The 260,230-nt window shown below is 43.7% G+C and overlaps 5 protein-coding genes across 9 annotated transcripts in view; all 5 read left to right on the top strand.

Annotated features, from left to right (window-relative positions):
- Positions 1 to 20,698: 20,698 nt before the first annotated feature.
- On the top strand, positions 20,699 to 53,277 carry LOC137355790 (intercellular adhesion molecule 5-like). 2 transcript variants are annotated; one of them, XM_068021302.1, is made up of 8 exons: positions 20,699 to 20,930; positions 23,981 to 24,256; positions 34,106 to 34,420; positions 36,743 to 37,036; positions 39,998 to 40,279; positions 42,804 to 43,049; positions 43,438 to 43,719; positions 47,938 to 53,277. In XM_068021302.1, the coding sequence occupies exons 1-8, from the start codon at positions 20,861 to 20,863 to the stop codon at positions 48,123 to 48,125; spliced, it is 1,953 nt and encodes a 650-aa protein (XP_067877403.1). In that variant the 5' UTR covers positions 20,699 to 20,860; the 3' UTR covers positions 48,126 to 53,277. The 2 variants fall into 2 exon arrangements, with proteins under 2 accessions (XP_067877403.1, XP_067877404.1); XM_068021303.1 differs by lacking the exon at positions 42,804 to 43,049.
- Positions 53,278 to 61,455: 8,178 nt separating this feature from the next.
- On the top strand, positions 61,456 to 96,018 carry LOC137355794 (intercellular adhesion molecule 5-like). 2 transcript variants are annotated; one of them, XM_068021313.1, is made up of 8 exons: positions 61,456 to 61,618; positions 67,386 to 67,667; positions 83,419 to 83,733; positions 84,924 to 85,217; positions 85,859 to 86,140; positions 91,425 to 91,670; positions 92,006 to 92,287; positions 93,645 to 96,018. In XM_068021313.1, the coding sequence occupies exons 1-8, from the start codon at positions 61,552 to 61,554 to the stop codon at positions 93,839 to 93,841; spliced, it is 1,965 nt and encodes a 654-aa protein (XP_067877414.1). In that variant the 5' UTR covers positions 61,456 to 61,551; the 3' UTR covers positions 93,842 to 96,018. The 2 variants fall into 2 exon arrangements, with proteins under 2 accessions (XP_067877414.1, XP_067877415.1); XM_068021314.1 differs by having other exon boundaries at positions 61,543 to 61,622.
- Positions 96,019 to 102,349: 6,331 nt separating this feature from the next.
- Positions 102,350 to 143,595, top strand: LOC137355789 (intercellular adhesion molecule 5-like). Of its 2 annotated transcripts, none has more exons than XM_068021300.1 (8): positions 102,350 to 102,474; positions 103,848 to 104,123; positions 131,845 to 132,159; positions 133,350 to 133,643; positions 134,285 to 134,566; positions 140,310 to 140,555; positions 140,945 to 141,226; positions 142,930 to 143,595. In XM_068021300.1, the coding sequence occupies exons 1-8, from the start codon at positions 102,408 to 102,410 to the stop codon at positions 143,124 to 143,126; spliced, it is 1,959 nt and encodes a 652-aa protein (XP_067877401.1). In that variant the 5' UTR covers positions 102,350 to 102,407; the 3' UTR covers positions 143,127 to 143,595. The 2 variants fall into 2 exon arrangements, with proteins under 2 accessions (XP_067877401.1, XP_067877402.1); XM_068021301.1 differs by having other exon boundaries at positions 102,390 to 102,493; positions 142,930 to 143,594.
- A 9,114-nt stretch (positions 143,596 to 152,709) lies between these two features.
- LOC137355786 (vascular cell adhesion protein 1-like) lies at positions 152,710 to 178,960 on the top strand. 2 transcript variants are annotated; one of them, XM_068021297.1, is made up of 5 exons: positions 152,710 to 152,848; positions 154,446 to 154,721; positions 163,334 to 163,648; positions 170,254 to 170,535; positions 171,101 to 178,960. In XM_068021297.1, the coding sequence occupies exons 1-5, from the start codon at positions 152,782 to 152,784 to the stop codon at positions 171,223 to 171,225; spliced, it is 1,065 nt and encodes a 354-aa protein (XP_067877398.1). In that variant the 5' UTR covers positions 152,710 to 152,781; the 3' UTR covers positions 171,226 to 178,960. The 2 variants fall into 2 exon arrangements, with proteins under 2 accessions (XP_067877398.1, XP_067877399.1); XM_068021298.1 differs by having other exon boundaries at positions 152,755 to 152,867.
- A 79,144-nt stretch (positions 178,961 to 258,104) lies between these two features.
- The window catches only part of s1pr5a (sphingosine-1-phosphate receptor 5a), a 5,317-nt gene continuing 3,191 nt past the window's right edge, over positions 258,105 to 260,230 (top strand). The window contains exons 1-2 of the mRNA XM_068021294.1: positions 258,105 to 258,560; positions 258,884 to 260,230. The exon at positions 258,884 to 260,230 is cut by the window's right edge and continues 3,191 nt beyond it. Of these exons, the coding sequence (XP_067877395.1) occupies positions 259,356 to 260,230 (875 nt within the window). The 5' untranslated portion in view covers positions 258,105 to 258,560; positions 258,884 to 259,355. The remainder of the gene's footprint in view (positions 258,561 to 258,883) is intronic.

The following is a 260,230-nucleotide window of genomic DNA, read 5'->3' as shown; positions in this document are numbered from 1 at the left end:
GACTTAGTAGTTGGCAGGAAAAAAGACAGAGGCGCAAGGGGAGAGCCAACTGTGCAACAGCCCCAACAAACAAATTTCTCTGCAGCACCTGTGGAAGAGCCTGTCACTCCAGAATTGGCCTTTATAGCCACTCCAGGCGCTGCTTCACAAACCACTGACCACCTCCAGGCGCGTATCCATTGTCTCTCGAGATAAGGAGGCCCAAAAGAAAAGAAAAGAAAGAAACTTTCAAAAGTAATGTTGATATTGCTACTAATATGTTTTCTCTGGATGCCACTATCCATTGATGGTTGTTTGGTTAACTTTGCAGCAGCCAATTTGAAAACAAATTTTTACCTAGAGTGACAGAGCTGTGTTTTACTTGGTTCCACGGCATGAAGAACGGAGGAAAAAAAAGTCCCTCAGTGTAAAACCTAAATTCTGTGCATTTCTATATCCTTTGTGCAATAATCAGTTTGATTTACATTCGTACCTTGTTCCACTAGAGTGTTTTTCAGTCTGTCAATTTATCTGTGACATTCCAGAAGCCGGTATATGCAGTAAGGATTCTATTTTGATCCCAGGTCACTTTATTGCTGAGCTTGGTAATGAGCAGTTTTGGGGTGAACATGGCCCTGTACTGTTGTGCTACAGCAAGATGTGAAAAACAAGGTGGATAGTCTTTCATATCTGCTAGTAACACAGTAGGCACCAGTGATTTCTAATCAGCCTGTAGCATCATCAGCAAAAACATTGTCATACAACTGGTTTAAAAATGCTTTTTAAAATAAATTTGTATAAATTGAAATTTACAAAGTATGTAAAATGTAATGGAGTTGAAATGAAACGGAATAGGTTTAATGTTCCAGACATATTTGATCTCACACTAGTAAATGGCAGTCTAGAGTTTTTCAAGGAATTTTAGTTAAAGTCAAAATAAATTCTTATTTCCATTGGCGTCTGTTTATGGAGAGCTCTGGCATTAGTCACCTTGGCAATAACCTTCTCAGGCAGTTTTGTAAGAAGAGAGGAGCTTGCGGGATGATTTGATAGAGATGTTTAAAACTATAAAGCGATTGAAACAGACTGTTCTCAGTGCTTTTAAGGATCTAGTGCAAGATTAAATGTAAGAGATTTAAGATATAGATCAGAAGAAACATTTTTTACACAGGAGACTGTGAGGTTATGGGATGCAGTACCAGAATTCATGATTGAAGCAAAGACAGCGAAGGTGATAAAGTGTTATGGGAACAGGGTGGGCACAGGTTACTAGGGACTGCTGCTCGTGCAGAAGATAAATGCTAACATTAGCTGAATGGGTCAAACAGCCTGTTTTGTGTTATGATTCCTATGTAAGTTTGTGCTTTGTCAGCACGCAGATAGAAAATACAATAAGGCTGTTGTTCAGTTTACAAGATTAAATGATAAATATGGATAAAGAACACTGGCACATTTTATCTCTTCTATCCAGGTAAAAAATATAAACCCCCTTCCGCATCGCAACAGTTTGAAAGAATGGAGGGATTTTGTCCCCAATATCCTTACCATCACTGAAACCCCAACCATCAAATCCTGGGGATTACCATTGAACCAGAAACAGAACTGGCCCAGCCATATAAATACTGCGGCTACAAGAGCAGTTCAGAGGCTGGGAATTCTGCGGCGAGTAACTCACCACCTGACTCCCCAAAATCTGTCCACCATCTACAAGGCACAAGTCAGGAGTGTGATGGAATACTCTCCACTTGCCTGGATGCGTGCAGCTCCAACAACACTCAAGAAGCTCAACACCATTCAGGACAAAGCCACCGTCTTGATTGGCACCCCATCCACCACCTTCAACATTCACTCCCTGCAGCACCGATGCACAGTGGCAGCAGTGTGTACCATCTACAAGATGCACTGCAGCAACTCACCATGGCTCCTTTGACAACATCTTCCAAACCCCTGACCTCTACCACCTATAAGGTCAAGGGCAGCAGATGCATGGGAACACCACCACCTGCAAATTCCCCTCCAAGCTACCATCCTGACTTGGTACTATATTGTGTTCCTTCACTGTACCTGGGTCGAAATCCTGGAACTCCCTTCCTAACAGCACTGTTGCTGTACTTGCACCCCAAGGACTGCAGCGGTTCAAGAAGGCAGCTCACCACTACCTTCTCAAGGGCAGTTAGGAATGGGCAATAAATGCTGGCCGAGCCAGCGATGCCCACATCTCATGAACGAATTTTTAAAAATGCTAATCATGCTGTATACCTCATCACAGGAAGTGATGTAACACAACGTGTGTGGATGCCTCACATACAGGCTTGGAAGATGTAAACCACAGCAGTAAGACTGTTTCATAAAGCTTCCGTTTCTTTCAACCCATCTGACTCTTCAGACATTCTGTACTGGACTAACAGTAAGCAGAATATTGCAAACACTGGGAAAAACAACATAACATTTAAAATAATAACATTCACTACTGTGTTAAAAACAGTAAGTGCTGGAAATACTCAGCAGGAACACTGTATAAAAGATGTGTTCAGGAACTTTGTTAGTGGTATTTCAACTCTGCAGATGCTGGAAATCTGAAATAAAAACAGAAAGTGCTGGAAATACTGACCTTCCTTCGATAATAAGGCAGAGTGGGGATGTTCTCTGATAATTGCACAATGTTCAGCACCATTCGCGACTCCTCAGATACTGAAGCAGCCCGTGTCCAGATGCAGCAAGACCTGGACGACATCCAGGCTTGAGCCGATAAATGGCAAGTAACATTCGCAGCACACAAGTGCCAGGCAATGACCATCTCCAACAAGAGAGAATCTAACCATCTCCCCTTGATGTTCAATGGCATTACTATTGCTGAATCCCCTACTATCCAAATCCTGGGGTTATCGTTGACTAGAAACTGAACTGGCCCAGCCACATAAATACTGTTTGACAGCATCTGTGGAGAGAGAAGCAGAGATAACCTTTCAGGTCTGTGACCTTTCATCAGAACTGGCAAAGATTAGAAATGTAACAGGTTTTAAGCAAGTGAAGTGCAGGTGGGGAAAAGAGAACAAAGGGGAGGATGTGTGATAGGACAGAGGGCCGGAGAGATGAACTGACAAGGAGGTCATGGGGCAAAGGCAAAGTGAGTGTGCTAATGGTGTGGTGAAAGACAAAGCATTAGTGCAGAGAGAGTGTTAATGACAGAATAATGAACAGCCCTAGTCAAAAGCACAAACATGAAAAACCCAGATTAAGGCAGGCACATGGTAAAAAATGATAAAACAAAATAAAATAAAATAATCATAAAAAAGGAGCCAGTCTTGCTCTGAAATTAATGAAACCAATGTTCAGTCCCGAAGGCTGTAGAGTGCCTAATTGGAAAATGAGATGCTGTACTTCGTGCTTGTGTTGATATTCACTGGAACACTGCAGCAGGCCAAGGACAGACATATGGACATGAGAGTAGGGGGGTGTGTTGAAATAGCAAGCATGACCTCCTTGTCAGTTAATCTCTCCAGCTCTCAGTCCTATCACACACTTTCCCTTTTGTACTCTCTCCCCCCACTTTCGCTTTACTTGCTTAAAACCTATTTCATTTCTAACCTTTGCCAGTTCTGATGAAAGGTCACAGACCTGAAACGTTAACTCTGCTTCTCTTTCCACTGAGGCTGCCAGACCTGCTGAGTATTTCATAGGACATAGGAACATAGGAAGATAGGAACAGGAGGAGGCCATTCAGCCCCCCGAGCCTGTCCCGCCATTCAATGAGATCATGGCTGATCCGCAGCCTAGCTCCATAGACCTGCCTTTGGCCCATATCCCTTAATATCTTTGCTTAACAAAAATCTATCTATCTCAGATTTAAAATTAAAAACTGTTCTAGCTTCAACTGCTGTTTGTGGGAGAGAGTTCCAAACCTCGACCACCCTTTGCATGAAGAAGTGCTTCCTAACATCTCTCCTGAACGATCTGGTCCTAATTATTAGATTATGCCCCCTAGTGTTAGAATTTCCAACCAGTGGAAATAGTTTATCTTTATCTAGCCTGTCTTTTCCTGTTAATAGCTTGAAGACTTCGATCAGATTACCCCTTAACCTTCTAAATTCTAGCGAAAACAGGCCTAATTTGTGTAATCTGTCCTCGTAACTTAACCCCTGTAGTCCAGGTATCATTCTTGTAAACCTACGTTGCACTCCCTCCAAGGCCGATATATCCTTCCAAAGGTGTGGTGCCCAGAACTGCTCACAGTACTCCAAGTGGGGTCTAACCAGGGTTTTGTACAGCTGCAGCATAACCTCTGTGTCTTTATACTCCAATCCTCTAGATATAAAGGCTAGCATTCCATTAGCCTTTTTGATTATTTTCTGCACTTGCTCGTGGCATTTTAAAGATCTATGCACCTGAACCACCAAGTCTCTTTGGACATCCACTGTACTTAAGCTCTTCCCATTTAGAAAGTACCCTGCTCTATTCTTTCTGGTCCTAAATGGATAATCTCACACTTGCCCGCATTGAAATCCATCTGCCACAGTTTTGCCCACTCACCTAGTCTGTCAATATCTCTTTGCAATTCATGCTATCATCTAGACTGTCTACAATGCCGCCTAACTTTGTATCATGATGCAAATTTGGATATATGACTTACTATGCCATCATCCAAGTCGTTAATGAATAATGTGAATAATTGAGGCCCCACTAGTGGGACACCACTAGTCACATCCTGACAATCGGAGTACTTACCCATTATCCCCACTCTCTGTCGCCTACCATTCAACCAACTCCCGAACCATGTCAATAATTTGCCCTCAACTCCGTGGGCTTCTACCTTAGTTAACAGTCCCTTATGTGGGACTTTCTCAAATGCCTTCACTTTGCCAACACTTTCTGCTTTTTTTCGGATTTCCAGCATCCGCAGTACTTTGCTTTTATATTATCATAATATTGTGTGTTTGAAATATCTTTAACAAAGTTCCTGAACACATGTTTTATACTCTGTTCCAATTATACTCCAATCTTGCACTCTCCATCTCAAAAACCCCTCTTGCAATAGAGTCACTTTGAATGCACCATAAATAATCCCAAGGCAGCCACATTTGATTATATCATAGTCAGTGTACTTATTGCATGGAAGAGCTTTGAGATGATTATTATAGATGTTCTGTGCAATATTAATTCAGGCCCTTTTGTGGGGGAAATATATCGAAGCGTAATAACAATTGGTGTTTGGCATTGATTGTATCATTGTGCAGTGAAACAGTTTCACAGGATGCCCCTAAGTGCAAGCCCTAATTTTAGGTGGTCCGTTACTATGCAACAATTTTTCATTGGAAAGAAACAAGATTTGATAGGGAGTCTGCTCTGGCTGTTTTTGCACAATGGCAAAGGTCTGGGCACAGAATCGTTTCTGCTGAAGCCAAATTCATAGCACAAAGCATTTAAGTTAAAAGAAGATATAATTGCACTTTAACAAAATGAAATGGAAGTCACTTCTCACTTAATTTTCAAACATTTTCTTTTCTTTTGCAGATAAACCTATAGGTACAACTATATCAGCAAATAAGAAAATTATCTCAGAGTCCCCAGTACATTTCAGTAATGGTGACAGCATTATATTAATCTGTGACTCCCAAGGAAACCCACAGCCAACACTGAAATGGGAATATCCCAAAAAAAGCAATGTTGTGATTAAGCCTCCAGGAGACCTCCATATTTCAAAAGCCACATCAAAAAATAATGGAATATATAAATGTACAGCTGCTAATAAACTTGGAGCTGATGAGAAGAACGTGGACATCACAATCAAAGGCCAGTCTGAAATCCCAGTGATAATTGATTAAAACATCTATCTTTAGTATAAACTGCAGCATAAATCTCTACTTCAAAGAGAATAACATAAGCACTAGTTTTTATTCTGCTAACTTTTTTGTCCCTGCTCCACTCCACATGTTCACCTGGATTGCCATGCCAAGTTTGTAGTGCTCAATGCTAATATGCCAATGTATTGCAGGGACTCACTTGGTCATCCTTAGTCTCCTGCAGTTTAAGTAATATTCCAAGTATCGGTCTATTCACTATTAAATTTCACAATTATCAACTAGAAACTTACAGTATATTTTTGATGTTAGCTAACTACAAATGGTAGTTAATGATGCAGTTAATCAAAGGGTGCTAAGACTCACGTTATCTCTACAATTACCATAATCTTTAAGACCAGCTCAATAGAAGAAAGAACAATGAACAGAGAATGAATCTGCACCAATATTATGTGTATCCGAGTGGCTGTATTGAGAATGACAGAAGTGTAGCAACACGATGGTTCTGAATGTTGGAACACTGATGTCTAGTGGGAGGATGCAAGATCTATCCTCTCACAACAAATTAATTGATACAGCAGTTTTAATGTAGCAAAACATTCTCCTGCTTACAGGAAGAAATGAACAGATGCAAGCCTGAGTGCAAAAGTTAGGGGAAAGTGACCAAAAGCCTGATCAAAGAGATGGTTTTTGTAGACAGACAAAAAAGATTTAGGGAAGTTGGAGTGAAAATGAAGGAACTTGTAGACATGAAGAACCTGATCATAATTTATTACAAACTGATACAACACTGAAACATGAGCAGACAACTACCTTGCATGCTCATTAGGCCAACTATATTTTTCTGACACCAGCCATGGGTAGTGCTGCTGGCATTTATTGTTTATCACCGCCTGCCATTCTCATTACACCAGCCTTACTGTTTTCCTTAGAGAAGATAAGGTTGAAAGGAAATTTGATCGAGGTGTTCATAAACATGAGGGGTCTGAACAGTGGATATAGAGGGTAACTGTTCCCATTGATGGATGGGTCTAGAACCAGAGGACACAGATTTAAAGTGATTAACAAAAGAACCAAAGGCAACATAAGGATAACTTTTTTTTGCAGTGAATGGTTATGATCTGAAATGGTGCTGGAGGCAGATTCAATCATGGCTTTCAAAAGGGAATCGGAGAGCTGTGAAGGCAAAAAGTTTGTAGGGCTACAGGGAAAGGGCCAGCAAGTGGGACTACCTAAAATGCTCTTGCAGAGAGCTGGCATGTGCTCGATGGGCCGAATAGGTGCCTTCTGTAGTTAACCGTTCTAGAATTCCATCTTGGAGAACTATTTTATCCCTCTTTAGTTCCATTCCTATAGCATCATTCTATGAGAGCTGTGGGGAAAAATGGAAGTTGAATAAATGATTTAATAAAACCTGTGGTTATGGATGTTATTGAGGGGAACTATGTATCTGAGGAAGAAGAGAGAACCACGGATGGATTCTTGGTGGACTTAAGAGATGGGTGTGTAAGGATGAGATAAAAAAGAACCTCGCATCAGAACAGGTCGGATGGAACCAAGCAAGATCAGTAATACAAAGCTGGATTGCACAGCAGAACTGGTAGAGGAGGTAAACTATGTTGAGTAACACAGAGTGGTTGAGGAGGGCAAAGAGGGATAACACACCTTTGTCACTGTCTTAGTCTTAGCACTCTGTGACTATGTCAGTGCTATGGGCAGGGTGGAAATAGGATTGAATATTCAAGTAGGTAGTTGTGGAAGATGCAGACATGGAGCTGGTGGAAATGGTAAGTGTAAGGAACCTAGGGAGGAAAGGAAACTGAAGATGGAGCAGTAGTTAGAAAAGACGAGTGGAGCAAGTGCATGCTTTTGGTGGAAGGGCTAATGGAGGTTTTGCATGGGAACAAATGGAGTCCTTTATGACATCAGAAATCACAGGGACAGTAAAGGTAGTTGAAAGATCAGAAGTTGGGTAGAGAGGATATTGAGGCAGGTGGAGGTGGTCTTATGGAAGTAGTGAGAGTGACAAAGGGAAGGGCAGAAGCTGCAGAGTGAATCTGGGTCAGGGCTCAGAGTCAAGTTAGATTTTGTGGTGAATAACAAGATCACACACTATATATTCCAGGTGTGCTCAAGTTTGAAGCCTTCAGATTTTAGTTGAAGGTGGGATTGTAACAGAGAACAGGAGGGATCTGAACAAGATTGACAGGAGGTACAAGAACTCAAAGGCAGAAGAAGTCAATGATGCCAGTGAAGGGATATCAGCACAACTACTGCAATCAATTCCTAATCTAAACTGAACTGAATGGTCATTGCTCTCTCGTGATTGCAGTAGAATTTCAAATTGCAAAGATGTAGTTCTGCTTGGACACACATGGAACAAAATATGTATCTGACATGAGAAGATTAAAAACGCTGAGCAAATTGTGGTATTTTGAAAAAAGATTATTCAAATACAGTTTTACAAATCTTTTATTCAACTTCCATTTTTCCTCACAGATATGACAGCTATCATAGCTGCAGTAAGTGTATCAGTGGTGGCCATATTTGTCCTTGCAACAGGAGCCATCATTTATTACTTGAAGAGGAATGACTAGAAAACAGGAAAATAAAAACTACAAAATACAAAGACCAACAATAATCCAATAGACCCAAGTGGAAAACAAAATCTGGAATCAAAACTATAACCTGCGAGGGACAATAATATGAAACAAGTTTCATCAATTTTAAAAGATTATTTGTCAACTACTGTGGAAAAATATTAGTAACAGAGAAGGTCCAAAGAGATCATTAAAATGTCATCTCCAGGTAAAGTCTGGCAGCCTCCTTGTGGGTTGTGGGGGGAGGGGGTCCCTCCTTTGGGGCAAATCCAGAGCTCCCAGTGGACACCCCTGGCAGCGATGGCTGCCTCCCCATCCCTTCCCGGGTGAGCCTCCCCCCACCCACCAACCCCCACCCTGTCACCAGTCCCTGCCTGAATGGTATCGGGACCTCGACCTCACTTACCTGTCCCGGGGTCTAAAATGTCCTTGATGCTGCAGGGCTCCTGCAGTACCAGCAGCAACCACAGCTCCTTCCAATTGGCTGGCAGCTCTGGAGGCGGGAGCCTCGTCCCTCAATGGGGCGGCTTCCCACTACTTGATTGCAATGGGGATCCGACATTTTAATGATCTATGTACCCGAACCCCAAGATCTCTTTGGACACCCACTTTTACTTGTTTTTCACCATTTAGGAAGTACCCTGTTCTATTCTTTTTTGGTCACTCACATTTGCCTACATTGAAATATATTTGCCACAGTTTAGCCCCATTCTGGGAATTCTTCCCTAAATCTCTGTGTCTCTCTCTCTCCTGCTTAAAGAACATAAAAACATAGGAAATAGGAGCAGGAGTAGTCCAATTAGCCCTTTGAGCCCCTCTGCCATTCAATGAGATGATGGTTGATCTTCTACTTCAACACCATTTTTCTGCACTATTCCCATATTCCTTGAAATTTTAAATATGTAAAAATCTATCGATTTCAATCTTGAACATGCTCAATGACTGAGCCTCCATAGCCCTCGGGGGCAGAGAATTCCAAAGATTCACCACCCCGAGTGAAGAAATTCCTCCTCATCTCCATCCTGAATGGCCTGCCCCTTATTCTGAGATTGTGTCCCCGGTTCTAGACTCCTCAGCCAGGGGAAACATCCTTCCTGCATCTACCCTGTCAAGACCTGTAAGAATGTTGTGATCTCATTCAAACATACCTCTCATTCTTTTAAACTCCACAGAATAAAGCCCCAGTCTAATTAATCTTTCCTCATAGGACAATTCCTCCCAGGAATTAGTTTGGTGAACCTTTGTTACACTCCCTCCATGGCAAGTATATCTTTCCTTAGGTAAGGAGACCAAAACTGCAGACAATACTCCGGGTAGGGACTCACCAAGGCTCTATATCATTGCAGTTGACATCTTTACTCCTCTGCTCAAATCCTCTTGTAATGAAGGCCAACATACCATTTGCCTTCTTAATTGATTCCTGTACCTGAATGCTAGTTTTCAGTTACTCATGAACGATGACACCCAAGTCCCTCTGAAATTCAACACTTCCCAGTCTCTCACCATTTACTAAATTCTCTGTATTTCTGTTTTTCCTACCAAAGTGGATAACCTCACATTTCTCCACATTGTATTCCATCTTCCAATTTTTTTCCCACTCACTTAGCCTCTGCAAATCCCCTTGAAGCATCTTTGCATCCTCCTCACAACTCACACTTCCACCTAGTTTTGTGTCATCTACAAACTTGGAAATATTACATTTAATCCCCACATCCAAATCATTGATATAGATTGTGAATTGCTGGGGCCCAAGTACTGGGATTGCTGCAGTGTTCCAGTGAACATCAACGCAAGCTCGAGGAACAGCATCTCATCTACCGATTAGGCACACTACAGCCTGCCGGACTGAACATTGAGTTCAATAATTTCAGAGCATGACAGCCCCCCATTTTACTTTCATTTTTAGTTATTTTTTCTTCCTTGTTTTTACATTCTTTTTTACATTTTTTACAATCTCTTTTTTGCATTTATTTCATTTCATCTTAGTTTGTTCAGTTTGCTTACCCACTGTTTTTTTTCAGGTTTGCACTTGCTGCTGTTCAATATTCAGTGTATTTACACCTAATCTGTACTAATGCTTTGTCTTTCAACACACCATTAACATATTGTTTGCCTTTGCTCCGTGACCTTTTGGTCAGCTATGTGGTCTGGTCCAATCTGCACCTTCTCCTTTGTTATCTCTTGCCCCACCCCCACCTCACTTGCTTATAATCTGTGACTTTTCTAATATTTGTCAGTTCCGAAGAAGGGTCACTGACCCGAAACGTTAACTCTGCTTCTCTTTCCACAGATGCTGCCAGACCTGCTGAGTGATTCCAGCATTTCTTGTTTTTATTTCAGATTTCCAGCATCCGCAGTATTTTGCTTTTACCCAAGTACTGATACTTGCAATACTCCACCAGTCACAGCCTGCCAATACGAAAATGACCCATTTATTCCTATTCTGTTTTCTGTCTGTTAACCAGTTCTCAATCCATGACAGTATATTCCCCCCAATCCAAGGTGACCTAATTTTGTTCACTAACCTTATCAAAAGCTTTCTGAAAATCTAAATATACCACATCCACTGGTTTCCCCTTATTTATTCTGCTAATTACAGTCTCAAACAACTCCAAAAGGTTTGTTAAACATGATTTCCCTTTCATAAATCCATGTTGACTCTGCCCAATCCTGCCATTATTTCCTAAGTGTCCTGTTATCACATCCTTTGTTGTAGATTCTAGCATTTTCCGCACAACTGATGTTGGGCTAACAGGTCTGTCGTTCTCTGTTTTCTCTTTCCCTCCTTTCTTAAATAGCAAGATTACAGGAACCATTCCAGAGTCCATTGAATTTTGAAAGATGACCACCAATGCATCTACTATCTCTACAGCCACCTCTTTCAACATTCTGGGATGTAGATCATCAGGCCCAGGGATTTATCTACTTGACGCTTCATTAATTTCTCTAGTACATTTTGTTACTAATATTAGTATCTTACAGTTCCTCGTTTACACTAGTCCCTTGATTTTCCATTATTTCTGGGAGGTTTTTAGTATTTTCCTCCGTGAAGACAGACACAAAGTACTTTTTTAGTTTCTCTTTCATTTCCTTATTCCCCATTATAAATTCTTCTGACTGTGCTTCCAATGGACTCACATTTGCCTTTGCTAATCTTTTCCTTTTTACATACCTATAGAAGCTTTTACAGTCCCTTTTTATGTTTCTTGCTAGTTTACTCTCATATTCTATTTTCCCTTTCTTAATCTTTTTCTTTGTCCTCCTTTGCAGAATTCTGAAATGATCCCAATCCTCAGGCTTCCTGCTTTTTTTGGCAATTTTATACACCTCTTCCTTTGCTCTAATACAATCCTTGATTTCTTTCGTTAGCCACAGTTGGAACACTTTCCTTGCTGGGTTTTTGTGCATTAAAGGAATGTATTTTTGTTGTAAATGATGTATTAGTTTTTTACATGTTAGCCATTGCCTGTCTACCATATACCTTTTAACATAGTTTCCCAATGCACCATAGCCAATTTGCCCCTCATACCTTCATAGTTTCCTTGGTTTAGATTTAAGAACCTAGTTTCTGACTGAACTACATCGCTTTCAAACTTAATGTAAAATTCCATCATATTATGGTCATAAGATGCTCCTTAAAACCTACCTCGTTGACCAAACATTTGGCCGTCTGTCCTAATACCTCCTCAAATCTCTTTGATAACACTCCTATGAACACCTTGGGATGTTTTACTACATTAAAGGTGCTATATAAATAAATGTTGTTGTAATTGAATTCCTTTTAAGTAAGAATTTGGATGATCACAGTTAAAATGCTACTCACAGCAATTTTTTAAAATTCTAACTTCCTTTCATCCGCAGATGGTCTTGCTTTTTAAGGCAAGTTTGAATTCCTTTTGAAAAACCATTGTCGTTCTGATACTTGATTGGTTGAAACTCATGAAGGTCAGGGAGGCTCACTTTGTTTCTCACCAACAAACTGGATTTGAGATTTGACACTGTAAAATAATCACTCATGTGATTGCTGAATAGCATTATTCTATAATATGAACAAGTATCTTCTTTATATATACATTTTTAGGGATAAGTTTTGAGCTTTCATGTGTTACTGTTTTCTGAGCATGTGCTAGCTGGAATGTTTAAGTTGAAGAAATGAAGAAATATGTAAATGCTAGTTGTAAAAATATGAAGGGATATTTGTCTAATTTTGGCATGCTTGTATGAACAGGATTGTATACGTGAATAGGGAAACGCATCGTCTGTAAATACTTTTGAATATGTAGTCATTTTTTCAAAAATATCAAATCAGAGCGATTGCATCACCAATGTCAGTAATTGTAATTTTCCAAGTAAATTGATGAATCGGACAAGGGATTTCTCAATAGGAATTCTTTAATTCCTATGTTAAAAGGAGGAAGATGAGGAAACAAAAGGTGATATATTGAAGGCTTTTTTAGCGTGAGGGTCACAGAAGATGTTGGTTTCCTACACATTTATGTCCATTGCACTGGGTGTATAGATCTACAAAGTCTTATTTAAATTTCCCATTAATGCTCAGGGGAGTGTTGGGGAGTTATACCAACTTCTGGTTCGAGACCTGCAGCCACCTCTACCAGGACCACAGCATTATCTGTAGCCATGAAAGTGACCATTGGCTCGAATATTTTTTGCCATAGGAGCCTTCCAAGGAACCTCAGATGAATTTTGTCACATTAGTCAGGCAGCAGTGCACCTTTGTAGAAAGAAGGTCATTGATGCTATTCTCACGTGGACCTCACAGTTTATTACCTGAGAGCATGCAGTTCAGTTCTACAGAATGGCAGGGTTCCCAAAAGGGGCAACTGATGGAACACGTGACATATAACAACCCCATCAATTTCATTAGGGTTAACTCTTGGGGTTAGTGTTAGAGTTTAAGGTTTCAGAAATGTGGGGATTATTAACGGTGTGCATTGAGCTGAAATCTGTGCAGGCACCTGTGGAAACTGCCGGCAACACCACTGTTGTCACCAGATGTGTTCTTTTTGTAAATGCACAACTTAATCCTGAGGATCATGTGCAATCACATCACTTTATATTTGGTGACCTTAAGATGAAAATAATACAGCTTAGGGCCAAGCACTTTATCCTGGAAACTCAGTTCATGTATTTATTTCCCTTTTTCTTTCCATGTAATTTTTGAGTCTGTTGGTATTTCTTCTAAATAAGCTTAGAGCTCCCTCCTCAGCTTTTGTTGCTTCTCTGTCACATGATTCTGGGAAGGGCACTGGGGCAGTTTCTGGGTTAAAGTGGTATTTGTGGTTCCACACTCACCAGGAGGCTCTTTCTTTATAAACTAATTCTCATAGATGCTTGATTCCCTTTTTGGTTTATTTGCTGAGGTGGGGGACAAGAGGGAGGAGGGAGAGGGAGGGAGACAGGGAGGGAGTGGGAGACAAAGGGAGGAAGAGGGAGGGATAGTGGGTATTAAGATTTTTTTAGATTTAGAGATACAGCACTGAAACAGGCCCTTCGGCCCACCGAGTCTGTGCCGACCATTAACCACCCATTTATACTAATCCTGCACTAATCCCATATTCCTACCACATCCTCACCTGTTCCTATATTCCCCTACCACCTACCTATACTAGTGGCAATTTATAATGACCAATTCACCTATCAACCTGCAAGTCTTTTTGGCTGTGGGAGGAAACCGGAGCACCCGGAGGAAACCCACGCAGACACAGGGAGAACTTGCAAACTCCACACAGGCAGTACCCAGATTTGAACCTGGGTCGCTGGAGCTGTGAGGCTGCGGTGCTAACCACTGTGCCAACTGGAGGGAGACAGAGGAAGGAGTGAGGAAGAGAGAGGGAAGGATTGGAGGGAGAAAGGGAATGGTAGACAGCAGGAGAGGGAGATAGAGGGAAAGAGATGGAGGGAAGGAAGGGAGGGTGGGAAAGGGAGATGAGGGGGAGGGACAAGAAGGAAGCAGGGAAAGAGGCAGGGGGAGAAAGGGAAGGAGGGTGAGTGGGCGACATAGAGTGAGAGGGTGGAAAGCTGAGAGGATGAAAGTGGAAGGGAGGGAGAATGGGAGGGAGAGGAAGAGGGAGAAGCAGGGAGAGAGGCAGGAATCACAGCCCTAACCCTAAACCTGTTCACAACCCGAATACATAGGAACTGGACGAGCCTGTTCTGTCATCCAGTGAGGTTATGGCTGATCTGCCTGCGATCTGCCCGATTTCCCTTAATACGTTTGGTGAACAAAAATCCCTCTCAGATATAAAATTAACAATTGATCTAGCATCAACTGCCATTTGCAGAAGACAGTTTCAAACTTCTACCTCCCTTTGCATGAAGAAGTGTTTCCTAATTTCACTCCTGAAAGATCTGGCTCTAATTTTTAGACTATGCTCCTTAGTTGTAGATTCCTCAAGCAGCAGAAATAGTTTCTCTCTCTCTATTCTTAATGTCTTGGAAACGTCAAACATCAAGCGGAATGATACTGTTATGAACAGGTGAGAAATGCGTCTCGGGATCTGTTATATCTTCACCTGGTCTTATTGTAACAGAGTTTAATTTTAAACACATTGCGTTTTGAGCTCCCCTTTTTGTGAATCCTTGTTCACAGTTTCTAATTATAAGGCAAAGAAATGAGCACACCAGGTTTTCTCAGGTACTAAGAAGAAAAAAATAAATTTATTTAAAACTTAAACTTAAACTCTAATACGGTTCACGTCTATGGCTATACGACATGCCCACACTAGCATGCACACGTAATATACACATGCAGATAGGGTCAGAAAAGAGAAGAAAAGATAAGGTGGAGCAGTTTGAGGCAATATCTTATTACAGTGCTTCAAGCGCACGGTTTAGTCTTTTTGTAAGTAGTCTTGCTTTCGTCAGGGACCAGTGTTCTTGTTAAACCTTGTTCACGTAGGAGACATTTCTCTTTGAGTTTCACATGTTTTCACAAGATTCAGTTCCGTGGGAAGGAGATGGAGCAGGCAGACAGGAGAGGAAGTAATTCTTCTTTCAGTTCCAGGAGAAATCTTCACTCTTTGAGCATACGGCTTTGTCTGACTTAAAATCCTTTGTTGGAAGTTCAAATTCTCTGCAACGGCCAGTTAGTCATGTGACTAAAACTGGTCTGACCACTTCTGTGTATTGGGGAAGCAACGACTGGGTCCCCATTGTTCCAACACTGCTAGTACTATACAAATGTCCTTCCAGTCAGGGGCTTGCAATTTTAAGTTTTAATGCTCATGTGGCGAAATAATGTGTGCTTCAGTCTTGGTAAGTGGCGGGGGGGGGGGAGGGGGCTTGCCTGCCACCTCCACACCCAGGGAAATGAAATACAATTTGAGGGAAAATGGCGCATTTCATTACAGTGTTTGAGAGAAATATAACATACAGAAAGAAAAGACATGCGTTTCCATTCATTCACCAATCTTACAGCTTATTAAAAATGGTCTGTTCTGGGTGCCATGGCTACTTTAATTTTCTCTTTTTTCCTCAGGAGGGTTTGTAGGGGGGGGCAGGTCTATCCTGAACTCCCAGTTTCATGCAAAGACTTTTGGCTTCAAGGGATGGGTGGTTCCCTTTTCCTCTAACTGTGGGGGAAGAGTCTTTGTTACTCTCCCCTTTGTGCTCCGGGACATTCCTACATGCAGGTATTTGTGCAGACTTAACTTCATTCTCCTATGACACTTCGACTGGGTGAGGCTTCACTCTCACGGTTTCTCTGGCCCCTAGATGTCTCTCTTTGTCTCTGCAGGTTCCTGTAAATGCTGTTAGCAACTCTGGTGGGGTGCTTCTAGAGTCTGCATTCACATAGGAGGATGTGGAGTCTGATTTTTCATATTTTTCTGGATTGGTTGACCAGACCGTAGGGGTTTTCACCCGGGATTCTTCCCGGACTTCCTTTAACCTGCCCTCTTGCTTACCTTTCCCCTTCCCTTACTAAACTTTTGCCAGCCATGTGTCTGCCTGTCCCCTTTTGTTCTCGTCGGGGGTCCCTTACAGTTCACCAGCCCTCTGCTGGAGGGTCCTCCTAACACCAATACAGGACATAGGGGTGCAGGTTTCACTGTAGGTGGGGATTTTCCCTCAACCCAGCACATGTGGCAACTCCTGCATTACTCCACCACATTCTTGTGGCGTTTTGGCCAGTCAAACTGCTGTCTTATGCGGACTTTGGTCTTTCGTGTACCGGCATGTACAGCCACTGTAGTCTCGTGGGCCCTTAATATTTCTCTCCGGTACCTCTGTGGCACCACTAACTAGTGAACTACTGTCCACTCCTTGCTCTCAGGTCTGTGAGGAGAACTCCATTTCCTCATCAGTACCTCATCCTTTATATAGTCGCAATCAGGGACTCCCTCTGCTTCACTTTCAGGTTCGGCGCGCTATGCCAACTCTCGCAATACCGGGAAAATCCATTTAGTTCATTCCCTGGGTCTCCTAACTTTCCAAAGAAAGTCTCGGACAGGCAGACCTCATGGTCATTTGCCTGCAATGCCAAAGCAGTCCCCTCTGGGGGATAATAAAAGCAAAATACTGCAGATGCTGGAAATCTGAAATAAAAACAAAAAATGCTGAAAATGCTCAGCAGGTCTGGCGGCTTCATCAGAACTCCTCTGAGGCAGCTGGTTTTATCAGGGCCTGACCCATTATACATTCAGGGACTCTACAGGGGACCGTCTCCTGGCACCGCCCTGTCTCTCTGACCTCCTGCGGTCTTTCTTTCACTACTGGGTGGGGTTACCACCTTCACCCCCACCAGATCATTACCTAGGAGCAGGTCAACTCCATCCACAGGCAAACTAGAGACAATCCCGACAGTCACTGCTCCCAAAACTAGGTCGCACTCCAGGTGCACCCGGTGTACAGGTACAGGCATACACTGCCCTCCAATACCATTCACCACCATTTTGGTGTTCACTGCACTCTCTGGGGGAAATGTCAGGCCTTTTCCCAGTAGAAGGGATCTGGTAGCCCCTGTGCCCCTGAGAATCACTATGGGCTTGCTTGCCCCACTCGAAGGATATGGGGTTAACTTTCCCTTCAAATTCAAAACCCTGATAACCTTCAGGAAACTTAGTACCTTTTCCTGCACTGGCTGTAGTAAGCTTCCTGGGTTGCACTCTTACTACAGTTAAAGCCACAGCTTGTTCTGTGCTTTATATCAGGGTCCCATCTGCACTGAGCGGATGTACCCTGATTAACCCTACCGGTTTCCCCTTTAGTTTCCAGCAGTCAGCTTTTAAATGCCCTGCTTTATTACGATGGAAACACACAGATTTCTGGGTCTCACTCTTGCTTACAGCACCTTCCTTTTTTGGCTGGAGGAGGACCCCCTGTGTCTCCTGTTTTCCTTTCTCTTCCAGGACTGCCTGGGCTTCTATCACCTTCCCACCCTTTGTCCTTTACAGATTTGTGGGGGTGATTAGGAAAGGTTCATCCCTGGGAAACCGGCTTATAAATTAAAGCAAATTCATTGGCCAAAACGGTCACTTGCCAGGCTCCCTGAACCCACTGCTCCTCTACATGGGTTTTTATTGAGAGTGGGAGAGAGTTTTTAAATTCCTCCAACAGGAATACTTCTCTGAGAGTCTCATAGCTGAACTGTATTTTTAAAGCCCTCAGCCACTGGCAAAAGGCAGCTGCTTACCTCTTTCAAACTTCAGATAAGTTTTATTGACTTGTTTTTTGAGGGTTCTAAACTTTTGGCGATAGGCTTCGGGTACTAATTTATATGCCCTGAGGGTAGCCTTTTTGGTCAGTTCATAATTTGATGAACTCTCATCTGGCAACAAGGAATAAACCTCATGGATTTTTCCAGTTAGTTTACTTTGCAATAAGAGAGACCAGGTCTCAGCTGGCCATTTTAGCTGCCTTGCCAGTTTCTCGGAGGACACGAAAAACGCTTCCACATCTTCCTCATTGAATTTTGGAATTAGTTGAGCAAGTTTGAACAATCTTGTACCCAGTGCTGAATTGTGCTCCTCCATTGTGAGGGTTCCTGCCTCTACCACCCCTTCACTAGGGTTACTCTGTCACCCCCGAGCTAACCCAAGCTGCCTTAACTGTCTTTCTTTGCATTTTTCCAGAATATCCTTTCTCTCTCTCTCGCCTGCCTTTTATTTTCTTCACGTTCCTTTTGGAAGGCCCTCTCTTTCTCCCTCTCCTGCCTATCTCTCTCTTTTCCCTCTAATTCAAGTTTCCTTTGTTCCAATTGTAACTTTGCTAGCAGTACCCTCTCAGGGTCTTCTGTTTTCCTCAACCAAGGATTCCCCCCACTGTGGTTGACAAGGCCCTCAACCATGTCCGACCCATTTCCTGCACCTCTACCCTCACCCTTTCCCCTCCCTCCCAGAACTGCGACAGGGTTCCCCTTGTCCTCACTTTCCATCCCACCAGCCTCCACATCCAAAGGAACATCCTCTGCCACTTTCACCACCTCCAGCGTGATGCCACTACCAAACGCATCTTCCCCTCCCTTCCCGTGTCAGCATTCTGAAGGGATCGTTCCCTCCGCGACACCCTGGTCCACTCCTCCATTACCCCCACCACCTCGTCCCCTTCCCAAGCCACCTTCCCTTGCAATCGCAGGAGGTGTAATACCTGCCCATTTACCTCCTCTCTCCTCACTATCCAAGGCCCCAAACACTCCTTTCAGGTGAAGCAGCGATTTACTTGTACTTCTTTCAATGTAGTATACTGTATTCGCTGCTCACAATGTGGTCTCCTCTACATTGGGGAAACCAAACGCAGACTGGGTGATCGCTTTGCGGAACACCTCCGCTCAATCCAAAAGCATGACCCCGGTTGCTGGCCATTTCAACACCCACCCCTCCCAACCCACTCTCATGCTCACGTCTCTGTCGTGGGATTGCTGCAGTTTTCCAGCGAACATCAACGCAAGCTTGAGGAACAGCGCCTCATTTACCGATTAGGCACACTACAGCCTGCTGGACTGAACATTGAATTCAATAATTTCAGAGCATTACAGGCCCCCCTTTTAACTTTTATTTTTAGTTTTTTTTCTTTTTTTTCCTTTTTTCTTTTTTATGTGTTTATTTTATTTTAGTTTGTTGAGCTTGTTTCTACTGTTTTTTTTCATGTTTTTGTCTGGGGCACACCATTAACATACCGTTTGCCTTTGCTCCATGACCTTCTGGTCAGTTATTCTTTGTGATCTTATCTTATCAACACTTTCTCTTTTGTTATCTCTTGCCCCACCCCCCGTTTTACTTGCTTAAAACCTAATATCTGCCAGTTCTGATAAGGGTCACTGACCTGAAACGTTAACTCTGCTTCTCTCTCCACAGATGCTGCCAGACCTGCTGAGTATTTCCAGCCTTTCTTCTTTGTGTTTAAACAGTCAGTTCTTTTTTAACTCTGCTGTGGTCAGAACAGCTGGCCATCCATATTAAGCAAGGCATTATGCACTCTAAGTAACCCTTTGCTAGTTCAAGGCAACATTAATCAGATGGTATCTCCGAGAATGAATGAAGTTCTGTGCAGAAGAGACAATATTTCAGCCAAAGTGTTGGACAGTATGAGTACTCCTTTGTTCATGTTTCCCAGGTGTCTGATCTCAATTTGAAGTCATAATTACAAAACAATCTAATAAGGCTTGTAATAGCTAGAAACAATTCCTAGGCCAGCTTGCCCCTGATTGCTCGGGTGCATGATGGTCAGAAAGGGGTTAAAAACAGGAGCCTCATCAGGTTTCAGTGTACAGAGACCAAGAAGATTCACAGAAGTAGAAGAACACCAGCACGTGGTGTGGAGAACAAAAGAACTATTAGACCAGGTAGACTGAGGGGGTCTTCACATCACCTGCGAGAGTTGTAAAGTTATTTGCCTAAGTTTGTTAACTATGATTTTACTTTTAATATATTTTCTGGACTTACTATCTAAATGCCCTGTTGGCTTAATTGGTTGTCTTGTCCAGACCAAAATTAAGGGTGTTTTTCACCTTCAGGCAACAACACATTCAAGAGCTTTGATGTGGAAAGGGAGGATGGAGATGGCGCTTTAGTTTGCAAGGACTGTGAGGTCAAGGGTTGTTTTTTCTAAAGAGAAGGATGATGACAGCACACATAAAGGAGAGAGGCACAGCACCCAAAGACAGACAACCGTTAACAATGTAGTTAATGTGGGGACCACTGGAGAAGTTAGGTGGTCAGTAGTTTGGTGGTTTTAGTGAATGACATGTTCAATAATTATTCAGCATTATGTGAGGTGGATAGAATTTTGAAAGATTGACAAGTACAGACTGGGCGTGGAAATTCCCCGCACTGGCAGTTGGGGGTTAATCACCGGAAGGGCTGGTCGATCACTCATTCACCGACAACACTGAATACAAGTGCTCAGTCAGTCCACAAATAAATTGGTACAGCGCGGAGAGTTAAGATAGATTTATTCAATGACTCTAAAGTCTCTGAAGTTTTTAGGATCATAGTAAATACAGACCACATATTCTTCAGAAATTCAATGATGGATTTTAGAATAACTTCGCCGATTGAATGTAATTGGCTTTTCACATTACTTTTTATTCTAACAGGTAGGTAAAATGCTTTTAAATATACGCAATATTTATTTATTTACATAGATTCAAGTAGTATTATATGGTTTTCATCCAGTTAAAATGATAGCTGTTAGTTTTATTCTGTGATCAACCGTTACTGCTTTCCCGTCATACTGAATAGTTTGTTTGAGAACAGGAAATAGAAATTTCAATCTAAATAACGATGAGAAAGATAGAAATGAAACAAAAACAGGCAGACAGTCAGGGATTCGCTTCATTCGTAAATGTACCTTAAATCAGTCCTACAGATGGTGAATTTATAATATTAGTTTGCCTTGTGATCAATGTACTTTGTCAGTTTGACGGTTACTATTTTCTACCATGTTTATTGTTTTGTGTGCTGGGGAATGGAAGAGAAGTTCTAGACAGTATCCTACATTGGGACAGATTTTCAATTTGCTGTCTGGAAGACTGCCATTTGTAGATTGGCCACCTTTTATTAAAAATGCCCGCTTTCCATTTCACTAAAATCACCTTTCCTGCATGACACTAACCTCTAGAAATAGCAAACCGCAACAGAAGCGCACATTTCTGTTCTGCTACAACAATGTATATAATGCACACAAGTCGTCCTACTTTTTCCTACTACTGTGCTTCTTTGGGTGGCTATACCTGCATTTTCTTCACCTGATCTAGTGCTTTTAAAGTGCAACCCCCTCGAGGGCCAATGTCCAGAAAGGCTGGTGGGTGGGGGGTGATCCCCACTTCCTTCTTCCCTCTTCCCACATCAGGAAACTGACATTCTCCAGAACAATGGACGTGAATTTTGCTCCCATTGCCCTGTGATTTCCGCACTGGATTCAACTGGATCTGTGGCTGTAGCAGGCTTGGACCCAGTATAACCTTTTCAATAATGTGAAAGTGGACATGCCCAGCCTCTAAATTCTTTCTCTTATTTTTACAACTGTTGAGTTCTCAAGCTTTGGGGTGCTTGATCAAAGCTGATGCAATGATTAAGCCAGGTGCACCGGAGTTCTGTGGAGGTCCAAGGGCAGGTGAAAGTTAATCCAGGCAGTTTTGTGTTTCAATTTTTCACCACTTCCTCCCTAACCGCAGGATGATTTAAAGCATTCAAAGCCTTCTGGCTGTGGCTTTTCAAGGCTGAGGCTGACAGATGCTCCGGGATTTCCTGCCCAACATTTAGGTGCATGGTCCACTTAGAGGGCAGGCCTCAGTCTGGAGTTACTAAGGGTTATTTCAATTGGTCTAAGATAGAATAAAGCAGCTGTCCCCTCCTGTGAGCATCACATCTGAGGAACAGTGCTTGTTGGATGCTCAGTGAGTGCCTATAGAAACAATTTCCTTATTCTCTGATTCTATGTCAACTAGTTTCTTCCACTAATCTGGGATGTCACCTCCTCAAACAACAGTTCAGTGCAGGTTGTCGGTAAGATCTACCCCTTTCAGAGCACTTTGATTAAGGTGAACAAGAGAAGCCAATATTTGAGATCAAAAAATAGGCTGATATATCATATTGATGCAGTAACAGCAAGGGGTGCAGTGAGGGCAACTAAATGGCCAGTCAGCCTAAACTCGTAGGTGGACTAATTAGCGGTAAAAATTCTGAGAGATCGTATAAATCATCATTTAGGAAGGCACAGATTAATTAAAGATAGTCAGCTTGGATTTATTAAGGGAAGGTAGAGTCTGACTAACTTGATTGAATTTTTTGTGGAGATAATAAGGAGGGTTGATCAGGGCATTTGATGTAGTTTGGATGGATTTTAACAAGGCTTTCGACGATGTCTCATAAGGCAGACTGGTCAGAAAAGTAAAAGCCCATGGGATCAAAGGGAAAGTTGCAAATTGGATCCAAAATTGTCTCAGTAGCAGGAAGCAAAGGATCATGGTTGAAAGGTGTTTTTGTGACTGGAGAGCTGTTTCCTGTGGGGTTCTGAAGGGCTCAGTATGAGGTCTCTTGCTTTTCATGCTACATATAAATAATTTAGACTTAAATATAGGGGGTATGAGTAAGATGTGTGCAGATGATGGAAAACCTGGCTGTGTGGTTGATAGTGCGGAAGCAAGCTGTAAACTGCAGGAAGATATCAATGGACAGGTGGGCAGAAAAGTGACAAATGGAATTCAATCCAGAGAAGTGTGAGATAATGCATTTGGGGAGGGTAAACAAGGCAAGGGAATACACAATAAACGGTAGGATACGGTGAAATGTAAAGGGACAGAGGGACCTTGGAGTGCATGCCCACAAATCCCTGAAGGTAGTAGGACAGGTAGGTAAGTTTGTTCAGAAGGTATACAGAATACTTTCCTTTATTAGCCGAAGCATAAATTATAAGAGCTGGGAGGTGATGCGAGAACTGTATAAAACACTAGTTAGGCCACAGCTAGAATACTGAGTACAGTTCTAGTCACCGCATTACAGGAAGGATGTGATCGCACTTGAGAGCGTATAGAGGAGGTTTGCAAAGATGTTGCCAGGACTGGAGAATTTTAGCTATGAGCAAAGATTGGGTAGGTTGGGGTTGTTTTCTTTGAAACAGAGGGGGCTGAGGGGGAATTTAATTGAGATGTATAAAATCATGAGGGGCCTAGATAGAGTGGATAGGAAGGGCCTATTTCACTGAGCAGAGAAACAATTATCAGGGGGATAGATTTAAAGTGATTGGTAGCAGGTTTAGAGAGGAGTTGAGGAGAAATCCTTTCGCCAGAGGATGTGGGGGGATTGGAAATCTCTGCCCAATAGGGTGGTAGAGGCAAAACCCCTCATCACAGATGCAATTGAAGTGCCGTAATCTACAGGGCTACGGACCAAGAGCAGGAATGTGGGATTAAGCAGGATAGCTCTTTTTCGCTTGGCATGGACTCGATGGGCTGAATGGCCTCCATCTGTACTGTAAATTTCTATGGTTCTATGAATTGCACAGAATATGTGTCTTGCTTTCAAAAAGCAACCTGCCTATTGGGTTAATTAGAAATGTGCTATTATTTCAGGGAGTTACTCTTAACAGGTCCTATATTGAATGGATTCCATATCCCATGTTTACTGTGAGTTTTTTCCCTGACAGCAAGTGTAACTGGATTTGAGGTTTGGATTGACACAAACCCCTCAGCTGTGGAATTTGGAGACTCTTTAGAGGTGAACTGCAGTACAACATGTGCAGAACCGATAATGACAGTGGAATATAAATCAGGGATACATCCAAACAGAAGAAATGGCACTAACTGGTCCACAGATTATTTCCCGAGTGTGCAGAAATGGGATTTTGCAGCACCATGCAGTGTAATCTGTAAATCAGACGGTCGTCAGCTGAAGGAGGAGAAAAAGGTGGTCACAGTATACAGTAAGTGAAAACTCTTGTTCTAACAGTTGATTGCAGAATCTTAAGTAGGGTGGAAGGCAGTGTGAAATATTTTAGACTATGAATAGTACTGCAGTGTATTAGGTGAGGTACTGAACTGCACTGGTGGGAAACGGGTAGTACCAGAAAACAAAAGTGTAAATCGTGTGTAAAACAAGTCAGCCGCTGCCACAGCAATGAACACACAGTTCCAGCCTGTGTTCAAATGGGAGGCCAATGACGTTGTGGAAGCATTCGAAAAGTTTAAGTAAAAGTGCAAATTGACATTCAGTAGTTTTCTGAAAGGCCCCAGAAAGAGGAAAAGGTCAGCTACAGCCTTCTGTGGACAGGGGAGAAAGGATAAGATCTTTTCAATAGCTGGGAAATGAATGAGAATGGTAGTAAAAACTGGGACAAGATTTTTGAGAAATTCAGCACATATCTTCAGTACATAGACAGGTTAAGTGAGTGGGCAACAAGATGGCAAATAGAGTATAATGTAGGGAAGTGTGAAGTTGTTCACTTTGGTCATAAAAATAGAGAAGCAGGACAGTGTAGGGAAGGGAGTGTAGATAGTCTCGGTCATGTCGTTATGAAAAAGGAGGAGGTGTTGGGTGTCTTGCAAAGCATTCAGGTGGATAAGTCCCCAGTGCCTGATGGGATCTACCCCAGAATACTGAGGGAGGCAAGGGAAGAAATTGCTGGGGCCTGACAGAAATCTTTGTATCCTCATTGGCTACAGGTGAGGTCCCAGAGGACCGCAGAATAGCCAATGTTGTTCCTTTGTTTAAGAAGGGTAGCAAGGATAATCCAGGAAATTATAGGCTTCCGTCAGTGGTGGGGAAATTATTAGAGAGGATTCTTCGGGACAGGATTTACTCCCATTTGGAAACAAATGAACTTATTAGCGAGAGGCAGCATGTTTTGTGAAGGGGAGGTCGTGTCTCACTAACTTGATTGAGTTTTTTGAGGAAGTGACGAAGATGATTGACGAAGGAAGGGCAGTGGATGTTGTCTGTATGGACTTCAGTAAAGCCTTTGACAAGAAACCTCATGTCAGACTGGTACAAAAGGTGAAGTCACACAGGATCAGAGATGAGCTGGCAAGATTGATACAGAACTGGCTCTGTCATAGGCAGAGGGTAGCAGTGGATGGGTACTTTTCTGAATGGAGGGCTGTGACTTGTGGTGTTTTGCAGGGACCAGTGCTGGGACCTTTGCTGTTTGCAGTATATATAAATGATTTGGAGGAAAATGTAGCTGGTCTGATTAGTAAGTTTGCGGACGACACAAAGGTTCATGGAGTTGCGGATAGTGATGAGGATTGTCAGAGGATACAGCAGGATATAGATCGGTTGGAGATTTGGGTGGAGAAATGGCAGATGGAGTTTAATCCAGACAAGTGTGACGTAATGCATTTTGGAAGATCTAGTGCGGGTGGGAAGTATACAGTAAATGGCAGAACCCTTAGGAGTATTGACAGGCAGAGAGATCTGGGCGTACAGGTCCACAGGTCACTGAAAGTGGCAACGCAGGTGGATAAGGTAGTCAAGAAGGCATACAGCATGCTTGCCTTCATCGGTCGGGGCATAGAGTATAAAAATTGACAAGTTATGCTGCAGCTGTACAGAACCTTAGTTAGGCCACACTTAGAATATTGTGTGCAGTTCTGGTCGCCACACTACCAGAAGGACGTGGAGGCTTTGGAGAGGGTACAGAAGAGGTTTACCAGGATGTTGCCTGGTCTGGAGGGCATCAGCTATGAGGAGAGGTTGGATAAACTCGGATTGTTTTCACTGGAACGACGGAGGTGGAGGGGCGACATGATAGAGGTTTACAAAGTTATGAGCGGCATGGACAGAGTGGATAGTCAGAAGCTTTTTCCCAGGGTGGAAGAGTCAGTTACTAGGGGACATAGGTTTAAGGTGCGAGGGGCAAAGTTTAGAGGGGATGTGCAAGGCAAGTTCTTTACACAGAGGGTGGTGAGTGCCTGGAACTTGCTGTCGGGGGAGGTGGTGGAAGCAGGTACGATAGCGACGTTTAAGAGGCATCTTGACAAATACATGAATAGGAAGGGAATAGAGGGACACGGTCCTGGAAATGCAGAAGGTTTTAGTTTCGGCAGGCATCAAGATTGGTGCAGGCTTGGAGGGCCGAATGGCCTGTTCCTGTGCTGTACTGTTCTCTGTTTTTAGTTTTTAAAGGTGTGAAACTGGTAAGTGTTGATGTTCAGCGAGACTTGGGGGTACTCGTACAAGGAACACACAAAGTTAACATGCAGGTGCAGCAGGCTATTTGGAAGACAAATGCATGTTGGCCTTTATTGCAAGGGGATTGGAGTACAGGAAGAAAGAAGTCTTACTAAAATTGTACAGGGCTTTGGTGAGACTGCACATGGAATACTGTGTGCAGTTTTGGTCTCCACATTTAAGAAAGGATATGCTTGCACAGGAGGTGGTGCAGCGAAGATTTACTGAATTGGTCCCTGGGATGAGGGGGTTGTCCTATGATAAGAGGCTGATTAAACTGGACCAATATTCTCTGGGGTTTAGAAGAATGAGAGGCGATCGAATTGAGATATACAGGTTTCTGAAAGGGCTTGATAAGGTAGAAGCTGAGAGATTGTTTCTGCTGGTTGGGGAATCTAGAATGTGGGGGCACAGTCTCAGGATAAGGGGCCAATCATTCAGGACTGAGATGAGGAGAAATTACTTCACTCAAAGGGTTGTGAATCTTTGGAATTCCCTACCCTGGACGGTTGTGGATGCTTCATTTTTGTTGAATACATTTAGAACATTACAGCGCAGTACAGGCCCTTCGGCCCTCGATGTTGCGCCGACCATCTGACCTACACTATTCCATTTATTAGAACATTAGAACATTACAGCGCATTTAAGGCTGGAATAGATAGGTTTTTGGTCTCATAGGGAATCAAGGGATATGGGGAGCGGGCAAGAAAGTGGAGTTAAAGCCCAAGGTCAGCCATGATCATGTTGAATGGTGGAGCAGGCTCGATGGGCCAAATGGTCTACTTCTGCTTCTATTTTTTGTGTTTTTAGATTAGATTAGAGATACAGCACTGAAACAGGCCCTTCGGCCCACCGAGTCTGTGCCGAACATCAACCACCCATTTATACTAATCCTACACTAATCCCATATTCCTACCAAACATCCCCACCGTCCCTATATTTCCCTACCACCCTACCACCTACCTATACTAGTGACAATTTATAATGGCCAATTTACCTATCACCCTTGTGTTCAGCCAAAGTCAAACCATCGGATCCACTGTTATGAATTTCAGAGCCTGAGACAGGAACAAGGTTCCACAACATTAATGATTTAGATGTGAATATAGGAGGTATGATCAGTAAGTTCGCAGATGACACAAAAATTGGTGGTGTCGTAAATATTGAGGATGAAAGCCTTAGACTCCAGGACGATATAGATGGGCTGGTAAGATGGGCAGAGCAGTGGCAAATGGAATTTAATCCTGAGAAGTGTGAGCATTTTGGGAGAACTAACAAGACAAGGGAATATACAATGGTTGTACAGAGGGTCAGAGGGACCTTGGTGTACTTGTCCATAAATCACTGAAGGCAGCAGCTTAGGTAGATAAGGTGTTAGGAAGGCATATGGGATACATGCTTTTATTAGCCAAGGCATAGAATATAAGAGCAGGGAGGTTATGATGGAGCTGTATAAAACACTAGTTAGGCCACAGCTGGAGTACTGTGTACAGTTCTGGGCACCACACTATAGGAAGGATGTGATTGCACTGGAAAGGGTGTAGAGGAGATTAACCATGATGTTGCCTGGGTTGGAGCATTTCAGCTATGAAGACAGACTAAAAAGTCTAGGGTTGTTTTCCTTAGAGCAGAGAAGGCTGAGGGGGGACATGACTGAGGTATACAAAATTATGAGGGGCATTGATAGGTTAGATCAGAAGAAACTTTTCCCTTAGCGGAGGGGTCAATAACAAGGGGGCATATATTTAAGGTAAGGGGCAGGAGGTTTAGAGGGGATTTGAGGAAACGAAATTCACCCAGAGGGTGGTTGGAATCTGGAACGCACTGCCTGAAGAGGTGGTAGAGGCAGGAACCCTCACAACACAGTATTTAGATGAGCACTTGAAATGCCATAGCATACAAGGCTACGGGCCAAGTGCTGGAAAATGGGATTAGAATAGTTGGGTGCTTGATTGCCGACACAGACATGATGGGCGGAAGGGCCTGTTTTTGTACTGTATAACTCAATGACTCTATGACTAGGTAAGCCTATTAACAATATCTTAATGAGATTGAGAAACGTAGCCAGAAAGTGTAAATTCAAGGACACAGATGAAAGGCTGGTAGATCAGCTCTTTTGAGGCTCCATATAGTGCACTGTTCTAGTCCTTGGAGTGTAAGTATACCCACACTGCTGTTAGGAAGGGAGTTCCAGGATTTTGAGCCAGTGACGACGATATTGTTCCAAGTCAGGATGTTGCGTGTCTTGGAGGGGAACTTGCAGGTGGTGGTGTTCCTGTGCATCTGTTGCCCTTGTGCTTCTAGGTGGTGGAGGTCACAGGTTTGGAAGGCCCTGCTGAAGAAGCCTTGGTGCATCTTATAGATGGTACACACTGTTGCCACTGTGTGTCGATGCTGAAGGGACTGAATATTGAAGGTGGTGGATGGGGTGCCAATCAAGCAGGCTGCTTTGTCTTGGATTGTGTTGAGCTTCTTGAGTGTTATTGGAGCTGCAGCCATCCAGGCAAGTGGAGAGTATTCCATCACACTCCTGACTTGTGCCTTGTAGATGGTGGACAGGGGCATAGTCTAAAAAGTAGGACCAGACCATTCAGGAGAGATGTTAGGAAGCACTTCTTCATGCACAGGGTGGTAGAGGTTTGGAACTCTCTCCCACAAACAGCAGTTGAAGCTCGAAAAGTTGTTAATTTTAAATCTGAGATAGATAGATTTTTGTTAAGCAAAGATATTAAGGGATATGGGCAAAAGGCAGGGATACGGAGTAAGGCTGCGGATAAGCCATGATCTCATTGAATGGCGGGACAGGCTTGAGGGGCTGAATGGCCTACTCCTGTTCCTATCTTCCTATGACAGGCATTGAGCAGACAGGTGGTGAGTTACTCGCAGCAGAATTTCCAGCCTCTGACATGCTCTTGTAGCCACATTATTTATGTGGCTGGTCCAGTTCAGTTTCTGGTCAATGATAACCCCCAGGATGTTGACAGTGGGGGATTCAGTGATGGTAATGCCATTGAGCATCAAGGGGAGATGGTTAGATTCCCTCTTGTTTGAGATGATATTTCCTGGCACTTGTGTGCCGTGAATGTTATGGATCAGGAAGAAGGTGAGAGGTAAGCCCATAAACATAAACCTGAAGCTGAACCTTGATCCTGGAACACTGAGTAACATTACCCTGCTCAGACTCTACCAGAAGATGCTTCCTGAAAATTTGAAAGAGAATGGTTACCGAAATAAAGATGCTCTGAAACCGAGAAACACCATGCTGACAGTCTATGATGGGCGGCACAGTGGCGCAGTGGTTAGCACCGCAGCCTCACAGCTCCAGCGACCCGGGTTCAATTCTGGGTACCACCTATGTGGAGTTTGCAAGTTCTCCCTGTGTCTGCGTAGGTTTTCTCCGGGTGCTCCGGTTTCCTCCCACATGCCAAAGACTTGCAGGTTGAGAGGTAAATTGGCCATTAGCAATTGCCCCTAGTATAGGTAGGTGGTAGGGAAATATAGGGACAGGTGGGGATGTGGTAGGAATATGGGATTAGTGTAGGATTAGTATAAATGGGTGGTTGAGGGTCGGCACAGACTCGGTGGGCCGAAGGGCCTGTTTCAGTGCTGTATCTCTAAAACTAAAACTAAAAACTGAGATTCAACCTGGGAATGACCCAAATCAGAGGGATGCACAAAGGAAAATACGGTAACTGTATATTCTACGTCACTGAAACGGATGGTTCAGCTATCCTGGGGTTAAACAGTTGCCAAGAGCTGCAGCTGATCTTGGTAAACTGTAAGATGAAGGAGGCATCAATGAAGGTTGAAGGTAGTACACCCATTGAAAAGCACCCTCCGATCAGAAGCAAGGAAGATCTGGTCCAACTGCATCCAGAGTGTTTTGGTGAGACGCTTGGATGCTTTGAAGACTTTGAGTATCACATCACATTGACCCAGAGAAGAAACCAGTGATTCACCCCCACGTAAATTACCAATAGAGCTAAAAGGAAAGCTTGAAAGAGAACATCAGAGATGGAAAAAAATAAAGTGATTGCCAGAGTCACAGAGCCGACAGATTGGGTAAATTCCATCATGGTGAAAAAGAAGCCAAATGGATAGCTACGAGTTTGTCTGGCTCCCAACGATCTTCATCAAGCAATATAGAGGAATCACTACTCTTCTCCAACACTGGAAGAGATCATACCAGCACTGGCAGGGGCAAAAGTTTTCAGCAAGCTTGATGCCAGAAACAGCTACTGGAATGTGAAGCCTGGTGAGGACCCTTCGGTGTTGACAACATTCAACACACTCTTTGGACGGTACAAATTCCTGCATCTACCTTTTGGCCTTAAAGTGAGCCAGGATGTGTTCCAGAAGAAATTAGATGAGACACACAGGAGATGCAAAGGAGCAATCGGCATACCTGATGATACCCCGGTTGATGGTGTAGATGAGAAAGACCACAACTACCACCTACATGAAGCCATGGAGAGAACCAGAAAAGCTGGGATCAAGCAAACAAATGCATTGTAAAGGTGACAGAATGCCAGTTCTTTGGAATGGTGTACACACCTGATGGAGTCAAGCTGAGTCCTGAAAAAGTCACAACTATCTCTGAGATGGAAGCTCCAAGACAAGAGAGAGCTGAGGAGTTTGCTTGCCTTGATCCAGTACATAAACTCTTTCATCCCTCACATGCCAGAGCACACAGCAAACCTACAAGAGCTGATGAAAGATGTTGAGTACCAATAGTCAGAGTCACATGAGAGGAGTTTCAGTAAACGCAAAGGAGTAATATCCAAGGAGACAAGTTGGTCACACGACAACACAGCAAACCCATCACTCTGCAAGTAGATGCTTCTACAAAAGGAAAGGGAGCAGCCCTGGTACAAGAAGGAAAGCTGATAGCATCCAAAGCTGATAGCATCAGATATGTTAGCATAGAAAGAGAGCTTTTGGCAGTGATCTGAGGATGCAAGAAATTTCATACATAACCCTACGAAAAAAGATTCATAGTGGGGAGTGATCATCGTCCACTAAAACGTATCTGCAAGAAAAGTCTGTGTGGGAGTATCAGCAAGACTACAAAGGTGTTCTCGAGGCTTCAGAGTTATGATTTCATCCTGAAATACAAGCCAGGAAGATAAATGGTGCTGGTAAATATCTATCTCGTCTGTTGCCACGTGAGAAACACAAGGGAAAAGATCTAGGTATAAAGATACATCACACCTAGTGAATGTGACATCACCAAAATTGAGTCAAACAGAGATGAGACCAGTAAAGATGAAGAGTTAAGATGCTCTCTTAGCAAGTGATTCAGGGATGGCCAGATAAGATGCATCAAACACATCCAGGAATACAGCAGTATTGGTTAATCAGAGATGACATCTCACTAGAAGACAGTGTTCAGATGGCTGGATCCAGAATCATTCTACCCAAAACAATGCAGAGAGAACTTCTCCAGAAGACACATGAAGGCCGCATGGGAATGGAGAAGTGTAAGCTTAGAGTCAGATAGGCATCTACAAGGACATTGAAAAATGGTATCTACATGCATGTGTGCCAGATGTATAGAAATACCCAGCTCAAAAAAGAGATGATGGCTAGTGAGATACTTCCCAGAACATGGTATACTGGGAGCTGACTTATTCACGCACAACTAAGAATGGTACCTTATAGTAGGAGATTACTATTCATAAATCAGCGAGGTAAAAGATTTGAGAAATGCAACAATCACCACAGTAGTACGAGTCCTGTTTGTTGAACAAGGGATCCTGGAAAGGGTGATAGATGATAATGGAACTTAATTCACCTCCACAGAGTTTAAAGAGTTTGTTGAACGGTATGGCTTTTTTTTATTCGTTTGTGGGATGTGGGTGTCACTGGCTAAGCCAGCATTTATTGCCCATCCCTAATTGCCCTTGAACTGAGTGGCTTGCTAGGCCATTTCAGAGGGCATTTTAAGAATCAAACACATTGCTGTGGGTCTGGAATCACATGTAGGCCAGACCAGGTAAGGACGGCATTAGACTAGCTTTTAATTCCTGCAGTGATGTCCTGGGGCTGAGATAATAGGTCTCCAACAACCACAACCATCTTCCTTTCTGCAATCAGGTCAGCCGTGATCTTGTTGAATACTGGAGCTGGCTCGAGGGGCCGAGTGGCCTACTCCTGCTCCTAGTTCGTATGTTCGTATGTAAGGTATGACTCCAGCTGGTGGAGAATATTCCCCCAATTCCCATTAACTTCAATATTAAGAGGGCTCCTTAATGGCAAACATGGTCAAATGCTGCCTTGATGTCAAGAGCAGTCACTCTCAACTCACCTCTAGAATTTGGCTCTTTTGCCCACGTTTGGATAAAGGTTATAATGAGGTTTGGAGATGAACAGTCCCGGCAGAATCCAAACTGAGCAGGTTATTGGTGAGTAAGTGCCACTCTCTCGCGTTGTCAAATACAGCTTGTATCACTTTACTGCTCATTGAGAGTAGACTGATGGGGCAGTAATTGGCCGGATTGGATTTGTCCTGCTTTCTGTGGACAATACCTGGGCAATTTTCCAAATTGTTGTGGAGATGTCAATGTTGTAGCAGTACTGGAACACTTTGGCTGGGGCCACGGCTCGTTCTGCAGCACAAGTCTTCAGTATTACAGCCGGAATGTTGTCAGGACTCATAGCCTTTGCAGTATCCAGTGCCTTCAGCCATTTCTTAATATCATATGGATTGAATCAAAATGGCTGAAAACTAGCATATGTGATGTTGGGGATCTCAGGAGCAGGTGACATAGGGTAGGAGGTGGTGGTGCTGAGTCGCCTTCTTGAATCATTGTATTTTGTGTGGTGGAGGCACTCCCACATTGCTGTTAGGGAGGGAGGGCCAGCATTTTGACAGTTCCAGCAATTACGAAGGAGCGGTGATATAGTTCCAAGTCAGGATGGTGTGCGACTTGGAGGGGAACTTGCAGGTGGTGGTGTTCCCATGCACCTACTGCCCTCGTCCTTCCCGGTGGTAGAGGTCGTGGCACTGTTTAAGAAGCCTTGGTGAGTTGCCACAGTGAATCCTGTATTTTACTGGTCGAAGGCCTATATTGAGGTTCATGGTAAACACCTGAACTGGAAAACTCAACTAGAATATTCCGCAACCAAGATTCAATGGTGGCTTGCAAAGGAGAATTGGATAGATGCTTGAGGGGAAGAGTTTTAAGGGGACAGAGCAGGGGAGTGGAATTGATTGGATGGTTGTACAGAGGACCAGCACAGGCAGGATGGGCAGAATAGCCTCCTTCTCATAGAGTCATAGAGTTTTACAGCACTACACTGCTGTATCATTCTGTTGTCTGAGGGAAATGACTAAAATATTAAACTATTCGTGCTAATTTCAGTGCTTTTAATTGGGATCTGAGAAAAATGCTGCTGGTTTCGTGTAGATTGAAGAGAATCGCTGAAAAATCATTAATGGGGCTTGTTGGACCACAGGCATTTTTTTGGAATAACTTTTACTGCACACATGGATGATTTTACTTGCTGAGTGAAATGTACATATGTTGAGGGGAAAGAGGAGTAAACTGGTTGTGTTCAGATACATATTGTTTCAATGATTCCTGTTAACTTCTTTTAACAGATCGAGAGTTAAACATTACATCACCTCCTGAAGTGCTGGAAGTTAACAAGACATATAGTCTGGAGTGTATTGGTCCGAGGGTCTATCCAAACAATAAACTCAAACTCACATGGCTGAGAGGGAGTGAGATTGTTCAGAGGAATTTCACAGGAGAAGAAGGTTTCCCGGATGATGATAAAAGATTGAGGAACATCTTCCAATTCACTGCAAGTATGTCAGGTGATGGACAGGAGTACACCTGCTTGGCAGAGGTGGACTTGGGCTCAAACACCACAAAACCAATCACAAACTCCTCTGTGACTCTGCAAACTTACTGTAAGTTCCACTTGAACAAGAAATGTTCTCTTTTTAAGAATGGGTTAATTATCTATAATTTGTCGAGAATAAACAGTGGGAAGCAATTTAGGGAATCTTCTGATTTAGCTCCTGTTTTATCCATAACACAAAATGTGTTGGATAGAAATTGTTCATCTTGGACCCACCTCAAATATGCAGTTTTCTCATTTTGTGAATCTTTAGAATTCTCTACCCAAGAGGGGTGTGGAAGCTCAGACATTGAGTATGTTTAAAGCAGAGATTGACAGATTTCTAAACACCAATGAAATAAAAGGATATGGAGATAGTGTGGGGAAAAAGGCATTGAAGTGGATGATCAGCCATGATCGTATTGAATGGTGGAGCAGCTCGATGGGCTGAATGGCCGACTCCTGCTCCTCTGTTCCGATGATTCCTCTAAGGTCCAGGGCTTGCGTTTTCTCAGGGCTTTGGAGATGGGCTGGAGGCAGGAGGGGTAGTAAAATGGCAGCAAAAGGAGTCAGGGGGGAATCCTGATGTGTTCCCACTGCCATGGGTTGTTCTCAGCAGCAGGAACGGCAGTGGCTTGGCTGCCTGCCAATTGGAGGAGGACAGTCAATTATGCCAATAAATTGGCCTATTAACGGCCATCAGGTGTCGGAACAGCACAGCATCGCATGGGGAGTCCAACAGCTGCATTGAGGCAGCCTTGCAACAGTTTCCCATGGGAAGGGGAGGGTGGGGGTTGTAGGTACCGTGGTTTCCTGAGGCTCTATACCCTGAAGAGGGGGCTTCCAGCAGCACTGGTTGTCCACCGGCCCCAATGCCTCCACTGGAGGAGTCTAATCACCCAGGCCTGCCAGCCCAGCTCCGACACAGAAATAAAATTTTCTACTTCCCTGGGAGGGTGCCTCGATATGGCGACCCCTCTCTTTCCCCTTACACTCTCAGCAGCGGCCACCTCTATCAGTTTTACTGATGAATTACTGGCCCTTTGATTCGGCTGGCAGCTCAGAAAGGCAGGCTGCCAAACATAATTGAATGGTAGTCCTGGCGACAGCCTCTTAATTGGCCGCTGCCGGTAAAATTGCTGTCACGGTCTCGATGCCCTCCTACGCAGGTTTAGAACCCGCATTGCGTCCCAACATCAGGAATTCCGTCAGGCGGTAAAATCATGGTCCAAAAATCTTTCTATCTCTGCCTTGAATACACTGAATGACTGAGCATCAACAGCCATCTTGGGTAGAGAATCTAGAAAATTCACAACCCTTCGAGTGAAGAAATTCCTCCTTATTTCAGTCTGAAGTGATTGATCCCTTATCCTATGGCCACTATTTCAGGACTCTCCATTCAGAGGAAGTAAGCTCTCAGCAACTACCCTGTCAAACTCCACCCTACAAATCTTGTAGATATCAAATGAAATCACCTCTCATTCTTCTAAATTCCAGAGAGTACAGGCCCAACCTAAAATCTTAGGAACTTGACTCCAAAATATCATTCAAGGCACCACTCTCATTCCTGGTGTCAAGATGAGCTCTGCAGTGTAGAGAGAAAGGCTGAAGGACACCCTCATAAAATAAATGCTATAGATAAGCCAATATTAATCGACTAAGAAGATAATAGTAGGTATCTTTTACTCAATAATCTTTCAGGCAATGCTTGAATACTAGGCTCGCAGAGATAAGCCATTAGTAAAATGAGCTTTCTGGGCTAAATGGCTTTTCCCTGTGCTTGATTACTCTTCTGCAACAAACAAATTGGTGCAAAGTATGTTTATCTCCAGGATGGCCCACATGTTGATATTATCACTCTCCTGCTTTTGCCAGATGGCAGCCAGATGCTTCCTAATAGTGACGGGAATGTCTGAAGGAAACTCATGTGACAGCTTTGCACACCTCATAGTGGTCAGTAGAGGTGATGGTCAAGGAGCAGATCAGTCAATCTCTCCATGCAGGAGCAGCAAAAAAGCTTGAAAGATTTACACCCAGAGTCACCCACACTGAGGTCTGAGCCTCAACTGGGATGTTGTGGGCAGATGCAAGTCAAGATCACAATAAAGGTTAATCGGTGAATGCATCAGACTGTACCACTCATAGTGGCTGGCACAAAAGTAGCAGATTTAGTTACAAGGGCTGCCTGAAGAGTAGGAAGAATTAATTAAAAAAATAAAGTATGTGATCTCCTGATGATGGCTCCAGTTTTCTCTCAGTGAACAGTGTGATAGACTCCTGGGATGTGTGTATTGGGGAATACCAGTACTGGTCAGTTTTCCACTCTGTCCAATAGCAACTGAATCACAGCACAGCAAATCAAAGTGAAGTGAATTCCTTGTCTGTGTTGCAGCTTTTCTGGATCCACCTCGAATCCTTGACAAGAGGCCCATAGAAGTGAAGCAAGAGGCCACGTTAACATGTGAGGTCCCAAATGTCTATCCTGCTGAGAAGATGAGAGTCAGGTGGTTTCAGGATGGTAAAGAACTGAATTCAGTTACAACAAGGCCAAATTCTAATACTGTCCGAACAACAACGACATGGAAACCACAGGTGGCTGGTCTGATGGAAGTCGTCTGTACAGCAGATTTTGAGGAATATCCATCAGTTCCACCAAAGAATGATAGCGTCTTCATTGAGGTGTTTGGTAAGGATTCTGGTTGTGGAGGCATTATGATTTGATAGCATTCTGATAGTTCATGATAGTCAAAATTGCAGCATGTCAGGTTTACTTTAAACAATAAAATCCCTTCCGTTGAGTGACAAGTTAGGAAGTTTTGAAATATTTGCATATTCACAGATACTCAAAGAGAAGCAGCTTAAGATGTCTTAGTGACACTTGGTATTCCAAGATCATGAGAAAGTGTTAGAGGCACTCGATATTCCCTGATTATCAGGGAATATTACTGACACTTGATATTCCAGGATCATAAAGGTGTATGAAACAAGTGACTGAATAGTGTTGTCAAGAAAACATGCTGTGTTGAATGAGGACTTTGTAATTAATCGGTTGGAAACCGACATTGAACTTTTAAAAAGAAAAACTGGGATCCGACATTGAACTTTTAAAAAATTGGCAGCCAAGTTGGCCACTAAAATTTGCACTGAAATACCTCACAGTCCAGGACATCGAATTGGAGGCGCATGTCTAACAAGACTCCCATCCAGGACAATGGCTTGAATAGTCAAGTAGGTTATCCAGTATTACCCTCATTAGCAGGACTTTCAAAGCCATCTTGAAGCATTCATGAGTGGAGACGTACCTCCAGGGGATAAACATTGAAACAATGAGACCAGAGAGATTGAAAATTGCTAGACTTAAATCTAATTAAATTGCAAATGAGGACACTGCACAATCATGTGACTGCCTCCCCTGCTGTAAAAAACCAGCACTCTTTTGCAAAAGGACAAGCTCCTGAGATTTTGATGTGTGCAGAGTCCATAGGGGGTGCCTCTCTCCCTCCTTCTCTCTCTCGACGTGACCTTGGTCATTCGAAGCTTGCCTCCTGGCTGGAAAAGATCCAAGACAAAGACCCCCAGGAAGAAGACCACCTGCTCCACTGTCTCCAAGAACATCTAGATTCCAGATTCAGCTGGAAGACAACTAAATTAACAGACATCACAGACTGTATATGAATTTTATTTGTTCTGGACTCTAAACCAAACTATTCCTCTCCATGCTGTAATCTACTTGTGTGCGTGATTCCCCTGTGCGTGTGAGTGAAAGTGCAGCGTAGTTTATTTTTTTATCTAAATCAGGATTTTTGGTTAAATACAATAAAGTCATCTCTTGTTTAAACTCAAGAAAATCTGTCCAATTGGTTCTTTTCTGATCTTTCTTTCTTTTCTTTTGGGCCTCCTTATCTCGAGAGACAATGGATACGCGCCTGGAGGTGGTCAGTGGTTTGTGAAGCAGCGCCTGGAGTGGCTATAAAGGCCAATTCTGGAGTGACAGGCTCTTCCACAGGTGCTGCAGAGAAATTTGTTTGTTGGGGCTGTTGCACAGTTGGCTCTCCCCTTGCGCCTCTGTCTTTTCTGATCACAACAAAGGTAAAAGGTTAAGCACTCACTGAAGTGCTAAGCACATCCACTGTTTAAAAAGAAATAAACGCTGTTGCGGTCAAACAAGGAGAGGGACAAGAAGGGACCCTTGCGACCCCTCCTCACCTGATCATAACAGTTTGGACTGTAAACACAATAATATGTCTCATCTTGACAAAGAAATAACCATGGAATGCGATAAATGAGTTGTGTTCAGTGATGAGGAGTGAATATATCTGGTGAGGATAGAGTATGATCTCAGATTTTTTAATCCTTTTCCACTGACAATATCACGTACCTGATGGTCATTGATTGTGTCAAGAAAACATGCTATGCTGAATGAAGATTTTTAATTTATCGTTTGGAAACCTACATTAAACTTTGAAAAAGGAAAGCAAAAATCCTACAATTAACGTTTCAAAAAACTGGCAGATAAGTTGGCCACCACAATTTGGATTGAAATACCTCACATTCCAGGACATTGAAGTGGAGACGCATGTCTAAAAAACTCCCATCCAGTTGAACAAATTATCCAGTATAATCCTTGTTCGCAGGACATCCAAAGCCACCTTGGAGCATTCACTAGTGGTGATGTATCTCCAGGGGGTAAACATTGAAACAATACAACCTGAGAGAGATTTGGGATTCTCAGACTTCAGACCTCATTAAAGAAAAAAAGGAATATCAACGTGAATTTTTTTGTTACACGGAATTGTTTGTTACACAGAGCAGACAAGCTTTGAGAGCAAACCAGCGCAAGACCTTAGTGGGTTTGTATCTCTCTCTCTTTTTCTCCAGGTAAAATTACAAGTTTCAAAACCTGTCTGCATCTGTCGAACATCCAGGTCTACCATTGCTAGAGAGAGAGAATCCAGGGGGAGAAGGCCACCTACACCGCTGTCTCCAAGAAAACCCTGAACCAGCTGCAAGTGCACTTCTACCAGCCAGAGATTTCAGAACCGTGAATTCATCCAGAAGATAACTGAATTACCAGACCCCACAGACTGTATATTACTTTTATTTGTTCTGGATTCTAATCCAACAAAACTCTTCTTCATCACTCTATAATCTATTTGTGTGTGTGAGATTCTACTGGGTGTGTGTGTGTGAATGAGTGAAAGTTGGAGTGTAATTTATTATTTTCACTTTGATCGGGTTTAGATTCTTAAGTAAAATAAACTAACCTCTTTCTTGTTTAAACTCAAGAAAACCTGTCGGATTGGTTCTTTTATGATCATAGCACATAAAGGGTAAATACTCACTGAATTGGGAAACACATCCACAGTTTAAAAAGGAATATACACAGTTGCAGTCAAACAAGGAGAGGGACAAGAGGGGAGCCTTTCGACCTCTCCTCACCTGATTGTAACAACAGAAAGTGATTAAAGTTCCCTACTTACCCTTAGTCAGTGGAGTGGCTGGATGTGTCTGTGTGGCACAGGCATGTAATATGGATCAATGATAAAGCAGCACAACAGATCAAGTCTCCAGGATGAATTTTCACACTGAGCAGCTGCAAGATAAGCTTGGGAGTGTTTCTAACAACTTTTCTCTATTATTTTTACAGTTTTCCCTGCCCTTGAAATCCAAGTACCAATCAGCCCTGAAGGAAACCCAGTTAATATTACCTGCAGTGTGTTTAATGTCTCAGGGGAACTTCAACTCAGTCTGAAGAACAGAAATGACATATTAGTGAATGAATCAAGCAGTACAGGGCTCAGTATCTACTATACTGTGGATGCAGAAGCAAAGCTGGATGGACAGCAGTACATCTGCGAGGCTGAACTGAAACTTCAAGATCCGTCAACAAGCCGTGTTAAAAAACAGGTTGACACCCTCCACGTCCTGTGTAAGTTGCATCATTTTGGTTACAAATAGTTAGTGAGGTTTTTTAATTTCAAATGGAGACCAATGAAACTCATACTGACCCTTCTCTTAGTCCTGAACAAACAGAATTGGTCTCACATTTATCCTGCTTTTCAGTGGCTCTTTTTATTTCCAAGCTTGATCAGAATGCAGAACACAGGACGGGGCTGTGTGGAGACACTGTCCATTACTGACCACAGAGTGCAATCATGTGATTATGTGGCCTGAGTCCGCCATATAGCAAGGTACATGTCCTGACCAGACCATTGGGTGAGATACGAATTGAAGACCAATTTTTCCACAGGAACAAGCGAGGAGCAATTGGAAGCTGAGCCGTACTGGGCTGATGTAACGTGTGGGCTACTAATAGCATCTATTTAATGTGAGATAAAGAATGCTAGAATAGCATTTTCAATGGAGATAATGATACACAGAGCAACAGTTGTGAAGAATGAATAGCTAACCTCTTGTGCCTTGTAGATGGTGGACAGGCTTTGGGGAGTCAGGAGGTGAGTTACTCGCTGCAGGATTCCTAGCCTCTGACCTGCTCTTGTAGCCACGCTATTTATATGGCTACTCCAGTTCAGTTTCTGGTCAATGGTAGACCTTAGGATGTTGATAGTGGGGGATTCAGCGATGGTAAAGCCACTGAATGTCAAGGGGAGATGGTTAGATTCTCTCTTGTTGGAAATGATCATTGCCTGGCACTTGTGTAGTGCGAATGTTACTTGCCACTTATCAGTCCAAGCCTGGATATTGTCCAGGTCTTGCTGCATTTCTACACAGATGCTTCAGTATCTGAGGAGTCACGAATGGTGCTGAAGATTGTGCAATCATCAGCGAACATCCCCACCTCTGACGTTCTGATTGAAGGAGATCATTGATGAAACAGCTGAAGATGGTTAGGCCTAGGACACCACCCTGAGGAACTCCTGCAGTGATGTCCTGGAGCTCAGATGATTGACCTCCAACAACACAGAAGACTGAATAGCTAACATCTAGTTTATGAATACTGCAGAAAGACTGGTGTAATTGTCCAGCACTCACAGAGAAATACTCTGGGGAGAAATGATCCTATTTTGTCTGATACGATATTGTGATGGTAAAATAGAAAAACATAGAAGCAGAGAAAGTAACAGACTGGAAACAAATTAGAGGTTCATCTTGCCCACCCTCCTGTTGTTACTGCTGATGTTTGTCTCTAACATTCTCGTGTAATTTGACTTTTGAATAGATCTAAGAGACAGAGGCGAGAGGGTGTAATTGCAGGTGGGTAAAATGGGTTAAGGGCTTTGTCAATGAGAATGCAGCAGAGAAATGGAGAATCACAGGGAATTTAAACTCACGTTGCAATGAGGAATCCACAGCCAGGAGACAGGGAGCAGCGAGAGCTTCATGGGAATGAGCATCCCTGAGTTCAACCTGGAGTGTAGTGTTCTGTTTGGGGGAAACATGCAGTGTAAGGAACCTATGCCTTGTGGATTCTTGGTTCCCATTTTCTGTGCAGGAATATCGAGGATATGGAACCTGATGCAATATCTGAGGGGGCACCATTTCGTTCAGGGGGGGAATCCAATGGCAACTTTGGGGGAAAGGCCTTAGTGCAGGGAGGTTTAAAAAGGCTGCTATCTGAAGGCTTTCTAATATATTTATTCTACATTGCCACCCAATGAATCTGTAATGGAGCCACAGGCTTACACACAGCTGACTTCAAACACAAAAATAGTTTCACGACTGGGCTCGCACTAACGTTGCATGACAGGTCATTCAGCGTTATAAATATCAATCAAAGTGACAAATACAGGCATGACTGGTACAGTAGGTAACTGTTGACAGTCTTCCGATGGGATTTCCCATTACCAGAGGCTGACATATGAGTTTTGAAGGTAATTTGAAATGGAATGCTTTGACTCAGTGATTTAAAAATATAACAGATAAATATATTGTATTGATATGTTTGTTATTTGTAGTGTTCATTGGATTGTTTATTTAGAAATCAGCTGCATCATGTTTATTTCAACAGGTTAACACCTTTGTTAAAATAGCATAGGAATGTCAAACACTTTATTAATCAATTAATTACTAATACTGCATTGTAAAATTTCAACAATAGTTCAATAATTCCATATAACCGGAGAGCTGTAAAACTCCTCTTAGAACCCTTTGACCGAAGACCACCCTTCTCCATTCTCAGATTGGTGCTCAATCAGCTATACAGAAACTGGAAAGAGTAAAGCAGAAATCACTTGGAGATTTCTCAAAAGTGGCACTCAGAATTTTTGCTTTTGTCCGCAGAGTACAGGGAGAATTTCTCTGTCTTTATCCTGCGTTTTATTTGACCTGGGAGTGTTTGATGCTGACACTGAGTTTTCACAGAGAAGTCAGTTTTATTCCGAGCACTGACATCTGGAGAGCACCAAAATAAAATCACCAGAAAGATCTGAAAAGTATTTGAGCTTTGTTATTCAATTTCAAGTTTTAATTTTGTATTCTAATGAAATTTACAGATGCTCCAATGGAAGCACAGATCTTTAAAGCACAAGAAGACTGGATTGAAGGGAAATCACAGAATTTAACATGTCATGGTGCAGGGAACCCAGCTCCCCAGGTGTTCTGGACCAAAGATGGGAAGATACTCAGCAGAGAGATACTCCACATCCCATCAGTTCAAATGTGGCATAGTGGTCTGTACACGTGCACAGTTACCAATGAGTATGGATCCAGAAACTCCTCTGTAAATTCAGTCATTCTGTGTGAGTAATGGATTACAGGAAGTTTACTCTTTGAATGTTCCTTTGTTCTGAGCGCTGTGAACAGTGTGTTTGTGTGATAACCTTATGCAAGCTGATCCAGTGAGTGGCTGTTATGTTGAGTTTATATTTACACAAAGAAACTGCATTTCACTTTGGATTTATAAAATGACAGATGAGTGGGAGTAAATTCCAGGCAGTAACACTCACTGGACTTCAATCCAACTGTAGGGATTCAGATGTTCTGAACTGGCTGTTGAAGATGGATGAGAGCACAATATGTGACTAAGTTTGGGAATGCAGCTAATCCAAGCACTGATGTGGTGCTGTGTCAGTGATCCTGTGATGTGCCTTTCCTGCCTCTTTTCATCTTTTCCTTTTTCTTTTCCAGATAAACCTCGAAATACAACCACATCAGTAAATAACCAAACCGTGTCAGGGGTTCCAGTAACCCTCAGTGAAGGTGATGAGGTTACAATTATCTGCAATTCCAGTGGAAACCCCACGCCGACATTAAAGTGGGAAGCCCCCAGTAATGGCAGGAACATTCAGGATGGTCCTCTTGGAGTCCTCCATATTTCCCACGCAACATCAGAACATCAAGGCATTTATAAATGTACAGTTACCAATAAATATGGAACTGATGAGAAGGAAGTGGACATCAGGATCAAAGGTCAGTTTGTAATATTGGTCAGAATGCAAAGAATAAATAATTAATCCTTTGTGGATTGAAGCAGCATTTCTGTTATCCCAAATAAATCCCGAGTGCCATTTCGGTTTACTTAACTCAGTTATTCATTTATTTTCTTTAAGACTCCTCCTGTTCTACTCCACACTTGCTGGTAATGGGACAAATGGATAAACTACTGCCTGCCTCTCACAATGCTGCTCTGTAACTGGCCTCTAGGACATTAGTAAGAATGGCCCAGAGTGATACTCCCTTCCACTTGTTTCTCTTTGTGTGTAGAAGCACTTTATTCCTGCTCTGTGTTTGCCCAGACTGCCTGAGCAATAACTCCGCAGCAGGGGAGTTGCAGCTGTGAATCCACACACTGCCGGTCATGGTGCAGGGTGTTGGCAGCTCAGTGAGCTGCATCACATGGCTGGGCTTCAATTCTAATAGTAAGGGGGGACAATCACAGTGTAAAACAAAACCAGGAGTGGCTGCAACATAGCAGGTCAGTCAAATCTGTGCAGAGAATGGATGGTGAATGTTTTGGGCAGAAAAATGGAAGATTAACAAGAGTTTTCATAGAATTGGAAGCAAAATGTAGGGACAAACAAACAGAGGAAGTATCAGTGAAATCCTGGAACCTGCTTAAAAGATAACCAGGAAGTTGTTCGATGACGGATGACCTTCTATCAACAAGAATTTGCATTTGTATCGCACTTTTAATGTAATCAGCATCCCAGGAGTGTTTATGAAAGATAATTTAATTCTGAGCCTCATAAGGAGATATTCAGACAGGTGACCAAAAGCTTGGTCAATGAAGTAGGTTTTAAGGAACATCTTAAAGGAGAAGAAATTATTGGAAATATTGGGAAGACCAAAGTCATTGTCTTCAGTCCCCGCTACAAACTTGTTCCCGAGCCACTGCCATTCCTTTCTCTGGCAACTGCCTGAGACTAAACTAGACTGGGGTAGATTGTGTTGTAGTGGCAATGTCACTAAACCAATAATCTTGCAGTCTAAGCTAATATCCTGGGGAAATGGGTTCAAATCCCACCATGGCAGTTGGTAGAATTTAAATTCAATTAGTTAATTAATGCATTTGAATTAAATTCAATTAGTTAATAGATGCAATTAATTAACAAGTTCTGGAATTGAAAGCCAGTTTCAGTATTAGAGCTATGAAACTATCATTGATTGTCATAAAAACCCATCTTGTTCACTAATGTCCTTTTTGGGAAGGGAGTCTGCCATCCTTACCTGGTCTGGCCTACATGTGACTCCAGATCCACAGCAATGTGGTTGACTCTTAACATAACCTCTGAAATGGCCCAGCAAGCCACTCATTCTCCAACCACATATGTGTGCCGTCACTGCAACTATTTCTACAGACCCTTAGAAAATAGGCGACATGTTTAGATAGAGGATCTGGATCGACGCAGGCTTGGAGGGGCGAAGGGCCTGTTCCTGTGCTGTAATTTTCTTTGTTCTTTGTACTTCCACAACATCGCCTGGCTCTGCCCTGCCTCAGCTAATCTGCTGCTGAAAGCCTCATCCATGCCTTTGTTACCTTTAGACTTGACTATTCCAACACATTCCTGGCTTGAGTAAAGTTCAGCTCATCCAAAACTCTGCTAGCCATTTCCTTACTCACACCAAGTCTTGTTTGCTCATCACCCCTGTGCTTGCTGACCTACATTGGCTCCTGGTTAAGCAATACCTCGATTTCAAAATTCTCATCCTTGTTTTCAAATCCTTCCATGGCCTTGCCCCTCCCTACCTCTGTAACCCCCACAAACCTCAGATATTTATGCTCCTCTAATTCTGGCCTCGAGCATCCCCAATTTTAATTGCTGCACGATTGCTGCCTAGGCCCTAAGCTCTGGAATTCACTCCCACAACCTTTCCACCTGTCTTTTCTCTAAGATGCTCCTTTTAACCTATCTTTTTGACCAAGCATTTGGACATCTGCCCTTAAGTCATAAGACTGCTATTCCATTCTCTGGCAACTTTCTGAGACTGAACTAGACTGTTTGTAATCTTGGTCTCATATTTGACCCTGAGATGTGTCTAATTTTGCTGTATAACGCTCCTGTGAAGCACATTGGGACATTTTATAATGCCAAAGATGCTAGAGTCAATGGGAATCGGGGGGAAACTCTCTGCTGGGTAGTCGTACCTAGCGCAAAGGAAGATGGCTGTGGTTTTTGGAGGTCAATCAGCTCAGCTCCAAGACATCACTGCTGGAGTTCCTCAGGGTAGTGTCCTAGGCCCAACTATCTTCAGCTGCTTCATCAATGACCTTCCTTCAATCATAAGGGCAGAAGTGGGGATGCTCACTGATGTTCAGCACAATACACAATGTTCAGCACCATTCACAACTCCTTAGATACAGAAGCAGTCCGTGTAGAAATGCAGCAAGACCTGGACAGTATCCAGGCTTGGGCTGATAAGTGGCAAGTAACATTCGCGTCACACAAGTGCCAGGCAATGACCATCTCCAACAAGAGAGAATCTAACCATCTCCCCTTGATAATCAATGGCATTACGATTGTTGAATCCCACATCCTGGGGGTTACCATTGACCAGAAACTGAACTGGAGTAGCCATATAAATACCGTGGCTACAAGAGTAGGTCAGATGCTGGAAATCCTGAGGCGAGTAACTCACCTCCTGACTCCCCAAAGCCTGTCCACAAGGCACAAGTCAGGAATGTGATGGATACTCTCCACTTGCCTAGATGGATGCAGCTCCACCAACACTCAAGCAGCTCAACACCATCCAGGACAAAGCAGCCTGCTTGATTGGCACCCCATCCACATTCACTCCCTCCACCACCGACGCACAGTGGCAACAGTGTGTGCCATCTACAAGATGCACTGCAGCAACTCACCAAGACTCCTTAGACAGTACCTTCCAAACCCGCAACCTGCACCACCTAAGAGGACAAGGGCAACAGATGCATGGGAACATCACCACCTGCAAGTTTCCCTCCAAGCCACACACCATCCTGACTTGGAACTATATCACCGTTCCTTCACTGTCACTGCGTCAAAATCCTGGAACTGCATTCCTAACAGCACTGTGGGTATACCTACCCCACATGGTCTGCAGCAGTTCAAGAAGGCAGCTCACCACCACCTTCTCAAGGGCAGTTAGGAATGGGCAATAAATGCTGTTCTAGCCAGCAACACCCACATCCCAAGGACAAATAAAAAAAATATAAATATAAGTTGCTGTTATTGTTGTTGAGAGAGGTAAGGCCTAAGCAGCGGAAGGCATGCTGCCAGTGATGGAATGATTAAAATCGGGGATACGTAAGAGACCAGAATTGGAGGAGCACAGAGATCTTATAGGGTTGTAGGGATGGAGAAAGTTACAGAAATAGGAAGAGACGAGGCCATGGAGGGAACTGAAAACATGGTGGAGAATTTTTTTTTAAAGTTGAGGTGTCGCTGGATGAGAGCCAATGTAGGTCAACGAGCATGGGTATGATGGGTGATTGGGAATTGATGTGAGTTAGGATACGGACAGCAGTTTGGATGAACTCAAGTTTATGGAGGGGACAATTTTGGAGGCCAACAAGGGCAGCATTGGAATATTCGAGTCTAGGTAACATAGGTATGGATGAGGGTTGTAGGAGCAGATGGGCTGTGGCAGGGGCGGAGACAGACAATGTTTCGGAGGTGGAAGTAGGTGATCTTGGTGTTGGAAAGAATATGGGATCGGAAGCTTGGTCCAGAGTCATATAGTTTGCCAAGGTTGAAAACAGTTTAATTCAGTCTCAGACTGTGGTCTGTAAGAGGGACGGAGTTGGTGGGTAGGGAGCAGTATTTGTGGTGAGGACTGAAGACAAAGGCTTTGATCTTCTCAATACTTAGTTGCAGGAAATTTCTACTCCTCCAATACTGGATGTCAGACAAGCAGCATCACAAATCAGAGACAGTGGAGGAGAATAGAAAAAAGGAAGAAATTAATTAAAGGTATTAGAGGGACATGGAGTGTAGGTGTAGGTAATCAGGAATGGTCCATGTTTGGTGAGAATAAAAGGAGGTGAAGAATACAACTTGAAATACAGCAAATAGTTGAATATTGCAAACTAGAGATTCCATGAAAAATTTTCTTGCAAATAAACTATGAATTTTGGAAATGATCAGGAGTTTCATAATAAATATATTGCCCTGAAATAAATGATTTGTATTTTTATTAATGTTTTCACAGATGTAACATGGAACAGCCTTTGGGTGATCTTATTTGTAACAATTGGAATAATCATAGCTTTGATAATCTTTGGCTTGTACAAGAAATGGACTGCCCTTAGAAGTGGAAACTATGAAGTACAGAACAATCCACCTCTTTCCAATGGATCTGAACATCAGGATAAAATCCCTTTAAAAGAATTCCAGTGAATAATCCAATGGATAACAACAATTACAAACAAGTTTCGCCAAAATGATTGGTGATTGTTCAAGGAGAAATCGCTAAACTACACCTTTTTGTATTGTCCTTACTGAGGGAGCCTGTTCTGTATTCAGTTAGATAATAACTGATCTGTACCTCAACTCCATTTACCTGCCTTTTCTCCATCTCAGTCATCTATCTCTGTCCTGAAAAATTTTAATTGACCCCCAGATTCCACAGTCTTTTGGGACAGAGAGTTCCAGATTTCCACTACCCTTTCTGTGAAAATGTTACAGGAACTTCCTTTTAATAAATGAAATGAAAGTGAAAGGATTAATTCTATGCTGTCAGGAGGAAGCCAATCACACAGTGAGCACGGATCAGTAAGAGGGCTATAATACAGTTCTTTGCCACATGCTCCCTGTGAGTCAGTCTCTGCACTGGGATTGCAGAATTAGTCCTAAGGAGTGAAATTTGTTTTTAGCTCTAATAATATGTGGTCATGTACCCTAATGGTCATGACGTTTGTGTGGATCATGATGTAATCAGACGGTTGCAGGTTTGAATCCGGTTATGGGCATTGTGATAGATAAACTTTTTTTACACAGCGAGTGTTTAGGATGTGGAATGCACTGCCTGAGAGTGTGGTGGAGGCAGATTCAATCGAGGCTTTCAAAAGAGAGTTGGATAATTATCTGAATAGAAATATTTCCTCTTGCAGAGAGCTGGCACAGACATGATGGGCCAAATGGCCTCCTTCTGTGCTCTAAATATTCTAGGATTTTTGTGACTGATGAATAAGGTACCTTAAAGGTATACCTACTGTGTTATAATGTATTAGTTGATCTCCTGCAGCATTCAGAAGTGGGATTATAGGGTGTGGGGTACTTGGACCAGGGTGCACAGATGTAATTCAGCCACCATTTTAAAGTCATACTCTATGAGCTTAATCTTTTTATTTCCATTGTAGATATTAGGATGTGTGCACCATTTATAGTACACCAATTTAGTAAGTAGGCTAGTGCCACTTAATGTGACAGAACAATTGTAGGTTTGTATAAATAATTCGGGATAAAAACGAGGCAAAGGAATATATGATAAATGGGAAAATACTGAGAAGTGTAGAGGAACTGAGAGAGTGAATGTCCATAGAACCCTGAAGGTAGCAGGACAGGTCGATAAGGTGGTTAAGAAGGCATATGGAATCCTTTCCTTTATTAGCCAAGGTATAGAATATTAGAGCATGCAGGTTATGCTGGAACTGTATAACTCATTGGTTAGGCCACAAGTTGAGTACTGTGTGCAGTTTCTGGTCACCTCATTACAGAAAGGATATATGTCATGCTAGGCTCCCACATGCCAAGAATGAGGCACATTAATTTTGTCATGAACATTAATTTTAAACTGTTACTGGAGCGAAGAAAGGACTTGTTAAACAGATCAGCTGTGGCTGGAAAAGACATTTGCATGTTAACAGACAGTGATTGGAAGGACAAAGGACCATTCCCTAACACATTAAACCCACAATGGACCTTGATCACCAGGTATTGTGTGTAAGAAGAGCATTCCAGAGACTGCTAAGGTGATACAATCCAAGACATGGTCAGACCAGTCAGTCACATGACTAACCTGCTTGACAACCTGGGTTTTTCTGAATTGTACAATCAGTTTGAACTCAGAGAGTGTCTGTTTTCTCCTGGACTGAGAAGATCTCTCCTGTCTGCTCCCTTCTCTTTCTCATAAGCCTCTGAATCTACTGAAGACACATGAACCCCAAGAGAGAAAAGTCTCCAACAGCGAACAAGGTTTAAGAATAGTACTGGGCCCCAACGAAAAGCAAGAACTACCTACAATCAAGGACTCGACAGTGAGCTCGAAGAACTGTAACAAAAACTCTTCAGATATTGCCTCAAACTTTTCATTTTATTTTTTCTTCTCTTTTCTGTCTCTCTTTGCATGTGTATATCGCGTATGCATGCTAGCATGGGTGCGTCATGTATCCGTAGGCGTCAACTGAATTAGAGTTTAAGTTTAAGAAATTTCAATCTTTCCTCTTTAAACCTAAGAAAGCCTGTTTGTGCTGGTTTCTCTGCCTTATAATTGGAAAGCGGTGAACAACAATTCACCAAGGGGGAGCTAAAAACACGCTGTGTTAAAAATTAAACCCTGTTATGGTAAGACCAGGTGAAGGCTGAGAGGGAACCCTGGACCCCTTTCTCACCTGGTCATAACAGAAATTTGGGCGCTAGCATCTGAATTGACCCACAGACAAAATGAGAGAAATTGGAAGTGGGAAGCCAAATTGTTCCCAATCAAAAAAGAGCAATATTTCAATACAGGTTTTCTTGTGGTTGTGTGTGCTTGAATACTAACGTGTCTGCAACTGAAGCTAGTAGCTCCCCAAGCCAGGGTGAAGTAACTTGGGATAAGTTAAAAGCACTGACTATGGAGGAGTTGAGGAAAATGGCTAAGCAGTGTGGGATCACTGTACGTGGCAAGGCTAGGAAGTCTGAACTCCTAAGGCTAGTGGCCAACCATTTTTCCCTTGAATATGAAAGGAGCAGAAACAGGGCTAGAAGCAGACCCAGACAGGGTACTGCTTGCAAAGATACAATTAGAACAAAGGAAACTTGAATTAGAAGACAGAGAAAGAGAGAGGCAGGTGAGGGAGAACAAGAGAGCCTTCCAGAAGAGAAGGAGAGGAAAGAGAGAGAGAGAAAGACAGGAGAAGGAACAAGAGAGAGAGAGAGAAAGAATATTCTGGACGGAATGCGAAGAAAGAGAGCTGAAGGGGCTTTAGTTAACTAGGGGGCGACAGAGTAACCCCAGTGAAAGCACGATCAATATGGAGAAGCGGAATTCAGGGCTGGGTACAAAATTGTTAAAACTAGCTCAATTAATTCCAAAATTCAATGAGGAAGATGTAGAAACATTTTGTGTGTCCTTTGAGAAACTGGCAAGGTAGCTAAAATGGTCAGCTGAGACCTGCCCTCTTTTACTACAAAGCAAGCTAACTGGAAAAACCCATGAGGTTTATTCCCTGTTGCCAGATGAGAGTTCATCAAATTATGAAGTGACCAAAAATGCTATCCTCGGGGCATATGAATTAATACCCGAAACCTAATACCAAAAGTTTAGAACCCTCAAGAAGCAAGCTAATTAAATCTATCTGGACTTTGAAAGAAGTAAGCAGCTGGCTTTTGACCAGTGGCTGAGGGCTTTTAAAATGCAGCTCAGCTATGAGAATCTCAAAGGAGTAATCCCATTAGAGGAATTTAAACACTCTCTCCCACTCTCCAATCAAGACCCATGTAGAGGAGCAGCAGGTCCAGAGAGCCCGGCAAGCAGCCGTTCTGGCCGATGAGTTTGCTTTAATTTATGTCAGTTTCCCAGGGGAGAACCTTTCCTAGTCACCCCCACAAATCCAAAAAGGACAAAGGGTGGGAAAGTGACAGAAGCCCAAGCAGTCCTGGGAGAGAAAGGAAAGCAGGAGATACAGGGGGCCCTTCTCTAGTCAAAAAGGAAGCTGCTGTGAGCAAGAGTGAGACCCAGAGACCTGTGTGCTTCCATTGTAATAAGGCAGGGCATTTAAAAGCTGACTGCTGGAAAATAAAGAAAATTCCTGTAGGGTTAATCAGGGCACACCTGCTCAGTGAAGACAGGAACCTGATGGAAAGCACAGAAGAACAGGCCATGGCTTTAACTGCAGTAAGAGTGAGACCCAGGAAGCTTACTACTGCAAGTGCAGGAAAAGTTAGGAGGATTCCTGAAGGTGATCAGGGTTTTGTGTCTGAAGAGAAAGTAACCCCATTTCAATATTTGTTCTTTAAACCTAAGAAAACCAGCTTTTGCTGGTTTCTTTGCCTTATAATTGGAAAGCGGTGAACAAGGATTCACCAAGGGGGGGTTGCTAAAAACACACTGTGTTTAAAATTAAACCCTGTTACGGTAAGATCAGGTTAAGGCTGAAAGGGAACCCTAGACCTCTTTCTCACCTGGTCGCAACAATGTAATTGCACTAGAGAGGATACAGAGGAGATTTATGCGGATGTTGCCAGGACTGGAAAAATGCAGCTATGAGGAAAGATTGGACAGGCTGGGGTTGTTCTCCTTGGAACAGAGAAGGCTGAGAGGAGATTTGATTGTGATGTACAAAATTGTGAGGGGCCTGGATAGAGTGCAGATGAAGGGTCTATTCACCTTAGCAGAGAGATCAGTGACAAGGGGGGCATAGATTTAAAGTGATTGGTAGAAAAATTAGAGGGGAGATGAGGAAAAACTTTTTCACCCAAAGGGTGTTGGAGGTCTGGAACGCACTGCCTGAAAGGGTAGTTGAGGCAGAGACCCTCAACTCATTCAAAAGGAGTCTGGATATGCACCTCAAGTGCCGCAATCTGCAGGGCTACAGACCAAATGCTGGAAGGTGGGATTAAAATGGGTGGTTCGTTTTTCAGCCAGCACAGACACGATGGGCCAAGTGGCTTCTTTCTGTGCCTTAAACTTTCTATGATTATAAATAATGACAAAAACTTTGTTTATAACCCCTTGGTGTGACATTTTGTATCAGTGAACAAATAATCTTTGTTTCTTTTTGTGCTAGCCATAGTCCCAAAGGACCATAGGCATCTCTCTGTATTAAGAGAAAGTGACAAGTTGGTATATAGCTTAACGGTCACCAATCTGCAAGCATAGGGTGAGGCAAGGAGGCAAGCCTCTATGAACTACTGCAGCCAGTACAGGGATTGGACCCATGCTATTGGCATCATTTTGCACCATCCTCTTGCCATCTAGCCAACTGAGCTAACCGGACCCCTGTTTTTGCTTGAAGGTTCTTGATTGTGCTAAAATACTGTATTTTAAATAGTAAAAATCAATTGGAAATTTTGGATGAAGTAACTTTTCAAAGCTTTAGTTTCAAAAGTAATGTTAATATTGCTTCAAATATAAATGTAACATTTTAAAACTATTATTCTGTTTTTCTCTGGATGCCACTATCCATTGATGGTTGTATGGTTAACATAGGGGCAGCCAAATTGAAAATGAATTTTGACCTAGAGAGTGAAAGAATTGTGTTCCTTTGTTCGATTGCATGAAAAACAGTTTAAAAAAAAGATGCCTCTCAGTACAAAACCTAAATTCTGTGCATTTCTATATCCTTTGTGCAATAAATCAGTTTGATTTACATTCGTACCTTGTTCCAACAGAGTGTTTTTCAGTCTGTCAATTTATCTGTGACATTCCAGAAGCCGGTATATGCAGTAAGGATTCTATTTTGATCCCAGGTCACTTTATTGCTGAGCTTGGTAATGAGCAGTTTTGGGGTGAACATGGCCCTGTACTGTTGTGCTCCAGCAAGATGTGAAAAACAAGGTGGATAGTCTTTCATATCTGCTAGTAACACAGTAGGCACCAGTGATTTCTAATCAGCCTGTAGCATCATCAGCAAAAACATTGTCATACAACTGGTTTAAAAATGCATTTTTAAATAAACTAAACTAGTATAAATTTAAATTTACAAAATATGTAAAATGTAATGGAGTTGAAATGAAACGGCACAGGTTTAATGTTCCAGAAATATTTGATCTCACACTAGTAAATGGCAGTATAGAATTTTTCAAGAAATCTTAGTTAAAGTCAAAATAAGTCCTTATTTCCATTGGTGTCTGTTTATGGAGAGCTCTGGCATTAGTCACCTTGGCAATAACCTTCTCAGGCAGTTTTTGTGCTTGCGGGATGATTTGATCGAGATGTTTAAAATTATGAAGTGATGGAACAGACTGTTACCAGTGCTTTTAAAGATCTAGAGCCAAAGGACATGTCTATCGATTAAATGTGAGAGATTTAGGACATATATCAGGAGAAACATTTTTTACATAGGTGGCTGTGAGGTTTTTTTAATTCATTCATGGGATGTGGGCGTCGCTGGCCAGGCCAGCATTTATTGCCCATTCCTAATTGCCCTTGAGAAGGTGGTGGTGAGCTGCCTTCTTGAATCGCTGCAGTCCATGTGGGGTAGGTACACCCACAGTGCTATTAAGAAGGGAGTTCCAGGATTTTGACCCAATGACAGTGAAAGAACGGCGATATAGTTCCAAGTCAGGATGGTGTGTGACTTGGAGGGGAACTTGCAGGTGGTGGTGTTCCCATGCATCTGCTGCCCTTGTCCTTCTAGTTGGTAGAGGTCGAGGGTTTGGAAGGTGCTGTCTAAGCAGCCTTGGTGAGTTGCTGCAGTGCATGTTGTAGATGTTACACACTGCTGCCACTGTGCATCAGTGGTGAAGGGAGTGAATGTTTGTAAATGGGGTGCCAATCAAGTGGGCTGCTTTGTCCTGCATGGTGTTGAGCTTCTTGAGTGTTGTTGGAGCTGCACCCATCCAGGCAAGTGGGAAGTATTCCATCACACTCCTGACTTGTGCCTTGTAGATTGTAGACAGGCTTTGGGGAGTCAGGAGGTTGTGGGATGCAGTACCACAATTAGTGATTGAAGCAAAGACAGTGAAGGTGATAAAGTGTGATGAGAACAGGGTGGGCACAGATTACTAGGGACTGCTGCTCATGCAGAAGATAAATGCTAACATTAGCTGAATGGGTCAAACAGCCTGTTTTGTGTTATGATTCCTATGTAATTTTCTACATTGCCAGCATACAGATAGAAAATAGTTGATCAGTTTACAAGATTAAATGATAGAGTCATAGAGTTATTCAGCACAGAAACAGGCCCTTCGGCCAGCCATACAGCACCAAACTATTCTAACCCCATATTCCTGCGCTTGGCCCATAGCCCTGTATGCTATGGCATTTCAAGTGCTCATCTAAATACTTTTTAAATGTTGTGAGGGTTCCTGCCTCCACCACCTCTTCAGGCAGTGCATTCCAGATTCCAACCACCCTCTGGGTGAAAAAATGTTTCCTCAAATCTCCCCTCAACCTCCTGCCCCTTACCCTAAATCTATGCCCCCTGGTTCTTGACCCGTCCACGAAGGTAAAAAGTTTCCTCCTATCTAACCTATCAATGCCCCTCATAATCTCGTACACCTCAATCATGTCCCCCCTTCTATCCAGGTAAAAAATATAAACCCCCTTCCGCATCACGACAGTTTGAAAGAATGTAGGGATTTTGCCCTTATTATCCTTACCATCACTGAAATCCCAACATCAACATTCCAGGGGTTACCATTGAACCAGAAACTGAACTGGCCCAGCCATATACATACTGTGGCTACAACAGCAGGTCAGAGGCTGGGAATTCTGCAGCAAATAACTCACCTTTTGACTCCACAAAGCCTGTCCACCATCTACAAGGCGCAAGTCCGAAGTGTGATGGAATAATCTCCACTTGCCTGGATGGGTGCAGCTCCAGCAACACTCAAGAAGCTCAACACTATCCAGGACAATGCAGCCCACTTGATCAGCATCCCATTCACCACCTTAAACATTCATTTCCTCCACCACCGGCGCACAGTAGCAGCAGTATGTATCATCTACAAGATGCACTGTATCGACTTGCCAGGGCTCCTTCGACAGCACCTTCCAAACCCATAACCTCTACCAATCAGAAGAACAAGGGCAGCAGACACATGAGAACACCACCTCCAAGTCCCCCTCCAAGTCACACACCATTCTGACTTGGAAAAATATCGATGTTTCTTCATCATCGCTGGGACAAAATCTTGGAACTCCCTCCCTAACAGCACTGTGGGTGTACCTACCCCCATAGACAGCAGCGGTTCAAGAAAGCAGCTCCCCACCACCTTCTCAAGGGCAATTAGGGATGGGCAATAAAAGCTGGCCTAGCCAGCTCCCATGAATGAATAAAAAATCCTATCTAGATAACTAATCCAAGTTTTGATCACACCCAATAACTATCCAATATACTTTTGTTCCACTGTTATGACTCATGTTGAATAAGGCTTCATAATTATCTTGCTAGGATAAGGAACTCCAATTCTTCAGTATTTCTTCGAGATTTTTGCTTTGTTTGCATTTCAGAGTTAGAAGGTTTTGGACTCAAGTGTCAGTCCAGCACTTGAGCCTATAGTCCAGGACATTCCAAAGCAGGATTGTAGTGGTACATTGCTGGACATGCTGTTCTCACGGTTGAGATGGCCACCTGGTCAGTTAGTTATAAAAGATTGCATGATACTATTCAAAAATGAGCAGGGCCCTCTCTAAGCAACATTACTCCCTCAACTATTACAATCAATAACCGATTATCTGATCATTCCTCTTAATAGCTGTTCGTTGGAGCTTCCTGCTGCTTTTTCCCATATAGCAATACTTATAGGATAAGCATTACAGAACCAAAGGATTAGAGTACAGCTTCATCCCTAAAATAGTGGTGTTGTAGTGACAATAGCGGTGAACAAGTAAGCCACTAATGGAGAAGGAGGTTCGATGAGATCCTCAAATCTCAACCACAATGAAGACAAGCATTTGAGTGTAAGAGAGATAGTTAATGAGTTTGCAAGTATCTTCATCCAGAAATACCAAGTTGATAATCTCACTCAACCTCCTCCTAAGCTTTCCAAAACCATAAATGCTATTGCTCAGACAATATGATTCACTCCATGTAATATTAAGAAGCAGCTACATGCATCAGGTGCTGAGGCTTTGGACTATGACTGCACACAGATATATTGTTTAAAGAATTGAGTAACTGAACTAGCTGCCATGGCAGCTAATTTATTCTGGTGCAGCTATGACACTAGCATCCACCCGACAATGTGGAAAATTGCCCAGGTATGTCCTATCCATAAAAAGCAGGAGAAATCCCAGCTTTATCCTAGGGTCTTAAAAGAAGTGGCGAGTGAGATAGTTGATGCGTTAGTTTTAATTTTCCAGAAGGAATTTGATAAGGTGCCACATCAAAAGTTATTGCAGAAAATAAAAGCTCAATGTGTAGGGGGTAACATATTGGCATGGATAGAAGATTGGCTAGCTAACAGAAAACAGACAGTAGGCATAAATGGGTCATTTCTGGTTGGCAAGATGTAATGTGTGTTGTGCCACAGGGATCTGTGCTGGGGCCTCAACTTTCTTACAATTTATATAAATGACTTAGATGAAGGGACCAAAGGTATGGTTGCTAAATTTGCTGATGACACAAAGATAGGTAGGAAAGTAACTTGTGAAGAGGACATAAGGGGGCTTCAAAGGGATATAGATAGGTTAAGTGAGTGGGCAAAGACCTAGCAAATGGAGTATAATGTGGAAAAGTGTGAAATTGTCCACTTTGGCAGGAAGAATAAAAAAGAAGCATATTATCTAAATGGTGAGAGATTGCAGAGCTCTGAGATACAGAGGGATCTGGGTGTCCTAGTGCATGAATCACAAAAGGTTAGCATGCAGGTACAGCATGTAATTAGGAAAGCTAATAGAATATTATCGTTTATCATGAGGGGAATTGAATACAAAAGTAGGGAGGTTATACTTCATCGATACAGGGCATTGGTGAGACCACATCTGGGGTACTGTGTACAGTACTGGTCTCCTTATTTAAGGAAGAATGTAAATGCATTGGAGGCAGTACAGAAAAGGTTTACTAGACTAATACCTGGAATGGGCGAGCTGTCTTACGAGGAAAGATTGAACTGGCTAGGCTTGTACCTGCTGCAGTTTAGAAGAGTAAGAGGCAACTTGATTGAAACATATAAGATCCTGAGGGGTCTTGACAGGGTGGATGTGGGAGAATCTAGAACTAAGGTCACTGTTTAAAAATAAGAGGTCACCCATTTAAGACAGAGATGAAGAGAAATTTTTCTCGCAGAGGGTTGTGAGTCTTTGGAATTCTCTTCCTCAATTATCTTAATTATGTCAATTAGATCACTCCTTAATCTTCTATACTTAAGGAAATACAAGCTGAGTCTGTGCAACTGTCCTCATAATTTAACCCTTTTAGCCCTGGTACTCCAAGGTCAATATATCCTTCCGGAGATATGGCAGTCAGAAATTAACACAGTTTTCTAAATGGGGTCTAACCAGAGCTGTTATATAACTTCCACTCCTTTTTATTCCAACCACTTGAGATAAGGGCCAACATTCCATTAGCCTTTTAAAGTACTTTTGTACCTGTCCACTAGCTTTTAATGATTTATGTACTAAGACTCCTAAATCTCACTGCTCCTTCACAGTTCCTAGCTTATCAAAATTTAGAAAATACTTTGATCCATCTTAGGTCCAAAGTGGATGATTTCACACTTTCCCACATTGAACTCCATTTGCCACAGTTTTGTCCACTCACTTAATCTATTAATGTCCCTTTGCAACTTCTTGCTTCTGTCTCCACTCTTTACAATGCAACCTAACTTGGTGTCATCAGCAACCTTAGATATACAGTTCCCTATTCTTTCATCATGTCAATTCTAAATACAGTGAAAAACTGAGGCACCAGTACAAATCCCTGGGGAAAACCACTTGACACATCCAGCCAATTTGAATAGATATCCCTAATCCCTGTCTCCTACTTCCTAACTAATTGCCAACCCATATCAATAGGTTGTCTCCAATTCCATGCACTCTCATTTTTGTTAACAGTCCCTTATGTGAAAGCTTATTGAATGCCTTCTGGAAATGCATATAAATAACATTCATAAACTCCCTTATCTACCACATTAGTTACCTCCTCAAGAATTTGATCTAGGTTCATTAGACATGACTTACCCTTTCCAAGCCAATGCTGGCTCTCACTGATCAGCTCAAATTTGTCCAAATGCTCAGTCACTCTGCCCTAAAAACAAATTAAAGTAACTTCCCCGCAACAGTCATTAAACCAATAACCTGTAATTTGCTACTTTCCTTCTATCGCGCTTACATAATGGAGTGACATTGGCAAATTTCCAATCCAAGGGGATAATTCCTTAATGGAGAGAGTTTTGGAGGATCATGACTAGAGCATCTACAATTTCCTCGTTTAACACTCTAGAGTGGAAACCATTAGGTCCTTGAGATCTATCTATCATGATTTTCAGTAAGTTCCTCCTCTTGATTTTATTTTTATTTTTCATTGTATCTCTGGTATTTTATGCTGATCCTCTACTGTGAAGTAGAGGCTTGCTACCTGACCCGAACCCGACGGGACCCAATGACATGTGTCAGGTTCGGTTCGGATCGGGCCCATCTTCAGGGGATGGCTTTCGGGCTCGGATTGGGTTGGGTCGGGCCGCGTCCAGGTCGCGTTGGGTCAGGTTGGGCCGGACACACATGGTAAGTGCTCTGCTGGTAAGTATTGAAATTAAAAAACTTTCCTGAGCTGGGAGTCTGGGACGAAACTGAGTCTGTGCAGTGAGCGAGTGGCGTCACTATGACGTCATCGTGCATGCGCTGCAGCTTCTTGGAGGTTCCGAGTCGGAAAGATGGTCGGGTCAGGCTCAGGTCGGGTCGAGTCAGGGGGGATTCGGGTTGGGTCAGGCTCGGGGCAAAATCAGAGGGACTCGGGCCAGGTGGGGCTCAGGTCCGCTGTGGTTCGGTCGGGTTCGGGACGGGTTCCTTTTTCCCGACCTGAGCAGGCCTCTACTGTGAAGCATGATACAAATTATTTAGCTAGTCTGCCATTTCCTGATTTTCAGGACTGTTCCTGCTGCTCCAGAGCAACTGCTCCCTCAAGTGTATTCAACAATGTAACTACAGCATAACCACTATAAACAAACCCTACTGAAAATAAACTCTGGGTTTTAACAATCCCAGTGGCTAAACTTTATTTTGCCATTGACACAAGCAATGGGTAACCAGGCGTGAGTAGGTAAGCACAATGAGTGATTGGGCATGAGGCAATAATTGAAGCCATTTCTTTCTCTGAGTTAAGCCCTCAGTGAGGAATTGTGTGTGAATAGAAGCAAAACCCTCAAAATATTTTTTCCCCTTTCATGGGATGTGGGCATCGCTGGCATTTGTTGCCCATCCCTAATTGCCCTTGACAACTGAATGGCTTGCCAGGCCATTTCAGAGGGCAGTTAAGAGTCAACGACATTACTGTGAATCTGGAGTCACATGTAGGATAGTGAATTTCCTTCCCTAAAGGGCATCATTGACCCAGATGAGTTTTTATGACTGAACCGGACCAGCCACATAAATACCATGGCTACAAGAGCAGGTCAGAGGCTGGGAATCCTGAGGCGAGTAACTCACTTCCTGACTCCCCAAAGCCTGTCCACCATCTACAAGGCACAAGTCAGGAGTGTGATGGAATACTCTCCACTTGCCTGGATTGGTGCAGCTCCATCACTCAAGAAGCTTGACACCACCCAGGACAAAGCAGCCCGCTTGAATGGCACCCCATCTACAAACATTCACTCCCTCCATCACCGACGCATAGTGGCAGCAGTGTGTACCATCTACAAGATGCACTGCAGCAATGCACCAAAGCTCCTCAGACAGCACCTTCCAAACCCAGGAAGGACAAGGGCAGCAAATGCATGGGAACACCACCAGCTACAAGTTCCCCTCCAAGTCACAGAGTGTCATAGAGAGATACAGCACTGAAACAGGCCCTTCGGCCAATGAGTCCACACCGACCATCAACCACCCATTTATACTAATCCTACATTAATCCCATTTTTTCCCTCTCACATCCCCACTTTCCCTCAATTCTTCTACCACCTACCTACACTAGGGGCAATTTTTACAACGGCCAATTTACCTATTAACCTGCAAGTCTTTAACATGTGGGAGGAAACCGGAGCACCGGGAGGAAACCCACACAGTCACAGGGAGAACTTGCAAACTCCGCACAGGCAGTACCCAGAACTTAATCCGGGTCGCTGGAGCTGTGAGGCTGCGGTGCTAACCACTGCGCCGCCCAAGACACGCACCATCCTGACTTGGAACTATATCACCATTTCTTCACTGTCGCTGGGTTAAAATCCTGGAACTCCCTTCCTAACAGCACTGTGGGTGTACCTATCCCACATGGACTGCAGCGGTTCAAGAAGGCAGCTCACCACCACCTTCTCAAGGGCAATTAGAGATGGGCAATAACTGCTGTCCTAGCCAGTGATGCCCACATCCCTTGAACAAATTTTAAAAAGCTGCCACAGTGGGATTTGAACCCCTCTCCCCAGGACATTAGCCTGGGCCTCTGGATTACTAGTTCAGTGATATTACCACTACGCCATCATCTCTCCTCAAAACGTAATACACCTTTTACTTTCTTCTCAGCATTCGTCATTTAACATATAGATTTTATGTTTTGAACATTTTTGCTGTGTTCCCTGAAAATATTGAAATGTCCTACATTCGTTTTAAGTAGTCTGGCAATGTATCAAATGTTAATGTGAGACGATGGAATTGTTAGTTCTGGATTCTCTGAACTCAGTTCCCAAATAGTTTCCGGGAAAGGACACAGGTCACTCTCATTAACATTGAGCCGAATTGCTCAGAGCGAGCACAGATTCCAACCCCTACACAGTCAGCATTCTGCAGAATCCCAAACTCAGAGTCATGGGCTTCAGGATCACTTCACCCGATGAATATATTTACTTCTTCACCCTGACTTTCAGTATCACAAGTAGGTAAAAACTATTTAAATATATAGATAGTATTTATTGAGTAAATTCGTACTGTATTTGGAATGTGTAGTTAGATGTTTATATCTGGAAGTTTTATCTTGTGGGTTTGTTTTGTAATTGGTTATTGACTTTTGTGCCATTTAATTAGCTATTCATTAACATCAGAAACTAGAATATTGTGCGTGTTTCTGGTTTGTTCTTAAAGGAGCGAAGAGAGGATCTATTTCACTTTAGGATTAATTTTATATTTAAATGTTGCTCCGACGCACGCCTATTTTACCTTATGCTAAATGAGTCCACATTCTCTCCAATGTTTATTGTGCTTTGTAATAATAAATGTAAGATGGGTTACATATTCTTTCCCACTGACAGAAAGCCCCTGTTCACTTTATCCGACCAAAGGAAGCCACAACGCCGTGAAGTAAGAGTTTAGGATGATTACACTGACCTGCCCTTCTGCTCACTTTATTCCCATCGAGAAATATTCACGCTGTACTCCGCCTTTCTTCAGTCAGCTGAAACGGAGAGCTTTTCGAATTGGTGTTTGCACCATAGGCAGTTAGTGTTGGTATCGTTCAAACGTGCAGTATGCAGACAGCATTAGATCTTATTCCTCCGCCCCCACGTACACGATAACCCGCGCCCTGTCGCTTTTGCAACAAGGTTTCATCCCCTAATTTCAGTAAATTAACGGCATGAAAAGTTTATCCTGAAAGTTTAGCTCTCTCACAGTTGGCCGGGGAGCATAAAACCCAGCAGGCTGCAGCTCTTCAATAAAGGGGAAACTGTGATGGACGCAGAATGGGAAACTCTTTATAACTTGCTTTGAGTGGGTTTGGGGCTGGGCGCTTTGCTTCAGTTGGGGGCACCAACAGACGGTGTCGGATTTGGGGGCTGAAAGTCACCCTCCAGTAAAAGCAAGTTGAATTTTCCAAAATTCGCTGGACTCTGGGGTAGTCCCAGCAGATTGGAAAACAGCAGATGTGACGCCACTGTTTAAAAAGGGAGGTAGACAAAAGATGGGGAATTATAGACCAGTTAGCTTAACCTCTGTAGTGGGGAAGATGCTTGAGTCTATTATCAAGGAAGAAATAGCAGGGCATCTCGATAGAAATTGTCCCGTTGGGCAGACGCAGCATGGGTTCATGAAGGGCAGGTTATGCTTGACAATCTTTTGGAAGTCTATGATGACATTACGGGCAAGGTGGACAATGGGGACTCAGTGGATGTGGTGTACCTAGATTTCCAAAAGGCCTTCGACAAGGTGCTGCACAAGAGGCTGCTGCATAAGATAAGGATGCATGGCGTCAGGGGTAAAGTATTAGCATGGATAGAGGATTGGTTGACTAACAGGAAGCAGAGAGTGGGATAAATGAGTGCTATTCTGGTTGGCAATCAGTCACTAGTGGTGTGCCTCAGGGATCGGTGTTGGGACCACAATTATTTACAATTTATATAGATGATTTGGAGTTGGGGACCACGTGTAGGGTGTCAAAGTTTGCAGATGACACTAAGATGAGTGGCAGAGCAAAGTGTGCAGATGACTCTGAAACTTTGCAGAGAAACATAGATACATTGAGTGAGTGGGCAAAGGTCTAGCAGATGGAATACAATGTTAGTAAATGTGAAGTAATTCATTTCGGTAGGAGTAACAGGAAAAAGGATTATTACTTGAATGGTAAAAAGTTGCAGCATGCTGCTATGCAGAGGGACCTAGGTGTCCTTGTGCATGAATCGCAGAAGGTTGGTCTGCAGGTACAGCAAGTCATTCAGAAGGCAAATGGAATTTTGTCCTTCATTGCTAAAGGGATTGAGTTTAAAAGCAGAGAGGTTATGTTGCAGCTGTATAAGGTACTGGTGAGGCCGCACCTGGAGTACTGTGTGCAGTTTTGGTCTCCTCACTTGAGAAAGGATATACTGGCACTGGAGAGGGTGCAGAGGAGGTTCACTAGGTTGATTCCGGAGTTGAGGGGGTTGGCTTATGAGGAGAGACTGAGTAGATTGGGATTATATTCATTGGAGTTCAGAAGAATGAGGGGGGATCTTATAGAAACATGTAAAATTATGAAGGGAATAGATAAGATACAAGTAGAGAGGATGTTTCCACTGGCAGGTGAAGCTAGGACAGAGGGCATAGCCTCAAGATTAGAGGGAGCAGATTTAGGACTGAATTAAGAAGGAACTTCTTCACCCAGAGGGTTGTTAATCTATGGAATTCCTTGCCCAGTGAAGTAGTTGACGCTTCTTCAGTAAACGTCTTTAAAGCTAAGGTAGATATCTTTTTGAACAATAAAGGAATTAAGGGATACTGTGGGAGCGCGGGTAAGTGGATCTGAGTCCACGAAAAGATCAGCCATGATCTTATTGAATGGCGGAGCAGGCTCGAGGGGCCGGATGGCCTACTCCTGCTCCTAGTTCTTATGATCTTATGAATGGAGGGTGTTTGACAGTTTTGTCATCCAAGTTCCTGGTACCTGGTTGTAATTGAGCAAGTCATTTTCTGTTATGAGGAGAATACCTAGTTTTTATGCACAGAATTGTCCTTCAGTATTTAACACTCCAGTAGAAACTACTGATAACAAAGAAGTTGGTGATTTCATAGCGGCTATGAGAAGGTTAGATGTCATGACTTGGATTTTGCAGTTAGTGGCCAAGTGACGGCGTTCACCATTGACCTCGAAGAAAGCTGTCCACAAAAATCTAACAATCTCTGTCATGTGAATTTCCCCTTTCCCCATGTCAGTTTGCATCTAGGCAAGTCCAGGGGATTTCCAAGTATCTAGCAACAGTGATGTCATCAGATAGGGTATGCAGTTAATCTCACTAAAATATTCCACAGACAGCAAACCAGGAATTAAAAAAAAAAAGCACAATATTTCACTTTAACATTTTAGAGAGCAAAGTAAATGGGATTAAGGTAGAGACTGAACTATCATGAACTTTTAAAAATTCAAAAATGTGATTTTTTTTTTTATATCATAATGGAGGAATTTGACATTCCACAACTTAGTTTTTCAGGTACAGTGAAACTATTGAGGTTAGTACATAGTTTAAAAACCCAGTTACACCTCATTCAACAAGGTGCAACTTTTTCAAGGGTTTTTTTTTACAGCAAGACTAATGGTGTAAAAGGGAAAGTTTTCATCAGTTCAGTGATTCCTAACTGGCATCTGCAGTGAAGGCCGGCTCTGCAAATGAAACCTGACCTGAGCGCAACAGAACCACATCCGACCCTGACCCCGAGCTGGCCCGAGTCCTTTCATTTTTTCCCACGCCCGACCCAACCCGACGATCAGTTAACCTACCTTCAGTTTTTCACTTTGTTGCTTTTCTGCACAAGCTTAAAAAACTGTAGCTAAACAACCTTTCTAGTTCAAAAAGTACATTAATATTGGAGCCACTTACCGATTGGTAATAGCGTGTGTACGACCTGTCCCGAAACAACCCGAGCCTGAAGGCCAGACCGGGAAGTGCGACCCGACCCGAACCCGACACATGTTGTCAGGTCCCATCGGGTTCGGGTCGGGTAGCCATGCTCTGCTGCAGGGACTTTCACAGTGCACTATTTGGTGAAGCACAGAATCAGACAGCAAGTTTTGGATTTCCTTATTTAACTGCACGTGTGGACTCCAGAAGTTGCTGTCAGTTTTAGAGGAATAATGACAGTGAACACTGTTTCACCATCATTACTGCTGCAAAATCTGGGCCAATGTTATAATAAAGGCTAAGGCCATAAATAAAGGTATAAAATGTGCAAGAGTTCAGTGAATGAGATTTGCAATGGGGTTACTCCAGTAGGAGATTGGCAGGTCATCCAGAGAAATGGTGCAGACTATCATTCACAACATTTCTCTCAGGGTTATGGTGGAAGAACTCCATGGATATTCAGGGCCCAGAATTTTTAAGATTATGAGAAAAGTTTTATGGAGGAATAAGTAAAATATGGAAGTATGAATCACATAATTTGGCTGTAATTCCACTTTCATTTTATTATAAATGAATAGAAAAATATGTAATCCAAATAGCATCAAATTTTTTGATTAAAAATATTTGATATCTGTAAAGAGAGAGAATTCTAATAACTGTGAAATAATGAGCTCTGAGAAAGCTTTAATATTTTAAGGCTTTACAAATATCATTCCCAATATTGCAATATTGCTACTCGCAGAGGGACAGTGGGAAAAAATAAACTGCAGACATGGTCAGGATTTTGTTCTCGGTGATGAACTAGTCATGCATTATACTTACACTTGCCCACAGACTTTCTATCAGCTTTTCCTTTGAGAGTTAACGTTTTCAGATAACCAAAACTGCACAGTGTCCTCTACAAAGATCCTGGGGGCTGTGTGATTAAGGCAAGCAAATGTGTGTCTCCTTAACCAATCATATTGAGGAATCCTCAGTGAGACACAGGCCGGAATTTTAACCTAGGCGGATGGGAGCCGGCCACCAACTGAAAAGTCGGTGGTGAACCGGCTTCTGCCTTGCCTGGGGATCTGATCCATATTTTGCGGGTCCCCAGGCTTCAATTGGTGTGAGGTGGGACTTCCGCCCGCTTGAGGTAGGAAGTCCTGCCGAATAGAGCTGCCGGCTAACCAGCAGGCTGGCAGCTCTTAGTCTTAGCAGCACCGATGGGAGCGGTGGCCACTGCTGGGACTGCAGCCAAGCATGAAGACAAGATGCCTGGGGTGCCGGGAAGGAAGGTAAGTTTTGGTTGCCTCGCCGGAGGTAATCGGTCGGGCCCCGGCGAGGCAAGTGAGGGGAAGTGAGTGCGTGTTGGGTCTTGGGGATAGTTGGGGTAGCAGGAACGGCCCTTCATCAGGCACAGGGTGCCTGATCATGAGGGCCACCTCGGGACGCTGAGAAGCCACCTGCTTTTGTCAGGCAGCTTCTCCCGGCTCCAGGACGCTCGCTTGCCACGAGTAAAATCTGCGTGGAGGCAGGCGATGGCCTTTAAGTGGCTGATAGGTGGCCACTTAAGGGCCTTGATAGGCCTGGGGCGGGTGAGCCATTTTTTGGCGCCGTCACCGTGTGTAAAGTGGCGGTGGAGGCGGGAGCAGGTCAGGGAGGTCTCCCAGAGCCCCCTGCTCCATCTTACGCCACCCCCTCCCCCCTCCCACTCACCGGAGTGGCGTAAAATTCCGGCCATAGTCTGAATCAGAGTGTTTAAGTTAGAATATTTAATTTGATGCCAAATCATGTACAGAAAACAAACTAGAGGGAAAGAAAGTTTGGATTAAGAGGAGATAAAAGAGTAAGAAAACATTTAAAAATGTATTTAAAAGCTTTAATTATTTTAAATAATTAAAATATAAAGGAATGAGATTACACACTTGTAAAAGTTAATTTTCAGTGCACAAGTGGTTCTTTAATTAAGGCTGATAAAAATTCACTTACACTGGAATGGATAAGTCCTAAATTTTTCTGGAGAACTTAGTGGGTATCCAGTGAGTAAGTACCTCAACTTCATGACTGTCATGTGTTTGAATGCCCAATCTCTTGGTGAGATACTGCTGTTTCTGGAGGAGCAGAGTAACTTTCTGATTTCTGCATTTAACTGCACGTATGTGGACTGCTATCCGATTTACTCTTTAATAATGTTGGGCTCTGATAGCCTCACGATTATTTCAACTGCAAAATCCGGGTCCATATGTTCTACTTTGAAAGAGGCTTGTTTTTGTGTTACCTCTGGGAGTTACACTGAACACGCCCTACACCAAATCTATTCTAAACCTCTGTATTTACTGTGATTTGTTTTCTTGGCAGCAAATGTTGTTGGATTTGAGGTTCGGATCGAAACAAACCCCCCTGCAGTGGAATTTGGAGACTCTCTGAAAGCAAACTGCAGTACAACATGTGCAGATTCTGAACCATTAATTATGGTGGAGTATAAATCGGGGATAAATCCTATCCGAAAATCTGGTAGTAAATGGATAGCTGACCTTTTCCCAAGTGTTGAGTCATGGGATATCTCTGTGCCGTGTTCTGTGATGTGTCAAGCAGAGGAGAATAAACTGAATGAGAACAAAAGGGTCGTCGTTGTGTACAGTAAGTCAAAGTTCTTCTAATGAGATAATAGTTAGTGATAGAGATTACTGGTGACTCTGCAGAATGTCTGTTTTAGACCCGCCAGCAGTGTATTGGTAAGATAATGAACTGTGGTACAAATGCTCCCACACAGCAAAGACCTAATCACATAATGGAGAGATGTAGAATGAAGGCAAGACGAGAGGAAGTTGAAAATCAGAGCTAAGTAAACTAGTTAAGAAGCAGAATCAAGGCTGAAAATTATGTTGGTAGATCAATGAGCTGCACCACTTGGCTGGGCTTAGAATCATGAGCTAAACCTTTAATCTATTTCAACACTCCAACATTTTAGTCACTGACAGTAGAAACTTAGAGGAATTATTCTACTGTTGCATTGCAGAGAATATAGCTACACTGGTGCATTGAGTCACAGTGTAGGACATGCTGGCAATATTGGCCAGCCTTTCATAATTATAAAGTAAATTTGAAGGGTACACCTCATAGCAGCCAGGTTTACAGTGCCAAAAGCCTGGTGCAGGTCTGTGATTATGATGAATCACACGACAGGGATCAAGTTTGCTCTTATATAAGAGCAAAATACTGCAGATGCTGGAAATTTGAAATAAAAACAGAAAATGCTGGAAATACTCAGCAGGTCAGGCAGCATCTGTGGAGACAGAAGCAGAGTTAGCATTTCAGGTCTGTGACCTTTCATCTGGTCAAACAAAAAGGGGGCAATCACTTGGCTGGGAGTGTACTACAGGCCTCCAAATAGTCAGGGAGAGATAGAGGAGCAGATATGTAGGCAAATCTCAGACAGGTGTAAAAATAATAGAGTAATAATAGTAGGGGATTTCAAATTCCCCAATATTAACTGGGATAGTCGTAGTGCAAAAGGCTTAAAGGGGACAGAATTCTTAAAGTGCATACAAGAGAGCTTTTTGAGCCAGCACGTAGAAAGCCCTACAAGAGAAGGGGTGGTACTGGATCTAATCTTAGGGAAGAAGCCGGACAAGTGGTAGAAGTGTCAGAGGGGTAGCATTTCGGGGATAGTGACCATAACTCTGTAGGATTTAAGGTAGTTATGGAAAAGGACAAAGATGGAACCGAAATAAAGGTACTGAATTGGAGGAAGACCGATTTCAATATGATAAAACAGGATCTGGCTAAAGTGGACTGGGAACAGCTACTTGTAGGGAAATCTACATCAGACCAGTGGGAGTCATTCAAAAAAGAAATAGTGAGAGTTCAGGGTCAACATGTTCCCGTAAAGGTGAAGGGTAGACCAACCAGTCTAGGGAACCCTGGATGTCAAGGAATATAGAGGATTGCATAAGGGAAAAAAAAGGAGGCTGATGGCAGATTCAGGGGGCTAAAAACAGCAGAGGCCCTAGAGGAGTAGAGAAAGTGTAGGGGGGTACTTAAAGTAATTAGGAGAGCGAAGAGGGGGCATGAAAGAACATTGGCGGGCAAGATAAAGGAAAATCCTAAGGCATTTTATAACTATATTAAGGGCAAGAGGATAACCAGGGAAAGAGTAGGGCCCATTAGGGACCAAAGTGGCAATCTGTGTGTGGAGCTGGAGGGTGTAGGTGAGGTTTCAAATGATTACTTTTCATCTGTGTTCACTATGAAGAAGGACGATGTAGGTGTAGAGATCAGGGAGGGGGATTGTGATATACTTGAACATATTAGTATTGAAAGGGAGAAAGTATTAGCTGTTTTAGCGGGCATAAAAGTGGATAAATCCCCAGGCCCAGATGAGATGTATCCCAGGCTGTTATGTGAAGCATGTGAGGAGATAGCAGGGGCTCTGACACAAATTTTCAAATCCTCTTTGGCCACAGGAGAGGTGCCAGAGGACTGGAGGACAGCGAATATGATATTACTGTTCAAGAAGGGTAGCAGGGATAAACCAGGTAATTACAGGCCAGTGAGTCTAACATCAGTGGTAGGGAAACTATTGGAAAAAATTCTGCGGGACAGGATTAATCTCCACTTCAAGAGGCAGGGATTAATCAGGGATAGTCAGCATGGCTTTGTTGGGGGAGATCAATAACGAACTTGAGTGAATTTTTTGAGGAGGTGACTAGATGTGTATATGAGGATAAAGCAGTTGATGTAGTCTACATGGACTTCAGTAAGGCTTTTGATACGGTCCCGCATGGGAGATTGGTGAAGAAGGTAAGAGCCCATGGGATCCAGGGCAATTTGGCAAATTGGATCCAAAATTGGCTTAATGGCAGGAGGCAGAGGGTGATGGTCGAGGATTGTTTTTGCGAATGGAAGCCTGTGACCAGTGGTGTACCGCAGGGATCGGTGCTGGGACCCTTGCTGTTTGTAGTGTACATTAATGATTTAGACGTGAATATAGGTGGTATGATCAGTAAGTTCACAGATGACACGAAGATTGGTGGTGTCGTAAATAGAGAGGAGGAAAGCCTTAGGTTACAGGACGATCAAGATGGGCTGAAACAGTGGCAAATGGAATTTCATCCTGAGAAGTGTGAGGTGATGCATTTTGGGAGGACTAACAAGGCAAGGGAATATACAATGGGTGGTAGGACCCTAGGAAGTACAGAGGGTCAGAGGGACCTTGGTGTACTTGTCCATAGATCACTGAAGGCAGCAGCACAGGTAGATAAGGTGGTTAGGAAGGCATAGAGGATAATTGCCTTTATTAGCCGAGGCACAGAATATAAGAGCGGGGAGGTTATGATGGAGGTGTATAAAACGCTAGTTAGGCCACAGCTGGTGTACTGTGTACAGTTCTGGTCACCACACTATAGGAAGGATGTGATTGCACTGGAGAACTGCAGAGGAGATTCACCAGGAGGTTGCCTGGGCTGGAGCATTGAAGAGAGACTAGATAGGCTAGGGTTGTTTTCCTTAGAGCAGAGAAAGCTGAGGGGGGACCTGATTAAGATATACAAAATTATGAGGGGCATAGATAGGGTAGATAGGAAGAAACATTTTCTCTTAGCAGAGCTGACAATAACCGGGGGCATAGATTTAAGGTAAGGAGCAGGAGGTTTAGAGGGGATTTGAGGAAAACATTTTTCATCCAGACGGTGGTTGGAATCTGGAACACACTGCCTGAAAGGGTGGTAGAGGCAGGAACCCTCACAACATTTAAGAAGTATTTAGATGGGCACTTGAAATGCCATAGCATAGAAGGCTACGGGCCAAGTGCTGGAAAATGGGATTAGAATAGATAGGCTTGATGGCTGGCACGGACACGGTGGGCCGAAGGGCCTGTTACTGTGCTGTATAACTCTACGACTGTATCACCTGCTGAGTATTTCCAGCACTTTCTGTCTTTATATCAAGTTTGCACTTGTTCAGCGGCTGAATAAGATTCTGTTATAGGCATGCTTACATTTGGTTTTCTAGTGTGCAGTTATGATTTCTATTCACAAAAGGGATCTGAGTGAGCCTGAAACTATGGACAAATTTCACTGATCAGTGGCTTTTAAGCTGGTTCCTTGGGTTGTTGTAGTAAGCATACTTGATGCTTTGGAGACCTCCAGAGTAGTTACAAGTGAACGAGCTAAATTTTAATTCTTGGGAGGAATGTGTCAGACACGTTCTGCCTTTATAAAAGATTATGGAACATTGTAAGTACTTGGGAACCTTGCTCTTTCAATGATTTCTTAAGGCTTCTGATTCTGTGTCTCATTTGGGCCTCTGAAAGAAGATAAAAAGTATTGATGCACACAAGCAAATCTTAATTTACCTGGCATGTGTACTCCAGTTGTAAGATCTGTGTAAGAGCAACTGTACTAATCTTACTGCTACAGATTTATGAGTTCTGCACTAGATACTCACAGATTCAGCATCACCAGTTTCTCCTGTAATCAGACCTCACATCCATTACGATCTGAAGTGTACCTTCCGTTACCAATGTATAGTAAAATATGCCCTGGGGCCATAACATGGACACCTTGTTGCGTGTGCTGAATACAACAACAGTACACATGCTTACATGTGTTCTCCCAGCTTTTATGGAAGGTGGATTGAAAAGGATTCCAGCAAAATTAAGGTGGAAGTGAGAAAACTGGTATATTTTACATGAAATATGTGAATGAGCAGAATACAGCTTTTATAGCTGAAAAGCTCATCCATGTCTTTGTTACCTCTGGACTTGACTATTCCAATCATCTCCTCCCATCTTCCAACTGTTACGACTGAGGTGGGAGGAGTGCACTGTTAATTCAGTCCCACTTCTCCACAGGTCACAACATATTTGTTTTAAATTTTCCCACTTACTTAAACAGTCAATCAGATGCAGTATATTCCCCAGTATAGAACACACTAACTCGGTTTCTTTACTGAACAACAAAAATAACAGTTTATTATCAAACAAGTCTTAACTAGTAATAAGGTAAAACATAAACACACAGATCGAATTTTTAAAGTTCCTACATTAAATTTTTAAAAGTCCCCTTTCTACCTTAGCCAAATTTTAAAGTCCCTTTTTACCTTAGTCCCTTCAAACTCACACACACACTCAAATACACCGGTTAACCGAAAAAGTAAAAAACGATTTTTAGATCAGAGCTCTGTTGCAGACAAAAAGAGCCTGGGTAGATTACTTGCTCATTTTTTGAAGTGAACAGCAGATGAGATATTTGGTTCCAAACTGGCATACAGTCTAACTTCTGAGCACATATAGTCAGGTCACTAGAATCTTTCACAGGACAGTTCTCATCAGGTGGCGTTGAGAATTACTTTTAGCAAGCCTTTCTCAAATACAGGAAACAAGACAAGTCGACACAGTGAACTTTACAGAATCTTTTAGGGAATTGCGGAAAGCGAGCTGGGTTCTGGTCTTCTCTTTTTTATGGAATTCTGTCCTCCTTCTGCAGCAAATTTGACTTTTATCTCCTTCCAGAAGGTCAGTCACACACACACAGTATTTTTATTTTTAATACTTACCAGCAGAGCAACTACCGTGTCTGTCCGGCCTGACCCGACCTGACTCGATCTGGATTTGGCCCAGCCTGACCCGAGCCCAAAGTCTGGCCCCAGAAGATGGACCCGACCTGAACCCGACACATGTCATCAGGTCCATTCGGGTTTGGGTCAGGTAGCAGGCCTCTACATGGCACTACTTTGAAGAAGAGCAGGGCAGTTCTCCCCGGTGTCCTGGCCAATATTTATCCCTCAATCAACATCACAAAAACAGATTATCTGGTCACTATCACATTGCTGTTTGTGAGAGTTTTCTGTGCCCATACTGGCTGCTGCATTTCCTGCATTACAATAGTGACTACACTTCTAAAGGTACTTTGTTGGCTGGAAAACGCTTTGAGACATGGTCATGTAGGGCACTATATAAATGCAAGTCTTTTTTTCTTTTCAGTCATCTGTCCTCATATCTTCTTATGTAGCTTGGTGTCAAATTTGTTTGATAACGCTTCTGTAAAGGACCTAGGGATGTTTTACTATGTTAAAGGCACTATATAAATGCAAATTGTTGTTTACAAACTGTATTCTCCCATTTATTGATTTATATCCATATCTGGAAGTCCTGTTGGGTGTCAACTTCAATCCTTTAGGACTGCACTAACACTGAGTGCAGGGCAATCTGCATTTTCTCTTCTATTCAGTGATTGCAATGTCTGAATACAAGTGAAGTTTGTGCTGTCGAAGATGTATTTACACAGTTCCATTTCATGGTTTAAGACTTTTAAGCAAGCAGCACAAGCTCCTCCTCTGGATCCAAAATCAAACAGGGCAGCGGATTTCTGCAAAAATTGGGAATGCTAATAGGTAGAGAGGACTCTAGCCAACACAAACCTATCCTGGGTATCCGGGAGCAGGAGTAGCCTCATTGTACACCAGACTCTTTGCAGAAGCTCTCTATATAAGGATCTGGATTAAGGAGTTTAGAAGATGTAAGTTTGGTATATGGTGCTGGATTTGTATAGCAAATGTAACTCCTTTATTCAAAAAGGGAGGGAGACAGAAATCAGGAAATGACAGGCCAGTTAGCTTCACATCTGTCTTGGGGAAAATGTTAGAAGCTATTATTAAAGACGTTATAGCAGGGCATTTAGAAAAATTCAAGGTAATCAGGCAGAGTCAACATGGTTTTGTGAAAGGGAAATCATGTTTAACCAATTTATTGGAGTTCTTTGAGAGAGTTACAAGTGCTGTGGATAAAAGGGAACCGGTGGATGTATTGTACTTAGATTTCCAGAAGGCATTTGATAAGATGTCACATCAAAGGTTATTGCAGAAAATAAAAGCTCATGGTGTAGGGGGTAACGTATTGGCACGGTTAGATGATTGGCTAGCTAACAGGAAACAAAGAGTAGGCATAAATGGGTCACTTTCTGGTTGGCAAGATGTTACAAGTGTTGTGCCACAGGGATCTGTGCTGGGGCTTAAACTTCTTACAATTTATATAAATGACTTAGATGAAGGGACTGAAATTTGTTGATGACACAAAGATAGGTAGTAAAGTAGCTTGTGAAGAGGACATAAGGGGGCTATAAAGAAATATAGATAGGTTAAGTGAGTGAGCAAAGACCTGGCAGATGGAGGAAAATGTGGGAAAGTGTGAAATTGCCCACTTTGGCAGCAAGAATAAAAAAGAAGCATATTATCTAAATGGTGAGAGATTGCAGAGCTCTGAGATGCAGAGGGATCTGGGTGTCCTAGTGCATGAATCGCAAAAGGTTAGTATGCAGGTACGGCAAGTAACTAGGAAAGCTAATAGGATGCTATCATTTATTGCGTGTGGAATTGAATACAAAAGTAGGAAGGTTATGCTTCAGCTATACAGGGCATTGGTGAGACCACATCTGGAGTACTGTGTACAGTACTGGTCTCCTTATTTAAGAAAGGATGTAAATGCGTTGGAGGCAGAACAGACCAGGTTTACTAGACTAATACCTGGAATGGATGGGCTGTCTTGTGAGGAAAGATTGGACAGGCTAGGCTTGTATCCGCTGGAATTTAGAAGAGTAAGAGGCCACTTGATTGAAACATATAAGATTCTGAGGCGTCTTGACAAGGTGAATGTGGAAAGGATGTTTCCCCTTATGGGAGAATCTAGAGCTAGGGGTCATTCCTTAAGACAGAGATGAGGAGAATTTTTTTTCTCTCAGAGGGTCGTGAGTCTTTGGAATTCTATTCCTCAAAAGGCAGTGGGAGCAGAGTCTTTGAACATTTTTAAGGCAGAGGTAGATAGATTCTTGATGAGCAAAGGGGTGGAAATGTGGAGTGATCAGTTCAGCCATGAACTTATTGAATGGCAGAGGTCGAAGGGCCGAGTGGCCTACTCCTGTTCCTAATTCGTGTGTTCGTATTTGCGTGTCTTGAACTTCAAGATGGCTGGTTTGCCACAAGCAGCCCTAGGTAAGTCCTTTCACATTGCTGAAAGTAATTGTCAAATGTATTGCTGATTTAATGCTCTCGGACTTACATAAGAACTAGGAGCAGGAGTAGGCAATTCAGCCCCTTGAGCCTGCTCCGCCATTCAATACGTTCATGGCTGATCTCATCTTGGCCTCAACTCCATTTTCCTGCCCGTTCTCCATAGCCCTTCAACCCATTACTAATTAAAAATCTGTCTATCTCCTCCTTAAATTTACTCAATATCCCGGCATCCACCACAGTCTGGGATAGTGAATTCCACAGACTCACGACCCTTTGAGAGAAGTAATTTCTCCTCATCTCTGTTTCAAATCTGCTACCCCTTATCCTAAAACTATGACCTTTCATTCTAGATTGCCCCACAAGAGGAAACATCCTCTCTATGTCTACTTTGTCAATCCCCTTAATCATCTGATATACCTCAATTAGATCTCCTCTCATTCTTATAAACTCTAGAGTAAAGGCCTAAACTGCTCAATCTCTCTTCAGAAGACAAACCCCTCATCCCTGGAATCAATCTAGTGAACCTCCTCTGAACTGCCTCCAATGCAACTACATCCCTCCTCAAGTAAGGGGACCAAAACTACGCAATACTCCAGGTGCGGTCTCACTAATGCCTTGTACATTTGCAGCAACACTTCCCTACTTTTATATTCTATTCCTTTAGCAATAAGTGCCAAAATTCCATTTGCCTTCCTTATTACCTGCTGTACCTGCATATCAGTTTTCTGCGATTCATACACGAGGACACACAGATCCCTCTGCACCGAAGCACACTGAAGTTTCTCTCCATTTAGATAATTTGCCTTTCTATTCTTCTGACCATTATGGATAACCTCACACTTATCCATGTTAAACTCCATCTGCCAAATTATTGCCCATTTATCTAACCTATCCATATCCATTTGTAAATTATTTATTTCTTTATTGCAACTTACTGTCCCACGTATTTTAGTGTCATCTGCAAACTTGGCTATAGTACCTTCTATCCCTGCATCCAAGTCATTAATATAGATTGTAAATAGTTGGGGTCCAAGGACCGAAACCTGTGGCACCCCACTAGTTACATGTTGCCAACCAGAAAAAGACCCATTTATCCCGACTTTCTGTTTTCTGTTGGTTAGCCAATCCTCTATCCAAGCTAATAAATTGCCCCTAACCCCATGTGATCTTACCTTGTGTATTAACCTTTTGTGTGGCACCTTATCAAATGCCTTCTGGAAGTCCAGATATACTACATCTACAGGATCCCCATTATCCACTTTGCTTGTTACATCTTCAAAGAACTCTAGCAAATTAGTCAAACTCGATTTACCCTTCATAAAACCATGCTGACTCTGATGGATTGCATTTTGACTTTCTAAATGTCCTGTTATTACTTCCTTAATAATGGATTCTAACAATTTCTCAACAACAGATGTTAAACTAACTGGTCTATAGTTTCCTACTTTCTGCCTCCCTCCCTTTTTGAATAAGGGCATTATATTAGCATTTTTCCAATCCACTGGAACCTTTCCCGCATCCAGGGAATTTTGGAATATTATACCCAATGGATCCACTATCTCTGCTGCCACTTCTTTTAACACCCTAGGATGCAGCCATCAGGCCCTTGGGACTTGTCTGCCTTCAATCCCAATAGTTTGCTCAGTACTTTTTCCCTAGTGATGATGATTTTTCTAAGTTCATCCCTTTCTATAACCTCTGCATTAACTGTTACTATTGGGATGGTACTCGGGTCCTCCATCGGACAAACAGAGGCAAAATTCTGATTTCGTGCCTCCGCCATTTCTGTGTTCCTCTCTATTAACTCCCCAGTCTCATCCTCCAAGGGACCAACATTCACTTTAGCTACTCTCTTCCCTTTTATATACTTACAGAAGCTTTTGCTATCCGTTGTTATATTTTGCACGAGTTTTCTTTCATAATTTACCTTTGCCCTTTTTGTTATGTTTTCAGCCTGCCACTGGCCTTTGCAATATGGTATGCCTTAGTTTTTGTCTTTGTTATCCTTAACTTCCTTGCCATGGGTGTTTTTTCCCTCTCTTACAATCCTTCTTCCTCTCTGGATATATTTTAGTTGGGAGGAATTGAATATCTCCTTAAACATCTGCCACTGCTCATCAACTGTCCTACCTTTTAGTTTTTCTGCTCAGTCCACAAGGCCCAAATCTGTCCTCATGCCTATGTAATTACCTTTGTTTTACTCCATAATGCTAATGTGGGACTCCAGTTTCTCGCCCTCAAACTGAATTTGAAATTCTAGCATGCTATGATCACTCGTCCGTAAAGGATCCTTAACTATGAGATCAGTAATTAATCCCACCTCATTACACAATATCAAATCTAGAATAGTCTGCTCCCTAGTTAGTTCCACAACATATTGCTCCAAAAAATAATCTCTAATACATTCAATGAACTCTCCCTCAAGGCCACCCTTGCCAATTTGATTAATCCAGTCTATATGCATATTAAAATCACCTATGATTATTGCCGTACCTTTCTTATAAGCCCCCAGTATTTCCTGGTTTATACTGTGCCCCACTGCGGAACTACTGTTTGGGGACCTACAGATTACTCCCACTAGGAACCTCTTTCCTTTGCTATTTCTTATTTCTACCCAAGCTGATTCTACGTCTTGATCTCCAGTGCCTGTATCATTTCTCACTACAGCACTGATCTCTTCCTTTTACTAACAAAGCTACACCCCCTCCTTTTCCTCCTGCCTATCCTTCCGAAATACTGAGTACCCTTGGATATTCAATTCCTAAACCCGGTTTCCCTGCAACCACGTCTCAGTAATCGCCACTAAATCATACCCAGTCGTGTCTATTTGCACTGTTAACTCATTTATTTTATTCCGAATGCTTCGTGCATTCAGATACAAAGCCTTTAACTTTGTTGTATTATCAAATGTCCCTACTCTTGTACAATTCCTTGGTGCAATATGATGTTCACACGTTCTGTCCCTTCCTTTCATTTTCTGGTAACAATCAGCCTCATCACTAACCTGCACTCCTACCTTCTCCTTTAATTTTAACTTCCTGTTTTTCCATGCAACTGAACCCTCCCCCCCCCCACTATTTAGTTTAAAGCCCTATCTACAGCCCAAGTTATGCAATTCACCAGGACTCTAGTCCCAGCATGATTCAGGTGGAGCCCATCCCATCAGAACAGCTTGCTCCTTCCCCAGTACTGGTGCCAAAGTCCCATGAATTCGAACCCATTTCTCCCACACCAATCTTTGAGCCACGCATTTACCTCTTTAATCTTATTGACCCTATGCCAATCAGCTCGTGGCTCGGGTAGTAATCCGGAGCTTATTACCTTTTTGGTTCTGCTTTTTAATTTAGCCCCTAGCTGCTCATATTCCCTCAGCAGAACCTCTATCCTCGTTCTACCTATATCATTGGTACTTATGTGGACCATGAAAACTGGATCTTTCCTCTCCCACTCCAAGTTCCTCTGCAGCCCAGATGACACATCCTGAACCCTGGCACCAGGTAGGCAACACAGCCTTCGGGACTCTCGATTTTGGCCACAGAGAACAGTGTCTATGTCCCTAACTATACTAACCCCGATTACAACTACATTTCTCTTTTCTCCCCCCACTTGAATGGCTCCCTCTCTGGTCAGTTTGCTCATCCTCCCTACAGTCCCTGCTCTTGTCCACACAGGGAGCAAGAATCTCGAACCTGTTAGACAAGGGCTGAGGCTCTTGCAACACTATCTCCTGGATCCCTCTACCTGTCTCACTCATAGTCACATCCTCCTGTCCTTGACCACTGGCCGAATTCAAGGTAGTTAATCTAAGGGGTGTGAATGTCTCCTGAAACACAATGTTTCCCCCTCCCTGATGTGTCGCAGTGTCCGAAGCTCAGACTCCAGCTCATCAACTCTGAGGCGGAGTTCCTTGAGCAGCCAACACTTGCTACAGATGTCGTCACTAGGAACCACAATGGGGTCCACCAACTCCCACATCATGCAGGTACAACACATCACCTGGCCCTGCATCTCTATTTTATTTAATTAGATTTTAATTTGTTTTTAAAATTTCCGCCTGGTCTTTAGTTTTTTAATCCGCTTTAGTTTTTAGTTTATATACTAATAAATCGATCAAGTCTTACTCTATATTTGATTTCAATTTAAATTAAAACCTTACCAGAATACTGACCCCAGCTATTTTCTGTTTCCTTGCCCTCACTGTTGAATGTGACGTCGCTCTGATGTCAATTTTCAGTTTTCACCCCCCCCCCCGCCCCCCCCCCCCACCCCGTCTCTGCTCCCACTGCATTTTTCTCTTTCTCTGGTCTCAGTTCTTGGCGTGCTTTTTAAAGCTCTGCCCCCGCTGTGTTTTTTTTTCTCTGTCTCTCTCTCTCTCGCACACTCTCGCACTCTCTCACACTGGTCTTTGAGTTCTTGGCACGCTTTTTAAAGCTCTGCTTTAGATGATAACTCTAGTTACCTGGATTCAGGACATGGGATTACATGAACTGGAGTAGCCATATGAATACCGTGGCTACAAGAGCAGGTCAGAGACTAGGAATCCTGCGGCGAGTAACCCACTTCCTGACTCCCCAAAGCCTGTCCACCATCTACAAGGCACAAGTCAGGAGTGTGATGGAATACTCTCCACTTGCCTGGATGGGTGCATCTCCAACAATACTCAAGAAGCTCGACACCATCCAGGACAAAGCAGTCCACATGATTGGCACCCCATCTACAAACATTCACTCCCTCCACCACCATTGCACAGTGGCAGCAGTGTGTACCATCTACAAGATGCACCGCAGCAAAGCACCAAGGCTCCTTAGACAGCACCTTCCAAACCCGCAACCTGTACCACCTAGAAGGACAAGGGCAGCAAATGCATGGGAACACCACCACCTGCAAGTTTCCCTCCAAGTCACACACCATCCTGACTTGGAACTATATCACCGTTCCTTCACTGCCGCTGGGTCAAAATCCTGGAACTCCCTTCCTAACAGCACTGTGGGTGTACCTACCCCACATGGACTGCAGCGGTTCAAGAAGGCAGCGCACCACCACCTACTCAAGGGCAATTAGGGATGGGCAATAAATGGTGGCCTGGCCAGCGACGCCCACATCCCATGAATGAATTTAAAAAAACACATATCCAGGGTTCAGTGCCCAGCATAACTGAGTTACAGAAAACCAATTAGATTGTGCTGAAATTCTACTCCTACCACTAATGGAGCCATCGTTTAATGAGGAATGAAAGTCTTGGCTTAAAGAGGGGCAAAAATGGCAGCTCAACATCCCTGGATATAGAGTTTTCAGGTAGGATAGAGAGGGGGATAAAAAAGGAGTGGGTGTAGCATTATTGGTTAAAGAATTCATTACAACTGTGAGGAGGGATGATATGCTAAATGAATCATCAAATGAGGCCATATGGGTTGAGCTCAGAAATAAAAAAAGGGGCAACCACACGACTAGTGTGTACTATAGACCCCCAAATAATGAAAGGGAGAGAGAAGGACAAATATGTAGGCAGATTTCTGAGTGCAAAAACAATAGGGCAATAGTAGTTGTGGATTTCAACTACCCTAATATCGACTGGGTTACAAACAATGTGAAGGGCACAGAGGACACAAAATTCTTGAACTGCATTCAAGAGAACTTTTTTAGCCAGCATGTAAGAAGCCCAACAAGAGGGAGTGCAATTCTAGATTTAGTTTTTTTTAATTCAATCATGGGATGTGGGTGTCGGTGGCTAGGCCACCATTGATTGCCCATCCCTAATTGTCCTTGAGAAGGTGGTCATGAGCTGCATTCTTGAACCGCTACAGTCCATGTGGGGTAGGTAGACCCACAGTGCTGTTAGGAAGGGAGTTCCAGGATTTTGACCCAGCGACAGTGAAGGAACAGCAATATAGTTCCAAGTCAGAATGGTGTGTGACTTGGAGAGGAACTTGCAGGTGGTGGTATTCCCATACATTTGCTGCCCTTGTCCTTTGAGTTGGAAGAGGTCGCGGGTTTGGAAGGTGCTGCCTAAGGAGCCTTGGTGCTTTGCTGCAGTGCATCTTGTAGATGGTACACACTGCTGCCACTGAGGGAATGAATGTTGAAAGTGCTGGATGGGATGCCAATCAAGCAGGCTGCTTTGTCTTGGATGGTGTCGAGCTTCTTGAGAGTTATTGGAGCTGCACCAATTCAGGCAAGTGGACAGTATTCCATCACACTCCTGACTGTGCCTTGTAGATGGTGGACAGGCTTTGGGGAGTCAGGAGATGAGTTCCTCCGCAGAATTCACAGCCTCTGACCTGTTCTTGTAGCCACGGTATTTATATGGCTACTCCAGTTCAGGAAATGAAGCTGGGCAAGTGGATGAAGTGGCAGTGGGAGACTATTTTGGAGACAGTGACAATAATACAGTTAGATTTAGCATTGTTATGGAAATGGACAAAGATAAAAGTTCTAAATTGAGGGAAGGCAAATTTTACGAAGCTGAGAGGTGACCTGCCGAAAGTAGATTGGATACAGCTACTTGAAGGAAAATCAGTGGCAAACCAGTGGGAGGCATTCAAAAGCAAGATTTTGCAGGCACAGTGTCGACATGTCCCCACAAAGAAAAAGGGTGATACAGCCAAATCTAGAGCCACTTGGTTAGTTAGAAGCATACAGGGTAAGATAAAGCAGAAACAGAAAACTTATGACAAAAAAACTTAATACTTTAGAAAGCTTAAAGAAGTATAGAAATTGCAGAGATGAAGTAAAAAAAGAAATTAGGAAAGCAAAGAGAGGACATGAAGAAATATTGGCAGGCAAAATCAAGGAAACCCCAAAGATATTTTATCAGTACATTAAGAGGATAACTAGGGAAAGGGTAGGGCCTATCGGAGATGTACAAGGCAACTTATGCATGGATGCAGAAGATGTGGGCAGGGTTCTTAATGAGTACTTTGTCTCCACAAAGGAGAGGGATGATGCAGACATTGGAGTCAAAGAGGAGAAGTGTGAAATATTAGATACGATAAGCATAATGAGCGAGGAAGTACTAGAGGGTCTGACGTCCTTGAAAGTGAATAACTCACCAGGGCCGGATAGATTTTATCCCAGGCTGTTAAAGGAAACCAGGGAGAAAATTGTGGATGCTCTGAGAATCATTTTCAAATCCTCACTAGATACAGACAGTCTACGAACGTTGCACCATTGTTTGAAAAGTGTGTGAAGGATAGGCCAAATAATTATAGGCTGGTCAGTTTGACCTCAGTGGTGGGCAAATTATTAGAATCAATTCTGAGAGATAGGATAAACTGTCACTTAGAAAGGCACGGATTAATCAGGGATAGTCAGCGTGGATCAAAAAACATGGGTGGTTGATGGTCATGGCGGACTGGGTGGGCCGAAGGGCCTGTTTCGGTGCTGTATCTCTCTATGACTCGATATCCCTTCCGCTGTTTGCAACGGGCAAGGTACAGGCTGTACCCGACCAGCCTGTGCTTGCAAAACTCAAAACACAGTGTCCAACATTAGCTGTGATTCCGCGATTGGACAACATTTGCTAAATAATCCTCGGTGTGCTAAGAATTATGCTTTTAACCAATTTAAGATTGTCAGTTGGGCTCGCAGTGTGGGTGCATTTGTGCAAACTGGAAGCTACATATATTAATACACAGGGCCCTGTTCTTTGCAGACAGAAAGAACATGTACACACATTGTGCCTGTTTCACCTGAACAAAATAAGTGACAGCCATTTGCTGGTTCATTCCATAGGGCAATGCTTTGACCAATCAGAGTCAAGCTGCCTGGTTGAAATTTCAAACAAAGCTTGGTAGTTATCTGTCACCATAAACTGGTGCATTCTCCATGGCAACGCCTCTACCAATCAGAGTCCACTTCCCAACCAATCAGCACTCTCTTCTCATACAGTATAAATTTGTTGCTTCCCTTACATTGGTATTCCTGTGATTTGTCCTGATGAGTGCAAGACGAAAAGCTTCGACAAAATATCTCTATTCTCAGCAATACTCAAGTTCTGTACTACCAAATGACTAGTTAATTTACAGTTAGACTATTTTAAATGTTTAAACAATGCAATAATTAAGCTTCAGCTTATAATTTGCATGCATTCAGTTCAGTATTTGGAACAAATATAGCTTTGTCAGTTTATTTTAATTCAAGGTGTGTTCAGTTGGGGATCAGATTCTATGTAGATGCCAATTGTTTCAGTATTCCACTTTAGGAAAACTTCTTGCCTGAAAATACAACTTTGTGTAGTTATTGCTAATGGGGGAGATTGAACATGGTATTTGTGGTTGGGATAAAGTCATGTTGCACATATTCACTCAGATGCATGTGTGATGGAGCAGAGGGTGCCCAGATACATTATTTCAGTGAATTATGTTAACTGATTCTCCTTTAACAGATCGAGAGTTAAACATTACATCACCTCCTGAAGTGCTGGAAGTTAACAAGACATATAGTCTGGAGTGTATTGGTCCGAGGGTCTATCCAAACAATAAACTCAAACTCACATGGCTGAGAGGGAGTGAGATTGTTCAGAGGAATTTCACAGGAGAAGAAGGTTTCCCGGATGAAGATAAAAGACTGAGGAACATCTTCAATTTCACTGCAAGTATGTCAGATGATGGACAGGAGTACACCTGCTTGGCAGAGGTGGACTTGGGCTCAAACACCACAAAACCAATCACAAACTCCTCTGTGACTCTGCAAACTTACTGTAAGTTCCACTTGAACAAGAAATGTTCTCTTTTTGAGAATGGTTAAATATCGATAATTTGTAGAGAATAAACAGTGGGAAGCAATGCAGTGATGATCTCATTAGCTCCTGTTTTATCCATACCACAAAATGTGTTGGATAAGAATTGTTCATCTTGGACCCACCTCAAATATGCAGTTTTCTCAATTGCCCAAAGTGTAGCGGTAAATTACTGCAAATCTTTTAGCCAGCTAGGGTGTGCGCAAAGCTTAGTTTGAATGGGTCAAGAAAGATTTTGCAGGACCTCTTCTACCAGCCTAAGATCTTATTAACTTGACTCCAAAAAGACATCCAAGGACCCTAACCTGATTCCTGGTATGAAGATGAGCTCTGCAGTGTAGCAAGAGGAAGGCTAAAGGACACTCTCAGGAAGGTGTATAAAATATTAAATGCTATAGATAAGTCAATATTAATCGAATAAGAAGATAATAGTAGGTATCTTTTACTCAATAATCTTTCAGGCAATGCTTGAATACTAGGCTCGCAGAGATAAGCCATTAGTAAAATGAGCTTTCTGGGCCAAATGGCTTTTCCCTGTGCTTGATTACTCTTCTGCAACAAACAAATTGGTGCAAAGTATGTTTATCTCCAGGATGGCCCACATGTTGATATTATCACTCTCCTGCTTTTGCCAGATGGCAGCCAGATGCTTCCTAATAGTGACGGGAATGTCTGAAGGAAACTCATGTGACAGCTTTGCACACCTCATAGTGGTCAGTAGAGGTGATGGTCAAGGAGCAGATCAGTCAATCTCTCCATGCAGGAGCAGCAAAAAAGCTTGAAAGATTTACACCCAGAGTCACCCACACTGAGGTCTGAGCCTCAACTGGGATGTTGTAGCAGATACAAGTAAAGATCACAATAAAGGTTAATCAGTGAATGCATCAGACTGTACCACTCATAGTGGCTGGCACAAAAGTAGCAGATTTAGATACTAGGGCTGCCTGAAGAGTAGGAAGAATTAATTAAAAAAATAAAGTATGTGATCTCCTGATGATGGCTCCAGTTTTCTCTCAGTGAACAGTGTGATAGACTCCTGGGATGTGTGTATTGGGGAATACCAGTACTGGTCAGTTTTCCACTCTGTCCAATAGCAACTGAATCACAGCACAGCAAATCAAAATGAAGTGAATTCCTTGTCTGTGTTGCAGCTTTTCTGGATCCACCTCGAATCCTTGACAAGAGGCCCATAGAAATGAAGCAAGAGGCCACGTTAACATGTGAGGTCCCAAATGTCTATCCTGCTGAGAAGATGAGAGTCAGGTGGTTTCAGGATGGTAAAGAACTGAATTCAGTTACAACAAGGCCAAATTCTAATACTGTCCGAACAACAACGACATGGAAACCACAGGTGGCTGGTCTGATGGAAGTCGTCTGTACAGCAGATTTTGAGGAATATCCATCAGTTCCACCAAAGAATGATAGCGTCTTCATTGAGGTGTTTGGTAAGGATTCTGGTTGTGGAGGCATTATGATTAGATAGCGTTCTGATAGTTCATGATAGTCAAAATTGCAGCATGTCAGGTTTACTTTAAACAATAAAATCCCTTCCGTTGAGTGACAAGTTAGGAAGTTTATTCAAATATTTGCATATTCACAGATACTCAAAGAGAAGCAGCTTAAGATGTCTTAGTGACACTTGGTATTCCAAGATCATGAGAAAGTGTTAGTCACACTCGATATTCCCTGATTAAAAGCGAGTGTTGAAACAAGTGACTGGATTTGGATTGTAAACACAATATTATGTCTCATCTTGACAAAGGAACAATCATGTAATGAGATAAATGAGTTGTGCTCAGTGATGAGTGAGTACATTTCGTGAAGATAGGGTATGATCTCAGATTTTTTTAAAAATCCGGTTCCACTTACAAAATCATGTATCAGATGGTCATTGATTGAAAGTGATTAAAGTTCTCTACCCAGCCTTAGTGGAGTAGCTGGATGTGTCTGTGTGGCACAGGCATGTAATATGGATCAATGATAAAACAGCACAACAGATCAAGTCTCCAGGATGAATTTTCACACTGAGCAGCTGCAAGATAAGCTTGGGAGTGTTTCTAACAACTTTTCTCTATTATTTTTACAGTTTTTCCTGACCCTGAAATCCAAGTACCAATCAGCCCTGAAGGAAACCCAGTTAATATTACCTGCAGTGTGTTTAATGTCTCAGGGGAACTTCAACTCAGTCTGAAGAACAGAAATGACATATTAGTGAATGAATCAAGCCGTACTGGGCTCAGTATCTACTATACTGTGGATGCAGAAGCAAAGCTGGATGGACAGCAGTACATCTGCGAGGCTGAACTGAAACTTCAAGATCCGTCAACAAGCCGTGTTAAAAAACAGGTTGACACCCTCCACGTCCTGTGTAAGTTGCATCATTTTGGTTACAAATAGTTAGTGAGGTTTTTTAATTTCGAATGGAGACCAATGAAACTCATACTGACCCTTCTCTTAGTCCTGAAAAAAACAGAATTGGTCTCATCGCATTTATCCTGCTTTCCAGTGGCATTTTTGTCTCTGAGGTTGATCAGAATGCAGAACACAGGACGGGGCTGTGTGGGGACACTGTCCATTACTGACCACAGATTGCAATCACGTGAACGTGTGTCCTGGGACCCCATATAGCAAGGTACATGTCCTGACCAGACCATTGGGTGAGATGCTAATTGAAGGCCAGACACTTCCACAGGGACAAGCGAGGAGCAATTGGAAGCTGAGCCGTACTGGGCTGTTGTAACATGAGGGATATTAATAGGATCTATTAAATGGGAGATGAAGAATGCTAAAATAGCATGTTCAACAGAGTAACAGTTGTGAAGAATGAAAAGAGAACATCTAGCTCATGAATACTGCAGAAAGACTGATGTAATTGTCCAACACTCATGGAGAAATACTCTGGGGAGAAATGATCCTATTTTGTCTGAAACGATATTGTGATGGAAAAAAAGAAAAACATAGGCCGGAATTTTACACTGCCCCAGCGGTGGCGTGGGTTCGGTGTAAAATTGAGTGGAATGCTCCGGGATGCCTACCTGCCCTGCTTCCGCCTCCGGACAAGTTTATGGCGGGGGGGTGGGAAATGGCCCGCCCACCCGAGGCCAATCAAGGCCCTTAAGTGGCCACGTAGCCGCTGATTGGCCGGCAGCTCACTGAGGCGGGACCTCCTCCCTCAGGTGGGTGGAGGTCCCGCCTCAGAACAATTAAAGCCTGGGGAGCCGTGAATTACGGGACGGATCCCCAGGCTAGGCGGAAGCGGGTTCACCACCATCTTTCATGTCGGAGTCCGGCTCCCATCCATCCACCGTAAAATTCTGGCCATAGAAGCAGAGAAAGTATCACACTGGAGAAAGAAATTAGAGGTTCATCTAGCCCACCCTCTTGTCGTAACTGCTGATGTTTGTCTCTTCAACATTCTTGTGTAATTTTACTTTTTTTTAATTCATTCATGGGATGTGGGCATTGCTGGCTAGGCCACCATTTATTGCCCATCCCTAATTGCCCTTGAGAAGGTGGTGGTGAGCAGCCTTCTTGAACCGCTGCTGTCCATTTGAGGTCGTGGGTTTGGAAGGTGCTAAGGAGCCTTGGTGCGTTGCTGCAGTGCATCTTGTAGATGGTACACACTGCTGCCACTGTGCGTCAGTGGTGGAGGGAGTGAATGTTTGTAGATGGGGTGCCAATCAAGCAGGCTGCTTTGTCCTGGATGGTGTCGAGCTTCTTGTGTGTTGTTGGAGCTGCACCCATCCAGGCAAGTGGAGAGTATTCAATCACATTCCTGACATGTGCCTTGTAGATGGTGGAAAGGCTTTGGGGAGACAGGAGGTAAGTTAATCACCGCAGAATTCCCAGCCTCTGACCTGCTCTTGTAGCCACAGTATTTATGTGGTCAGTCGAGTTCAATTTCTGGAACATTTCTATGCTTTGTGGATTCTTGGTTCCCATTTTCTGTCCGGGAATATTGAGGATTTGGAATCTGATGCAATATCTGAAGGAGGCACCATTTTGTTCAGGTGGAAACTTTGGGGGAAAGGCCTCAGCGCATGGAGGTTTAAAAAGGCTGCCATCTGAATGCAGTGAGAGGCTTTTTAATATATTTATTCTACATTGCCACCCAGTGGATCTGTAATGGAGCCACATGCTTGCACACAACTGACTTCAAAGATGAAAATAGTTTCACTACTGGGCTGGCACTAACAATGCATGGCAGGTCTTTCAGCGTTATAAATATCAGTCAAAGTGACGAATACAGGCATGACTGGTACAGTAGGTAACTGTTGACAGTCTTCCGATGGGATTTCCCATTACCAGAGTTTGACACATGAGTTTTGAAGGTATTTTGAAATAGAATGCTGTGACTCTGTGATTTAAAAATATAACAGATAAATATATTGTATTGATATGTTTATTGTTTGCAGTGGTCATTCGGTTGTTTATTTAGAAAACAATTGCATCATCTTTATTTAAACAGGTTAACACTTTTGATAAAATAGCATAGAAATGTCAAACATAGAAACATAGAAAAATAGCAGCAGGAAAAGGCCATTCGGCCCTTCAATCATGGCTGATCATCCAAACTCAGTACCCTGTTCCCGCTTTCTCCCCGTATCCCTTGATCCCTTTAGCCCTAAGAACTACATCTAACTCTTTCTTGAATATATTTAATGATTTGGCCTCAACTGCTTTCTGTGGTAGAGAATTCCACAGGTTCACCACTCTCTCGGTGAAGAAAACCCTCCTCATCTCAGTCCTAAATGGCTTGCACCTTATCCTTAGACCGTGACCCCCTGGTCCTGGACTCTACCGCCATCGGGAACATCCTTCCTGCATTTAGTCTCTCCAGTCTTGTTAGAAATTTGTAGGTTTCTATGAGATCCCCTCTCATTCTTCTAAACTCTAGCGAATACAAGCCTAATCGACCCAATCTCTCTTCATACGTCAGTCCTGCCAGAAATCAGTCTGGTGAACCTTCACTGCACTCCCTCCATACCAAGAACATCCTTCCTCAGATAAGGAGATCAAAACTGCACACAATATTCCAGGTGTGGTCTCACCAAGGCCCTGTATAATTGCAGCAAGACATCCTTGCTCCTGTACTCGAATCCTCTCGCTATGAAGGCCAACATACCATTTGCCTTCTTAATTGCCTGCTGCACCTGCATGCTTACTTTCCGTGATGATGCAGAAGGACACCCAGGTCTCGCTGCACCTCCCCCTTTCCCAATCTATCGCCGTTCAGATAATCTGTCTTTCTGTTTTTGCCACCAAAGTGGATAACCTCACATTTATCCACATTATACTGCATCTGTCATGTATTTGCCCACTCACTCAACCTGTCCAAATCACACTGGAGCTTCTCTGCATCCTCCTCACAGCTCACACTCCCACCCAGCTTTGTGTCATCTGCAAACTTGGATATATTACATTTAATTGCCTCATCTATATCATTAATTATATATTCTGGCTAGCACTGATCCCTGCGGTACCCCACTAGTCACTGCCTGCCACTCGGAAAAAGACCTGTTTATTCCTACTCTTTGTTTCCTTTCTGCCAACTAGCTCTCTCAGTGTCAGTACCTTACCACCAATCCCATGTGCTTTAATTTTAACACTAATCACTTATGTGGGACCTTATCGAAAGCCTTCTGAAAGTCCAAATACTCCACATCCACTGGTTCTCCCTTATCTATTCTGCTAGTTACATCCTCAAAAAATTCCAGTAGATTTGTCAAGCATGATTTCCCTTTCGTAAATCCATGTTGACTTTGTCCGATCCTGTCATTGTTTTCCAAGTGCTCTGCTATTGCATCTTTTGTAATGGACTCGAGCATTTTCCTCACTACTGATGTCAGGCTAACTGGTCTATAATTCCCTGTTTTCTCTCTGCCTGCTTTTTTACATAGTGGGGTTACATTCGCTACCCTCCAATCCATTGGAACTGTTCCAGAGTCTATAGAATTTTGAAAAATGACCAGCAATACATCTACTATTTCCACTTCCTTAAGTACACTGGGATGTAGATTATCAGGCTTGGGGGGATTTATTGGCCTTCAATCCCATCAATTTCCCTAACTCCATTTCCCTGCTAATACTGATTTCATACAGTTCCTCCTTCTCACTAGACCCTATGTTCCCCAACATTTCTGGCAGGTAATTTGTGTCTTCCTTTGTGAAAACAGAACCAAAGTATGTATTTAATTGGTCTGCCATTTCTTTGTTCCCCATTATAAATTCCTCCATTTCCGACTATAAGGGACCCACATTTGTCTTCACTAATCTTTTTTTTTTGTATTGTATATAACACATTGTATTAATCGATTAATTACGAATATTGCACTGTAAGATTTCAACAATAGTTCAATAAGTCCATCTAACTAGAGAGCTGTAAAACTCCTCTTAGAACCGTTTAACCAAAGACCACCCTTCTCTATTCTCAGAGTGGTGCTCAATCAGCTATTCAAAAACAGGATAAAGTAGACATCACTTGGAGATCTCTCAAAAGTGGCACTCAAAAGTTTGCTCTTTGCTGCAGAGTACAGGGACAATTATTCTGCCTTTACTCCTGTGCTTTATTTGACCTGGGAGTGTTTCATGCTGACTCTGATGTTATGACTAGGTGAGTAAGAGGTCTAGGGTTCCCTTTCAGTCTTCATCTGGTCTTCTGTAACAGGGTTTAATTTTAAACACATTGTGTTTTTAGCTCCCCCTTACTGAATCCTTGTTCGCCACTTTCCAATTATAAGGCAAAAAAAGTAGCACAAACATGCTTTCTTCGGTTTAACGAAGAAAATTTAAAATTTATTAAACTTAAACTCTAATTCGGTTAACGCCTACGGATACATGCCATGCCCCATGCTAGCATGCATACCCGTTGCACACATGCAAATAGAGACAGAAAAGAGCAGAAGAAAAATAAAGTGGAAAGGTTTGAGGCAATATCTGAAGAGTTATTGTTACAGTTCTTCGAGCTCACTGTAGAATCCTTGATTGTAGGTAGATCTTGGTTTTGTTGGGGCCCAGTATTCTTCTTAAACCTTGTTCGCTGTAGGAGACTTTTCTCTCTTTCTCTTGGGGTTCATGTGTCTTCAGTGGATTCAGAGGTTTGTGAGAAAGAGATGGGAGCAGACAGGAGATGCATCTTCTCAGTCCAGGAGCAAACAGCTTTCAGCAGAAAATGTTTGTACAAATTCAAAAAACTCAGGTTGCCCAGCAGGTTAGTCATGTGACTAGCTGGTTTGAGCATGTCCATTTATGTATTCAGTCATCTTAGCAGTCAACCTGGAATGTGAGCTCCCCCACCTTCACCTGGTGATTAAAACTCCATTGTGGGTTGAATGTCAGGGAATGGCTGCTTTGTTCTTCCAAACACCATCTGTTAATACGCAAATGTATTTTCCAGCCATGGCTGATCTGCTTAGCAAGTCTTCTTCACTCTAGTAACAGGTTAAAATCAATGTTCATGACAAAATTAATGTAACTCGTTCTTGGCAGGTGGAGGCCCAGCATGACACTGAGTTTTCATACAGAAGTCAGTTTTATTCTGAGCACTGACATCTGGAGAGCACCAAAATAAAATCACCAGAAAGATCTGAAAAGTATTTGAGCTTTGTTATTCAATTTCAAGTTTTAATTTTGTATTCTAATGAAATTTACAGATGCTCCAATGGAAGCACAGATCTTTAAAGCACAAGAAGACTGGATTGAAGGGAAATCACAGAATTTAACATGTCATGGTGCAGGGAACCCAGCTCCCCAGGTGTTCTGGACCAAAGATGGGAAGATACTCAGCAGAGAGATACTCCACATCCCATCAGTTCAAATGTGGCATAGTGGTCTGTACACGTGCACAGTTACCAATGAGTATGGATCCAGAAACTCCTCTGTAAATTCAGTCATTTTGTGTGAGTAATGGATTACAGGAAGTGATATCCTTATGCAAGCTGATCCAGTGAGTGGCTGTTATGTTGAGTTTATATTTACAAAGAAACTGCATTTCACTTTGGCTTTATAAAATGACAGATGAGTGGGAGTAAATTCCAGGCAGTAACACTCACTGGACTTCAATCCAACTGTAGGGATTCAGATGTTCTGAACTGGCTGTTGAAGATGGATGAGAGCACAATATGTGACTAAGTTTGGGAATGCAGCTAATCCAAGCACTGATGTGGTGCTGTGTCAGTGATCCTGTGATGTGCCTTTCCTGCCTCTTTTCATCTTTTCCTTTTCTCTTTTCCAGATAAACCTCAAAATACAACCATATCAGTAAATGACCAAACCGTGTCAGGGGTTCCAGTAACCCTCAGTGAAGGTGATGAGGTTACAATTATCTGCAATTCCAGTGGAAACCCCACGCCGACATTAAAGTGGGAAGCCCCCAGTAATGGCAGGAACATTCAGGATGGTCCTCTTGGAGTCCTCCATATTTCCCACGCAACATCAGAACATCAAGGCATTTATAAATGTACAGTTACCAATAAATATGGAACTGATGAGAAGGAAGTGGACATCAGGATCAAAGGTCAGTTTGTAATATTGGTCAGAATGCAAAGAATAAATAATTATTCCTTTGTGGATTGAAGCAGCATTTCTGTTATCCCAAATAAATCCCGAGTGCCATTTCGGTTTACTTAACTCAGTTATTCATTTATTTTCTTTAAGACTCCTCCTGTTCTACTCCACACTTGCTGGCAATGGGCCAAATGGATAAACTACTGCCTGCCTCTCACAATGCTGCTCTGTAATTGGCCTCTAGGACATTAGTAAGAATGGCCCAGAGTGATACTCCCTTCCACTTGTTTCTCTTTGTGTGTAGGAGCGCCTTATTCCTGCTCTGTGTTTGCCCAGACTGCCTGAGCAATAACTCCGCAGCAGGGGAGTTGCAGCTGTGAATCCACACACTGCCGGTCATGGTGCAGGGTGTTGGCAGCTCAGTGAGCTGCATCACATGGCTGGGCTTCAATTCTAATAGTGAGGGGGGGCAATCACAATGTAAAACAAAACCAGGAGTGGCTGCAACAGAGCAGGTCAGTCAAAATCTGTGCAGAGAATGGATGGTGAATGTTTTTGGCTGAAAAATGGAAGATGAGCAAGATCTTCAAATAGAATTAGAAGCAAAGTGTAGGGACAAACAAACAGAAGAAGTATCAGTGAAATTTGGCTTTAAAGAAAAACAGGAAATTGTTGGATGACGTGCGATCTTTGCAGCAGAAAATGGAAAGATTTATTAAATTAATGAAAGATAATAGAGGGACATGGAGTGTGTAAGGAGGTAAAATGAGAAAATCGGAGTGAGTTAAAAAAATGGAACTCCTGCAGATCAGGTAAGAAATTGAAATAGAAAAGCCTAGCAAAACACAGTTGTCAATTCCAAAAAGAGAAATAGGAGGCGAATAGCAGGGTTACAGATACCCCTCTCTCCTGTTCCCACATCATTCTTTGTTCTAACAAAGGGTCTCCGCCTTAAATATAAACTCTTCATCCCTTCCCCGACACTGACTGGTGCACTCCATGCCAGGGAAGATGATGGACTCTATAGTTATGATTCAGTAAAATCTAAGTTCCACAGAGAGGAATTGATCTCCATTACCTATATACAATTCCTTGGAGTAGTGTAAATGGGAAAAGACAGGTACCTGGGAACAGGCAGTCTATCCACTATGATAATCAGGACTGGGCTGTGGTTTGGGGACAATGAAAGGAGGTGAAGAACACAACTTGAAAATCAGACGGAAGAGCTGAATGTAACACATTTGGAAGTCCATGAAAAATTCCCATTGTTTATAACACAAATTTTAGAGATGATCAGGAGTTTTGTAATAAATATATTGCCCTGGGACTGTCAATAATTTATGTAACTTTTTTGTATGTTTTCATAGGTGAACTATGGATACTATTTTTGGTGATCGCAGGAATATTAGCAATGATCCTATTAGTTGTTGCCTTGTACAAAATATCCAGTGCCCATAAAAGAGGATTATATAAAGTATACAAAGCAAAACCAAACAACAATCCACAGATCCCCAATGGAAATGAATACCAGGAAAATGTCCCTTTGAAAAAACTTGATCCATAACCTGGTGGGATAATGACAATTACAAACAGGTTTAACCAATTAAAATGATATTACATGTCCTGATTTTGGGAAGAAATTCCAACGATGCTGTTAATATTGTTACTGAGGGACGCCACTGATTGCAATGATAAAGTCCACTCGCAGTCATTAATGCACTAACTGTAAGAACAGCTCATTGCTGACAACACTCAGTATTTTTGGACTGTTTTCAAATCAGTGTGTTTGAAATTATATTTTAATTTCCACAAACACTGGAAAGTCACCTGAACTTTGGTATCTAGTTGGGTTCAGCAGTGGTAACAATAGCAGTGCGAAAAAAACTGGCTTTCCCACTAAATGAGATGAAGGCTAATCTATTTCTGTTGTGACTGTTTGTTTTCTGGCATAAATATTGTTTCTGCAATGTATATTTTACAAACAGGTGATGTGAGACAACACCTCAGATTATAGGGGAGTCGAGGGCTATGGGGAACTGGCAGGAAAGTGGAGTTGAGGCCAAGATCAGATCAGCCATGATATTGTAAGGCAGAGCAGGCTCAAAGGGTAATATAGCCACTTATGCTCCTATTTGTTACCTTCTTATGTGCCTCCCTGAGCCCTGTAACCTGCTGAGAAATCTGCGTGCCTCCAATTCTGGTTTCTTGCACATCCTGATTTTCATCATCCTAACATTAGCGACTGTGCTTTCAGCTGCCTCGGCCCTCAGCTGAGGAATTCCCTCCCTAAAGCTCTCTGCCCCTCCACCATCCTTTGAGACTCTCCTTAAAAGCTACATCTTTGACGAAGGTTTTGGTCACTTGTGTCAGCTGCCTCAGTTGCCTCTGACTCAAAAGGTTGTGGGTTCAAGTCCCACTCCAGGACTTCACCACAAAATCAAAGCTGACAGTCCAGTGCAGTACTGAGGGATTGCTGCACTGTTGGTGGTGCCATTTTTCAGATGAGACAGTAAACCGAGACCCCATCTGCCCCCTCTGATGGACGTAAGAGATCCCTCGTACTATTTCTGAAGAAGAGCAGGGGAGTTATCGCCAGTATCCTGAACATTATTGATCCCTCAATCAACATCACAAAAAGAATTATCCTGTCATTATCACATTGTGTTTGTGGGAATTGGCTGCTGCATTTCCTAAAGTGCAACACTGATTAAACTTCAAAAGTACTTCATTGGTGGAAAACTGCTTTGGGACGTCCTGTGGTGGTGAAAGGTGCTATATAAATGCAGTTCTTTCTCTTTCCTAATATCTCCTTATGTGGATTGGTGACAAATTGGGCTGAATTTTGTAAACCAGCCGACGGTGGGGGGGGGGAGGGGTCCAGAAAATACTTCCAGAAGAGGTCCACCACGGGCCTTGATGCTGGGAAGGTCTTGCTGCATTTTACCGGTGGCAGCGAGGCCTCAGTGCGGTCCCCCTGCCACTCGACAAAGCCTCATTTAAATATTAAAATTAATTTAACTACATGCAAAAGCACTTACCTTGTCACGAAGGCCGTCCCACGCTGATATTCCGGCCAGTGGCCAGAGCTCCTATGTCTTCAGATCTTCGTTTGGAGATCCAAGGCGTGACATGGTGGGGAGGGGGGGAGGAGTGAAATATTCAGGGCGTGAGTGGGGGAAACTGTTCCTATTGGTTGTGGGGATGGTGGGAAGGGATTGAGATGCAGAGGTTCGGGGTGGGGGGGTGGAGTTCGTAATAACAAAAGGTGTTTTTTTTGAGGGGATAGGTCAATTTCTTTATTGAGTACCCAGTGGTGGGAGAGGGGATTCAAAGTTAAATTAAAATTTTATTGCCATTTTTATAGAAGTGGGACCTTTAAAAATTTAGATTTAACTGAAGGACTTGAAGCCCTTTAAAAATGTTGCCGGTGCCTGTGCGCTGATACCGGATGCTGTTGCCATGGACGGAGCACCTGCCCCCTCTATGTCATCGGGGGCGGGCCTTCTGCCTATTCCATGTTAATGAGTCACCACGCAAAATATCACGGCGGCTCCGTGGTGCTTGTCTCATGCGTGCACCGCGCACTTTTTGAAGCTCCCTGCCGATTCAGCCCATTTTGTTTGTTCACTCTCCCTTGGGAACCTTGGGAAATTTTACTACATTATAAATGGCAGTTGTTTCTACTGTACAATAATCTTTGTTATGGCATAAATATTGTTTTTATAAAGTATATTTTACAAACGGATGCCTTTTTGAACTATCGTCACTACTGTTTTCTGAGCACATACTGTGTATACTGTGACAGTTTTATTAATGTAACATCCATAGTATGAAGGTATTTTTCTGAAATCTTGCTGATATTTGTAGAGATAATTATAGATAGTGATATCACAACTCTTTTGGACAAAAAGTGCTGTTCATAGACTACTGGTGTGGTATATTTGAACAAGTAAACAGAATTTTTTTTGAAGAAAATTGTACTAAAAGAATTTGTTTTTGTAGTGAATTAAGTGCAAATGCTGGAAAAATCATCTTTTCAAACTAATGTTTGCTTTGAAAGTAATTGCTCCCTCACCTCTGCCCACAATGTACTTGTTCTCACCAAATCATTACATTCATTAATACTGTCTCCCATTCCTGCTGTTGCCTGGTACAATGTCCTGAAGTCCAAGGAACCATAAACCTGACTACACCCAGCATATAACTGGCCCACTCATCAATCACTAGACCAACTCAACCATATTTAGTTCATATTTGACTCACTTTCCTCACCTAAAACCTATTACTCGAGGATTGCCCTGAACATCAAGGATACCCCATGACTCCTTCAGCTCTCTGTATCCTGTCCCACAGAGAGTTTCACTCACCCATCCCTCTGTCCTTCCTAATCTACACTGTCTTCCTGTATTCCAACACATTGAATATTAGATGTTTAATCCCATCTTAAATCTCTCCGGAGCCTTGTCCGACCCTACCATTGCAAGGTCCTTCCGACTTGCATTCTGAATTCTTCAAATTTTCCTTTCGTATATACCACCCCTTTGCCCACAATTGATGCCAGAACTTATAAACGCCTCAATCCCACTCTCCAAAATGCTCCCTGTATCTTTCTACCTTACAAGTCTTCCTAAAACCCATCATCTCAAATAAGCTATCGGCCACCCTCCTAACTCTCTTCCATTACTCTGCGTTCATTCATTTCTGACCTCCCTCTGAGGGGCTTTGAGATGTTTTTCTACTTTGAAAATACTATATGCAAGTTGTTGTTGCTAACATTCACTTGAAGTATAAATGTAAAGTTTTTAAACTAAAAATTTCACTTTCTCTGGATGCCACTATCCATAGCTGGTTAACGGTATATCCAGTACAAAGATATGTAGTTAGAATTTGAATAAACTAAAGTTAAAATTAGTTTGACCTCCTAAAACACACTGCATGATCAAGGTGCAATTCTGCACAATGTCTGTTTTGAGAGAATGTGTGATTGAGCATCGTTTTTATCTCTGAGCTTTCAGCTGAAACCATTGCCAGCCAGAACAAACTGACAGTACAGAGCAAACTCTGATTGCCTGCAGGAAATGCGCCCCTCTGTATTATCATCATAGTGATAGAGTTTTTAACAACCAACAATGGGAGAAATGAGAACCACTGGGAGGATGCTGTAGAAAAATCTGATCATCAGACTGGACAGAGGGAGAAGTCATTGCTTTGGTGTTTTAGCAGGAACTTTGGGTATTGGGCATGTATTTTCAAATAGTTTAGTGTATTTTTTACTGCAACTAAAGTCTTGGACTTTCATCTCCAGTATCTGAGGTCTGGGTCCAAACAGGTTAAACTACAGAGCCAAGAAAATCAGAAAATGTAATTAATGAATGTAGTTATGCTTATGTGTTGCTTGTAAATAGGATGTGATAGCAATGCTTTGTAGGTATAATAGTGCATTAATCCATCTGCACCAGCTGTGGCCATGCTGCTTCCTCAATTGTTCTACTTCTACATTGAATACTCCAGCATCTAATAAAAGATCAACTACAATTGCCTCGAAATGAGTGCAAAGATCACCCGAGGCCCATTTTCTCTTTGCAAACCATTTCTGATGGTCAGCTCATTGTTATAATGATAGCTTTGGATATGTGCAGGGAAGTAGCCCTGTGCTAGGACCAGGAGGTGGCAAAACAGAAGGTAAAAAAATTCTTATCAGTTTTGGAAAGACTCAAACCACAGTTCTACCTGATCACAGGTTTTTCCAATACTGAAAGTAAAGAATAGAAAGAAGTGACAGACAAAAATGAAAGCTTGTGTATAGCTACAGACACTACTGGATTGTTGAGCAATGATCAGGAATGCAGACAGAGCAAGATAGTATTAGGCATGTACTCAACACCACATCTGATATAATCAGAACAGCAATTTGTACAGTCCCAAAGCATTTTACAAAAGGATGGGAGAAAGAAAAATTATTAATCCTCTCAATTTCCTGGCTCCTGCAATCAAAAACATAGTTATAGAGATAAATTTTGAGGAAACTTTGAAGATGAGAAACAGCATATCAAGACAAGGTTTCAGGATCCAAATTCCACAGTGCAAGGGTCAAAATGCATGCTACCTTTAGCACAAATGGTGAGTAGAGTCTGGGGGTCAACCAAAGTTAAAGGAGTAAAAGATGTGAGGAGCCTACAGAAGTAGGATTGAGTGAGATGCTGAATGGATTTTGTGACAGAAACAGCACCTGCCAAAAATGAGACATATTAATTTCATCATCATGGAACATTATTTTTGAACTGATACTGCACTTGAAATAACTTGTTTAAATAGACCACAACAGTGGCTGAAAACATGGCTGCACATTTGCATTCTAAAGGACAGTTGCAGGAAGAAGACAATGGGAGTGCCGCCCTGATTCATTTAGCCAGATGGATTTTGATCAAGCGACATTGAATGTGTAAGAGCCAGCATTCCACACCCCCACTGAGAGTGTCTGGTAAGCTTGGGGGAAATCCACAAACCTCGCAGGAGAGGCTGTTCCAAATAAGGTGCTAGTCACATGAATAACCTGCTGGCCAACTTGGTGTTATTTGAATTATGCTCTCAGAACAGTTTAAGGAAGAGACTGCAATTTGAAGACAAAAGAAAAGGAGGCTCTCTCCCTGTCTTCCCCCCTCTCTCTCTCTCTCTCTTTCTATCTCTCAAAAAAAGTTCCAGGGACCGACAGTAGTAAGATTAGATTAGATTAGAGATACAGCACTGAAACAGGCCCTTCGGCCCACCGAGTCTGTGCCGACCGTCAACCACCCATAAAGATTAATCCTACACTAATCCCATATTCCCACCAAACATCCCCACCTGTCCCTATATTTCCCTACCACCTACCTATACTAGTGACAATTTATAATGGCCAATTTACCTATCAACCTGCAAGTCTTTTTGGCTTGTGGGAGGAAACCGGAGCACCCGGAGAAAACCCACGCAGACACAGGGAGAACTTGCAAACTCCACACAGGCAATACCCGGAATTGAACCTGGGTTGCTGGAGCTGTGAGGCTGCAGTGCTAACTACTGCGCCACTGTGCTGCTTAGTAACTTAAGCTTCAAGACAAAAGACCAGTGAAACAATTTTGAAAGTGTGCACTTTACCCCAACGAGAACTGCAAGACTTAACTTCAAACAAAGACTTTACATCAAACCCAGAGCCAGTAACTGAATTCCTGCTATTACTTCAAACATTTCCCCTTCTTTCACCTCCACTGTTTCTATTTGCATATGTGTAACATGACCAGGTGAAAAAGGGGTCTACGGCTCCCCCTTTTAGGCTCTTGCTGGTTTGGCCATAACAGGGTTTAACTTTTTAAAACACTGTGTTTTAGCTTCCCTCTGTGAGTCCTTGCTCACGGTTCTCTAATTATAATGGCAAAGAAATCAGCCAGACAGGTTTTCTCAGATTTAGACAAGGAAGGTGTAAGTTTATTAACCTTAAAACTCCAATTCAGTTAAAACTTCTAAAAAATATGCAACACGGCCACGCTAGCATGCGTACGCAAGAAACACACACGTAAATAGAGACAGAGGAGGAGAAGGAAGGGGAAAGGTTTGAAGTAATAGCTGGAATTCAGTTACTGGCTCTGGGTTTGATGTAAAGTCTTTGATTGAAGTTATGTCTTGCAGTTCTCGTTGGGGCCCAGTGCACACTTTCAAACATGTTTCGCTGGTCGTCTTTCTTGAGGCTTAAGTTACTTCCGTGGCTCCCTGGAACTTTGCTTGAGAGAGAGAGACAGGGAGAGACCTTCCTTCTCTTTTGCCGTCAAATTGCAGTCTCTTACACATTCAATGTTTCTTGATCAAAATCCATCTGGCTAATTAAGTCAGGGAGGCATTCCCATTGTCTTCTTCCTGCAATTGTCTTTTAGATTACAAATATACTGCCATGTTTCCAGCCACTGTCCTTTAGAATGCAAATGTGCAGCCATGTTTTCAGACACTGTTGTCGTCTATTTAAACAAGTTATTTCAAGTCCAGTAATAGTTCAAAAATACTGTTCCATTTGATGAAATTAATCTCATTTTTGGCAGCTGTGGTTTTTTCCATAATTTGTAAAGCTGCACCCACCCAGCTGAGTGGTTAACATACAATCACACTCCTGCCATAAGTTTTCTGGATGGTGGTGTGGTTTTCAAGGATCAGGAAGTGATTGCCCTACCATGGTGATCATAAGGCTGGTTCTCTTCAGATTCTAATCAGTGGTGATCCTCAAGATGATGGTGCGGGGATGTAAGAACATAAGAAATAGAAGCAGGAGAAGACCATACGGCCCCTCGAGCCTGCTCCGCCATTCACTATGATCACGGCTGATACTTGTCCTAAAATCTGCTTTCCCACTCGCTCCCCATATCCCTTGATTCCCTGAGAGACAATAAAAGTTTCCATCTCAGCCATAAATATATTCAAAGATGGAGCATCCACAACCCTCTGCGGTAGAGAATTCCAAAGATTCACAGCCCTTTGAGTGAAGAAATTTCTCCTCATGATTGGCCCCTTTATCCCATGCCTCTGTGTTCTAGATTCCCCATCCATAGGAAACAACCTCAGTGTCTACTCTGTCAAGCTCCTGGTGATGCTGGTGCTACTGAAGGTCAAGAGGAAATGGATGGACTTTCTCTTGTTCAAGATGGTCATTACCTGGTATAATTGGAGAAGGAATGTTATCTGCCACTTGTCAGCCCAAGCCTGGACGTTATTGCCTGCCAGAAGCTGAACCTGGATAGGGTTCCCAATATCAAAGGGGTTATGAATGGAGCTATAGATTGTGGAATTCTCAATGAACTGACCCAGTCCTGACCTGATGACTGAGGGAGGTAACTGATGAAGTAGTTGAAAATAATTGTACTGAGGATGTTTCCATGAAGAACACTTGCAGTGAATGACTTGGGGCTGGTGATGATTGGCAGCCAACAACCACAACCACGTTCCAAAGAAGGGTCACTGACCCGAAACGTTAACTCTGCTTCTCTTTTCATAGATGCTGCCAGACCTGCTGAGTGGTTCCAGCATTTCTTGTTTTTATTTCAGATTTCCAGCATCCGCAGTGTTTTGCTTTTATACAACCACATTCCTTTCTGTTAGGGATAACTCCAGTCACTGGAGACTTTTGCCTCTAACTCCCACTGAGTTCAGTTTTGCTCAAGCTCTTTGTTGCTATGCTCAGTGAAATGCTGCCTTGATATTGGGGGCAGCTACTCACCTCTCCCCTGGGTTATATTTATCTAGTTTTTAATCCTGTATTTAATGTCCATGAATAAGTGAGTACAACAGAATGAATATTCTCCTTTTAATTAAAAAGAACCTCCAAAGTGAACATGAGCCAACCTACTTGTCCCTGACACCATACTTCCCCTGGTGCCTAAAGGTGCTTTTATTTCTCAACTTCCAGTGCTTCTTCAAGTTGCAACTTGATGTCCAGTATCACAAGAGGTGGTTGACTGCTCCTTTGCTACAGAAACCTCATGGGACTAAGGTGGCTCTGCACTAGTAGCAGCTTATTCCTGTGAAGGTATCCCTGGAGCTTGTTCATGGACAGCCTAAAGTTTCCCCTTGCATATCACTGGCAGGATAGCTGAGGGAGAAGTCCAGAGGCTTCACATGTGTACTGTCCACGGAGATGGCAGTATCAGGCAGGACTCCTCCAATTATCACCATTCCACTGGGCGTGCCATACATATATGTGTCCCAGCTCATTAGCAGGATCAATGGTCTAGTAGTAGCTATGAGATCCTGAATGCCCTAAGACACAGCAGCCTGTATCCCAGCTGCCAGGGTGCGACAGCTGGTACACAGGCACACTCAATCCTGTCCCCTACAACCACATCGGGAACTCCTATAGCGACATCGAAAAACTTTCAAAAAGCCTGATTAATCTGCAAAATGTTAAAATGAGAGAAAAGTATTTGTGGAATCTCCTCACATTAAGTCCCAAAATGAATGTTTTAATTCCAAATAATGTCCCGGAAGGGCGATGCTCATGCAATCCTTGATAACGATCTGTAACGCAATATCTCCAAGAGGCAGCAACAGCAGTTGCAATTTCAGATTCCAGCCTGCAAACTGTGAAGATCCATTCTCTCCAAAACCCCGGAGTTATGGACTTTAGGCTGATTTCAACAGTTGGATGTATTTACTTCTCCATCTTAACTTTCAGTATGACAGGTGGGTTGAAGTAAACAAGGTAATTTCCTCTTTACATTATATTCAGGGTGGTAACAGATCTTTACGACCTTATGGTTAAACTACTGGGGTTTTTACATTTTCCTGCTCTATTTTAATTCAACATTGGGAAATATTAGTTTGGGGTTCTCTGGGTTCTTTCTCAAAAGAGACTTGAGAGGTAAAGAACTACAGGTGAGGGCGGGGACTCAACTTGTGCTAAAAATCTAAACTTGCGACTCTGGCACTTTCTGTTCTGCCCTATTGGTTTGTCTTAAATAAGTGAGCCAGCGCTTGTGAAAAACACTGGGAGCAGTGGCCATTCCTCTGTACCCTTTAGAGTAAAAACCAGACATGGATTTTAAGGCAGCAGTGCCTGCGGAGGTCCACTGCAGTGGAGAGCCCCAGCAGATCCCAGGCATGGAGCCTCCACACCCAACACCAGCTCTGGTCTGTTATTGACAACTGAAGAGGTCATTTGGCTCTTTTCTAGCATTTGAATTGAAAAAAACAAAGTTCCATGTGGGTTTCACCCCACTGGCACTTACTGCTTGTTGTTGCCATCACATTGAAACCAGCAATTCTGACAGATCTGTATGAGGCTACAATGAGTAACACAGAATTGGGCAAAACCAAAGGGTCCAGTCACCATGCTGGCACACAAAGTGCGGCAATTTCTCAGTCACCCGAAGCAGACCAGTGCCTCTGTGTTTCTGATATTCATTCCTGTCGCTCCTCCTGTGTAATGGGATTATTATTTTCAATTTACAATTTTGCTTGATAAATGTTGAGGATATTGACCTCCTTGCCCATTCTGCAGTTAACCTCCTCTAAGCGAGGTCCTGCACCAGAGGAATTATCTTGTCCATCACTGCATCTGGCCGGGACACAGCACTAATTTCTGAAATGGCTAAATGCGAAGATAGTAAGCCAGAAAGATAACTATAAATTGGCTAAAGGGCTCTCTTTATCTGAACCTATCTTGCAAACATTCCCAATCTACTGCTTTCCCTTCTATGTTGCGGTCATGGTTAGCTCATTATTTGGTCTTTCTAATGCCTGCTTATCCAACCCAAGGCTGAGTTGATACTTCTTTCATTTACAGTTCTTTACACATATACTGGAAGTTTAAAATTTATTAACGGGCAACCACACATTTATTAACTTCCACTTTTTGAAAGCAGTTCGTGGATTTGAATTTTTAGCCTCCTGTATGGTTTTTTGAGCTTCCAGTTTTAATTTCCATCAGTTTTTCCACTATAAAAGTGCCCAGATACAAAATGAAAGTGTGCAGTTACTGTGGGGAGTTAATCATGAGTTCTGCAATTAAAAGGATTTCCTTTTCCTGAATCTATTCTGTTTTGTTTCCTTGGCAGCAAGTGTAACTGGATTTGAGATTTGGATTGACACAAACCCCTCAGCTGTGGAATTTGGAGATTCTTTAGAGGTGAACTGCAGTACATCATGTGCAGAACCGATAATGACTGTGGAATATAAATCAGGGATACATCCGAACAGAAGAAATGGCACTAACTGGTCCACAGACTATTTCCCAAGTATGCAGAAATGGGATTTTGCAGCACCATGCAGTGTAATCTGTAAATCAGACGGTTATCAGCTGAAGGAGGAAAAAAAGGTGGTCACAGTATACAGTAAGTGAAAACTCTTGACCCAACATATTTGATTATCTGACATAAAAGGAAAGTGGAGCCAGGGAAAAGTGTTTAAGGATAACCAGAATGTGTCTGATTTAGGGTAGCCTGGCGCTGGTGAAATACTGAACTGTGTGCAGAGTGGTGTAAAATAGATTAACACTCAGACACAGTTTGATCCTGAACTCAGCTGGTTTATTGGATAGTCATTGAATGAAAGTGAGTCATCAATTGTGTAACATTGAGTAGGCCTTAGAATCTTTTAAGTAAAGGTAGTGAAACCTTTTGGAAACCCAAGCGTCTGATCAGTGTTTGAAGAAGCAACATTTTTACTTTGTCCTGCATTTGTTCATCTGCCATGTACAAATACAAACTGCCTTCATTTCATAGGCAGAGGTCACCTTGGGATGTTGATGCTTTCACAGAATAGCAGTCGATCTGTCCTCAGATCTGCTTCAGTTTGATGGGAATTGAGTAATTGTTACTCCAGAAGGAGCAACATTCCTGCAGTCCGAGCACATCCAGTCATGAATGGTGGTCAACAATTAAATAATTAATGGGAGGAGGAGTTTCAACAAACATCCCCATTCTCAATGATGGTGAAGTGTTTGCGAACATCTTCGGCCAAAGTGCTGAGTTAATGATCCATCGCAGCCTCCTTGTGACGGTCCCATGATCACAGATGCCAATATTCAGCCAAAGCAATGCGGTTCGCTCCACGTGACATCAACAAACAGCTGAAGGCACAGGATACAGCAAAGGATACAACCCAGCTGCAGTGCTGAAGACTTGTGCTTCAGAATTAGCCACACCCCTAGCCAAGTTGTTCCAGTACAATTTCAGTTTCAGTACAGCATGGACCCGACTATGTGGAAAATTGCCTGGATATGCCCCATCCACAAAAAGCAGGACAAATCTTCTACAGCCTATTACCTCCCCAGCAGTCTACTCTCAATCATCAACAAAATGATGGAAGGTGTCATCAACAGGGCTATCAAGTGGCAATTACTCAGCAATAACCCGCTCACCGATGATCAGTTTGGGTTCCACCAGGACCACTTAGATTCAGACCTCATTACAGCCTTGGACCAAACATGGACAAAAGAGCTGAATTCCAGACAGTGACTGCCCTTGACATCAAGGTAGCATTTGTCTAGATGTGGCATCAAGGAGCCCAGTAAAATTGAAGTCAATGAGAATCAGGGGGAAATTCTCTACTGTCTGGAGTCATATCTAACACAAAGGAAAATGGTTGTGGCTGTTGGAGGACAATCATCTTAGCTCCAGGACATTGCTGCAGGAGTTCCTCAGGAAAGTGCCCTAACCAACCATCTTCAGCTGCTTCATCAATGATAGTGCAAGAGTCCCCTGCTATGATCTCACTCGCTAATCGATTTTGGTTACCGGTGAGGGTGATGGTTCCTCGAAGGAGTGCAGTCAAATCCAAATTTGTGGCACCACAGGTGGCTCAGTTGCACTGGAAGGGTGGAAGAGAAGTTGAAGAGCTGTAGAGATAGGGAATTCCTTAGTTAGAGGAACAGACAGGCGTTTCTGCGGCAGTAAACGTGACTCCAGGATGGTGTGCTGCCTCCCTGGTGCCAGGGTCAAGGATGTCACAGAGAGGCTGCAGGACATTCTTCTGGGGGAGGGTGAACAGCTAGAGGTCTTGGTCCACATCAAGATGCTGAGGACATCGTGGATAGCACATTTAGCAAGGTGGTCACACAGCAGGTAATGGCTGCAGAGGCAGAAAAGGGATGGGTGACCACCAGGAGGAGTAGTAGGCGCAGACAGGTAGTGCAGGGGTCCCCTGTGCCCATCCCTTTCTCAAACAGATACACCGCTTTGGATACAGTTGGGGGGGGGATGGCCTCCCAGGGGAAAGCAGCAACAGCAAAATTTGTGGCACCATGGATGGCTCTGCTGCACAAGAGGGGGTGAAAAAGAGTGGGAGAGCCATACTGATAGGGGATTCAATTGTAAGGGGAACAGACAGGCGTTTCTGTGGCCGCAAACGAGACTCCAGGATGCTATGTTGCCTCCCTGGTGTTAGGGTCAAGGATGTCTTGGAGCGGCTGCAGGACATTCTGAAGAGAAAGGGTGAACAGTCATAGGTCATGGTACACATTGGTGCCAACCACATCGGTAGAAAGAGGGTTGAGGTCCTGCAACAAGAATTTAGGGAGCTAGGTAGAAGATTAAAAAGCAGGACCACAAAGGTTGTAATCTCTGGATTACTCCCAGTGCCACGTGCTAGTGAGTACAGGAATAGGAGGATAGAGCAGATGAATGCGTGGCTGAGGAGGTGGTGCAGGAGGGAGGGCTTTAGTTTGATGCACAGTCAAATATAGAAGAGAAACTGAGTCAATTTCGAAGGCAGAGTAAATACAGACCTGTTTATGCACAAGTGAAAAATGCAAGGCTAGATTTAATCTATTTTAATGCAAGGAGTCTTAGTAGTAAGGCAGATGAATTGAGGGCATTGATTAGCACATGGCATTATGATATTATTGCTATCACAGAGACATGGTTGAGGGAGGGGCAGGACTGGCAGCTGAATATTCCAGGGTATAGAATCTTCAGGCATGACAGGGGAGGGGGTAAAAGGAGGTGGCATTACACTGTTGATCAAGGAGTCAATTACTGCAGTAAGGAGGGATGATATCTTAAAAGGTTCCTCAAATGAGGCCATATGGGTAGAATTTAAAAACAAAAAGGGGGCAATCACTTGGCTGGGAGTGTACTACAGGCTGCCAAACAGTCAGGGAGAAATAGAGGAGCAGATATGTAGGAAAATCACAGAGAGGTAGAAAGCCCTACAAGAGAAGGGGCAGTACGGGGATAGTGACCATAACTCTGTAAGATTTAAGGTAGTTATGGAAAAGGACAAAGATGGACCAGAAATAAAGGTACTGAATTGGGGGAAGGCCGATTTTAAGATGATAAAACAGGATCTGGCTAAAGTGGACTGGGAGCAGCTACTTGTAGGAAAGTCTACATCAGATCAGTGGGAGTCATTCAAAGAGGAAATAGTGAGAGTACAGAGCCAACATGTACCCATTAAGGTGAAGGGTAGGACCAACAAGTCCAGGGAACCCTGGATGTCAAGGGATTTAGAGGATTGGATCAGGAAAAAAAAAGGAGGCGTATGGCAGATTCAGAGTGCTGAAAACAGCGGAAGCACTAGAGGAGTAAAGAAAGTGTAGGGGGGGTACTTAAAAAAGTAATTAGGAGAGCGAAGAGGGGACATGAAAAAACACTGACGGGAAAGATAAAGGAAAATCCCAAGGTGTTTTCTAAGTATATTAAGGGCAAGAGGATAACAGGGAAAGAGTAGGGCCTATTAGGGACCAACATGGCGATCTGTGTGTGGAGCCGGAGGACATAGGTTGAGGTTTTAAATGATTACTTTTCATCTGTGTTCACTATGGAGAAGGACGATGTAGGTGTAGAGATCAGGGAGGGGGATTGTGATATACTTGAACATGTTAGCATTGAAAGGGAGGAAGTATTAGCTGTTTTAGCGGGCTTAAAAGTGGATAAATCCCCAGGCCCAGATGAGATGTATCCCAGACTGTTATGTGAGGCAAGGGAGGAGATTGCAGGGGCTCTGACACAAATTTTCAAATCCTCTCTGGCCACAGGAGAGGTACCAGAGGATTGGAGGACAGCAAATGTGGTACCATTATTTAAGAAGGGTAGTAGGGATAAACCAGGTAATTACAGGCCAGTGAGTCTAATATCAGTGGTTGGGAAACTATTGGAAAAAATTCTGACGGACAGGATTAATCTCCCCTTGGAGAGGAAGGGATTAATCAGGGATAGTCAGCATGGCTTTGTCGGGGGAGATTGTGTCTAACTTGATCGAGTTTTTCAAGGCAGTGACGAGATGTGTAGATGAGAGTAAAGCTGTTGATGTAGTCTACATGGACTTCAGTAAGGCTTTTGAGAAGGTCCCACATGGGAGATTCGATAAGAATGTAAAAGCCCATGGGATTCAGGGCAATTTGGGTCCAAAATTGGCTTAGTGGCAGAAGGCAGAGGGTGATGGGCGAGGGTTGTTTTTGCGAGTGGAAGCCTGTGACCAGTGGTGTACTGCAGGGATCGGTGCTGGGACACTTGCTGTTCGTAGTGTACATTCATGATTTAGACATGAATATAGGAGGTATGATCAGTAAGTTTGCAGATGACACGAAAATTGGTGGTGTTGTAAATAATGAGGAGGAAAGCCTTAGATTACACGACAATATAGATGGGCAGGGCTGGGGCAAATGGAATTTAATCCTGAGAGGTGTGAGGTGATGCATTTTGGGAGGACTAACAAGGCAAGGGAATATACAATGGATGGTAGGACCCTAGGAAGTACAGAGGGTCAGAGGTTCCTTCGTGTATTTCTCAGTAGATCACTGAAGGCAGCAACCTAAGGTTAGGAAGGCATATGGGATACTCGCCTTTATTAGCCGAGGTATAGAATATAAGAGCAGGGAGGTTATGATGGAGCTGTATAAAATGCTAGTTAGGCCACAGCTGGAGTACTGTGTACAGTTCTGGGCACCACACTATAGGAAGGATGTGATTGCACTGGAGAGGGTGCAGAGGAGATTCACCAGGATGTTGCCTGTGCTGGAGCATTTCAGCTATGAAGAGAGACTGAAAAGGCTAGGGTTGTTTTCCTTAGAGCAGAGAAGGCATGGGGAGATATGACTGAGGTATACAAAACTATAAGGGGCATTGATAGGTTAGATCAGAAGAAACTTTTTCCCTTAATGGAGGGGTCAACAACCAGGGGGCATAGATTTAAGGTAAGGTTCAGGAGGCTTAGAGGGGATTTGAGGAAAATATTTTACACCCAGAGGGTGGTTGGAATCTGGAACAAACTGCCTGAAGAGGTGGTAGAGGCAGGAACCCTCACAACATTTAAGAAGTATTTAGATGAGCACTTGAAACACCATAGCATCCAAGGCTACAGGCCAATTGTGGAAAATGGGATTAGAATAGATAGGCTTGATGGCCGGCGCGGACACGGTGGGCCGAAGGGCCTGTTACTGTGCTGTATAACTCTATGACTGTATCACCTGCTGAGTATTTTCAGCACTTTCTGTCTTTATATCAAGTTTGCACTTGTTCAGCGGCTGAGTAAGATTCTGTTATAGGCATGCTTACATTTGGTTTTCTAGTGTGCAGTTATGATTTCTATTCACAAAAGGGATCTGAGTGAGCCTGAAACTATGGACAAATTTCACTGATCAGTGGCTTTTAAGCTGGTTCCTTGGGTTGTTGTAGTAAGCATACTTGATGCTTTGGAGACCTCCAGAGTAGTTACAAGTGAACGAGCTAAATTTTAATTCTTGGGAGGAATGTGTCAGACACGTTCTGCCTTTATAAAAGATTATGGAACATTGTAAGTACTTGGGAACCTTGCTCTTTCAATGATTTCTTAAGGCTTCTGATTCTGTGTCTCATTTGGGCCTCTGAAAGAAGATAAAAAGTATTGATGCACACAAGCAAATCTTAATTTACCTGGCATGTGTACTCCAGTTGTAAGATCTGTGTAAGAGCAACTGTACTAATCTTACTGCTACAGATTTATGAGTTCTGCACTAGATACTCACAGATTCAGCATCACCAGTTTCTCCTGTAATCAGACCTCACATCCATTACGATCTGAAGTGTACCTTCCTTTTCCAATGTATAGTAAAATATGCCCTGGGGCCATAACATGGACACCTTGTTGCGTGTGCTGAATACAACAACAGTACACATGCTTACATGTGTTCTCCCAGCTTTTATGGAAGGTGGATTGAAAAGGATTCCAGCAAAATTAAGGTGGAAGTGAGAAAACTGGTATATTTTACATGAAATATGTGAATGAGCAGAATACAGCTTTTATAGCTGAAAGGCTCATCCATGTCTTTGTTACCTCTGGACTTGACTATTCCAATCATCTCCTCCCATCTTCCAACTGTTACGACTGAGGTGGGAGGAGTGCACTGTTAATTCAGTCCCTTCCAGAAGGTCACACACACACACACTGTCTAACAACCAAAATGCTTAATGAGCTTTTTTTCTGCCCATCCAGGTGTGCTCTGCCTGCTACTGGGCTTGTCCAATCAAAGGAGTGCTTGTCACTTTTCTGCCCCTGTTGCCAGGGCTTCTGCGCTAAGCCTAACGCGAGCCATGTGACAAACAGCAACACTGTTGGAAATCTGGCTCCCTCAGACCCCTTGATGGCTTCCTTTTGAAAACAAAAAAATCTGTCCACATTTATTCAGCTTAACCATAAATTCCTTTTAAAATATTTTAAACAAAGAACAGAATCACTTTCATAACACAACCTACTTAAACTTGAAAGCATCCAAAACTCTACTGCCCGATCCTAACTCATACCAAGACCAATTCACCTAGCACCCTTATGCTCGCTGACCTATATTCACTCCCATTCCAGCAATGCCTCGATATTGGAATTCTCATCCTTGTTTTTTAAATGCCTCCATGGCCTCGCCACTCCCTGGGCTGTATTTTGTTCCCCCCTAGGCATTTGGGTCCGTGGCGGGGGGGAGGCCTGAAGGTGCCTTCAGGAGATGGCCACCATGCACCCCAATGCTGGGAGGGCCTGGCCCGATATTGCTGGCTGTGGCAAGGCCTCTTGGCAGCCCCCCTGCCGCTCGGTGACAGGACCTCCATTTGAATATTTAAATAAATTAAAATTAATGAATTAATGATACACCGCTGCCTGATCTCCCGCTGTGATCTTCAGCCGGTGGCCAGCACTCCTGCGCCTTTGGATCCCCGTCTGGGGAAACGAGGCGCCACACTGTGGGGGGAGGAGGTAATTTTATCAGTGCAGGAGTGGGGCGAATGGGGTCAAAGTAACATCATGGATGTAGGGGGATGGTGGGAAGAGTTGGAGATTAAAGTTTGTGTAGTTGTGGGGGGGAAGGTCAGATAGACAAGGTAAGTATTTTGGGGGGAGGAAAGGGCAAATAATTAATTTTATTGCTTTTTGGGGTGGGAGAGGGGAAGAAGAAATGTCTTCATTTTAAAAAACCTACCGTACCTTGACATATTTAAACTTCCCGGTAGGGATGAATTCCCTGTAAGGCAGTGGCTGCGCACAGGTAGCTGACGCCATTGCCGCGGACAGGAAGCCAGTCCTCTCCATGTGATTGGGTGGGGGGTGGGTGGCGAGCAGCCTGCCCTGGCTATGTAAATGACCTCAGCGGCAGGCACAGAAGATTCATCCCTCTATTTCTGTAGCCTCCTCCGGCCCAACAACCTTTCAATATCTCTGAGCTCCTTCAATTCTGACCTCTTGCGCTTTTAATCGCTCCGCCATTGGCGACCATGCCTTCAGCTTCCTGTCCCTAATATCTGGAATCGCTCCTTTTAAGATGCTCCTTAAAACCGACTTCTTTGTCCAAGCCTTCTGATGAGACGTTAAACCGAGGCCTCATCTACTTGGTCAGGTGAATGTAAAAGATCTAATGGCACTAGAAGCCTGCTTTCATACCAGCAGAGCACTTACCGTGTGTGTCCGGTCCGATCCAACCCGACTCGATCTGGACTTGGCCCAACCTGACCCGAGCCCGAAAGCCGGCCCTGGAAGATGGGCCCAACCCGACCCGAACCCGACGCGTGTCATCAGGTCCATTCGGGTTTGGGTCAGGTAGCAGGCCTCTACATGGCACTACTTTGAAGAAGAGCAGGGCAGTTCTCCCCGGTGTCCTGGCCAATATTTATCCCTCAATCAACATCACAAAAACAGATTATCTGGTCACTATCACATTGCTGTTTGTGAGAGTTTTCTGTGCCCATACTGGCTGCTGCATTTCCTGCATTACAATAGTGACTACACTTCTAAAGGTACTTTGTTGGCTGAAAAACGCTTTGAGACATGGTCATGTAGGGCACTATATAAATGCAAGTCTTTTTTTCTTTACGGTCATCTGTCCTCATATCTTCTTATGTAGCTTGGTGTCAAATTTGTTTGATAACGCTTCTGTAAAGGACCTAGGGATGTTTTACTATGTTAAAGGCACTATATAAATGCAAATTGTTGTTTACAAACTGTATTCTCCCACTTATTGATTTATATCCATATCTGGAAGTCCTGTTGGGTGTCAACTTCAATCCTTTAGGACTGCACTAACACTGAGTGCAGGGCAATCTGCACTTTCTCTTCTATTCAGTGATTGCAATGTCTGAATACAAGTGAAGTTTGTGCTGTCGAAGATGTATTTACACAGTTCCATTTCATGGTTTAAGACTTTTAAGCAAGCAGCACAAGCTCCTCCTCTGGATCCAAAATCAAACAGGGCAGCGGATTTCTGCAAAAAGTGGGAATGCTAATAGGTAGAGAGGACTCTAGCCAACACAAACCTATCCTGGGTATCCGGGAGCAGGAGTAGCCTCATTGTACACCAGACTCTTTGCAGAAGCTCTCTATATAAGGATCTTGATTAAGGAGTTTAGAAGATGTATGCCTGGTATGTGGTGCTGGATTTGTATAGCAAATGTAACTCCTTTATTCAAAAAGGGAGGGAGACAGAAATCAGGAAATTACAGGCCAGTTAGCTTCACATCTGTCTTAGGGAAAATGTTGGAAGCTATTATTAAAGACGTTATAGCAGGGCACTTAGAAAAATTCAAGGTAATCAGGCAGAGCAACATGGTTTTGTGAAAGGGAAATCATGTTTAACCAATTTATTGGAGTTCTTTGAGGGAGTTACAAGTGCTGTGGATAAAGGGGAACCGGTGGACGTATTGTACGTAGATTTCCAGAAGGCATTTGATAAGGTGTCACATCAAAGGTTATTGCAGAAAATAAAAGCTCATGGTGTAGGGGGTAACATATTGGCATGGATAGAAGATTGGATAGCTAACAGGAAACAGAGAGTAGGCATAAATGGGCCATTTTCTGGTTGGCAAGATGTAACAAGTGCTGTGCCACAGGGATCTGTTCTGGAGCCTTAACGTTTTACAATTTATATAAATGGCTTAGATGAAGGGACTGAAGGTATGGATGCTAAATTGCTGATGACACAAAGATAGGTAGGAAAGTAACTTGTGAAGAGGACATAAGGGGGCTTCAAAGAGATATAGATAGGTTGAGTGAATGGGCAAAGAGCTGGCAAATGGAGTATCATGTGGGAAGTGTGAAACTGTCCACTTTGGCAGCAAGAATAAAAAAGGATATAATCTAAATGGTGAGAGATTGCAGAGCTCTGAGATGCAGAGGAATCTGGGTGTTCTAGTGCATGGCTCGCAAAAGGTTAGTATGCAGGTTCAGCAAGTAATTCAGAATGTTAATAGGATGTTATCATTTATTGCGAGGGGAATTGAATACAAACGTAGGGAGATTATGCTTCAGCTATAAAGGGCATTGGTGAGACCACATCTGGAGTACTGTGTACAATTATGGTCTCCTTATTTAAGGAAGGATGTAAATGCGTTGGAAACATTACAGAGAAGGTTTACTAGACTAATACCTGGAATGGGTGGGCTGTCTTGCAAGGAAAGATTGGACAGGCTAGACATGTATCCAGTGGAATTTAGAAGAGTAAGAGGCGACTTGATTGAAACATTTAAGATCCTGAGGGGTCTTGACAGGGTGAATGTGGAAAAGATGTTTCCCCTTGTGGGAGAATGTAGAACTAGGGGTCACTGTTTAAAAATAAGGGGTCGCCCATTTAAGACAGAGATGAGGAGAATATTTTTCTCTGAGGGTCGTGAGTCTTTGGAATTCTCTTCCTCAAAAGGCGGTGGAAGCAGAGTCTTTGAATATTTTTAAGACAGAGGTAGATAGATTCTTGATAAGCAAGGGGGTGGAAGGTAGGTGGAAATGTGGAGTAATCAGTTCAGCCATGAACTTATTGAATGGTGGAGCGGGCTCGAAGGGCCGAGTGGCCTACTCCTGCTCCTAATTCGTATGTTCGTATTTGTGCATCTTGAACATTAAGATGGCTGGTTTGCCACAAGCAGCCCTAGATAGGTCCTTTCACATTGCTGGAAGTAATTGTCAAATGTGTTGCTGATTTGAAGCTCTCAGACTTACATAAAAACTAGGAGCAGGAGTAGGCAATTCAGCCCCTCGAGTCTGCTCCGCCATTCAATATGATCATGGCTGATCTCATCTTGGTCTCAACTCCACTTTCCTGCCCGTTGTCCATAGCCCTTCAACCCATTATTAGTTAAAAATCTGTCTATCTCTTCCTTAAATTTACTCAAAGTCCCGGCATCCACCACACACTGGGGTAGTGAATTCCACAGACTCACGACCCTTTGAGAGAAGTAATTTCTCCTCATCTCTGTTTTAAATCTGCTACCCTTTATCCTAAAACTATGACCTCTCATTCTAGATTTCCCCACAAGAGGAAACATCCTCTCTGCATCTACTTCGTCAATCCCCTTAATCATCTTATATACCTCAATTAGATCTCCTCTCATTCTTCTAAACTCTAGAGAGTAAAGGCCTAAACTGCTCAATCTCGCTTCATAAAACAAACCCCTCATTTCTGGAATCAATCTAGTGAACCTCCTCTGAACTGCCTCCAATGCAACTACATCCCTCCTCAAGTAAGGGGACCAAAGCTGTACGCAATACTCCAGGTGCGGTCTCACTAATGCCTTGTACAGTTGCAGCAGCACTTCCTTACTTTTATATTCTATTCCTTCAGCAATAAATCCCAAAGTTCCATTTGCCTTCCTTATTACCTGCTGTACCTGCATACTAGTTTTCTGCTATTCATGCACGAGGACACACAGATCCCTCTGCACTGAAGCACACTGAAGTTTCTCTCCATTTAGATAATAATTTGCCTTTCTATTCTTCCGACCAAAATGGATAACTTCACACTTATCCACGTTAAACTCCATCTGCCAAATTTTTGCCCATTCACCAAACTCTCTATATTCATTTGTAAATTACTTATTTCTTTATTGCAACTTACTATCCCACCTATTTTAGTGTCATCTGCAAATTCGGCTATAGTACCTTCTGTCACTGCATCCAAGTCATTAATATAGATTGTAAATAGTTGGGGCCCGAGGACCGAAGCCTGTGGCACTCCACTAGTTACATCTTGACAACCAGAAAAAGACCCATTTATCCCGACTCTCTGTTTTCTGTTGGTTAGCCAATCCTCTATCCAAGCTAATAAATTGCCCCTAACCCCATGTGATCTTACCTTGTGTATTAACCTTTTGTGTGGCACCTTATCAAATGCCTTCTGGAAGTCCAGATATACTACATCTACAGGATCCCCATTATCCACTTTGCTTGTTACAGCTTCGAAGAACTCTAGCAAATTAGTCAAACATGATTTACCCTTCATAAAACCATGCTGACTCTGATGGATTGCATTTTGACTTTCTAAATGTCCTGTTATTACTTCCTTAATAATGGATTCTAACAATTTCTCAACAACAGATGTTAAACTAACTGGTCCATAGTTTCCTACTTTCTGCCTCCTTCCCTTTTTGAATAAGGGCATTATATTAGCATTTTTCCAATCCACTGGAACCTTTCCCGCATCCAGGGAATTTTGGAATATTATACCCAATGGATCCACTATCTCTGCCACTTCTTTTAAGACCCTAGGATGTAGGCCATCAGGCCCTTGGGACTTGTCTGCCTTCAATCCCAATAGTTTGCTCAGTGCTTTTTCCCTAGTGATGATGATTTTTCTAAGTTCCTCCTTTTCTATAACCTCTGCATTACCTGTTACTATTGGGATGGTACTAGTGTCCTCCACCATGAAATACTGATTTAGTGTCTCCGCCAATTCTGTGTTCCCCTCTATTAACTCCCCAGTCTCATCCTCCAAGTGACCAACATTCACTTTAGCTACTCTCTTCCCTTTTATATACTTATGGAAGCTTTTGCTATCCGTTTTTATATTTTGCACGAGTTTTCTTTCATAATTTACCTTTGCTCTTTTTATTACGTTTTTAGTAACCCTTTGTTGATCTTTAAAAGTTTCCCAATCTTCCAGCCTGCCACTGGCCTTTGCAATATGGTAGGCCTTTGTTTTTGTCTTTATGTTATCCTAAACTTCCTTGCTTAGCCATGGATGTTTTTTCCCTCTCTTACAATCTTTCTTCCTCTCTGGATATATTTTAGTTGGGAGGAATTGAATATCTCCTTAAACATCTGCCACTGCTCATCAACTGTCCTACCTTTTAGTTTTTCTGCCCAGTCCACAAGGCCCAAATCTGTCCTCATGCCTATGTAATTACCTTTGTTTTACTCCATAACGCTAATGTGGGACTCCAGTTTCTCGCCCTCAAACTGAATTTGAAATTCTAGCATGCTATGATCACTCGTCCGTAAAGGATCCTTAACTATGAGATCAGTAATTAATCCCACCTCATTACACAATACCAAATCTAGAATCGTCTGCTCCCTGGTTGGTTCCACAACATATTGCTCCAACCATCTCTAATACATTCAATGAACTCTCCCTCAAGGCCACCCTTGCCAATTTGATTAATCCAGTCTATATACATATTAAAATCACCCATGATTATTGCCGTACCTTTCTTATAAGCCCCCAGTATTTCCTGGTTTATACTGTGCCCGACTGCAGAACTACTGTTTGGGGACCTATAGATTACTCCCACTAGGGACCTCTTTCCTTTGCTATTTCTTATTTCTACCCAGACTGATTCTACGTCTTGATCTCCAGTGCCTGTATCATTTCTCACTACAGCACTGATCTCTTCCTTTACTAACAAAGCTACACCATCCTCCTTTTCCTTCCTGCCTATCCTTCCGAAATTCTGAGTACCCTTGGATATTCGATTCCCAAACCTGCTTTCTCTGCAACCACCTCTCAGTAATCGCCACTATGTCATAGCCAATCATCTCTCTTTGCACTGTTAACTGATTTATTCCGAAAGCTTCGTGCATTCAGCTACAAAGCCTTTAACTTTGTTGTATTATCAAATTTCCCTATTCTTGTACAATTCCTTGGTGCAATATGACGTTCACACGTTCTGTCCCTTCCTTTTATTTTCTGGTAACAATCAGCCTCATCACTAACCTGCACTCCTACCTTCTTCTTTAACTTTGACTTCCTAATTTTCCATGCAATTGAACCCTCCCCCCCCACTACTATTTAGTTTAAAGCCCTATCTACAGCCCTAGTTATGCGATTCGCCAGGACTGGTCCCAGCATGATTCAGGTGGAGCCTGTCCCATCAGAACAGCTCCCTCCTTCCCCAGTACTGGTGCCAATGTCCCATGAATTCGTACCCATTTCTCCCACACCAATCTTTGAGCCACGCATTTACCTGTTCCAATTAACTCGTGGCTCGGGTAGTAATCCGGAGATTATTACCTTTTTGGTTCTGCTTTTTAATTTAACCCCGAGCTACTCATATTCCCTCAGCAGGACCTCTATCCTCGTTCTACCTATATCATTGGTACATATGTGGACCACAACAACTGGATCTTTCCCCTCCCACTCCAAGTTCCTCTGCAGCCCAGATGACACATCCTGAACCCTGGCACCAGGTAGGCAACACAGCCTTCGGAACTCTCGATTTTGGCCACAGAGAACAGTGTCTATGCCCCTAACTATACTAACCCCGATTACAACTACATTTCTCTTTTCTCCCCCCACTTGAATGGCTCCCTGTACCACGGTGCTCTGGTCAGTTTGCTCATCCTCCCTACAGTCCCTGCTCTCGTCCACACAGGAGGCAAGAATCTTGTACCTGTTGGACAAGAGCTGAGGCTCCTGCAACACTATCTCCTGGATCCCTCTACCTGCCTCACTCATAGTCACACCCTCCTATCCCTGACCACTGGCCGAATTCAAGGTAGTTAATCTAAGAGGTGTGACTGTCTCCAGAAACACAGTCTCCAGGTAACTCTCCCCCTCCCTGATGTGTCACAGTGTCTGAAGCACAAACTCCGGCTCATCAAATCTGAGTCGGAGTTCCTCGAGCAACCAACACTTGCTACAGATGTGGTCACTAGGAAACACAATGGGGTCCACCAACTCCCATATCATGCAGGTACAACACATTGTCTGGCCCTGCATCTCTATTTTATTTAATTAGATTTTAATTTGTTTTTTTAAATTTCTGACCAGTCTTTCGTTTTTTAATCCACTTTAGTATTTAGTTTATATACGAATAAATCATTCAAGTCTTACTCTATATTTGATTTCAATTAAATTAAAAGCTTGCCTGAATACTGATCCCAGCTGCTTTCTGTTTCCCTGCTCTCACTGTTGAATGTGACGTTACTCTGATGTCACTTTTTGATTTTTTCTTTCCCCCTGGCTCTGCTCCCGCTGTGTTTTCTCTCTCTCTCTCTCTCTCTCTCTCTCCAGTCTCCGAGTTCTTGGCACGCTTTTTAAAGCTCTGCTGCCGCTGTGTTTTTCTCTCTCTCTCATAGGAACATAGGAACAGGAGTAGACCATTCAGCCCCTCAAGCCTGTCCCGCCATTCAATGAGATCATGGCTGATCCGCAGCCTAGCTCCATAGACCTGCCTTTGGCCCATATCCCTTAATATCTTTGCTTAACAAAAATCTATCTATCTCAGTTTTAAAATTAATAACTGTTCTAGCTTCAACTGCTGTTTGTGGGAGAGAGTTCCAAACCTCTACCACCCTTTGCATGAAGAAGTGCTTCCTAACATCTCTCCTGAATGGTCTGGTCCTAATTATTAGATTATGCCCCCTAGTGTTAGAATTTCCAACCAGTGGAAATAGTTTATCTTTATCTAGCCTGTCTTTTCCTGTTAATATCTTGAAGACTTCGATCAGATCACCCCTTAACCTTCCAAATTCTAGCAAAAACAGGCCTAATTTGTGTAATCTCTCAAAGAACAAAGAACAAAGAAAATTACAGCACAGGAGCAGTCCCTTCGGCCCTCCAAGTCTGCGCCGATCCAGATCCTCCATCTAAACCTGTCGCCTATTTTCTAAGGGTCTGTATTTTTTTGCTTCCTGCCCATTCATGTATCTGTCGAGATACATCTTAAAAGACGCTATCGTGCCTGCGTCTGCCACCTCCGCTGGCAACATGTTCCAAGCACCCACCACCCTCTGCGTAAAGAACTTTCCACGCATATCCCCCCGAAAATTTTCCCCTCTCACTTTGATCTCGTGACCCCTAGTAATTGAATCCCCCACTCTGGGAAAAAGCTTCTTGCTATCCACCCTGTCTATACCTCTCATGATGTTGTACACCTCAATCAGGTCCCCCCTCAACCTCCGTCTTTCTAATGAAAATAATCCTAATCTACTCAACCTCTCTTCATAGCTAGCGCCCTCCATACCAGGCAACATCCTGGTGAACCTCCTCTGCACCCTCTCCAAAGCATCTACATCCTTTTGGTAATGTGGCGACCAGAACTGCACGCAGTATTCCAAATGTGGCTGAACCAAAGTCTTATACAACTGTAACATGACCTGCCAACTCTTGTACTCAATACCACGTCCGATGAAGGAAAGCATGCCGTATGCCTTCTTGACCACTCTATTGACCTGCGTTGCCACCTTCAGGGAACATTGGACCTGAACACCCAAATCTCTCTGTACATCAATTTTCCCCAGGACTTTTCCATTTATTGTATAGTTCACTCTTGAATTGGATCTTCCAAAATGCATCACCTCGCATTTGCCCGGATTGAACTCCATCTGCCATTTCTCTGCCCAACTCTCAAATCTATCTATATTCTGCTGTATTCTCTGACAGTCCCCTTCACTATCTGCTACTCCACCAATCTTAGTGTCGTCTGCAAACTTGCTAATCAGACCACCTATACTTTCCTCCAAATCATTTATGTATATCACAAACAACAGTGGTCCCAGCACGGATCCCTGTGGAACACCACTGGTCACACGTCTCCATTTTGAGAAACTCCCTTCCACTGCTACTCTCTGTCTCCTGTTGCCCAGCCAGTTCTTTATCCATCTAGCTAGTACACCCTGGACCCCATGCGACTTCACTTTCTCCATCAACCTACCGTGGGGAACCTTATCAAACGCCTTACTGAAGTCCATGTATATGACATCTACAGCCCTTCCCTCATCAATCAACTTTGTCACTTCCTCAAAGAATTCTATTAAGTTGGTAAGACATGACCTTCCCTGCACAAAACCATGTTGCCTATCACTGATAAGTCCATTTTCTTCCAAATGGGAATAGATCCTATCCCTCAGTATCTTCTCCAGCAGCTTCCCTACCACTGACGTCAGGCTCACCGGTCTATAATTACCTGGATTTTCCCTGCTACCCTTCTTAAACAAGGGGACAACATTAGCAATTCTCCAGTCCTCCGGGACCTCACCCGTGTTTAAGGATGCTGCAAAGATATCTGTTAAGGCCCCAGCTATTTCCTCTCTCGCTTCCCTCAGTAACCTGGGATAGATCCCATCCATCCGGACCTGGGGACTTGTCAACCTTAATGCCTTTTAGAATACCCAACACTTCCTCCCTCCTTATGCCGACTTGACCTAGAGTAATCAAACATCTATCCCTAACCTCAACATCCGTCATGTCCCTCTCCTCGGTGAATACCGATGCAAAGTACTCGTTTAGAATCTCACCCATTTTCTCTGACTCCACGCATAACTTTCCTCCTTTGTCCTTGAGTGGGCCAATCCTTTCTCTAGTTACCCTCTTGCTCCTTATATATGAATAAAAGGCTTTGGGATTTTCCTTAACCCTGTTTGCTAAAGATATTTCATGACCCCTTTTAGCCCTCTTAATTCCTCGTTTCAGATTGGTCCTACATTCCTGATATTCTTCCAAAGCTTCGTCTTTCTGCAGCCGCCTAGACCTTATGTTTGCTTCCTTTTTCCTCTTAGCTAGTTTCACAATTTCACCTGTCATCCATGGTTCCCTAATCTTGCCATTTCTATCCCTCATTTTCACAGGAACATGTCTCTCCTGCACGCTAATCAACCTCTCTTTAAAAGCCTCCCACATATCAAATGTGGATTTATCTTCAAACAGCTGCTCCCAATCTACATTCCCCAGCTCCTGCCGAATTTTGGTATAGTTGGCCTTCCCCCAATTTAGCACTCTTCCTTTAGGACCACTCTCGTCTTTGTCCATGAGTATTCTAAAACTTACGGAATTGTGATCACTATTCCCAAAGTAGTCCCCTACTGAAACATCAACCACCTGGCCGGGCTCATTCCCCAACACCAGGTCCAGTATGGCCCCTTCCTGAGTTGGACTCGTAGCTTAACCCCTGTAGTCCAGGTATCATTCTTGTAAACCTACGTTGCACTCCCTCCAAGGCCGGTATATCTTTCCTAAGGTGCAGAGCCCAGAACTGCTCACAGTACTCCAAGTGGGGTCTAACCAGGATTTTGTACAGCTGCAGCATAACCTCTGTGTCTTTATACTCCAATCCTCTAGATATAAAGGCTAGCATTCCATTCGCCTTTTTGATTATTTTCTGCATTTGCTCGTGGCATTTTAAAGATCTATGCACCTGAACCTCCAAGACTCTTTGGACATCCATTGTACTTAACCTCTTCCCATTTAGAAAGTACCCTGCTCTATCCTTTTTGGTCCAAAATGGATAATCTCACACTTGCCAGCATTGAAATCCATCTGCCACAGTTCTGCCCACTCACCTGTCAATATCTCTTTGCAATTTTATGCTATCATCTAGACTGTCTACAATGCCGCCTAACTTTGTATCATCAGCAAATTTGGATATATGACTTACTATGCCATCATCCAAGTCGTTAATGAATAATGTGAATAATTGAGGCCCCACTAGTGGGACACCACTATTTACATCCTGACAATCGGAGTACTTACCCATTATCCCCACTCTCTGTCGCCTACCATTCAACCAACTTGCTAACCATGTCAATAATTTGCCCTCAACTCCATGGGCTTCTACCTTAGTTAACAGTCTCTTAAGTGGGACTTTATCAAATGCCTTCTGGAAGTCCATATAAATAACATCAATAGACATTCCCCTGTCCACTACCTAGTCTCCGACTTCTTGGCACGCTTTTTATAGCTCTGCTCCCGCTGTGTTTTCTTTCAAACAAAGAACAAAGAAAATTACAGCACAGGAACAGGCCCTTCGGCCCTCCAAGCCTGTGCCGATCCAGATCCTCTATCTAAACATGACGCCTATTTTCTAAGGGTCTGTATCTCTTTACTTCCTGCCCATTCATGTATCTGTCTAGATACATCTTAAAAGACGCTATCGTGCCCGCGTCTACCACCTCCGCTGGCAACGCGTTCCAGGCACCCACCACCCTCTGCGTAAAGACCTTTCCACGCATATCCCCCCTAAACTTTTCCCTTTTCACTTTGAACTCGTGACCCCTAGTAATTGAATCCCCCACTCTGGGAAAAAGCTTCTTGCTATCCACCCTGTCTATACCTCTCATGATTTTGTACACCTCAATCAGGTCCCCCCTCAACCTCCGTCTTTCTAATGAAAATAATCCTAATCTACTCAACCTCTCTTCATAGCTAGCGCCCTCCATACCAGGCAACATCCTGGTGAACCTCCTCTGCACCCTCTCCAAAGCATCCACATCCTTTTGGTAATGTGGCGACCAGAACTGCACGCAGTATTCCAAATGTGGCTGAACCAAAGTCTTATACAACTGTAACATGACCTGCCAACTCTTGTACTCAATACCACGTCCGATGAAGGAAAGCATGCCGTATGCCTTCTTGACCACTCTATTGACCTGCGTTGCCACCTTCAGGGAACAATGAGGGCGGCACAGTGGCGCAGTGGTTAGCACTGCAGCCTCACAGCTCCAGGGACCCGGGTTCGATTCTGGGTACTGCCTGTGTGGAGTTTGCAAGTTCTCCCTGTGTCTGCGTGGGTTTCCTCCGGGTGCTCCGGTTTCCTCCCACAAGCCAAAAGACTTGCAGGTTGATAGGTAAATTGGCCATTATAAATTGTCACTAGTATAGGTAGGTGGTGGGGAAATATAGGGACAGGTGGGGATGTGGTAGGAATATGGGATTAGTGCAGGATTAGTATAAATGGGTGGTTGATGGTCGGCACAGACCCGGTGGGCCGAAGGGCCTGTTTCAGTGCTGTATCTCTAATCTAATCTAATCTAATGGACCTGAACACCCAAATCTCTCTGTACATCAATTTTCCCCAGGACTTTTCCATTTACTGTATAGTTCACTCTTGAATTGGATCTTCCAAAATGCATCACCTCGCATTTGCCCTGATTGAACTCATTCTCGTTCTCTCTCTCTCTCTCTCTCTCGTATCCAGGTTCTTGGCACGCTTTTTAAAGCTCTGCTTTAGATGATAACTCTGGTTACCTGGATTCAGGGCATGGGATTACATGAACACATATCCAGGGTTCAGTGCCCAGCATAACTGAGTTACAGAAAACGAATTAGATTGTGCTGAAATTCTACTCCTACCACTAATAGAGCCATCGTTTAATGAGGTATGAAAGTCTTGGCTTAAAGAGGGGCAAAAATGGCAGCTCAACATCCCTGGATAAAGAGTTTTCAGGTAGGATAGAGAGGGGGATAAAAAAGAGGGGGTGCAGCATTTTTTTTTCATTTACTCATGGGATGTAGGCGTCACTGGCCAGGCCAGCATTTATTGCCCATCCCTAATTGCCCTTGAGAAGGTGCTGGTGAGCTGCCTTCTTGAACCACTGCAGTCCATTTGGGGTAGGTATACCCACAGTGCTGTTAGGAAGGGAGTTCCAGGATTTTGACCCAGCGGCAGTGAAGGAACGGTGATATAGTTCCAAGTCAGGATGGTGTTTGACTTGGAAGGGAACTTGCAGGTGGTGGTGTTCCCATGTATTTGCTGCCCTTGTCCTTCTAGTTGGTAGAGGTCGCGGGTTTGGAAGGTGCTGTCTAAGGAGCCTTGGTGCATTGCTGCAGTGCATCTTGTAGATGGTACACACTGCTGCCACTGTGTGTCGGTTGTGGAGGGAGTGAATGTTTGTAGATGGGGTGCCAATCAAGTGGGCTGCTTTGTCCTGGATGGTGTCGAGCTTCTTGAGTGTTATTGGAGTTGCACCCATCCAGGCAAGTGGAGAGTATTCCATCACACTCCTGACTTGTGCCTTGTAGATGGTGGACAGGCTTTGGGAAGTCAGGTGGTGAGTTACTCGCCTCAGGATTCCTAGCCTCTGACCTGCTCTTGTAGCCATGGTATTTCTATGGCTACTCCAGTTCAGTTTCTGGTCAATCGTAGCCCCTAGGATGTTGATAGTGGGAGATTCAGCAATGGTAATGCCGTTGAATGTCAAGGGGAGATGGTTAGATTCTCTCTTGTTGGAGATGGTCATTGCCTGGCACTTGTGTGGTGCGAATGTTACTTGCCACTTATCAGCCCAAGCCTGGATATGGTCCAGGTCTTGCTGCATTTCTACACGGACTGCTTCAGTATCTGAGGAGTCACGAATGGTGCTGAACATTGTGCAATCATCAGCGAACATCCCCACTTCTGACCTTATGATTGAAGGAAGGTCATTGATGAAGCAGCTGAAGATGATTGGGCCTAGGACACTACCCTGAGAAACTCCTGCAGTGATGTCCTGGAGCTCAGATGATTGATCTCCAACAACCACAACCATCTTCCTTTGCGCTAGGTATGACTCCAGCAAGCGGACGGTTTTCCCCCTGATTCCCATTGACCTCAGTTTTGCTAGGGCTCCTTGATGCCATACTCGGTCAAATGCTGCCTTGATGTCAAGGGCAGTCACTCTCACCTCACTTCTTGAGTTCAGCTCTTTTGTCCATGTTTGAACCAAGGCTGTAATGAAGTCAGGAGCTGAGTGGCCCTGGCGGAACCCAAACTGAGTGTCACTGAGCAGGTTATTGCGAAGCAAGTGCCGCTTGATGGCACTGTTGATGACACCTTCCATCACTTTACTGATGATTGAGAGCAGGCTGTTGGGGCGGTAATTGGCTGGGTTGGACTTGTCCTGCTTTTTGTGTACAGGACATACCTGGGCAATTTTCCATATTGCAGGGTAGGTGCCAGTGTTGTAGCTGTACTGGAACAGCTTGGCCAGGGGCGCCGCAAGTTCTGGAGCACAGGTCTTCAGTACTATTGCCAGAATATTGTCAGGGCCCATAGCTTTTGCAGTATCCAGTGCCTTCAGTCGTTTCTTGATATCTCGCGGAGTGAATCAAATTGGCTGAAGTCTGGCATCTGTGATGCTGGGGACTTCAGGAGGAGGCCGAGATGGATCATCAACTCGGCACTTCTGGCTGAAGATTGTTGCAAATGCTTCAGCCTTATCTTTCGCACTGATGTGCTGGGCTCCCCCATCATTGAGGATGGGGATATTTGTGGAGCCACCTCCTCCAGTTAGTTAAAAGCAAAATACTGCGGATGCTGGAAATCTGAAACAAAGACAAGAAATGCTGGATTCACTCAGCAGGTCTGGCAGCATCTGTGGAAAGAGAAGCAGAGTTAACGTTTCGGGTCAGTGACCCTTCTTCGGAACTGACAAATATTAGAAAAGTCACAGATTATAAACAAGTGAGGTGGGGGTGGGGCAAGAGATAACAAAGGAGAAGGTGCAGATTGGACCAGGCCACATAGCTGACCAAAAGGTCACGGAGCAAAGGCAAACAATATGTTAATGCTGTGTTGAAAGACACAGCATTAGTACAGATTAGGTGTGAATATACTGAATATTGAACAGCAGCAAGTGCAAACCTGAAGAAAAACAACCTGAAAAAAACAGTGGGTAAGCAAACTGAACAAACTAAGATGAAATGAAATAAATGCAAAAAAAGATTGTAAAAAATGTAAAAAGGAATGTCAAAAAAAAGGAAGAAAAAATAACTAAAAATGAAAGTAAAGTGGGGGGCTGTCATGCTCTGAAATTATTGAACTCAATGTTCAGTCCGGCAGGCTGCAGTGTGCCTAATCGGTAGATGAGATGCTGTTCCTCGAGCTTGCGTTGATGTTCACTGGAACACTGCAGCAATCCCAGGACAGAGATGTGAGCATGAGAGCAGGGGGGAGTGTTGAAATGGCAAGCAACCGGAAGCTCAGGGTCCTGCTTGCGGACTGAGCGGAGATGTTCCGCAAAGCGGTCACCCAGTCTGCGCTTGGTCTCCCCAATGTCCCCCACCACCTCGTCCCCGTCCCAGGGCACCTTCCCTTGCAATTGCAGGAGGTGTGATACCTGCCCATTTACCTCCTCTCTCCTCACTATCCCAGGCCCCAAACACTCCTTTCAGGTGAAGCAGCGATTTACTTGTACTTCTTTCAATGTAGTATACTGTATTCGCTGCTCACAGTGTGGTCTCCTCTACATTGGGGAGACCAAGCGCAGACTGGCTGACCGCTTTGCGGAACATCTCCGCTCAGTCCGCAAGCAGGACCCTGAGCTTCCGGTTGCTTGCCATTTCAACACTCCCCCCTGCTCTCATGCTCACATCTCTGTCCTGGGATTGCTGCAGTGTTCCAGTGAACGTCAACGCAAGCTCGAGGAACAGCATCTCATCTACCGATTAGGCACACTACAGCCTGCCGGACTGAACATTGAGTTCAATAATTTCAGAGCATGACAGCCCCCCACTTTACTTTCATTTTTAGTCATTTTTAGTTATTTTTTCTTCCTTTTTTTTTTGACATTCCTTTTTACATTTTTTACAATCTTTTTTTGCATTTATTTCATTTCATCTCCGTTTGTTCAGTTTGCTTACCCACTGTTTTTTTCAGGTTGTTTTTCTTCAGGTTTGCACTTGCTGCTGTTCAATATTCAGTATATTCACACCTAATCTGTACTAATGCTTTGTCTTTCAACACAGCATTAACATATTGTTTGCCTTTGCTCCGTGACCTTTTGGTCAGCTATGTGGCCTGGTCCAATCTGCACCTTCTCCTTTGTTATCTCTTGCCCAACTCCCACCTCACTTGTTTATAATCTGTGACTTTTCTAATATTTGTCAGTTCCGAAGGAGGGTCACTGACCCGAAACGTTAACTCTGCTTCTCTTTCCACAGATGCTGCCAGACCTGCTGAGTGAATCCAGCATTTCTTGTTTTCCTCCAGTTAGTTGTTTAATTGTCCACCACCATTCACGGCTGGATGTGGCAGGACTGCAGAGCTTAGATCTGATTCGTTGGTTATGGGATCGCTTAGCTCTGTCTATCGCATGCTGCTTACGCTGTTTGGCACGCAGATAGTCGTGTGTTGTAGCTTCACCAGGTTGACACTTCATTTTGAGGTATGCCTGGTGCTGCTCCTGGCATGCCCTCCTGCACTCTTCATTGAATCAGGGTTGGTCTCCTGGCTTGATGGTAATGGTAGAGTGGGGGATATGCCGGGTCATGAGGTTACAGATTGTGGTTGAGTACAATTCTGCTGCTGATGGCCCACAGCGCCTCATGGATGCCCAGTTTTGCATTGCTAGAGCTGTTCGAAATCTATCCCATTTAGCATGGTGATAGTGCCACACAACACGATGGACGGTATCCTCAATGTGAAGGCGGCACTTCGTCTCCACAAGGACTGTGCGGTGGTCACTCCTACCAATACTGTCATGGACAGAAGCATCTGCGGCAGGCAGATTGGTGAGGACGAGGTCAAGTATGTTTTTCCCTCGTGTTGGTTCCCCCACCACCTGCCGCAGATCCAGTCTAACAGCTATGTCCTTTAGGACTCGGCCAGCTCTGTCAGTAGTGGTGCTACCGAGCCACTCTTGGTGATGGACATTGAAGTTTCCCACCCAGAGTATACCAGGGTAGCATTATTGGTTAAAGAATTAATTACAACTGTGAGGAGGGATGATGTGCTAAATGAATCATCAAATGAGGCCATATGGGTTGAGCTCAGAAATAAAAAAGGGGCAGCCACACTACTAGCAGTGTACTATAGAACCCCAAATAGTGAAAGGGAGAGAGAAGGACAAATATGTATGTAGATTTCTAAGTGCAAAGACAATAGGGCAATAGTAGTTGGGGATTTCAACTACTCTAATATCGACTGGGTTACAAACAGTGTGAAGGACACAGAGGACACAAAATTCTTGAACTGTGTTCAAGAGAACTTTTTTAGCCAGCATGTAACAAGCCCAACAAGAGGGAGTGCAATTCTAGATTTAGTCTCAGGAAATGAAGCTGGGCAAGTGGATGAAGTGGCAGTGGGAGACTATTTTGGAGATAGTGACAATAATACAGTTAGATTCAGCATTATTATGGAAATGGACAAAGATAAAAGTTCTAAATTGAGGGAAGGCAAATTTTACGAAGCTGAGAGGTGACCTGCCGAAAGTAGATTGGATACAGCTACTTGAAGGAAAATCAGTGGCAAACCAGTGGGAGGCATTCAAAAGCAAGATTCTACAGGCACAGTGTCGACATGTCCCCACAAAGAAAAAGGGTGATACAGCCAAATCTAGAGCCACTTGGTTATTTAGAAGCATACAGGGTAAGATAAAGCAGAAACAGAAAACTTACGACAGTCACAAAAAAACTTATACTTTAGAAAGCCTAGAGAAGTATAGAAATTGCAGAGATGAAGTAAAAAAGGAAATTAGGAAAGCAAAGACAAGACATGAAGAAATATTGGCAGGCAAAATCAAGGAAACCCCAAAGATATTTTATCAGTACATTAAGAGGATAACTAGGGAAAGGGTAAGGCCTATCGGAGATGTACAAGGCAACTTATGCATGGATGCAGAAGATGTGGGCAGGGTTCTTAATGAGTACTTTGTCCCTGTCTTCACAAAGGAGAGGGATGATGCAGACATTGTAGTCAAAGAGAAGTGTGAAATATTAGATACGATAAGCATAATGAGAGACGAAGTACTAGAAGGTCTGACGTCCTTGAAAGTGAATAACTCACCAGGGCTGGATAGATTTTATCCCAGGCTGTTAAAGGAAACCAGGGAGAAAATTGTGGATGCTCTGAGGATCATTTTCAAATCCTCACTCGATACAGGCAGTCTACGAACATTGTGCCATTGCTTAAAAAGAGTGTGAAGGATAGGCCAAATAATTATAGGCTGGTCAGTTTGACCTCAGTGGTGGGCAAATTATTAGAATCAATTCTGAGAGATAGGATAGGATAAACTGTCACTTAGAAAGGCACGGATTAATCAGGGATAGTCAGCGTAGATCAAACAACATGGGTGGTTGATGGTCATGGCGGACTGGGTGGGCCGAAGGGCCTGTTTCGGTGCTGTATCTCTATATAGACTCTATATCCCTTCGCTGTTTGCAACGGGCAAGGTACAGGCTGTACCTGACCAGCCTGTGCTTGCAAAACTCAAAACACAGTGTCCAACATTAGCTGTGATTCCACGATTGGACAACATTTGCTATATGATCCTCAGTGTGCTAAGAATTATGCTTTCAACCAATTTAAGATTGTCAGTCGGGCTCGCAGTGTGGGTGCATTTGTGCATACTGGAAGCTATATATATTAATGGCTGCATTTGCTGACAATGCTACCACGAGGTGGCGCTGCAGTGGCACATGTCACGAAAACGTTACAGTCTGCGACTTCAGGCAGCTGCCAGGACTAAAGATGGTGCTGCTCAAATAATCACACGAAGATAACCTAACCTAAACACATGGTAGCACACAATGGCGGGAGGGAGACAGTGGGGGAGCGGGACGGGGGGAGCGGAGCGGAGCGGAACGGGCCGGGGATATGGGGTGGAAGGGGAGCGGAGCGGGCCCAGGTCGGGGTCGGGGGAGCGGAGCGGGCCGGGGATGGGGGGGGGGGAGGGGGGGATTGGAGCGGCCGGAAAGAGCGGGGCGGCCAGAGAGCAGCGAGGGGGGGAGCGGCGCGGTCGGAGAGAGCAGCGAGGAGGGGGGGTGGCGGAGCAGCTGAAAGAGCGGAGCGGCCGGAGAGAGCAGTGAGGCGGGGAGCGGAGTGGCCGAAAGAGCGGTGCGGCCGGACAGAACAGCGAGGGGGGAGCAGAGCGGCCGAGAGAGAAGCGAGGGGGGGGAACGGAGCAGCTGAGAGAGCCGCCAGGGGGGGGAGCGGCGCGGTCGGAGAGAGCAGTGAGGGGGGGAGGAGAGCAGCCGAGAGAGCAGCGAGGGGGGGAGCGGAGCAGCTGAGAGAGCCGCCAGGGGGGGAGCGGCGCGGTCGGAGAGAGCAGTGAGTGGGGGGAGGAGAGCGGCCGAGAGAGCAGCGAGGGGGGGGTGCGGCGCGGTCGGAGAGAGCAGCGAGGGGGGGAGCAGAGCAGCTGAAAAAGCGGAGCAGCTGGAGAGAGCAGTGAGGCGGGGGAGCAGAGCGGCCGGAGAGAGCAGCGAGGGGGGGAGCAGAGCAGCCGAAAGAGCAGCGAGGGGGGGAGCGGAGCAGCCGGAAGAGCGGAGCGGCCGGAGAAACCAGTGAGGCGGGGAGCGGAGCGGCCGAAAGAGCAGCGAGGGGGGGAGTGGAGCAGCCAAAAGAGCAGCGAGGCGGGGAGCAGAGCAGCCGGAAGAGCGGAGCGGCCGGAGAGAGCAGCGAGGGGGGTGGGGAGCGGCCAGAGAGAGCAGCGAGGGGGGGAGCGGAGCGGCCAGAGAGAGCAGCAAGTGGGGGAGCGGAGCGGCCAGAGAGAGCAGCGAGGGGGGGAGCAGAGTGGCCGGAGAGAGCAGCGAATGGGGGAGCAGAGCGGCCAGAGAGAGCAGCGAGTGGGGGAGCGGAGCGGCCGGAGAGAGCAACGAGGGTGGGGTGAGCGGAGCTTGACGCATGGGTGAATACCCGTTGGCGTTGCATTGCTGTATGCATAAAGCGTGTGCGCAGAGGCCGACCAGGCGCATTGCCCGAAGATGCACACATCACGCGATGACATCATCGGCGCATGCGCTAACCAGTCCTGGCAAGTCGGAACGCAGCGCATGCACAGAGAGCAGGAACCGGTCTGTGCATGTGCGCACCTTGGCGCAGCCTGATGACATCAATGGCCGGCTGCATTGTCAGGAATCACTTTGTATATTAATACACAGGGCCCTGTTCTTTGCAGACAGAAAGAACATGTACACACATTATGCCTGTTTCACCTAAACAAAATAAGTGACAGCCATTTGCTGGTTCATTCCATAGGGCAATGCTTTGACCAATCAGAGTCAAGCTGCCTGGTTGAAATTTCAAACAAAGCTTGGTAGTTATCTGTCACCATAAACTGGTGCATTCTCCATGGCAACGCCTCTACCAGTCAGAGTCCACTTCCCAACCAATCAGCACTCTCTTCTCATACAGTATAAATTTGTTGCTTCCCTTACATTGGTATTCCTGTGATTTGTCCTGATGAGTGCAAGACGAAAAGCTTCGACAAAATATCTCTATTCTCAGCAATACTCAAGTTCTGTACTACCAAATGACTAGTTAATTTACAGTTAGACTATTTTAAATGTTTAAACAATGCAATAATTAAGCTTCAGCTTATAATTTGCATGCATTCAGTTCAGTATTTGGAACAAATATAGCTTTGTCAGTTTATTTTAATTCAAGGTGTGTTCAGTTGGGGATCAGATTCTATGTAGATGCCAATTGTTTCAGTATTCCACTTTAGGAAAACTTCTTGCCTGAAAATACAACTTTGTGTAGTTATTGCTGTCAGTTAATGACTTAATTATTTCTGATGATGGTATAATGCAGAGTGAAGAGAGATCAATGTGCTAATCTTTAATGGGGGAGATTGAACATGGTATTTGTGGTTGGGATAAAGTCATGTTGCACATATTCACTCAGATGCATGTGTGATGGAGCAGAGGGTGCCCAGATACATTATTTCAGTGAATTATGTTAACTGATTCTCCTTTAACAGATCGAGAGTTAAACATTACATCACCTCCTGAAGTGCTGGAAGTTAACAAGACATATAGTCTGGAGTGTATTGGTCCGAGGGTCTATCCAAACAATAAACTCAAACTCACATGGCTGAGAGGGAGTGAGATTGTTCAGAGGAATTTCACAGGAGAAGAAGGTTTCCCGGATGAAGATAAAAGATTGAGGAACATCTTCCAATTCACTGCAAGTATGTCAGATGATGGACAGGAGTACACCTGCTTGGCAGAGGTGGACTTGGGCTCAAACACCACAAAACCAATCACAAACTCCTCTGTGACTCTGCAAACTTACTGTAAGTTCCACTTGAACAAGAAATGTTCTCTTTTTGAGAATGGTTAAATATCGATAATTTGTAGAGAATAAACAGTGGGAAGCAATGCAGTGATGATCTCATTAGCTCCTGTTTTATCCATACCACAAAATGTGTTGGATAAGAATTGTTCATCTTGGACCCACCTCAAATATGCAGTTTTCTCAATTGCCCAAAGTGTAGCGGTAAATTACTGCAAATCTTTTAGCCAGCTTGGGTGTGCGCAAAGCTTAGTTTGAATGGGTCAAGAAAGATTTTGCAAGACCTTTTCTACCAACCTAAGATCTTATTAACTTGACTCCAAAAAGACATCCAAGGGCCCTAACCTGATTCCTGGTATGAAGATGAGCTCTGCAGTGTAGCAAGAGGAAGGCTAAAGGACACTCTCAGGAAGGTGTATAAAATATTAAATGCTATAGATAAGCCAATATTAATCGAATAAGAAGATAATAGTAGGTATCTTTTACTCAATAATCTTTCAGGCAATGCTTGAATACTAGGCTCGCAGAGATAAGCCATTAGTAAAATGAGCTTTCTGGGCCAAATGGCTTTTCCCTGTGCTTGATTACTCTTCTGCAACAAACAAATTGGTGCAAAGTATGTTTATCTCCAGGATGGCCCACATGTTGATATTATCACTCTCTTGCTTTTGCCAGATGGCAGCCAGATGCTTCCTAATAGTGACGGGAATGTCTGAAGGAAACTCATGTGACAGCTTTGCACACCTCATAGTGGTCAGTAGAGGTGATGGTCAAGGAGCAGATCAGTCAATCTCACCATGCAGGAGCAGCAAAAAAGCTTGAAAGATTTACACCCAGAGTCACCCACACTGAGGTCTGAGCCTCAACTGGGATGTTGTAGCAGATACAAGTAAAGATCACAATAAAGGTTAATCAGTGAATGCATCAGACTGTACCACTCATAGTGGCTGGCACAAAAGTAGCAGATTTAGATACTAGGGCTGCCTGAAGAGTAGGAAGAATTAATTTAAAAAATAAAGTATGTGATCTCCTGATGATGGCTCCAGTTTTCTCTCAGTGAACAGTGTGATAGACTCCTGGGATGTGTGTATTGGGGAATACCAGTACTGGTCAGTTTTCCACTCTGTCCAATAGCAACTGAATCACAGCACAGCAAATCAAAATGAAGTGAATTCCTTGTCTGTGTTGCAGCTTTTCTGGATCCACCTCGAATCCTTGACAAGAGGCCCATAGAAATGAAGCAAGAGGCCACGTTAACATGTGAGGTCCCAAATGTCTATCCTGCTGAGAAGATGAGAGTCAGGTGGTTTCAGGATGGTAAAGAACTGAATTCAGTTACAACAAGGCCAAATTCTAATACTGTCCGAACAACAACGACATGGAAACCACAGGTGGCTGGTCTGATGGAAGTCGTCTGTACAGCAGATTTTGAGGAATATCCATCAGTTCCACCAAAGAATGATAGCGTCTTCATTGAGGTGTTTGGTAAGGATTCTGGTTGTGGAGGCATTATGATTTGATAGCATTCTGATAGTTCATGATAGTCAAAATTGCAGCATGTCAGGTTTACTTTAAACAATAAAATCCCTTCCGTTGAGTGACAAGTTAGGAAGTTTATTCAAATATTTGCATATTCACAGATACTCAAAGAGAAGCAGCTTAAGATGTCTTAGAAACACTTGGTATTCCAAGATCATGAGAAAGTGTTAGTCGCACTCGATATTCCCTGATTAAAAGCGAGTGTTGAAACAAGTGACTGGATTTGGATTGTAAACACAATATTATGTCTCATCTTGACAAAGGAACAATCATGTAATGAGATAAATGAGTTGTGCTCAGTGATGAGTGAGTACATTTCGTGAAGATAGGGTATGATCTCAGATTTTTTTTTAAATCCGGTTCCACTTACAAAATCATGTATCAGATGGTCATTGATTGAAAGTGATTAAAGTTCTCTACCCAGCCTTAGTGCAGTAGCTGGATGTGTCTGTGTGGCACAGGCATGTAATATGGATCAATGATAAAACAGCACAACAGATCAAGTCTCCAGGATGAATTTTCACACTGAGCAGCTGTAAGATAAGCTTGGGAGTGTTTCTAACAACTTTTCTCTATTATTTTTACAGTTTTTCCTGACCCTGAAATCCAAGTACCAATCAGCCCTGAAGGAAACCCAGTTAATATTACCTGCAGTGTGTTTAATGTCTCAGGGGAACTTCAACTCAGTCTGAAGAACAGAAATGACATATTAGTGAATGAATCAAGTAGTACTGGGCTCAGTATCTACTATACTGTGGATGCAGAAGCAAAGCTGGATGGACAGCAGTACACCTGCGAGGCTGAACTGAAACTTCAAGATCCGTCAACAAGCCATGTTAAACAACAGGTTGACACCCTCCACGTCTTGTGTAAGTTGCATCATTTTGGTTACAAATAGTTAGTGAGGTTTTTTATTTCAAATGGAGACCAATGAAACTCATACTGACCCTTCTCTTAGTCCTGAAAAAAAACAGAATTGGTCTCACATTTATCCTGATTTTCAGTGGCTCTTTTTATTTCCAAGCTTGATCAGAATGCAGAACACAGGACGGGGCTGTGTGGGGACACTGTCCATTACTGACCACAGAGTGCAATCATGTGAGTATGTGGCCTGAGTCCCCCATATAACAAGATACATGTCCTGACCAGACCATTGGGTGAGATGCTAAGTGAAGGCCAGACACTTCCACATGGACAAGCGAGGAGCAATTGGAAGCTGAGCCACACTGGGCTGTTGTAACATGAGGGATATGAATAGGATCTATTAAATGGGAGATGAAGAACGCTAAAATAGCATGTTCAACAGAGCAACAGTTGTGAAGAATGAAAAGAGAACATCTAGCTCATGAATACTGCAGAAAGACTGATATAATTGTCCAACACTCATGCAGAAATACTCTGGGGAGAAATGATCCTATTTTGTCTGAAACGATATTGTGATGGAAAAAAAGAAAACATAGGCCGGAATTTTACGCCGCCCCAGCGGGTCGGATGGTGGTGTGGAGCAACGTAAAATTGAGCAGCAGGCTCCTGGAGGCCTACCTGCCCCACTTCCGCCTCCAGACATGTTCATGGCGTCGGGCGGGGGTTGGGAAACGACCCGTCCACCCGAGGCCAATCAGGACCCTTAAGTGGCCACTTAAGGACCCTCGCCTGACTCCACGGGTATTTTACCCATGGCAAGTGGGTGTGCTGGGGAAGTGAGAGGCCACCCAGCGATAGCTGCTGTCCTTTCTGCGCCCCGGTAGGGGGGCATGGCAGTTGGGCCAGATTGAGGGCCGCCCCCACCTCCCAACCCATCCACGGGACCCAAGACAACCCCCGCCCCCCAAACGACCACTCCAGCCTCACCAGACCGATCCCTCTGGTGAGGCATGCCCCTACTTACCTTCCCTCCTCGATCCATGGTGTCGGCTGGGCTGCAGTCCCAGCAGTGGCCAACGCTCCTGGTTGCGCTGCTGGAACTAAGAGCTGCCGGCCCGCTGAATGACCAGCAGCTGACTGAGGCGGGACCTCCTCCCTCAAGTTGGGGGGATGTCCCACCTCAGGACAATTGAAGCCTGGGGACCCATAAAATACGGGACGGATCCCCTGGCTAGACGGAGGTGGTTCAACACCGACTTTCACGTCGGACTCCAGCATCCGTCCATCCACCGTAAAATTCTGGCCATTGAAGCAGAGAATGTAACGCACTGGAGAAAAAAATTAGTGGTTCATCTAGCCCACCCACCTGTTGTAACTGCTGTTGTTTGTTTCTTCAGCATTCTTGTGTAATTTGACTTTTTTTATTCATTCATGGGTTGTGGGCATCTCTGGCTAGGCCAGCATTTATTGCCCATCCCTAATTGCCCTTGAGAAGGTGGTGGTGAGCTGTCTTCTTGAACCACTGCAGTCCATGTGGGGTAGGTAAACCCACACTGCTTTTAGGAAGGGAGTTCCAGGAATTTGACCCAGCGACAGTGAAGGAACGGCAATATAGTTCCAAGTCAGGATGGTGTGTAACTTGGAGGGGAACTTGCAGCTGGTGGTGCTCCCATGCATCTGCTGCCCTTGTCCTTCTAGTTGGTAGAGGTCGCGGGTTTGGAAGGTGCTGTCTAAGGAGCCTTGGTGCGTTGCTGCAGTGCAGGCACTGTGTGTCGGTGGTGAAGGGAGTGAATGTTGAAGGTGATAGATGGAGTGCCAATCAAGCCAGCTGCTTTGTCCTGGATGGTGTCGAGCTTCTTGAGTGTTGTTGGAGCTGCACCCATCCAGGCAAGTGGAGGGTATTCAATCACACTCCTGACATGTGCCTTGTAGATGATGGACAGGCTTTGGGGAGACAGGAGGTGAGTTACTCGCCACAGAATTCCCAGCCTCTGACCTGCTCTTGTAGCCACAGTATTTAGGTGGTCAGTCGAGTTCAATTTCTGGAACATTTCTATGCTTTGTGGATTCTTGGTTCCCATTTTCTGTCCGGGAATATTGAGGATTTGGAATCTGATGCAATATCTGAAGGAGGCACCATTTTGTTCAGGTGGAAACTTTGGGGGAAAGGCCTCAGCGCATGGAGGTTTAAAAAGGCTGCTATCTGAATGCAGTGAGAGGCTTTTTAATATATTTATTCTACATTGCCACCCAGTGGATCTGTAATGGAGCCACATGCTTGCACACAACTGACTTCAAAGATGTAAATAGTTTCACTACTGGGCTGGCACTAACAATGCATGGCAGGTCTTTCAGCGTTATAAATATCAATCAAAGTGACGAATACAGGCATGACTGGTACAGTAGGTAACTGTTGACAGTCTTCCGATGGGATTTCCCATTACCAGAGTTTGACACATGAGTCTTGAAGGTATTTTCAAATAGAATGCTGTGACTCCGTGATTTAAAAATATAACAGATAAATATATTGTATTGATATGTTTATTGTTTGCAGTGGTCATTCGATTGTTTATTTAGAAAACAATTGCATCATCTTTATTTAAACAGGTTAACACTTTTGATAAAATAGCATAGAAATGTCAAACATAGAAACATAGAAAAATAGCAGCAGGAAAAGGCCATTCGATCATGGCTGATCATCCAAACTCAGTACCCTGTCCCCGCTTTCTCCCCGTATCCCTTGATCCCTTTAGCCCTAAGAATTATATCTAACTCTTTCTTGAATATATTTAATGACTTGGCCTCAACTGCTTTCTGTGCTAGAGAATTCCACAGGTTCACCACTCTGGGTGAAGAAATCCCTCCTCATCTCAGTCCTAAATGGCTTGCACCTTATCCTTAGACCGTGACCCCCTGGTCCTGGACTCTACCGCCATCGGGAACATCCTTCCTGCATTTAGTCTCTCCAGTCTTGTTAGAAATTTGTAGGTTTCTATGAGATCCCCTCTCATTCTTCTAAACTCTAGTGAATACAAGCCTAATCGACCCAATCTCTCTTCATACGTCAGTCCTGCCAGAAATCAGTCTGGTGAACCTTCACTGCACTCCCTCCATACCAAGAACATCCTTCCTCAGATAAGGAGATCAGAACTGCACACAATATTTCAGGTGTGGTCTCACCAAGGCCCTGTATAATTGCAGCAAGTCATCCTTGCTCCTGTACTTGAATCCTCTCGCTATGAAGGCCAACATACCATTTGCCTTCTTAACTGCCTGCTGCACCTGCATGCTTACTTTCCGTGATGATGCAGAAGGACACCCAGGTCTCTCTGCACCTCCCCCTTTCCCAATCAGTCGCTGTTCAGATAATCTGTCTTTCTGTTTTTGCCGCCAAAGTGGATAACCTCACATTTATCCACATTATACTGCATCTGCCATGTATTTGCCCACTCACTCAACCTGTCCAAATCACACTGGAGCTTCTCTGCATCCTCCTCACAGCTCACACTCCCACCCAGCTTTGTGTCATCTGCAAACTTGGATATATTACATTTAATTCCCTCATCTATATCATTAATTATATATTCTGGCTAGCACTGATCCCTGCGGTACCCCACTAGTCACTGCCTGCCACTCAGAAAAAGACCCGTTTATTCCTACTCTTTGTTTCCTGTCTGCCAACTAGCTCTCTCAGTGTCAGTACCTTACCACCAATCCCATGTGCTTTAATTTTAACACTAATCACTTATGTGGGACCTTATCGAAAGCCTTCTGAAAGTCCAAATACTCCACATCCATTGGTTCTCCCTTATCTATTCTGCTCGTTACATCCTCAAAAAATTCCAGTAGATTTGTCAAGCATGATTTCCGTTTCGTAAATCCATGTTGACTTTGTCCGATCCTGTCATTGTTTTCCAAGTGCTCTGCTATTGCATCTTTTGTAATGGACTCAAGAATTTTCCTCACTACTGATGTCAGGCTAACTGGTCTGTCATTCCCTGTTTTCTCTCTACCTCCTTTTTTAAATAGTGGGGTTACATTAGCTACCCTCCAATCCATTGGAACTGTTCCAGAGTCTATAGAATTTTGAAAAATGACCAGCAATGCATCTACTATTTCCACTTCCTTAAGTACACTGGGATGTAGATTATCAGGCCCAGGGGGATTTATTGGCCTTCAATCCCATCAATTTCCCTAACTCCATTTCCCTGCTAATACTGATTTCATACAGTTCCTCCTTCTCACTAGACCCTATGTTCCCCAACATTTCTGGCAGGTAATTTGTGTCTTCCTTTGTGAAAACAGAACCAAAGTATGTATTTAATTGGTCTGCCATTTCTTTGTTCCCCATTATAAATTCCCCCATTTACGACTGTAAGGGACCCACATTTGTCTTCACTAATCTTTTTTTTGTATTGTATATAACACGTTGTATTAATCGATTAATTACGAATATTGCACTGTAAGATTTCAACAATAGTTCAATAAGTCCATCTAACTAGAGAGCTGTAAAACTCCTCTTAGAACCGTTTAACCAAAGACCACCCTTCTCTATTCTCAGAGTGGTGCTCAATCAGCTATTCAAAAACAGGATAAAGTAGACATCACTTGGAGATTTCTCAAAAGTGGCACTCAAAATTTTGCTTTTTGCTGCAGAGTACAGGGACAATTACTCTGCCTTTACTCCTGTGCTTTATTTGACCTGGGAGTGTTTCATGCTGACTCTGATGTTACGACTAGGTGAGAAAGAGGTCTAGGGTTCCCTTTCAGCCTTCACCTGGTCTTGTGTAACAGGGTTTAATTTTAAACACACTGTTTTTAGCTCCCCCTTACTGAATCCTTGTTCGCCACTTTCCAATTACAAGGCAAAGAAACCAGCACAAACATACTTTCTTCGGTTTAAAGAAGAAAATTTGAAATTTATTAAACTTACACTCTAATTCGGTTAACGCCTACGGATACATGCCATGCCCCATGCTAGCATGCATACCCGTTACACACATGCAAATAGAGACAGAAAAGAGCAGAAGAAAAATAAAGTGGAAAGGTTTGAGGCAATATCTGAAGAGTTATTGTTACAGTTCTTCGAGCTCACTGTAGAATCCTTGATTGTAGGTAGATCTTGGTTTTTGTCGGGGCCCAGTATTCTTCTTAAACCTTGTTCGCTGTAGGAGACTTTTCTCTCTTTCTCTTGGGGTTCATGTGTCTTCAGAGGCTTGTGAGAAAGAGATGGGAGCAGACAGGAGATGCATCTTCTCAGTCCAGGAGCAAACAGCTTTCAGCAGAAAATGTTTGTACAAATTCAAAAAACTCAGGTTGCCCAGCAGGTTAGTCATGTGACTAGCTGGTTTGAGCATGTCCATTTATGTATTCGGTCATCTTAGCAGCCAACCTTCACCTGGTGATCAAAACTCCATTGTGGGTTGAATGTCAGGGAATGGCTGCTTTGTTCTTCCAAACACCATCTGTTAATATGCAAATGTATTTTCCAGCCATGGCTGATCTGCTTAACAAGTCTTCTTCACTCCAGTAACAGTTTAAAATCAATGTTCATGACAAAACTGATGTATCTCATTCTTGGCAGGTGGGGGCCCAGCATGACACTGAGTTTTCATATAGAAGTCAGTTTTATTCTGAGCACTGACATCTGGAGAGCACCAAAATAAAATCACCAGAAAGATCTGAAAAGTATTTGAGCTTTGTTATTCAATTTCAAGTTTTAATTTTGTATTCTAATGAAATTTACAGATGCTCCAATGGAAGCACAGATCTTTAAAGCACAAGAAGACTGGATTGAAGGGAAATCACAGAATTTAACATGTCATGGTGCAGGGAACCCAGCTCCCCAGGTGTTCTGGACCAAAGATGGGAAGATACTCAGCAGAGAGATACTCCACATCCCATCAGTTCAAATGTGGCATAGTGGTCTGTACACGTGCACAGTTACCAATGAGTATGGATCCAGAAACTCCTCTGTAAATTCAGTCATTCTGTGTGAGTAATGGATTACAGGAAGTTTACTCTTTGAATGTTCCTTTGTTCTGAGCGCTGTGAACAGTGTGTTTGTGTGATATCCTTAGGCAAGCTGATCCAGTGAGTGGCTGTTATGTTGAGTTTATATTTACACAAAGAAACTGCATTTCACTTTGGCTTTATAAAATGACAGATGAGTGGGAGTAAATTCCAGGCAGTAACACTCACTGGACTTCAATCCAACTGTAGGGATTCAGATGTTCTGAACTGGCTGTTGAAGATGGACGAGAGCACAATATGTGACTAAGTTTGGGAATGCAGCTAATCCAAGCACTGATGTGGTGCTGTGTCAGTGATCCTGTGATATGCCTTTCCTGCCTCTTTTCATCTTTTCCTTTTCTCTTTTCCAGATAAACCTCGAAATACAACCATATCAGTAAATAACCAAACCATGTCAGGGGTTCCAGTAACCCTCAGTGAAGGTGATGAGGTTACAATTATCTGCAATTCCAGTGGAAACCCCACGCCGACATTAAAGTGGGAAGCCCCCAGTAATGACAGTAACATTCAGGATGGTCCTCTTGGAGTCCTCCATATTTCCCACGCAACATCAGAACATCAAGGCATTTATAAATGTACAGTTACCAATAAATATGGAACTCATGAGAAGGAAGTGGACATCAGGATCAAAGGTCAGTTTGTAATATTGGTCAGAATGCAAAGAATAAATAATTAATCCTTTGTGGATTGAAGCAGCATTTCTGTTATCCCAAATAAATCCCGAGTGCCATTTTGGTTTACTTAGTTCAGTTATTTAGACTCCTGTTCTACTCCACACGTGCTGGTAATGGGACAAATGGATAAACTACTGCCTGCCTCTCACAATGCTGCTCTGTAACTGGCCTCTAGGACATTAGTAAGAATGGCCCAGAGTGATACTCCCTTCCACTTGTTTCTCTTTGTGTGTAGAAGCACTTTATTCCTGCTCTGTGTTTGCCCAGACTGCCTGAGCAATAACTCCACAGCAGGGGAGTTGCAGCTGTGAATCCACACACTGCCGGTCATGGTGCAGGGTGTTGGCAGCTCAGTGAGCTGCATCACATGGCTGGGCTTCAATTCTAATAGTGAGGGGGGGCAATCACAGTGTAAAACTAAACCAGGAGAGGCTGCAACAGAGCAGGTCAGTCAAATCTGTGCAAAGAATGGACGGTGAATGTTTTTGGCTGAAAAATGGAAGATGAGCAAGATCTTCAAATAGAATTAGAAGCAAAGTGTAGGGACAAACAAACAGAAGAAGTATCAGTGAAATTTGGCTTTAAAGAAAAACAGGAAATTGTTGGATGACATGCGATCTTTGCAGCAGAAAATGGAAAGATTTATTAAATTAATGAAAGATAATAGAGGGACATGGAGTGTGTAAGGAGGTAAAATGAGAAAATTGGAGTGAGTAAAAAAATGGAACTCCTGCAGATCAGGTAAGAAATTGAAATAGAAAAGCCTAGCAAAACACAGTGGGCGGCACAATGGCGCAGTGGTTAGCACCGCAGCCTCACAGCTCCAATGACCCGGGTTCAATTCTGGGTACTGCCTGTGTGGAGTTTGCAAGTTCTCCCTGTGTCTGCGTGGGTTTCCTCCGGGTACTCCGGTTTCCTCCCACATGCCAAAGACTTGCAGGTTGATAGGTAAATTGGCCATTATAAATTGCCCCTAGTATAGGTAGGTGGTAGGGAAATATAGGGATAGGTGGGGATGTGGTATATGGAATTAGTATAGGGTTAGTATAAATGGGTGGTTGATGGGCGGCACAGACTCGGTGGGCTGAAGGGCCTGTTTCAGTGCTGTATCTCTAAACTAAACTAAACTAAACTAAAACACAGTTGTCAATTCCAAAAAGAGAAATAGGAGGCGAATAGCAGGGTTACAGATACCCCTCTCTCCTGTTCCCACATCATTCTTTGTTCTAACAAAGGGTCTCCGCCTTAAATATAAACTCTTCTTCCCTTCCCCGACACTGACTGGTGCACTCCATGCCAGGGAAGATGATGGACTCTATAGTTATGATTTAGTAAAATCTAAGTTCCACAGAGAGAAATTGATCTCCATTACCTATATACAATTCCTTGGAGTAGTGTAAATGGGAAAAGACAGGTACCTGGGAACAGGCAGTCTATCCACTATGATAATCAGGACTGGGCTGTGGTATGGGGACAATGAAAGGAGGTGAAGAACACAACTTGAAAATCAGACGGAAGAGCTGAATGTAACACATTTGGAAGTCCATGAAAAATTCCCATTGTTTATAACACAAATTTTAGAGATGATCAGGAGTTTTGTAATAAATACATTGCCCTGGGACTGTCAATAATTTATGTAACTTTTTTGTATGTTTTCATAGGTGAACTATGGATACTATTTTTGGTGATCGCAGGAATATTAGCAATGATCCTATTAGTTGTTGCCTTGTACAAAATATCCAGTGCCCATAAAAGAGGATTATATAAAGTATACAAAGCAAAACCAAACAACAATCCACAGATCCCCAATGGAAATGAATACCAGGAAAATGTCCCTTTGAAAAAACTTGATCCATAACCTGGTGGGATAATGACAATTACAAACAGGTTTAACCAATTAAAATGATATTACATGTCCTGATTTTGGGAAGAAATTCCAACGATGCTGTTAATATTGTTACTGAGGGACGCCACTGATTGCAATGATAAAGTCCACTCGCAGTCATTAATGCACTAACTGTAAGAACAGCTCATTGCTGACAACACTCAGTCATCTAAGTTCCACAAAAAAAAATGTATTTGCATCATGTATATACAATTCCTTGGAGTGGTGTAAATGGGAAAAGACAGGGACCTGGAATAGGCTGTCTATCCTTTATGATAATCAGTACTGGGTTGTGGTACGGGGTGAATGAAAGGAGGTGAAGAACACAACTTGACAAAGAGGGAAGAGCTGAATATAACACACTCGACATTCCATGAAAAATTCCCATTGTTTACAACACAGATCTTGGAGATGATAAGAAGTTTTGTAATAAATATATTGCCCTGGGACTGTCAATAATTTGTGTAAGTGTTTTCTTGAATGTTTTCATAGGTGAATCATGGAGACCAGAAATGGTGATCACAGGAATCATGTTAGCATTGATCATATCAGCAATCGTTGCCTTGTACAAAATATCCAGTGCCCAAAAAAGAGGATTATATAAAGTATACAAAGCAAATCCAAACAACAATCCACAGATCCCCAATGGAAATGAATACCAGGAAAATGTTCCTTTAACCAAACTTAATCCATATCCATAACCTGGTGGGATAGTGACAATTACAAACAGGTTTAACGGATTAAAGTGATATTGCATGTCCTGATTTTGGGGAGAAATTCCAATGATGCTGTTAATATTGTTACAGAGGAACGCCAGTGATTGCAATGTTAAAGTCCACTCGCAGTCATTAATGCACTAACTGTAAGAACAGCTCATTGCTGACAACACTCAGTATTTTTCAACTGTTTTCAAATCAGTGTGTTTAAAATTTTATTTTGATTTCTACTGGCACTGAATCGTCACCTGAACTTCGGTATCTAGATGGGTTCAGCACTGGTAACAACAGCTCTGTGAAAACAACTGTCTTTCTGTTTGCTTTACTGGCATAAATATTGTTTCTGTATTGTATATTTTACAAACAGACGAAATGAAGACTAGTTGTGAGACAACACGTCAATTTTAAAATTTTCATCCTTGTATTTAAATGTCTCCATGGCCTCACCCCTCTCTATCTTTGTAACCTCCCCCACCCCTATAACCCTCCAAGAACTCTGCACTCCTCCAGTTCTGGTCTCTTCTGCATCCTGATTTTCATTGCCCCACCATTAGCAGCTCTGCTTTCAGCTGCCTAAGCTGTAAGCTCTGGAATTCTCTCCTTAAACCTCTCTGCCTCTCCTCCTTTGAGACTCTCCTTAAAAGCTACATCTTTGACCAAGCTTTTCGTCACTTGTGTTAGTTGGGACATAGTTAGTAGCACTTTTGCCTCTGAGTCGGAAGGTTGTGGGTTCAAGTCACACTCCAGGTCTTGAGCACCAAAATCAAAGCTGACATCCCACTGCAGTGCTGAGGGAGTGCTGCATTTTCAGAGGTGCGTCTTTCGGATGAGACATTAAGCCGAGCCCTGCCTGTTCTCTCAGGTGGCACTATTTCAAAGTAGAGCAGGAGAGTCCTGGCCAATATTTATTCCTCAATCAACATCACAAAAACAGATTATCTGGGTCATTATTACTTACTATTTGTGGAAGCTTGCTGTGTGCAATTTGGCTGCCGGATTTCCTACAATATAACAGTACACTTCATAACTTCAAATGTACTTTATTGGCATTTTGAGACATCCTATGATCGTGAAAGGCACGATATAAATTCAAGTCTTTCTTTTCTGTTCTAATTTCTCCTTATGTTCTTCAGTATGTGGCTCAGTGTCAAATTTTGTTTGATAACTCTCCTGTGAAGAACCATGTGAAGTTTTACTTCATTATAGGTGCTGTATAAATGGCAGTTGTTTATAATAATATGTTTCTGTTATGGCATAAATATTGTTTTATAATGTATATTTTACAAATGGCTGCTAGGAATGAGGACAAAGGTCGCATGATCCATAGGTGAGTACAGCACAGAAAGAGGCCGTTTAGCCCATTTAGACTGCACTGGCTCTTTCAAAGAGCAGAAGGTCAGTTTTACAAACATACATATGAACATACGAAATAGTAGCAGGAGTAGGCCACTCAGCCCTACGAGCCTGCTCCACCATTCAACAAGATCATGGTTGATCTGATTGTAACCTCAACTCCACATTTCTGCCTACCCCCTGATAGCCTTTCACCCCATTGCTTATCAAGAATATATCTACCTCTGCCTTAAAAATATTCAAAAACTCTGCTTGCACCACCTTTTGAGGAAAAGACTTCCAAAGACTTATGACCCTCTGTCTTAAATGGGCGACCCCTTATTTTTAAACAGTGATCCCTAGTTCTAGATCATCCAAAAATTCCTCATGGTCAGCTCATTATTATAACAATGCACAGTTTCAGAAATAGCTTTGGATATGTTCAGGGAGGAGGCCCAGCACTGGGACTAGGAAGTGGCAGAATAGGTCAATAATTCTTACAGGTTTTGAAGAGACTCAAAAGATATTTCTGCCAGTTCTCAGTTTTTTTTCCCCAATGCTGAAGGTGAAGAATAGAAAGAAGTGGGAGACAAAAATGCAAGGCTATGTATGACTATTGAGACTACTGGGTTGTTGGGCAGTAGACAGGAGTGGGCACAGAGCAAGATGATGTTTCGCATATACTCAATGTCACATCTGATTACTGCTACTAACATCCCCTACTAACCATGTTCTTTATAATACAATATCTAATTAGAACAGGGACTTGCACAGTGTCTTTAATGTAGCAAAATGTCCCAAAGCACTTTACAAAAGGAGTGGAGAAAGAAACACTATGCCTCCTCTCAATTTTCTTGCTCCTGCAATGAAAAATATAGTTACAGAGATAAATTTTGATTAAACTTTGAAGATGAGGAACAGCATATCAAGGATGCAAATTCCACAGTGCAAGGGTCAAAATGAATTCCACCTTTAGCACAAGTGGTGAATAGAGTCTGGGGATCAACCAAAGTTAGAGGATGTGAGGAGCCTACAGATGTAGGATTGGATGAGGTCCAGAAAGGATTTGTAAATGACAGTGAGGATACTGAAATCAGTGTGAAAAGGGATGGGGAATCAGCAATGACAGGTGCAATATTTCAGGATATTTCAGGGCATCTTAGTACAGAATAGAATGCAGGCAGTATGGTTTTGGATGAATTGGCGTTCATGAGGATAGCAGTTATGGAGACAAGTGATTACTTCACTGAAAAAGCCAACAAGAGTGTTACATACTAATACTTCAGACCTCTTTGCCCTTTTGTGACAATAATGATTGAATAATTGATTGAACAAAAACAATGCACTCTTCTTTCCTTTGAAATTGCTCCGGATAACAGAGGTCACGGGGGAGGGAGGTACTGACAAAACAATCCTGGTGAGTTGCTTCAGTGCATCCTGTAAATCACCTATACTACATTAGTGGTTTAGGAGGATATCACAGCTGTACTGCGGGAGACTTAGTAGTTGGCAGGAAAAAGACAGAGGCGCAAGGGGAGAGCCAACTGTGCAACAGCCCCGACAAACAAATTTCTCTGCAGCACCTGTGGAAGAGCCTGTCACTCTAGAATTCGCCTTTATAGCCACTCCAGGTGCTGCTTCACAAACCACTGACCACCTCCAGGCGCGTATCCATTGTCTATCGAGATAAGGAGGCCAAAGAAGTACTGCGGGAGGACACCTCGGAGGGCTCATGCAGCAAGGCAATATGGGTAGAGCTCAGGAATAGGAAGGGTGCAGTCATGATGTTGGGGGTTTACTACAGGCCTCCCAACAGCCAGCGGGAGATAGAGGAACAGATATGTAGACAGATTTTGGAAAGATGTAAAAGCAACAGGGTTGTTGTGGTGGGTGATTTTAACTTCCCCTATCTTAACTGGGACTCACTTAGTGCTAGGGGCTTGGATGGGGCAGAATTTGTAAGGAGCATCCAGGAGGGCTTCTTGAAACAATATGTAGATAGTCCAACTAGGGAAGGGGCCAGACTGGACCTGGTATTGGGGAATGAGCCCGGCCAGGTGGTCGAAGTCTCAGTAGGGGAGCATTTCGGGAGCAGTGACCATAATTCCGTAAGTTTTAAGGTACTTGTGGATAAAGATAAGAGTAGTCCTCGGGTGAACGTACTAAATTGGGGGAAGGCTAATTATAACATTAAGAGGCAGGAACTGAAGAATTTAGATTGGGGGTGGCTGTTTGAGGGTAAATCAACATCTGACATGTGGGAGTCTTTCAAACGTCAGTTGATTAGAATCCAGGACCAGCATGTTCCTGTGAGGAAGAAGGTTAAGTTTGGCAAGTTTCGGGAACCTTGGATAACGAGGGATATTGCGAGCCTCGTCAAAAAGAAAAAGGAAGCATTCGTAAGGGCTAGAAGGCTGGGAACGGACAAAGCCCTTGAGGAATATAAAGAAAGTAGGAAGGAACTTAAGCAAAGAGTCAGGAGGGCTAAAAGGGGTCATGAAAAGTCATTGGCAAACAGGATTAAGGAGAATCCCAAGGCTTTTTATATGTATATAAAGAGCAAGAGGGTAGCCAGGGAAAGGGTTGGCCCACTCAAGGTCAGAGGAGGGAATCTATGTGTGGAGCCAGAGGAAATGGGCGAGGTACTAAATGAGTACTTTGCATCACCAAAGAGGAGGACTTGGTGGATGATGAGTCTGGGATCTACCCCAGAATACTGAGGGAGGCAAGGGAGGAAATTGCTGGGGCCTTGACAGAAATCTTTGCATCCTCATTGGCTACAGGTGAGGTCCCAGAGGACTGGAGAATAGCCAATGTTGTTCCTTTGTTTAAGAAGGGTAGCAAGGATAATCCAGGAAATTATAGGCCGGTGAGCCTTAAGTCAGAGGTAGGGAAATTATTAGAGAGGATTCTTCGGGACAGGATTTACTCCCATTTGGAAACAAATGGACTTATTAGCTAGAGGCAGCATGGTTTTGCGAAGGGGAGGTCGTGTCTCACTAACTTGATCTAGTGTTTTGAGGAAGTGACGAAGTTGATTGATGAAGGAAGGGCAGTGGATGTTGTCTACATGGACTTTAGTAAAGCCTTTGACAAGGTCCCTCATGGTAGACTGGTACAAAAGGTGAAGTCACATGGGTTCAGAGATGAGCTGGCAAGATGGATACAGAACTGGCTCGGTCAGAGAACACAGAGAGTAGCAATGGAAGGGTGCTTTTCTGAATGGAGGGATGTGACTAGTGGTGTTCCTCAGGGATCAGTGCTGGGACCTTTGCGCTTTGTAGTATATATAAATGATTTGGAGGAAAATGTAGCTGGTCTGATTAGTAAGTTTGCGGATGACACAAAGGTTGGTGGAGTTGCGGATAGTGATGAGGATTGTCAGAGGATACAGCAGGATATAGAGCAGTTGGAGACTTGGGCGGAGAAATGACAGATGGAGTTTAATCCGGACAAATGTGAGGTAATGCATTTTGGAAGGTCTAATGCAGGTGTGACCACCTCTAGGCGCTTACCCATTGTCTCTCGAGACAAGGAGGCCAAAGAAAGAAAGAATGCAGGTGGGAAGTATACAGTAAATGGCAGAACCCTTCGGAGTATTGACAGGCAGAGAGATCTGGGCGTACAGGTCCACAGGTCACTGAAAGTGGCAACGCAGGTGGATAAGGTAGTCAAGGCGGCATACAGCATGCTTGCCTTCATCGGTCGGGGCACAGAGTCTTAAAATTGGCAAGTCATGCTGCAGCTGTACAGGACCTTAGTTAGGCCACACTTGGAATATTGCATGCAATTCTGGTCACTACACTACCAGAAGGACGGTGGAGGCTTTGGAGAGGGTACATAATGCTCTGCTCCTCTTACCCCTTCCCTTCTGAGCAACAGGGACAGACTCTGCGCCAGAGACCTGTATCCCATTGCCTACCCCTGGTAAGTCGTCTCCCCCAACAGTATCCAAAACGGTATACCTGTTGTTCACCAATGCCCTGTATAACTGAAGCATAACATCCTTACTTTTATTTTCAATTCTTCTCATCATAAAGGATAGCATTCCATTAGCCTTCTTTATTCATTGCTGCAGTTTTGGTCACCTTATTTAAGGAAGGATATGAATGCGTTGGAGGTGGTTCAGAGGAGGTTTACTAGATTGATACCTGGAATGAGCGGGTTGTCTTTTGAGTAAAAGTTGGACAGACTGGGCTTGTTTTCACTGGAGTTTAGAAGAGTGAGTGGAGACTTGATTGAAGTACATAAGATCAAGAATGGTCTTGACAAGGTGGATGTGGAAAGGATGTTTCCTCTTGTGGGTGAGTCCATAACGAGGGGGCACCATTTTAAAATTTGGATTGCCCTTTTAAGACAGAGATGAGGAGAAATTTTTTCTCTGAGGGTTGTGCGACTTTGGAGCACTCTACCTCAGAAGGTGGTGGAGGCAGGGTCATTGAATAATTTTAAGGTGGGGGTAGATAGATTCTTGTTAGGCAAGGGAATCAAAGGTTATCGTGGGTAGATGGGAGTGTGGAATTCCAGACACACACACATCAGCCATGATCTTCTTGAAAGGCGGAGCAGGCTAGAGGGGTCGAATGGCCTACTTCTCATAATTCGTGTTCGTATGTTTGTATCATGGGATATCTCTCCCTGCTGCACAAACTCCTTAGCATTAAATGTGGCCATTTCTTTTGTTCCTAGCACTGTAGAGGAAAACAGAAGAGTACAAGAAAACCTGTTTGTTTACCCTTCCACAATTTAGAGGTCAATTTTCCCTCCCGTTTTCCAAATTTCCCGTTTGTCTGGCAGTTCAGATCCCAGACAAGCCCCCAATTGGTTACGGCCACCTGGTGAGGGTGGTTTGCACTGTTCAACTCCCACCTGACTGCAGCAAGTATTTTTTGGTTATGAGGGTATAACCCTAACTTGTTTTATTTGTCAAATGAACAGCTGCCTTGTGGGCGTCTCGGGAGAGACCACGGCTAAGGGAGTAAACCCTAACAGAAAATCCGGAGTGGAACCCCGTAGGCGGTCATGTGTCACCTTTGGCATGTTTCCGGCAGTTCCTGCAGCCATACCGGTGCCAAACGTCGTGCTCTGCACTCCTTTGGACCCCACCAGAAAGGCCGAGAGGGGGGTTTTGACGCTTGGGCAACTCTCAACCTCCATACATTCGCCCAGGCATGCGCCATGGAGAGGTCACTCCATAGTTGCCTCACAGCGACTGACACCACTGACCACCTCTAGGCGCTTACCCATTGTCTCTCGAGACAAGGAGGCCAAAGAAGAAGAAGACAACCTCAGTATGACGGTGGTGGAAGGATGGATATTGAATCAGGCACAAATCAAGTGAACTGCTCAATCCTGAATGGTGTCGAGTTACTTGAGTATTCCAGCTGCAGCCACCCAGCTGAGTGGTTAACATACAATCACACTCCTGCCATACGTTTTCTGGATGGTGGGGTGGTTTTCAAGGATCAGGAAGTGATTGCCCTACCATGGTGATCATAAGGCTGGTTCTCTACAGATTCCAGTCAGTGGTGATCCTCAAGATGATGGTGCGGGGATGTAAGAACATAAGAAATAGAAGCAGGAGAAGACCATACGGCCCCTCGAGCCTGCTCCGCCATTCACTATGATCACGGCTGATACTTGTCCTAAAATCTGCTTTCCCACTCGCTCCCCATATCCCTTGATTCCCTGAGAGACCAAAACTCTATCTATCCCAGCCTTAAATGCATTCAACAATGGAGCATCCACAACCCTCTGCGGTAGAGAATTCCAAAGATTCACAGCCCTTTGAGTGAAGAAATTTCTCCTCATGATTGGCCCTTTTATCCCATGCCTCTGTGTTCTAGATTCCCCATCCATAGGAAACAACCTCAGTGTCTACTCTGTCAAGCTCCTGGTGATGCTGGTGCTACTGAAGGTCAAGAGGAAATGGATGGACTTTCTCTTGTTCAAGATGGTCATTACCTGGTATAATTGGAGAAGGAATGTTATCTGCCACTTGTCAGCCCAAGCCTGGACGTTATTGCCTGCCAGAAGCTGAACCTGGATAGGGTTCCCAATATCAAAGGGGTTATGAATGGAGCTATAGATTGTGGAATTCTCAATGAACTGACCCAGTCCTGACCTGATGACTGAGGGAGGTAACTGATGAAGTAGTTGAAAATAATTGTACTGAGGATGTTTCCATGAAGAACACTTGCAGTGAATGACTTGGGGCTGGTGATGATTGGCATCCAACAACCACAACCACGTTCCAAAGAAGGGTCACTGACCCGAAACGTTAACTCTGCTTCTCTTTTCACAGATGCTGCCAGACCTGCTGAGTGGTTCCAGCATTTCTTGTTTTTATTTCAGATTTCCAGCATCCGCAGTGTTTTGCTTTTATACAACCACATTCCTTTCTGTTAGGGATAACTCCAGTCACTGGAGACTTTTGCCTCTAACTCCCACTGAGTTCAGTTTTGCTCAAGCTCTTTGTTGCTATGCTCAGTGAAATGCTGCCTTGATATTGGGGGCAGCTACTCACCTCTCCCCTGGGATTCAGCTCTTGCATGGTCATGATCAAGTCTGTGATATCTGATTAGAAGCTAAATGGTTCTAGAGGAACCCGAACTGAAAGTTAAAGGTGTCACTTGATGGCGCTATTGCTGCCTCCTTGATTGATTGGGAATTGGCTGATAGCAATGAAATTGACCGGGTTATATTTATCTAGTTTTTATCCTGTATTTAATGTCCATGAATAAGTGAGTACAACAGAATGAATATTCTCCTTTTAATTAAAAAGAACCTCCAAAGTGAACATGAGCCAACCTACTTGTCCCTGACACCATACTTCCCCTGGTGCCTAAAGGTGCTTTTATTTCTCAACTTCCAGTGCTTCTTCAAGTTGCAACTTGATGTCCAGTATCACAAGAGGTGGTTGACTGCTCCTTTGCTACAGAAACCTCATGGGACTAAGGTGGCTCTGCACTAGTAGCAGCTTATTCCTGTGAAGGTATCCCTGGAGCTTGTTCATGGACAGCCTAAAGTTTCCCCTTGCGTATCACTGGCAGGATAGCTGAGGGAGAAGTCCAGAGGCTTCACATGTGTACTGTCCACGGAGATGGCAGTATCAGGCAGGACTCCTCCAATTATCACCATTCCACTGGGCGTGCCATACATATATGTGTCCCAGCTCATTAGCAGGATCAATGGTCTAGTAGTAGCTATGAGATCCTGAATGCCCTAAGACACAGCAGCCTGTATCCCAGCTGCCAGGGTGCGACAGCTGGTACACAGGCACACTCAATCCTGTCCCCTACAACCACATCGGGAACTCCTATAGGGACATCGAAAAACTTTCAAAAAGCCTGATTAATCTGCAAAATGTTAAAATGAGAGAAAAGTATTTGTGGAATCTCCTCACATTAAGTCCCAAAATGAATGTTTTAATTCCAAATAATGTCCCGGAAGGGCGATGCTCATGCAATCCTTGATAACGATCTGTAACGCAATATCTCCAAGAGGCAGCAACAGCAGTTGCAATTTCAGATTCCAGCCTGCAAACTGTGAAGATCCATTCTCTCCAAAACCCCGGAGTTATGGACTTTAGGCTGATTTCAACAGTTGGATGTATTTACTTCTCCATCTTAACTTTCAGTATGACAGGTGGGTTGAAGTAAACAAGGTAATTTCCTCTTTACATTATATTCAGGGTGGTAACAGATCTTTACGACCTTATGGTTAAACTACTGGGGTTTTTACATTTTCCTGCTCTATTTTAATTCAACATTGGGAAATATTAGTTTGGGGTTCTCTGGGTTCTTTCTCAAAAGAGACTTGAGAGGTAAAGAACTACAGGTGAGGGCGGGGACTCAACTTGTGCTAAAAATCTAAACTTGCGACTCTGGCACTTTCTGTTCTGCCCTATTGGTTTGTCTTAAATAAGTGAGCCAGCGCTTGTGAAAAACACTGGGAGCAGTGGCCATTCCTCTGTACCCTTTAGAGTAAAAACCAGACATGGATTTTAAGGCAGCAGTGCCTGCGGAGGTCCACTGCAGTGGAGAGCCCCAGCAGATCCCAGGCATGGAGCCTCCACACCCAACACCAGCTCTGGTCTGTTATTGACAACTGAAGAGGTCATTTGGCTCTTTTCTAGCATTTGAATTGAAAAAAACAAAGTTCCATGTGGGTTTCACCCCACTGGCACTTACTGCTTGTTGTTGCCATCACATTGAAACCAGCAATTCTGACAGATCTGTATGAGACTACAGTGAGTAACACAGAATTGGGCAAAACCAAAGGGCCCAGTCACCATGCTGGCACACAAAGTGCGGCAATTTCTCAGTCACCCGAAGCAGACCAGTGCCTCTGTGTTTCTGATATTCATTCCTGTCGCTCCTCCTGTGTAATGGGATTATTATTGTCTGTTTCCAATTGTGTTTGATAATGCTCCTGTGAAGCGCCTTGCTACATTTTACATTAAAGGCACTAACTAAATGCAACTCCTTGTTGGTCCAAACCTGAGATTCTTCAATCTGCAGACTTTACAGATGTAGCATTATTTATAAATATTAGTGCAGCCCATGCAAGCCCCTGACCTCACTCAGCAGGAGGGCAGATCCAGAATTGCTGCCTGCCCAATTTTCTAGTTCTTAATTGTAATGGCTGAAATGTTGAGGATGTTGACCTCCTTGCCCATTCTCCAGTTAACCTCCTCTCAAGCGAGGTCCTGCACCAGAGGAATTGTCTTGTACATCACTGCATCTGGCCGGGACCCAAATCTAATTTCTGAAATGGCTAAATGCAAATGTAGTAAGACAGAAAGATAACTATAAATTGGCTAAAGGGCTCTCTTTATCTGAACCTATCTTGCAAACATTCCCAATCAACTGCTTTCCCTTCTGTGTTGCAGTCAAGGTTAGCTCATTATTTGGTCTTTCTAATGCCTGCTTATCCAACCCAAGGCTGAGTTGATACTTCTTTCATTTACAGTTCTTTACACATATACTGGAAGTTTAAAATTTATTAACAGGCAACCACACATTTATTAACTTCCACTTTTTGAAAGCAGTTCGTGGATTTGAATTTTTAGCCTCCTGTGTTCCTTTTTGAGCTTCCAGTTTTAATTTCCATCAGTTTTTCCACTATAAAAGTGCCCAGATACAAAATGAAAGTGTGCAGTTACTGTGGGGAGTTAATCATGAGTTCTGCAATTAAAAGGATTTCCTTTTCCTGAATCTATTCTGTTTTGTTTCCTTGGCAGCAAGTGTAACTGGATTTGAGGTTTGGATTGACACAAACCCCTCAGCTGTGGAATTTGGAGATTCTTTAGAGGTGAACTGCAGTACATCATGTGCAGAACCGATAATGACTGTGGAATATAAATCAGGGATACATCCGAACAGAAGAAATGGCACTAACTGGTCCACAGACTATTTCCCAAGTATGCAGAAATGGGATTTTGCAGCACCATGCAGTGTAATCTGTAAATCAGACGGTTATCAGCTGAAGGAGGAAAAAAAGGTGGTCACAGTATACAGTAAGTGAAAACTCTTGATCCAACATATTTGATTATCTTTTTTTTAATTCATTCATGGGATGTGGGAATCGCTGGCTTGGCCAGCATTTATTGCCCATCCCTAATTGCCCTTGAGAAGGTGTTGGTGAGCTGCCTTCTTGAACCGCTGCAGCCCATGTGAGGTAGGTACACCCACAGTGCTGTTAGGAAGGGAGTTCCAGGAGTTTGACCCAGCGACAGTGAAGGAACGGCCTCATAGTTCCAAGTCAGGATGGAGTGTCACTTGGAGGGGAAGTTGCAGGTGGTGTTGTTCCCATGCATTTCCTGCCCTTGTCCTTCTAGTTGGCAGAGGTCGCGGGTTTGGAAGGCGCTGTCTAAGGAGCCTTGGTGCGTTGCTGCAGTGCATCTTGTAGATGGTGCACACTGCTGCCACTGTGCGTCGGTGGTGGAGGGAGTGAATGTTTGAGGATGGGGTGTCAATCAAGCGGGCTGCTTTCTCCTGGATGGTTTAGTTTAGTTTAGTTTAGTTTAGAGATACAGCACTGAAACAGGCCCTTCGGCCCACCGAGTCTGTGCCGACCATCAACCACCCATTTATACTAATCCTACACTAATTCCATATTCCTACCACATCCCCACCTGTCCCTATATTTCCCTACCACCTACCTATACGAGGGGCAATTTATAATGGCCAATTAACCTATCAACCAGAAAGTCTTTGGCATGTGGGAGGAAACCGGAGCACCCAGAGGAAACCCACGCAGACACAGGGAGAACTTGCAAACTCCACACAGGCAGTACCCAGAATTGAACCCAGGTCGCTGGAGCTGTGAGGCTGCGGTGCTACGCACTGCGCCACTGTGCCGCCCTTCTTGTCGAACTTCTTGAGTGTTGTTGGAGCTGCACCCATCCAGGCAAGTGGAGAGTATTCCATCACACTCCTGACGTGCCTTGTAGATGGTGGACAGGCTTTGAGGGGTCAGGAGATGAGTTACTCGCCTCAGGATTCCTAGCTTCTGACCTGCTCTTGTAGCCGCGGTATTTATATGGCTACTCCAGTTCAGTTTATGATCAATGGTAGCCCCTAGGATGTTGATAGTGGGGGTTTCAGCGATGGTAATGCCATTGAATATCAAGGGGAGATGGTTAGATTCTCTCTTGTTGGAGATGGTCATTGCCTGGCACTTGTGAAGCGCAAATGTTACTTGCCACTTTTCAGCCCAAGCCTGGATATTGTCCAGGTCTTGCTGCATTTCTACATAGACTGCTTCAGTAACTGAGGGGTCGCGAATGGTGCTGAACATTGTGCAATTATCAGCAAACATCCCCACTTCTGACCTTATGATTGAAGGAAGGTCATTGATGAAGCAGCTGAAGATAGTTGGGCCTAGGACACTACCCTGAGGAACTCCTGCAGTGATGTCCTGGAGGTCAGATGATTGACCTCCATCAACCACAACCATCTTCCTTTGCGTTAGGTATGACTCCAACCAGCGGAGAGTTTTCCCCCTGATTCCCATTGACTCCAGTTTTGCTCGGGCTCCTTGATGCCATACCCTGCCAAATGCTGCCTTGATGTCAAGGGCAGTCACTCTCACCTCAACTCTTGAGTTCAGCTCTTTTGTACATGTTTGAACCAAGGCTGTGATGAGGTCAGGAGCTGAGTGGCCCTGGCAGAACCCAAACTGAGCATCACTGAGCAGGTTATTGCTACACAAGTGCTGCTTGATGGCACTGTTGATTACATCTTCCATCACTTTACTGATGATTGAGAGTAGACTGATGGGGCGGTAACTGACATGAAAGGAAAGTGGAGACAGGGCAAAGTTTTTAAGGATAACCAGAATGTGTCTGATTTAGGGTAGCCTGGCGCTGGTGAAAGACTGAACTGTGTGCAGAGTGATGTAAAATAGATTAACACTCAGACATAGTTTAATCCTGAACTCAGCTGGTTTATTGGATCGTCATTGAATGAAAGTGAGGCATCAATTGTGTAACATTGAGCAGGCCTTAGAATCTTTTAAGTAAAGGTAGTGAAACCTTTTGGAAACCCAAGTGTCTGATCAGTGTTTGAAGAAGCATTTTTACTTTGTCCACCATTTGTTCATCTGTCATGTACAAATACAAAGTGCCTTCATTTCATGGGGGGAGGTCACCTTGGGATGTTGATGCTTTCACAGAATAGCAGTCATCATGAATGGTGGTCAACAATTAAATAATTAATGGAGGAGGAGTTTCAACAAACATTCCCATCCTCAATGATGGTGAAGGCCAGCACGTGAGTGCATAAGCCAAGGCTGAAGTGTTTGCGAACATCTTCAGCCAAAGTGCTGAGTTAATGATCCATCGCAGCCTCCTTGTGACGGTCCCATGATCACAGTTGCCAATATTCAGCCAAAGCAATGCGGTTCACTCCACGTGACATCAGCAAACAGCTGAAGGCACAGGATACAGCAAAGGATACAACCCAGCTGCAGTGCTGAAGACTTGTGCTTCAGAATTAGCCACACCCCTAGCCAAGTTGTTCCAGTACAATTTCAGTTTCAGTACAGCATGGACCCGACTATGTGGAAAATTGCCTGGATATGCCCCATCCACAAAAAGCAGGGCAAATCTTCTGCAGCCTATTACCTCCCCATCAGTCTACTCTCAATCATCAACAAAATGATGGAAGGTGTCATCAACAGGGCTATCAAGTGGCAATTACTCAGCAATAACCCGCTTACCGATGATCAGTTTTGGTTCCACCAGGACCACTTAGATTCAGACCTCATTACAGCCTTGGACCAAACATGGACAAAAGAGCTGAATTCCAGACAGTGACTGCCCTTGACATCAAGGTAGCATTTGTCTAGATGTGGCATCAAGGAGCCCAGTAAAATTGAAGTCAATGGGAATCAGGGGGAAATTCTCTACTGGCTGGAGTCATATCTAACACAAAGGAAAATGGTTGTGGCTGTTGGAGGACAATCATCTTAGCTCCAGGACATTGCTGCAGGAGTTCCTCAGGAAGGTGCCCTAACCAACCATCTTCAGCTGCTTCATCAATGATAGTGCAAGAGTCCCCTGCTATGATCTCACTCGCTAATCGATTTTGGTTACCGGTGAGGGTGATGGTTCCTCGGAGGAGTGCAGTCAAATCCAAGTTTGTGGCACCACAGGTGGCTCAGTTGCACTGGAAGGGTGGAAGAGAAGTGGAAGAGCTGTAGAGATAGGGAATTCGTTAGTTATGATTAGAGATACAGCACTGAAACAGGCCCTTCGGCCCACCGAGTCTGTGCCGAACATCAACCACCCATTTATACTAATCCTACACTAATCCCATATTCCTACCAAACATCCCCACCTGTCCCTATATTTCCCTACCACCTACCTATACTAGTGACAATTTATAATGGCCAATTTACCTAGAGGAACAGACAGGCGTTTCTGCGGCAGTAAACGTGACTCCAGGATGGTGTGCTGCCTCCCTGGTGCCAGGGTCAAGGATGTCACAGAGAGGCTGCAGGACATTCTTCTGGGGGAGGGTGAACAGCTAGAGGTCTTGGTCCACATCAAGATGCTGAGGACATCGTGGATAGCACATTTAGCAAGGTGGTCACACAGCAGGTAATGGCTGCAGAGGCAGAAAAGGGATGGGTGACCACCAGGAGGAGTAGTAGGCGCAGGCAGATAGTGCAGGGGTCCCCTGTGTCCATCCCTTTCTCAGATACACCGCTTTGGATACAGTTGGGGGGGATGGCCTCCCAGGGGAAAGCAGCAACAGCCAAATTCGTGGCACCACGGATGGCTTTGCTGCACAGGAGGGGATGAAAAAGCAGTAGAGATGGGGAATTCGTTAGAGGAACAGACAGGCGTTTCTGCGGCAGTAAACGTGACTCCATGATGGTGTGCTGCCTCCCTGGTGCCAGGGTCAAGGATGTCACAGAGAGGCTGCAGGACATTCTTCTGGAAGAGGGTGAACAGCTAGAGGCCGTGGTCCACATCGGTACCAATGACATAGGTAAGTTGGGGGATGAGGTCCTGAAAGCAGATTTTGGGGAGCTTGGAAGGAGATTAAAAAGTAGCACCTCAAAAGCAGTAATCTCAAGATTACTCCTAGTCCCACATGCAACTGAGCACAGGAATAGGAGAACTGAGTGATTGAACACATGGCTGGAGAACTGGTGTAGAGGGAGGGCATCAGATTTATGAGACATTGGGAGGGTTCTGGGGCAGGCAGGACCTGTACAAGACGGATGGGTTACATCTTAGCAGGATTGGGACAAATATCCTCGCAGGGAGATTTGCTAATGCTGTTGGGGAGCATTTAAACTAAATTGTCAGGGAGATGGGAACCTGAGGGGGAGCTCAGACTGGAGGGAAGCCAAAATGGTAACTTTTCAGGGGTGTGGGAACCAGAAGCAAGTTTTAGAGAGGAATAACAAGGTGTACAGAATATTGGGGAAGATAGCTAGCACGAGAGTAGGGAATAGTACATTATTGGGTGGGGTCAGAATAAGGGAGAAAGTAATAAAGTCTGAATTAGGGTGCATGTGTGCGAATGCACTGAGTGTGGTTAATAAGACTGGTGAGGTGCAGGCATAGATTGCCATGTAGAAATATGATGTTGTGGACATAACAGAGACCTGGCTCAAAGAAGGGCAGGACTGGGTGTTAAATATTCCTGGATACAACGTGTTCAGGAAAGATTGGAAAGGGAAAAAAGGGGGAGGGGTGGCAGTATTGATTAAGGAGAGCATTGCAGTGCTGGAGAGAAAGGATGTCCCAGAGCGGTCGAGGACAGAATTAATTTGGCTAAAGCTAATGAACAAAAAAATGCAGTTACATTTCTTGGTGTTGTCTATAGGCTATCAGCTCGCGGGAAGGACATGGAGGAACAAATTTGAAAGGAAATTACAGAGAGGTGCAATTAGGGGAGTTATAATGGGTGACTTTAATTATCCAAACATAGACTGGGATAGTAGTAGTGTAAAGGGCAGTGAGGAGCAAGAGTTCCTAGAGTGTGTCCAGGAAAATTTTCTACAACAGTATGTTGCTAGTCCAATGAGAAAGGAGGCACTGCTAGATCTGGTTCTTGGGAATGAAGTGAGCCAAGTGGATCATGGAGAGCATTTAGGGGATAGTGATCATTGTATCATAAGGTTTAGGCTGACTATGGAAAAGGACAAAGAACATTCCAGGGTAAGAATAATTAACTGGGGGAAGGCCAACTTCAATGGGTTAAGAATGGAGCTGGGGCAAATAAATTGGAGTCAAAAGCTGGCAGGAAAACCAGTAGATGAACAGTGGGCTAGCTTCAAGAAGAGATAGTTCAGGCACAGTCAAGGTATGTTCCCTTGAAGGGGAAAAGTAGGGCAAACAAGTCCAGAGCTCCCTGGATGACAAAAGAGGTAGAGATTAAGATAAAGAAGAAAAAGTGTGCTCATGACAGATGCCAGGTAGAAAATACTATTGAGAACCAGGCTGAATATAGAAGGTCCAGAGGGGAGGTCAAAAAGCAAATAACAGAAGCAAAGAGAGAGCATGAAAATAGACTGGCAGCTAGCATTAGAGGAAATCCCTAAGTTTTCTCTGGGCATATAAATAGTAAAAGGGTGGTAAAAGGAGGAGTGTGGCCAATTAGGGACCATAATGGGGATTTACACATGGAGGCAGAGGGCATAGCTGAGGTATTAAATGAATACTTTGTATCTGTCGTTACCAAGGAAGAAGATGCAACCCAGGCAATGTTGAAAGAGGAGGTAAGTCAGACACTAGAGGGTTTAAAATTGATCAAGAGGAAGTATTAGAGAGGCTGTCTGTACTTAAAGTGGATAAAGCACCAGGGCTGGACAAGGTGCATCCAAGGATAATGAGGGAAGTGAAGGTGGAAATCGCAGAGGCACTGGCCGTAATTTTTCAGTCTTCCTTAGACGCAGGAGTGGTGCCAGAGGACTGGCGAATTGCAAACGTTACACCCTTGTTCAAAAAAGGGTGTAAAGATAAGCCCAACAACTGCAGGCTAGTCAGTTTAACTTTGGTGGTAGAACAGCTTCTAGAAAACTAATTTGGGTCAAAATCAATAGTCACATGGACAAATGCGAGTTAATTAAGGAAAACCAGCGTGAATTTCTTAAGGAAATATCGTGTTGAACTAACTTGCTGGAGTGTTTTGAGCAGGTAACAGAGAGGGTTGATGAGGGAAATTCTGTTGATGTGGTGCACATGAACTTTCAAAATACATATGATACAGTGCCACACAACAGACTTGTGAGCAAACTTGTAGCTCATGGAATAAAAGGGATGGTAGCAACATGGGTACAAAATTGGCTGAGTGATAGGAAACAAAGAGTAGTGGTTAATGGATGTTTTTCGGGCTGGAGGAAGATTTGTAGTGGAGTTCCCCAGGGATCAGTGTTGGGACCCTTGCTTTTCCTCATATATATTGGGCAGCACAGTGGTGCAATGGTTAGCACCGCAGCCTCACAGCTCCAACGACCCGCGTTCGATTCTGGGTACTGCCTGTGTGGAGTTTGCAAGTTCTCCCTGTGACTGCGCGGGTTTTCGCCGGGTGCTCCGGTTTCCTCCCACAGCCAAAGACTTGCAGGTTGATAGGTAAATTGGCCATTATAAATTGCCCCTAGTATAGGTAGGTGGTAGGGGAATTGTGGGGATGTGGTAGGAATATGGGATTAGTATAAATGGGTGGTTGATGGTTGGCACAGACTCGGTGGGCCAAAGGGCCTGTTTCAGTGCTGTATCTCTAAATAAAATAAATATTAATGACCTGGACCTTAGTATACAGGGCACAATTTCAAAGTCTGCAGATGATTCGAAATTTGGAAGCATTGTGAACTGTGAGGATGATAGTGTCGAACTTTAAAAAGACATAGACAAGTTGGTGGAATAGGCAGGCTGATGAAGTTCAATGTGAAGTGTTTCCTTTTGGTAGGAAGAACATGGAGCGACAATATAGAATAAAGGGTACAATTCTAAAGGGGGTGCAGGAACAGAGGGACCTAGGTGTACATGTGCATAAGTCATTGAGGGTGGCAGGACAAGTTCAGAGAGTGGTTAATAAAGCATACAGTATCCTGGAGCTTTATTAATAGCGGCATAAAGTACAAGGGTTACAGGGAGAAGGCGGGGGAATGAAACTGAGGGAGTTGCTCTTTCAGAGAGCCAGTGCAGACATGATGGGCCAAATAGCCTCCTTCTGCACTGTAAGAATTCTGTGATTCTGTGATCTTCCCTCCAACATAAGGTCAGAGGTAGGGATGTGTAATGAAGACTCCCACTTGCCTGGATGAGTGCAGCTCCAACAACACTCAAAAAGCTTGACATCATTCAGGACAAAGCAGCCTGCTTAATTGCTACCCCATTCACCATCTTAACATTTAGTCCCTCCACCACAGGTGCACCGTGGCTGCAGTGTGTACCATCTACATGTGTCGCCAAGACTCCTTCGACAGCATCTCCCAAACCTGGGACCTCTACCACCTAGAAGAACAAGGGCACCAGGCGCATCAGAACACCACCAGCATCTGGAAGTTCCCCTCCAAGCCACACACCATCCTGGCATGAAAATATAGCACTGTCACAGAGTCAAAATCCTGGAACTCCCCCTAACAGCACTTTGGGTGGGCCTACACCAGACGGACTGCAGCAGTTCAAAAAGGGAGCTTACCAGTACCTTCTCAAGGGTAACTTTGGATGGGCAATAAATGCTGGCCTTCCCAGAGATCACCACATTCCATGAATGAATAAATAAAACCTTGAGGGAATGAGGGAAGTTCTGTTAGTAAATTGTTTATGGATTTGATTCATATGTTGAAGTGCAGTGGGGTGGGGTATGAATACTCAGGCACTTTGGGCTGAATTTTCACTTTGGGGTCTGGAAACAGGAGTCGGGACTGTTTCCAGCTCCCAAACCTGCTCACAGGGGAAAACAGTCCCTCATTGGGATTTTGACGGAGACGTCGCCTTAATTGCCATGGAGTCTGGGTCACTGCTCAGTTGAGCGGTGGGTGGGCTCTCGAAGCTGGAGGACCTATCAGAGGCCTTCTAGTTTGAGAGGTACAGCAGGCTGCAGTAAATGGTAAGTCTCAGAAGGTGCTTCAACACGAAGACACCTTCTCACAAACTTTTTTAAAAGATTCATTAAAAAACAGTAAGAGCAGACAAGTCACCACTGTGGCCAGAAGGTCAGTAGCGGGAGGTGGGGCAGGAAATCCCTCTCCAGGGCAGCCGTTGGCTGCACCCTGCACCCAGGAAGGCAGGGAGGGCATGTCAGCCTGCCTGGAGCACTGGCACACTGACTTCCCGTGGAGTGCTGCCTCCAGGCAGTTAAACTACCCCCATTTCATGTCGGGAAACTGGAGGCCGACTGGAAAATCCCACTTCGCCTCCTTTAAGTGCCCTTAATGAGGCTCTTAATGAGTCTAATTGGCTATCCATCTCATGGGTACAGGTAACACTGCTGGGCTCGAACCTGCCTTGGCCAAAATGACCGGTGTCTGAATCGGTTTGGAAACTGGCACAGGGCTGTTATTTTCGGGCTCCGTCCACCTCTGTTCCCGACCTCGGCGGGACCCAAAAATTCAGACACCTTCTGTTGGTGAATTCTGTTAACTGTGATTCTCTATGAACAGATCGAGAATTAAACATTACTTCACCTCCTGAAAAGCTGGAAGTTAACAAAACATATAGTCTGGAGTGTATTGGTCCGAGGGTCTATCCAAACAATAAACTCATACTCACATGGCTGAGAGGGCGTGAGATTGTTCAGAGGAATTTCACAGGAGAAGAAGGTTTCCCGGATGAAGATAAAAGACTGAGGAACATCTTCAATTTCACTGCAAGTATGTCAGATAATGGACAGGAGTACACCTGCTTGGCAGAGGTGGACTTGGGCTCCAACACCACAAAACCAATCACAAACTCCTCTGTGACTCTTCAAACATACTGTAAGTTCCATCTGAATAGCAATGGATTGGTTTTCCTGTTAGAGAATGAGCTAAATACTCAGATTTGTAGAAAAAAGAAATCAAAACCAAAATCATGGTCTGCCATTTTGTTCTGGTGCGAGAGCTAGAAAATCTGAGGGACTAACCACAAAGTGAGAGATGTCATTTAATGCAGAAGAATACAAAGTCATGAACCTGAGTGAGGGGAACAGAGTGGGTGTAAAAAATAAATAGGAAATAGGGTGGGCAGGATGATACTGGCAAACTCCAATAAAACATCAGAACAACATTCAGTGATGGTAAGTCCAATGCAATCTCAGGATGGTTGCTGAGGGTCAGAGCATCAGTCCCAGGAAGTACTAGGCAGCTTGTACAAAGCACTAAATCGAGTATCGAGTATTGTATATAGTGCTAGACACTGGATCACAGTGGAACATCTTGGCCTGGAGGCAGCAAACAGACAGAAAACTCACATGAGGCATGGGATTGATATTTGAGCAATGGGCAGTAGGGATATTTACACTGAAGGATTTATAACTTATGAGGGAACAGACAAATTGGATCCCAGAGCTTTGTTTAGTATTAAGACAAGTTCTTGAGATGGAAATATGGATTCAAATGTAGGCAAAAAAAGGTAAATGATTGCCCTGTGTGCTGAGTGTTTTGTCTCAAGTGAGCTGTAATGGTGCTAAGCAGAATTTCACAACAGGAATGAAAATCTGGAAGTTATACTGAGCGGTCTGTCACATCCTTATTGGTCATCAGCCACAGAGATCGACAACAACACTGGCCAGTAATTTCCCCATAGCTGCTTCCACTCTGTGGCCATAATTTAGCTGAAGTACGGTATAAACTGTCTTTCTGCCTCATTCCGGTTAAGTTACGATGGCTGAATGGGAGAAGTTCCTAGGAAATTACTGGCCAATAACAACATTCATTTCGATATAAAACCATCCCCCAGTGTTTCATAGAAGTGCAATGAAAGACAATGGATTCTGAACCAAAGAAAGAGATATTAGAAGTGAGGGTTGTTTTCTAAGGAGTCATAAAGGAGGAGAGTTAGCTGAAGATCAAGGCAGGTTGAGAAAGCAGTTCCTACAGCATATGGGATCCTGGGCTTTATAAATAGGGGCATAGAGTACAAAAACAAGGAGGTTATGATAAACCAGTGACCACTGGTTCGGCCTCAACTGGAGTATTGTTTCCAGTTTTGGGCACCACACCTTCAGATAGATGTTAAGGCATTAGAGAGGGTGGAGAAAAGATTCACGAGAATGCTTCCAAGGATGAGGAACTTCAGTTACATGGATAGGTTGGAGAACCTGGGTCTGTTCTCCTTGGATAAGAAAAGATTAAAAGGAGATTTGTTAGAGTTGTTCAAAATAATGAGGGGCTCTGGACAGAGTAGATAGGGAGAAACTTCCCATTGGAGGAAGGATCCAGAACCAGAGGACACTAATTTAAGATGATTGGCAAAAGAAGCAACAGCGACATGAAGAAAAACTTATTTTACACAGCGAGTGGTTAGGATCTGTAATATACTGCCTGAGAGTGTAGTGGAGACAGTTTCAATCGAGGCCTTCAAAAGAGAACTCGGTATTTATCTGAAGAGAAAAAATGATCAGGGCTATGGGGGAAAAGGCAGAGCAGTGGGACTAGGTGAGTTGCTCTTGCAGAAAGCCTGCATGGACATGACAGTCCGAATGGTCTCTGTCTGTGCTGTAACTATTCTATGATTATAAGAGGCAGAGGGGTTTAGGGAGGGAATTCCTGGGCATGGGACCCACATGAGAATAATTGGGCACTGAAATACACGCTGCAACAGGGAACCCACAGCTGGGAGCGGTAGGACGTTTGTGGGAATGAGCCTGGTGTGCAGTGCGTTGTTTGGGGGAAACATGCAATGAGTAAGGAACCATTTTCCATTGACGGTGGGGTCCTCAGTTTTAAGTGCGCAAACCTCACGAGGGTCAGGATTTCACATTTGATGCAGTATCTGAGGGGTGAACCGTTTCTTTCGACACTGAGGCAACTTTAGGGGAATTACCTCATCGCATGAGGTTTAAAAAGGTTGCTTTCTAAACACAGAGATTTTTCAATTTATTTGCTGTACATTGCCATCTAGTCAATCTGTAATGGGGCTGCATGCTTCTACACAGCTTACTTCAAAGACAGAATCATGGAATGGTTAGAGCTGGTCTGACACAAATGTTGCATGACAAGTCTTAAAGCCTTTCTCAATGGCTGACTCCTGCCCTCATCTAGACAGGAAACAGTCTTGAACCAAGAAATCTGTTTGCTTTTGAAAAGGTCCGATAGCACAGTGAGTGAGGACAGCGAGCGCAGGGCACAGCAGACAGGGCATAAGGGTGCAGGGCGTGCACGGGACAGAGAGTACATCTAGTAACCTAGAACACTGGAGAAGATTGCAATGTGGGCAAAGCCAAGTGTTTTCTTGTTCTGCTTTGTTCTATTCATTTGGAAAGTAATGTGGCTTAACCTACACATTCGAGAGCCTCAATGACCTCCCTGGACTACAAGGTGTGGCATCAGGGGGAGACAGTGGCATAGTGGTAATGTCACTGGCCTGGTAATCCAGAGGCCCAGGCTAATGCTCTGGGGACATGGGTTCGAATCCCACCACGACAGATGGTGAAATTTGAGTTCAATTAATAAAATCTGGAATAAAGGCTAGTCTAATGGTGACCATGAAACCATTGTCGATTGTTGTAAAAACCCACCTGGTTCACTAATGTCCTTTAGGGAAGGAAATCTGCTGTCCTTACCTGATCTGGCCTACATGTTGCCCAGAGCCACAACAATGTGGTTGACTTTTAACAGTCCTCTGAAATGGCCTAGCAAGCCACTCAGTTCATTGGGAATTAGGGACGGACAACAAATGCTGGCCTTGCCAGTGACGCCTGCACCCCATGGAAGAATAAAAAAAGCCTGACAGTCACAGGCAGTGCTGCTCATGTTCTCATAAGAGTCGTACAGCATTGAAACAGGCCCTTCTGCCCACCGCGTCCATGCCGACCATAATGCCTATCTATACTAATCCCATCTGCCTGCATTAATTCCATATCCCTCTATGCTTTGCTCATTCAAGTACCTGTCCAGATGCCTCTTAAATGTTGCTACTGTTCCTGCCTCCACCACCTCCTCTGGCAGCTCATTCCAGATACCCACTATTCTTTGTGTGAAAAATTTACCCCTTTGATCCCCTTTAAACCTCCTCCTTCTCAATTTAAGTCTATGCCCTCCAGTTTTAGTCACCCCAACCATGGGAAACAGACTCTGGCTATCTACCCTATCTATGCCTCTCATAATTTTATATACCTCTATCATGTCCCCTCTCAGCCTTCTTTGCTCCAGGGAAAACAGATCCAGCTTATCCAATCTCTCTTTATAACTCAAGCCCTCCAAACCAGGCAACATCCTTGTGAATCTTTTCTGCACCCTCTCTAGCTTAATCACATCTTTCCTGTAGAGCGGCAACCAGAACTGCACACCATACTCCAAATGCGGCTTAACCAACATCATGTACAACTGTAACATGACGTCCAAACTCTTCTACTCAATGCCTCGGCCGATGAAGGCCAGCATGCCATACGCCTTCTTCACCACCCTATCAACCTGTGTTGCCACTTTCAGGGAACTATGTACTTGCACCCCAAGGTCTCTCTGCTCAACAACACTCCCCAGGGCCCTGCCATTCACTGTATATGTCCTGCCCTGGTTTAACTTCCCAAAATGCATCACCTCACACTTGTCTGCGTTAAATTCCATTTGCCAATCCCTTGCCCACTTTCCCAGTTGATCTATATCCTGTTGTAACTTTAGACAACCTTCTTCACTGTCCATTATACCACCAATTTTGGTGTCTTCTGCAAACTTACTAATCATGCCCCTTACATTCACATCCAAGTCATTAATATATATGACAAACAACGGAGGGCCCAGCACCGATCCCTGCGGCACACCACTGGTCACCGGCCTCCAATCTGAAAAAGAACCCTCCACTACCATCCTCTGCCTCCTATCACCAAGCCAATTTTGTATCCAATTTGCTAGCTCACCCTGGATCCCATGTGTTCGAACCTTCTGGACCAGCCTACCATGTGGGACCTTGTCAAAGGCCTTGCTAAAGTCCATGTAGACAACGTCCATCACCCTACCCTCGTCAATCCTCTTGGTCACCTCCTCAAAAAACTCAATCAAATTTGTGAGACATGATTTCCCACGCACAAAGCCATGCTGACTATCCCTAATCAGACCATGCCTTTCCAAATGCATATAAATCCTGTCTCTCAGAATCCCTTCCAATAACTTTCCCACCACTGATGTAAGGCTCACCGGCCTGTAGTTCCCTGACTTATCCCTGCTGCCCTTCTTAAATAAAGGCACAACATTAGCTATCCTCTCGTCTTCCTGTACCTCACCCGTGGCTAACGATGATACAAAAATCTCTGCCAGGACCCCAGCAATCTCCTCCCTTGCTTCCCATAGCATCCTAGGATACATCTGGTCAGGCCCTGGGGATTTATCCACCTTAATGCGCTTCAAAACCTCCAACACCTCCTCCTTTGTAATGTTGATATGCTCCAGGATATCGCTGTTCCCTCCCTTGAACTCACTAGCTTCCATGACCTTCTCCACGGTAAATACGGAATGAGAAATATTCATTTAAAACCTTGCCCATTTCCGGTGGCTCCACACACATAGATTGTCACACTGATCCTTAAGGGGACCTACTCTCTCCCTAGCTACCCTTGTACTCTTAATATACTTAGAGAATCTTTTAGGATTCTCCTTTACCTTATCTGCCAGGGAAATCTCATGGCCCCTTTTCACCCTCCTAATTTCCTCCTTAAGTGTAGTCCTACATCCCCTATACTCCTCGAGGGACTCAGCTTGATCTCAGCTGCCTATACCTGACATATGCCTCCTTCTTTGTCCTGACTGGACCCTCAATATCCCTCGTCAAGCAAGGTTCCCTAAACTTGCCAGCCTTGCCCTTCCATCTAACAGGAACATGCCGGCCCTGAACTCTTCCTTTCTCACTTTTAAAAGCCTCCCACTTGCCAGATGTCCCTTTACCTGTAAACAGCCTCTCCCATTCAACTTTTGAGAGTTCCTGTCTGATGCCATCGAAATTAGCCTTCCCCCAATTTAGGACTTCAACCTGAGGACCAGTCCTATCCTTTTCCATAACTATCTTGAAGCTAATAGAGTTAAGGTCATTGGTCCCAAAGTGCTCCCCCACTGACACATCAACCACCTGCCCATCCTCATTTCCTAAGAGGAGGTCGAGTGTAGCCCCTTCTCCAGTAGGGCTATCCACATACTGCTTCAGAAAACTATCCTGGACACACTTAACAAATTCTTCCCCATCTGATCCCTTTGCACTAAGGCAGTCCCAGTCAATATTCGGGAAATTAAAATCACCTACTATTACAACCCTATAATTCCTACACCTAGCTGTGATTTCCCTACATATATGCTCCTCCACTTCCCTCTGACTATTGGGGAGCCTATAGTATAATCCCATCAAAGTGATCACCCCTTTCTTATTTCTAAGTTCTACCCATATGGCCTCTCTGGACATTCCCCCTGGGATATCCTCTCTAAGTACTGCCGTGATGTCCTCCCTAATCAATAGTGCAACTCTCCCTCCTCTCTTACCTCCACCTCTGTCACGCCGGAAAGATCGGTACCCCGGAACATTGAGCTGCCAGTCCTGCCCATCCCTCAACCACGTTTCCGTAATAGTAATAATATCACAATCCCATGTACCGATCCATGCTCTGAGTTCATCTGCCTTACACGTAAGGTTTCTTGCATTAAAGTAAATGCAGTTTAGCCTACCAGACCTTCCACGCTCCCTGTCCCGCCCCTGCCCAGCCTGCCTACTGGACTTGCTTGCTTTACCCTCTACATTTGCCTCAACTATCTCATCTGAGAGACTACTACTTTGGGTCCCACCCCACTGCAAGACTAGTTTAAACACTCCCGAGTAGAGGGTACAAGGTTTGAGTTGTGGTTGCAATTGTTTAGAAGAAAATCAGAAATGGTGCAGTAGCAGCAAAATCTCTTTCTCAGCGGTCAAAATAAAATTTCCACAGTCAGAAAACAGGTCGGAAAATGCTCAAATGTTAATCAGCAGCCTCAGTGACCAACTGAATAAACCCTTTAAATAGCGCAGCTGAACCATGCTTCCTGCCTGCCAAGTTGCGTGGTGAATTTATCACTCTGGCATTGGGGCAGTCCAATGTCACAAAAAGGAGCAACAAGCATAAGGCCCTAATTTGAATAACTTATTCACTGTTTTAAATAGTTCTGGCATGTGCCCTGGATGCTTAAGGAGCAGCCAATCCAGTCTGGTGGGCTGCGCTCTTCCAGCATCATATTGGATGCTAAGGTGCCCATTTTGCTTCATTGAATTTCTCGGTCTTAGTTTCTGTACAAACAGAGGAATGCGTCTCACTTTGACACGGCTAGAATTGGGATCTCACTGACAATGAAGCTGAACTTGTGTCCCAACACTACTCTACGCTACTCCAAACACCTTCCTACTTTCAGATTATTTATCATTTCTTTTCCAGATAGACCACGAGACACAACCATTTCAGTAAATGACAAAAAAGTGTCAGGGTTTCCAGTATACATCAGTGAAGGTGATGAGGTTACAATAACCTGCAATTCCAAAGGAAACCCCAAGCCTACATTCCAGTGGGACGTCCCCAGAAATGGCAACAGCGTTGAGACTGGCCCTCCTGGAATCCTCCATATTTCTCACACAACATCAGAACATCAAGGCATTTATAAATGTATAGTTGCTAATCAATATGGAAACGATGAGAAGGAAGTGAATCTCAGAGTCAAAGGTCAGTTTGTAATATTGGTCACCAATAATTGAAAATAATTAACCCTCTGAGGACTGAAGCAGCATTTCTGTGACCACAAATAAAACCTGAGTGTTGGTTAATTGTGTGATTTAGTCCCCATGTCAAGTTCTGTTTTGTTTGCCCTTCAAAAGCCTCTAACAGCAGCTATATAACTAGCAGAATGGGCAAGGGAGGGTTCTTTACTTTGATGAAAAGTCATGACCCTTGCATCCCAATAGCATTGGTCTTTACTTCTGAGATATTGTAAAAATGGGGCTGCAGGACTGACTATGCAGAGAGTGAGGGCCATGCATACCCTGAACATGTCCTATTAAGATTGTTGGTATACAGCATACCTCTCACCTGGCCTTCCCCATTAAGTAATTATTGACTGCCTCTTCTAGAGCAATTCTGGTTCCTTCCCACTATGTAAGATGGAAACACAAAAGGGAATGAGGACTTCAGGTCATCTACAATTTACAGACATAATTTCCCAGTACATGTGATGGTACAATGAAAGCCTTTGTTATTTGGTTAGCCTTTATCTTGTTTTTCTTTGATCCAGGTGAAGTTTCAGCCAGAAGTCTTGCAGCAATGTACACCGGCTTGTCCTCTGTAGCAATTGTAGCTGCTGCATTACTGGCTACCATGATCGTTTGTTTTAGAAACATGGAAAAAGAGAAGAAATAATAACAGAAGTAAAACAGCGAAGATCAGAATGTATGATATGCTCTCAGAGCTGACACTGTGAAAGCGACAAATATGGATTTAATAATGTAACATCAGTTTCTAATGCGTCTATAACCCGTAACTTTCTACATTGTACTACGATATAAAACTATCAAATCTGCAAAAGACTTTTCAGGAAGATGCAGACAGATTGGGACAACTGGGAGACAGGTGGAAGACAGCAAGTAAAAAGCTCCAGCTGTCAACACTTATGGTGTCAAATAAGGGCTTTTAAGCTAAGTATCAATGCAATGGCCCTCCCCTGAACCTCTTTCCAGAAACTCAATTTCACCCCCTATGTGAGGGGACTAAAACTGGCTACAGTATTCTAAATGAAGTCTAACCAAGTACAGTTTAATGTTTTTGGTTTTGGAAATACATCCTCGTACACTATTTAACATCCTTCTAGGCTCTTGGCACCTTAAAAGATTCACCTTCTAAACAACTAAGTCTTCCCCCTATTCGACAAACTTATCTTCACAATCCTGCATAGTACACACATGTTTTGTGCTGGCCCAACCCAATTGGAGGAGTTTCCGGGCCAATATTTATCCCTCAACTCACACATTAAATCACATTATATAGTCACTATCACATTGCTGTTTGTGGGAGCTTGTTGTGCACAAATTATCAACCGTGTTTCCTACATTACAGCAGTGAATTCACTTCAATTGACTGTAAAGCACTTTGGGATGTCCTGAGGTTGTGAAGTTGCTATATAAATACAAGTCTGTTTTTCATTTGCATAATACTACACTTCTCTATTTTGAAGGTAACATCTGTGGGGAGAGAGGCAGGATTGACATTTCAGGTCGATGACCATTCTGATGAGAGGTAGTCAATGTGAGGCATTGGCTCAGTTTCTCTCCTCACGAATGCTGCCAATTCTGCTACATATTTCCATCATTTTCTGTTTTTATTTCATATTTCCAGCATCTGCAGTATTTTGCTTTTGTGTTCTCTGGTCATTAATTATTGATGTCTGTGTGAGCTTGCTGTGAGCAAAATGGTTGCTGCTTTTCCTATATTATAACTGTGACTACACTTCAAAAGCACCCAAGTTGTTGTTGAAATCAGGTGTTAGCTCAGTAACATAAGGTGCTCTTGGACCTTTGCCAGATAGAGAGAAAATCAATTCCAAGTACCCATTATTCTCTGAGGTTTTCCTTCTTTTGCTTATAATCTAACAGTTGATGTATATTTTGTAGGGTTAATTATTTTTAAATGTTCATGCTCATAAATGCATTATCCAATTCCCAGATTTGACATTTAGTTGATCAAATCTTTGAGGTCTATTTTCTTGAATATAATAGAGCTTGATAAATTAATGATATTTTTCATGAATGGGGAATTCATTTTACTTTTAAGTATTTTCGGACTTAGGAAGGTATATACAGGGTGGTACCCCAGGGGTCAGTAATGAGACCCTTGTTTCTCTTGATCTATATTAATGGCATAGACGTGGGTGTGCAAATTTTAAAATGTGCAGATAACACAATGGCTGAAGCATTTGCATCCATACTCAGCCAGAACTGCTGAGTTGATGATCCATCACAGCCTCCTCCTGAAGTCCCCAGCATCACAGATACCAATCTTTAGCAAATCCGATTCATTCCACATGATATCAAGAAATGGTTAAAGGCACTGGATAGTGCAAAGTCTATGGGCCCTGACAACATTCTGACAATAGTACTGTAGACTGCTCCAGAAATAGCCGCGCCCCTAGCCAAGTTGTTCCAGTACAGCTACAACACTGGCATCTAACCGGCAAAGTGGAAAATTGCCCAGGTGTGGCCATCCACAAAAAGCAGGACAAATCCAACCCAGACAATTATCACCCTATTAGTCTACTCTCAATCATCAATAATATGATGGAAGGGGTTGTCGACAGTGCTAATAAGCAGCACTTGCTCAGCAATAACCTTCCCGTTGACGTTCAGTTTGGGTTCCGCCAGGGTCACTCAGCACCTGACCTCATTACAACCTTGGTCCAAACATGGACAAAAGAGCTGAACTCCAGAGGTGAGGTGAGAGTGACTGCCCTTGACATCAAGGCAGCATTTGACCGAGTATGGCATCAAGGAGCCCTAGCAAAACTGGAGTCAATGGGAATCAGGGGGAAAACTCTCCACTGGTTGGAGTAATACTTAGCGCAAAGGATCATGGTTTTGGTTTTTGGAGGCCAATCATCTCAGTCCCAGGACATCACTGCAGGAGTTCCTCAGGGTAGTGTCCTAGGCCCAACCATCTTCAGCTGCTTCATCAATGACCTTCCTTCCATCATGAGCTCAGAAATGGGGATGTTTGTTGATGATTGCACAATGTTCAGCACCATTCGTGCCTCCTCAAGTACTGAAGCAGCCCGAGTACAGATGCAGCAACACCTGGACAATATCCAGGCTTAGGCTGATAAGTGGCAAGTAACATTTGCGCCACACAACTGCCAGGCAATGTCATCTCAAACAAGACAGAATCTAACCATCTCCCCTTGATGTTCAATGTCATTACCTTTGCCGAAACCCCCACAATCAACATCCTGGGGGTTACCATTGACCAGAAACTGAACTGGAGTAGCCTCAAAAATGCACAAGAGCAGGTCAGAGGCTAGGAATTCTGCGGCGAGTAACTCACCTCCTGTCTCCCCAATGCCTGTCCACCAAGTACAAGACACAAGTCAGGAGTGTAATGGAATATTCTCCATTTGTCTGGATGGGTGCAGCTCCAACACGCTCAACAAGCTTGACAACATCCAGGACAAAGCAGCCTGCTTGATTGGCACTCCATTTACCACCTTCAACATACACTCCTGCACACTGACAAACAGTGGCAGCAGAGTGTACCATCTCCAAGATGCACTGCAGAAATTCGCCAAGACTCCTTCAACAGCACCTTCCAAACCCACGACCTCTACCACCTAGAAGGACAAGGGCAGCAGATGGATGGGAACTCCACCACCTGCAGGTTCCCCTCCAAGCCACACACCATCCTGACTTGGAACTATATCGCTGTTCCTTCACTGTCACTGGGTCAAAATCCTGAAACTACCTTACTAACAGCACTGTTGGTGGTACATACCAAGGACTGCAGTGGTTCAAGAAGGCAGCTCACCGCCACCTTCTCAAGGGCAGTTTGGGATGGGCAAAATATGCTGGCCTGGCCAGTGACGCCCATGTCCCAGGAACAAATGAAAAAAAAACTGGAAGTATGGTGAACTGTGAGGTTAGTGATCGACGTCAAGAGATCAGAGCAGGCTGGTGGAATGGGCAGATACGTGGCAGATGAAATTTAATGCACAGAAGTGTGAAGTGATACGTTTTGGGATTTTGGGAGGAAGAATGAGGAGAGGCAATATAAAGGATACAATTCTAAAAAGGAGTGCAAGAGCAAAGGGATCTGGATAATATTTGCACAAATAGTTGAAGGTGGCAGGACAGGTTGAGAAAATGGCTAAGAAGGCATAGGGGATCCTGGGCTTTATAAATAGAGGGATAGAATACCAAAGCAAGGAAGTTATGGTGAACCTTTATAAAACACTGGTTTGTCTTCACTTGGAGTATTGTGTCCAAATCTGGGCACTACACTTCAGGAAGGATGTGAAGGCATTAGAGAGGGTGCAGAAAAGATTTGTGAGAATGGAGAAGGGAAGGTTGAGAGGAGATTTGTTAGAGACGTTCAAAATCATGAGGGGTCTGGACAAAATAGATAGAGAGAAACCTTCCACTGGCAGATGGGTCGAGAAAGAAAGGACACAGATTTAAGGTGAATGGCAAAAGAGCCAATGGTGACATGAGGAGAAACGTTTTTATGCAGCAAGTGGTAAAGATCTGGATGCATTGCCTGAGTGTATGGTGGAGACAGATTCAATTGTGGCTTTCAAAAGGGAATTGGATGATTATCTGAAGAGAAAACTTGCAGGGCTACGAGGCAAGTGTGGGGAGTGAGGCTAACTGAATTATCCTTGCAAAGAGCTGGTCAGCACGGACACAAAGGGCTGAATGGTCTCCTTCGGTGCTGTACCATTCTATGATGCTATGATAAATGACATCTGCCAGACAATGACTCTGCTTTTTGGAAATCTAAGCACATAACATCATAGCGTTAATTATAAGCAACTTGGGTTGCACTTCCTCAGACAAGTCAAGGAGATTGTTCAGGCAGCATCTTCCCTGTCTAAAGCCATGTTGTCTGCTGTTTACTAAGTTAGTGTTGAACAGATAAACCTCAAGTTTATTCCTGATAATTCATTTCACTATTTTACCCTAACTGAACTTGGCAGCGCATTCGCCCATTTCCAATCTACCAGTACCTTCCTGATGTCCACTGACTCTCTCATAATAGTCACGCTTTGTAAATTTCACTGGTCTTTCAGCATGCTGGGATGAATATAATTTATTTGTTTAAACATTTTAGCTTGTCAAGGACTCCCACCTCATTTATATCTCACTTATTTCTGTATTATTTCAACACTGTGTCTAAATATTTCTGACCCAACACCCTTCATTCTGTGCTTGTATTGCAGACATTTGAAAATTTTCTTACTATATGAGAAATAGGAAGTACAGAGGGTCAGAGGGCCCTTGGTGTACTTATCCATAGATCACTGAAGGCAGCAGCACAGGTAGATAAGGTGGTTAGGAAGGCATATGGGATACTTGCTTTTATTAGCCGAGGCATGGAATATAAGAGCAGGGAGGTTATGATGGAGCTGTATAAAACGCTAGTTAGGCCACAGCTGGAGTACTGTGTACAGTTCTGAGCACCACACTATTGGAAGGATGTGATTGCACTGGAGAGGATGCAGAGGAGATTCACCAGGATGTTGCCTGGGCTGGAGCATTTCAGTTATGAAGACAGACTGAAAAGGCTAGGGTTGTTTTCCTTAGAACAGAGAAGGCTGAGGGGGGACATGATTGGGGTATACAAAATTATGAGGGGCATTGATAGGTTAGATAGGAAGAAACTTTTTCTCTTAGCGGAGGGGTCAATAACCAGGGGGCATAGATTTAAGGTAAGGGGCAGGAGGTTTAGAGGGGATTTGAGGAAAGATTTTTTCACCCAGAGGGTGGTTGGAATCAGGAACGCACTGCCTGAAGAGGTGGTAGAGGCAGGAATCCTCACAACATTTAAGAAGTATTTAGATGAGCACTTGAAATGCCATAGCATACAGGGCTACGGGTCAAGTGCTGGAAAATGGGATTAGAATAGTTGGGTGCTTGATGGCCTGCACGGACACGATGGGTCGAAGGGCCTGTTTCTGTGCTATATAACTCTATGACTCTAAATGCTTTCAATGGTCTCATAGAAAGCTGTGACTATAGCTGACATCACTACAAGAGGTGTTTTTTGTTCTGTTGGCAATGTCACCCTCAGGCAAAGATTTGACAGTGAAACTGATTAATTTCACTAATGTAATCATAGCTCAAAAGCTATCATTGGTGAGGCACTAATGAGACTAGTCACAGCATTCCTTCTGTAATAAGTGATCTGTTGCATAACATTATTCCCCAATAAATGAGAACTCCCCTTTGTGCTAACTGTTGCAACCATCACATAGGTTTCCTAGTCACCAATCAGGGTCAAGATCATATATTGTAACTATTTCCTGCATTCAAAGTCGCTGTTTATTCGGCAGGATAACAGTTCCTCACTGTGTAACTGTAGTGATGTGTGGTGAGGTACCAAACCCATCTGTTCTGACCCATGAAGGCAGCAAGATGGAGACCATGAAATTTCCAAAGGTAGCGTTAACCCAGGCCATGTTTGCAAACAGTCTAGCAGCTTATTTACCCTCAGTAAAGTTGATCAATCAAAACTCTGCTGCCCTTGTCCTAAATCGCACGAAGCCCTGTTCACCCATCACTCCTACGCTCGCCGACCTACATTGGCTCCCTGTTAAATAATGCCTTGATTTTAAAATTCTCATTCTTGTTTTTAAATCCCTCCATGGCCTGACCTCTCCCCATCTCAGAAATGTCCTTCAGCCCCATAACCCTCCAAGATATCTGTGCTCCGCTAATACTGGCCTCTTGAGCATCCCCAATTTTAATCGCCTCTACCATTGTTGGCAGTGCCTTCAACTGCCAAGGCACTAAGCCCTAAAATCCCCTCCCTAAACCTCGCTGCACTCTTCCTCTTTTTCCTCCTTTAAGACGCTCCTTAAAACTTATCTCTTTGACCAAGCTTTGGGTCACCTGTCTTAATATCTCCTTATGTCGCTTGGTGTCATATTTTATTTGGTAACAGTCCTGTGATGCTCCTTGGGATCTTTTATGACATTAATGTCGCTATATATTTATAAGTTGTTGTTTCAAAAAGCACAGGGGAGAAGCAAGGTTTTTGACCTACTCTCTCTAGTAGAGGTTAGTACATGATGCTGATAAGCACAAAAAGAGGAGGACTGAAAAATTATTTTCTATAAAATAAAATTATGTTGACTGTCAAAAAGATGGAAGGCATTATTTTCCTGGTCTTGTTCAATTTATCCTGTTGTGTGTTGCTGTGGCTGTGGTGCATTGTGTTTAAAAAAGGATGATACAAATGAATGAAAAAAGGGAAAATATGAATAAAAATGGAACAAGGAAATTGTAAACTTTTATTACTGAAGTTCAACCATTTTCATCAGTTATCTATAATGTTCATACTTTTAAAAGCAAACAACAAAATGAAACTAAATTACATAGTTTCAGGGAATAGGATAAATTCTCCAATCTCATGTCCCCAACCTACAGCCAAGCTGAAAGGGAACACAGATTAGGAGGTAGGGATGCAAGACTGATGACCCTATTCTCTGATCTCCCTGAACCAAAGGGCTAATACTGAAATTTTTGGAGAGTTAGGAAGGACTCCAAGAAAAGCTGGGACAAAGACACACACTCTCACACACAGAAAATGTTTCTAATTGATGCTGGAGCCATAGGTTAGTAAAGCTGTTGAATTTAGATGTTGAAAACCTAGAATATGTAAAGTGACTGAATGATCTGACCTTCATCAAACTACTTGAAATTTCCCCATCACAATTTCTGTCAAATGTCTGTATAATTGATTGATGCCTTGAAAAAGATGCACAAGTCAAAGTTTGACATTTTTGATTTGTTACTAAAAACACAGAAGCCCATATGTGAATGGTTAGCTAATCCAGAATGGGAAGACAATGCCTTGGATCACGACTGCCTGAAGGCATCTCCAGATAGTCAAACAGCCAGTGATACAAAGCCCATCCACCACAAGGATAAGGTCATGTTTGTGTGTTCCACGGCGGGGATAGTCTTTATATTCAAGGTGTTAGCCTGTCAGTGACACATTGAAGATAATGTTTAAATTTGTCTCCTTGGTAGTGACCTGATGAAACAGATTGCCGGAAAACAACAGGAATGAAAACTGGCCAGGTTCTATAATGGGCAGGTGATTTACTCCACTGATTACCAGCAAGATAGTGAAGGTAAAAAATATCCGCACTGAACGCAAACTAATTAATCTAACTTTACAAAGCTGTATGCTAACGTCAGACATGAAACTTTGCAATATATCAAAAATTATCAAGAGAACCTAGCTACAGCTGAGTACAGCAAAATGCTCAAATTACATTCCTGTGCCGAATGATTTATACCATCAGTAATAACTTGTCTAAATGCCTATTGCAATTATCAATGCTTGTGCTAACTTAGATGATGTGAATAAAGTAGAATTAGCTACCACATCTCTTTGCCTGACTCCATCTTTGATAACCTTAGAAAGAGATTGTTAATTCATTCCATTCAGGGTTTCACTGTAATTATTTGGTGATTGGCCTAATGCGTAATTAGAAAGACGCTTTTGAGTGGGTATGTAAGATAGTTTGGAGGTGAGCTAAAGTGGCCATCTTATAAACCTTGGGGGGGGGGTTATTTTGGCCACAGGGTGAAAACAGGCACTAAGTAGGTTCAATGCTAATAAGACTAGCCTGTTTAAAAGTCTGGATTTAGCACACAACTTTGGTCCTAATTGTTGATTACCATAATTAGAATTTTTCGTGAGGGTGCTAAACAGGAAATCCACAAGTTTAGCACTCAAGTGCTGATTTGACACAATTTTCATGGTGCCGTATATGTGGGCTCCTCTGAAGGTGTAAAGTATACTGGCTGGCAGACTGCAGGATAAACCAGGGTCTGAGGGAGAGGATGCCTAGGTTCTAAGACACAGCACAGGAGGTCCTGGTGGAGGAGGTTCAGAGGAAGAGAGATGTCCTGTATCTGCACGAGGGTGGGTGGTGGTGGGGGAAGATGCCACCTCTTCCTCCTGTCCCTCTTTCCCACAGCAGCTAACTCTGCTCTGCCTGGCCTCACATCCTCCTCCCATTCCTCCTGCAGATCAAGGGGAACTCTTGCAAGATGGCGATGACCAAGCACTCCCTCTCTCCTGGTGACTCCTATAAGGGGTCCAATAAGGTGCAGTAGCACAGGACCTTTTAGGTGGAGGCCTCAGAGAATTTCTGAAATAAATGTTGATAGTGTGTTGGTGAAGTCGAGACAAATTGTGCCAGAAATTCTCCCATGTGTTTCAGAGTTCCTCTTCACAGCTCCAGCAGCAGATGAATATTAACAGGTGAACATCCCTTTAAATAGTGCTTGAAATTGATATCAATGCCATGTTTACTTCCAAATACGCTGTGCAGCCTCTTGAGTGAGCATGAGCTGTATTTCAAATGGTAATCAGATACTTAATGATCCTCCTCCAGGTGGCCATTCCTAACACTGACTTCAACTTCAAAGCCACCCTGCAAACGTTCACATACCTCCTACTGTATGGACAGAGACCTAGCCATATGTCTCCAATTTATTTGACTGGGGTTGATGGCAGTGTGAGCAGCTCAATTGGACATCTTTATATCAAAGCAGACCAGGCTACAAAGAGCAAGGTCAAGATATGCAGGAAGCAGCAGCTCTCTCCCAGGAGCAAACTGTCATCAGAGGATCACTTCAGTTCCATGAGCCTTTTGTAGAATGATATCAGGAATGAGAAAGTTAGCTTGTGCTTACTTTGGACTTTGTTACTTGTATAAGTCACTAGTTCGGCCTCAGCTGGAGTATTGCATCCAGTTCTGGGCGCCTCACTTTAGGAAAGACATGAGGGCATTGGAGAGAGTGCAGAAAAGATTCACGAGAATGGTTCCAGGGATGAGGAACTTCAGTTATGAAAATAGATTGGAGAAGTTGGGACTGTTTGCCTTGGAGAAGAGAAGGCTGAGAGGTGATTTGATAGAGGTATTCAAAATCATGAGGGGTGTGGACAGAGTAGATCGGCAGAAACTGTTCCCACTCGTGAAAGGATCGAGAACGAGAGGGCACAGATTTAAAGTATTTAATAAGAGAAACAAAAACGACACGAGGAAAAACCTTTTCACGCAGCGAGTGGTTAAGGTCTGAAATGCACTTCTTGGGAGTGTGGTAGAGGCAAGTGCAACTGAAGCATTCAAAAGGGAATTAGACTGTTATGTGAAAAGGAAGAATGTATAAGGTTATGGGGAGAAGGCAGGGGAATGGAACTGAGTGAATTGCTCTTCTGGAGAGCCGGTGCAGACATGATGGATCGAATGGCCACCTGCACTGTAATAATTCCGTGATTCTGTTATATTAAAATAGAATCTCCATTTACATAAACTCATCTACCCTACACTATGTGCCATTTCTCAGTCAGGAGAAGGGATGGGTAGCATGGCTGTTTTACTGAAACTAGGGACAAAGAAAACATCAGGTTACATTTGTACACTAACTTTCAGTGACCATCCCAAAAGTTACCATGGGAAGCGATGACCAATGAGCAGGGGTAGGCATTAGTGGTGGTGACCATAAGTACATTCGAAGAGATAGGTTTGAAGGAAGGAAAACAGATGATAAATCAAAGGAATCGAAGAAGAGAATTCCAGAATGTAAGCGAATGGTGGCTGATGATGGCACCAGACTCAGTGAAAGGGAAAAGGTGTGAAACATAGAGAAGCTGCTCAAACAGAGAATGTACTGTCACTGGGACAGAAACATCAGTAAATATGTACTGAGGAACCTCTTTGTGACGTGAAATAAAGCTGGCCAGGAATTGCCATAGTTGATACTAAAACATCTCCTGTGACATGCGCTAAGTTGTGCATAAGGCATATTTGAATAAAAAACATGAATGAGGAATTCATGGTGTACTCAGACCCAAGGGATCCTGCCCATGAATCATCAGTGAGTTTCCATCCAAAGTCCATGCAAGAAGAGAAAGTCAGGGCCCTCCACTATAAGTACTCGAACAGCTTCCACCAACTAGATTAAAGAAATATTGAAAGGCCAGGAATCAGGCCACATTCCCTTCTGGAGTTTGGAAAAAATGAATCTTAACCCAGAGAGGCCAGAAGAGAAATTAGAAATTGAAATATATTATAAAAGGGAGGGAAGATAGAAAGTGCATCAGCATTCTCTTCCATTACCGATGTGACAAGAATTCTCTTATCCTGTTGCCGAACTCTCAGGCAAGGCCAGAAGTTCTTTCTAGCCCTGAATTTCCAGGATTATCCCTGACTGAAACTAAACGCAATAACAATTTTTCCAGCAGACAAATGAAGACAAAGTATCATCTTCAAAGCAGATCGCCCAATGGGAAATCCCCAAAATGCTCCCAGAAACACTGGCTGGAATCGCCTGGGAAAGCATCGGAAGAGAACTATGACATCATCACGTCAGTTCCAGATTTTGCGAGGAGCAGTGTGACAGGACGAAAGGATGCCCCAACCCAACAAAAAGGGAATTGAGCCAATTAAAGTTCCAACAGAATACTATTTTATGGGCTTGTTCGAATATTATGGAAAGTCCATGGGGGCCATGGCATCAGAGCCCCGGCAGGTATATGAAGGTGGCAAAGAGGTGGCAGGTCAGTTCTGGCTTCACTTGGCAGCCGTCAGGTGCGGCAGTGTGCCTTATCACAAAGGTTAGAGAAGCACAGGCATCATATCTTGCTGTTGGGGGATGGGGGTAAGGTGCCAGGGCTTTGGGGGACAAGACGCCAGAGTGCCATCTACCAACTAGCACTTGTGTGAATTTAAAGGGGAAGAAGAGGGGTAGGTTGGGGTGGTTGGAAGAAGCGTCTGGGTGGGAGGCCCTGGAGACAGAAAGTGCCACCTGCCATGTGCATCACGGATTCAGGAGGTGGGTCCTCTAATGAGGATGAGCAACTGAGAGGGAGAGAACTGCAGCTACAGGCAGCAGGACAGCAGCAACCTTATGGTCAACTGGAGAGGCGGGCTTGGGCTGGGGAAGCGGGTGAAGGGTGCAAAGGGCAACGAGGTTCTCCCCTGCAGCGAGGTTCTACAGACTGAGGATGAGCTACCTTCAAATGTCTGAGTGGCAGAGTCGCCGAAGACTGAGCCTCTCCAGAGAGGCTGTCACAGATCTATGTGCCATGATGGCAGACAAGCTGAGCCCCGATGGTGTGGTGACCTCCCGATGTCAGTGGCAATGAAGGTCACCCTGGCGCTGAACTTCTACGCCTCTGGTTCTTTCCAGGGACCCACAGGAAATATGTGTGGGAATTTCCAGTCTGTGGCACATCATTGCATCAAGGCAGCGACCGATGCCCTCTTCAGGAGGGCCATCCAATAGATCCATTATCGCACTGAACCAGACAGTCAAGCTGAAAGAGCCATAGGATTCAGGACCATCGCTGGATTCCCCCAGGTGCAGGGTGTGATCGACTGCATGCATGGGCCCATCAAGGCTCCAACAGGCCAGCCAGCAGTCTTCATCAACAAAAAGGGCTTCCGTTCTATCAATGTCCATTGGTCTGCAACCACCACCAATGGATGCTGCAGGTGTGTGCTCAGTACCCTGGAAGCAGTCATGCATACATACTCAGGCACTCCCAGGTGCCTGAGCGTTTCCATCCCCCCACGTACCTTCAAGGTTGGATACAGGGTGACAAGGGCTACCCATTAAAGAGATGGCTAGGAACTCCTGTGAGGAACCTAAAGATGGATGCAGAGGAGAGGTACAACACCTGTTGCTGATCTGCACAAGCTTAAAATAACTGTAACAAAACCACTTTTCTAGTCCAAAAATTAAATTAACATTGGAGCCACTTACCTGTGATTGAGTGTGTCTGACTCGGCCCAACCCATGCCCAAATAACGGACCTGGAAGTGCAACCCAAACCGAACCCAACACGTCGTCGGGTCCCGTCGGGTTTGGATCGGGCAGCCAGCCTTTAATAGACACAAGTTCAGCGTCAGCGGCACAGTGGCGCAGTGGTTAGCACCGCAGCTTCACAGCTCCAACAACCCGGGTTCAGTTCTGGATACTGCCTGTGTGGAGTTTGCAAGTTCTCCCTGTGTCTGCGTGGGTTTCTGCTGGGTGCTCCAGTTTCCTCCCACAGCCAAAGACTTGCAGGTTGATAGGTAAATTGGCCATTGTAAATTGCCCCTCGTGTAGGTAGGTGGTAGGAGAATGGTGGGGATGAGGTAGGGAATATGGGATTAACGTAGGGTTACTATAAATGGGTGGTTGTTGGTCGGCACAGACTCGGTGGGCCGAAGGGCCTGTTTCAGTGCTGCATCTCTAAACTACTGCATCCAGCTCTGGACGCCGTGCTTTAGGAAGGATGTGAAGGCATTAGAGAGGGTGCAGAAACGAGTCACAAGAATGGTTCCAGTTATGAAGAAAGATTGGGGAAGTTGGACTGTTTTTCTTGGAGATGAGAAAGCTGAGAGGCGATTTGATAGAGGTATTCAAAATCATGAGGGGTCTGGACAGAGTAGACAGAGAGAAACTGTTCCCACTCATGAAAGGGTTGAGAACGAGAGGGCACAGATTCAAGTAATTGGTAAAAGAGGCAAAAGCGATGAGGAAAATCTTTTTCACGCAGTGAGTGGTTAAAGTCAGGAATGCACTGCCTGAGAGTGTGGTAGAGGCAGGTTCAATTGAAGCATTCAAATGGGAATTAGACTGTTATATGAAAATGAGCAATGTGCAGGGTTATGGGGAGAAGGTGGGGGAATGGAACCAGGTAAAATGCTCATTAGGAGTGCCGGTGCAGGCATGATGGACGGAATGGCCTCCTTCTGCACTGTAACAATTCTGTGATCGACCGCACTTGTGTCTCACTGTGTGTGATGGAATGGTTGCCATGCTGCCCTGCCAAATCCAGAGCCTCCTCTTCCATTAGTATAAGGACGGCAAGAAAGGACACCCTGCTGCCATTCTGGGCCCTTTCGTTGGCATTTTTACAGTAGTAAAAACACGTTAGTTGCCCAACAAAGACAGGCACAACACCTAAGCAGGTGGCAGCTTAGTTGTCCATGATGGGGGCACACGAATACCTCCTGGAGCGACATTGCTGCAGTCAACACTGACAGACGAGCACCCGTTAACTGAGATGCAGCCATTCCTTTTACAGGATCTGCTGCAGCCTGACCCCATTGCCACCAACTGAGTGGGTAATCCCTTTCCACCAACCTCACCCTTGCATATTGCCATTTGTAAGCCCCTAAAGGAAGCAAGATGTGGAGTATTCACCCTAGTGGAACAAATACGGTCACTCAGGCACTTGTGGCACTGCAGCCATGTTCTCCAGACGACCCCACAGCTGCTGACCTTCTCCGATCTCCATCCAGGCTTGCTTGGTCAAGCAAGGCAGTCCCCTCCTCCTGTTATAAAAACAAGAAATGCTGGAACCACTCAGCAGGTCTGGCAGCATCTGTGAAAAGAGAAGCAGAGTTAACGTTTCGGGTCAGTGACCCTTCTTCCTCCCGCCTTTCCTAAGCAGCCTGGAGGAGAACCTTCAGGAAGTTATCACTGAACTGTGGGGCTACCCGGGATCTTCCTTCTGCCATCCCTAAAACTACCTCTTTCTTGAGGCCTTCAGAATGCCTGCTTCAGTCAGCAATAGGGCTTCTTTCATTAGCAGGGCTGCACTGAGTTCAATGGGGTCCAATCAGGGCAGCAGCTATATTCAGAGAGTACTGGCAGCATTTTAAATATGACACCAGCACCTCCAGCATTGTCACTTAACACCGTGGTGCTGCCTTACTGCCTGCCTCCGTTCTGGGACCAGTCAGCAACAGATTTCTTTCCATTGGTGGATCAACTTGCAAGCGACTGTGGCACCTGCTTTCAATCACGGCAGTGACACCTTGGTCCTACCCAGAAAACCCCAGCCACTGTGAATGAGCTCTCAGGTGAATGTTTTGATTAGGTGATGGGATGATACAGTGCCATATGTTTACTTCATCTCATTCATATCCTCATCCACATCCTATTGGTCTCCATATTGCAGACTCTTACCACAATTCCTTCTATTAAAGATGGCTTGATCATAAATTTCAAATTTTCATACCAGCCTCTGACTGAACAATTGCCTAGAAGCGGACAATGTTCACAGAAAAACCACAAAAAGTTAAAGAAGCCATTTCAAGATGTCGTGCAGGGGAACAGGGACTTTTACTATTGAGAGAAATGAGTCATAGCAATGAGAAAATAAGAAATTTCTGAATGTGTTCTTCAGTTTGGAGACCGTGACCTATGTCAGATTTAACAATATGAAACCACATAAATATGTAATCAATTTACAGCTAAACTTGGTGTGAGCTTGCTTGGACTACACTCTAAAAGTAAATTAAAACACTGCTCCTGCTATGTAGGAAACAACAGCAACCTCAAACTTACTGCATTCTCCCATCCAAGGTATGCAGTCTTTCAGTTTCACAATGCCTATCTGAATTCAAGTTCTCATGATTATTTTTGTGAAAATGAGAGCAATCAGTTGTCTATTTTTCTTCTTCTTTCTTCTTCTTCTTTGGCCTCCTGGAGTGCCTCTCATTCCATATTTCCTCAATTGAGCCAAAAAAGCGACACACCGTTTCCTGGCTACTTTTTATTTATTTATTTATTTATTTAGTGATACAGCACTGAAACAGGCCCTTCGGCCCACCAAGTCTGTGCCGACCATCAACCACCCATTTCTACTAATCCTGCACTAATTCCATATTCCTACCACATCCCTACCTGTCTCTATATTTCCCTACCACCTACCTATACTAGGGGCAATTTATAATGGCCAATTTACCTATCAACCTGCAAGTCTTTGGCATGTGCAAGGAAACCGGAGCACCCGGAGGAAACCCACGCAGACACAGGGAGAACTTGCAAACTCCACACAGGCAGTACCCAGAATTGAACCTGGGTCGCTGGAGCTGTGAGGCTGCGGTGCTAACCACTGCGCCACTGTGCCGCCCTGTGTGACCAGCTCCTGGTAGGTAACTGGTTATTAATAGTGAGTATTTGAGATTATTTGATGATGATTCTTAAAGTTTGAGTTATTTGTTAAGGTGTAAAGGCTGTCTTTATTTCTATCACTGCTTGGTCCTGGTAAATTCACACCCTCGCCTGCAAGCCCATTAAGTCTAATGGGTGGGTTTGGAGCACTATACAGTGTGTAGCGAGTGTTGGGTAGGTGTGTGTCGGGTGTACGGGTTTCGGAGCACTATACAGTGTGTAGCGAGTGTTGGGTAGGTGTGTGTCGGGTGTACGGGTTTCGGAGCACTATCCAGTGTGTAGTGAGTGATCAGGAGTTGGTGCTAGGTGAACAGGAGTCACAGAGCTGTGCAGGAGGTTGCTACATTTTATTTGCTGCAAGGCATCCAGTTGGACTAGAATTAGTCTATTCTGTTATTACTCACATTCCATTCATTAGGATGTAAAAATTAAAGCAACAATCGTCAGATATAAACATTTAATGAATTTTACAGATACGAACATACGAAAAAGGAGCAGGAGTAGGCCACTCAGCCCCTCGAGCCTGCTCCGCCATTCAACAAGATCATAGCTGATCTGATTGTAACCTCAACTCCACATTCCTGCCTACCCCAAATAACTTTTCACCCCCTTGCTTATCAAGAATCTACTACCTCTGCCTTATGTTGGAGGCTATCAGCAAGAGGAGGGAGGTTCTCTTCCCCCAGGGTTGGACGAGGAGGCCACTTGCACAAACAAAGCAGGGCTGGCAGGACATAGCGACTGTGAGCAGCAGAAGTGTAACACGTTAATACTGGATCCAGTGCCGGTATCGGTTCAGACCTCATGCACTCTGGCAAGGTGAATGGCATAATCAACCCTCAGGAAAGGTTCCCGGGTATTCACCCTCCAGCAGACACACAGATTGAGGCGCCTTGGGGTGTATGCTGCTCCTGAACATGGGAAGGATGCATGCCCAAGGCACTTAAAGACCCCTCAGAATGGCTCAGAGCTATAATGATGCTGAGGAACTGTCACCATTGAGACATGCAACTGCTAATGAATAGGAGCAGCTACCAATGGCCATACAGCACAGCGATGTCACTTTGTCATTTTCCTATGCAGAAAAAATTCGCACACGATGTACGGGAGAGGGCCAAACAGAAGGAGGTGTTGCCTACTTTCATGTCATTACTCCCATGGATGACTGAGCAATAGAGATTACCAGGATCGCTGACCAGGAGGAAGATGGCCCCAATAAAATGGGCAGTCATGGTGCAGATGGTGATTTCAGTGGGCACTGCTTTGAGGGGGTGCACTGCACTCCACCACATCCGACAGCATGCCAAACACTGATTTGCACTGGGAAGCCTCAGTACTGCAGAGACTTCTGCTCTCCAAGGCTAGCTCTCATTATCTTTTCTTGTGTCTCCAAAACATATAGACATTCAACCACAGAGACCCTCTCACTCCCAAGCAGCAGAGGCACCATCACACCTTACAAGTGCACCATTCACCAGTGCAGATACTCTCACCTCTGTTGATCCGCGCACACGTACAGTGTCTATTGCAGGTAAGGAGCACAGCACGAGTGGGCAGGTGGAGGTGCCAGAGGCAGAGAGAGGACAGACATAGCCCTGCTCAGTTCGGCTCAGATGTCGGGCCTCAGGAGTCACAAAAAAGGAGGCGCTACCTGGAACAGCAGCAGGAGATGTGCTCCCACATGTCACAGTTCCCTGATGCAGTACAGGGTCATGGGCTGAGGATGGAGGAGTCCATCCAACTCATGTGCACCACCATTACTCAGGGCTATGAGCGCATGAGCTCCTCTACTGAGAGAGTGGTCAACCTTATAGAGAGTCATACACAGCATTAGTCTGAGTGAATGCAGGAGCTGTGCACTGGCATGCATCGGATTTGTAGTCTGGAGCAGTCAGTGGCACTGCTGGCACAGAGATGTTTGGATAGGATGCCAGTGAGTCCCAACTGGTGTCCCCCTACAGGCATCAGGTGCGCCTGGCAAGGGCTGAGGATGTCACGGAGGAGGATGAGGCTGTCAGCCCTCGGTTCCTCTGACAGTGGGTGACTGGTGGGGCCAAATGATGGAGGCTTCCCCAGCAATGATGCAGGTCCAGCAGCCTCTGGATATTACCCCAAAGGCATCTCCACAATGAGGATGACAGCCACATGCATCTCAGCCACCAGCAGAGACAAGTGAGCAAGCTGCCTCCACCTACTCCCAGACTACATAGAACTGGCCAAGCACAGAAGCTACTGCATACCATGGAGCACTGAGTGGGTCACCGGGGTGTCTTCTTACTGTCTCTGAGCATAATGTCCATTTCTTTGCACTGTATAAATAATGACACTTTAAGTCACACATCTGAAACTCTTTTTATTGCTGACATGACAAGAAAAGTGGTATGAGGTGGTGCAGGAAATCAAGGGTCCCTCCACAGTAAGGGAACAGCTTGGGGTCAGATCTGCATCCTTCACTGGCAGTAAGAGATTAGAGGTGGGGTCTTGCATGGATGTGTTAACACAGGTACCTCAGGCTAATGTCCATAGCATGCCCTTCATCCTGGATCAGAGGGGCTCAGCTGAAACGTTCCTGCATCAAATGATCCCTGACATTCATGGCATTCTGCAGAGACCATCGTGCCACGCGCTACGCCCATCCACCTCCCTCTGCAGCTGGAGCACCTCAGTGTTCTGCAACCTTCCCCTCAGCCTCCAATTCCTCCTCTTCCCATCTCCTGCTCCTCCTCTTCCTCCAATGAGCTATGTGGTTCCAAGGCCTCACCATCCTCAAGATTCACACCTCTCTAGAGGGCCATGTTATGGAGAGCACAGCAAGCCACCACAATGACCGAGGTCCTTGCAGGAGTGTATTGGAGAGTGCCACCTGACTGGTCTAGGCACTGGAATCACATCTTCAGAAGCCTGATGGCCTGCTCAATGGTGGAGCTAGTGAACAGGTGGCATTGGTTGTATCGCCTCTGTGCCTCTGCCTAGGGCTGTCATAGAAGGGTGAGTAGCCATCTCTTCAAGGGATATCACTTGTCCCCTAGGACCCAACCATGCACTTTGGGGTTGGAGTGAAGATCTGCGGCAGCCTGGACTAGCAGAGGATGAAGGAGTCATGGCAGCTGCCAGAAGCATCAGTACACGCATGGAGGAAACTCTTGTTGTAGTTGCAGACCACCTGAACATTGAGGGATTGGAAGCTTTTCCAGTTCATGAATCTCACTGGCTTGTCACTGGGTGCCTTGATGGCCACATGGGTGCAATCATGATAGCCTGCACCTGGGGAAATCCTGCGACGGCAGTGAAGCCCAATGCCCTTTGTGTCTGCAAGGCCTCGTCTGTCATGAAATGAATGTACTGTCCAGCTCTGGCAATGAGGGCATCTGTGACCTATGAGCTGCAGTGGAATGCAGCCATTTTCAAATGCCATCAAAGTCCGCAGATGATTATTGGAAAGAGTCAGGAGCAAAGAAATTCAAGGCCACAGTGACTTTGAAGGCCACTGGCAGTCATTAGGGACCAGTGCTGTGAGGTATGAGGTCTTCGACAACAAGGGAACAGCTGTCTGTAACCATCTGCCTGGAGAGTCGCAGTCTCCTGCGGCACTGGGCTTCAGTCATCTCCAGGTAGCTCCATCTTCACTGATACATCCCATGTGGGGTGGGAAGAGGGTGTGGCCTCCTTCTAGGTCCTCGTTCCTCTCCCCTGCCCTCTGAGTCCCAGACACTGCTTTTCCTGTGGAAGGTGCTGCCCCTCATTGCCACTGAGCCCAAAACCCGGGAGTCGTGCCCCCATTGCCAGATGCTGCCTTCCTTGTGCTCAGCTGGTTGTCCAATTGTCCTTCACAGCTTTGCCCCCTGCTCTTCTGCCCCTGTGAAGCCAGAAGAGTGAGGACCCCCTACACAGCCCAAATGCTCACCGCCAACTGTGCCAGACACCTATGCAGCGCCAAGATCATCTGTCTACCATTGTCCGAGTTCCCCTGTGCGTTGTTTCAATTTTTATGGCTCTGTGCTAATTCCCTGAGCAGCCATGACTGACTCCGACTCTGTACCCATCTCTTTTCACCGTGTCTGCCCCAGGCAGCGCATGTAGCCCATTGCGCTCTCATGAAACTCTCAATACCTCCCGTTAACAAGCTCTTACTGAGCTCGGAAAACACTTTATTTGGCCTTAAAGGGGGGATGTGGTGGGATCGCATTCCAGCCCACCATCACTCTGCAACCCCGCCCCACCCCTGTCCTTGTGAACATCGCCAGTGCCGGGAAATTGGCACACCTGTCATTGCTGGTCTTTTCGGCGCCTGTCCACCTCCGATCCCGACCTCAGCAGGGCCCAAAATTAAGCCCAAAGTACTTGTACATGGGGTCATCTGAGGCCGAATCACTTTCCAACAGGAGTTAACAATCAGGAGCGGAAATCCTGACTAATTATCCTTTCCGTCACCCAGGGATGCACACCCAATAGTGGCCTCCCCTGCTACCAAGTCAGCTGAGACAGCGAAGTGAGCACAATCCAGAAAGTGAAGCTGGGATATTCTTGACCTATAAGGTTGAATGCCACACTATGCAACACACTTGGACATTGCAGACCTGAGGTAAAACTATTTCATCTATTAATGTGCTCACTATTTTTACATTCTTTCTTTTTCTTTTTCTTTTGGGCCTCCTTATCTCGAGAGACAATGGATACGCGCCTGGAGGTGGTCAGTTGTTTGTGAAGCAGCGCCTGGAGTGGCTATAAAGGCCAATTCTAGAGTGACAGGCTTTTCCACAGGTGCTGCAGAGAAATTTGTTTGTCGGGGCTGTTGCACAGTTGGCTCTCCCCTTGCGCCTCTGTCTTTTTTCCTGCCAACTACTAAGTCTCTTCGACTCGCCACATTTTAGCCCCGTCTTTATGGCTGCCCGCCAGCTCTGGCGAACGCTGGCAACTGACTCCCACGACTTGTGATCAATGTCACAGGATTTCATGTCGCGTTTGCAGACGTCTTTATAGCGGAGACATGGACGGCCGGTGGTCTGATACCAGTGGCGAGCTCGCTGTACAATGTCTCTTTGGGGATCCTGCCATCTTCCATGCGGCTCACATAGCCAAGCCATCTCAAGCGCCGCTGACTCAGTAGTGTGTACAAGCTGGGGATGTTGGTCGCCTCGAGGACTTCTGTGTTGGAGATACGGTCCTGCCACCTGATGCCAAGTATTCTCCGGAGGCAGCGAAGATGGAATGAATTGAGACGTCGCTCTTGGCTGACATACGTTGTCCAGGCCTCGCTGCCATAGAGCAAGGTACTGAGGACACAGGCCTGATACACTCGGACTTTTGTGTTCCGTGTCAGTGCGCCATTTTCCCACACTCTCTTGGCCAGTCTGGACATAGCAGTGGAAGCCTTTCCCATTCGCTTGTTGATTTCTGCATCTAGAGACAGGTTACTGGTGATAGTTGAGCCTAGGTAGGTGAACTCTTGAACCACTTCCAGAGCGTGGTCGCCAATATTGATGGATGGAGCATTTCTGACATCCTGCCCCATGATGTTTGTTTTCTTGAGGCTGATGGTTAGGCCAAATTCATTGCAGGCAGCCGCAAACCTGTCGATGAGACTCTGCAGGCACTCTTCAGTGTGAGATGTTAAAGCAGCATCGTCAGCAAAGAGGAGTTCCCTGATGAGGACTTTCCGTACTTTGAACTTCGCTCTTAGACGGGCAAGGTTGAACAACCTGCCCCCTGATCTTGTGTGGAGGAAAATTCCTTCTTCAGAGGACTTGAACGCATGTGAAAGCAGCAGGGAGAAGAAAATCCCAAAAAGTGTGGGTGCGAGAACACAGCCCTGTTTCACGCCACTCAGGATAGGAAAGGGCTCTGAGGAGGAGCCACCATGTTGAATTGTGCCTTTCATATTGTCATGGAATGAGGTGATGATACTTAGTAGCTTTGGTGGGCATCCAATCTTTTCTAGTAGTCTGAAGAGACCACGTCTGCTGACGAGGTCAAAGGCTTTGGTGAGATCAATGAAAGCAATGTAGAGGGGCATCTGTTGTTCACGGCATTTCTCCTGTATCTGACGAAGGGAGAACAGCATGTCAACGGTCGATCTCTCTGCACGAAAGCCACACTGTGCCTCAGGGTAGACGCGCTCGGCCAGCTTCTGGAGCCTGTTCAGAGCGACTCGAGCAAAGACTTTCCCCACCATATTAATGTGCTATTAATGTGCTCACTATTTTTACATATTTTGCATAGAACAGCGATATTGTAAGTGTGAATGCTAAGCCTGGGTGTTGTTGTGTGAAGGCGATGGCTGCAAGGTGTGAAATACTAAATGACATATGTGGTCATAGGGCATTGAGAGTGAAATGCCAAAACAAAACATAGTATTGCAAAGCCTGAGCCTCTCACTTTTAATTCAAAGGTGTAACTTGACTGTAATACTTTTCTTGGTTATTAAAATATCTTTGCATATCACTTAAGAGTTATGCTTAGTTGCACAATCTTCATTCACTCCAAACTGTTCCCATTCTATAGAACAAAGAAGGACCAAGTGATCCCCATTCTGCATATAAAAAGAACACTGAAACAAAAGTAGAAATTACTGGAAATGCATAACAGGATCCTCAGATTCTGAAACAGAAAAGAGGATAATGTTTTGGGTGTAGACTTGTGTCAGAATTGGAAACAGGAAGACAAATTTACAGCACTGAGCAAAACATAAAGGAGGAATAAAAGGTAAAACTAAGAGACAGTTAGGTTGTGCCCTGTTAACATGAGGTAGTTAATGGTTTAAATTGTAAATGGGTTTTTCAAAAAGCTACAAAGAAATTTTAAACAACGGTCAATGTTATACAAAGATCATCTGAGACAATGGAATGGAATGGAGTGTCACTGGATCAAATCCCTTAAATGCTCCTATTCGGTTTTGTTTTTGACCTCAGCATAAGCTGTTTCACAGTTACCTGTGCACATGCTCTTCCATTCAGTCCCCACATGTTTTACATTATCTTATTCAAGTATTGCTGAAAACAGAGACATTTTGTCGAAGCTTTTCATCTTGCACTCCTCAGGACAAATTGCAAGAACACCAATGTAAGGGAAGCGACAAATTTATACTATATGAGAAGAGAGTGCTGATTGGTTGGCAAGTGAACTCTGATTGGTAGAGGCGTTGCCATGGAGAATGCATCAGTTTATGGTGACTGACAGTTAATTGCCAAGCTTTGTTTGAAATTTACACCAGGCAGCTTGACTCTGATTGGTCAAAGCATTGCCCTGAGGAATGAGCCAGCGAATGGCTGTCACTTAATTTGTTTAGCTGAAACAGGTGCAATGTGTCTACATGTTCTTTCTGTCTGCAAAGAATAGGGCCCTGTGCATTAATATATGTAACTTCCAGTACGCGCAAATGTGCCACACTGCGAGCCCGACTGACAATCTTAAATTGGTTGTCAGCATAATTCTTAGCACACTGAGAATTATTTAGCAAATGTTGTCCACACACAGAATCACATCTACTGTCGGACGCTGTGTTTTGAGTTTGTCAGTCGGGCTTGCAGTGTTGCGCAGTTGCACATATTGGAAGCTACATTCATTAATACACAGGGCCCTATTCTTTGCTGACAGAAAGAACATGTACACACATTGTGCCTGTATCAGCTAAACAAAATAAGTGTCAGCCATTCGCTGGTTCATTCCTCAAGGCAATGCCTTGACCAATCAAAGTCAAGCTGCCTGGTTTAAATTTCAAACAAAGCTTGGCAATTAACTGTCAGTCATCATAAACTGGTGCATTCCCCGTGGCAACACCTCTACCAATCAGAATCCACTTGCCAACCAATCAGCACTCTCTTCTCATATAGTATAAATTTGTTGCTTCCCTTACATTGGTATTCTTGTGCTTTGTCCTGAGGAGTGCAAGACGAAAAGTTTCGACAAATGTCTGTTTTCAGCAATACCCAAGTTCTGTACTACCAAACGACTATTATCTTACTTACCTTGATTTACATACATTAACTCTAAAAAGGGGGAAGACGTACCCAACCCTCCTGTCGCCATTTTTACAGCGGTGGGTAGCAAGCCGTGCATGTGTTCCATCTTGGCGATCGGAGACATTTCATTAACATATTTAAATCCAGCTCCCACAGTGCAATTGGAAGCCCGATTTAAATTTATCTGCTGCTTGTTGAGTTCCCAGGGCTACGGCCCAACCAACAATATGATGCAACCCTGCCAATCCTCGATCTGTAGTCCGCCCCACGATCTGATCCAACACTCCCGCCAACCCTGGATCTGTAGCCTGCCCTGTGATCTGATCCGACCCCTCCCAACCACAGATCTGTAGCCTGGTCCATGATATGATCCTTCCCCCACAAACGCCCACCAAGATTCAGTTGTATATTGGCCAGGCTAGTCAGATGACTTGTTGGCACTTTCCTTTAAGTTTCGTCCCATGATGTCCCTCCTCTGGCTATGCAAGGTTGTAATGCTGACTCTCATTTTTAACCAACACACCCTCCACACACACCCTAATAAACTAACAACTCCCAGTTTGGGAACCTCTGGTCTAGTGGCTTTGATACTGGACTCGTACACTAGTGGTCCTGAGTTCAAATCCCACCAATGGCAAGTTGTAGAACTGAATCCAATATGGGAAGATACCAGAACGTGAGCATGAAATCTGCCAGTTTGTTATAAAAACCCAACTGGTTCTACACTATAGGAAGGATTTTCCTTCTGGTGGCGGGCAACAGAGGTTGGAACTGTTTCCAGGTTCTAAACCCGCCACCAAAGGGAAACAGTTTATATTGTGATTTTCATGGGGGACCAGAGGCGGGATGGAGCTGGGGAACAGGCACACTGGATGGCGGGGCTATTTTTAGCTCCCAGCTGCTTCCAATCCAGGTCCCAGCAGGGGCTGAAAATCCAGCCTATATGCTTGACTCTTAGCATCCTGACAGCAACTAGAGATTGGCATTAAATACTATCTTAAGAACAACAGATTAAGGGTCCTTTTGGGGGCAGCAATAATCCAAATGTCTCAGGGTGGTATGGAAAACATAGTATGTTTTACTTGGAAATACCTCAAATACATTTGGATGACAAGAACTAACAGGAAACCTGTTTAAGTCTTTAGTAGAGCAGCAGTCATTGGTGCCTGGCGTGGGAAAAAATGCTTCTATGCTTCTTTCAGTATTACAAGGGAGATTTTCAGTTGCTCTTTGTATTGTTGCATGCCATATTTCAATTTTCTCATGCTCAGCTGACCTCTCAGGCATGCATCAACAAGTAAAGCTTGAGGTAAACTAATGTGTTAGATTGTTTTAGTATGTGCACATAAGGGATCCTTAAAATAATCAAATTCACAATTTAAATAAGATTTTCTGTCAATTCTTGCAGACCATGCTTGTTTAGAACATTTCTAATTGTTAACTCCTTATCAGCCTTTTTGAATTGCTATTTTATTTGACTTTACCCTGCAGTGTCACCTCTCTGTTATGAGGATGTACTCACCATTGTGAACACAAATTCCCTCTTACACATTCTTATAGAGATAGGTAGAGAACGAGAAGTAGAGCAGACAGAGATAGGTAAGGCCACAGTCACAGAAACAGATGCACAGACAGAGATGGGTGTTAATGTAGAGTCATTGTTGCAATCCTTTCAGAGGTCATAACTGCAGTTTGAAAGCCTTGATGTTGGTATTTCAGTGTAATGATTCATGAGAGGTGATAAAACCAAACCTTTTCCGGCAGCTATTGAGACTCAGTGGAACTGCAAAAAATAGATTTAATGCCAAGCAACAACTCACTTACAAATGGTTACTAGCACTCAGCAAAACCAACATCCAAAAAAAGATTTGAATAGCTATTTTGTGCAGTTCTAAACAGTCTGTAACCAACAGGGACACGCTACTGGCAAAGTTATGCAATATTCAGCATCATCAACTTCTGTTATAAAACTGTTCCTGAAATGCAAAAAGGATAAATCTGGTTTGGAAGCCTTGTATTCATATAGCTTTACATTTAATTACGAGAAGCCAATTTATCTTCTGTGTTATACGCCACTACCAACCTGTACTCCTATTGAAACCAGACGGACTGTCCGGCATCGACCTAGATACCGGAAATGACATCAGCAAACCCAACCCTGTTGACCCTGCAAAGTCCTCCTTACTAACATCTGGGGCCTTGTGCCAAAGTTGGGAGAGCTGTCCCACAGACCAGTCAAGCAACAGCCTTACAAAGTCATACTCACCGATTCATTCCTTACATACGATGTCCCAGACACTGTCATCACCATCCCTGGGTATGTCCTGTCCCACCGGCAGGACAGACCCAGCAGAAGTGGCGGCACAGTGGTATACAGTCGGCAGGGAATTGCCCTGTGAGTCCCCAACATCAACTCCAGACCCCATGAAGTCTCATGGCATCAGGTCAAACATGGACAAGGAAACCTCCTGCCGCCCTCCCTCAGCTGATGAATCAGTACTCCTCCATGTTGAACAGCACTTGGAGGAAGCACTGAGGGTGGCAAGGGCGCAGAATGTACACTGGGCGGGGGACTTCAATGCCCATCACCAAGAGTGGCGCGGTAGCACCACTACTGACCAAGCTGGTCGAGTCCTAAAGAACATAGCTGCTAGACTGGGTCTGCGTCAGGTGGTGAGGGAACCAATAAGAGGGAAGAATATACTTGATCTCGTCCTCACTACTCTGCCTGCCGTAGATGCATTTGCCCATGACAGCACTTGTAGGAGTGACCACTGCACAATCCTTGTGGAGACAAAGTCCCGTCTTCACATTGAGGATGCCCTCCATCGTGTTGTATGGCACTATCAGCGTACTAAATGGGATAGATTTTGAACAAATATAGCAATGCAAAACTGGGCATCCATGAGGTGCTGTAGGCCATCAGCAGCAACAGAATTGTACTCAACCACAATCTGTCACCACATGGCCCGGCATATCCCCCACACTACCATGACCATCAAGCCAGGGGACCAACCCTGGTTCAATGATGACTGCAGGAGGGCATGCCAGGAGCAGCACCAGGCGTACCTCAAAATGAGGTGTCAACCTTGCGAAGCTACAATTCAGGACTACTTGAGTGCCAAACTGCATATGCAGCATGTGATAGAGCTAAGCGATCCCATAACCAACGGATCAGATCTAAGCTCTGCAGTCCTGCCACATCCAGTCGTGAATGGTGGTGGACAATTAAACAACTAACTGCAGGAGGTGGCTCCACAAATATCCCCATCCTCAATGATGGGGGAGCACAGCACATCAGTGCAAAAGATAAGGCTGAAGCATTTGCAACAATCTTCAGCCAGAAGTGCCAAGTTGATGATCCATCTCAGCCTCCTCTTGAAGTTCCCAGCATCACAGATGTCAGACTTCAGCCAATTCAATTCACTCCGCGTGATAACAAGAAACAACTGAAGGCACTGGATACTGCAAAGTCTATGGGCCCTGACAACATTCCGGCAATAGAACTGAAAACCTGTGCTCCAGAACTTGCCGCATCCCTAGCCAAGCTGTTCCAGTACAGCTACAACACTGGCATCTACCCGGAAACGTAGAAAATTGCCCAGGTATGTCCTACACACAAAAAGCAGGACAAGTCCAACCCGGCCAATTACCGCCCTATCAGTCTACTCTCAATCATCAGTCGAGCGATGTAAGGTGTCGTTGACAGTGCTATCAAGCGGCACTTGCTTAGCAAAACCTTGCTCACTGACGCTCGGATTGGGTTCTGCCAGGGCCACTCAGCTCCAGACTTCATTACAGCCTTGGTTCAAACATGGTCACAATGGGCAAAGTGGCCTCTTTTAGAGCATGGCTACCCAACCCGAACCTGACGACATCTGTCGGGTTTCAGTCGGGTCGCTCTTCCGGGTCCGGCATTCGGGCTCGGGTTGGGTCGGACACACTCTATCACTACCTCCAGTACGTGGCTCCAATGTTATTGTGCTTTTTGGACTAGAAAGGTTGTTTAGTTACAGTTGTTTTAAGCTTGTGCAGATAAGCAACAAAGTGAAAAACGGAAGCTAGGTTAACTGATGGTCGGGTCGGGCCGGGCACGGGAAAAAGATGAAAGCACTCGGGCCGGGCCGGGTCGGGCTCGGGTCGGATGTGGTTCTGTCGGGCGCGGATTGGGTTTCATTTGCAGACCCGAGCCGGCCTTTAGCCTCTTTCTGTGCCTTAAACTTTCTATGACTCTGTGAAAAGAGCTTAACTCAAGAGGTGAGGTGAGTATGACTGCCCTTGACATCAAGGCAGCATTTGATTGAGTATGGCATCAAGGAGCCCTAGCAAAACTGGAGTCAATGGGAATCAGGGGCAAAACTCTCCACTGGTTGGAGTCGAACCTAGCACAAAGGAAGATGGTTGTGGTTGTTGGAGGTCAATCATCTCAGCATCAGGACCTCACTGCAGGAGTTCCTCAGTGTCCTAGGCCCAACCATCTTCAGCTGCTTCATCAATGACCTTCCTTCAGTCATAGGGTCAGAAGTGGGGATGTTCGCTGATGATTGCACAATGTTCAGCACCATTCATGACACCTCAGATATTGAAGCAGTCTGTGTAGAAATACAGCAAGACCAGGACAATATCCATCTCCCCTTGACATTCAATGCCATTACAATCGCTGAATCCCCCACTATCAACATGCTGGGGGTTATCATTGACCAGAAACTGAATTGGAGTAGCCATATAAATACCGTGGCTATAAGAACAGATCAGAGGCTAGGAATCCTGCGGTAAAGGCCTGCTTGGGTCTGGAAATAAGCCCCCGACCCGAACCCGACTGAAGCACATCGGACCCCAGCCCGACCCGGCCAGAGTCCTTCCATTTTCTCCCGCACCCGACCCGACCATACTGCACTCACTGTACTTACCACTTTTGGATGGATGGAATGGAAGGAAGCTGCAGCATTAACACGATGACGTCATAGAGACGCTCACTCGCTCACTGTGCAGACTCAGAGTCTGTGGAGTCCGGATGCACGTTTCCCTGCTTGACGTCCCGGACTCCCAGCACAGGCAGGCTTTTCAAATTTTGACACTTACTTACTCAACTTCCCTTTTCCTCCCAGCAGAGCAAAAGGTAGCACTGTGTGTGTCCGACCCGGACCCGGACCCAGACCCGGCCCTTCCTGACCTGAGCCTGAAAGCCAGATTCGGAAGAGCGACCCGACCCCAACACATGTCGTTGGGTCCAATTGGGTTTGGTTCGGGTAGCAGGCCTTTATCCTGTGGTAACACCTCCTGACTCCCCAAAGCCTGTTCATCATCTACAAGGCACAAGTCAGGAGTGTGATGGAATACTCTCCACTTGCCTGGATGGGTGCAGCTCCAATAACACTCAAGAAGCTCGACACCATCCAGGACAAAGCAGCCCACTTGATTGGCACCTCATCTACAAACATTCACTCCCTCCACCACCGATGCACAGTGGCAGCAGTGTGTACCAGCTACAAGATGCACTGCAGCAATGCACCAAGGCTCCTTAGACAGCACCTTCCAAACCCATGATCTCTACTACCTAGAAGGACAAGGGCAGCAGATGCATAGGAACACCACCACCTGCAAGTTCCCCTCCAAGCCACACGCCATCCTGACTTGGAACTATATCGCCATTCCTTCACTGTCACTGGGTCAAAATCCTGGAACTCCCTTCCTAACAGCACTACAGGTGTACCTACCCCACATGGACAGCAGTGGTTCAAGAAGGCAGCTCAACACCACCTTCTCAATGGTAACTAGGGATGGGCAATAAATAATCGCCTAGCCAGCGACGCCCACATCCCCTGAATGAATTTTTAAAAAGGCAATGCTTCAGATGGGGTTTATCGCTGGGACTGAAGGGAAAAGAGAAGCTTGTTTGTTACCTTACTTCAGTCATGCCTCAGAAACTAGTGTTTAATTCAGGTTTGCAACACGTCATGTACATTATTAAAAATCCTGCTGCAGCACAAAATTAATACAATTGGAAGTATTCAGTCACTTTTTATTTTTCACAAGAGCAAGACAGCAGTGACTGAAGCCATGAGTGGTGCGATCTGGTTTTACTACTGAATCCTGCTGTGGGTTAAATATTCCTTTACAAGTGCTAGCCATTGTGTTCAAATATGTCTGCAGCCACAAAGTGAAACATACACTGAAACAAATATTAAACATGGAATAGTTACATTTTTGTTTGTGATATGACCAATTCTCTTGAGTGGCAATCAAGAAGTTAAAATTTTTATTTCAAAACATATTGCAGTACATAGTGTAAAGTTGAAAATGCAAACCCTAGTGGTTATGATGGTCATGGTGATAAGACGACTGAAAATGAAAAGCTGAAAACCAAATTTTGGAAACACCCATTGTGTTCACCACAAAGCCTGGCGGTAAGAAGTCACACAATTACATTTCTGAAATGAAAAAAGTTGCTACGGCTCCAACAATTTAATTCAGAGAGCATTCAGCTCAAAACCTTCCCTGCTTCTCATAAAATAATACAGCACAGAAGAAGACCATTAGGCCCATCCCATCTCTGCCAGCTCTTTGAAAGAGCTACCCAATTAGTAGCATAGAGTTGGGATCAGGATGTGGTAAGTGGGCTGCAGTCAGATCAGGAGGGGAAAGGATAGTTTGTGTGCAGGCTCACCAGAGGGTGAGGTCGCAGATGAGTTCCACTGCAGACTCAGATGAGGACTCTGATGGGGTGGTATACAGGAGAATGTTGATGGGCATGCATACCAAGATGCTTGGTACATTGGCAGCCCTGCCACAGTGCCTCTTGTCACTGACAAGGAGCATGGAGGAATCTGGCTTCAATTTGGCACAAGGCTTAGCACAGAGCTTAGAGTCCATCCTTTCCAGCATGGAAGTGGTGACCAATTCCAAGACAGCACTGGGGTAACCCAGCCATGATTCAGCATCTGGTGGCTGATGTCTCAGATTCCAGCGCAGCACAGACAGAAGCCACCCAACATCTGAGAGCTGCAGTGGAAGCTCAGACTGAAGTTGCTGTGCAAACTAGGCTTGTTGCCATGCAGGTTCAGACTGCTGCTATCAAGGCTGCAGATACCAGGACTCAAAGGGGCACGTGAGCTCTCACAGCAATCTTCCCTCCAACAGATTACTAGGATTGCTGAGGCACTGCCCTAGAAGCTCTGCAGTGCACAAACCTGCTGTCCTCTCTCAGGATGACACCATTTGTCCTCCCACCACTGTCACCATGCCATGCCCTTGCTGTTGCCTTTCAGCCAGCCAGCCAGATTGCTGTCAGCCATGCCGAGATGGACAGGTCCAAAGCTGCTTGAGGTCGTCCTGCAAGGATATCCACAGTCTTCCCAATAGCCATGCTGCAGCCACTGGGGTAGCACCGCATAACAACACTAGGACAGGCAAAGGTATCCGCAAAAAAGGGAATGAGATGAATTATTCAGTTTTGTCTGTATTATTAGAAATTGGATAAAGCGGTTATGGAATGGTTTTTTGTTGGCAGCTTTTATTTCAGGATTTTTGCCAAAAGGATGTTGAGATGGTACATGGCAGATGGATTGAAAGTTGGGGATTTGTGGAGCATGGGAATGACATCTCGGGCAACTGGTGTCTCTGTATCCTCTCATGGAGAGCCCATCATGGGTAAAAGGGTTCTGGATGCCACCTCCCTTCTTCCTCCTCCTCCTGAGGTAACCTCCGAAGGCCTGGTGGCAAAGGTTGGGCCTTCATGAAAGCAAGGTACTGGACGACGCAGAAGACCATCACGAACCTGAAGACATGCTCCAGTGAGTAGCAGAGGGCTCCCCTCTGTGAAGTCCAGGCAATGGAACAGCTGTTTCAGGACATCGATACTTTGCTCCATGGTGTACCTGGTGGCTGCATGCCTCCAATTGTTGGTATGCTGTGCTCACATGGTGGAAGGAAGTCATGACCAAGGTGTAGAGTAGACATCTCTTGTCACCCAGCAACCAGCCTCTGATTCTTCATGATGGGCCAAAGATGGCTGGTAAGGCTGACTGGCGCAAGATGAATGTGTCATGTCTGCTGTGAGGATCATGGGCATTCACGAACAGGATCTTCTGGGAAAGGTTGCACACCAACTGGATGTTAATGGACTGGTACGAAATATCACCCCGTTAACAAGTGGGGCCCTGCAGAGCCACCTGCATGCAGTCGATGGCATCCTGCATCATTGGTAATCCCACAGGCCTGGAAAAGCTACGTGCTCACTCTTATAGCTTCCTTCTGGTCTGTGAGAAGATGATAAAGTCCCTTCTCTTTCTGTACAGGGTGTCTGTCACCTCCCTGATGCAGTGATGAACAGTGAACAGTGAGATAAAAACAAGAAATGCTGGAAAAACTCAGCAGGTCTGGCAGCATCTGTGGAGAGAGAAGCAGAGTTAACGTTTCAGGTCAGTGACTCTTCAGTGAGAAGTTGCTAATGTTACTGCTTCCGCCTGGAAAGATCCACACTAAATTGAAATTTAGGGAGACGATCATCTTGATGGCCACTAGCAGAGCTGTCTTCGCCCTGTTGTGTACTTCAGATTGGATTGTAGGAGGTGGCATAGTTAAATCACCATCTCCTTCAGGAACACAGATGCTGAACAATACTCCTGGCAGAGGTGGGGGTAGGAGAAGTGCTCCATAAAGACCCTTGGTGGGTAGGGGCTTTTATTGAAAGCCCTCCTCCTGGTTCCTCTGCACACAGCTTCCTCTCTCTGCTGCCTATGCTCCATTTCTAAGTCATGCTGCAGTCCAAGAGGCGTTGCAATCTTCGCCCCTTTTACTGAAGCACGTTTTCTCCTGACAGGCCTTCCAGCTCCACTGACCACCTTGTCAAAACCCTTGTAAATCCAAATTTTTTTCCAAACTCCTACAACAGCACTCACCACAATACTTCCACTAATGCTGCACCAGCAAAAGAAAGTTAAAAGCACCTCACCTGAAAGTTGTATGATTAGACCTTTTAAATAGTGCTGGAGGTGGTGGGGGGGGGGGGGGGGGCGGTGGAATCATGCAGCGGAAAGCATGTTCATCTGGGAGTGATTAAGAGAGGGTTTAAAAAAGACTTGCGCAGTCTAAAATAGCAGATCATGTGCCAAGTTCACCATTAGAGGCTGTTTGACATGACGATCCGTACACTCTACACGCTTCTGGTGTAAGAATGGCACGCCCACGCTAGCATCCTTACAGTCAGGACGTACTGTGCAGGTTGCACCAGAAGTGTCTGGAAGCGCCCTGGCCGAAATTTTATGAGTTTTAGGCTTCCATAACGATGACACCAGCAGTGCTACGGGGCCAAATGTCATGGCCAGCAATATTTCCTTGGAGCCTTAAAGGCACATACCTGCACTTTAGAAACTGGATACTGCATTATGTATTAGATGATCCTGTCCTTATTAAACAGCATATTCTCCAATTTATTGTAAAAAGTAGCATGGAAGATCTGGTGGTAAATAATCTTCGATTGACAATACTGACCCAGCAAGGTAAGAATATATAAATTACATGAGCAGTCTCTGCAACAGATGAGCCTAACATTACAATGAGGAAAAAAACGTAAAATGAAGAAAATGTAAAGGTGACAGACCTGAAAGGTTAACTGCTTCTCTCTTCACAGATGCTGCCAGACCTGCTTATTATTTCCAGCACTTTCTGTTTTTATATTATAAAAATGAAGAAGCATAGTATGGAAAGCATTTTGGAACATGTTATCACATGTTAAAAGAGAAATTAGAAATGCGTTAAAGATATCATGGGTTGCACAGGGTCCTTCAGGACGGTGGGGGGGGGGGAACTAATAACATTAAAAATGGTTCCTGAGCTGCAACAGTTGGGACGCTCCTGTTATAGCCACACAGGGTCTCAATTTGATTATTGGCTTACACACTAGAGTAAAGCATAGTTTGACACAGCTGCATCCTTAATCATGAAAAACATGTACACTCACATCCTTTAAGCCCGGCACTCTGGGGGCATAGTGACTCCTGTGTAATATTTACTACAGGAATTTCCTGTTAATTAGTGTTGGAGCTGAAATTCTCAAGGGAGCAGTTGATCTACAGTTATAGAGAGATACAGCACTGAAACAGGCCCTTCGGCCCACCGAGTCTGTGCCGACCATCAACCACCCATTTATACTAATCCTACATTAATACCATATTCCTACCACATCCCCACCTTCCCTCAATTCTCCTACCACCTACCTACACTAGGGGCAATTTACAATGGCCAATTTACCTATCAACCTGCAAGTCTTTGGCTGTGGGAGGAAACCGGAGCACCCGGAGGAAACCCACACGGTCACAGGGAGAACTTGCAAACTCCACACAGGCAGTTCCCAGAACCCGGGTCGCTGGAGCTGTGAGGCTGTGGTGCTAACCACTGTGCCACTGTGCCGCCCCAGTGACAAAATTGGGATGTATTTATTACTGTCTAGTGCTCAATTGCACTGGCCTTTTTTCATAATTATATGAAAAATACTCATAGATAAGGAGGGAGGTTATTGGGAATGGACGAACTATACTTATCAGCAAACAGTTACTGTTACTGAGAACTACTGACGCCTGTTTTGAAATCATCAGCATTCTGAGGGTTTTCCGTAGTTACATAATAACTGTACACAATAACATTGAACAAATTGTCTCAGGCTCATATCAGTTTACATAATATCCATATTGTCATGAGTTAAAACAGGAGATGACAATTTAGTGGTAACTACTTCTGCAATATGTTCATCTTTGAGCAATGGACCTGCTGTCATCAGAAACTAGATTTGAACTTCCCCAAATGTGTATTTCAGCCAGGACATGAAGAGCAAGCACCATCTTTTTTTTTTATTCATTCATGGGATATGGGCACTGCAGTCTAGACCAGCATTTATTGCCCATCCCTAATTGCCCTTGAGAAGGTGGTGGTGAGCTGCCTTCTTGAACCGCTGCAGTCCATGTGGGGTAGGTATACCCACAGTGCTGTTAGAAAGGGAGATCCAGGATTTTGACCCAGCGACAGTGAAGGAACAGCCATATAGTTCCGAGTCAGGACGGTGTGTGACTTGGAGGGAAACTTGCAGGTGGTGGTATTCCCATGCATTTGCTGCCCTTGTCCTTCTAGTTGGTAGAGGTCGCGGATTTGGAAGGTGCTGTCTAAGGAGCCTTGGTGTGTTGCTGCAGTGCATCTTGTAGACGGTACACACTGCTGCCACTGTGTATCGGTGGTGGAGGGAGTGAATGTTAGTGGATGGGTGCCAATCAAGCAGGCTGCTTTGTCCTGGATGGTGTCGAGCTTCTTGAGTGTTGTTGGAGCTGCACCCATCCAGGCAAGTAGACAGTATTCCATCACACTCCTGACTTGTGCCTTGTAGATGGTGGACAGGCTTTGAGGGGTCAGGAGATGAGTTACTCGCCGCAGGATTCCTAGCCTCTGACCTCCTCTTGTAGCCACTGTATTTATATGGCTACTCCAGTTCAGTTTTTGGTCAATCTTAGCTCCTAGGATGTTGATAGTGGGGGATTCAGCAATGGTAATGCCATTGAATATCAAGGGGAGATGGTTAGATTCTCTCTTGTTGGAGATGATCATTGTCTGGTACTTGTGTGGCGTGAATGCTACTTGCCACTTATCAGCCCAAGCCTGGATATTGTCCAGGTGTTGCTGCATTTCTACATGGACAGCTTCAGTATCTGAGGAGTCACAAATGGTGCTGAACATCTTCATGGTGGTAATTTTTGTAATGGATAGCTTGTTAACCTCTGGGTTAAAATTTACGGAATAATGTATTTTGAAATTACTAATTGTGCTTGATATTTGTCTACTATTTTAATAGAGGTGTCAATCTGAAACAGATTAACTTCTCTACTAAAATAGCAGAGGAATGTCAAACAAATATATAGCTGTTTATTATCTGATATTACCAACAGCAATGCCTAGGGTTAAATTGCTACACTTCATAGGAGTGTATTGTCATGCAGGCCCCCACCAGCCAAGAATGAGGCACATTAATTTCGCCACATGGACATTAAAATTGTTGCTGGGAAGAAAAGAGGGCCTATCCCAAGCAGTTGCCAGGCCCCTCGCCAGAAAGACATTTTTGCATACTAGCAGACAGTGTTGGAACAAAGGAACCAGTTCCTGCTCCCCAATACACAGAAGACGTGGTCATCTCAGTTTAGTCACATGACTAACAGGCTATTGCAGAGTTGTGAACTGAGAGTTTTAAATTGGCCACAGAGAATTTAAACTCAGAAAGCTGTTTGCTCCTGGACTGAAAATACCTCCCATGGCTGCTCGCTGCAGCCTCTCCTGTCTGCTCATCTTTTTCTCACCAGCTTTGGAATCCATTGGAGACACAGGAACCCCAAGAGAGAAAAGTCTCCTACAGTGAACAAGGTTTAAGAAGAATACTGGGTGCCAACAAAAAGCAAGAATTACCTACAAGCAAGAACTACCTACAAAAGAACTACAGTGAGCTTGAAGCACAGTAACAAGAAAATCTTCAGATAATGCCTAATCCTCTCCCCTTTTTTTTCTTCTGTTCTTTTCTGTCTCTATTTGCATGTGCGTATCGCGTATGCATTCTAGTGTGGGGCACATCGTGTATCCATAGGCGTTAACTGAATAAGAGTTTAAGTTTAATCAATTTCACTTTTCTTCTTTAAACCTAAGAAAGCCTGTTTCTGCTCATTTCTTTGCCTTATAATTGGAAAGCAGTGAACAAGGATTGACCAAGGGGCAGCTCAAAACATAGTGTATTTAAAATTAAACCCTGTTACAGTAAGACCAGGTGAAGGCTGAAAGGGACCCCTAGACACCTTTCTCACTTGGTCATAACAGTATGGTTAAGAGTTAAACTCACAGACAATGTAATATGTTGTGTAGGTGTTGTTATTAATCCTGTGTAGATGATAGCTCGCAAGAAGGTGATTCTGTCACCCACCATAGGGTCACCATTCCCAGCAGACATAGAACAAGGGGACAATTCTTAACCTGATCTGCAGCCCTTTGTTTTTTTTACTTTTAATATTTAAAGTTTGTTTAGTTTTGTCAATGTTATGTATTGATTCATTTATATCTTAGCATTTAAATTTAATACATGGATTTGTAAGTCCAGAATAAACCTCAATTTATAACAAAAGGAGTAGGCAGAGAGTAAGATCAAAGTTAAATCATCAGCAGTCCCAGCTCGTCCTACAGCAGATTATTACACAATATGGAATGGTGACCAATCAGATATCTACACCTGCTTCAGTGTCAGAGCCAAAAGAAATAACACTTCCACTTCACTTTCCTACATCTATTAACCTCTTTTAGAGTCTGGATGGGTTGACCATCCATCAAAGTATTGAACCAGATATTCCAGTTTCTAGGGTGGCTACTCGGTGATTTTGCTAATCCTGCTTTTGAATTCTTTTCACAAAATGCTGTTGGCACTTCCAAGTACATGCTTTCTGCTTCATGCAGGTTTTTTAGATGCCCCACCCTGGATTAGTTTTAACTGGGCAACAGGTGATGTGCCTATGATTAGGTTTATGAATGCTGAGCCTAGAATATTAAAGTAATGGCTTTTAATCACGATGTTGCTCGATATCCGGCAGCCAGGGTCTTGGAGGCAGCAGCAGAGGATAGTGGTTTAAATCAAATTAAGTTTTTTTTTCACATGAGCTGTCCACACAAACCTCAGCACCTTAAAATTCCCTTCTACTCAAGAGAAAATATTTGTAACTACAAAAAAAGCAGGGGATGTACAGTAGGGATAGGCTTACCCTGAACAGCTTCTCCAGCTACTCTTGGTGAGGCCTGTGTTATCTCTACCTTCTATAACAGGTTATTTTTTCTCATCCTTTCCTTTCTGGCGGGTGTGTGGATATCCCATTGTTCACCACTACAGATATTAACACCCTTTGATGACACCAACAAAAGACTTAAACCAGTCAGTTTAACCTCGGTGGTGGAAAGTTTTTAGAAACAATAGACCTGGAGAAAATTAACAGTCACTTTAACAAATGTGGATTAATTAAGGAAAGCCAGCACGATTTGTTAAGGGTAGAACAATGTTTAACTAATTGTTTGAGTTTTTTGATGAGGTAACAGAGAGGGTTGATGTAGTGTACAAGGACTCCCAAAAGGCGTCTGATAAAGTGCTACACACAGGCTTGCCAGCAAAGTTAAAGCCCATGGAATAAGAGACAGTGGCAGCATGAATATGAAGTTAGCTGAGTGACAGGAAACTACGATGAACGGTTGTTTTTCGGACTGGAGCAGCGTATATACTGGGGTTCCCCAGGGGTTGGTATTAAGATCACTGCTTTTCTTGATCTATGTTAATGACCTAGACTTGGGTGTGCAAGACACAATGTCAAAATTTTCAGATGATACAAAGCTTGGAAGCACTGTTGTTATGATTCTGTAGTTTTTTTTCGGGAAATATGTGGTGTGCCTTTAAGACAGCAAAGGATCAGTACTGCTTTAAGAATAAGCAGGCCTCAGGAGTTACCGAGAAGGTGCATTCTCGTTACCTTGGATACAGCCACTTGGATACATTTGTTACAATTTAATGTTGAACTGGCTTAAAGTGCAAACAGTCTATTCTAACAGGAGATACAGACAGACAGCTGTGTGTTAGCACCTGAAAGGAGTACTCTCAGACCATTTCAACTGAAGTAAGAGAATTTAGTCTATTTATTATCTCTCAAAATTCTTTTTAAAAAGTCAAGCCAAAACAGAGATCTCTGAGAAACTCTAAAGTCAGATTGATTCTATTGAAAGTGTTTGCAAGTTGTTAATTGTTGAAATTCATTGCTGGAGAAGGAAAACATCACTTACTGTTGGAATTAGACTACGGACTGTTCTACTGTTGAAGAACAATTCTTCTCCCCATCGGACGGCTGTGAGGACTTCAAGCAACATTGGACTTTTGCACCTCCGGCAGGAGCGTAAATTTGCAAGGACTCTAATTTTTTTCTATTTTAAATGTTGTTTATGTCTTAGTTGTGTTTAAGAATTTAGTTTTTCTAATTAAACAGTTAATTTGTTGATTTAAGGACACCTGGTTTGGTTAGCCTCATTCGGGGGTTAATAGATGGTACAATTTGGCTGGGTCTTTCTTTAATTTGGAAAGTTTTAAATGAAATGTTAGGCGATCTGTGGAGGGATGGGATTGAATTAACAGTGCATTTCTCCAACCACAATCAGAATTGTATATTTTGAATGGGGGCTTTGATTGGAGCGGTCAGTCATAACACTGTGAACTGTGAGGAGGATAGTGATAGACTTCAAGAGGAAATAAACAGGCTGGAGGAATGGCCAGACACATGGCAGATGAAATTCACAAGCCAAAAGACTTGCAGGTTGATAGGTAAATTGGCCATTATAAATTGTCACTAGTATAGGTAGGTGGTAGGGAAATATAGGGACAGGTGGGGATGTTTGGTAGGAATATGGGATTAGTGTAGGATTAGTATAAATGGGTGGTTGATGTTCGGCACAGACTCGGTGGGCCGAAGGGCCTGTTTCAGTGCTGTATATCTAATCTAATCTAATCTAATCTAATGCAGAGAAGTGTGAAGTGATATATTTTGGTAGGAAAAATAAGGAAAGGCAATATAAAACAAAGGATACAATTTTAAAAGGGGGTGCAGGAGCAGAGGGACAAATAATTAAAAGTGGCAGGGCAAATTGAGAAAACGGTTAATAAGTGTTACGACCTCAGTGAGACCATTAACATTAAAACATGAGATATGAACTCCCCAGATCAATTTCAAGAATTATACGACAAGATTTCATGTTTTAAGACTTTTATGATAACAACCAACCGAGAAATCACCATGAACTAAATAGTTCTTTAGTATTCTCAAATTCTGTACGACCAAACCACTATTTAAATAGCACTTTGTAAGTAGCTGATACCCCAAATTACACAGAAAGGCATTTTCTTCACTTAATAGAACAATTGACAACCTCAGACCACACTTATTCCTTGATGGCAAAATCTTTGCAGCTAAAAGTCCCAAATTCCTACCAATTGCAATGGGTTGGATCTCCCAGACTTTTCTCAAGATCAATGTCCACTTTGCTGACTTCTTCCGAGCACTTTCAAACTGAACTTCTGTGAATAAGACGATCTCTGGTGATCTGTTGGTCTTTTACTCCTCTGCAAAACTCAACTTTCAAATCAGGCTCAAGTCTTCACAGTCTTTCACTATCAGTCTTCTGAGAGCAGGTGTGCCCTCTCTCTCTCTCGCTCCCCTCTCTGAGGATGCCACCGCTGGTCGACTTCTGGTCTTCCTTACAGCCTGCTTGCCTTCTGAAAATCTGTTGAATTTATCTGGAATCAAAAGTCAAGAACTATTTATCTTTTCCATTATGCAAAGTCCACAAGTCTGGCTATAGCAGAGCAATCTGAGCTTTCCATTGTTTCCAGGCGTTTGTAAATGCAATTTGCATTTACATTTTCAGAACTGCTGACTCCTTGTTTACAAACAGAAAGTTTGGGAGGGTTAAACCCATTTTCAAAAAGGTCTTTGATCTGGGTTCTTTGTTGTCCCGGTAACCAAGATCCCTGTCTTGTCTTTAAGTAGAGTTGATATGAGGTCATCTGACTTCTCTGACTCCATCTTAAACTACATTAAAAATCACAGTTTTTAAAACCTAGCGCTGGGTTTTGGGCTGGAGGCTGAACTACCAGCACCAGGCCAAAAAGTCAAGGGAACCTTCTCTGCCTTTTCGTGTCCCCCAGGAACAATCCTCCAGTCTTTTTGGATTAAAGTTTTAGGAGGCAGGATGCCCGTCCCTTTAAAGACTTCAAAGGCATGTGGATCCCGCCTCCAAGAGCTGCCGGCCAATCAAAGGGTCATCAGCTGAGCAGTATTGGCAGAGACACTGGGAGCGATAGTCACTGCCGATACTGCAGAGGCCTCGTACTCAGGCCCAGCGGTGGAACCCCGGAACAGAGGTAGGTAAGACGGGTTTGCCGTGGCCAGTCCAGAAGGCCCAAGCGAGGTGGGTGGGAGGGTGGTTGTGCAGTCCAGGGGGAGGGGGTGAGTCTCAGAGGGTAAAGTTGTTCCCAGTGGGGTTCTCCGTGTGCCATAAATTGACCACGATGGAGGGATCCCCCTCCAAGCCAACAGGGAGAGTGCCTCGTTTTACAAGACGTTCTCCCACATGGCGGAGGCCCCCACCCACCCCGCCACTGGTAAGATCCCAATGGCAGCAGGAAGAGGCACTTAACTGGCAGTAAATAAGCTACTTAAGGGTCTCAATTGGCCTCTGGGCAAGAATGCCATCAGCCTATTCCAACCCTGGGAAGATCGCTGGATGACATGCCCCCCACACCCCACCTCAGGGGGCCTCACAAAATCGCAGCCATAATCATGCTGCAAAGTTCAGTGTTCATAATAATAAGGCATATGGCATTCTGGACTTTATAAGTAGACGCAACAAGTACAAAAGCAAGGAAGAAATGGTGAAACTTTATGAAACACTGGTTTAGCCCCAACTGGAGTATTGAGTCCAATTCTGGGCACCACACTTCAGGAAGGTTGTGAAGGCATTGGAGAGGGTGCAGAAAAGATTTACGAGAATGGTTCCGTGAATGAGGGACTTCAGTTACAAGGACAGATTGAAGAGCTGGGCTGTTCTCTAGCCAGTGATATAAAAACAGATTGTAAGAGCTTTTATAGGTATATAAAAAGACAGTAGATAAAGTAAACTTTGGTCCGTTAGAAGCAGAGACAGGAGAAATTATCATGGGAAATGAGGAAATGGCAGAGGCATTGAACAAATATTTTGTGTGTCTTCACATTAGAAGACACAAGTTTCATACCAGAAACAGACGGTAACCTAGGGGCTAAAACGAGTGAGGAAATTAATATCAGCAGAGAAAAAGCATTGGAGAAACTTAAAGGACTAAAATCCGACAAATCCTCGGGACCAGATGGTCTACACACTAGGGTTCTAAAAGAGATAGATGCAGAGATAGTGGGTGCGCTAGTTATGACTTTCCAAAATTCCTTAAATTCGAGAACAGACCCATCAGATTGGAAACTGGAAAATGTTACACTGCTTTTTAAGAAAGACAGAAAACAGTGAACTACAGGCCAATAAGCCAAATATCAGTCGTTGGGAAAGTGCTGGAATCTATTATTAAGGAAGTCTTAACAATGCATTTGGAAAAGCACAGTATGATTAGAACAAGTCAACATGGTTTTACTAAAGGGAAATCCTGTTTAACAAATTGATTCGAGTATTTGAGGATGTAACCAGTAGGGTAGATAAAGGGGAAACAATAGATGTAGTATACCTGGATTTCCAAAAGGCATTTGATAAGGTTCCACACAAAAGGTTAATAGGCAAGGTAAGGGCTCATGGAGTTGGGAGTAATATATTAACATGGATAGATGATTGGTTAATGGACAGGAAGCAAACAGTGGCCATAAATGGGACATTTCCAAGTTGGCAGGCAGTGCTGGTAGGGTGCTGCACGGATCAGTGCTGGGGCCTCAGCTATTTAGAATCTATATTAATGACTTAGATGAAGAGACAGAGAGTAATGTATCTTAAGTTTGCTGATGATAATGTAGGTGAAAAGGTATGGCTGCAAAGAGACATAGACAGATTAAGTGAGTGGACAACGAGATGGCAGATGGAATAGGGAAGTGTGAAGTTATTCACTTTGGTCATAAAAAAAGAAAAGCAGAATATATTTTAAAAGGTGTGAAAGTTGTAAGTGTTGATGTTCAGAGAGACTTGCGTGTACTTGCACAAGGAATGGAGAAAGTTAGCATGCACGTATAGAAAGCAATTAGGAAAGCAAATGTCATGTTGGCCTTTATTGCAAGGGGATTGGAATACAGGAATAAAGAAGTCTTGCTACAATTGTACAGGGTTTTGGGGAGACCACATATGGAGTACTGTGTGCAGTTTTGGTCTCCACATTTAAGGAAGGATATACTTGCACTGGAGGTAGTGCAGCAAAGGTACTCTCTGGGGTTTAGAAGAAGGAGAGGCAATCTCATTGAAACATACAAGATTCGCAAGGGGCTGGATAGGGTAGACAGAGAGAGATTGTTTCCTCTGGTCAGGGAATCTAAAACACAGGGCACAATCTCAGGATAAGGGGCCCATCATTTAGGACTGAGATGAGGAGACATTACTTCACTCAAAGGGTTGTGAAACTTTGGAATGCTCTACCCCAGAGGGCTATGGATGCTCCATTGTTGAATAATTTAAGGCTGAGAGAGTCAGATTTTTGGTCTTTCAGGGAATTAAGGGATATGTTGAGCAGGCAGGAAAGTAGAGTTAAAGCCTAAGATCAGCCATGATTATATTGAATGGCGGAGCAGGCTCGAAGGTCCATATTGTCTACTGCTGCTCCTATTTCTTGTGTTCCCCTTGGAGAAGCGACGATTAAGAGGAGATTTGATAGAGGTATTCAAAACCATGAGGGGTCTGGACAGAGTAGATAGGGAGAAATTGTTCCCATTGCAAAAGGGTTGAGAACTAGAGGACACTAATTTAAAGTGACTGGAAGAAGAACAAGAAGCTACATGAAGAAAAACTTTTTTACACAGTGAATGGTTAGGATCTGGAATGCACTGTCCGAGAGCATGGTAGAGGCAGATTTAATCGTGGCAATGGAATTGGATAATTATCTGAAAAAAAAAGAGTTGCAGGGCTATGAGGAAATGACACAAGAGTGGGACTAGCTGAAATGGTCTTTAGAGAGCTGGCACAGAAACAATGGCCTGAATGGTTACAGCACAAAAGGAGGCCATTCTATGCTTCTAATTACTTACAGACAGACAAACAGCTGCGACGAGGACAAGAGAAAGAAAACCCAATATTTTTATAACACTTTTCCATCACGAGTCAGTGCTTGGCAGGTGCAACTGACAATCCCAACAGTCTGAGCAATCGATTGAATTTTTATAGGGGGTGATTCGTTGTTATGTTGTGAACATTAGCTTCAGGTCAATAAAACAAATTGTGGATATTTGGGCTCTCAATAACTCCTATATTCCAAGTCTCACATACAAGATTTTGGCCCTAACTTTCATGGGGATCGTTCCCCTCCATACATTGCAGTATCCCATGAGGAGAAGGAGCCCTGTTGTCAGCAGATACTATACAGAGGCGAGTCCAATTTATGATAGACCAGTTTCAAAGTAGGACCAGGCAAGACTACAGCCATATTCAACTTCTCCATTGAAAAGTGTTGTGTCAGTAACATTTTGGTGATTGAGTTGGACACATAGGAAGAGCAGACAGATGGAACACCATACATGCAACCAGTGCGGAGAAGCTGTAGCTAAAGCAAACAGAATATTGCATTGTATTAATAGAACCATTCTGTACAAATCTAAGGAAACCATTATGTCATTATAGAGATAGTGGGTTAGATCGCATTTGGAGTACTGCATCCTGTTTTGGTCCCCTAACATGGGTGATGTAGTTACCTTGAAAAAAGGTTTACTGGAGAGCTACAAGAATGAATCCTAGCTTAAAGAACCTTAGTTACTCAGATGGGCATAAACAGCTAGGTCTATTTACTCTTGAATAGCATAGACCTAGCAGCAGCGTGAGATTTATAAAATAATGAAAGGGCTGGATTACGCATCTATTGACAGATTATACAGTTTGACAGATTGGGGAGCACTGGGGTACAACTTCACACAAGTAGGAATAGACTAGATATCTTAGTGGTTCTTCTTTTCCCAGAGAATAGTGAGCCTCTGGAATGTGTGGCCGGCTGGTATAGTGAGTGCTGACTCTCTGCCTGCAACAGGGAACTGAGCTGAATCTTGACTCGGGCAGAGATCGCATCATATGGAAGGTTAGCATGGACCATTTGATCTCCTGTACTGGATCTGATTGCAAAAATTACTGTTCTACCCTCTCAGGCAGAGTATTTTTTCTCTTGTTGGCCCAGGATTTTTCCACTGGTTTTATGCCTCTCCAAGGAGATTGTATGGCTGCAACATGGGGTGTGGCAGGGTGAGCGGGAGGCGCATAGGAAGTGTTTAGTGCTCCAGCATCATGATTGCAAGGCAGGCTTAATGGACCAGATGGTCTTTTCCTGCCTGTCATTTTTATGTGTTGATGCAATGAATTCCTTCCATACTTTGCACGTTTCTGCACGTATTTTGGAGATAATTAAATCTAAACTATCAGCAGCAGTGAACAAGGAATGTGCAAGCTGTCGTTTGCTTAGACTGAACACCAGGCACTTGTTAGAGATGTAAAGTGTTTGTTTTCAAAAATCATTAGACACAGCATGAGTAAATGAGCTAGAATTAAGAGGGCGCGTGCAAGGAGTGGAATATTCGTTGTGTGACTCGGGGACATAGATTTAAAGCCTGCAGGAGGGAGCACTCTGTAGAGAGGGAACAGGGTCAGTGACTGAGTGCTGTCAGCAGACCAACAGTGCAATCTGAACCAGATTCAAACCTTAAACTGTTCAAACAGGAAATAGCTCAGAGCTGCAAATCACTTGGCTATTTGGGACACTTCAGTATCAGCCATTGTTCAATGGGTAGCACTCTCACCTCAAGTTAAAAGGTTGTGGGTTCAAATCCCATTCCAAAGACCTAAGAACAAAAATCTAGGCTGACACTCCAGCACAGTACTGACGGAACTTTGCACTGTTCGAAGTACTTTCTTTTGGATGAGATGTTAAAACAAGTCCCAGTCTACTCTCTCATGGAGATCCCATGACACTATTTCGAAGATTAGCAGGAGAGTTATCTCCAGTTTTCTGGCCAATTTTTATCCTCAATCAACATCACTAAGATAAATAATCTGGTTATTATCACATTGCTGTTTGTGGGAGCTTGCTGTGCACAAATTGGCTGCCGTGTTTCCTACATTACAACAGTGACTACACTTCAAAAGTACTTCATTGTTGGAAAGCACTTTGGGATGTCCTGAGGTCATGAAAGGCAGCATATAAATACAAATCTTTTTTTAAATTTGGTCCCAGCATAGCACAGCCCCTTTTTGTGAAGATAGCAGTGTGCTGAGCTCAATCCTGAAGTGTGACGAATCTCTGCTTCAGTGTTTATGTAATTATTTGACCTTTTTGCATTTTATTCAAATATTTCCACCTCTTTCTCTGCAGTTGCTGAAGAGAAAACACCAGTCGGGAATGGGGGCTGGTCCTGGGTCTGGGAATCTGATGGAACATTCATATATGGTGCTGTCATACTCCAACTATTCCAAGTTTTTCCAAGAGTCTGACTAGGGTCTTGCAAACCCCAGGGAAACTAGCCTGTAAATCTCAACTAATTTTGGTGCCAAGATTTATTCGCAATTCACTCAGCATCGCCATCTGACAAACATAATCAATCACTCAGCATGGAATGAAAGGAGGCGGCTGTGGGCAAGCAAAAAGAAAACTTTAAAAATAGAACAAAAATTAAGCTACAATTTACTTTCAGTTTCCTGTTATGCAGTTCCCAACATTTAGCTGCAATAGCAGCACCAAAGGAAAGCAGGGGTCCAGGGATATTACCAAAGACTGGAGAGGATAGGATGGGATGGGCAGCCTTCCTTTATTATCTGTAGTTTTCACCACTTGGGGCCAGTTTGCTGGTGGCTACTGTAGGAGTTTATTAAAAGTATTTCATAGTATCTGCTGCAAACACCAAAACATATAAGTTATATTAAACACCAGACACAATACAGAAGATCGGTACAATTCTTCACTGTAACCACTATTACAACTAACTGCCTTTGCCATTCCACTAACTGAATCACTGATTGCCTTTCATTGTTCTTTCCAGTTGTACTTTTGTTCAAAGACATCTAGTCAATGGCATTCCTAACCCAGTTAGGATAAAGTTGGCCATAGTGGAAGTCAAGGTGAGGTACAAGACCTGTGTTTCCAGCACATCTTATCTGCCTCAGGAAGTCTATTTGTGTAAACAAGTGGTTGTTACTGGTCCGATTTAGTCTTTAGGTTACTGTCATTAGGTGTGAAATCCCTTTTTCTCACTTTGATGATAAATAAGCAATTTGAAAGTATTGAATAGTGGTATGGGTTGACATTGCTGTTTTGGCTCACCTACTCAAGATGGTGACCCCCAAATCCAATCTACTTAAATTAGCAACTCCAGCCCCATCTATTCCTTACTACCCTTGCTCCATCCACGCAACGTAACAACATTCATCTTTATCCTCCAGCCACACATCTGCATTCACTCAAGGATTGATCTGATCTAGGATCTTGATCAGTCAAGGTTACAAAAATCAAGGAGCTATTTGTCATAGTCTGTGGTAGATCATAGCTCAGGTGAATTATAAAACTAGTCAATAATTGAAATTTAAAGTGGATGGTATATTCCTTTTCATTTAGACACTAATATTTTGAAATCTGATTTGCTGTTTGATTCAGTTGTTTTGATTTTTTAAATCTTTTTCTTTGCATCATCTCATTGAATTGCATTTTAGCCTGTTACATCCTTCTTGTGCATAGTTTGAGAGATCCCATTCTGGTGATTAGACCCAGTTTCACAATACAACCTGCAACATATACCTGTGCACTTTGATGGGTACTCTCTGCAGCTTAATGGATACAGTTAAAGTATGTGGGTCACACAATGGCAACAAGGTCACCCTTGCTGCACTTGTCCCTGGCTTGCTGTAGGGCAGTGTTGTAGTGGGCTTGAAGCAACAATGCCACCCCACTCTGCTCTGGTTGTTAGCACTGCAGCAGCTGCTATGATAAAGACTTGAAGTAGCAATGCCACCCTCACTGTCCTGGTTTACATTACCATTGGACAACACAGCACAAGGCTGGAAGCAGCAACTATCATGCTCTGTGTTAGGTATTGATGCAAAGTACCGATAGATGTTGGGAGCTGACTGCAGAAAAAAAAAAGCATTGCATTGGTAGCAAAAAGAAAGTTTTATCTTTGAATGAGGCCCAGTGGAACATGCACTGTGCAAGACTTAGGCATCGCATCCTGACATGGCAGAGAGGGAGTTTGCCGAGTTAGGAATTTTTGTAATTTGAGTTTGTTTTATTGTGCTACCAACACTTGTTAGTTGAACACACACCCATGAAACAGAATTGTGCGATAACAATAAGTTCTACATCTTTCAACAAAACTTTGGGCCAACTGTTCTTAAACACCCATTTTCTAAAAATTTGTTTCACAACTGATAATCTACAGCAAAACAAATTGGCAAAAAGTAAAAGTTATCTTTCGCTCCCTCCTTGTCTCTTTCCTCGAACACCAGTTACATAGAAGTTTAATAAAACTTAACCCTCTGAACACTGCAGCATGAGCGAAAGCATCAACTCAGTGCACTGAGAAACTGCTGGCAAATCCATAATGTACCAAGACAGTGTACGTTAGTGCTCTGGTGGAGTTGGGGAAGCAACCCCTGGACTGTTATTTTTAATTTGGGGCGCTAATTTTCTATACCTTTACAAAAATTTTAATATCTGCTAGAGAAATAATATTTTAAAAAGCTCATTTTTTTCTTACTGTTTCTACTGAGCACTTTGTCTATTTTTTAGAGCTTTTTTTTCCAAGGATTAGGGAGATAATAATGGTTTTGAAAGAAATAAAGGAAGGGAACAGCACCTGAGACAACATCAGTTAGCATGGGGGCCCGGAAAGGAGGTTGGATGATCAGTTTAATGGAAATGGGATCAAGGGAGCAGGAGATGTACCTGGCGGACAAGATGCGTTTGGAGAAAAACTAGAGAAAGATGTGGGTTCAGGGCTAGGGCAGGGGGGAGCCTTGGGGAGTTTGCCTTGGTTGGCAAGTTAAAAGGAAATGTATCAGAGGAAGGTGAATGGATGGACTTTATTTTTTTATTTATTTAGAGATACAGCACTGAAACAGGCCCTTCGGCCCACCGAGTCTGTGCCGACCATCAACCACCCATTTATACTCATCCTATATTCCTACCACATCCCCACCTGTCTCTATATTCACCTACCACCTACCTATACTAGGGGCAATTTATAATGGCCAATTTAACTATAAACCTGCAAGTCTTTGGCTGTGGGAGGAAACCGGAGCACCCGGAGGAAACCCACGCAGACACAGGGAGAACTTGCAAACTCCACACAGGCAGTACCCAGAATCAAACCCGGGTCACTGGAGCCGTGAGGCTGCGCCACTGTGCCGCCCATTATTTTAATGACAAAAAAAGTCCATGAGTTTCTAGTATGTTATTGAAGGTGATAGTGGAGTGGGTGGGGGGAGGAATTTAAGGAGACAGTAGCGAGAGGAGAAAGGAAGCTGGGGAGTTATCTTTACTCACCAGAATGATCAGGGAGTAGTGAGTGGTTTTGACAGAGGAGTGATGTACTGACAGTAGCTGTGGGTTCTTGTAATCTGTGAAGTTTCAGAGGCTGTGTTGTGTTATATCATAAGTATTTTATGTTATATTTTATATCACAAAATCTACCCATGTGTATTTCTGTGATGGGACGGCTATACTTTGAAGTGTAGTTGATTATTTTATCTCTTTTTTGACACCAGAGGCTAGCAGCTGTGTGAAAATTGATCACATAATACAGCTTGTAACAGAATGATGTGGCCTTGAGAACAAATGAGTTGCTGTGTCAGTGTCCACTGCGGCTCAGTTGTTAACACTCTTGCCACTGAATCAGAAGGTTGTGGGTTCAAGCACCACTCCAGAAATTTGAGCACTAAATCTAGGCTGACACTCATGGTAAAGAGGGAGTGCTACTCAGTGGGAGGTGCTGACTTTTGAATGAGACATTAAACTAAGGTCCTGTCTGCTCTTTCAGCTGGATGTAAAATATTCCAAAGCGCTATTTCAAAGAAGAGGAGAATTTTCCCCAGTGTCCTGGCCAACATTTGTCCCTCAATCAACATCACAAAAAAAAACAAATGGCCTGGTCACCATCACAATGCTGTTTGTGAGAGCTAGTTGTGTGCAAATTGGCTGCCACATTGTCCACATTACAGCAGTGACTGTATTTCATTGGCTGTAAAGAACTTTGGAATGTCCTGAGGTCAGGAAAGGTGGTGTATAAATGGAAGTCTGTCTGTTGCTGTTATCACAACCGCTGTGGAAATACAAATATCAGTATCAAATCACACAATTAAACTCCAGAAGTCTGTCATATGTCACCATCTGCCATAACTATTCCCCCAGCAGCAAAATAAACTTAATACAGTAAACAAAAACTGCTAAGAAATCTTCAAAGGGGAAAAAGTCTTGGGACAGGACCTTCAGTTCAAACTATTCCTCAGACCCAAGTCACACAAATATACAGGCCTAAATTTCCTCGGGAATTCTCCCTATCTCCCACCGGCAATAACCCTGGAGAAAAAGCATAAATGGATGAATTGGCCATATCCAAGGGATCTACCAAACAAGTGCTGCAATTCAGAGCAATGACATAGAAGTATCATTTTAAGAATGTGATATCTGTTTTTAAAACTTTGAAATTCCTGTCCCAAAAGAGAAACTCAGCTTGAAAACAGATTCCTATCACAGTATTACAGATACACAGTATTACATAGGTGGTTGATGTGGTTTGTCAGGATTGGCTCAGCTCTCACACTGAAGTGAAATTTCAAACTCCATTAAATTGAATAGAGCTTCTCCGAGATACAGACAGACCGTCCCAGTGATATCACCACAGCTGCTTTCTGTTGGGGCTGAAATAGCAACACAAATATTTTTATACCTAGATGTGTTTATATGATCAGTGTGGGAATGCTTTGAACATTAAAACTGTAAATATTACAAATATTAACACACTCCATAGTGTACTCCGAAACATTAATAAATTTTAAGGCTGAGAATAACTGAAAGTATGTACATTTATACAGTGCCTGTCATGCCCTCAGGACATCCCAAAGTACTTCATCGTCAATGAGTTAAAGTGTAGTTACTGTTATTATGTAACCTCAGCAGCCATTTTGTACACAGCCAGATCCCATAAACAGCAAACAAATGACTAAGTAATCTATTTGCAAAGGCATTGGTTCAGAACTAAGTACTGGGCAGGACATCAGGAAAAGTTCTCACTCTTGTTTGAAAAACACCATGAGATCACTTAAATACACCTCAACAGGTAAATGGCAGCCTCAGTCTAACATCACCTCTGGAAGACAGAACTTCTGACAATACAACATTCCTTCAGTACTGCACTGACAATGACATGGAAGCTTTATCTGCTTCGTGAAAGGTTGACTGTGTATTACCGAAATTGAGACAGGTTCTTGGCAACTTCAAATGCACTGGGCAAACCACCAAAATAAGCCACACCATACTGCTCAACACAATGCTGCAACCACTTTGTAACATTGTCACTAAAAATTACACAGTAGCTGAGCTACTTTTACGGGTAGTTCAAAAGGAAGATAAAATATAAATATAGTACTACAGAAGAACTGGTTAGCGCTAACCACCTGGGCGCCTTCAACACGGCTACACTGAAGGCTGGCTTCACTGCAACACTGATAATGCAATGGCAGAATTAATGTAAATTTCCTGGGTTAGACAGGCAACACCTCCCATCTTCAAAGTTCCTGCACACTATGCACGCTACTAAGCATACACCCCCGCATATCACTTCTCTTATATCAGCTAATTCCTTGATTATGATTACATCAAATGTACAGAACAAAAATAGACCATTCGGCAGAACTAGACTATGCTCATGTTTCTGCTGCTCATCAGCCTCCACACACTCATCTTCAACTCATTTTTTCAGCATTACTTTCTATTCTTTTCTCCCTCATGTTTATTTAGCTTCCACTTAAATGCTCTTCGCCGTTTGCCTCAACCACTCATTGTGGTAGAAAATTCCATATTCTAATCACTGAGTAAAGAAGTTTCTCTTGAATTTCCTGGTGGATTTATTAGTGACTATCTTATATTTATGGTCCCTAGTTTTGGTCTCCCCCATAAGTGGAAACATATTCTCTACATCCATCCTATCAAACCCTTTCATATAACAGGTATAACCTCTCAGTTCTGGTATTAAGTTTGTAAATAGTTTGTGCACCTTCTTCGGTTCCTCTATATGCTTTCTATAATATGGAGATCAAAACTGTACACAGTACTCTTAAGTATGGCCTAATCAAGTTTCTATAAAGGTTTAACATAGCTTCGCTGCTTTTCAATTCAATCTTTCTAGAAATTAACCCCAGTGCTCTTTTTATGGCTATTTAACCTGCATCACTACTTATTAGGACTTTTTGTGCAAATGTACCCCTAAACTTTTAGCTCCTCTACCCCATTTACTCTTATTTTCCAAGTAGTATGTGGCCTCCTTATTCTTCTGAGAAAAGTGCCTTATCTATATTGAAATTCAGTTTCCAAGTACATGGCCACTAAGTAAGTTTAATACCTTCTTGTATTTTGTCACAGTTTTCCTCAATATTAACTATAACCCTAATTTGGTGTCGTCCACAAATTTTGAAATCGTACTTCCAATTCTAGAGTCCAAAGCATTTATGTAAATGGTGAACAACAGTGGTCCCAGCTCTGATCCTTGTAGAACAGCACTTCACACTTTTCGCCAATCTGAGTAACTACCCTTAAGCCTGACTCTCTTTTTTCGTTTTGTAGCCAGCTTGCTATTCAATTTGTGACTTGTCCCCCGACTCCACACTTTGAGGGATTGTGTGGTTCAGTAGTTTTGGAAGAGTGATCCCCTGGGATGTGGGAGCACTGGGAAGAGAGTACTGGAGTGGAAGAGTATTGGGTCTAGGAGCGTTAGAGTGGGCTGGTCCTTGAGCTTGGGAGTACTGGGGATTCTCGGCAAGGGAAAGTTTGACAAAGTACTATACACCTCACTGAAAATCTTGTTTTGTCACCTTTATTTGAATTCTATACAATGTAAATAAATGGGAAGGGGTTTTGGTCGATTTAGATTCTATACGAGTTGGCTCCTCGCTCTGTTTTCACAACTTGTATTGATGAACAATGTCCACTTCTACCTGTGCAGTTCAAATAACCTGTCCACTTGGACAGAATCGAATCCCACCATTATTTTAAAAATCATATTGCTTCTCCACAGTTAAAAAGCCTCACTTCTCTAAGCTTATCCTGGACCTTTTCTCATTAGAACCCCTTGAGGTGTCATTAGACCTGAAGATGTTATTCCTTCATAATTGATGTTTCTCGTTCAATTCAGGCAGCACAATCAGAACAGCCAAAAGAATTCTCATCTTCTCAACTATGTTCTCTAAAATTTGTAATGCAGCAGAAATTTCTAAAATATCTGTCATGCTAGGCCCCCACCTGCAAAGAATGAGGCACATTAATTTTGTCATGAACATTGATTTTAAACTGTTTGCTGGAGCGAGGAAATGACTTGTTAAACAGATCAGCCTCATCTGGAAAAGTCATTTGCATATTAACAGACAGTGCTTGGAAGGACAAAGGACCATTCCCTGACACATTCAACCCACAATGGACCTTGATCACCAGATATTGTATGTAAGAAGAGCATCCCAGAGACTGCTAAGGTGACACAATCCAGGACTGGTTAGACCAGTCAGTCACATGAATAACTGGCTGTTCCAGGGTTTTTTGATCTAGCCACAGAGAGTTTGAACACAGAAAGACTGTTTTCTCCTAAACTGAGAAGATCTCTCCTGTCTGCTCCCATCTCTTTCTCACAAGCCTCTGAATCCACTGAAAACACATGAACCCCAAGAGAGAAAAGTCTCCTACAAGGTTTAAGAAGAATACTGGGCCCCAACGAAAAGCAAGATCTACCTACAATCAAGGACTCTACAGTGAGCTCAAAGAACCGTAACAAAAACTCTTCAGATAGTGCCTCAAACTTTTCCACTTTATTTTTTCTTCTGCGCTTTTCGGTCTCTATTTGCATGTGTGTATTGCATATGCATGCTAGCGTGTGCACATTGTGTATCCGTGGGCATCAATCAAATTAGAGTTTGAGTTTAAGTTTAATAAATTTCAACTTTTCTTCTTTAAACCTAAGAAAACCTATTTGTGCTGGTTTCTTTGCCTTATAATTGGAAAGCAGTGAACAAGGATTCACCAAGAGGGAGATAGAAACGCGGTGTTTAAAATTAAACCCTATTACGGTAAGACCAGGTGAAGGCTGAGAGGGACCCCTAGACACCTTTCTCACCTGGTTGTAACACTTGAGAAACATGCAGTTTAGTAAACCGAAGACTGCAACAAAAATGTGTAATGCAAGTGTAGTGAGAAATAAAAGTATACGAGGTGTTCAGTACACAAGTAGATTGGAGGAGGTGAATCTCTAGATATTTTCTCGCTTGGAAGAACCATGAAAAGCCAGAAAAAATGCATAAAATCTGTTTACACCATTTTTCAGGGTCTTTAGTGGCTTTTCCACCAAAGCTACGTCTTACGAACAGGAGAACCCTTGTGGAAATGCACCGCCCGACTGACTACTGAAAATATCTACTTGATGATTCAATGATACAATTGTACCCTTGCTTTAAGAGACACTCGTAGCAGGCCAGGCCTGTTTCCTTGTCTTATACCCATTTCATATGGATGACGTGTCTGTTTGAAAGGCAGAACCTAGCCCTCCCTCATGAAATTCAGCATTGGATCTGATTTCCATTATGACCCTATATCAGTGGCCTGATGAATGGCCTCCTGGCCCAAAACATTGCATTTCCACCTATTCTGCACATTGCCATTTGGGAATATGAGATTGACGGTACAATTTTCAATCCAGGTTCAGAAAATTAGGGGCTTACATATTCTCACCCAGAGACATACATAAATTAAACAGTGCCAGATAAGTATTCCCCTTTACCCAATGAAAAAAGAAAGACTTGTATTTATACAGTGCCTTTTACAACCACCGGACGTCCCAAAGCACCTTATAGTCAATGAAATACTTTTGAAGAGTGCAATGCATATGTACTGAGTCCAATACAGACACCGTAGCCATACAGTATCAGAGTGGAGTGAATTCTTCCCCTTTACCTGGTGTGTATCGTACACTGAGCCAATCTCAAACTCAGATGGGGCCATACCGGACCTGGTATTGGGGAATGAGCCCGGCCAGGTGGTTGAAGTTTCAGTAGGGGAGCATTTCGGGAACAGTGACCATAATTCCATAAGTTTTAAGGTACTTGTGGATAAGGATAAGAGTAGTCCTCGGGTGAAGGTGCTAAATTGGGGGAAGGCTAATTATAGCAATATTAGGCAGGAACTGAAGAATTTAGATTGGGGGCCGGCTGTTTGAGGGTAAATCAACATCTGACATGTGGGAGTGTTTCAAACGTCAGTTGATTAGAATCCAGGACCAGCATGCTCCTGTGAGGAAGAAGGATAAGTTTGGCAAGTTTCGGGAACCTTGGACAACGCGGGATATTGTGAGCCTAGTCAAAAAGAAAAAGGAAGCATTTGTAAGGGCTGGAAGGCTAGGAACAGACGAATCCCTTGAGGAATATAAAGACAGTAGGAAGGAACTTAAGCAAGGAGTCAGGAGGGCTAAAATGGGTCATGAAAAGTCATTGGCAAACAGGATTAAGGAAAATCCCAAGGCTTTTTATACGTATATAAAGAGCAAGAGGGTAACGAGGGAAAGGGTTGGCCCACTCAAGGACAGAGAAGGGAATCTATGTGTGGAGCCAGAGGAAATGGGCGAGGTACTAAATGAGTACTTTGCATTAGTATTCACCAAAGAGAAGGACTTGGTGGATGATGAGCCTAGGGAAGGGAGTGTAGAATATCTCAGTCATCTCATTATCAAAAAGGAGGTGGTGTTGGGTGTCTTGCAAAGCATTAAAGGTAGATAAGTCCCCAGGGCCTGATGGGATCTACCCCAGAATACGGAGGGAGGCAAGGGAAGAAATTGCTGGGGCCTTGACAGAAATCTTTGCAGCCTCATTGGCTACAGGTGAGGTCCCAGAGGACTGGAGAATATGTTGTTCCTTTATTTAAGAAGGGTAGCAAGGATAATCCAGGAAATTATAGGCCGGTGAGCTTTACGTCAGTGGTAGGGAAATTATTAGAGAGGATTCTTCGGGACAGGATTTACTCCCATTTGGAAACAAACAAACTTATTAGCGAGAGGCAGCATGATTTTGTGAAGGGGAGGTTGTGTCTCACTAATTTGATTGAGTTTTTTGAGGAAGTGACGAAGATGATTGATGAAGGAAGGGCAGTGGATGTTATCTATATGGACTTCAGTAAAGCCTTTGACAAGGTCCCTCATGGCAGACTGGTACAAAAGGTGAAGTCACACGGGATCAGAGGTGAGCTGGCAAGATGGATACAGAACTGGCTAGGTCATAGAAGACAGAGGGTAGCAATGGAAGGGTGCTTTTCTGAATGGAGGGATGTGACTAGTGGTGTTCCGCTGGGATCAGTGCTGGGACCTTTGCTGTTTGTAGTATATATAAATGATTTGGAGGAAAATGTAGCTGGTCTGATTAGTAAGTTTGTGGACGACACAAAGGTTGGTGGAGTTGCGGATAGTGATGAGGATTGTCAGAGGATACAGCAGGATATAGATCGGTTGGAGACTTGGGCGGAGAAATGGCAGATGGAGTTTAATCCGGACAAATGTGAGGTAATGAATTTTGGAAGGTCTAATGCAGGTGGGAAGTATACAGTAAATGGCAGAACCCTTAGGAGTATTGACAGGCAGAGAGATCTGGGCATACAGGTCCACAGGTCACTGAAAGTGGCAACGCAGGTGGATAAGGTAGTCAGGAAGGCATACGGCATGCTTGCCTTCATTGGTCGGGGCACAGAGTATGAAAATTGGCAAGTCATGCTGCAGCTGTACAGAACTTTAGTTAGGCCACACTTAGAATATTGCGTGCAATTCTGGTCGCCACACTACCAGAAGGACGTGGAGGCTTTGGAAAGGGTACAGAAGAGGTTTACCAGGATGTTGCCTGGTCTGGAGGGCATTAGCTATGAGGAGAGGTTGGATAAACTCGGATTGTTTTCACTGGAATGACGGAGGTGGAGGGGCGACATGATGGAGGTTTACAAAGTTATGAGCGGCATGGACAGAGTGGATAGTCAGAAGCTTTTTCCCAGGGTGGAGGAATCAGTTACAAGGGGACATAGGTTTAAGGTGAAAGGGGCAAAGTTTAGAGGGGATGTGCGAGGCAAGTTCTTTACACAGAGGGTGGTGAGTGCCTGGAACCTGCTGCTGGGGGAGGTGGTGGAAGCAGGTACAATAGCGACATTTAAGAGGCATCTTGACCAATACATGCATAGGATGGGAATAGAGGGATGCGGTCCCCAGAAGTGCAGAAGGTTTTAGTTTAGGCAGGCATCAAGATCGGCGCAGGCTTGGAGGGCCGAATGGCCTGTTCCTGTGCTGTACTGTTCTTTGTTCTTCTTTGAATTGTTTCCTTTTACTTGGTATGTTCTGTACATGTAAAGCAAAGGATACGGAGACACAAATACACTGCTGTTATGAAAGTGCTTCTATTTTTAAATATATTTTGAGGACTTGTGTTTTAGAATTGTGTAGATGGATTCATTTGAGAATGAAGGGATTCCATGGATGTGTTTTTTTAAAGGGTCACTGGAAGGACTCTGTTTAAAACCATTTACTAGATGTCACATGTCTTCAGCTAAGTCAACAACAGGTGCCTTCTGACTATGCGAGTTGTTTACTAGAGAAATGACATGTCAAGATTTATGGTGCTCAAGAGTGGGTTTCATTTTTGAATACTGTTTTAAGTCAGCTGGGTTTGTAGCCTACAGAAAGAAACACCCAGCTCATCTTTTCTCCACCTCTCTGAGAAACTCTTGAGACTCAAGTCTAAGAATTAGAGAAACCGAAGCAGCATTTCTCCTGAGAAGCTTCTGGAAGACTTCCTCTCAATATCTCCTGAACGAACTGCTTCTGAAAAGATCCCAGTGACCCATCTATATGTACTCAGAATAAAAACAAGAAATGCTGGAACCACTCAGCAGGTCTGGCAGCATCTGTGAAAAGAGAAGCAGAGTTAACGTTTCGGGTCACTGACCCGAAACGTGAACTCTGCTTCTCTTTTCACAGATGCTGCCAGACCTGCTGAGTGGTTCCAGCATTTCTTGTTTTTATTTCAGATTTCCAGCATCCGCAGTATTTTGCTTTTATTTTATATGTACTTGGATGCCGACTGTATGCCATCTGGAACATAACATATCTTATCCTTTTTCTTCAAGAATTAACAAGTACTTTGGCCAAAGCATCTTTATTTTTCCTTTAACTGGTGTGTGTGTGTGTGTGTGTGTGTGTGCGCGCGCGCGCGCACGGGAGCTAACACGGAGACACACAAGATATACATACTTGAGGAAAGAAATTTGTTCTCTTTTGCCTGGTGTATTCTATACCTGTCTAGCAGCTAACCCTGAGACATATGCAAGCTGTACCGTATCAGACAGGAGTGATTTGTTCTCTTTTACTCAGTGTGTTCTGTACATTTACAGAGGCTGATAATTAAGAAACATACAAGGTGTACTGTACCACACAGAAGTAAACAGTTCCATTTTACGCAGTGGCCATTGTGAATGTTCAGTAAAACACTGAGACACACCCACTTCTGTCACCCTGCAATCTGTCTATGCTGAGGCAAATCTTATCCCTGTTTGCTGAAAGCTGATATAAAAAAGAACAAAACTGCACCACTGGAGAGCTCATTAGGACACCTGTGAATAAAAACAGAAAATGCTGGAAATACACAGCAGCTCTGTCAATATCTGAAAAGAGAGAACAGTGAGCAGCTGCACACAGCAGGAAGATACAGTAACTAAATGATGACTCCCAGATCTTGGCCAAGTAACCTGCAGGGCTGGGGACCAAATGCTGGAAACTGGGATTAGGCTGGGTGACTCTTTTTTTGGGCCAAGTGGCCTATTTCTCTGACATAAACTTTCTATGATTCTATTAAGTCATCAGGGCAATTGATGAGCTCAGATATTTTTTCCAGCATGACAGACAGATTAAAACAAGTGAGAATCATGTAGTAGAAGGTTACAGAACAGGATTAGCAGAGCCCCATAACAGGGTTCCTGCTTACTCCAAGAGCCAAAGATGTATTGAGCACAACAGAACCCAAAACTTGAAATCAAAGTAGAATCATAATTTTTATAATTTTTTTTTTTAAAGATCTCAGTTCCAACACAAATAGCTAAGGACCCCACCCCTCACTCCTGCCCCTCTACCACTCCCACTGCCCTAAGTCTCGCCATATACATCCAGTTTGTTCAATACACACATCAAAAAACAAACCAGCTCCATTACACTAGATGCTGCAATGATGCTGCTGAATCCCCTGTTTGATAATTTCAGGTTTAAAACAGTTTGAACTTTCTCACTGTCCCTGGTGCAAATGCACAAGGAACATTTCAGGTTGTGAACTAGGTCTTTTCCTGACTCTCCTTTCCTGCTTTGAGTGGAGTTAGGATGTGTAGAGACATGCTGCTCCTTATCGAGCACAGCCACACAGACAGCTGCAGGATGTAGCAATATCCAACTGGAATGTGCCTCTCTATTACAGCGGCTTCAGCCTATGCCTGCCTGTTCCCTGTGGCACTAGGAACACCTCTGCATGGCATTCACAAGGAGGATTTTTTTTTCTCTGGCCAAGTTTCAAAGCATGAGCCTTTTTCTCAGTTCCATTGTGCTAGAATGCTGAAAATAATCACCTAATCCTGCCTCTAAACATATTCAAAGGATAGTTTGCATTTTATATAAGGAAAGCGGTACAGATGAGATTATAGAATCTTACAACACAGAAGGGAGCCTCGGTTTAATGTCTCATTGACAGGATGGAACCTCCAACAGGACAGCACTCCCTCAATGCTGCATTGGGGTGTCAGCCAAGATTTTTGTACTCAGGTGTCTGGAGTGGGACTTAAACCCATGACATGCTGGACTCGGGCAATGCTGGACTCAGGCAAGACTGCTACCAACTGAATCATGGCTGATACAGTCAGCTAGAAACAATTCACAGACAACAAAGAAAAATTAAACTAGGTCAACACAGTAATTAGAGTTTAGTGGTTATATCATTACCATATTGGTTTATCTCAGAAGTCCGTCCTTGGTACGCTGTACTCATATAGCCCTTTACCAGTAACTGTTATAATTTATCTGCTGGACACTGAGTGATCAGCCTGACCTTTGCAGTGTAGGCACCAGGCTAATGAAAAAGACGCTGCATAGAGTCTGCTCAGCCTCACACATAGTGGTGAATTTTAACCATTCTGTGAAGTGTTAACAGGGTGGATGCACAATTAAAATAGCTGCACCCTTCCTGTTCAATTCCTGCTCGATGCTATCTAACTAAGCCCTTTATTTCAGGCAGCCTAGGCACCTACCTGACTTAGGCAGCAGCCTCAATAAATACAAGCAAATTGGGATGGAATAATGTAATTAGGACCACAATGGCATTTTAATGGCCTACTCAGTGGGAAAAAAAAAAAGAGACCCTCTAAAGCCAGTCAAAATTTTCCTTAGTTAGGCTAGGAGGAGCCAAAATGTCCCACGAGGAAAGTCTGAGACTCTGTTTCCCCGAGCTTCTGTCTTTCCCACCAGCAAAAAAGGCCCAATCCCTCGACTCACTTTAGTGCCTCTGAGATTTGTTCCCACCCCTGTAATACACCTATCACGGGTTTGATCCCACCCTTGTAATACCCCTATCTGGGGTTTGATCCCACCCCAGTAATATCCCTGTCCTGGGTTTGTTCCTACCGCTCGACTCCAGACCTCATTACAGCCTTGGTCCAAACATGGACAGAAGAGTGGAATTCAAGAGAAGAGGTGAGAGTGACTGCCCTCGACATCAAGGCAGCATTTGACTGAGTGTGACGTCAAGGAGCCGGGTAAAATTGAAGTCAATGAGAATCAGGGGGAAAACTCTCCACTGGTTGGAGTCACACCTATCACAAAGGAAGATGGTTGTTGTTGTTGGAGGCCAAACACTTCAGCTCCAGGACATAGCCGTAGGAGTTCCTCAGCGTAGTGTCCTAGGCCCGACCATCGTCAGCTGCTTCATCAATGACCTTCCCTCCATCATTGTACAATGTTCAGTTCCATTTGTGAATCCTGAGATACTGAGGCGGTCTGTGTTCACATGCAGCAAGACCTGGACAACATTCAGGCTTGGGCTGATAAGTGGCAAGTAACATTCATGACACACACATGCCAGACAATGACCATCTCCAACAAGAGAGAATCTAACCATCTCCCTTTGACATTCAACAGCATTATCATCGCTGAATTCCCCCATCAGCAACATCCTGGGGATTACCATTGATCAGAAACATAACTGGACCAGCCATACAAATACTGTGACTCACCTTCTGACTCCCCAACTACAAGGCACAAATCAGGAGTATGATGGAATACTCTCCACTTGCCTGGATGAATGCAGCCCCAACAATACTCAAGAAGCTCGACACCATCCAGGACAAAGAGGCCTGCATGATCGGCACCCCATCCACCACTTTAAACATTCACTCCCTCACCACCAGTGCACAGTGGCAGCAGTGTGTACCATCTACAACATGCACTGCAGCAACTCACCAAGCTTCATTTGACAGCACCTTCCAAACCCACAATCTCTACAACTTAGAAAGACAAGGGCAGCAGATGCACCGGAACACCACCAACTGCAAGTTCACCTCCATGTCACACACCATCCTGACATGGAATTATATCACTGTTCTTTCACTGTCATTGGGTCAAAATCCTGGAACTCCCTCCCTAACAGCACTGTGGTTGTACTTACACTGTATGGATTGCAGCGGTTCAAGAAGGGGGCTCACCACCACCACCTTCTTAAGGGCAATTAAGGATGGGCAAAACTCACATTGCATTAAAGAATTTAAAAAAACCTGAACTGGGTTTATCCCTAATTCAGTAATACTTCCTCCAGCAATAATCTTACCCTGCTTAATCGTCCTGTTAATACCTCCCCATAATAACCTCTTTTCAATAGTTCTGTATTTTCTGTTCTGTCCATAACTATTGAGGCCTCGATAGTTAAGATTTGCCATTCTGTTGTGAGTTATCAATCTCTGTATTTGGAATTTTGAAAGAATTTGTAGGAATAATATTTAAGCAAAAAGAGCATTGCAATAACAGTCTGAAAGGGATCAGTTACACATTCATATAATAACACATATCTGTGTGGCAGTTAATGGTGTTTAAAATTGACTCGGGCAACAAAGGGAGATTTTCCACAGTGGAGTGGGATGTGTTTCTCAAAGGGAGACGTTGACATTTTGCTGTCAAGGACCTTGAGCATGAAGGTAATTGGTTCTGGAATAATGAATTTGTACTGTGTAGAAAAAAAGCAAAAGATGGTAACAAAGGCCAACAAGAAGAACACTGTGTGCACAGGATATTTATAACCTGTTGACCAGGGCCAAGGAACTGTTGGCAATAAATGCTAGGCTACACAATATATGAGAGGGAGAGACTGAAACACCCACTCAATAATAGGACATCCCTTCGGAATGCTGACAGGGGAAGGGAGGGGAAGATGCGTTTGGTAGTGGCATCACGCTGGAGGTGGCGGAAGTGGCGGAGGATGATCCTTTGGATATGGAGGCTGGTGGGGTGAAACGTGAGGACAAGGGGAACCCTGTCACGGTTCTGGGAGGGAGGGGAAGGGGTGAGGGTAGAGGTGCGGGGAATGGGCCGGACACGGTTGAGGGCCCTGTCAACCACAGTTGTCAGCATTCCGAAGGGATCGTTCCCTCCGCGACACCCTGGTCCACTCCTCCATTACCCCCACCACCTCGTCCCCGTCCCATGGCACCTTCCCCTGCAATCGCAGGAGGTGTAATACCTGCCCATTTACCTCCTCTCTCCTCACTATCCCAGGCCCCAAACACTCCTTTCAGGTGAAGCAGCGATTTACTTGTACTTCTTTCAATGTAGTATACTGTATTCGCTGCTCACAGTGTGGTCTCCTCGACATTTGGGAGACCAAGCGCAGACTGGGTGACCGCTTTGCGGAACATCTCCGCTCAGTCCGCAAGCAGGGCCCTGAGCTTCCGGTTGCTTGCCATTTCAACACTACCCCCCTGCTCTCATGCTCACATCTCTGTCCTGGGATTGCTGCAGTGTTCCAGTGAACATCAACGCAAGCTCGAGGAACAGCATCTCATCTACCGATGAGGCACACTACAGCCTGCCAGACTGAACATTGAGTTCAATCATTTCAGAGCATGACAGCCCCCCATTTTACTTTCATTTTTAGTTATTTTTTTCTTCCTTTTTTTTTTACATTCTTTTTTACATTCTTTACAATCTTTTTTGTTGCATTTAGTTCATTTCATCTTAGTTTGTTCAGTTTGCTTACCCACTGTTTTTTTTCAGGTTTGCACTTGCTGCTGTTCAATATTCAGTGTATTAACAGCTAATCTGTACTAATGCTTTGTCTTTCAACACACCATTAACATATTGTTTGCCTTTGCTCCGTGACCTTTTGGTCAGCTATGTGGCCTGGTCCGCCCCACCCCCACCTCACTTGCTTATAACCTGTGACTTTTCTAATATTTGTCAGTTCCGATGAAGGGTCACTGACCCGAAACGTTAACTCTGCTTCTCTTTCCACAGATGCTGCCAGACCTGCTGAGTGGTTCCAGCATTTCTTGTTTTTATTTCAGATTTCCAGCATCCGCAGTATTTTGCTTTTATTCAGGATATGTATATTGAGTTTAAGAATATTACTTACTTTACAGATTACTGAGTTTAGGAACTAGGAGGTTATTAAAATTGGAGATTAGTATATTAGAGTTCAAGGATTGCTATTATTGAGATAAAGGTTTTAATCATTTTGAGGTCAGTACAGCAGATTTTAAGGATTAGTGCGATAATGAGTTTAAAAGATTTGTATGTTAGAGTTAAAGGGTTAGTATATTATTGAATTTAAGCATTAGTATAGTAGAGTTTAGGGATTAGTATATTACTAAATTTCAGGATTAATATATTAATGAGATTTTTGGTTGCAATCAGTGTATATTGCAATTTTTCAGGCTCAAGAAGCCCAAATTATTTGCACATGGCTATTATGCAGTAAAGAGCAAAGAACAGTACAGCACAGGAACATAGAACATAGAACATTACAGCGCAGTACAGGCCCTTCGGCCCTCGATGTTGCGCCGACCTGTGAAACCATCTGACCTACACTATTCCATTTTCATCCATATGTCTATCCAATGACCACTTAAATGCCCTTAAAGTTGGCGAGTCTACTACTGTTGCAGGCAGGGCGTTCCACGCCCCTACTACTCTCTGTGTAAAGAAACTACCTCTGACATCTGTCCTATATCTATCACCCCTCAACTTAAAGCTATGTCCCCTCGTGTTTGCCATCACCATCCGAGGAAAAAGACTCTCACTATCCACCCTGTCCAACCCTCTGATTATCTTATATGTCTCTATTAAGTCACCTCTTCTCCTCCTTCTCTCTAACGAAAACAACCTCAAGTCCCTCAGCCTTTCCTCGTAAGACCTTCCCTCCATACCAGGCAACATCCTAGTAAATCTCCTCTGCACCTTTTCCAAAGCTTCCACACCCTTCCTATAATGCGGTGACCAGAACTGCACGCAATACTCCAGGTGCGGCCGCACCAGAGTTCTGTACAGCTGCAGCATGACCTCGTGGCTCCTAAACTCGATCCCCCTACTAATAAAAGCTAACACACCATATGCCTTCTTAACAGCTCTATTAACCTGGGTGACAACTTTCAGGGATTTATGTACCTGGACACCAAGATCTCTCTGCTCATCTACACTACCAAGAATCTTCCCATTAGCCCAGTATTCTGCAATCCTGTTACTCCTTCCAAAGTGAATCACCTCACACTTTTCCGCATTAAACTCCATTTGCCATCTCTCAGCCCAGCTCTGCAGCCTATCTATGTCCCTCTGTAACCTACAACATCCTTCGGCACTATCCACAACTCCACCGACCTTCGTGTCATCTGCAAATTTACTAACCCACCCTTCTACACCCTCATCAAGGTCATTTATAAAAATGACAAACAGCAGTGGCCCCAAAACAGATCCTTGCGGTACACCACTAGAAACTATACTCCAGGATGAACATTTACCATCAACCACCACCCTCTGTCTTCTTTCAGCTAGCCAATTTCTGATCCAAAGCACTAATTCACCTTCAATCCCATACTTCTGTATTTTCTGCAATAGCCTACCGTGGGGAACTTTATCAAACGCCTTACTGAAATCCATATAGACCACATCCACGGCTTTACCCTCATCCACCTGTTTGGTCACCTTGTCAAAAAACTCAATAAGGTTTGTGAGGCACGACCTACCCTTCACAAAACCGTGCTGACTATCTCTAATGAACTTATTCTTTTCAAGATGATTATAAATCCTATCTCTTATAACCCTTTGAATATAGTAAAATATATTTTAAAATAGAAGCACTTTCAGAACAGCAGTGTATTTGTGTCTCCGTATCCTTTGCTTTACATGTACAGAACATACCAAGTAAAAGGAAACAATTCAAAGAAGAACAAAGAACAGTACAGCACAGGAACAGGCCATTCGGCCCTCCAAGCCTGCGCTGATCTTGATGCCTGCCTAAACTAACACCTTCTGCACTTCCGGGGTCCATATCCCTCTATTCCTTTCCTATTCATGTATTTGTCAAGATGTCTCTTAAATGTCGCTATCGTATCTGCTTCCACCACCTCCCCTGGCAGCAAGTTCCAGGCACTCACCACCCTCTGTGTAAAAAAAACTTGCCTCGCACATCCCCTCTAAACTTTGCCCCTCGCACCGTAAACCTATGTCCCCTAGTAACTGACTCTTCCACCCTGGGAAAAAGCTTCTGACTATCCACTCTGTCCATGCCGCTCATAACTTTGTAAACCTCTATCATGTCGCCCCTCCACCTCCGTCGTTCCAGTGAAAATAATCCGAGTTTTTCCAACCTCTCCTCATAGCTAATGCCCCCCAGACCAGGCAACATCCTGGTAAACCTCCTCTGTACCCTCTCCAAAGCCTCCACGTCCTTCTGGTAGTGTGGCGACCAGAATTGCACGCAATATTCTAAGTGTGGCCTAACTAAGGTTCTGTACAGCTGCAACATGACTTGCCAATTTTTATACTCTATGCCCCGACCGATGAAGGCAAGCATGCCATATGCCTTCTTGACTACCTTATCCACCTACGTTGCCACTTTCAGAGACCTGTGGACCTGTACGCCCAGATCTCTCTGCCTGTCAATACTCCTAAGGGTTCTGCCATTTACTGTATACTTCCCACCTGCATTAGACCTTCCAATGTGCATTACCTCACATTTGTCCGGATTAAACTCCATCTGCCATTTCTCCGTCCAAGTCTCCAACCGATCTATTTCCAGCTGTATCCTCTGACAATCCTCATCACTGTCTGCAACTCCACCAACCTTTGTGTCGTCCGCAAACTTACTAATCAGACCAGCTACATTTTCCTCCAAATCATTTATTTTTACTACAAACAGCAAAGGTCCCAGCACTGATCCCTGCGGAACACCACTAGTCACATCCCTCCATTCAGAAAAACACCCATCACTGCTACCCTCTGTCTTCTGTGACTGAGCCAGTTCTGTATCCATCTTGCCAGCTCACCTCTGATCCCGTGTGACTTCATCTTTTGCACCAGTCTGCCATGCGGGACCTTGTCAAAGGCTTTACTATAGTCCATATAGACAACATCCACCGTCTTTCCCTCATCAATCATCTTCGTCACTTCCTCAAAAAACTCAATCAAATTAGTAAGACACGACCTCCCCTTCACAAAACCATGCTGTGTCTCGCTAATAATGTCATGCCATTGCTACAAAATAAGGTCCATAGTACATACAACATCCAACAAAGCAAAGTGCAAATGCAATCAATGATGCCACACTGATAGATACCAGCATGCTATTCCAAGAAACTGATGGCGTCAGCTCTGCCTTGAAAGTTCACCTCAGAGTGAGCTCCACTTTCCTCCCAGGCCTTTTAGACAGAGACATTGACAGAAGCTAAGGTGCTTCTCCACAGCCAGTGCAAAAAACCAAAGGGGTGTCAGTGTATATTGCTCTTGTACACCTCAGCAACCAGCTCAAAAGTGGAACTGCTAGAAGACCAGGGTAAGTATTTAGCCTTCTAAGTTACTAGTCTTCACTTTGGTAAGTTGAAAGGAATCTTGAGATGTTCGGGATGTCAGAGGAGTGAAGGTAGAGAGGAAGAATAGCAAAACTGTACTTTGACCCAGAAGCAAAGAAAGAGTATTGCACCCCAGCAGAAAACTGCCTTTGCTGACAATGAACAGACTAACAGTAAAAGCATTGGTCAATACAGATTCTGCATTGTGCAATGTAATGCAACTTCCACTCCTGCACATGATGCTGCAACATTTAATCATATTCTTTCCACTCAAAATTTTGTAATCGAGAGGGTTTGGACTTTAACCCTCTAGGCACTTTTTTTTTTGCCAGAGAAAAATAGGTCAATTATCCTGTGCAATCTTTTTTGAACAGATTGTATCCAGTTTGATGTATGGAGGGAGGGGACAGCTCAGCAAATGAAGGGAACTGGGTAAATGAACAGTAATCTATAAGCATTTGATGGGGTGACCTCTTAACTTATGTGGCAGAGTTTTGGAGGACTCTCCATGTACATCCCAATCTTGGATTCATAGTTGACATAATTTCATAACTTGGGGAACGGATGGGTTGTAGTGGGTTATGGGGAAACCAGGGAAACAGTGAGGTTCTGCTGGTCTGGGGTTACTAAGGCCTACTGGATCACTTAAATCTAATAAGTCTTTGTGAAGTTAAGAGAAGTTAAGAGAAGTTAAGCGGCACAGTGGCGCAGTGGTTAGCACTGCAGCCTCACAGCTCCAGCGACCCGGGTTCAATTCTGGGTACTGCCTGTGCGGAGTTTGCAAGTTCTCCCTGTGACTGCGTGGGTTTCCGCTGCGTGCTCCGGTTTCCTCCCGCAGCCAAAGACTTACAGGTTGATAGTTGAATTGGCCATTGTAAATTGCCCCTAGTGTAGGTAGGTGGTAGGAGAATGGTGGGCATGTGGTAGGGAATATGGGGTTAATGTAGGATTAGTATAAAAATGGGTGGTTGTTGGTTGGCACAGACTCAGTGGGCTGAAGGCCCTGTTTCAGTGCTGTATCTCAAAATAAAATACACAGGACAGGATATGCTATTAGAGAGAGAGGAAAGGGAGATGAAAAATGCACTGCTGTAAGTAGGGGCTAGAGTTACTAATTCAGATGGGTGGGAAGTTGGAAATTACTTCTAAGTGGGGCTGAATGCCCTATTTCAAGTGGGTGGGGCACCTATTTCATCAAGATTAGGTTGGTGTCATTTCACTCACAGAAATTTCACTCCAATTCCTCTTTAGTAACTTACTAACTGTGAAGCTGCAGCTCTGCTTTAACAGGATCTGCATGTACCATCTTTGTAACTGAGGTCACCACACTCCAGAGCTAGAAGAGTATGTGCTCTTGCAACACACTTCTGTGCTGTACTTTGAGTCTGATTGCATCATTCTGACATGCAAGGTCATTGATTCTTTTTCATTTCACGTTGAAGTGCAGTTTTGCAAAAAAAAAGTCAGGTACATATGTTGTCAGGCCTGACTTGTAGGCATGTTACACACTTTTAAAAACCTATAACCTATATCAAATTAAATGACTTTGTTCTTTCCCTGTCCTTTGAATCATAGAATGATACACTACAGAAGAAGGCTATTCCGCTCATTGTGCCTGTGCTGGCTCTTTGGTAGAGCTATCCAATTAATTCCACTCCTGTTGAAATTTCAGCTGCCACGTGTTCTCCATTTTACCAGTCTGCCTTTGTCCTCCTGAAGTCTGCTACTATCCCCCTTATTATTTACTACAATTCTGAGTTTCATGTCATCCTCAAACTTTGAAATTATGCCCTGTATACCCAAGTCCAGATTATTAATATATCAAAACAACCAGTGGTCCTAATACCAACTCCTGGGGAACATCGCTGTATACCAGGGTTGTTCTCTCTCAAATTTGATATTTTCCGGCGAGCTTTTAAAAAAAGTCAGATCACCCCGAATCTGTCCGATGTTGGGAAGCGCGTTCCTGCTTCGGCAGCTGCCAGCTGTGAAACTCAGCGCAATGTTTTTTAAAAGGCCGGTCTGCAAGAAGACAATGGGAAATTTTCCATCTCCAGTCACGGAACCCTGCCGAAGATGAGGAATGTCCCAGGTACAGTTTACACCTGCAGGCCGGATGGAAACCTTTGGCGGGCCGGATCCTGGCCCACATATATTGGACAACCCTGCTGTAAACTTTTTTGCAGTCTGAAAAACAACTACTCACCATTACTCTCTGCTTTTTGCTCCGTAGTCAATTTTGCATCCATGCTGCCATGGGCTTTTGTTTCACCAACAAGTCTATTATGTGGTACTTTGTCAAGTGTCTTTTGAAAATCCATGTACACAACATCAACCACAATACGCTGATCAACGCTCTGTTACTTCATCAAATAATTCAACAACAACTTAATATCGTGCCTTTAATGTAATAAAATGTCCAAGGCGCTTCACGGGAGCATTATAAAACAAAGTATGAGACCAAGTCACAAAAGGAGGATGACCAAAAGCTTGGTGAAAGACGTAGGTTTTAAGGAGTGTCTTAAAGGAGGAAAATGAGGTGGAGAGGCGGAGAAGGGTAGAGAGAGTATTCCAGAGCTTGGGACCTAGGCAACTGAATGCACAGCCACCAATGGTGCAGCAATTAAAATCAGGGATACAGATGAAGCCAGAATTAGAGAAGCACAGATATATTTTGGAGGGTTGTGGGGCTGGAGGAGATTATAGAGATTGGGAAGGGTGAGGCCATGGAGGGATGTGAAAACAAAAATGAGAATTTTAAAATCAAGATGTTGCTTGATTGGGAGCCAATGTAGGTCAGCGAGCAAAGGGGTGATAGGGTATGGGACTTAAGACTTGAGTTAAGACAGAGGCAGCAGAGTTTTGGATAATCTCAAGTTTACAGAGAGTAGAATGTAGGAGACCAGTTAGGAGTGCATTGGAATAGTCAAGTCTAGTGGTAACAAAGGCATGAATAAGGATTTCAGCAGCAAATGAGCCGAGTCAGGGGCGAAGTCGGGTGATGTTACTGAGGTGATATAGGTGATCTTAATGATGGATCGAATATGAGGTCGGAAGCTCATCTCGGGGTCAACTGTGACACCAAGGTTGCAAACAGACAGGCTTAATCTCAGACCACTTCCATGGAGAGGGATAGAGTCTGCAGCTAGGGAACAGAGTTTGGAGCGGGGACCAAAAACAATGGCTTCTGTCTTCCCAATATTTAATTGGAAGAAATTTCTGCTCATTCAGTACTGGATGTCAGATGAGCAGTCTGATAATTTAGCAACAGTGGGGAAGTCGAGAAGTGGTAGTGAGGTAAAGTTGAGTGTCATCAGCATACATGAAAACTAATGCTGTGCTTTTGGACAATATCGCCAAGGGCCAGCATGTAGACAAGAAATAGGAAGGGGGCAAGAATAGATCCTTGGAGGACACCAGACGTACTGGTGCAGGACAGGAAGAGAAGCCATTGCAAGTGATTCTCTGGCTACGATTAGATAGGTAAGAATGGAACCAGGTGAGAGCAGTCCCACCCAACTGAACAGTGGAGAGGCATTGGAGGAGGATGGTGCGGTCAACTGTGTCAAAGGCTGCACACAGGTCGAGAAGGACGAGGAGGGAAAGTTTACCTTTGTTGCTGTCACATAGGATGCCATTTGTGACTTTGATAAGAGCTGTTTCAGTACTGTGGCAGGGGCGGAAACCTGATTAGAGGAATTCAAACATGGAGTTCCAGGAAAGATGAGAATGGATTTGGGAGGTGACAACACGTTCAAGGACTTTGGAGAGGAAAGGGAGGTTGAAGATGGGACTTTAGGGATCAAGGTTTGCTTTTTTGAAGAGAGCAGTGATGACAGCAGATTTAAAAGACAAAGGGACAACACCTGAAGAGAGAGAGCCGTTTAAATTATCCGCTAACTTGGAGGCCAGGGTGACCAGCAGCTTAGTGGGAATAGGATTGAGAGAACAGGAGGTGGGTCTCATGGACCAGATGAGCTCAGAAAGAGCATGAGCGGAGATAGGAGAGAAACTGGAGAAAGGTGTGGGTTCAGAGCTAGGACAGGGGGTGCATAATAGGAAGTTTGGCCCAGAGATAGTGGAAGGGAGGGACAATCAAATTAGTCAAACACAATTTGCATTTAACAAATTTGTGCTGACTTTCATTTATTGGCCCATAATTTTCCAAATGACAATGAATTTTGTTCTGGATTATTGTCTCTAAAAGACTCCCCATCACTGACTTAGGCTGACTGGCCTGCAGTTGCTGGGTTTATCCCTCTCCTCTTTTTTAAATCAGTGTGTAACATTTGCAATTCTCCAGTCCTCTGACAACATCTATATATCCAAAAAGAATTGGAAGATTGTGGATACAGCCTTCACAATTCCTACCCTTGATTCACTCAGTAACCTAGCATTCATCACATCTCCACAGGGTAGGATTCTACTTTGAGGACGGCCAAGATAGTTATTCTGGTGAAAGGGTGAAAACAGGCACTAAATGGGTGCAGTGCTAATAAGACACGCTGTTTGAAAGTCTGGTTTTAGTACACAATGTTGGTCCTAATTACTGACTACCATAATCTGAACTTACCTCGAGGTGCTAGATGACATTCAAGCACTGATTAGGCACAATTTCCATGGAGCAGTATCCGTGGGCTTCTTGCAACCACTTCCACTGAAAATGTGAAGTGCTCTGGCTGACATGGCAGGTTTCACGATGGCTCAGGGACTGAATGAGCGTGCATATAGGTTCTCAGATGCGGCACTGTAGGTCCTGGTGGAGGAGGTCTAGAGGAGGAGGGATGTCCTGTACCTGCATTGGGGAGGAAAGGACACCACCTCGCCCTCCTGTCCCTCTCTTCTGCAGCAGCTAATGTTGCTCTGCCTGGCCTCACATCCTCTTCCCATCCCTCCTTCAGACCAAGGGGAACTCCTAGCAAGATGTCCATGACCAAGCATTCCCTCTCTCCTAGTGACTGCTATAAGGTGTCCAATAAGGTGGACTAGCACAGGACTCACTCTTTTTAGGTGAACTCCTTAGAGAATTTTCAAAATAATTGCAGTTGGAGTGTTGAAGTCTTGACAAAGTGTTCCAGAAATTCTCCCGTGTGTTTCAGATTTCCTCTTCACAGCTCCAGCAGCAAGTGAACATCCCTCTATCTATTGCTTGAAGTCTGCAAAGACTTATTTACTCCCAATCACTATAGCTGATCACTAGGAAACATAGAAAGATTTATGGCATGGAGGAGGCCATATGGCCATTCGTGCAAGTGCCTGCCGACGGAAGAGCTATCCAGCCACATCCCACTTCCCAGCTCTTGGTTCTTAGGTCACAGCACCTCAAGTGCATATCCAAGCATTTTTAAAATGCAGTGAGGGTTTCTGTCTTAGCACCCTTTCACGAAATGAGTTCCAGACCCCCACCACCCTCTGGATGAAAGATTACTCCTCAACTCCCCTCTAATCCTTCCACGAATTACTTTAAAATCTATACCCCAGTTATTGACCTCTCCACTAACAGAAATAGGTCCTTCCTGTCAACCCTACCTAGGCCCCTCATTATTTGATACACCTCAATTAAATCTCCCCTCAGCCCCTTCTATTATAAAGAGGACAACCCCTGCCTATCCAATCTTTCCTCATAGCTAAAATTCTTCATTCCTGGCAACATACTTGTAAATCTTTTCTGTATCCTCTCTCGTATGATCACATCCCTCCTGTAATGCAGTGACCAGAACTGTAAGCAGTACTCTAGCTGCAGTCAAAGCAGTTTTATATGGTTCTAGAATAACCTACCTGCTCTTTTACTCCAGGCCTCGGCCAATAAAGGAAAGTATCCCGTTTGCCTTCTTGACCATCTTATCTACCTGTCCTGCCACCTTCAGGGATCCATAAACATACACTACAAGAGGGTGTTTGGTCAAGTGCTAGCCATCAAAATGTTGTGCAGCCTCCTTAATGAGCACTAGCAGCAATTTAAATGGCAATCAACCCCTCAATAATCTTCTGATGTAAAAGATCCCATGGCATTATTTTGAAGAAAAGCAAGGGTATTATTGCTGGTGCCCAGGCCAATATTTATCCCTCAAAATCAGCATCACAAGAATAGATTATCTGGTCACTATCGCATTGCTACTTGTGGGAGCTTGCTGTGCGTAAATTGGCTGCCATGTTTCCTACAACAGTGAATACACTTCAAAAGCACTTCATTGGCTGTAAAGTGCTTTGAGATGTCTGGTGGTTGTGAAAGGCACTGTATAAATGCAAGTTTTTCTTTCTTTTTTGTTGCTACTTTTAGTCAGTCAGAGATGGAACAACTCAACCAAAATACAGGTGTGTTAACTTGAACAAAGCAAAGTTAAGAATCAAACCTGAAAAATGTGACTTTGGCACAGGTAAAAAGTACTGTAGCTGAATGACTGGTGAATGGGGATCACAGAAACCCAACTAGGCAAAGGTGAACACTGACAGTAAGTCACAGAAAGCGCTATTTTATGAGGACTGGACGAAATACCATGCAAAGCACATTTAGGCATGTGTTCCCTTAAGGCTTTTCCTTATGTGTTCATGGGATGTGGGCATCACTGGCTAGGCCAGCATTTTTTGCCCATCCCTAATTTCCCTTGAGAAGGTGGTGGTGAGCTGCTTTCTTGAACCGCAGCAGTTCTTGGGGTGTAGGTACACGAACAGTGCCAATAGAAAGGGAGTTCCAGGATTTTGACCCAGCAACAGTGAAGGAACGGTGATATAGTTCCAAGTCAGGATGGTGTGTGGTTTGGATCTGCTGCCCTTGTCCTTCTAGGTGGTACAGGTTGCAGGTTTGGAAGGTGCTGTCGAAGGAGCCTTGGTGAGTTGCTGCAGCACATCTTGTAGATAGTACACACTGCCGCCACTGTGCATCAGTGAAGGAAGTGAATGTCAAAGCTGGTGGATGGGGTGCTGATCAAGCAGGCTGCTGTCTTGGAGGGTGTTGAGCTTCTTGAGTGTTGTTGGAGCTACATCCATCCAGGCAAGTGGACAGTATTCCATCACACTCCTGACTTATGCCTTGTAGATGGTGGACAGGCATTTGGGAGACAGGAGGTGAGTTACTCGCAGCAGAAAAGAGTTTAAAAAAAAGAGTCAATTGCACACTGTTCCTGAAATGAGTAATGAGTTTACTTACAGTTCAGGTTTCAAATGAGGATCTAGTTTTGATTAATTGACAAGTCAAATTAAGATGTTTGCGAAATGATAGAACTGGTATGTTCTTGGAGAGAGGGAGCTGGTAACGGAAGTACGAACCCCAGTTGAGAGAGTGGGTCAGAAATCTGGCTCCTCCCTGTCTGCAATAACACCAGCTTGTATTTATATAGCAACTTTAACTTTTAAATTTGTAAATTTTAAATCCAAGATTGATAGAATTGTGTTTTCCAAAAGTATTAAGGGATGTGGGGAAACGCCAATATGGAATTAGGTTGCAGATCAGCCATGATCTTATTGAAGCGTGGAACAGGCTCAGGGGCTAAATGGTCTACTGCTGTTGCTATGTTCCAATGTTAACGTCATAAAATGTCTCAAGGTGTTTCACAGCATTGTAAGTTTTTTTCCAACTGTAGGAAGAGGAATTGAATGCTGGAGGCAGGAAGAGTAAATTATTCTAACAATAAAAATCATTAACTTTTTTACATTTGCAACTGGGTTACAGTTATTCAGTTTTTTTTCTCATGTTTCTATGATAAAGCAGATCACTCCACAGCAGATTTTGTTACACCAATGAAGTCGGTGATCCTGATATTTACAGGGAGACGAGGAGGGACTGGGGGTACGTGTCTGCAGAGGGAGAAAACCTGAAAAGGCGGGAAATGTGGAGGTCCTTCCGAATTTAATGGCATAACCTCTTTTTTTTTGACCAGATTAACAGACAGGTCGGCTGAAGGGCGGGAAGCTAGTGATAGAAGGTTGAGCCAGGGACATAGGATTTTAACATTATAGAATAGTAACATAGGATTTAACTATTATAAAATGTTGATGTCGGGTGTTATAAGTTCTGTCATACAAATTGTCACACATGATGTAAGTTTCACTTACCCAAGGGATTCTATGGTATATTCAAACCTTTTAATATATTATAGATAGACAGTAGAGTCATAGAGTTATACAGCACAGAAACAGGCCCTTCAGCCCATCGTGTCCATGCCAGCCATCAAGCACCTTACTATTCTAATCCCATTTTCCAGCACTTGGCCCGTATCCTTGTATGCTGTGGCATTTCAAGTGCTCATCTAAATATTTCTTAAATGATGTGAGGGTTCCTGCCTCTACCACCTCTTCAGTGCGTTCCAGATGTAACAATAATTTAAAAAACAAGAATGTATTGAGTAATTGATGGTGTTCTTGGTTTAGAACATACTTGTGTAAGCAGTATGATGAATGTGGCCTGACAAAAGGCTCATACACCATCACATGGTGGAACTCAAAGTTAATAAGAAATTATTTCTAATTACATTAATCTATGAAATAGAGCCTTTCAATCATTCATCACACATTCTTCTTGCTATGGTCTGCATTCTCTCTGTACAGCTACAATAACATCCAACATTTTCCCAGGACCCCAAGGTCTGCAATGTTCAAATGTTATGTGGCATTTGTAGTGGCAAATAAGTCAATAGAAAATTTAACCCTATGAGGAACATTCCAGCTTGTGAAACAAAATAAAATGTTAAAAGGCACCAACTTCATTTTCCAGTGGGTATTAAAGATTCCATGATACTACTTTAAAAGGAGCAATTGGTTCTCCTGGTGCCTTGGCCAACATTCTACCTTTAACCAACTCTGTCAAATGCAGTTAGCAAGCCATTCATCTCATTGATAGTCGTGGATCTTGCTGTTCAAATGATGGCTATTAAAGAACAAATGAAAACAGTGGGTAGTATTTTAAAGGCTTCGCTAGTGTTGACTATTGAACTATCAAACAAAAGTGTCAGCCTTGGCTCAACAGCTAGTACTTTCATCTCTGATTCAGAAGGTCATGGGTTCGAGCTCCACTCCAGAGACCTGAGCAAATAATCCAAGCCACTAGAATGAAATGTCTTGCTGTACCTTGTTTCCCTACATTACAACAGTACTTCATTGGCTGTGAAGCACTTTGGAACATGCTGAGGACAGGAAAGATGCTTTATAAATACAAGTTCTTTTCTTGCTATTACTTCAGAGTGCCCAGTAACTATGGTGAGAGAATACTGGAATTTGAACTGGGACATGTAACCATTTTTCTAGGGGTTCAGTTTTTACAGCCTCCGTCAGGTAGCCTGGGAAAAGAATGTAACCCTGTTTAAGATTGTTTACTAAAGGAACATCGCTAAAAACAATCCCTATGTTATATTATCCTATGCTCTTGACTGACAATAGTTAAATGTGGTGGGCTGGATGAGACAGAGTGCAGAGAATGATATAAGTTGATGTAGGTGAAAGAGTTAAATGACTCTGCTACAAGCACTACACTTAGAGTGGGCATGTATGGCTCCGCAATTGCAACAAAAACTATTATTACCTTCAAACAATGCCATTCATTGAAGCCTGAACTTCACTATTTTGCCTCAGGTATAAAGGCAGGTGTGAACTAGGCAAGTCCAAACATGAGCAGAATCTTGCTACAATTCTCAAAAGATTAGTGAAAGTATGCATGGAGTCTGTAAGTACACAGCAAGTTAATAAAACCCTTTCAGAGGACACCTGGCTCGCCAGCCTTTATAGCTTTAGAACATTATTTCATTAATATGTTAATATATCAATCCATGAATCTATTATTATATAAGAACATACAAACTGAAGGTTAATGAAGTTAGACTTGTTTTCTTTAGAATAGAGGGAAATTGTGGTAATTCAGCAAATTATTCACTGTGGGCAAAGGGTTCAAATTCCAAGCAGCATAAGTTAAATGAAAAAGTTAGAAGTAGGAAGGAAAGTCAGGATAAACATACTCACCATCAGAGTAATGAATTCATTGAAAGGACATTAAAGTGGACAATATTGATTGGCTTAAGAGACAATTTGATGTATTTTTGGAGATTGGGAGAAGGTGGGTGCAGATGATCTAGATAAAATGGCTAGGCTTGTTTTAACTGAAGGCCCTTTCCCGTTCTTACAAATTCAGTTCTGTTACTGTATCACACCAATAACTTACTCTTTTCATTTATTTTCTTATTTAATCATGTTCCTCCCTGCTCTATACTGTTTCCTGCTAAGGGGCCAGGCAATGTATAGAGGCCATGTACAGAGCAAATTGTACAAGATCATATTCATTGATCGCAATGGCAGCAATGGAAATATTAGGCAATTCAATGTCCAGTTCAATATGAAATGGGACTTTTTGTTCCATATTGTATATTTTTTCTCTTTCCATTACCCAATTGCAGATCCATTCCCTCCCAGAAAGGGCAGGTACCCTGTTCCCACATCTGCCAATATTGCTCTCTAACTATTTGCCCTATGTTCAATAGGAACACTCCAGACCATGAGCCACTTTCTAACTTTGTTCCTTCACTGTGGGAAACTACTTACAGTCTGCTTAGCACTGCCACCAGAATACACAGCTAAGGTTCAGAACTCACTATGAGGGAAGTTCAAGCACAAACCCATGTCCTAACACTTGGAACAATACAAGATCTCAATATGTAATATATTAATTGCAAAAGTCAAATTTCATTCTTAATTAAGTATTTGGACACTGTCTGAGTAACTCATTATTTCTTATAATTTACCAACAGTGCAATAAGAGGAACAAGGTGAATTAGACAGGAAAATTTCACTTTGCATGAACACATTTGGGGAATCTTAATAGGGGTGACCACATGGGTTTGGGTTCAGGTAGGGGAAGGTCAAGTCGTGAAAAAATTGTGTGCGCAACAGGAAGCCAGCTCCAACCCAATGACACATTTAACTTCAGCACATTAGACTGCTTGCGAGCAACATCCTGGGGAGAAGCAGGGTGTCACTTTCAATCGGTTGATCACTCAACTACAGCAATATTAATATAGCTTTTGCATTCTATCTGTGGGTCCATGAGTTTCTCGGGCTGCCTGAAACTTGCCAGGGAAAGCAAGGTGAGAATACAGCAGCAATTGTGGGGACTGAACACATGACAGGGAAATATGCCAATAAGCACTGAAATCCCTCAGGTGTTTCCTGCTTGTGTGAAAGGCTTTGTTCACAATATTTGTGCTGATAGGTTACTTTTACAACTTGGGGGTTTATATGTCTGACCTACACTTTGGAGCTCTGATCTAACAGATCAGCATGGGTGTCACTTATGCTGTGTTGCTTAGGATCCTACTTTCATGTCCTTTACACAATCAGTTCCTCTCATGGCCCAACCGCACTTCTCTGCTAGCAATGAGCTGGAGAGCACTTTGCTGTGATCAGTGGAGCGATGAACGGCCAAGATGAGGCTATCATTCATCCAATTTAAGATGGCATTCAGAGCATGCAAGCCATTGGTGAAGGCATGGGGCGGCACAGTGGCGCAGTGGTTAGCACCGCAGCCTCACAGCTCCAGCGACCCTGGTTCAATTCTGGGTACTGCCTGTGTGGAGTTTGCAAGTTCTCCCTGTGTCTGCGTGGGTTTCCTCCGGGTGCTCCGGTTTCCTCCCACATGCCAAAGACTTGCAGGTTGATAGGTTAATTGGCCATTATAAATTGCCCCTAGTATAGGTAGGTGGTAGGGGAATATAGGGACAGGTGGGGATGTGGTAGGAATATGGGGTTAGTGTAGGCTTAGTAGAAATGGGTGGTTGATGGTCGGCACAGACTCAGTGGGCCGAAGGGCCTGTTTCAGTGCTGTATTTCTAAACAAGCACACATGCACTCATTTGATTGCTGCATTTAATGCTCCATGCAGGTGGCCACTCTTTCCATGCAGCATCACAAGATCGGAGACATCATGCCATTCACACTTGAGATGCATTCCTCCAATCTCTTTGCAAATGTGCACTGTACAGCTGGATCACTTGACAGAACATTGCACATTTTTTGCTGCATCTGCGCTCAGCTGAGCAAAGCTTGGAGTGTCCTGCGGCCTCTGACACGGACATTCCATTGCTGTTCCTGTCTCCACCTGCTCACTGGTGATGTGTGAGCCACCAGGTGTAATCCTAACTATCCACCTTATTACTGTCATATGTAGTGAGTGTTTTTTTAATCCAGTTGTGTGATTTGAGCATTGCTGGCAAGGCCAATATTTATTTCCCATCCCTAATTGCTCTCAAGAAGGTGGTGGTGAGCTGAATTCTTGAATCACAGCAGTTCATGTAGTGTAGGTACACCCACAATGCTGTTAGGGAGGGAGTTCCAGAATTTTGATCCAGCAACAGTGAAGGAATAGTGAAATAGTTTCAAGTTAGGATGGTGTGTGACTTGGAAGAGAACCTGCAGGTGGTGGTGTTCCCATCTACCTGCTACCTTTGCTCTTCTAGGTGGTTAGAGGTTGCAGGTTTGGAAGGTACTGTTGAAGGAGCCTTGACAAGTTTCTGCAGTGCATTCAAGCTGATGCATGGACTGTATGATTCCTGTGACAGTACACCTGCAGAGGGAATGACCTCTGAGAAGTTGTTGTTATCCTCCTGGACCACCTCTTGCATGATGCTTGAAGGCCCTGTGGGAAATTAAAGATATGAATTGGCTAAGAACTTTTTAAATGATCATTTTGCACATGACCATCTCCCCATCTCTGATGGCCAAGCACGCTGAGATTCCACTGATACCAAGTGCCTCCTCCTTTGCAGCTCTCAGTTGCGAGATGGCTGGAGGGCCATCTCCAGTTCTCTGCTTCTCCCTCATATTCTGTGCTCTTTTCTCCACCAAGGAGGGAAAGACAAGATCTAAGAGTGAGAGTAATATGTTGAGGCATGTGTTGAATGGATGGATAGAGAGCATTTATTGTAAGTAATTTATGAGAGAGGTATGATATTGCATAAGGATGAGGGTGAGTGTCAGTGGTGGATGGACAGATGGAGATATGCAGACAGAGAGGGATGGGTGTACCTGCAAAGTAGCTTGGTGTGAGGAGTGATGTGCTCCTTTTCTGCCCTGCTTAGGTCATTAAACCTTTCAGCATTGAATCCACGAGTATGATACCACCCTCCTACTGCTGACTTCATGGGCAACCTTCAGCTACATCTTCTTTGTTTCACCTGCAGGCTTCTTCCTCCTGTCAGTCGCAAAGAATGTCTCTCTGTGGCCTTTTACAGTCCCCAACAGCACTAAACCAAGGCACAGCCTTTGAACAGCTGGACTCCGTTCTACCAATTCCTTCTGTTGTGCTCCCAACTTCATCAAATTGTATGTATTTGTTTCATTGAGCACATTAATAGGATCAACCAAATAATTGTTTTATTAGATCATTAAAATGTAATCACTTTTAAATGAAGTATTAAGAAAAAACAAATTGGCAAAACTGTTTATTTTAACACGAGTTGTGATTTGGACTGCACTGCCTGAAAGAGTGATGGAAGGAGATTCAAAAAAGATTGAAGAGGGAAAAATTGCAATGGGGAAAGAGCTGAGGAGTGAGATTAATTGGATCTTCCAGGGAACTAGCACAGACATGATGGGCCGAATGACCTTTTATGTGCTGTAAGATTCTATCATCTACGATCCTTTCAGAATGCCACATAATGGTAGGGCACAGGTTCACATCAATAATTCTGTCCAAATCAAAGTAATAATCTCAGCCAGTAAACAAATTATGCATCTTTATTGGTAAAAGGGTAGATATGTATTGCCTCCTTGCCTTCCTCACTAGGGTATGGTACAGTAGTGTGTAAAAAAAATATCTAAAGGTGGTCCCCGATGAATCAGTTTCTTATGGCAGTAAGTAGCCTCAATATTATCACATTAAAAGGGAAAATTGGCCACTGATCAACTCCAATTGGAAAGTGTGTGTGGATGATAGATGAAGATAGGATCAGCCTCAGCTGAGATGCCCTCCAGTTGAATATCCTGCCTACACTCATTGTCCTGGCTCACACAGGAGAAACAGCTAGTTGACTGAGATACTGGGAGGAAGTCAGCACTTGTGGAGCTGCAGTCCTGCAGTAGGTTAATACCCTCAAGAACAAGGGGGAAGTGAGAGACTTACTGGAAAGAGGAAGAAAAATATATTTTTAAATATTGCATTTGAATTTATGATAGTCAAGATTGATTAGCTGCTATTGTTGTCTGAGCTGCTCTGACTTGAGCTGCATCTGACTTGAGCTACATCAATTCACTCATTATAGGATCTACATGTTTGGAGCAGCTCCATTAACAAACCGTTTAAGCTGTATTTTTATGGTCATGTTCAGGGAGAGGATTATAACCCTGCCGTGTTGGATTTATAGCTGTAATTAACCTCAGGTTTAAATTTCAGTGACTGTATCTTGGGCTGATGCATCCTATAGTGCAGCTCATCTTTTAGCAAATATTTCAGACTAATTTTATGGAATTGTGATCTTTTAGGATGTCATCCCTAAAGAAATAAGTAATAAATTCTATACATCTGCTTTGATGTACATTGGTGGTTGCAGCATCGAGAATCAGACATTGAGTCATCATTAGATAGTTATACATGGTAAAGCGTAGTGTTCAAATAGACAACAAAAGACTATCAATAGCAATAAAATTTAAATACAATATTTTAGTTAATGACAATGAGGTAATTATGACCTGTCACAAATTTGAAGACTCAATGCAGAAGCAAAACCAAATCTTTTCATATAGCTCCTTAGACCAACTTAGAAACATCTTAAAGTCATCATTGTGCAAGATGCTTTGAATCAAGGTCCTTGTTGGCAAGTAGGTAAATAAAGGAATCGGTGATAGAGTGATAAGGAAAGTGTGATTTGGATTGTTCCTTTATGGGGAGCATAAATGATAACAGACAGGTTGGGCTGAACTGTTTTCTTTCTATGTTATAACTTCTATGTATATCTATCAGGCTGGTGTCCCAGCCAACATTCCTCCAACAGTTAACACCATCAAAAGCAGTCCGTGTAGAAATGCAGCAAGACTTGGACAATATCCAGGCTTGGGCTGATAAGTGGCAAGTAACATTTGCGGCACAAATGTTATTGCCAGGCAATGACCATCTCCAACAACAGAGAATCTAACCATCTCCCATTGACATTCAATGGCATTAGCATCACTGAATCTTCCACTATCAACATCCTAGGGGCTACCATTGACCAGAAACTGAACTGGAATAGCCATATAAGTACCGTGGCTACAAGAGCAGGTCAGAGGCTAGGAATCCTGTGGCGAATAACTCACCTCCTGACTCCCCAATGCCTGTCCACCATCTACAAGGCACAAGTCAGGAGTGTGATGGAATACTCTCCACTTGCGTGGATGGGTGCAGCTCCAACAACACTCAAGAAGCTCGACACCATCCAGGACAAAGCAGCCCGCTTGATTGGCACCCCATCTACAAACATTCACTCCCTCCACCACTGACGCAAAGTGGCAGCAGTGTGTACCATCTACAAGATGCACTGCAGCAATGCACCAAGGCTCCTTAGACAGCACCTTCCAAACCCACGACCTCTACCAACTAGAAGGACAAGAGCAGCAAACGCATGGGAACACCACCACCTGCAAGTTTCCCTCCAAGTCACACACCATCCTGACTTGGAACTATATGGCTGTTCCTTCACTGTCGCTGGGTCAAAATCCCGGAACTCCCTTCCTACCAACACTGTGAGTGTACCTACCCCACATGGACTGCAGCAGTTCAAGAAGGCAGCTCACCACCACCTTCTCAAGGGCAATTAGGGATGGGCAATAAATGCTGGCCTGGCCAGCGACGCCCACATCCCATGAATGAATAAAAACAAACAAAATCACACAATGCAATACTTTCAAATTCAGTGATACTTCACTGTACCCGAAGTCATTATCATTGGAGTTTTACAGTATCAGCATTCATTATAAGGAAAGTTTTACCATCACTGAATTAACTATAAAAGTAAAGTGTCATTAAATCTGTGTTCACTATAAACATGGTCTCACTGTCAGTGCTATGGTACTAAAAGCAGAATTTTGTTAGATGTGAACTTTCACTTTAAATGGATTTTCACCTTTAGTAAGGCAATAGCCCTGCAATCCTGGCAGAGTTAAGGGGTGAAAATCTCTGTATAAAATGTTGAACACCTCTATCAACACATTGGATGAAAGTATTCTGCATAGTGTAGAACAGTTCTATCAATAGATTGACAGATGGGTATCTCTGACTTGTGGAGTTTCAGAAGTGTCAGAAAAAATGCAAGCTACAAAATATAAAGCCCTAAGTTTGAGCAGTATTTCTATGTAAATTATTTTTTTGAAGAAAGTTCACTGAGAAGGTTCTGAATGGATTAAGTGTGGAATATACGGGATACAAGCTGGATACATGCTAGATATATGCTGGATACAAGCCAACCTATTTGTTTGAACCATTGAAATATTTAAGCGCAGTAATTTTACAGTTATGAAAATGACACAAGATTTTGGAACACAGACATATTGATAAGAGGGTTTACTGATTGTATCTTTGATTGTTTTGGAATTCAGCCTGTAGAGATTGGAATGACATTCCTCCCTCACCAAATCGAACACTGCCTGTTTGTTACCCTGTTAGTTTACAGAGAGGAACATTAAGAATATGCAGAGGCTTTTGAAAAATGCTAAAATGTGGCAGACAGGAGAATTAGGCGAAGACAAGTAAAATCAGGTAGGAAATCATTGGAAAAGCCAAGAGACCCATGGAATGTAAGCTTGCAATCATTGTAACTGCAACAGAAGTGTGGTGGGATTTGCAGTTGCGGTAGTAATAAAGCCCAAATCCAGCATTAAGGCCCAAAGGGGGTAGTTTCAGTTTGCTTCTCTTCAGAGTCAACTGGGCTGTGGCACCCAATTTACAATCCAAGTTCAGCCTCAGTGTGAAGTGGTTTTGGCTTTTCACCGAATTCTAAATTTGCGGACTGTGATGACCCTAAGGTTGCTGAAAATATCCCAGATACCAGTAAAGGTTTTTCAACTATGCATACACGGTAAATAAAAGTTGAAAGTACTTGTCCACTTCAAAATGATAATGGAAAGTTAGAATTGGGGTAAGAGAAGTTACAATTAATTATAGGTAAAGGAAATTTTACAGGGAGCAATTTCTGTTTTGTGTTAATTTTTTACCACCATGTGGAAGCCCCAAATTGGGTCTCCCTCCTTGTTGTGTCATTCTAGTGACATAATTTACAGGCCCAGAGTAGCTCACTGAAAACACAGGGGAAATATGACTTCAAACAAGTGTCATGAAAACCCCTATATGCCAAATGGGACATATTAATTTAATTGGTTGGAAACTTACATTAGACTTGAAATGGAAAAATCCTACAAGTTAACTTTTAAAAACTAGCAGCCAAGATGGCCACTGCAATTTGCATTTGAAATACTAGGAGATGGGACTGGAGACAAAAAGTCTAATAGAAGCTCAGCCAGGACAACAATTTGCCCTAAGTGATTGAATTACCTAGAATGGCTTTATTAGCATGGCCGTCAAGGGCATTCCCCCCCACCACCCCACTGACTTTGAAAGAGCCAACCCCCTCCAAGTGTGGATGGACATCCTGGGGCATGTAGCATCTTGAATTTCATTAGAAGATTCCAGAAAAAAACTCATTAGAAACAAAGGGAATCGATAGAACCAAGTGACTGCCGGCTCATCTCTGAAGAAACTAAAGTTTTGTGACACAGACAGGCAGTAACCAAAAAGACAGCAACAAAGCAGGTGGCTGCTTCCCTGTGTCTCCCTCTCTCTCCCCAGAAAATATCAAGGAAGGAACCGGCCGTGACTGGGAATCCGCCAAACCCACAGACCGCTACAGCAAGTGACCAGGGGAAGAGAATCAACTACCAATTGTCACATCCTCTTGTGATTTGTAATGGAGCTGCTCTGGGATGCTCCCTGTAACTGACATCACCAAAACAGCCTACTGGCCAGGGGAATTTATTTGGGGATGAGAACCGAAAGTTCCAGAAATACTCAGCTGGTCTGGCATCATGTGTTTCTCTCCCCACAGACACTGCCAGACTTGCTGAGTATTTCCAGCACTTTCTGCTCTCATTTCAGCATTCCAGCATCTGCAGTATTTCACTCTGAACTTATTTCAGGATCTCTTTTTAGGCAAGGAAATTTTCTTTTCATGATGAGTTTACTTTCCTTGTATAGAAAGGAATGTACATTGACAAAAAGTACTGCAAGATCATCCTTCTTTAAAGAATTACTTCACTTTCATTTTTAGTTGATCCCTCTTCCCGTTCAACGCCCCTCCGCAGCCTTCCTTCTGGCATTGATTAGGCCTCATCTGCAACATTGTGTATTCTTTCAAGAATAATAATATTCCTCCATTTGTTACCTAATCATAGAGGAAATGTTATTATTCTTCAAAGTTTGCAGAGGGGAAACTAAGATGATTTTGGGTATTTATGGAGAAACGTTAAAGAGGCTGGGCTGTTTTTCTTAGGGAAAGAAGAAATTCCAATAAGATCTATCTGAAGCTTTAGGACAATCCATTTTAAGGCCATCCACAGAAATGCCAGTCACTCTTCAAAAGCAGGCTGTAGAAAGCCCTGCTCGTCCTGAGACCAGCCTGTAGTAAGACCAGTCAATCTTGAGACAAATACATATAGTAAGTTTAGCCCATAGTCAGGTATCAGTGAACTTGTCCACAGTAAGCACAAACTATGTAAGTTCCATTTACTCCATCGATAACAAGCTGCATCAATGCCAATTCCAAACAAGGTCTGATCTATTTAAACTCTAACTTACACACATAAAAAGCTGGAGTAGTTCCAGTCCCTAGTGACACAGTCCCAATTACACACACTAAATCTTGATAACTAACATAGCAGAACAGTGCCAAGTCCTTTAAAATTGATTAGAAGATTACTGAACACTGCTAAAATCCATCAGAAATGAACACAAATAAACAGCATAAATTATAGGTACCTGTACCTAGTGGCTAACACATGCTGCATTACAGAGTGTTTGACATGGTTTTGGACTAGCTGTACCTCATACACTGATGTACCAATCTTACCTGGATTGACTGGGAGCCAGAACACAAGCAGGTGATAGTAAAGTTCAACTGCGAGCAGTCATCTCTGAAAAATAGAGAAGGTTTTGGACACAATGTGATTTCATTCTGTTTGATATTTAGGAAGCATAATACTATTCTAACCCAAACATTTTGAAGTAAGCCAGCATATTATTTAGGTGCTTCATAAAGATACAAAACTACAATTTGACAATATTTTCCAGGTTTACAATTTAGAAAGACATAAGCTTAATAGCTACTGACTAGTTGGTGGTAAGTTACAAGTACAATTCTGATCTCCCAGTGGCTCACAACTGCAACTGCCCTCCCCTTCTTACTCCAGTCAGCCTTAGGCTTTTCCTCACCAGATTCCTTCTCCCTGTTATATCTCTGGTTCCTCAACAGAGACACATTTCTATTCATTCCACTCATTTAAAATGGTCACTACTGGGAACGTACATTCTGCTTTGTCAGACTTCATAGTCCTAAAAGTGCATGTCAGGATTTGTACTGCTAAAGGTGTGGGTCAGGCTTTGTACAATTAAAAATGTGCATCAGGATTTATACCTACTTTCTCTGTAGGGACAACTTTGAAGAATTCTGTGCAACAATAATTATATACTTTAGTGCCACCTACAAGTTCAATAATGTAGTAATATGGGCATGTATGAGCATGTATGAAAGTGATGGTCGTTGCTTGCATATTTTGCATGATGTGTCATTGAACATAGAGTTTAGAAAGTGAATTCTCAGTGTCATAAGTGCTTTGGCCATACACTTTGCATTAGCAATCTTCCTGAGGCTGGCAAACATCTTAAGCAAAAATAAAAACAGAAAATGCTGGAAAACACCCAGCAGGTCAAATTGCATCTATGAACTCATCTTCAGTATTTTGTTTTTTTATTAAAAACTTCTTAAGCATTTACTCCCATGACCTCTGAACACAGGGAAACAATATTCATTCTTTCAACCACTTGCTCTTCTGATTCACTGCAGGCAGCTGTACTATGAAGGAGGTATCCTTTGTTGCAATTGCACCTCAAAGACTGCAACTTCAATAGATGCTGTCTTATTATTCCTCTTCTTTCTATGATGTGGACATAAAAAATACTGTACTGCTGATGGACATTCTGCTCCCCTTTTAAAGCTACCAGATACCCTTCCCCACAGTAAGTGAGCATCCTGCACCAGCCCAATCTGCACAGGGAGCTTGCAGGTCAAACTTTAATTAAGTGCCTTCCTATAAGCACAGGTCAGCTAGATGATGAGTGCTTTACCTGAACCCATCCTGTCTTGCTGGTTCTGCACTAGGACAGGAATATCCACCCGAGTATCTCAACTTCCTCTTACACTCTGCAGTGAACATCCACTAGCAATTTCATACAGTAACTATCTACCCACATTCACATTTCTCCACCCTTCAATCTGGGTTTACTCCCCTAGTGTCCTTCAAATGCCTGTTTGCAGCTTGAGATGACTTTTGTATAGTCTATGGTCCTTTACACTTTCTAACAGTTTTGAAACAAATTATTTGGTGTTTGATAAACTCTCTCTGCACCATTATTTCACACACCTTCCCACAGCTTTTACATGCTGTTCTCCTTCCTCTCTGTTTCGGCGTGTTCTGTCAATGAGATCCCCCAGCTTCCTATACCAGTTCTGGCCTGGTCTCTGCATCCTAAAGGTTATTTTTTCAGATGCTGACTGAGCTGCCGTTTATTTTTATCCCTAGCCCTAACAATAAGAAACCCTAAACCCTCCCACCGTGCGCTGGCTCGGCCCTTAAACACTGCCAGCTGTTAGCAGCAACCAATCCCCAGAGAGCCGCTCAGAGTCAGCTCATGCAGACCAAGAATTCTGCCACCGCTGAAAGGAACAGCTGTTTCTACCTTGAAAAGTAAGTGTTTTCGGATTGCGATTTTTGTATATAACCAGTTCTCTGTTTTGCAATACAATTAGATATGACTGTAAACTGCGCTGTAGTTCATTCAGATCAGTAACTTCCCAAACTCTTTCACCAGGCTACACACTCCGTCTGCCACAGGAGGCGAATATCCCACACTCTCCTAATATATATTTAAAACGAAATTCTTGGAGACTTTTCTATTTTTATCGGAAAACACTGTCAGGACATAAAAACGCAAATATTAGATGGAGTTAGTTGCGTGTTAATAACGAAGTTGCGTTCTATATTAAATGTGTGTTTATTCCTGACATTAGGGCTGTGCTGCCGATTCTTTCCTGGTTGTGGTCGGGATCGTGTTGTCCACGAGATTCCTGGTGATTTTCGGGGACCCTCCGACATTCCTTTTCCGTCAGTTGCAGAATCCAACCAAAAGCAATGACAACCCCGCACAATACAGAATACTCCACCCAGTCAGAAGCACTGATCCTCGGGGTGACCGAGGATTCTTCTCCAAAAATCAGCCTTATTACTCCTCGCACGGGTAGCGAGGAATCGCTGGGCTGCACTTCTCCAGTTCCATCACTGTATTAACTGGTCCAACGGCAGCAACCCAGGAAAAATCATCAGATCAAAGATCAGTAATTCGTTCATCAGTTAAACCCCATGAATTTACTGCGAGCCAACATCCAGCTCTATCTTCTGACCGACTAGTCTTTCTGAAGTACTGAGAAGGGTATAAGGACAGGTGTAATTATTGGTCATAAGTGTCCAGGAAGAGCAGGAAGGATGGATGTGGGGGCTACAGCGGTTAACGCAAGACTGAGTCCGGGTTTCAGGGAATACTACAGCAACGAGACGGTGGCTTTGCACTATAATTACACTGGGAAGCTGACTCCGAGCCGATACAAGGCAGGCTTGAAGGCTCATGCTATCGTGTTTCTAATAGTGTGTGTTTTTATAATATTGGAGAACTTGTTGGTTCTCATAGCCATCTGGAAGAATAGCAAGTTCCACAAGCCCATGTATTATTTGCTGGCTAACCTGACTCTATCCGACCTGCTGGCAGGAGTCGCTTACGTGGTCAACATCTTGCTGTCCGGTGCCAACACCCTGAAGCTGACCCCAGTCCTTTGGTTCTTGAGAGAGGGTGGTGTTTTTATCACACTCACAGCCTCGGTCTTCAGTCTCCTGGCCATTGCAGTAGAGAGGCATGTCACCATGGTGAGGATGCAATTGTACAGTGCGGATAAGAAATGCCGGACGCGTCTCTTTGTGGCTGCAGACTGGTCTTTCTCAGTGTTCCTCGGAAGTCTCCCGATCATGGGGTGGAATTGTATTGGGAACTTGTCACAATGCTCCACGGTGCTGCCACTGTACTCCAAGAGCTACATTCTGGCTTGCATTCTGGTCTTTATTTCAATCTTGCTTGCAATCTTGATATTGTACGTTCGCATTTACCGTTTAGTGAAGTGCAACAGCACTGTCATGGGCACTACCAGAAGCATGGTGTCCAGGAAGTGCCAGAAATATCTGGCATTACTCAAAACGGTCACCATTGTGGTGGGCACCTTCATCGCCTGCTGGCTGCCTCTCTTCGTAATACTGCTTTTAGATGTTTCCTGTGCGGTTGGCACTTGCTGGATTATCTACAAGGCCGATTA

Source organism: Heterodontus francisci, chromosome 43, assembly GCF_036365525.1.
Source record: "Heterodontus francisci isolate sHetFra1 chromosome 43, sHetFra1.hap1, whole genome shotgun sequence".
In the NCBI taxonomy this organism is placed as follows: Eukaryota; Metazoa; Chordata; class Chondrichthyes; order Heterodontiformes; family Heterodontidae; genus Heterodontus; species Heterodontus francisci.
Note: the sequence above shows the minus strand (reverse complement) of the source record. Positions and strands in the feature narration are given on the sequence as shown.

Coding starts and splice junctions, on each gene's coding strand:
- LOC137355790 (XM_068021302.1), top strand. CDS start 20,861: ATGATGGATTTTAGAATAACTTCGCCGATTGAATGTAATTGGCTTTTC. Junction 20,931..23,980: donor ATTACTTTTTATTCTAACAG/GTAGGTAAAATG, acceptor TTTCCCTGACAG/CAAGTGTAACTGGATTTGAG. Junction 37,037..39,997: donor CGTCTTCATTGAGGTGTTTG/GTAAGGATTCTG, acceptor TTATTTTTACAG/TTTTCCCTGCCCTTGAAATC.
- LOC137355786 (XM_068021297.1), top strand. CDS start 152,782: ATGGACTTTAGGCTGATTTCAACAGTTGGATGTATTTACTTCTCCATC. Junction 152,849..154,445: donor CTTAACTTTCAGTATGACAG/GTGGGTTGAAGT, acceptor TTTCCTTGGCAG/CAAGTGTAACTGGATTTGAG. Junction 154,722..163,333: donor AAAGGTGGTCACAGTATACA/GTAAGTGAAAAC, acceptor CTCTATGAACAG/ATCGAGAATTAAACATTACT.
- LOC137355789 (XM_068021300.1), top strand. CDS start 102,408: ATGGACTTTAGGCTGATTTCAACAGTTGGATGTATTTACTTCTCCATC. Junction 102,475..103,847: donor CTTAACTTTCAGTATGACAG/GTGGGTTGAAGT, acceptor TTTCCTTGGCAG/CAAGTGTAACTGGATTTGAG. Junction 134,567..140,309: donor TGACACCCTCCACGTCTTGT/GTAAGTTGCATC, acceptor TGAAATTTACAG/ATGCTCCAATGGAAGCACAG.
- LOC137355794 (XM_068021313.1), top strand. CDS start 61,552: ATGGGCTTCAGGATCACTTCACCCGATGAATATATTTACTTCTTCACC. Junction 61,619..67,385: donor CCTGACTTTCAGTATCACAA/GTAGGTAAAAAC, acceptor TTTTCTTGGCAG/CAAATGTTGTTGGATTTGAG. Junction 83,734..84,923: donor TGTGACTCTGCAAACTTACT/GTAAGTTCCACT, acceptor TCTGTGTTGCAG/CTTTTCTGGATCCACCTCGA.